Raw genomic sequence first — 285,015 nt, forward strand, 5'->3', positions numbered from 1 at the left:
TCTTTGATGAGACCATTATGTCTACCACATTATTATCTCATCCCATCAACACAGAAACCACTTCAAGCGATTCGATTAATTAATATTTTGTCGTATTTTTAGAAAACTTTTGACTTTCGCAGGCGTTCCAAACATTAATTTTTATCGTTAGCCATTTTGGTTTTGTTCCATTTTAATCAGTGTATTAAGCGATTGGTCTCTCAATCTCTTTGATTGAAAGTTTTGTAACTTATTGATAGAAATTTCTCGAATTTTACGTAGACAAATTTTCTGTTTGTAAAATACACTACACATTCAACACTCTTCTTTCAAAGTACCAAAGTACCACCATCTCTATCTTTTTTGCTGCTGTAATCAATCTAAAGCTGCGTAACGTAACCTTGACACGTTCATTTACTATCATACGAAACGTGCCGCATTCAAACTTCTTCACCTTCATTTTCTACAAAAATGATATAACACACGAGTTTTATGTGAACTTACCATTTCAGATGAGTTGAATCCATCAAATTGACTGTATAAGGATTTTCGAAAAAAAAAGCTTTGTAGAATACTCTCTACGTTTAGATTGTTATAGGCGTAATGCAAAACATTCGAGTTTTTTTTTTATTATTCAATTAAACGACTTCCTCAAACCGACACTACTGGTACAGTTTTCGATGGATGTGTAGCAGAATTTTGAGAAGCTCAAATATGCAAACCTATCATTTTGTAGAATCTGTTACTTCTGTTGCATAAAGTATGTAGCCAAGTATTTAATAAAAACTCTTGTACTTCACTTGTTTTACTAACGACCACGACCTATTTATTACTTTTTCATGCCTTGGACATAAATTACGCAATTTTTCTCGTAATTCAGGCCCTCAGCATGAAAAGTGGTATACGCATCTGTTGTGGACGATAGGTGATTTTTTTATATGAAAATCCGCCATATTATCATGAAATGTAGTGTGTCAGCCCGTCAGCCGTGCATCTTCGTTCATCCGTATGACCTTTTCCTTCCCAAATATACTCAGTTTTCGATTGGTGGCGTATTTTCTTGTTGGACTATTACCTGTTTGTCTTCCTTTTGTGGCTTGTGTGATAACGATTATCGAATAGTGATGATAAGAACTATGTCTAGTTTTAATTCATTGTTTTAATGAAATGATGTGTGCTATGTATACAGTGTGGTGTCCACTCAATCCACTCTGAATCTTTGAATCCAAAACTTTTTTTTAAGCCTCGACGATTTGTAATATCTGCGTTTCATTCGAAAATGTTTGTTCATATTTGTGCAGACACTTGATGGGTGATCTTCTCCTACTCGTTTGAATCCGACGTGAACATTGAAGAATTTATTGTCGTCAATCATCAAATAAAGATAGAAAAAAATCAATGAGTTAGCGCAATATAATAATTATAATCAATGTAAAAGTTCAAGGCTGAAGCGAATGTCTGCATCGTAGTCTATCATTTTTCTGAAGAGTTGTGTATCACGTGCCTTTGGTTATTAGTTACTGGAATTAAAATGGTTTTTCTGCACTCTTCATTGTAGTTTTGGTTTAGTTTGTTTGTTGACTGCAATCTTCAACCGAACTTTTATTTACTCATCACAGGTCAATGCCATCCGAATTAAATTATTTATCCGGTTCCAACCGAAAACTGTCTTCATAATAAATTAAATCGACTGAAATGTGGATGCGTCTTTTTTCAATTTCTCGTCACTGACGACTCATAAATTATTGGGAGATACCAGCGTCTGAAGAACCAATGCATTTTTCAACCCAAATAATAATTGCAAGCTGGCACTACGACGTGGATTAAAAAAAAGCGGATCGTTTGGATGCAGCTGGAACTTAAATATCTGTAGAGAATTTGCCGTCTATAAAAGAGTACATGTGGACAAGGAGATGAGGAAAAAAATAAAAAGGAAAAACTTTTGAATCACTGGTGACTGTAGGGAAGATTCTACTAGTTGACTCTTTAACTAGATGGTGAAAGATGGTTTAAATTCTTTCTTGTTTTGTATCGCATTCGATTCGTTGAACTATGCGAGTAAAACGTAGTACTACGTTTGTTGAAATTTATTTTGTTGTCGACGATCGACGTCATGAAGTAAGGGCCTGCCAAAGGAGCCCTGAAATCATTTTCTTGCGATTAATCGAGGGACACAACTTTGAGAAAGAACTTTTTTAGCTAGCCTTGTAGGCCTTGAAGAGACGCACATTTTGAATATACACAGCAAAAAAAGTTTTTTCTCAAAATTGTTTCCCTCGATTAATCGCAAGAAAAAGATTTTGGGGCTCAGATCCGATCTGAAGTTTTAGGTAAAGACATTTTTTGACCTCAGTCAAAGTTGAGAGTTTTTGTGGTTTGTATATGATTCCACAAGAATATTGTTGAGCAAATGAGAATCATTTATAAAATAAAGCAACTTCCTAAACAGAAAACATGTTAAATTTCAATCTCCTCTCCCTGTAAGTACTACTTATCAGAGCAATAAACAAATGTTTAGCTGAGTTAAAAATCGAACTACTACAAAAATCTAAACAGGATGTGAACGAGATATGAAAAAAAAATTAAAAAATCTTAAATTGAAAAATGGCCCGTTGGAGGATCAACTCAGGACCTTCTGGTTTTGACTATTTATTGTGAGAATATTAGATTTAGAAAACAAAGGTCATGAGTTCGATCCTCCACTGAAAAAAATTTGACTCAAAACAACAAAAATTTTAACAAAAAAAACTGCGTCGCATGTGGCAGATAAATTTTCTTGTAGATCTGCTCCTGAACATCTGCCACTTTGCGACGTAATTTTTTTTGGTAAGATTTTTGTTGTTTTGAGTCAATTTTTTTTGGTAAAAATTATTTGGCAGATGACGAGGAAAGCTAAGCCAGCTTGTTTGAACTCATGGCCTAATATTTGTCAAAACTTTCACAAAGTTTCACAAATTTTTGTGAAACATTTGTGAAATTTTTGACAAATATTAGGCCCTGTTTGAACTAATTGGGTGTACAATTTAATTTTTGCGTAACGAAGCTGAAAGCGTCAACTCTAGCGATATAATTCACTTTATAGAAATTGTATTACAAAGGTGTTGAGGAATTTCACGCAGCGTCATACACAATAACCACACAAAGTGACATTGTCCTTATAAAAAATGTGTCATTTTGTCAATTATTGTGAATAACGTGGCGCGAAATTCCGAGCATCCACTACAAAGACTGCGTCACACTTTTCTCATAGAGATTTTGTTGAGATTTTGATTGTTTGGAAAATGTCAATTTGGTGGTCGTTATATGTGTGCGACAAAAATTTCGACTGGAAAAATTCAAAAATTTCATTCAATTAACAGTTTTCAGAGTCTGTCGGACTAGAAATAGCAGATCCTACATCAAACAAAAATGTGATAATTCCTAATTTTTCATAATTATCTCCGGTAATTTTAAACCTACATAGTCGAGTGATAGCTCGTTTTGTTCGTATTAAAGCGAAAATATGATGAAATAGGTTTTGTGGTGATAAATACCAAGGGGTAAAAACTGAAATGTCCAGCTATACATTGTTGACGCGTCTGAAAAAAAAATTTCTTCGTTCTTTTTTGGGGATTAGACTGCGTCAAGTCCTCCGCTATCGCTCCGGACATTATATGAGAGAAGTTGTGCCGAAAATTAATTAATTAATTCCACAAAATTCTGATTTTTCCTGGGATAATGATGAATGAAACTTAAGTTCTAATGTCCTGACTAAGGTTCCTGCAAAGTTTCATGGAGATTGGCTGAGGATTTTCTGAGATCGACCATCGATAGACAGATAGAAACATACAGAGTAAGTTGAAAGATTTTGGTTCTTTGGAGAATGCCATTTTCCATGTATTTGTACTGAAAATGACGACTTGGACATTTTGGCGAAAGTAGAATTCTCGCCTATACATAGTTGCCGGGTCTCAAAAAAATTTCTTCGTTCTTTTTTAAGGTGTTAAACTTCGTCAAGTCCTCCGAAATCGCTCCGGACATGATTTACCTAGAACTGAACTCGTCTTTAATTTCTCCTTTAATGTCCCACTTGTGTTTATATGGAACCACTGCTAGGGACCAATACCAATATACGAACTAAAAATGGGTCTAAGTGTCTTCCTGTCACAATAAAGCGGTTCAACGGCACCGCGAGATTTCCCATGTATCGATACATCGTACACCATTTACTTAGTGTTCCGATGCTGCTTGCAAAGTAATTTCTTTAACTTTCCTGTTCATAAAAATTTATTTCTCAATCAAATTTGCATCCATTTTTTCAATTTTATCAACAATATCGTCTGGAATCTCCAACTCCTTCAAATTGTCCTCGCCAATTTCTTCTTCAGTTCTGAAACGAATGGTACAAGCATAAGTAAAACATTTTCTCCGATTCGATGATGAACAACGGATGAATACCTAATCAATATGTCGACCACATTTTCACATGCCAACAGACACGCTCTGTCCCCTTCGTCGGTACATTCGAACTTATGTAGTTCTCGAAGAATTTCGTATGTACCTTTCGATCGTAAAAAGTCTCGAGCTTGCCTCGTCGCACACAGTTGAGCAAGTGATTCCAGCAACATTTTCCTTAAATCTGGATCAACTTCACGTTTCTTGTCGGCATCAAGGTACTACAGGAAAAATACGAAAACTTTTTTTGAGGATTCACCCTTTGGTTACGGTGACAAGGCGACGCCACTGAATTTTGTCTAATCCAGCAACTAAGTACGTTGATATCTCACCTGCAAATCTGTTGGAAACATGTCGTTTTCTTCAGTCGTATACTCCTCTGGTCCAGCCAATGGTAGTAAAATATATGACAATACGTCCACATCGTCATTCATCAGCAGCCAGCTGTGTCTGCTCGAATCGAAGCAAATATTTTTCAGCAGACCTTTCGGATCAATTTCTAGTTAAAACTGTGTTCTCATTAAATTTACTGGCGTTCGAACGTACCAATAGCACCACCGCGACGAATGACACTCTCCTCATGGTGAATGAATGGCAGTAAACGCGAGAGTAGACTGGTTTTCGGATTGCACAGCATAGTACGGCCCTTGGATGTTTGCGACAAATTGCTGAATATGGGACCTGAAGTGGGAAGCAATAGTAGGGACCGACTAATAGTAATGGTCCATTGTCTGCTCACCCAAATAGTTCAAATTGCAATTTTGCTTATTGAATCCATTCCTAGTGAATGCGGATACCAGCCTTTCCAGTAAATTTTTCTCACTACTCTGTTCAATGTCATCGATAACACGTTCGGCCAACCATTCTGTTCGTGATACATTACTTAATACCATAGCCCACGCATCGGCCAGAGGATAATTTTCATCCAAAATGAATTTCGTGCATTCGACGACTATGTTTGGTGCCTGTGCATATAGGGAAATGAAATTTTTTATTTATACATCGAACCGCAGCCCTTACAGCACCTTGTCAAGTATCATCTTAGCACCATCTTCATCTGCTGACAAATTAACGATGGCCAGTAGAGCGTCTTTGGCGATTGTTCCTTCTTTGTCGGAAGTTAATTTTAATAATTCTTCAACCACCTCTGGACATTTGTAAATTAAAATTCGACCATCGGCTGATCCGGTTAGACCTGATCGAGGACATATTATTTGAACAGACGATTAAATTTTCTTTTAACTTACTGAGTACATGGGAAACAGACACTGCCTTCAAATCTAAACGGGAATTTATGTTCATAAAAGACACAATTTCTTTTAAACTATCCATTTAACACGGTATACGGTTTGACGACCCAATTTAACCAATGCAAAAGAAGTAAACAAATCGTCTAATCGAAATGTCAGGAAAACAGCATGGCATGTAGGGTGGCTCAAATGAAATCGTATTGTTAGATAAAAGTAAAGAAAAACATTGCAGACATTCAGGGGACGGTGTAATTGAAGCCATGTCTATGAAACTTATTCTGCTTATAAACGGAGGGCTACTAATAAGCTCGAACAGAAATAAAAATTTCGGAAACAAGCAACAGTTGAATTTGAAAGATTAATTTTTTTAATGAGCCACCTTAATATGGTAGTACGGAAATTTGTCGCCAGAATACATTTTGAAAACAGTGGCGCGGTTGTAGTTTCTTGTCATTCTTGTACACTTTTTGTATGCAACCATCTCTTGAACCTCTTGAATGAATAAGTGTGTGTGTGTATATGTCAAAATAATAACTTCATAATAGATACCTACACAGTCTTAATATTGTGTGCGTTTCAAAGTGTTTATCATTGAGTGAAAGGTTTTTGTCAGTTTTTATAGTGATCTCAAATTCGAATATAATATTCAAACAACTGAATAGGTGGCTCTATGGCTAAGCTGGTTTGAGACTTGTATAAAAAAAAGTTCAGTTTTAGGTGTTCTAGGTGTTCCGTTGTGAAAGAGATACATCCATTCAATTCAGGTCTATTACTTCCATCGATCAAAGTATTTTTAATCTGTTGATTTCAAATCTGGTACTTCATTTTTTTTAAATATGCATTTTACTATATAAACGACCATATTACCCACAGCTTGTCGTATTCGAAAATATCTTTCAATCAGCTGCTTATCATAGCAATAAAAAAATCGAAGTGACTATTCGCACGCGCGTGCGATTAGTCTTTCCTTCGGCCGTAGGCTATTCGCACGCCGCGTGCGAATAGTCACTCTTATGTTTGTTGACTATTGGGACGCGCGTGCGAATAGCCATTGTTACAGGTGTGGACTATTGGGACGTGCGTGCGAATAGCCAAACCTACAGGTGTAGACTATTTGGACGCGATACAAATTCGTGGAAGATGATTTCACGGCGCATAAAAGATTGGATCTTGGCTTTCAGCAAAAAGGTGTGTGAAGAGGTATTTACACTAGTTTTATGAGAGTTTTAATGACCATTGCCACAGCTGATCCCCATATCTTACGGAGCAACGGCCTCCAGCATCGGCTAATCAGAAATATGATACTTATGCATAAGATTCGATAGCTAGTAGGACCTAGAGTATTACGAATCCTCAGGCTACATGTAATGGGGATAGTCTGAACTTCGCGTCTGTCATGATGTCTAAATAAGTTAGCTGACACACTAACAAAGCCACTCTTCGAGCCAATATATTTAAAAAAAATTCGACTCTACTAACGTCGTAAAATACCGGTTTCTTTGATTTTTTTATTTCAAAAAACACCGCTACTATTGTCTCCCCAAAGCAATTAGTCAGGAAACATACAATATTTTTATAATTTAATTATATTCTTCATACAAAATAGAACAATTCTGCGTTAAAGAGTTTGCACTACTTTCTATTAAATATTCAAAAAGGCTGTCAAGAGACTGTCATGAGACTGTCAGTTTTTTAGAACAGTTTAGAGCTTTCATTTACTAACACATATAAACAATAACAAAGGCACATCGGAGCCATGTCATAACAAAGCCGATTGTTGATATTGCTATGTTAAATTTGATGTGAGTTTTGTGGATTTTCATTTCAATTTAAAAAATATAAAATTGCGTTTTTTCCATATGTTGTTGCAGGATTATCTTACTAAAATAGGTATTATTTATCAAAATAAATTATAAAAATTTGCTGTTTCCTGACTAATGGGTGGGTCGAATTTTTACTTTGATTTTATTGTAATTATTCATCTCAATAAATTTAATCACGAAGGTATGTTGTCATTACATGTCAGGTAATGCGCGCATGCGAAGGCTAAAATTAGCATAAGTACAAAAGAGAGGATTGACTTTAACATGTTAGCCAGCATATTACAGATAGTGTCTTGTTCACAAGTGAAAGTGACCTGTGCTATTTTTGACCGACGTTTCAAATGTTCCAATGATGACAAACTGCTGACTTTGTATGGAGAAATGAGGTTTTTCTCACATTATTCGTTTTGAACAACAAATTTCGCGGACCGTGCTACAAATTATGACATTTAATTTTCTAAATATTTATTGTGAAATTTTCCGTGAAATAAAGAGAAATATTGACGACTCCACTCTACCTTTTTAGTGTGCTGTCTTTCGCGCCGGATAATTGAATATAAGTTGTATTAAAGGCAACTGTCATACATCAGTCTAAATTGAGACTATTTTGAAAGAATGTTGAAATTGAAACATATCAAAAATGAAGATTAAAAATGGGCAAGAACAGTTATTCCTTTTAAGCAATGACACTAAAAAATTGTATTAATCATTCAGCTGATCAAAATTATCATTTACACACTCATAAATACAGTGTGAATACATAATAATAATTTCATTTATTTGTCATAAAGACCTCGCACGCCGCGTGCGAATAGTCATTCTTATGTTGGTTGGCTATTCGCACGCACGTCCCAATAGTCCACACCTGTAACAATGGCTATTCGCACGCACGTCCCAATAGTCAACCAACATAAGAATGACTATTCGCACGCGGCGTGCGAATAGCCTATAACAGTAGGAAATACTATTCGTACGCGCGTGCGAATAGCCTACAACCGTAAGAAAGACTATTCGCACGCGCGTTCGAATAGCATCGGCCTAAAAAAATGTGTTAAAAAATATTACTGGTCCAGTAAACCACAAAACAGAAAATGTGTCGCTTTTCTTAATTCTATGCGTGTAGTTGAATTTAAAATCTAGTCCATGTGAGGATCGAGCTCAGAATCTTTGCGTTTCGATTATTTATTGTATGGGACAAGGACAAGTAGGTTGCCCTGTAGAGGCGCCACATTTTTTTTTCATAGTACTTCATTCTCTACAGAGCTTATTTTCATGTGAACCAACTTCACATTTGTCATTACAGAACAAATGTCGCCATATGAAGTTGGTTCACATGAAAATAAGCGCAGTGACAGCAGTAATTGTATGACAGAATGTACTAAAATATGGGAAAACTCTATTACATTTCTTCTTAGTTTCTAAACATCATTCTCCTATATCCATTTATACGCTGTTTTGGCTGCAGAAAATATTCTCAGTCTTAAAGCTTCATAAATATTCGAATTGGAACAAGTAACAACCGAAATGTTTAATTTGTTTTAATTTCTAAAATTATCTTTGAATATTTCAACCGCCCAACAATAGGTGTTTCGAACTCAGGGCTTTCACATTTTTAATTCTAATGTTCCTACAATAAAAAAAAATCGAAACGAGGCTGTACTGATTTCGATCCTCCTATGGGTCAGTTTTTTTTTTGTTTTATTTAAGGCGGTTGAAACGTTCAAAGATAATGCTAAAAATTAGAAAAAATTTAACATTTTTGGTTGTAAAACTTGGTGTAATGAAGTTTAATTTTGAAAATATATTTTCCAGCTAAGAAACATGAAAAGGTCACTATAATTGATTCTCTATCGTATTAAAATTCGACATGGAATTTCAAGGTACACAAAAGCGTTTTGATTCCAGCCAAGAATAATTTGACTTAAAATAAGGTACTTCCCGAAATGTCAGAAGTGTCCATAAATTCGATAATTTTTGCAAATTCACCTTAAAAACCCTCGTTTCCCTCAACGCATACCGACAGATAAATGATGCGAAGGTTGTGCTATGTGATTCTTCTATTTTATTTTCCCAAAAAATTCCAATGAAACGAAACTGATCGTTTAACAACGCGTCGATTCGGCACAAGTGTTGAAAAGAGCAACTTTATGCAGCATTGGATCGGAAGTTCATTTCCTTTCAGCACTAGCGTCGAAAAGTAGTACTCAAATGTTGCAGAAATTTGGAAAAAAGGTTTCGTATTCATCGTAGTAAAATTTATTAGAGCAGACACCATCGTCTAGATGCAGGGCTTGCGTTGTATCCACAGATAGATAGAAAAAATGTTTTTCTTTTAAATTTATTTTCAATTAAATTGTATTTTATGTTTACAAAGCTATTACAAATAGAAACACATACCTATCAATACACAATTTTGTATAAATACAAAAACGAAAATAAGAAAATTTACATTTTAAAAATCTGATTGTGATCGAACTAATGCGTATCGTACTAAAACGTTCAAATCCATTGCGTTAAAATTGTTTATCCAATAATTAATTTATCAAACCTAACGCTAAATTGTATGTGTAAAAAAGGCTGTTGGTTGGTTGATCGTTATACATTTTATCATCATTAAAACTTGTTGTCAAATATTGTAAATACAAAAAATGTTTGTATCAAAACTAGCTATGGGCAATAGTTATAGTTGTAATAAAATTGTGCAACAATCTATCTGGCATTTTCTTAGTGTTGAAATCGAAATTTTATTGGTGATGCAAGTTTTGTCGACTTTGTAAATCCATTTTAACCTTCTAGAAACGGCAACCATATTGCAAGAAAATCATCAAATCTGTTACTTCATTTGTGTAACCCAATCCAATTACTAGATACAAACTCTATTACTTCAATGTTTTGCAGCTCATCGCTTATTCTTGTTGTCGTTGTTGATGTCAGATGACTAGCCATTTCTATTAGGTTAAAACTCTTATCATAACAATCTGTGTTCTTCAGACCGCAAGGCTGATGTTGATAATTAGTGTGAGTCATTGAAACTATTTTTACAACAGAAGAATATAAAACGATTTACAATCGGTATGACCTTAACGATAACCACCAATTCTTATTAAACTAACTTTTTCGACCAACATGGAATTTCGCAGGTGAGACTGAGTGTATGTATAATTTTGGCTATTGAGCGTACAAGACAGTAGAACATTCTAATAACATTCAATCGTATAACTAAACAATCAAAAATTGATTAAAATTTATTATTGGCGAATGAGTAATCCCCCGAGTGTAAAATGTGCACAAAAAAGGATGTTGATTGACCTAGCTTTTGAGAAAATGTACAATGTTATTTTTAATTTGATAGTTTTGAATCCGTACTGATGTAGAGTCGAAGGATGTGTTGCTATCTTTAATCATAGAAAACATCTTTGACCGTAAAGTATGGAAAACATGTTGCTGATATGAAGTTAGCGATAATTCTTTCTACATATCGATATAAGGTAGAAATCTAGACTTTTATGATAGTAGAAATAGTGAGACAGTAAAATATACTTCTTCCTGGGAACACAGTAAAAAATACTACTAGAACCACTGTAACAATAAATTATATTCGAAAAATAATGATCAAAGTAATTCAAATTTGAGACTGTGCGTATAATTGTCAAAATATATTGTTTCAAGTAACCAAATTTGAAATTGAATCGAAGGATATCTAGAGACATGTACAAAAGGTATTTAGAGCCGAATGATGAGAGTCCAATTACAAATTACATGAACAAGGTCTGCAAATAAAAAATAAAGTGTGAAATAAGCCTAATGTGTGAAAAAACCTAATTAATTGTTCTAGAGAATAAAAACCGCAAATGTCAATCCCAATTTGAGAATACTAAATCATAATGCTACAACTCTGAAGAACGAACCAGATAGAGGTGCGAATAGTACATACAAACAAATATGTTTCGACTAATTTCTGAAATTATGATTTGTTAAGATAATGTCAACGAGTCTGAAATCGCAGATGGGAGTGTAGGGAATGATGGACCGAGTCCAGTGGATAACAATCTTAAAACGATTGACGCTAATACTGAAGACATTTTTGCTGCAATATCGGATCAATTGATACATCCGAACCTACAATGTACGACGCTTGATGCTATAACGATGATACTATCATTTTTCCTCCAACACCATCTGACGTGGACAGCGCTGGAAGACATCTTAAAGTTGTTTCATAATATTTTGGGAGATGACTCAAACTTGCCAAAAACCAAATATTTTTTTAAAAAGTTTTTCGGAGCGAATCAACGGACGATAATACATTTTTATTGTAAAAAATGTATGGTCTATTTGAACACATACGAAGGTTTGAAATCACAACAGAAAGGCAAAAACGATGAATGCGAAGACACCTGCATTGTATGTGGAACTGAATATTCACTAAAAAAAATGAATGACGGTCACTTTTTCATGGAACTGCCTGTACGAGAACAAATCGAAAAAAGAGTTTCCGAAGATATTTCAATTTTGGATTACAATACGAAATCGTCGGACTCAGGTAACATTTCAGACATTTTTGATGGTGAACTATACAAGTCCCTACGAGCTAAAGTTGGACCTGTCCCTCTTGTTACACTAACCCTTAATACCGATGGTGTCCGAGTTTTCAAATCAAAGAGAAAAGCCAGTTTATGGCCAATACAATGCATAATTAATGAGGTTCCGCCACTCAAAAGATTTAAGCAAGATAACATAATATTGTGTGGAATATGGTTCGGTCCGGATCCATGTTTCGAGTTGTACTTGAAACCATTGATCAACGAAATGAACGAACTCGATGAAAGAAAAATCGTCGTCAGTAGAAATGGCACTCCTGTGTCTATAACCGTTCGAGTGCTACTCTTTTCAGCGGACTTACCCGCGAAGAGTAAGGTTTTAAAATTTAAGCAGTACAACGGCGAATTCGGTTGTAATTACTGTCTTCATCCCGGATTTTTGGTTGGTAATTCCACGTCAAGCAAGTATACCATTTCTTCTGAAGACTATACACTGCGATCGCATGGAGGTACATTAAGCTTAATGCGTTTATTTTTATCGACGGGGCAATCAACTTTCGGGGTCACTGGAATTTCACCCTTAGTTGGATTCAAAGATTTTGATTTGATAAATGGTTCTGTGATAGACTACCTCCACTGTTTACTTGAAGGTATATAATTCATTACTACAAAAACCTTATTCTATTTGACCGTTTTTTACTGGAGGTATTTCATATTTGACGTTGGATCTATGGTTCAACTCTAAGAATCACAGAGAGAAGTATTACATTACTCCTCGACGGTTGGATGAAGTAAACAAAAATTTGAAAAGTATCAGACCGTTGAAAACATTTTCGATAAAACCGAGATTAATAGAGGAAAAGGAATATTGGAAGGCTCATGAGCTAAAGTACTGGTTGCTTTTTTATGCAGCACCTTGCTTGCACGGCATTTTGAACCCGGTGTACTTTAACCATCTGACACTGTTATCAGAGGCTGCCTTTATCTATTTAAAAGCCAAAATTACTCCCGAAGAACTTGTTAAGGCGGCAAGAAATGTAACCAAATTTCATGTCGACTTTCAAAAGCTATATGGTGAAGAGAACATGGTAATGAATATTCATTTATTGCAACACTTGAAGAAGTGTGTTCAAAAATGTGGTCCGCTATGGGCATATTCGAATTTTAACTTCGAAAGCAACAATGGCTCACTTGTTAAACATGTTCATGGCACTACAGATGTGGAACATCAAATTGCTTCGAAATATGCGTTTAATAATTCTCTAGCATGTTTGAAAAAAATGGCAGACTCAACATCGTCAACGTTGAACTACATGGAGAGAATGAAAACTATGAGAGTCAAAAAAAGTGAGAAAATAGGTATAACTCAAATTTCAAAAATATAAATTCGCCAAAATTATGTAATAATTTTCGAAATAGGTCATGTTACTGTATTTGGCAGTCCTCATAAACACAATCTTAACTCAATTGAAAAGAAACATCTAAAGTCAAACCTAGAATACATCATGGCCTATTATAAGTTCTTTTTTGGTAACGATATATTCTTCAGCACCACATACAAAAGAGCAGAACAATCAGATGACACTGTGGTACTTTTGAGAGATAGACGCATCGGTAAAATAAGTTTAATTTTCAAAGAAGAGGGAACGATTGTCCTGCTGTTGAAATTGTTAGAAACTGAAAAGGTACCACACTTTCCCATACATATCCGAAAGCTATGCAAGATCACATCAGATAGCTTTGAAAAAGTTCCGGCTGAGAATATATTGCAGAAACTTCTAATTATCACAACGACGAAGGGAGAGTTCGTTTCCGAACTGCCAAACCAATATGAGGGCGACTAAAACGTTGCGGTAGATCTATTATATTCAATGTCAAATTTCTATTATTATTGCGAGAAAAATGCATTCAATATTTACGAAACATAATCTTTGTTGCTCTGAATCAATTTATTACGGAGCAAATTTTCACCTTTTCACTTGACAACTTTTAGTGGCTAATAAAATGTTCGCCTCCGACGTCATACAAAAAGCACCATTTCGTTCGTTCGTCACATAAAATACACATACACTACACACACATAAAGAGTCTTTTTTGATACCAACATTGAAAAATGATACTTTCGCCCCGCATATGAGGGGCGAAAGTAAAAAAATGCATCCCACGGGGAGAAAGTACTTAACGAAGAGCGAACGCAACTGAACGAACAGCGAAAGTGACTGACGTCACAGAAAATGAGAGAAATGAGTCGAGTTGTCAACAAAATCCGCTCATATTATGCAGAATACTTTGATCAAAATTGTAAAACACTGTGCGCCAGTGTTCTTATTGAAATTAGCATACAAAGTTGATACTTTTTGTTACTGAATGATTTGTTAGTTATATCTTAATTTTTGTGTGTGTTTATTGTTGTGATGGCTAAATTATTAAATTTTTCATATAACAGGGGGCTGCCGCCCCCTGGACCCCCGCATTTTCTGGCTAAATGCCTTTTCATTTCAACATTTTGTTGCGATGTTTGCGATACGTATCAATTTTCAATGTTGGTATCAAAAAAAATAGTATGAACGACTCGGGGCAAAAGTAAAAAAAATCAACCTGTGCGATTAGAGCCCTTGCCTTCGGCGCGGGCTCCAACTCTCGCACACGGTTGAATTTTTTTACTTTCGCCCCTTGTCATTCAATGTACTATTGATAGTAGCAAGTACAATATTTAACATCCAGTTTAAACATGTTGCGTTTAGTACAAAATCTTCTACTTCATACATTTTGATATTACACTTGTTAGATCTCCATACATTATGTTTACCTAACTAGTGTTGTAATTTCGCGAAGTTCCAACTTCGTTTAGGAAAAAAATTGTTCCTAACTTATGCTGAAAGGCTTTTTTAGCGAATTAGATTCCAGAACTCGCCTCCGGCTCGTGCTGGAAAAAAAAGCCTTTCAACATGCGTCAGGAAAATAACTATTTCGCCCCTGCATTGTTGATAACACAAACATCACACACATGTCTAATCTGTCAAAACGCCATGCGTGAGTGAATGAGTTTTATTTACGTTTTTCTAAAATTTGAATAAGGGACCAATCAAGTGGCGGGGATAAAATCGTTGAAGTCAAATTAAATGTTAATTCATCTAGATAAAGAAAAGAAGTTCAATATTGGTACAGCGGGAAGTGATAAAAAGCTACATAGGCCCAGGACCACTGAATCAAAACGTTAATTTGATTTCAATATAATCTACGTATTATGGTGTATTCAAAGGAGGATTGTTTCATAATAACAGTTGTAGCTGACAGTCAGGTCAATTCAATAATTTTAATTTAATCAAATGGAATCTAATCTTCTCAAATTATCAGAAACAATGCTGGTTGGGCTGACTATAATTTCGCAACGGAACAGTGGAAGTTGGGCACAAAAAAATCATTGGAACAACAACTATTGCTCTCAGCAATGTAAATATCAACCGTCTTATCCGGTAAGTGGCATTAATTGTTCAAAGTTCACAACAATTAGATCCATAACAATCGTAAATTAATGGTTGCAAACGATTGATGAAAATTTTCAAATGTCATAATATTCAGATTAACGGGCAATGCCCGTCGGGCATGGAAATAATGTTTTATTCCCGGTAACCAAACGCATGAAAACTGATTTCCCGGCCCCGCATTTCCCATAACCATGTACATAGCCAGGTTACCAGGATACTGCATTATTTCTAAGCCCGCTGGTTAATCTCGTTGCATAACCAATGAAGATAATCTAACTCACAACTTTCAGTTGCAGTCATCGAAGGATTCAATCAGATAAAGCCAATGAAAGAAACAGTCAAGTTCAATAAGGTCCTTTAAGTTCCATTGTTCAGCACAGCAGTGCAAGGGAAATTGGATTGTTTGGTCGGTAATTTTATCTCACGCCAACACAGAGTTTAAGATGAATTTATATGCCTATGGACTCTGATGATGTAATTTTTAACTCGCATAACGTAAATGTGTTTCTTTTACTTATCTATTTATCGTTTTGATTTCAGCAGCTGCGGTCAGATTTTAACCATCGGAAAACAAAGGGCATTTATAGCAGTCTCCAGAATGTTTAGATTAATGAGAGGAATTCTTTTGAAAAAGAGCCGACCGAAATCGGACGCATTTTCCAGTGGAATTTTTGTTATGTGCCCAGACCCCAGAATCCAAAACTACTTTCAAAAAAAAATCTTCGAAGTTCGTGTTTCTAGTGTGAGGTGATCAAAAACCGAAAACACGCACTTTTGTTATAAACATTTCTCCAATTACACGAGCCTTATAGGGTCGCTCATATTTCGTCGTAGATGCTACCACACTTCCAAAAGACCCGATTTGCCCCGAAAGTACATGCAATTACCTTTCTAATGTCCGACTAGTGTAACTGAAGAAATTGCTGTAAGGAATGTGCATGTTTTTGGTTTTTGATCACCTGACACTAGCCACACAAGCTTCGAAGAATTTTTTTTAATGCAGTTTTGGCTCCTAGGGTCTGCGCACATATAAATATTCCACTAGAAAATGCATCCGATTTCGGTCGGCTGTTTTTCAAACGAATCCATTTGAGAGCAATTAAAAGTTAAAGCAACTACGAAGATGTCTACTGGTACGAGCTTGAAAATTGGGAAGTGCAGCCATCAGAAAAACCACAAAGACGCATTTAGAGATTACGCAGTTGTATCAGTCTGTATGTAAAAAATGAAATATGAAATGTTTCATGAAAATATTAAACTTTCAGTGTTTTTAATGTTGCTGTTTATAAAGTTATTTGAAATATGAGGTGAACATTGTTCCATCCTACATTCTATCACAAATCCATTTTACACGCGCGGAATTTTGAAAACCGACACATTTTATGTTTCTGTGTTTTACTTGAGTTATAGATTTCTCCATATAAAAATACATGCAAAATTCACAAAAAACCAGTAAAACACAAAACAGAAAATGTGTCGGTTTTCAAAATTCCGCGTGTGTAAGTGTAATTTATCATTTTGTGTGATTTCAAGTAATTCAAGTAGTCTTTGAGTTTCGAAATTTCCATTACATCAGGCAAACACGAAAAATGGAAGCGACTTGTAAGTCATAAAAATCAAAGCTTTGCAAAAATTTGATAATTTTTATCATGATAGCAAACAAGTTTGCAGTGGTGGAACTCAAGTATGATGAGGGAAAAACAGTGATCGTTCGCAGAGATTGGTTTTTAAAATTCAGACAGAAGTACAACAAAACTGTTGACGAATTTTGCTATTGGTCTCACAATCTTGGAGATTCTCCGGAAGAATTGACATGCGAATATTCCAAAAAATTTACAGGAGAGCCAGCGCTTTTCAAAGTCTTTGTAATGAAGCTAACAGGTGATTTTTCAGTTTTAGAAATTTAAAAATTTTTAGGAATTCTAGCGAATTTGTTGAGTCTGCTGTTTACCTCCCCGTTTAGGCCACCTGAATGGAGCGCGATCGCTTCTTTTAATTTAAAAATATAAACCTCTAAACCGAGAGGTAAACGGAACTGATTTTAACTTTAATAATCTAGAATCGAAACTACTTAGTAATTCTTAACTCTCGAAAACTCTCAGATAAAGACAAGGCTGGATTTTTAGAAGCAATACAGAAGAGACATACTTCAAGTATTCACATAAAATTTCTTTTGTTCTTCAGTATCGAGCAAAAAAAAATCTTAAGTGAAATTTCGCATAGATCCAACTTTCTCATTTTCTATCTTGATTACGGGCAGTGTTAACCACCACCGTTCAAAAATTTCGAATTCCATTTATTTAGAATTCACTAAATATTTTCGTTGATTTAAAGTGTTTTACCTTCTCCGCTAAAGCATCGTATATTAGGCCACACATTACAACATACTCAAAGCTTTATTTTGATAGAAATTTATTTTTGATATGAGGCATCTATTGGTGTCACATTTTAGTGGATTAAAACGAAAATGAATTTGAAAAATGTACCAGCGCGTCTGTATGGTATACTTGTATGATCGATATTAATGTCAAAATCTCGGCCTACAATAACTTATGGAAAATTTGAAACATTATAATGATACGAATGTATTCGTATTATATCTGTAATGTTAATTCGCCGAATATTATATTGGTTTGTCCGGTTATACAAGTATAATTATCATAACTTTAAAATCAGTTTGAAATTTACATTTAAAGTTGACAGTCGGAATAGCTATTCTGAGCTATTCCGATTTTCAACTTTAAATTCATAGTTTAAGCTCATTTCCAAATACGAAATTTGGAATTTACACAGATGGTGGCATAGTATAGTGCGTTAGATCGATCTCGGTGCCCTCAGTACGCATCTTTTGATCCCAATAACGTCTGTCAAGTACAGATAGAAAGTATCAGTAATGTATGTATTCCGTCGATATTATACTAACCAAGTTAGTGAAGACCTATGGAGTAGTTATTTCAAATCACTGTACCCTAGATCAGGGCCTATTTTAGCGAATTAGATTCCCGAAAATTCCAGAATTTTAGTTACTGCTAAATCTTGTAAAATACCATCCTAATTGAATCGTTTCATGTCACAGATATGAAAGACAACCAAAAAGGCCGCAGAAACAACGAAAATTAGGGAGGTTTCGAGAATTTAATTTTCTTTAAATATGCCCTGTTCTATGTACCAGCTGTACTAATACTTGTCCCGTTGTCACAACTTTTTAAATTTTTTTATATGAAATTGGGACTAACGGGTGCGCATTTTGTAACCACTTATTTGTGTCGCCTAGTGAATCGATATTGATTGAGAACGTTGATATTTTTTAACAATTTAAAAATAAAAACATTGACAGACACTTTGGAAGAGGCAGAGGAATACTTAAAGGGACGAATGAAGAGTGTTTCTAACAAATTTCGGTATTCAGCACTTACCGATGAGGAATTGAAAAAAATAAATTTGAAACGAAAGAGATCTGAAAAAAAAGAACTAAAGACCCTACAAGCGCAAGCTTATACACAAAACATGGAGTACCTAATGAGCGAAGTTAAGGTACAAATTCCAGCTCCTTCAACATCGTCCCTAACTTCACATGTTCAAGTTGACGAAGACGAGAGTGGCATCAGTAGAAAGAAGGTACTTGTAATACCGTTTGGTTTAATAGGTTGACATCAAAGTTTAGTAAACATTTCAAACAGAAGCCTAAGAAAAAGAAAAAGGATAAGTCTTCGGATCGGTTAAACAATGGCAATAGATTCGAACTAGAAACCCATACTGTGAACGAGGATGAGAAGAATAATGATCAGTCAAACCTTTTACAACAATTGAATTTTTCCAAGGAAAATGAAGATGTAGAAATGGTAGGTATGCGTTTGAATAATAAACAATTAATAAGTCAATAACTGAAAAGGAAAATGCCGAACGTAACATGAATTCCTTATTATCAAAGGAAAAATATGAAAAAACGTACGACAAACTTAAAAGGAAAAAGAAGAAGAAAATTAAACAGTTGGACGAAAACGAAGGGCTGAATTCTATGACTGACACTCGGTCTGCATCGAGTAGAAATAGAGAGAAAGATGCCGACGAAACGAATAGTAATACGACAGAGGTATTTTCAATTGTTTTACCATTGTTTTCAAAACGCAAATAATTAAAAAAATCAAAAGGACGAAAAGAGCACCGACAATATGTTAACAAATCAATCAGATCTGCCTTCACTGTCAGATGAATTTTCTCCACACTACGAACTCCCTCTCGGATATGAATTTTCATACGACGATTTGATTGATTCTATTGTTTCTAGTGAAACAAACTTTAATTTCGAGGTTTCTGGGGTATTAAAATGGAATTTTAGGAAAAAGTATTTACGTTTAAAATACGGTAATCCTATTGAGCAGGAGGATGTGGAATCATCGACACATAATTCGCAGTCTATTAAAAAGGTGGCCAGCACATCAGAAATTTCGGAAGTTACGCTACAACAGTCAGAAGCAGTTATTAATCACGTATCGTCGATATCATCAATAAATGTTACTCCCACAATCCAAGTCAACCCTCACAACATCAGTTAAACAATGCCTTGATTTTTTTTGTAAATTATTGTCATTAGGATTTGTTAACTTTAGGTCCAGATGATATCATTGTTCTAAATTTCGATGAGCTCACCTCCAAATATAACGACGCGATATCCGAAGTATCTAAATTAAAATCGGAAAATGAAAATTTAAAAGTCGAGTTGGGAAAGTTGGATCGCCGAAATAAGCTGCTCCAAGACTATCTTGTTGCCGTTGATGAACGCGTTCCAGAAGCGCTCTTCGTTGAAAAGGTTAAAAATTGTAATTTTAATAATTAGTTTAATTTGTTCGCTCAAAACTTACAGGATGGAGGAAGGTTGTACAGAGGAGACGTTTTCATTACGAAAAAACAGTGCACGGTCCTAGATAAAGCCAAGACTGATAATGAATACCTAAACAACTTACTGCTTTGCATCTTTGGACGCGATGTATTGTCGACGCACACTTTATCTGGTAAAAGCAGTAACAAAACGAAAGATGCGGCTGGGTCCGTACCATCAACAGAAAAGCTAGACAAAAATCGTGTTGATCTCATTTATGGTAATCCGATTGAAAGCAAAATTTAATGCATAGAGTAAAAACGTTTTCATCTGTAGATATTATGGAGGCCCGTGCTGTTGGCAACAAAACTAAAAAACTATCTAAAACTGAGATAAATACTGTCATTAGCAAGAAAATTTCGAATATAAAATCCTACACGGGAAAGAAGTTATAAACTAGAAATTCGTTCTAAATTCAATGTACCAATTGGCATTAATAAAAACTGATGATTATGTATCAGCCTAACAATTTTTTGTAGCGAATCGTACTCAAAGCCCGGTATATGGAAGTTCTCTAATTGCAAAGGATTGTTGTGCTAATTTTTCTTCACAAATTTTAACCTTCAAAATTAGGGATATTTAAACGTCTCACGAATAAAACGAACTAAATTAATTCTTTTATTGATTGTCGAAAAAACACTGCTAACAATGGCGCAGGCACATCCAGTCATACGTAAATTAGAAAGACGTAAATTGATGATTTCAGTATGGAATAAACATTGCCCCTCATCTCTATACACAGTACTTAATACACTCTGTGATATTAGGAGCATTGTCATACTCAAAAACACGTTGTGTAGTCCTAAATACACTCTATAATATTAGTAGTATTTCCATACTTACACATACGCCGTACTCACATCTTCATATACAGTATTTAATGCACTCTAAGATATTAGTAGCATTTCCATACTGTATATGACTATTATAACTAATCAGTATGAAGAGTTGAAAAAATCATTGAAAATGACCCTAGGTTTTGCATGTTTTTTTTAGGATGCTGTTTTTCACTCGGGCCGAAATGAATGTGATGCGATGACGATGATTTTATTACGTTGCATCTTCACGCATCGTATTACTGATGATTTCCGACCAAACATGAAAGACGAAACTAAATCTTATCTGGAATGTGTTCTCAAAAAATAACCCGCCGTTATCAATTGTCGTCACCGATGTTGGATGATTTATTCAGAAAATGAATTACGTAAAAGTGTAATCGCGATAGGAACAAGACAATAAAATGTGTCGTTTACGCAAAGACATTGTTCAAATTCGACCTGACTACAACCCTGGTTAAGTTATCTTCTACAGTATCATTGAGTTAATCGGAATCTGCATCGTCCTACAAAAAACAAGTCGTTTTATCAGTTCAAGGTAGTCGTTAAATTCGTCGATTCATTTAACAACATACAACATGAGTGGATGAGTATTGTCTTCAAAGTTATCTTTTGAAACCGAATCGTTTTTTAGACTCAGGCCTGGTACTTGTCCACATTTGTCGAAATCTACTAGTTCTTGTGAATAGTCATCACTTGTGCGTGACGATGTGTTTTGTTATTGGAAAAATATTTTCCGTCAACCCCCTATATGACATTATATCGATGGCAATTTATTTTTAATTTTTTATCAAAAATTTTTTAATTTTACTTATCATTAAAACGTAGAAATTTTACCGAATTTGATTGTCTGGACTATCAACATAATTCTAAAAAAATTTAATGACTCGATTTGCTTACAAACTATGCTTCTTATCGGTTCACATTCTCTTAACACAAAATTTTTGTTTTTTCTCTTCAAAAATTTAAATCGTACACATTCATCACAGAAGCGTAAAAAATTATTTTTATTTTTTGTAAAATAATACGTTTTCCCATGTTCACACTGTATTTTGGTTGGACCTTAAAAACGATATTTTTTGTATATATTTCTGTACATGCAAAATGGCCGAAGTTCTTCGGTAAAAAAGTTTGTCCATTTTTAAAATAAATTTAAATTCTGTGAATGTTGTGAAAGTTTTGCTGTTATTAACCTTTCAGCAACGGCGGACATCGCAATTTTTTTTTCTTTAAATCTGATACTTCTTTTTCTAACGTTGTTCCGTTTTGTTTGATACGAGATACGAGATACGAGATATTTGAGAGAATTCTATTTGGAGCTCACTCTTTTAACAATACCAGATGACCAGAACCGTTACTGAAAGGTTAATGACAAAGAATGCATAGTGACACACACTGGTGTTGCCCTAGTTATCATACATAAATTAACGAAAGAAAATGTGACCTTAAAATCAAATCTTAAAACAAAATGTTCTATTCAAATGCAACATACCAAGAATGTTTGTGTTTGTCAACTTAATTAAAAAGTTTTTTTTTGTATTTAAAATCATCGGGAAAAAAATCATTTTTACATTTCCTTCCACTCGATTACACTCTCGAGGTCGTTGGTTTCAATTTTTTTTACACAAAACGTACCTCTAAATTATATCATCTAATTGAATTGGTAAGCCTTAACCTGTGTAGTAATAACCGTTGTTGTTATTTGCATTATCTAATCAATAAATCCTGCATTTCGAATTTCGATATATACTTAGCTCGGCGTTCCATCGATGCTTGTAGGGTATAAATGTATTTATGTTGTGGTTGATAAGTCCACTAATTAGGCAAAAATGTTGTCCGAAAACATTTAAAAACATAAATTCGATCCACTGATCGTTGCACTCGAATCTAAAATGAAAGAAAAGTAAAATTGAGTTGGAATTCAAGAAAATTTGAAATTAAAAGTTGTTGTATGAGATGACATGAAAATGATATATGGATGCAGACAGATGCAGAGAACTCTATGCTAATTCCAATTCATTATAACACGAATCTTGAAGTCTTTCTTTGCAATCTCTTTTACTCATGGATCCTATCAGTCCTTCATATTGTCACGATTTGAAATGTATGCCATATTATTCCACTGCCCCGATACATTCGAAAAGAATTATTTAGCATAAGTATCCAAATATGTGTCGAAATTAAAACATTAATGCCAATGAAGAGTGTAAGTTGAAGATAAAATTGTACGGAAAGAATTTTGAATTTTCTGCAATGTGTGGGAGTGGAAGATACACTACACGGCCTTGTTTGAGCTCTTCCAGCACTCTGAAGTAAAAGTCACAGAACAAATGTTTATCGTATCGGGTACGCTTTTCATTAAAGATATTTTGTGTTTTTAATTCGGTATTATGAGGACAAGTCATTGAAAATCAGTATCACATGCAATTGTGTATTACGTTGAGGACAACGGGCTGCAAATAAAATCTATATAATTCTATAACCATCTAGACTATAATTTATTTGCCACTATTATGGAGCTTTAAGGGATGCAGGGTTGCAGGAGAATGACGAGGAAAATAATTGTCAATTCCACTGTCTTTCACTAGTTAACCCCAGTGTCTTAATTAAAAGAAGTTTTCCTTTTTAACTATTCCAATAACAAAGAGTCACTCAAGTTGATTTATAGTGATGATTTACCATCGACAGTTTTACCCAATTTATCGTAGCAATGATGTATCGCAATGAAATCAGAATTCAGAATGAGCAGTGTCACAAGGGCTTTGTAGGGCAGGTTTTAAATAAATAAATTTAACGTTTCGTAAATACAATACTGATACAATGGTAATTAGCCACATTGCATATTTCAACAAGCCCTCCGATGAAATTTTCATTTTTTTTTTCGAAATTGCATAATCAGTAACCAAGGCTCGAAATATAATTTCGTTGGAAACGTTTAACCAAAATTTCCTATCTTCATGACTGAGTTTTCACACATAAAACGAGCACTGATATATCGACTGTTATCAGTTCCAAAATGATTAACGGTGTTTGTCTGATAATGATAATATGAACGCGAAACAAATAAATTGATTCGGTTGTTACATGGTTTTCGTCGGAAACGAAAATTGAAAAAAAAGTCAAAGATAACACGTATTGTCAATGTTTGCCGCGCTGCCAATGTTCATCTCACACAAGAGTAAAATTTGGTTTTTGACGATTTTTCAAAGAGATTAATCCACTTATCCGGTAACTGCTTGGCATTTTAACTCTACATTCTCCTTACCATTCCATGTGCCAAAGTCAGTTCATATTTCAACGAATTTTATTAAACTTTAATTCAAACAAACAACCTAACTTTTTATTTTTAATTGATGCCATAAACCACGAAAAGAAAAACCCCAACGCAATGTTGATGCATGGGTGGAAATCTCTATACTTCTTTTTTGACAAAAGTAAGCCACTTTACGATCACCCAACTCGCAGATCCAACAGTCCATGATTCGTGACTTCAAAGTACAGTTCAAAATATATTAAAAAAACGTTGGGCTGGGAGTATACGGTAAAATTTAACAAATGACCCCCTTCTGGTATAAACGATGGCCAATGTTTTATCGCAAAATTGAATCCTTTCACGTAATAGTCTCCAGGGTACCAAGGGCATGCTTTGTTACAATTGGTTGTATTACCAAAAGCTCCCAGGAGCAAACCCAGCGGAGTTATCGGTGAACGATTCGGAAAAGAATTGCAATAGTCATCCCTAAAAGGCAACCAACATTGGACGATATTGGTTGTTGCTATGCTTGTAGTAAGTGTCCATGTGATACTCAATGTAGTTCAGTGGTTTCAATAATTTCATTGGAGCATTGAATTCTGCTCTGACGCGTGATATAAATTTTACGTTGCATTTAACAGTGCAGTAATCTGGCGCACATTTACAATTAACTCTTTCCAATCTAAGCTTCACTCCCTGAAAGATGACCCTTGACGTTATATTCAATTGTTCACATATAATTCTTCTCTACCTGTTTCTCCATAAATTCATCGCAGCTGATTGCAAAAATTGATACAGTAAGCCAAATGCACAGCCAAATCAATTCATTTTTATTACAACGCATGATATTGCCCTCACTCGTCTGATGGGCCCGACTAACTGCGCTCAATATTTAAAAGAAACAAAAATCTACAAGTTAAATGCTTCCACTTCCTTCCGTTTCTGTTTTGTTCGATAAATAGGACAAAGGGGCGTGAGTCGCCAGTGCCGTATCTAAGTAATAGTATCTCCTCTAGATTTTATGTGTAGAGTTTAGTAAATTAGACGAAAACCTGTTTATAAAATCACTTACCCAGACTCAGATCTGGGGGGTTTTAAACTTGTCTTTTGGTAAGCTTAGCTCATTAGTAGATTTCAATCTACACATCCTCATCATGAATCATTTATTATAGCAAATATGGGCGAAACGACGACGGATAAACACCTGATTAAACGATTTTTTATTTTGGCATTTAATTTGCTTATTTTTGTATTTAATTTCTTTATCTGTGATCATAGAACTGATTTTAGAAACTTAAATTTTGATGAACTGTTTATAATGTTTCGATAAATGGTTATGCCAGGCTTGTGCGAGGTAATTCACGCCGTTAGTGTGCCCAAAATTTGAATTTTACGTGAACGATTCGATGAAAAAGTGAACCGAAAAATGCATTTCAACGCTTCATTGTATGAAAATGACGCTACGTTAGAAAGACCTACGCACTTTCCATTTTGAATTTCGACCGCACTTACGGCGTGAATAGTAGTGACCTCTAGTCATTATCAATGCTGAGACGACCTACCGCTATGCGTCTCTGTCACCATCAAAACTGACACATATATTTGAATGTTTGCGGAACTGGTATCGTTGTATTAGAATTGGGAAAATATATTTTTGTAACTGCTTTCCTGAGTTTACCAATGAAATTCTTCCTTTTCTTCAAATTGATGCCAAATTGATAAAAATATTGGTGAATCAAATTAATTATAACGCTCGTCCAAAAATAAATAACGCTCGAATATTACCATCCTATTAGAATTCACTAAATAGTAATTTAGTAAAACTAAAATATTTGTTGGCTTTATTGAGAAAACGTTGTGTGCAACTCGTTGATAAACGCTTTCTTAGGTACTAGTGATGTGGAATTGGACACCTAGAGACACCTAATACGAGTAGATCCGAAATAATCCACCGATTTTTAGGAGAAAAAAGGTTTTTTCAAGAACTTTGATTAAAGCATGACATGATGCCTGCCTTTTAAGCTTCAAATTCTCGTTAAACTTGATCGACCTAACTCTATGAAAAATCCGAAAAAAACTTCTTTGAAAAATAGGTTCAGCCGGCTAAGGCTTGGGACAGGTCAGGTTTACCTGAACCTGACCTGAAAATACCTGTTTCGACCTGAATCTGATTCAATCAAATTTGATCTGATCTGATTTTATAAAATACCTGAAACCTGATTAGAGTGATCAGGTCTGACCTCACCTGAAACCTGACAGGTTGACCTGAAAATTTGTATGAAAAATTCAGGTCAACCTGAAACCTGACGTGACAGCGTTTCACAAATTCAGGTTCAGGTCAGGTTTCTTCAAAAATGAAAACCTGACCTGACCTGAAGTTTCAGGTCAGTCACTATTTTGAGCGCGGTTTTGACTAACAATTGCAGAACAAACTTTCGAAGTGGACTATCGAAATGACAGAATGACCAAAGAATGAATAGTTCGCTGCTGGGAGTTTTGGGAATTCATCGAACTAAAACACACAATAAATTACTTTCACATATTAAAATAATATATTCGCATGTTGGTTGTCCAATATTCAAACCGAACAATTTGTTGATCCAAAACTCGGTACTTCTTTCAACGATTTTTATAAAATTTTAATTCGAACCCCAACCAATTAATTTATCCAAAAAAAACCATAAAAGAAGAATCGATCACCACCACTGTCTTGTTTGACATAACCCACCTTTTGGTTACCCAACTCGCAGATCCAATATTCCATAATTCGTGACTTGAAAGTATACCTTAAAATTGATAAGAAAAACGTTTGGCTGCGAATATGCTGTAAAGTTTAGTATGTGACGTCCTTCCGGTATAAAAGATGGCCAATGTTTAATCGAAAAATGGAAATCTTTAACGTAATAGTCTCCCGGGTTCCATGGACACGGCTTATTAAAATTTATTGTATCACCAAAAGCTGTCAGGATGATACCCAGTGGAGTTATCAGCGAACGAATCGGATAAGATTTGCAATATTCGTCTTTTAAAACAAGCAACATCGGACGATATTCGTTGTTGCTGTGCTTGTAATAGGTGTCCATATGATATTCAATATAGTTCAATGGTTGGAATAGTTTCACTTGGGCATTGAAATTGGCTCTGTCTCGTGATACAAATTTAACGTTGCATTTAACACTACAGAAAGCTGGCGCACATTTGCAATTAGTTCTTTCCAATCTTAGCTTCACTCCCTGAAAGGTAAGCCGCGACGTTATAGTCTATTGAAATGTAATTATGACTTCTCTACCTGTTCCTCCATAAGTTCATCGCAATGGATTGCAATTGATACAGTAAGCCAAATATACAGACAAAATTTCAATTTAATTCTCATGGTATTGTCTTCACTCGCCGGATGGGTTTAACTAAGTGCAAAAATTATTATTTTTGCAAAAATCTACCAGGTAAATACGCTTCCTTTTCCCTTCATTATCAAGAGTTAGTTTAACATTTGAAACGTAAACAGGGCCGTATGTAATGGTAGCATCTCTTCTATTTAATTAATTTATTAAATTTCTAATTCAGACATCCCGGGGCCCTTTACGCTGTGTCACAAATTAAGTGCTAGTTTGAACAGTCTTCTCGGTTGGTTAATAGATTCTTCAATCATTCTTGAATTTTTGTGGTCATCATTTATCATAAAACGTTTATTACAGAAAATATGGGCGAAACGACAACTGATACACACCTGACCAAATGCTTTTTTGTTTTGGTATTTAATTTCGTTATCTGTGATCATTGAACTAATTTTAGAAACTTAAATTTTGATGAACTGTTTATAATGATTCAACAAATTAAATGGTTCTGCCACATTTGTTTGATTATTTTAATGGTATACTATTAAAATGGCCTGTGGTCATACAGTGGGTATGTTGCGCAAATCCAAATGCATTATATAAGCCATGTCCTAGTACGCATTGTATGACCTGATAACTTACATACTTAGCTTCCACGTTATAAATCGAATAAATATCTCGACTTGTGTAACATTTTTAATAGGCAGGAGCGGTATTACGACACGTATTTTCTGTCCTCTGCCGTGCTTCACTATTTCTCGACATTATGTCGTGCGCTTTTAATTTTTCAAGAACATACGATTGCACAAACCGTTATTTAAACCTGATTACAGCATGACATGACGTATATGTGCCTGCCACTTAAGCTTCAAATTTTCGTTAGACTTGATCGACCTACATCTATGATGATTCGAAAAATTCATAGAAATTTTTCTTTGAGACAGACTTTCGACGTGAACTAGTACGAAGGAGTAATTTGAATGACCAAAGAATGAAAATCGTCCGCTACTCGAATCAACGAGTTTATCTGTTTATCAAACTAACAATTTTCGTGTTATACAGTCAAGAAACTACTTTCACATTTAAAAAATTAATATTCAGATTAGCGAACCTCAAACCTTCCAAGGTACTCCCTCCATCATTTAAACGAGAATAGACATGACCGGCAATTATTGATTTCTTCATAATATAAAGTTCATATCTGTCGTCCCATCGAACAAGTGGCAGAAAACACATAGAAAACTGAAGTCGAATCTTCCCGTTCATCGTCGTCCAATTTATTTAAACCGAACAATGTAATAACCCCAAACTCCCCATGTATCAACCAAAATTTTAATGAAACCAATTCCTTAGTACATCCGTTCCGGCTAATGGACTTTGAAAGCACTTGCTGTGAAATTCAAAAAAAAAGTTTGAAGAGGAAAAGCAATGACCTTTAATGAATAATTTTCCTTCATAATACTATCCTCTCCACCACGCAGTAATATACTAATCGACTGTAAAGTCTACGGGAGAATGTGCCATTAAGAATGCGTAATTGGTTCGGATGCATAACTTACATTCATTCAAATTTTTAACATTTATTTAATGCCCCCGATATCATGCATCAATCAACTGTGTACAACAAATACACAGAGAGCGATATGTATCATTTTAACAGGCCAGACGGATTGTGGTTTGTACTGATAAACTAGTTATAAATGAGGAGTTAATGTGCCAACCATAAAAATTAAATTTTCGTAATTGAGCCCATGTTGCACTGCATACCAAATGAGTGGTCGATGTTTAATAAAATTTATTCGTCGTCACTGCTTCACAAAATAAAATATTTCAAAAAACATTTCATGACCAGAGCCACTATATCAAGTCACAGAAAGCATTTCTACTACACGTGCTTTGGATTCGTACATATAATTATCACATGCGAGCCCTGTTGGTGTGCGTATCATATTTAATGCGAAAGGTATAAATACACAAAGTGTGTTCATGAAACAAGTCCAATGACTCATTATTTCGCACGAAAATCTCTAAATGTTTTCAATGAAATTAAAAAGATCAAAATTCACGGAAAAGACGGCGCGAAATATTGTGTGTGCCATAATCTGATGACATGGTGTACGGTATATATGCGTGTATGTCTTTGAACTATAAAAATAATAAAAATTGGCGTGAACTCACCCATTCATTAATCCTTTTGTTGATTGACTGATGGTTAAATCCGAAACTGCAAAATCGGTTTTGGTTTTACTGTTTATAAATGACGGAAGGCACTACAATTTTCACAGCCGCACTTCAAATTATTTTAGTTCTATACACACGACGAGAGGTCAAATGTTAATCCCGTTTCAAAATTCGTCTGGCAGCCTTTATCAGCGGTGTCAACGTTCTCAATTCCATACAGTCTTCCAAAAACGGATGTTTCAACAATTCATCGGCACTTGCCCGTACATCGACCTCAACCTGCAAGCATCGATCCAAGAAATCTTGCAAATTTGGCGATAATTTTGCCCAATCTTTAATGTCAGGTCGCCCATTCGCTGCGATCAAGTAGAGTGCTCGAAGTGGTGTTTGATTGAGATATGGTGGCTGACCGTCAATCATTTCGATAGCCATAATGCCAATCGACCAGATGTCCACCTTTTTCCCGTACTGCTTCCGTGTCACCACTTCCGGAGCCATCCAATATGGTGTTCCAACCATAGTCTGTCGTTTCTCGTCACCTTCGATATTTGCACAAAAACCGAAGTCGGTAACTTTGACTGCTCCGTCAAGACCCAGCAGAATGTTGTCACTTTTGATGTCACGGTGAATGATTCCTTTGGTGTGGAGGAAACTAATTGCGTTTAGCACTTCTCGGCAGACGGCTGCAATTTGACGTTCTTTCATCACGGTTTCGGTAACGACATCAGTTAACGGTCCACCATCCATGTATTCTAATATGACCCACAGTTGGTTTTCCGGTTCGATGAAGTATGCGTCCAAAAAGTTGACCAAATTTTTATGATTAAAGTCCTTCAGGACACGAATCTCATTCAGAATCAGTTCCTTCGACGATTGACTTTTCAGATCGATCGTTTTCACGGCAACTTTCGTATCATTGTATTTGTCCAATGCGATGAACACAACGCCCGATGCACCTTTTCCCACTTCCAATTTCGTTTCGTATCTGCGTGTGGGATCATCCAAATTGCAAATTTTTCGTAATTCCGCATAGACTTGCTGGTCCGATTTCGGTTGACGTTTGTCCTTGGCTCGAAGAATCAGTCCTTCTTCAGTGTCAGCTGGCGCCACTGTATCCTCAATTTCGCTTATTATCCTTAAGTCTTCTAATCCTTGATTGAACTTGACGTGTTGGCTCACAGCTTTCGGTTTTGGCATAATAGCTGGTTTCGGTGGAAGTGTCATTGCTTTCTTTTGGGGTATCGGTGGGGGTGCTTCCGGTGCTTCCGACGAACTGTCTTCGCCACTTTCTAATGACTCTACACTCTTGTGAGCACTTTTTGCCGTAACATATTTGTCGATCTCCTCTGATTCTTCGTGTATTGCCTCCTCGGTAATGAACGGTTTGAACGGTTCCGGATTGTCTTTTTTCTTGATCGAATAATTATAAAATCGAACCGCCTGATAGGCCGCATCCGGATTTTTTGTCTGTTCATCTTGGGTGATCTGTGAGTCCATTATCCTGAGCCATGCTTTCGGCAGGCCTTCCAAATCGCCTGTCATATGGTTTTTGGAGACGTGTATATCATGAACAACATTGGTGGGAAGGCCGATTTCTGATATTTGACGTTCATTGTCTTTATTGCTTTGCCGTTTACTAAACAAACTTTTGAAACCTTTCGACATATTGAAAGTCGTTTCTTTGCACTACTTACACTATTAATGTTTCACTCTGCACTAGAGAACAGAAAGCCACTACACACTTGTGTATACGATTCTGTGTTTGTTAGAAGGATGAGGAAACCGATGATAAAATTACATTTCCTTCGTCAAGGAACTAAATGAATTTAATTAGGAGTGGCGCTCCCACAAAAAAAGACAGCTCAGCACAACAAAAAGCACGAAATGAATAAATGATAATGTACTGAACGAAAGTCAATGTTTCGTTCAAAATGAGTGTTGCTCAAAATGTGTGTGTTCCTACGCTGCGCGTTCACTTTGTACGGTTGAGTTCTATCGGTTCTATCGTAACATTTTATTTGAATGATAAAAATATTAGCTTTGCTTCTTATCAAGCCATAAGTCATCTGCTATCAACAACGATGATTATAAGAATAAGCGGTGACCTCGGCTAATGCTCTCTTAAAAAGCCGAATGCTGAAGCGATAGATTTTTTTATCAAACACCAGGAGATATTTTATACAAATGATATTCTTTGACCAATAAAGTGGTTCTTTTTGATTTTTTTGTGCCTAAAATGTGGACAAAGTGTTATAATACCCACTAGTAAGTAGAACCTACAATCACTTTCAATCCTGGATGCTCCACCCCGTTCCCTATCCAGAAATCACGGATTATGTTTACTTCCATCAAGTTTTTTTGGTTTTCTGCTGTATTTCTGGCATTTTTGAGGTAAACATAGGTAAGTTCCTATGATTCCATTATTCCTGAATTCTCCACCCCGTTCCAGATCCTAGACTACGTTCACTTCACATTTTTTTTGGTTTTTTGCTGGATTTCTGGCATTTTTGAGGTGAATAGAGGTAAGTTCCTATGATTGAATTATTCCTGAATGCTCCACCCCGTTCCAGATCCTAGAAATCACGGACTACGTTCACTTCCATCACGTTTTTTTTGCCACAAATCCAGCAGAAAACCAAAAAAAACTTGATGGAAGTAAACATAATCCGTGATTTCTAGGATTGGGAACGGGTGGAGCATTCAGGATTGAAAGTAATTGTAGATTCTACTTACTAGTGGGTATTGTAACACTTTGTCCACATTTTAGGCACAAAAAAAATTAAAAAGAACCACTTTATAGAATATGCGAAACGTGACACACAAAAAAATGTACTTTTGCTACTCCCAGTTTCCAGACTCGTATCTATGGTCCCTTTGAAAAGCTCAAGCTCGGCCGGCTATATCTGAAAGTGATAGTCCTCAGTTTTCCAAAGAGCCTCATATCAATAAAATATGTTTCGATTTGGCCAGGGAAATTGAGGTCAAAGTTAGCGGTTTTTTGGGTCACTTTTTTGGGATCCCCAAATATCTAGGACACTTTTCCAGTCCCAGAAAAAAGTTCTTCCATAAAATGTCGGCAATAAATGTTTTAAATTTTTCACTAAACCGGTTACTTTACCGGTATTACCGGTTCGCGACACCAAAAAAAATTTAGTTCCACAACTTTATCTCTTCATTGTCAAATTTTCGATAAATTTTCGCGCGGAACGGTTTTTTTCGACATAAGAACCCAGACTATGAAGTCATAGATTAAATGATTTTGTTTTTAAAAGGATAAACTTCGTATACTTTATCCCTATATGGGTATAGTACATTCGGTTCGAATCTATCAGTGTTAGATGTTCCATTCAGTATGTACTTTCTACTTTGTTCCTTTGCGTACAACCTCTTTTCAAGGCGTTCTTTTCAAACTCCTTTTAAAATCCAAATTTTCGTAGTTCTTGTAATAATTCAATTGTAATAATTTGTTAACAAGCGATGAGCCCTAACTAGTTCTCTTATGTAGAAGAATCTATGTTAAAACTGATGAAGTAGTAGATTCTGCGTATCAAAGTGTGATAAATAATTGAAGTAAAACGGTTTCGTGGTTTCATTAATATTACACTTTTGCACCTCGACTTCAGATTGATGAGGAAGATCCGGATTACCCCTATTCGTTTACGATCATGTTCAATAAGTAGAATTATTTATTCGATGCGGAGACACGAGAGAGCTCTATATATTTCTATTCATTGTTTTAATTGAAAGAAAACAAAAATTATCAACAGACACCTCATCTTTCATATCGGAAAAACGAGATGAAAAGTTGATGTTGTTCATGACTCGGTTGAAGGTGAAACGTTTTTGAGTTTTGTTTTTATTAAAAGTAACGTCCTCTTCGTTACGTTCAGAATTAAATTATTTTTTTAGTGCCAAACATGAGAAGATAATGATGCTAATCGAAAACAAACACAACCGTATCGATGCTGCAACACATACAATAAATTGAATCGATAAAATTGCATCTCTTGCAAATTTCTGTACATGCTCCCAGTCATGTTTGTTTTAAAATTTTGCGTTTTATCTTCTTTATAAAAGCTGCTCCGGACAAGACATTCGTCACAACGTAAGCCACCGTGTTAACTACTCTTCAAAGTATTTGAATTTCTCAGAAAAACGGAGACAGGTCGTAATTTAAAAAATCGAGAGTCTTTAAATATGGAAATCCCTGTGGACTTGATGGTATAAATACTAGTGGCACGATAGTGTGAGACTCAAACGGTAAAGGCATTCATTTCCAATTCCAGAGTGTTGTGATAGTGTTGACTATATCTCTGTTATCGGGAATAAGTGGAAAAGATGCTGAGGTTGCAGAATCATCACCAAGAACAGTATTTGTAAGAAAATCGTTGTACTATCCCGATTACAATCGAATGTCAAATAGAAAATTCATGCCGGAAGGGCCACAGGTATAGAAACGTTTTCTTGCTAAATTCCCGCCGATCCTTCAGCCAAACTCAAATCGCAAAAAAAAAATGTCGGTTCTTCACTCTTTGGCGATTTTTTTTTGGCGATTTGACTTTAGCGATTTGACTTTGGCGATACTTCACGGGAATAAACCGAACATCATTTAGGCCCCTAAACACTGAATTAAAACTTTTATTTTTACTGCCTGCACTGCGGTTGAAAATAGTTTTGGGATAGTCAATTGATTCCAACAGTGGACCCGCATATCGATTCGCTAATGAGGAGCACCGCTTATCTAATTAACACTATGCACCGTCTGGAGGTCAAGTTCGATCGAGTTTTTGATGCAGCAAATTTTGAGGAAAACGTTGCTCATGATGTGATGGACAAATTGCGTCTAATCTACAAATACATCAAAGGTTCATCGACCAATGACTGCCAAACGGATTGTTCACCGTCAGTAAACGAAATGCCGCAGAATAATTTTATGAGAGAGTTGGTAGATGCGGTCAAGTACTCTAACGAAAATATCATGAGAGTGGCTAACAATTTTGACATGGTAATTTGAGTGTGTAACATTTCGTTATTTGTATACTGAACATGCAAAATTCCCACAAAATTCTAAGGTAATGGAAAGCGGTAAGCGATCAATGCAATCATTGGAAAAAGTTGCTGAAACCGTTCAAGATATCAAAGAGCGTACTATTCGCATTCAACAAACATCGTCTGGTCAATTTTCAGGTGGATCGTCCCACCTGTATAGAGACGAAACTGCTAGCAGAGTAAATCCGTCCGTTATGAACACAAGACTCAATGAAGGATCGAATAATTATGAGATCGCTGAGCGCAATAAAAAAATTTCGACAACGGACCAATCCACACAACATCTTATAACGCAGACGAATCATGATTCAACAGATAGAAGGAAAACTTCCAACGACAATAACAACCCTAGTGGTGCTTCCACGAGTCCCGCATATGAATCAAGTGCTGGTGCGATCCACAATTGGAGTAGAAATTCACAGGCCAATTTTAACAATTATGAGGAACAAACTGGAAATACTGATCGAGGACATCAGTTTGGAACAGGAACACTGACGAATTACGAGACCAAAGGACGTGATAATCACAACAGTAAGTCGTTTGTTGCATCTACGACACCAGAATACGAATCGAATCAAAATCGAAATTCTTTTACGAAATCGACTGAAGCAGTCACAGAAAATCAGAATGTTGGTCACAATCGAAGCAGTTATGAGGAAAGAAGGAAAAATTTCAAAGAAAGTGAGACCTTTAACCACAATACAATGCCCATTGTGTCAAAGCCAATTGTACCGGAAGTCAATAGTTGGAGTTCATACGAAACGTTTGTTGGAGAGTCAAACCAAAGCCAGAAAATTGGTTACAACAATAACGATCGAATAGGAATACAACAGACAGAGCATAGCAATGCCTCGAAAGGAAATGTTGCCTTTATAGGCAACAAACCTCCAGTTCAGTCGTCTTCAAGGTCAACTTTCGAATCGGGGAATGGGAGCGGTAGTTGGAATTCGCACACATCTTCAAACCAAGAAATAAAATCAGACGTAGCACAGGCTAATAGTTACGAATCGACCGTTAACGAGATATTTGACCAAAACTTCGTTGCTTCCAACAAAACGAATAATGACAGTGGAACTGCACGACAAGGTCAAAATTATGCATCAAAATCAAATGTCGAATTGACGGAAAACGAGAACGTTAGTCGGACAAGTTACGATTCGAGAGGAAGTGCAGTCATCGACCTTAATGGAAATCCCGTTGTAACATCTACGAAGGCACATTACGAGTCTGGAAAAACGGAAGAACGTAGCCACTTCGACAATAGAAATTCTTACACTTCCTCCGGAACAAAGGAAACGGAAGTTGCTGACCAGGAGACTAGTATTGTTGCTCCATCCACCTCAAATGATTCGATTTCTGTTCGTAAAATCACCACCACCACAACGACAACAACAGCCAAACCACAAATCACTACGACAACAGCCAAACCACAAGAAAGTGTAAACACAGCCAATTCAGAAAGGACATACCGACATTTGCGGAAAGACGCGAAACGAGGTATGTAACAAGTATGAAAATTTGACTTAGCATTAGTGTGAATTGAAATCGTTGCAGTAACGTTCGAGCCAGGCAAACGCAACTGCCACGAGCTAACAGTAAAACGAAATGGAATCTACAAATTCGGTTCGCTGAACGAAGTAGCGAACGATGGAAATCGATTCTTCTATGAGCGATATTGTGATTTCTACACCGACAATCGTGCTTGGACAGTCATTCAACGACGCTTCGCTGACTATAATGAGGAAAATTTCAACAGAAGTTGGACAGACTACAAGCATGGATTTGGCAGTCTGGACGAAGAGTTTTGGTTCGGAAACGATTTCATCCACCGGCTAACATTTGACGACGATGTCGAGTTGCGAATACTTTTGGAAGATGAAGATGGAAAAACCAACTGGGTGGAATACTCTGTGTTCAAAATGAAGTCTGAACAGGACAACTATAAATTGGTTATCAGTGGCTACAGTAGCGGTTCTGTCGAAGACACTTTAATTTACCATAATGATCAAGAGTTTAGCACATACGATCACCTAAATGGCAATAGTCAGCAAACGTCTTGTGTATCGTCGATCGGAAACGGATGGTGGTTTAAGAAGTGAGTCTTTTTCTAGCAAGGAAATCGTTTTGAGATTGATCAAAAAACTTTGTCTTTCAGTTGTTCGGATAAAGACATTTTGGGCAATTTTCTTGGCAGTACGTCGACAAAGATGATGATTCGTCCGAAAAAATAATAATCGAAACTACAGTGACCATAGTAACCTTCTGGTGAGCTGCTGACATTCTGACATTCTCACCACATTGGTTTTAGTTATTAATTAGAAGCTTAAGAAATTTGATGAATTAAAACATTTCCCACAAGTGAATCGTTTTACCACGCAATGCGTAAACCTACTCATCCACACGAAATTGAGAGCCACTAGCAATCCGTAGCAAGTCTGAAGTACTAGAAGTGGAGAGAATTTTACATCTGTTGTAACCGTAGCAGACATCAGGACCGGAATGGTCTCGGTGGGAGATCTGTAAGCTTTTTTACATGTATCTTGGGCCGGCAAAAATTATTTGGCTGTAGCTCGGCGATCACCCAATCGACTGTCAGGTTTGTAGATTGTCCTGAAATTTCGACGACATGAGTATCGGTGACATCCTGAAGAAACGGTGACTTACTGAAAAAACAACGAGAAGAAATGGTGACTTCCTGAAAAAACGACGAGAAGAACCGGCCACTATAGTCGCCGTTTCTTCTCGTCGTTTCTTCAGGAAGTTATCGTTTCTTCAGGTAGTCACCATTTCTATAGGATGTCGCCGTTTCTTTAGGAAGTCACCGTTTCTTCTCACCGTTTCATCAGAAAATCTGAAGAGTCGTCATTACATGTCACCTTTTTTTCAGAAAGTCACCGTTTCTTCGAAACCGTCGACTTCCTGAAGAAACGACGAGAAGAAACAACGACTTTCAGAAGCATCGCATCTCACCGTTCAATCTCTGATTGCAAGCAACTAAAACAAATAAAATAAAAAGCTTTGTATTTTATTTCAAATGAATAAAATCTACGTACACTGGCTTATTCTTGATTTGAGATGAAATTTCGATTTCAAGAAATTCTTCAGTTGCCAATCTCAACTCAAGATTACTAATTCAGCTGACATTGAGATCCCAAATCAACTCTAATTTTCGTCTCGCCGTAAAGGCGTTTTGTTGGTTCCTATGGAATTCATCCTTTTACGAAATGTAACGTAAAGAAGTTTAGTTCATCACTACAGAATTCATCTTTTTACAACATGAAAACCAATTTTCATTGCACATAAAAAGCGTTTTAATACGCCGAGCGATCCGGCCCATTGCCCCGGAGCGAAGCGGAGGGCCGCAATGCGAGCCGGGCGCCGGAACGGTGTCGGTAACTTAGGAGTTAATTTTTTTTTCTCTCGCATCGTGTCATAAATAGTCTGTGTAATTCATTGCACATAAAAAGCGTTTTAACACGCCGAGCGATCCGGCCCATCGGGCGCCGGAACGGTGTCGGTAACTTAGGAGTTAATTTTTTTTCTCTCGCATCGTGTCATAAAAAGTCTGTGTCATTTTTTATATATACACGCTCTGAATTTTGAAAACCGACACATTTTTTGTTTTGTGCTTTACTGCCTTTTTCTTAATTTTACATACATTTTTATATGTAGAAATCAAAAAACTCAAGTACAACACAGAAACATATCGCTCGGTGTCTTAAAACACTTTTATGTGACTAATTATGACACGATGCGAGAGAAAAAAAATTAACTCCTAAGTTACCGACACCGTTCCGGCGCCCGGCTCGCATTGCGGCCCTCCGCTTCGCTCCGGGGCAATGGGCCGGATCGCTCGGCGTGTTAAAACGCTGTTTATGTGCAATGAAAATTCGTAGAGGGATTACTTCCTCATGGTTGGTATTCAATACAGAAAGATTATTACAGCAAGACTATTCAACAACCAAAAAGTTACTGCCAAAAAGATACCGCCAAATCGCTTATTATCGACTTTCTGTATAGAGACGATAGAATTTCTACTTCATGTATAGAGACGATAGAATTTGGTTTTTGGCCTTATGAAGAAACGTTGACTTCCCGAAGAAACGATGAGAAGAAATGGTGAGTTCCTGAAAAAACGATTAGAACCTTCCGTCGCCGTTTCTTCAGGAACTTGTTATTTCTTATGAATTCACCGTTTCTTCTCGTTGTTTCTTCAGGAAGTCATCGTTTTCACAGAAAGTCAGCGCTTTTTACATAAAACGGCGACATCCTGAAGAAACTGTGACTTTCTGAAGAAACGACGAGAAGAAACGGCGAGTTCCTGAAGAAACGGTGACTTCCTGAAGAAACAGCGACTTCCTGAAGAAACGGCGACTACTCGCCGTTTCTTCAGGAAGTCGCCGATACTCATGTCGTCGAAATTTCAGGACAATGGTTTGTAGTCAATCCAGTTCTAGCTAACACAACACTATCTTCAAATCAGTGCAAACAACTCACCTGCAGTTTAGTCATACTGAGAATGTTCTACACCCAACTGATATCTCTTTCAATAGAGGTCATCCATCTCTTTCTTTTCGTTTTCTAAGTATTTTTAACGGATTGATTCAAAATCTTTTACTTCCTTTGTTATCACTACATTTTGCTATATAATATGATGTTCAGCAAAAGCTCATAGCTTATTTCTATTGTTGCTGTCGATAACAGATCAGGTATGGAGTAGTCGTCTGACATTTCATCGATTAATTCGTATAGCCTTTTTACTTCTCTAAAGTCTTTATTAACCGCCGACCATCAATACATACACGGACACTAACCCTGCTACTCATCATATATAAAACTAAAGTACAATAAATTACCCTCCATTCCATCACCGCGTCTAAGGATCCATTCCATTACTGGTATAAATGTACCCCTCCTCACTGCTATCACTGTTGCTCCACAAACCTTTTGGTCGAATCATCATTTTGGACGACTTCAAGAAATTACTGCCCAGCCAATTCTCCCATGTGATACCCCTGTAGTCTCCACTGACTGCTTGCGTACAACTGAAACGAAACTCAATTTAATTTCGACGCACCAAAAGTGTCCGTTGCACACCGTTCATACTTATTGAACCACCATCCGTTTCCATACGACGACGCACAGGACACATTTTCATTATTGTCATTCTGCCGATCGTACGTACTAAACTCCTGATCGTTGTGATACAGCAGACCATCTTGAATAGTGCCACGGTAGCCGCCAATTATCAAATTGTAATTATATTCTTCGGAGTCAACTTTGAACAGGGAATATTCGGCCCATCCTTTTCTGCCACGAGCATCTTCTAAAACCACACGCAACTCGACGTCTTCGTCGAATGTTAGCTTGTGGATGAAATCGTTGCCGAACCAAAATTCTTTGTCCAAATCGCCGAAGCCAAGCTTATAGTCTAGCCAGCTTCTGTTGAAATTTTCTTGTTGTTCGTTCATAAAACGCCGCTGAATAACGGTCCATGCACCGCCGGCTGTACTAAAATCGCAATACCGTTCGTACAGAAAGCGACCCGCTTCATTACTCACCTCGTCCAGCGAGGCAAATTTGTAGATTCCGTTTCTTCGTATTTGAAGGTCGTGGCAGTTGTATTTGTTTGGTTCGAAAATCACTGCGAACGAATATAGTTTCGAATGAAATTACTCTTCACCTGTAATGTGTTTGACTTACCTCGACTGGTATCCCTTTTCATACTGCCATACGTCCTTTCGTATCGACCATTTTCATATTGTTTTCTGCCAACCGAACCGTTATCACAGATACAATCATCATATCGGTTGTCATATGTTAATTTTTGATCTTGGCGGCAAGATTTATCAAACATACGAACCGTACGTTCGTCGATGTCTTGAACTGTTCCAGATACCTTCTCCAAATATTGAATTGTTTTCCAACTGTTTGCGAGCACCTTTAACATTTTAACGAACATTTTAGCACAGAGCTGTTGATGTTCAGTGAAAAAAGAACCTCACCTGATTAACAGAGCTAGGCGTCGACGGTGTTGCATGTCCGGTACTTTTCCTTTCGCTTTCAATTACCGAAACAAAATCTTTAATGACTTGAATCTGATCCGCTTCCAAAATGTCCGACTGTTTGGTTTTGCTATTCGACGAGATGATGAACTGATGAATATTGTTCAACAAGTTCATTACCTCAAGATTGTCCATCAGATCGATAGTACTACTCGGTTGCTTAGTGGATCGTATATCAAATCGGTTAGTTGGATCTAAGGTCTGATTGATTCTGTATTCCAAAGCGTTCAGGATGCTCAATATATGATGATTGCTTTTGACCAAAAAATCGATTTTGCCCTCCAACATTCTCATACCATCAGAATGAAAGCTGTAGTGATCGTTAACTGGTTTCCGTATTATCGTAGGATCCTTGAGCACAAAACACAATAAAATTAACACTTCCACTCACCGCCAAATGCGATCTTAAATTACTGTAAATTCCGATTCTTCAATCATTTCTGGTGATCTCATTTGATCCATTGGTGGTATATGGAATGTTTGATCCATCGGTGGTAAGTGGAATGTGTTGTGAACCAATATATTGCTTCTAGATGGTGCCGACTCAACTATTGTCATATCATTTTCTTCACCGTTGAGATCATTTCCGCCGTGGGCCACCGGAAACGCACACACTATTAATACAGCACACTGGAATTGAAAGGAGAAACCACTATTGACTACCGAAGAATGAGCTCATTGCTTTGAAATTTTTCAATTACCAGTAAAATTAATGGAACTTCCATTGTGGACACAAAAAAAAAATAAAAAAAATCTTCCAATGTTCACTGAACCACTAAACCTTTCGATTGACCAGACTACATTCAGCATCTCATTTTATATATATGGTACAAACGAACATATTATCTAAACAATCATCATTAAAAGCATATATGAATGGGAAACTGATGTGTTGCAATTTTTTCACATTTTAGATCTTGCGGCTCAATGTAACGTTGATGTTTTACCCAGCTACCGTACAGTTAAAATTATTAGCACTCAGCATAGGTTTTGTTTATATTTTCTTTTTCATTAAAAATAAATATTCTCTCTTTACCGTCAGTATATATTTAACGTCTCAACATATAAACAGAAATTGCATATTTTTATCGTGAAAAGTTTCGGTGAAAAATATATACAAATTTTCGAACGTTTTAACCTCAGATGTACAATAGTTGAGTCATATATATTTCATGAAAACTAAATTTTGATCATGAACACAATATCATCAACCTTTGGTTCTTGTCCTTCTCGTTGAAAATTGGAATTGGATAATTTAGGAGTAGCTCTAGGTAGGAATTGCAAAGTTCCAATAAAGACATTTTCATCCGGAACAACGTTACCATCGGATCTATTACTTCATTTGCTATCAGTATTTTTACGTGTTACGGCATGTTTCATTTTCATTTAGATTGCCTAATCACGTAAAGTATTGTACTTAAGAGGTAAGTGTAAACCTCGGAAGTAATATACTATTAATAAATTGATATGCCGGTGTTCAGGAATTTTTATAGGAATTTAATGCTGAATACTAAATTTACAAATTTCAAGAAATTTTTAAAGAATTCTATCACAACTCTTTGGTTCTTGTCCTTCTCGTTGATAATTGGAATTGGATAATTTTAGTATAGTTCTAGGTAGGAATGGCAAATTTCCACTTTTTGATATGCCCGTGTTCAGGATTTATTTTTAGGAATTTAACGGAATCCATATTTTACGAATTTTCAGAAATTTTTAAAGAATTCTTAAGAATTTCACGGAATGAAATTCCTAAAAATGCTCCTAAGATCTAAATAAACTTCTTTAAATCAGGATCAAGATCAATACAATTAGCGGATGAGTAAAAGAACATAAAAATCTCCAATTACCAATAAACGATTTGAAATAATATTCTTTAAGAAGTTAGTGTGTTAGTTCATTCTGGATTCAGACACTGCAAATACACACGATTTTTAGGAAGTAATTTTCTTGGAAAACCAATTTCAAATTAATAATGCTTTTATTTAGTTCTAAACATTTTCGGTTAGTAAAGTGCTGATAGCTCGATTAAATTGTAAAATACGTTGGAAAACTTTACTGTCCTGAATTCCATTTGGAATTACCTTTTATTTTAGCTAACACAATCACATATCGATATACTTTATCACATTTTATCAAAGTTTTTATTTTTATATGGCAAGACATGGCTAACTTTGACTCCATCTCAAAACCGGACGATCCAACTTTTTAACCGGATGAAGTAAAATGTAAATCGTGTAGAAAGAGGCAAATGTCCAAAATTAAACTTAGAGATTTTTAACGGTGGATTTGAACAAAACTTAAATAGAGTCGTGACACCACCTCTGATTTTTCTTCGTGTTCTTATTGTGTGACTCGAGTACTCGAAGGAACCATATTCAGTTCGCGGATCTATCCATCCGTTTCGGAGAACCGTCACTCATAGTCGTGCGGGACCGACGAGTCAATTTGAATACAGATTGTTATCGCAACGGATAGAGTGACTAATTGTAAGCTAAATTCTGTTGAAATGGCTTCCCTCGACAACCTGACCACGTAGCTACAGCTAGCTAAAGTCGAAAATTCGACGTTTTTAAATGGTTTTTAAATATCGATATGTCTAAGATGAAGAGAGTTTGAAACTCTTTGAATGGCGATATTGGTAGGATATTTATTTATTTATCTGTTACGACATTTTGTTTGCAGCAAGGTCACTCTACGATGAAATTTTCAATTTATCTAATTTGTCTATCTTCAAGTGCCCGTTCCTTTAGGATGAGTGTAATTGTTTTTTATTCTTCATAAATAAGTGATTTAAGTTATTTGAAGCATTTCTTGCAATGATTACGTGTATCTGTAGTCTGTTAAAGCTGATTTTCACATATTTTTGGGGTAAATTTCCTCTAACGGCTACATAGTTTCCGTTCCAGAAAAATAAATTAGTGTCGAAGCAATCACTATAAGGTACCTGAAGTTGGCATCGGCAGTTTTTATATATTAGCATACCTTATTGGAAAATGACCGGTACAATTACGAGATTAAAAAACAGCCTTCCGAAATCGGACATATTTTCCAGTTGACTGTTGGGTATGTGCCGAGAAAGGTATTGGTCCCTAGAAGTCATAATCACTTAAAAAAAAACTCCTCGAAGCTTGTGTGGGTGGTGGGAGGTGATCGACTACCGAAAACATGCACTTAGAAGGTTAAAAGTATTTTTTACTTCATGTGAGCATTATACCTTCCTAGGAACTGGAAAATACTTCGAATTTCGATAGCCTGTTTTCAAAATTTTTACGCAAAAGTTGCAAATTGAGCGCAACATTCTATGACAAAATTGAGCAATTGACACAAAAGTGACACTTCGATAGGTTTCTGCTCTTCGTAAATACCGCATTTCATAGACAGCAATTCTGTGTGATTTTATTGGATTTAATTATACTTTCAATTGAAACTACCTCAATAATCCACAAACAATATGGTGAGAACATTCGTTGGAACGTGAATTGTGCTCAGAAGTAAAGATTGTTCATTGAAAGATTGACGATACAAAGCTTCAATGAATTTTATCGACTGTGATGGTTTTGTTGATGAATTAAATCATGACAAAATCTGACTTCACGAACGACCACACAATCCAATTTCCTTTATTTTGCTGTATTCTCATAGATTCTGACTTACACCTTCCGTGTACGACAAATGGTCGGACAATATCTTAATTGCGATTTCGTTTTCATTTATAACAGCAACCAGCAATCGTTTTATTCGGAGAAGGAACGGATAATTCACGAGGCATACCACAGTTGATCTCAAACATAAATGTCACTGAAGTAGTTCGTACAACTCTAGCTTCCCGTGCTATGGACAAATTGATTGTGAACAACAACGCAACATTGACAGAGTGAGTTTCGATTATTTGGGCAGATTGATGTACGGAGTGCTCCATCCTAATAAGAGTAGTGAGCAAAATTGACTGGAAACATAATCTCTGTATAATTGTAGGATGCAAATTTTCGTGAAAACATTAACCGGCAAAACCATTACCATCACTACCAACGGATCTGATTCAATTGAAAATGTTAAGGTCAAGATTCAAGACAAAGAAGGAATTCCACCAGATCAGCAGCGATTGATATTCGCTGGTAAGCAGATTGAAGATGGACGCACCCTAGCCGATTATAACGTTCAGAAAGAGTCCACTCTTCACTTGGTGCTCCGTCTCCGTGGTGGTGTAAGAGTAACGATCAATTTCTGCGGTAGAACAACTTTTGACGTGGAACCATCAGAACTAATTTGGACCGTCAAACAAAAAGTTCGGGACTTGAACGGCATACAGCCAGAAAATCAACATTTGTTGTTTGCCGGTACGAAATTGGAAGATGCAAAAACGATAGCTGATTACGGCATAGTGGATAATTCGCGCATCGATCTGATCCCACTGTATCCAATATGTGAAATCCCCAAAAATGCAAAGCCGGCCGTTAGAGATTTCATTGTTTTCCATTCAAATTGCGAAGGCTGGATGGCTGAATCATTTTTAGCCAACGGGTCACTGATTATGGAAAAAGACAAATTGAAACAATTTTGCTATAAGTTGACCAGTGATGCACTAGAAATCAAGAAACAAATGAAGCAAACTGAAGCGGAACTGGAGGAATTTAAGAATAGTCGCAGTGACATGGTTGAACAGGGAGGCAAGACGATGGAAGTGAGCACAAAGTTGGTGGATGAGAATGCAAAATTGCGGGAAGAGAATGCAAAATTAGTGGAAGAGAATGACACATTAATCAGAGAGAAAGAGCGATTGGTGGACGAGATAACCAAATTTCGGGAAGAGAATACAAAATTGGCGAAACAATACGGAAATGACAAATTAGAAGAAAAATTTGCGAAATTAATGGAAATTAGCTGATCACATCCAAATCGACAGTCGAGGAAATGAAGATTTGATTTCTCTTGAATATTATGAACTGGCAGTGGAATGACTACTCTTTTAAAATAACAAGTAAGGCCACTAACGTGTCACATCCTTTAAGCATGGTTTCCACTCAACAAAAAGCACTCCGTGAGAGAGCGAGCTGCCATGTCAAGCAAACAAAGCAAAAATCGAAAAAATTCAATTTTGTCTCTCACAAGGAGGACTTTTTAGATAAGTGGAAATCACGCCTTAAGCACAAATCGTACTATACTCCGTTCTGAAAACGGTTCATCCGTTTACACGACAATTAAACAAAAGGCAGTGAATATGTTCTAAACGGAGGCAAAACGGAATGAGAACGGAGAACTTTTTTGTAAACGGTGAATGTACGATTCGTGCTTTACTCATTAAAAAAACGGAGTGACACATTTTCCTTCATCATTCATCTTGTAAGTGGTTCCGATTTTGCCGACTGTACTGCTTACATTTTGGGTTAATTCAATTTTTTTCAAGTAACTTTGAGAAAATCGTTTCTTGATAGAAAACAATTTTTTTTTTGTTTAAAATAATGTTGTCCGTCGATGCAAAATAACTTGTGAAACTTGCGATCCCCCATTGCCATGATACCACTATAGTTAAACTACTTACAATTATCAATACAAATGCATCAGTTGATTGAAAACGGGAAAAGCGTCTAATTTTCAATTTATATGAGACTATGAGACTGACTGTTATAATTATAGAACAAAATAAAGTAAATTGTAAGCACTTAACGAGACGAGACTATTTTTTTATTATAGAATTTTCCATTATATGTACCGAATAGGAACGCCAACTTGGAGTAGACATGCCCAAGTCGGGCTCAGGAGTTCACGCAAATCGCCATTTCATTAGATACGCGAGAACTTTCCTTTTCCACACAAAGAAATTCACCAAAATCGAATTTGTATGGCGTGCTTACTCCAAAGTTTACAGACTGACCTTACTGTACATTAGAATCTATTGGTTTAATTACACATATATCGATGCAAACGTGGCACTTATTAATCAATTGAAAAATGCACATCAGGTTCGATTTGTCTGTCGATTTTTTTTTAATTCTTCGACATTTTATTTGGGAGCATTTCTGGAATTTAGAATAGCATCGGCGCATTAAACGATGGATCGTTTACATTTTAAACAAATTGATTGTTATGTAAAGGTTTTAGGCTTCACTTCTTCACATCAATACCTTCCTTACACAAAATGCACTGTCGGTATTGAAAGTCGTTCAGGGTGACTTGTCGTGAACATTTGTTGCGAATAACGTTAAACGTAATTTCATAAAATCCCTTTTTCACCTAAACTGTTCTGACTCCCAGTGCTGACATCGGACCAGTTGGAGCAATACTTGGATACTCGGAACCAGGAGAAGGTCGAGCGCCAACTTCCTGACTACAGATAATGAATCAGGATGAGTCGGCGGTCATGTTGGTGTGTATGGCTGGGCTGTCACCGAAACTTTCCTAAAGTAAAATTTCACCCATAAGGCTATGAAACCCTGAACCCTGTCGGAATATACGACAAGTCTTGAATCAACGCTTAAATATGTCATCACGCTTTGCCGGAATTTATTTTGTGTTGGTGATTTTAAGTTGAAATTTGGCGAATATTTAATCAATATTTCAAGAATCGGTTATGACCCTCAAAGACTGTACTGTTTTCATACAAATTCGATTAACAGACGGTTTCACTATCGGCTCTATTACATCATTAAACATTTTCAATAGATTGACATCAGACGATTCTCTGCTAGAGTTGCATAGATTTTCAAAATTATTGCGCCAAAGTGGCAAATTGAACGCAACGTTCTGTGACAATTGAGCAATTCACGCAAAAAACATATAAAGTGACATTTCGATAAGTCCTCTGCTCTTCGTATATTAAAAGACCGCATTTCATAGACTCGCTGCTCGATTTCTGTGTGATTTTATTGGATTTAATTAAACTTTCAATTGAAACTACCTTAATAATCCACAAAAAATGGTGAGTTGAACGCAAAAATGTTCGTTTCATCGTGAATTGTGTTCGGAAGTAAAAATGGTTTCATTGAAAAAGTGACGATATACCATCATACGGTCATGTGAATCGAAAATTTCGTTTCTTTCATCACTCATGGATTATATTGCCACTGCGACCTATTCAATTTAGTAAAAATTTACATGAAAAACGTTCTTTGCGTTCGTCGGTAATGTTCTTATTGATGAATTAGATCGACACAGGATCTCACTTCATCAACGGCAACATAACCTCATTCCTTTATTTTGGTTGATTCTCGAAGATTCTGACTCACACCTACCGTGTATACGACAAATGGTCGGGGCTATGTTTTAATTGCGATTTTGTTTTTTGTCATTTCCAACAGCAACCACAAATCGTTTTATTCAAAGAAGGAACGGATACTTCGCAAGGCAAACCACAGTTGATCTCAAATATAAATGCCTGTCAAGTAGTTGTTGATGCAGTGCGTACAACTCTCGGTCCCCGTGGTATGGACAAATTGATTGTGAACAACAATGGCAAGGCAACAATTTCCAATGATGGTGCAACGATTATGAAACTTTTGGACATTGTTCATCCGGCGGCTAAGACACTAGTCGACATTGCTAAGTCACAGGATGCCGGTACGTTTCGACTGAATAACTTTTCATTTTGATCCGTTTTGCTAATTTGTGGCGACGATTTTCCGATAAATTTTTTGCAGAAGTTGGAGATGGTACGACCAGTGTCGTTTTGTTGGCTGGTGAATTTCTGAAACAAGTGAAGCCGTACGTAGACGAAGGTGTTCATCCTCGAATCATTATCAAGGCGGTCAGGAAGGCATTGAGCCTGTGCATTGAAAAGATTCGTTCGCTGGCCGTTAAAATCGACAAAAACGCCGACGACAAAAGTGAATTGTTGATCAAATGTGCGTCGACTGCAATGAATTCCAAGCTGATTCACCAGCAGAAAGATTTCTTCTCGAAAATGGTCGTCGATGCCGTACTAATGTTGGACGAATTGCTTCCATTGAACATGATCGGTGTGAAGAAAGTAACTGGTGGAGCGCTGGAGGATTCAGTTCTTGTTCCGGGTGTTGCCTTCAAAAAGACATTCTCATATGCCGGCTTCGAAATGCAACCGAAAGCCTACACGAACTGCAAAATTGCACTGCTGAACATTGAACTGGAATTGAAAGCCGAACGGGACAATGCAGAGGTTCGCGTTGATAATGTTAAGGAATATCAAAAGGTTGTCGACGCCGAATGGACCATTCTGTACGAGAAATTGGCTAAAATTCATGAATCCGGTGCCAATGTTGTTCTGTCCAAATTGCCTATTGGCGATGTGGCTACACAGTATTTTGCCGATCGTGATATGTTCTGTGCTGGCCGTGTACCGGAAGAAGATCTTAAACGCACCATGAAGTCGTGCGGTGGCGCTGTGATGACAACAGTGAACGATTTGAAGAACGACGTGCTGGGCAATTGTGACATTTTCGAAGAGATTCAAATCGGCGGCGATCGATTCAATATTTTCAAAGGATGTCCGAATGCAACCACCTGTACGTTGATCCTGCGTGGCGGTTCCGATCAATTTTTGGAGGAAACCGAGCGGTCTTTGCATGATGCCATCATGATTGTCAGGAGAACGATCCAGAACGATTCGATTGTGGCTGGTGAGTAATTGTTTGCTTAGTTCATGTTTTACTGATAAAAATTTCGGTTTAACGTGTCAAAATGATGGAGAAAGACTCACAACCTTCGTCGCTCTTACTCCGCCAGTAGCTTTGATTACACGGATTTTTATGTCGAATCTCTGCGATTATTTCATGTCTCAATAGACCTGAAAGTGTCTCAAATTCGAATTAGAATGACAATTTTCTCCCAGCACCACATCCATTCCCCTACAATCAGACGCCGCAATGGCCATACTGAGAATTCTGGCGATTTCCGAAGGGTCCTTTGCATTTTTATTTGAAAAAGTGGTCAATTTCCAATTTTACGGGCCTTTTCGCGATTTCCCCAAAGAGCCTTTTAGTAGCCAGTCCACCACTGCACAATCCACTCACAATATGTTGTGGGAAAATACTATTCTGTTACGTCATTTCATTGACAACATTTCGAACTATTTTCAACTAAGTAGTTAACTCGAGTTAACTTTACAAACCTTACCTCAACTATGACTAAGACTATCCTCCTCTTTTTGAACTTGTACAACCTACAACACCACGTCTTTCTATAGAATCGATTGCAAAAAAAATAAAATTTGACATTGCTACGCCTAAGGATAGATGATGAAGTTATCCATTCCATTTTTTGTACCTTGAACTTTTCGAGCAAACATTCGTTGTGTGAAGGCCGCACGAAACTGCATCGTTTAGTTTCAGTTTGACACTGATTTGCTATACGAATCCGGCGAACCTATCTGCAATTAAAACAAGAGTTTGTGGAATAATTCGAAACAGAAGCAGGAGGAGTGATAAAAGGGATCCATTTTTCACTAGTAGGTCAGGATCGGCTTCACTACCACTTTATTCTCAAGGGTTGATGATTGAAAAGGTCAATTTTTACTGAATTTCTTCTCGTGACAACTTTTCACTTTTAGTTGATTTGCTCAATTTACCATTTTTGCCATCAAATGCAATAGTTTGCCCAAAAACGGCAATCCGGTGTTGCTGGTCGAGTAGCAGCACCCTGTTCATCGACAACAATAATAAAAACAGTTTTCAGTTTTTATGTGTGGGTGAGAATTGCAATTTTTGTATTCTCGTTTATTGGTTTTACAATTGAATTTTACAAATTTTACGACTACAATAATGACCCAACTGTAAAAAAAAGTTCCCTATTTTAGTTAACGTACTATATAAACATGAACCGTTATTTTACGTCCCCAGTTCTTTCACACCTTTTGTTCACAACACCAAATGTGAATCCACAACCACACCTCTCTTTTTTCAAATCGACAAACATCTCATCTCCAAACAATTACAATAGATGTCTCTACCTACACGTCCTTTCGTTTCGACTTTCAACAGAGCGTTTTTCAGATCTACGACGCATTTAACTCTATTCAATAAAATTCATGTTTGGTGCGAGCACCATACACATAAATGAAAAAAAAAAAAAGAGTTTTCGTTGTGCTGTGTATTATACATAGCTGTTGTGTGTTCGTTGCTAGCAAGAAATGAAACGAGTACGAAAGTTAAATTTTCTTCGTCAACCATGCAAAGGCAGAAACGTTTTAGTCATTTGGTGCTAACAACGACGACAAGAATGAGGGAGATATGTTCGAAATGTATGATAAAAGTATTGGAATATTAGATTTTGTATCCAACACTAGGGGATCGGTACTTCACACAAATTAAGTAACGGATTTAATGATTTCGGTGGCATACGCTTGTCGTTTCTAAATAGCTATTTGCTAACTAATTAGTAATCCACATTTACTAACGTGTTAGGAACAAGATTTGATGTGCAGCAGTGCGATCCTCATTATTTATGAACGCCAATTTACGCAATAATGCGTAAGTATATAAATGAAAATCCATTTACGCACTACTTTGATCGCACTGCTGTACATAAAGGTTAATGTGGGAAAAATTGTGATCTTCGTCTAATCGTGACGATTGACAATTAAATAAACCCGAGCCATATTCCAAACAACTTTTGAAAAAAATTAAACTTCAGACAGACATTTTGAACAGACATCAATTCATATTTCGAATGATAACAGAAATAATTTCCATTTGAACGTATCAATATTGGTTCTGATCGTCGTTATGAAATCAACTGCTGTGTTTTCAGTACGCACAGACATGTGTTTTGAAATGGTAAAACGTTTTTTTTTTTGTTCGGTATGTAACTATTGGTTACCAATATGGTTAGGCCTAAATCCTGAAACATTAAATGATTTTTTAGGATTGGGTCTCCGATAGTTTTGATTCCACAAACGTTTTTTTTTTGGAAAGTAAATTCGAGCGTTAACCGTTTTCAGAAACCCGATAGCGAATGACTCGATTTTTTTCTTAGAAATTCTTCGTCAAAATTTTCGTTTTTCGTTTGTCGTCTTCCTGTTTTGAACAGATTTAATTTTGTTGCAGGTAGATTTTGTTTCTGTGAATTTGAATCGAACTTCTTTGAGTTTTTTCCAATTTAAACAAAATCTTTCTTCAAATTATTCAAAACAATATTTTGGGGTTCTCATATTTCTTTGTAGTGAGGGTTTTCGCTTTAATATATGGCGAACGTATTATGGTAACCGTATAATCATTCAGTCTGTTACTTCTGTTGTCTAAACAATTTTCTATTAAAGACTCCAAAGACCTTCTCTAACGATGGACAATTTTACTAAGAAAATTTTGTGTTCCATCGAAATAAAATGACCAATTTGTCGACTCCAGTATTCGAGAAAATTGTTACACCGAACAATGTTCTGGAGGAAAATTTCTTCATTCGAAAATTCGGTCACACCTTTTCTGATCACCTTTTCATAAACGCGAGCAACATATGGATATTCGGTTGGATAAATGATGAATATTGTTACTGAATCATATATGTATATCGTGTAGCCGTGCACGTAGGTACCTTAAGTATATATCATCACATTCAACGCAACGAGTTCGAGGTTTGTAAATAAACCGCTTTCTATGAAACGTTTTTTTTTTTGTTATTTATTATAGCAGCAGTCAGCATTGTTGGTGTGTAATGTTGTTTTTATTTTACAACAACAATTCAAACGCCTTCTACACACAGTCGTATCGTCAATACATTCGCGTACGATTTCACGAGTACAGTCATTGTCGATGTAAGAAAGTTTTAAGTGAAATCTTTTTTCGCTAGCAGAGTAAATCTAAGCCTGACTAGATCATCACTTATCGATAACGATGAAGAAAAAAAAACAGTCAATAATCACAGGCTAGTTTAAGGTTAAACTCTACACTGACAATAAAGTTTCGAAAAACTCAGCTGTTGCAGGTAAATTTGTCTCCAGGTAATCTACAATAGCTGCCACAGCTGTAGCGCCCCATACAAAAAATACTGGTAATGTAGATTACCTGCAGATAAAGTTACCTGCTGCAGGTCACCAGTCATAAGAACCCTTGAATCCGATTTTTACGCAGACTTTTTTCCGTACATTCAGGTATTTTCAGAACAAGTTTGAATTTGATACTAAAAAGGAAAAAAAAAAGAACTGACAATGGTGTGTGTTGTGTTGTTTGTACGCAGTCGACGTTTCGATTTTTTTTTATGAAACTCGATGACTTTATTACAGTGGTTAAGCAGTTGAGGTCAATATTTAGAAATGTTGTATCCTGTAACTTTGTCACTCCTTTTTGAATGTCGGGCTCATTCAGTCGTGACAGTTTTTTTTTCTCTCTCGTTCATTTATCACAGAGATGCTATCGTGTTTCGAACGGTCATTCTTTGGTAAGACTAACGACTCACAAAACAAAACTTGTTCAACAATATTGTCACCCACACCATTTCCCAGTAAATAATATACAAAAAAAATCGTTTCTCTCTAGCATTATCCACATCTGCGACTCAAAGTGTTCTAAACGGAGTCGATTTCTTTCGTATAATATTACGATTTACCATCAGCCATCTGCTATCGACAACGACGATAAGAATTAGCGATGAGCCATAGATACAATGAACAAATGATTTAACGCGATACACTTGTCTTTTTCTGAAAGATTAAACAAGATCATCTGATAAGAAATGCATTAAAAATAGCAGCGAAACGTTGATGTCGCATAGCAACCGACGTGTCGTGACAATTTAATTCAATTTTCATTATGATTGCACCACGGAACGTATAAATAGATATATTGAAATGAAAGGCTTAAATGACGTGCGTGGACCATTTACCATTTGTTTGTTTTGAGACAACAAATGTCTGGAATAAAAATAAAATGGAAATTCCACATCGCATGTACCTGCGTTTCTTTTGAGTTTATTGTCATGTGAAGTTGACAAATGTATTTGAATATGTTGAGAACCAGTTAACTTCACGTCCACAAATGAAGAAACGTTTTGTTGTTGTGTATCCTTCTTTCGAGGGACTATTTTTAATTGTCAAAACACTCGCTTCTTCAATTGGTGTAACAACCTAATTGGATTACAACCTAATTGGTTAAAAACATAATTAGTGCATTTATTGCACTCCATCCTGTAAAGCTTATTTCATTTTTACATAAACGACATCAACGTCGTCAACGTTATCAATTCAATTAGTACAGGTAGTTTGTTGAAAGGCAATTAGTGGTGCAAAATGTATACATCCGTTCTGGCAAAAACTTGCTTTGCTTGTCGTTGTCTCTTTTAATTGATCGAATTATTGTAGCATCGATGAGGCAGAATGTTTTAAAAGATTTTAATGAGGGATACATTGTGGATTTGTTAACATTGTTTCCGGAATTCAAGTGTGGGTTATAGTGACTGATAGTGAAGGGGACTAGAGTACTCTAGGTACTAGGGATGAAACGATTTTATGTTCAACAAATCGTCGGCAACATAACTAAAGGGCGTATCTCCGATATCTCAGAAACTACCGAACCGATTTTGATAGACTTATTTTGCCCAACGTAAAGTCAATCGGCCATATGGCTCCGAAGATATTGTCGAAAAAAACAGCTTTTTTTAAACAAAATTTGTAAGACATTTGAGCCGATTTTGATAAAATTTTATTTTTCCCTGAATAATGAATTCTGAGCTCAACATGAAGTCAATCGGCCACACGGCTCAAAAGTTATTGTGGAAAAACTGAAAAGCTACTGGAGAATACGACGAAAAGTGCTGATTTCACTGAAATTTTTTTATGCTCAAAATTCATAACTTGGTACTACCTTTCACGGAAAAAAAGTTTTTCAAAATCGGTTCAGTAGTTCCTGAGATATCGGAGATACGCTTCGTCATGTTGCCGACGAATATAGATTTGCATTTTCCATTATGGAGAACATTATCGTGCAACTAAATTCTGTGTAACAGATGAAAGATTTCCCGGTGCAGCGTAGGAAACAATCTCTGAAGCGGGTTCTGACGATATGAAAGACCTATCTTCTCATGTAATTGGACTCCGGCCGTTTTTAAATCATTAAAGTTAAACTTCCTTAGACTGCTTCAATGATTGAACTTAAATTTAGACTGTCATGGTCCTAATGCTTGACCTAATTTTGACCCCATACGTTTCAACGACTAATTCAAATTGAGTTGATGTTAATCATCACAATGATTCCCACAATGATATTATGAAGAACCACTCTCACCACGACGAAAATCAAACGGATTTTTAAACTGTCAATTCCCAAAAGAATACATTTTTCCTTGTACTCGACCGAGTCGCGTAGCGAAATAAATGGTTTTGTTGAGAATGCATGACTAATACTCGTATCCCCTTCGAGCCTGTTCGAGTGAAAACGACTGCGTAAATTAATGTTTTTTTTTTTGTATTCAAATAAAACCAACTCAACGAGCTCGGTGTTTCGTTGCGTGTAAATCACACGGTTACATTCACAATGAAATGATTTGTTTTTTCTTGTAAGTTTTTAATACCGAGAATACAATTTTAATGAGTGTCTGAGCTGCTGTTAATTTAGCTAATTATTTCGCAAGTTCCGTTGATTGAAAAGCGACGAACAAAAAATCACGAACAATAATAGCTCGAAGATACAACGACGTAGTTATGGCATAACACCACAGTAATAGTAGTTTACTTTGTTAGCCTTTCAGAAATGGCAAGCGTATCGACGCTTGAGAGAACATTTAACCAATCGTCTATTTTTGTCGTTACTGTCGATAACACATGACTAGCGGTTTCCGAAAGGCAAATAATTTTAATAAACCAGCAACCTTCAGTACACAAACGTGATGAGAATTCTTACAGTTTTAAAATAAACCAGCTGCTCGGCTATTCAGATACATTCCAACCAATTTTATTTATAGCTCAAGTTCCCCTTTTGTCAACGGTTACATTTTAATTTATTGTATTTTATATGAACATTATGAACCAACCCCAATCACCGTGCTGTGCAATATTATACGTACAATGTAATGCATGCAGTTTATATTTACCAGTCTTTTAAATTTAACTGTGGAAATCATAAAAGCTATGAAGAAAAACACGTCTACCGACGGAGTACGGATTCTTATTCGATGAGAATTGTTGTGATGATATTTTTAAACCGACGACATTACGTCTCTGTGCATTGGTTGCATACATAAGTTGAAAAATTAGATTTTATTGTCCGAGCCAATGGCAAAATAAATAAACGAGCAGGTTTATGCAATGTAGTAAAGTCAAGAAATTATGAGCTAACACAGATAGGTACGTAAGTAATAGAAGGGTTGCGTAAACACATGGAAAAAATTTGTTAGTTTCTTTTGTGTAGATGGCTAGGCCTGCTCTAAATCCGGGTAGTGTGGGATATTGGGATGAATATGCGTTTTTCTGGTCCGGAAGGCTTAAATATTGGACCCGTATCTTTTTTTAGAATTTTAAAAAATAGTTTAGGCATGGGGAGCGAGGCATTTGTACAAATGTACGAACATAATTTCTAATTCGTCAGCTGTGGTACGTTCGGATGATCCTTTTAATAGTATAGCCAACGGTTGATTCCATAATATTTATGAAGGATTTTCATGTGAACTATGACCTTTTCATATTCTAACACCCAGCGTGTTATCGGGAATGCTCCGTTTCACTTACAATGAGTAAATGGATATTTTCTTAGTTTCTATAAACATTGCAATGGTTTTTTTCTGTCGTTTTGACTGGTCGTTTTATGTTCTTTCCTTCACCATTGGAGTCCTGTTTAAGCATTTACAAGTCGTTCGATTACTGAACAGCAATAATAACTCGATATTCTTTTCGAATAAATAAAACGTTCATCGATCCGTATTGCGTCACATCAAAGTAATATTTATGTGTATACGTCCGGATAAGCACGTAAGCAAAACGAAACAACAACAACGAAACTTCAAATGCATTTTTACAGAGTTTCTGTAGTTCAACAGCAATTTCTACAAACAATCAATTGTACTACAATACGCTGATAGATAAACACACAAATACGTTGAACGCGGGGCAACGTATTTCCTTGGCATTATTTTCGTTGTATTTCAACGTGATTCTTGTTTAACCGATTCGGTTTTCTTTTTCTTTTTCTGATTCATACCTCGATATTCATACAGTTTAATCGACTTTGACAAGGTGTTGAATTAATGTGTGTGGCTTGGAGGGTACACAAAGTACGGGCGCTGTGTACATTGAGTCTGAATGGAGTTTTTGTGTTCAATTTTATAAATTGAATTCATGGTATGCGGGTCGAGACTGAATTGAATTGAATTTTCTAGATTTCTAGACTAAGTTGTCTGTTATGAAAACCTAGTTCGAGTTCAGTAACTTTTTCTAGAGCAACCAGCTCTAGTCAACAACAATGTTCAGACAGTCAGTCTAAACGGTTTAATATTTCGCTGGTATGCTCTGGGAATTCAACCATTTAATTGTGAGGATGACATACCCTCGGTTTATAAGAAGCAATCATCGAGCTCACGGTGAATTATGTAATTGGAGTCTTGATTATTAGGTTGGAAAACACCGTCTCATATTATTGCATTGGAAAATCTCGAAAATCAAATTCATAAATTTCGCAATATGCACGATCCGAACCATAATATCAAACATTTTTGTCAAAAACACATGAATTTTATTTACATAAGTCCTTCAATTATAACGAGAAATTTGTTTGTCTGTTTGTACAACAAAGAAAAGACGAAAAATTCAATTCTTAGTTCGAAAACAAAGATGCGAGCCAACTTTATATTAAATGCGAGATTACTACAGAGATGTGTGTGCCTTACTTTTCGGTCGGGTCATATTCTTCTAACAATATTCATTCAACGAAAAACAATTTAAAATTCAAATGTAATCTCTATGCTGCTGTTTTTGCATCGCTAATAAATTGGCCATTGTCTTAAACTAATCTCATTTCAGCCCGAAAGTGATTGCATAATTTCATATTCTATTTTTTTTATGTTTTATTACAGGCGGCGGTGCCATCGAAATGGAACTTTCAAAAATGTTAAGAGATTATTCGCGTACCATTGCTGGCAAAGAACAATTGCTGATCAGCGCTATTGCCAAGGCGTTGGAAATTATACCGAGACAGTTATGCGATAATGCTGGATTCGATGCCACAAACATTCTGAACAAATTGCGACAGAAGCATGCACAAGGTAAGTCTTTCACTATTTTTTTCCCCCCATCTTCGTCGCCTTTTCTTTTTAATTATTTACGATCCTATTAAGAGGTCGCGTAATCATAAATTAAATTTTATCGTCAAACTCGTTAAGCCATTTACACGAGAATTATTTTCCAATTGAAAATTGAATTAATTCCAACCACGAACACAGCTTTTATATTATGTCCATAAAGGTGTTATTTGAACGAGTTACTTATGTTACTTGTGTTACCTTTTAACGTAAATGCATTGTAAAGCGAAATGTGCCTCGAACAACTTTCGGTACCCATTAACGTTTTGTTAGGAGGCAGACTGTTAATTATAGGATCACTCAAACAGTGTCTATAAGCGATTGTTTCTTATAACATCTTTCCATGCAACGTTAATTTCACGTTAATGGACTGCTATCTCTTCAGTTATGTGTTCGGTTTGAAATCGTTTTTTTTTACAATTCCATAATCACTAACCGCAATCAAAGAATTTGATTTTCATGTTGTCGATGGTGTAAACAGTTTTGTACAGTGCGCACATACCATGACTGACACTGATGATTACAGGGCCTATTATTTGTGAAATGCAACGAAATGTGTGAAAGTTATCGAAATTCTTTCAAATTTAACGAAATTTTGAGAAACTTAACGAAATTTTGTAAGAATCATAAAACATAGTGACATATTTCTGGCCAAGACATTCTTCAAATCGATTTTTTACCATGAAGCCATGATGGCTCATTTTTCGTCAAATGGAGAAAAATGTAGAACGACGAAATTATGTAAAATTTAACGAAATTTTGAGAAATTTGTGAAATATTGCGAGATTTAACGAAGTTTCGCAAAACCTTAATTTCATAAATTTTACAAACAATAGGCCCTGATGGTACCGTGTACATTCGGTTCTGGTGTAATTAAATACATTTTTTTTTGAAGAAACAAACGCTTTCAATCTGTAAATAAATTTGCAAATTCTTCCATTTTCGAATACACAACATCCAGTCCAAAATTGACAACAAACGTAGAAGATAATACCACAATACTTGAACGCTGACGAGGTTTTTTTATGCGAGGGATTCAACTGTAAAATTGACTCGACTTTAAAAAAAATGATTATTCGAGCTAAAGTTTTGAAAGTTTTCTTATGCATATACCAGCAACGGCATGGCATACAAATGGAACTGGTTTTTCTGTTTTTCAGTTGAACTTAAGTGGATCGTAGAATAAATACGTCTCGTGGTTTTTTCTTCTTCTTCTTCTCTCTGGTGAAGATTTTAATTGTCTACCCACATTTCCGTCGTTGTTGGTGCTCATTACATACCCGTTTTTATTTTATGGATTTTTTTAAACTCATTTCTTTCGCTAGGTTAGCCGAACATACGGTAACTCTATGTAACAATAATGGAATAAATGAATGTGTGGTACGGATTGGGATGTATAATGAAAAAAGAAACTCCGCTTTTTGTTCACCTTTTTTTCGTCTTTTCAAATAATTTTAATATTTTTATTGAATTTGAGGGAATTAAACGAAGACTTATGGAATTACAACCGGGATAGCGAACATCTGGATGTTTATTGTGGTTCTGGCATTATCTGTTCGGTAGTATGGATTACAGCATTACGTCTCTTCGTTTATTTATTTGCCGTTTTTTTCGTTCATTCTCAACAGTCCTAATCTCTCGAGCGGTATATACCTTATCAAAGCCGATTTAAAAAAAAATGAAACGAACAATTTCTTGTCATTATACTATTCCAGTACATGATTCGTTATTTTGCTTATCAACGAACCGTTTGTTTTTCACTTGGTTTTGTTTTTCGTCTACATTTTTCATATCAATTTATTTGTGTACATCATTTATAGTTCGTTGTGCATTTGACTATTTCCGAGTCCAGAACGTTTCACTGGTATCGGAGTAGCGATTGAATTTGTCCGTAAATTCAGCATTAAATTTGTCAATTTTCTGTCTGAATTTTCCTTTAGGTTGGTTCCTTTACGGAATTGTATAGTCTGATACCAGAAATCTAGATAGCTGTAACGAAAGCCGAACATAAACCGTACATAAGCTACAAAAATCTCTGACCTAATTAAATCTGTTACTTCATTTGTATCAAGTAACTCCGCGTCCTCGATACAAAATCTACCACTCAATATTCTCATCATACGTTTACCTATATAACACTAGCCAGAGCTCATCGCTTATTCTTGTCGTCATTATCGATAGCAGATGACTAGCCGTTTTTCTAAGAAGTCCTCTAAGCGGACTCACACTCATTTTACTTCCTCACTTATTTTTATCTTCTAATTACAACAGCTCTTAGAAAATAAATGTTTTTAAATCGAAGCTCTTAGATGTTTTCTTGTCCATCTAATGACGTCTTGTAGTCATGGTTACAGAATAGAATAGAATAGTTACAGAACATTCAGCGTTAAGTGAGCTGTAAAATAATCAGATGACACTTGAAAATACAACAGTCGATCGTGAGAGTATGCGACAAGAATGACATCAAAACCCACTTCTGGAATTTATTTTTTACATTCAAAGCATTTATAATTCCTTTTGCTGATAACCTTTCCACTGATTACATGCCATTTTACAATGTTTAAACTTTTGTTCGTTGATTTTATGACGGTTCCATAATAATAATCATGGTGTGATGTTGTTTCGATTCGGAATTGTTTACCAGGCTTGCCAGGTATTAACGTTTATTAGCTTATGATTACATTTTGTTGATTTACCGATGACGGTTAATATAATTCGCTCGATTCATTGTATGACAATTCTTAATCTGATCTGAATCTATCACAATATCGGACTGTATTATTACTGGATAGTGGATATTGTCATCCATAAAATTAGCATAAATGCGATTCTCAGTTCGTAGAAAAATTTCCATTTCCAGTAGTTAGCATTCAACGGAAAAGAAAATCAATGAGAAAAAAGTTACTTTTCATAAAAATGGTGAAGCAACTCGTGATAAATTATTCGTAGATTGTGTACGGCAGCGAATACAATTTCTTATGGAAAATTATTGAAATGAACCCTTTGGTCGGGATTGGTCTGGTTACTCAAATTTGAAATTCATCGAAAACGTTCTTTAGCATTTTGAAAATTTAATTGCCATGGCTGTTGGCTGATTTTGTTTATAATTCGATTGAAGGATGTGAGGCAAAGTAAATTGAGATGTGGGTATTGTTACCTCTCACAGACGGCAAGCTTATCAGAAGTTTTAATATCGAATCTATTACTTCATTTGATCTAATTATTTTCATAAGATTGATTTCAAATCTTTTACTTCAATTGTTTGAATATTCTTTTTGCTCTATAAGACCGCGTTAGTTAGAGCTTGCATGTGTTTCTTTTGAGTTTATTAAATACAATTTGCTGTTGAAGAGAAGGTAATACGTAGAGAACCGGTTAAATTCACATCATATTCACGTCCCCAAATGTAAAACGTTTTGTTGTTTTATATCCTTCAAAGGGACTATTTTTAGAGTGTCTAATTAGGTTAAATTAACCTGCAACATAATTAGTGTTTTTATTGCATTCCATCCTGCAAAGATATTTCCTTGTTCCATAAACGACATAAACGTCGTTAACATTGTCAATTCAATTACAGGCAGTTTGTTGAAAGCCAATTAGCGATGTAAAATGTATGCATCCGTTCTGATAAAAATTTACTTTGTCGTGGTCTCGTTTAATTGATCGAATTATTTTAGCATCAATGACGCAGAGAATGTTTTAAACATTTTGGAAAAAATAGATATTACCGGACGAATGCCTTGCGGACACGGTAACATTGTTTCCCGATTTTCCGTGTGAACTATAGTCATTGATTGTGAAGAGGACTAGAGTACTCTAGATACCAAAGATGAAACGATTTTTCGTTCAACAAATATAGATTTGCATCATCCGTTAGCAAGCATATCTGCAGTACGACCATCGGATCTACTACTTCATTCTGATTTTACATTGTAGAACAGTACCCAGAGCTCATCGATTTTTATTTCTTGTCGTCGTTGTTGATAGCAGATGAGTAGCCGTTTCTATAAGGTTAATAACTGGCAAAAACGGTAATGATTGGTTTGGTTGTAGATATCATTTACGTCACCTTAAAGTCATTGGCTAATTTAAATAAATTATGCGAAAATTATGTCCCGATATAGATTCTAACAAAACCATCTACTGAACTGTAACCTTTTCGCTTGTTACAATGTGTACACACACAAAATCTGCGTCTCAATTGGCTCTATTTTTCAAAAAAAAAAAAAACGAATTCATTGACGTTCACCTAATCTCACCATCTGCGTTTCTACTGAAACCGGTTCATTCATATTAGATAATCCATGCCGAAGTACTCGTATTATTCCCGTTGTCATCAGTTGTTTCTTTATCAGCAAAACCACTTGAAATGAGAGTTGAGCATTGTCGTAAGGTGCTGGGAAAAAACGCTTTCAACCGTTCAGAATCGGCTAATCAACTGTCATCGACAGAAATGACAAAAACAAGCGATGACTGCGGGTTAATGTGGTCTTATGTAGTATGCAAACAAATAAAATAAGCTTGCTGTTTCGAAAAGGTTAATACCTTAGGCTCACTCGAGTGTAATAATTAGAAAATTGTCAATAACCTATCATCGATGCATGGTTGTATATCTGGGAATAATTTGTGTTCAAGCAAATTTTTATCCAAAGTCAGACGAGTCAAATCTATTTTCATTCTTTGTATCGTTTTTGAGTTACGTAAGACTTTGTTGTCGTTGATTTCTTGTTTGTTATTTGCTTTTTTGTTTATCATTATCAACAATGAACACATCCAAACATTAGCCAATAAAATTTTATCAAAATCGTTCTCAAACGACTCACAGCGAGATTATAAAATTTCAAATAAAAAAAAAATTGAGAGAGAATTTCCATCAAAAATTTCATGCCAGGTTTAGAGCACGCACAACTGACTTGTTTTGATCAAATTTTTGCGTCGTATTTTAATTCGAAAATAGAACGCCGCTATACCGATAGTCTAAAAATGAAATTTTGTTTGGATTATATATATGTTTCTAGATATATATTGCAGTTAGAGAGCTACTTTCAATTGGATTATGTGTTTATTGATAAATTGCATTTCTGTGGAAATACTTTGAGATGATGCCGATTTTGCTTCGGCTCGTTTACATTATAATACTCATCAACGTGCGACCCCTGGACACATTTTATTTATAAATTGAAATAGAAATGTTCAACATTATGCTTTCAAGACAAATCATCAGAGAACAAATTACTTTGTGTTGTACGAACAGCCATGGTACTGAAACGATTCACCCGTTGTATACCTGTGTTGAAATCATAATTCCCCCCATCATCACGTTAAGGAACACGTGACTTTTCACAAAACACTAAAATTAACTTTCCGTGTACGTTGCATAATATGTGTGATGGAGTATAATGTCCTGTAAACATTTCTTGTTGTCTAACACTTTGTTAAATAGAAGAAGGTGTTTCGAATTCTCTTGTATAAATATTAATGTGATGAGTGAGCCGTGTACGCAATACAAGTGTTTTTACTGTACTGTTATTTCGTCAACGTTTTCGATTTTTTTTGTTCTTTACTTATTTTGACTCGAAACTTATTGATGAAGCCATGTGTTCACAAGCCGCAAATATTTGTCTTTAAAATGGGAGAAATATCAACAAATTGGACCAGTTCAGTTTACGTAAACTGAATTTGGTGATCCATTTTTTGCAAGCATGACGTTCGAAGCCTTATGACAAGCACAGAAGTGTAACATTTTGTTGGAGTTTTGTGACGGTACAGTTTGCTAAAGGCGTCAGGAAAGGTTAATATCAAAAACATACTATTCTTGGGAAAACATTTTGCCATATTTGTATAAACTCCTCATATTTTCCCGAGGTTTCTTACATTTTCCTGAATTTTCTGAAATTTTTCCAAAATTTCCCAAATATATTTTTTGGGAAAATTAGGGAAAATATGAAAAAACATAGGAAAATGTGGTCAAATTCAAAAATCATGCTGAAAATGTTGAACATGTTTTCCCAAAAACAGTCTTTCATTTCATGGTAGCGTTGATCGATCAAAGGGGTAGACAACTAGAGAAAGTTTAACAAACCGCACATTCTAATCTTTCTCTATTTCTCTGCAAATCATTGTTCAATTACACCGAAGTCATTACTCAATTACTCTGACCTATTCACCTTTTCTATTTGATTTAATTTACCTCCGTCCCAATTGATCAATAATTTCCTTCTATTCGATCTATGTAATTTCGAGCAATTTATTATTTTAAACTGTCCGACGTCGCGTCGATTAGTTGTGACATTGAATTTAATGGAAATTTCAAATGTGAGCTCACATGCGACAATTATTTTATTTTCATAAGGATTACAGAAGAATTTCCGTTTTCGATCTATTTTTGATTTATTCATGTCGGAAGACAGAACGCTTATTATTAGGGACACATTATACTGGATTGGTGAACATTAAAATGCATAAGTGTACCGTACCCTCATGTAATCATTTATATGGTTAATGATATCAGACCGATTAATGTGGAAAACCGTAAATTATCAACTCGTCCAATTTTCTACTCCTGAGGCAATTTGCCCATTTTCAATTATGACAGACAAGGCCATATCGGTTCTCGTTAGCGTGCATTGGTTCGTTTATTTCTTTCGTTATTTATTTACTGTAACGCGCCAATTGTTCTAGAATATCGAACGAGTGTAAAATGTTTCGTTTCTCTCTAATTTTCTATTATTTTTGAACACGACTCAATAATTGTGTAATTATAGCGTTTTTTCGCTACGCATGACGCACTTAATGAGTCAATTGTATTGCTGTTCTTCATTCATATGGTGATTTTTTTTGGTACAAAAACAACAACTCGCCTCGACTCATTTATATGTATTTAGTACTTTCAGCATTATTTGTACCCAGATCGTAGCGTATGACCTGCAAACAATTACAAGCATCAATACCCCACCATCGCATTCGTCACACAATAATATTTTTGCGTTTGCAAACAAATTTACAAATTTATTCGATTGAATTTAAATTTGTTTTTTGCACACACAAAAAACGAACAAAAAAAAATTGGCAAAAAATCCATCAAGTCAAAACGTATGACCTTATACGAATAACAAAAACATCAAGCGTTGTTAGTCTTTCAACAGACAAAAAAAAACATTCAGAGAGACGTTGGAAAACCTTAAATTTTATCGTTTGAATTTCGCAATGAAATCTAACAATTACAAACGACTGTGTATAAAAGAATCAGTCACTTTTGTCTCATACTCGCACGACACATTCACTTTCGACGAGAATGTTTTTCACAGGTCGTAAAACCATTAGTTTTGTCTGAACCACTGTTCACACCATTCGTACAATAGAAATACGTTTAAGAGCCACTTAGCCGAGATGAAAAAATGGTTTTCTGTTGCTAACAGAAATGCTGACGAAACTTACTTTACCTTGCAGTCCTTCATACTTGTGCATTGAATGTAAAATATTTGATTTTCTGGGGTCACGTCTCTCTCAGTTTAATCCAACGATTAAAAAAAAAAACAAATTTTTCAGAGCCATGACCATTGAATGAATTCTTCTTGTTATTTTACAGGCAATAGTTGGTTTGGCGTCGACATCAACAAAGAAACAGTCGCTGACAATTTCGAAGCATGTGTCTGGGAACCATCTGTCATCAAAATAAATGCACTGTCGGCTGCATGCGAGGCAACGTGCATGATTCTGTCGGTTGACGAAACAATTAAAAGTCCTAAGGCTGGCGGTGAAGCACAGGCACCAATGGCTATGGGCCGTGGAATGGGCCGACCGATGGGCTAAGATATTGTGTGATCGATTTAGACCGCGATGATGTAAGGCGTTCACATTTTACCCATTAGCCGCAAACATTTTTCTTTCTTACTTTTTCGTTTCGTTTATTTGTTTATCATTTCATGGAAGTCTAATAGAGATGAGGAAAAAAAAAGCAAATCAAAACAGAAATATAATTTTAGTCTCTCCTAACCCAAGTATTTTATAATAATTCAGTGAACATAACAGCACGTAACCATTTTGCATTCACTTTTTTATATAAAAGAAACAACAAAAAATTGATTGTCCGGTCATCGATATTGCATCGAACAAAAAACAAAATCTGAATTTATTATTGGAACAAACGTGCTGATCAACTCGTTTATTAAATTGTAATGAATATTTTCAGTGTTTTTTTAAATGAAGAAATAAGCTTTGTCATCACCATCTCTAGAATGTAAACTGCACACCTCTAACATTTAAGCGATTGTTCATCAGTTTATTTTATAGTTTGTTCGATTCTTTTAATAAAATAAAATAAAAAACTTTTCAATGAAATTAAGTGCAGTGTCTACTTTCAAGGATATAAAGTGAAGTGAATAAGGGTCCCAAAACCAAAACGAAGAAACTTCTGCACGTTATGTCCGGATATGTGTATAAGCAAGTATGCGAGTATAAAAGGCTGGTGGAAGTTTCGTGGAATTCGTCTGTCACACATTTCTGAGAAAGTTTTTTGTGCTTAGAAAGTGTTTAACAAATATCTGACAAAAACCTGTTACTTTACTAGGTAGGGGAGTTTGCCTTTTCCCTCACTAAGGAAAGTCTTTCCATCGCCCGTACCATACACGTGAAATAATTTGATATGTCGTAACACGATGAGTAAAAGTACCTTGGGCTAAAACCCTCGGATTCTTTTACTCATCTGGCCAAGAAATATCAAATTCTTTCACTGGTATAGAAATGTTCGATCATTCATCAATTATTGGGATATTTTTCGGTTGGGATCAGTTGATGTATAAAACGCAGTTTTAGCAGACGTTTCAACGCTATATTTGCGTCATCTTCAGTGCAAGATCATTCATTGTGCCACCGGAAAATGAGGCACCACTTCATTGACATCAGTGTTAAAACTCATTCTTCGTTTGTAATCAACATTACTTTGCAACCTCCATGCAAAACTTTCTGCAAACGTTTGCAACATATTCAGATTGTCTACATGGTGGTCACAAGAAACACTTCCTGAGTCAACAAGGCGAATTATCAGTATAACAGGTGAGCAGCAACAGCGGCGAACTGCGAAATATCAGTGGTAGGTATAACAGGTGAGCAGCAACAGCAGCGAACAGCGAAATTGGGGTAGGGTAATCTCGCACACCACACAAATTCATGGTGTGCGAGATTCACCTCTAAGTGGTGAATCTCGCACAGTCATGACTTTTCGTTACATGTCGTAAAAGGACGCATACTATGATCGCGTGTGCGAGATTCCCCGACACCGCGAAATTAGACCAACCCCTAACGTCTAAGTGCATCGCTGCGCAAAGCTCTTCAAAATCAAAATCAAATCAAATGTCAGGTCGTCCGTCACATCTGTTTTCTTCACACTTCCTAAAGACACCGTTTCGTGCCTCGCCTTCGGCTCGCGGTACTTGACAAAATAAAAAGTTCCTAGCAATGACGTCATCTTCTAGGGTCAAGATTGTTGCTCAATACCTCCAGGGAAAGAAATATTAAAAAAAAAGAAGTTCGATCGATGAAGGAAAAAATTATAATTCTGCTAAATCCGATCATTTAACCTTCGTATTAATCCTAATCGATATAAAACAGGAGTTGTGATGGCAGGTAATGATCACAGGAAATAAATTTTTTCAATTAAAACTGGGTACAGCAATCTCTCTGTTGTCTTTACTCAAAATTTAAACAAAAGAATAGCAAGTTGCGTCGGATGCTGCGAAAGTAATTCAATACATGAGGTAGCAGTTTTGTGATAAAAGGAAACTCCCAAGTGTGTTTTTGAGCAACAAGCTTCGGTAACTGTCTTTTGCGAGTATCATAAAATTGGTTCCGAATTAATGAATTAAGTAGCAGCATCCAATGTATTCTTACGTACGCAGAAGTTGAATTTCATATAAAAATTCTGAGCCTGAATCGAATCGGTACCTGCACCATTCACGATAGTATATTTGCTCAATGAATGTAATGACAAAACAGAGATTACAATTAAAATTACAAAACGAATCGTATGAACATTGTGTAGATCTACACACATTCACTTCCTCTTCCGTTTACGTAAGTAAATATCTTCGTTTATTTTTGTATATTTTAAACTTAAGATAAAAACGAAAACATTTTTGATAAAAATATGTTTGTACGATGGATTGGTAATATAGGTAAGTGCAAAGCGCATGCATTAGTTCTATGAAACAATTCATAGTTATATATGAGCTTGGAGTATAGATTAATCAGTGGCGCCGACTTCGAGCGAATTACAGATCATAGTCGCTGTAACGTCAGCAAGTTTTTATGAATTTCCACTGAATCGCTATCTGAATCAGATTGACTGCCAAACTTCAGTTGGTTCTCGTTTCAAAACGTCCGACATTCCAGTGTCAAATTGAATGTCGGCGTCACTGCTTGAATTATTGTAGAAATAACATTTTCGTTGCATATATGAGTTCGAGAATTATTTATTTCCAAATCATTTGCGGAAGGCAAAGACATGAATGTTGCTGTTTTAAGATCGAAATCCTACCGAAACCACATGCAAATGGGTGTGGTGTTTCTATCAGTTGATATTTTTGAAATCGGTGGAGGCACATATTAAGAATCACTATCTATCGTATAGTGTCACCACCATATAAGACGGAAGTCACCATCAATGTGTCTAAGTCTATTTCTAGCAACAAAAATTGGTTAATCATCGAAAACTTCGTCGAACAGCTCGTATAAATAATGCACGTTGTATAGTGAAAGGATAAATTGAATTATATCTTGTAGATATAGTATGTACGACGTGCACACCGTTTAGTATGTGTGAACCATCGATAAAAGGCAACAAAATTATTCTAGCAACAGCAGCAGCAGCAGCAGCAACTGAACCGAACTGAACTCAGAGCACACACCTTTAATATTGTCATTTTAATTGCATAATCATTGCCCAATAAATCGTTACTTGTTTTGTAATGGTGATGCGGTTAATGAACTCTGTTGCCCTTTTCGGTTCACGTTTGCACTATACGTTGAAATTTACTGATTTTTTTTTATTGTACAGCGTTCAAAGAGTGTTAAATATGTATGTACGAACTACAAATTGCTCCTGCGGTAACGAATATTCCATAGTGGAAATATACGTTGAATTATGTAACGTAGTTTCATCAACATCAATAGCAATATAGCTAGAATTATTTCACAGGACGTACAGCCCGATTGACATAAAGGAATTCAGTTGTTGTTGACGATAGCCTTTGTCATTGTATTTACATTATTGTAGATATTATATAATCCTCGACCATTGAGGTAACTCGAAAGGGATCGATAGTGAAACATGAACAAACAAATGAACGGATGAAGTATGTTGGATTTCAGTCAAGGACTTCGATCGATGTGCTTAGTATGGAAAATTCTTTACATAACTCGGGATACGAAGACTCTTTTTGACTTTCCCATATTTCCTTAATTTTCAAAAAACTGAGAAAATTAGGAAAATGTAAAAAATAAGGGAAAAAGTTTTCTCAAAAAGAGTCATTGATCGTTTGTGTGATAACTGACCTCGGGTTCGCCTCGAGTCACACGAAAAGTTGACTTTTCAACTTCGCATTTTAATTTCAATGCCAGCACTGCTTGCAGGATGAGGTGAATGACATTTATGTATAGATATCAACAGAATTCCAATTTTAACTGAAAATAGCTGTATTGCGCTATTGTTATCGTTTAGATTATTGAGATCTGATCTTGGATGTGAAAATGGACCGAAAATTCATGCAAGATATAGGAATTTCTCGATTAATATACTCAGGCTGAGGTAAATCTCAACAAATAAGTGAAACGACTATCGTTCGAAACTGTCGTAACAATGAAAGATGTAAACTACTAATTAAGGCATATTACTCCTGATATTACCTTACAAACTTCCAACCAGTGAAAACCACCAACAATGTCCAAATAAGGACGTCATTTACTATTATGCAATATCAAATCACCTATAGTGGTCTGCACATTTTAACTTTCCGCTTTCAATCGTAGGTTCATATAAAAATGTTCGAGTAACAAATCGATCCAATGGATTATTTAACCTGAAAGGATAGTTCCACATTTCGAAAGAGAAATTGCCTATTGAATAAGTAATTTTTCGAAGCAGTAATGTTACCACATTATAAATGAAAAACGTTATTCATCGATTTTTATTACGACTGTTACGACATTCTGAAGTTAATACATCAACTAAATTAGCCAGCTGCTGTGCAGTTAAAATTAATAGGAATATGATGGAAAGCACTTCACTAGTAACAGCTTCAAAATGTAGAACAATAAATATGGTGAAAATTACGCAAAGAAAATCAACATTTGAATAAGACTTACAGGCAAACCCATTATACTCAACAGCACACAAACACCAAATTACCTAAATAAAAATGTTATTTTTTATATATTTTTAGCATGAAATATCCAGGAAAAAATAAAATGTTATTTTCGCTCTACAGTTCGTTCACTGTTCCACCTCTATATAAATACGTATCATAAGCAAACACACGGTTATTTCAGTTCTACAACTTCTATTCCATTTGGCTGACATACAGACCATAATCATCAATAACATTTTGCCGTTTTGTTTGTTACTTTTCACTTCCTATTTATAGTAATTTTCGTTCAAAGAAAAATATTTACAAACCTTCCAATTCCAACGGTGGAACTCGAAACAATTATATCGATCCGATTGCAATCGATTTGATAAAAGTTTTTGGAACGGAAAACACTTATGACTGTGTAGATGAGCTGCGAAAATAGTTATCATCACATCTTCCAATTAATCAATCGGAAACGTAGGTACACTGGTTCATCGAATAGTAAGTCGCTGGCGTGTTTTGAGTAGAATTATGAAAGAGAGAGGACTGGGACGGACTGACTTTAAACCGAAACTATAATCGTAACTTATTTTATTGTCCTGCAGTCGTTTTACCTTTGATACTTTCGCCTGCTAGTCAAATCAGGGCACAAACATTTGACTACGAATTTTTCAGTAAAGGTGAGTTTCGTACATTAGCGTTCACCTTGAAAATATGATCAATATTTACATTTACGGTCCTGCCGACTTATGAAGCGAATAAGAGTTGGCCATCTGATAAAATAATGAAATTTTGGAAAGAAAAAGTGATTGGAAAATGATTGATGATGATGGCTTTTGTTGTTAATCTTCGTCATCGATGTTTCATTTCAGTCAACTTTTCTTATGACGCTTAAGGTAATCAAAATATAAAAAGAAAATCGACTAAGACTGCATGACTTGATTCAAGAAATGGATTTGACAAATAAAACAAGCGAAAAAGTTTGTTTACAGTTCTCAGTCACTTTTATTATAGGAAAACTGTCCTGTGCAGCATATCAATTTGTTTGTCTGGTGTAGAAATATCTCGACTTCGGCTCTCATGTCCAGCGTACTATAAACAAAACTTTGTTACTAACTTATGCTAAGATGCTTGTTTATCGAATTCGATTCCAGAACTCGTCTCCGGCTCGTGTTGGAAAACTCTCAATAGCATAAAAAAATCCTCTAAGCATAAGTTATAAAAATTATTACTTACCTGATTGAGTTCAGGTACAGGTGCAGGGGATGTCAGTGAAATTTAGATATGTGAACCAACTGAAAAACAGCTGAGACAAATCGATGTTCAAATTTCACTGACGTCTCCTGTATATGTTGAATGAATCGTCTTCGAAAAGGCGTTTGAATAATCGGGCGGTTCCAATTTCACTGGCGTCCACTGTTTTCGATGATTTGTCGTCTTGAAAAAGACGTTTGATTAACCCAGGGGTTAACCTTTGTGAGTTTTGTATTATTATAAACGAAAATGAGTATAATCCTCTTTCGTTAATCATTTGGGCGGAACCTTTTCGGCAAGGTTCCAGGAGGGGAGGAGTAAGGATTTTTGGATGGGTAATTGTGTTTTTTATGGATATGTGTGGGAAAAGGGGAACACTGTTTATCGGGAAATGGTTTTTTTTTATTTAATTATTTTTTTAGTTTAATTTTTTTTGTTTTTTGCTACTGAATTTAAAGTTAAAATTGTTTTTCTTAAAAGTTTTACACCAAAATGCGGAAATTATTTTCTTTCTTTTTTTCTGAGTTTCTATTACAATTTTCGGTATATTTCTGGTTGTTAATTTGTCTGGGTGTGTGTTTTGCTATTTATGAGATTACATCCGAGTGAAAGAGTTCTGTTTTGTTTAGTAAATTTGATATTGCAAATAAAGACTTTGACTTTTCGTAATTATTTTGACTTTTTTTTAAATTCAAATTAAAAAATTATTTTAATTCAATTTGTATTTTTTGTAGGTTTAAATATAAATTGTTTTTCTCTTTTATCAATTTCATTATAATTATAAATCACAGAATTATCTCAAAATTGCCGCATTTTATATTATTTTTGTTGTTATCAAACTGGTCTTTCAAACTCACTACAGCATGGGATGGTGTGTTCTGTTGGTGGGTCTTGAAAGCCGTTACTCTTTGTATTTTGTTTGTAGTAAGTTTTTCATTCTTTCATTTTTAGTTTTTTTTTTCTTTTTGTTGATCAATAAAATAAAATTTAAATTTTTTGTAATATTGTTGGGATGACTGGACAAAAAAATAATTTTTCCATTACTACAGCGAATTGATCAATATTTCTTTGGGATTTATTTTAAGATTTTTTTTTGGTTTTTTTGTGTTTTTTTTTGATTTTTCATATTTTTTTTCAATTTTTTTATTTCATTTTTTTTTAAACGTAACATTGTTTTTTGGTGAATATTATTAACGTTGCTTCTTCTTCTCTGATATTGATTTTTTTATCTCCATTTCATTCGAAATCAATCAAATCAATGAAACAAATAATAATAAAAAATCCAATAAAATAATTGAGATTATAGGAACAACTAAACTGAAAATGTGATTTGCATAATATTTTCAATTAATTAAAAAAAGTTTCAAAAAAAATTCAATGCAACACTCGGCGTCTGATATATGTATTCGATTAATATCCCCTAGGTTGTACGCCCGTTAGAAAAAAATTTCCACTTTCTTTTACAATTATCTCACCGAAATTTGATTGATAAAAAACATTCTTTGTACTCAAGGATATGTTCTTTTAAGGAATATATTTGTCAAACCATTTCCGTCCACATAAAAAAAATTGGCAAAACGAGAGCACAAAAATATTGGCTACCGGCTCCAGATGCTGGAGATAATCGGTTGAATATATTTTGTCTCGCATGTTTGTTATTATGATGGATTGAAAAAATGATTTCTTTTTTGTTTTTTTTTCGCGCTTTAACGTGTGACACCAATTAGACTATTCGATAATGAATGGTTTTAGATATTCATATGCATCGATAGATTGGCTACTTTAATGTTTTATCAATCGTATTTTTCGTTGTTTTTTTTTAAAGAAAAGGAACAAGTTTTTCTCATTTTTTTTAAAGACTGTTAGAAAAATACACCGCGTTTTTGTGTTTGCTGGAAGGAAATCATCTGTTAACATTTTGTGTTAATCAACTGATAATTGTTTACATTAAAACATTTTTTTAAAATTAATTTTTATTATAAGGAACTAAAAAAAGCAACTGATCAATCGATTGATTGAATGTGAAAATATTAAACAAATCAGATTTTCATTTGAGTTTAAGAATTGTTTTTATCTTTTTGAAAATATAATTTTGACGTTTAATTTTTTAACCATTTTCCAATAATTTTTTTTTGTCATTTTTTTGGGTTTAAAATAATCTTTATGGGAAACATAATTCGCTGTTTTAATCAAAAAAGTATTTCTTTTTAGTTAAAAATAAAAAAAATTCTATTTACATTTTTATGTTCTGTTGCAGTTCATTTAATGAAAAAAATTAAATATTCTCTTCCTCTTAAATGAATGCACTACAAACGGAAGGATAGGAGGGTAAAGAAACATAAAATTTTGAATTTCAGATTTTCATTTTTTTTTTTCTTCAATATTTTAATTCAATTTGAGATCACATTTTTACTCTTTTTTCAAAAAAATAAAATAATCAAAACAAAATAGAAAAACGAATGAAATTTTGATGGTTCTTTTTTTTACACAGAGTTTTAGTTTTTTGTTTTGTTTTCTCTTCTTAAAATAAAAATCTAAATATCTAGAGCATTACAGTCTATAGAATTCTTTTAGTCAGTACCATAATTTTGTTTAGCTGGTATTTGTTTATGTATTTCATTTGAGAGTCATTGTTTCTGCAAAAAATGGTCATTTTGGTCTCGTTTTAAGTCAGACGAAGATTTTTCTTGTTGTTTTTAAATTTAATTTAAATTCGATATTATCAACCGGATGTTGCGATGGGAGACATATATCGCTTTAAATTAAAAATGACGATTTGTCGGAAAAAAATGAAACTCATTTTAGTACTAATTCATTGACTTTCTTCTCCTTTTTTACTGAATCCTTTTTCTTCTTCTTCTTTTTCTTCTTAACCTTCTTCTACTTAACTTTCTTCTTCTTCTTCTTTTTCTTCTACTTCTTCCTCTACTACATCTTCGTCTTCAACTTCTCCTTTCTCTCTTTTTGTTTAATTACTATCCATATCCATACAAAGTGTGCTTTCTGCAATAATAAGCAAATCACTTTCTTCTTAACTTCATTTCACATTCACTTCTTATTTTCACAGTTTTTTGAGAACGATTTCATCATTTTTTTAGGCATCACTGAAATAAATTCAATACGCTTGACTATTAATAATCACATTTTTGGGTTTTGTTTCATTTTTATGTTTTGTTTATTTTTGTACAAAAAGATGTTTTTCGTTCAAAAAAAATTTCTTTTTTCATTAAAATTTTTTTTCTTATTATTTTTCACTTTTAAAAAACATTTTTTTGCTCATTTTTGCTCTTTACTTTATAATTTTCTTTTGCACATAAATTTCTACAAAAATCACATTTAAGGCAAGAAAAATCGACCATAAACTCGTGTGTTTTCATTCTATATAAATCTGAAAAAGTTTATTGAAGATTTTTCTATTAATATTTAACAATAAAAATCCGCGTTTGAATTTATTTGAACGACACTAATTCACTTTTTCTTGTCAAATTACTACACAAAATATTACATTTTAGAATCAAACGAAAGAAAACTAAAATTTGAATTTTTTTAATCTTGGAAATTATTTTTACGCCAGAAGATGTTACGTCGTTGTATTGTTTTGTAAATTTTAGTTTTTAAGTTTAAATTTTGGGATTCTGATTTCAATTGATTTCAATTTTTTGTTGTTGTCAAATTTGCTAATGTATTTCATTATTGATCGCAATTAAAAGAAATTATTTGATTACACAACGCGCGCAGGTGGTGGCGTTTCATATTTTTTTTATTGTTTGTTTTTTTATTAGTTAAATATAAAATCACGTTGAATTTATCAATATTTTACGATTCCTTTCATTAGTTTTTTTACCATTTTCTAACTTTTCGATCCATTGAATTTAATCATTTCCTTTTCTACAACCCATTCTTCTTTCTTTTCATTTGTTTTAAGTAAATTGTAGACTTTTTGCCATTTTCTCTTCTTTTTTTACTCTTTCTTCCTTCTTTGTTTTCTTTTATTTTTTTATTTATTTTTTTTTTGTTTTGTTTAATGTAATAATATATAAACGTACCATTATTTTGTATTTTGTACTGTATTTGTTATATTTAATTTAAAGGTTTTTTTTAATTTAATTTTTTTACTTTACTTTTGTTGTTGGTTTTACCTCAATTGTTTTGTTTTCTTTCTTCTTTCATATAAACGTATAGTATTATACAATAGGGTTTCGTTAAGATAATTCGCTTTTCGCATGATAGACAAACAAATTTTTGTTACCAAAAAAAAATTGTTCTGGTCAATGATGACGATTTTCGTTTTATTTCACAATTCACAATTTTATCATTTTTTACGTAATGATCGAAAATATCATTTTTCCGATTTTTAGAGCTTTAATTATTTATTGGACTTGATGTTGGTTGTGCCATAGACATATAAAGACCAAGAAGTACCAAAAACGATTGTAGATACTAAATCCAAAGTAAAATGCCAAATGTATAGCAGTATGGGTAGTCCCTAAAAATTCTGGGAGCGTACGCCATTATAAGTATAGACTTGAATGTGTATGTTTAGTTGAAATTGTACACGACATTTCATATGGTTTACTCTGGCTTCGACGTTCTGGATACATAAAATCCGGTCTATCTATGTCTATGGGTTGTTGTATTCATTATCCGGTTTATTTGTGTTAATAATGTATATAGTGAGGAAAAAATAAAAATAAAAATTTATTTGATAAAGAGGTCCTTTCCGTCATTGATGGAAAGTATGAAAATTCATTAGAGGCGCGAATTCAGGAGTTTGACTTGATATTGGATTCATACCAAAGTGAATCAAGGATTTTTTTCTTTTTAAAAATATTTTCCTTCTTGAACGAATATTGAATTGATCGACAGATATCGGTGATTAAAAATGCAAACGAAAAATTTCCTCAGATGGACAACTTTTTTTAGGTACAAAAAATTGAGCGAAATTTTTCGTCAAAGAAAATGAAATTCGATGAGACTAACAGTCAATCGAATTGTGAAACCCGATTTTGTCCATATAATTCAATGTTCCTTCACTGTTCCTCACTTTGATAATTTTTGTTTTCGATTTTTTTTTTGGAAAGTTAATTTTTCTTCGTTTAAAAAATATATTTTCTTAACTCCACAAGGAGTATATGGATCCAAGTTACTATTTCTTTTAACTTAAAGACACATATCACAGATAGAATTAATTTCAAAGATTTTTTTTTATCTCAGAGATTTTTCTTGTTTTATGGGGCGGATTCACTAATCCGAGTACGAAGACATTAAGAAATTTACAAATTTTGTTTTTTTATTTATAATAATAAATTTTTCCACATAAATGTATCCAATTTTGTTTTTGGTTTTGTTTGTTAAGTGGGTTTATTACGGGATAATAAGTCAAAAGTTTTACAATAGAGTTGTCCTTAAATACGAAGTATTTTACATTTCAAGTTATAAATGAAAAAGATTTTCAATAAAAAAAAAATAAAACGAAAAATAAACAAAAAATACTTCATCCAAGTGTATCCAAGTGATTATATACTCAAAAAAAAATTTAGTACAACCGCCAATGAAAAAAATGCCACCCTCATAATCCAAAGCAAAAAAAAAGAATAATTTACTTTTTCAAATTTAAATTTAAATTTTTTGTAGTCTCAAACTTTGCGGGTACGTTTCCTTTTTTATAGTCACAATTCCATTCCATAACTTCCTCTAAAGCTCTACGCAAATCTACGCAAATTGCGAGATCCAAAACAATTTTTTTTTCTTTACCAAAAAAAGAATTGCGTTAAGATGACAGCCAAATAAAAAGTGGTGAAAATCTTAACTCTTAACAAAAAAAACTGAAAATGTTTGATTCATAACACAAAAAATAATAATCCGTCAAGAAATAATTAAAAATATTCATAAACAAATGAGAAAGAAAAACAAAGAATTTTCAACGTTGAAATTAGGAACTAAATTCACGGTCATATAAATTGAAAAAAAGGAAAATTAATTTACAATTAAAGCAGCTGAAGTATAATATGACTCGCAATCCATTTTAAAATTTCATCAAGCAAATTGTTCTTAAACAAAAGAAAAATTTTCTTCTCATTCGAAATCCATTATTTTGGTTGTCTATGATGCAATTTACATTATTGAGATAGTCAGTTCGTTTGATTTGATTTAGTTTATATTGTAAAATTATTGATGATGATGATGATGCTCTCGTTTTGTCCTCTGGGTTCTTTTTTTGTGTCAATGAATTTTGTTTTGTTTTAAATTCATTTTCCAATTCAATATCCAATTCATCGTATGTGTGTGTGTGTGTTTCCGTATGCTTAAACTTTTTTTTTTGTTTTCATTTTTGCAACATTTTAAAATGTTACCGCCGTCGATGAATTCATAATACAAATCGGAGAACTCAACAACAGATCCTGTTCGACAGTGGCTCGAACATTCAAAAGCATTCGTAAATTGTGCGACAAATCATCGTCGGATGACTGTTGTGATGAGGCAACGGCACACGAAAACCAATGCAACGGTGGCCGCGGCAATGCATTCGGCGGTGGCGCATCGAAACATTTGCTACCAGCAAACAATGATGAGGCATTTGGCGGTGATGATGCTGCGGCCGGCGATGATGCAGCACTGAAGCCGCCTGGGCTTGATCGATGAACTTGAATATTAATACCGTTACTGTAATTGTACTGTTGATGACTGCCTCGCGGCGAAAAGTTGATAAAACTTTGTTGATGCGATCGACCGCTCAGATAATTATTGCTATCGGACTGGCTTGACGATACCGAGTTGGTTGGTGATGCAGATTTGTTCGGTATTTTTTTGCCTTTATTCTTTCGGCGTTGTTTACCGAACGGTTGACGTTCTGCGGAACCAGTCAGTAACTGTTGGCGACTAGCGTTTCTGTAAACAATTTTTGTTGTCAGATTTGAGGTAATGAGGTGAATGTGGAGGTTTGCGAATTGGACTTGAATCGGGAATCGTAATTTTATTGGACAGAAACACAGAAAATATTTATTGAGTTTAAGTAAACGTCTAAGTCTCTGTAAGTGAAGTAGCTGCGAGAGTACAAGTGAGAGTTGTCTAATCTTGTTTTCTAGAATAATTTCCACACACTAATTGAGATCCCACACTCACGGTATTCACTTCTTAGTAATGTTGTTAATCTACGAAGCAACTTCGTTTTACCAAAGATAAAATGTTTAACCAATTACTGTGCATCATACCCATATCAAAGAGAAAACCTTCAAAAAACGCTAAGCTCAATGGAAAGCAAAATTGAATCCAAACCACAAAATGCACTTCTGACATAAAAAAAAGTCACTTCATCAAGAGTCCAGCTATAAAAAATGTCGAACGAAAATAATTTCATCGAAATCTTGGCTAAATTCGTTAAAATACCGAAATATACCAACAACGAAAAATTAAAAATAGAAATCAGGTGACTGGATTTCCATCCAGCAGTTCCAGCCAAATCGATTATTTTGCAAAGGAACAAAAAAAAAACTTTTTCCTCTCTCGACGTTTATACACACAGTGACGTATACCAACCATTACATAAAATTACACGAAAAACAAGATTTTTTTGGGTGATTTTTTTCGAAACTAATGAATCATTCACACATCAAAACCTGTCCGTATCTCTGTCGTAACTTGTACAGAAAAGAAACAACGTGAATTGTGTGTACCATACGTTCTCGTTTCTCGAAGTTTCTCTTTGGCATGAATATTTACAACAAAATTGAGTAGAGTAGAGATGAATTAACGTTGAGCTCTAGGTTAAATTCAATTGAATTGCAATTTGAATGTTGTTTTTTTGACCAAACCAACAGATTTCTTTGCTAAAAAAAAAACAATTCCCTACAAAATGGATGGACGATTGATACGGTGTCGTTGATGGCGTCGATCGAAATCCAGTAGTTAAAGAACATTAAGTGGACCAAATTGAGCTAATTAAAACGCGTGAATTGCCTCACACACTGGCAAAGTTAACGAAAGAAGAGAATCTCGTTTTTCACAAGGTAAAGTTGGAATTTATTTGCCCGAATGTTTCAAAATGTTTCAAGAAATATTTTTCGATGATGAGGAAGAAAAAATGAAAATAAATAGAGAAAAACTCACCCTTCAGAGTTCCCGCCCCCGCCCATTGTCCGATTGTTTGAGTTAGTCATTTTATTTGGTGTTTTTTTTATCGTGATGATCCTTCTGATATTTAGTTCAATGTTTTTTTTTTGTTTCTTTAGGATTTGAATAAAGTCTTAACTGTATTACTACTATCACACTTTTACACAAATAATTATTTTTTCCTTTTAAAAATAATAAAAAAACGAAAAAAAGGTTTTCTTTCACTTATTTGATTATTTAGACGTTTGTTTGTTTGTATGCAATTATATTTTATAAACTGAGACTAAAATGCACTGTGCAAAGTTTTTAATATTTTCGGTTTTCAAACGGGGATGCAAATTTGAACATGAAATTGAATAATTAGTAGTTATGATGGAAATATTGTTGTATGTAATTTGGTCTTTTTGTTCGGACGAATTATCACAGAACCATTGTTATATTCATTGTCGTTCATCAATAATGTTCGCAGCAAAGTTTGCATTTGTGAATGGATTTTATTCCGTTTATGTTCACTTGATACTCCCTCTAGATACACAACTTTTCTATACATCAAACACAGCAATTTTAAACAGTTAGAATTTTTCTCCTTCTTTTATTGAATGTTTCGTTTTGTTTTAATATTTATAATTTATTGGAAATATGTTCACACGACTCTTGTTCGTTCTTCTAGATTTCTAGTTCTTCGAAATATGTTTTATTTTTCTCGTTCTGTTCGCTCCCCCGATCACCACAATATTTTCGATTTATAATTTTCTGAAAAATTATGGCGATTTCAAAATGGCCGCGAAGTATATTTTTTTGAACAAAGAAACACAGCTCTTTCAACAAAACGAAAAAAAAACATAAAAACACTCAATACAACGCTGTTCTGTACAAAATTTTGGAATTATCTCTCTTTTCTATGAATTTAGCGCGCGTTGATTTTATATTTAATACAATTTGTCGTATTTTTCTTTATAATATTCAATATAAATGGCGAAATAAAAATTAATTATACAATTCAGTCCTCTCGTTCAACTTCTATTTTTAAAATGTACCAACAAGAAAATAGGTACACTGTGTATCGTTTCAAAATAAAATTCGTTCTCACACTTCACTTGTCTTCGACTGACTGACTGTCGGTTGGACAACGCACGAACTGGAAACGTCGGATCATAATATCGAGCGGAGAGGGCAAATCTGGTTTTCTTTCTCTATCCATATGCATTTTCTGCTGCCTTCTTTGTCGTGCCACTGGTGCGGTACTCTTGAAGGTGGCCATTTTTGAATCGATCGTATTTCATCGTCATTTTTCGAGATATTTATTTGGTTGTATCATCGTTTTCTCGTTTCCCCATTTTTATTGCTTTTATTATCGTCATAAAATGATTACCAGATTCTAATTCGATATTTTTAAGCGCCAGTCTTTCAAAATTGTAAACAGAGACAAACAAAATCCTATTTGTAATTAACTTTTGTTATGTATGCACATGGTGGTTGTTACCTGCAAAATAGGGAATGATAAATAAATTGATTGAAATTTGTAAGGAGACACAGTTTTCATTAGTTTACAAGGTTCTGAATGTTCAGCGGTTCAGCCTAAGACACACTAACGAAGGCAAGGTTCTGAAAGGTTCAGAACCTTGAACGAAGGCGGGTGGCAGCAAATATGTCACGCAATTGTGTGAAAAATTGGTTTTTTGTTAAGCTGAAATCGTCATATAGACTTTTTCAAACCTAGTTGGCTCAACAGAGAAATTTTGATACCAGAGCTCATTCATCAGGCAAGGTTCTGCGTTCAATAACGAAAAATTCTTCACTCAGTGAAAATTTTGACGATTCGTTTCAATTCAATTAATTTATTTTACGTCGACTACTAAGCCACTAAATCAGCTAGAGTTTTTCGCTCATAATTCTGAATTAGAGTACATCAAGTCAGGATAAAACGGTTTAATATGGGGTGTCAAATTGCAGCGGATCCTGTTCTGAAATCAATGAAGCCTTAAGGTGGCGACTGATTTATCAATAATATTTCGAAGGATGTCGTTGCACTTGCGCCCTTAATAGGTTCACTGAACGGACAAGCTTAATGAAACTTAGTGGTTCTGCAAGCAAAAACCTCTCTGCCATTTGATGGACGCTTCTCGCATGCCACTTCGTGAATAATATCTGCAGTCTGATGTTCTCGACAACAATATAGCAAATACTGTCTGTACTGTGGTTGCTTGCAGCCGCATACAGGACGACTCATACAGGATTGCATTTAGCACAACATCCGTTTATCCGTTTAGCACAACATCATCATCAAAGGGCCATGTGAAGATCCAGAGGTCCAACGCCTACAATTTGTCCAGGTTTGAATTCATTTGATCACAGTGCACGAACAAACGACAAAACAAGAGATTTCGTTTCAAGTGAAACGACACAACGCATCCATTGTAAATTCACTTCATCGAAGTTTCATGATATTTGTTGGGTAACATTTCACGACTAAAATACATCGTGAGAAATCTAAACTCACAGTCACACCTGTCATCGTTAACTGAACGAAACTAAAGTGAAAGAAATTTCGTTCGTGAACGAGCTCCAACCACGTTAATTGTCAATCCAAGCGTCATTGGCTTATGTCAACAACATGTTACTTGCTCAACACAATGTTACATGCTCAACAGGTTGTGCACAGTTTCAAGTAAATGAACAATTGAAATGAAATGTAAATCAGTCAAGAAACCCTAAAGGGTGAAAGTGAAAGTGACAAAAAAAAATTGCCTGACAAGTGGCAGATGATTAACCATAACAACAGTTTTTTCGACATATGTCAATTGTGACGCAATTTTTTTCTAAAATGTTTTGAGTCAATATTTTGTTGGTAAAACTTTTGTATAAAATTACACAAACGGTGCGCATAAATAATATATTTTCGATGATAGCTTTGTATCCGAACCGCGTCCTTTTTGTAAAAAGTAGGACCATTATTTTGTGTCAATATCTGTTGGATTTGGATAAAGACCAATGAATGTACAAACCAGGTATGGCCTGTCCATACAAACCGGAGGACATAGCGATTTCATATAAACAAACTCACCTTCCATGAGAGGTCAGTTTGTTTATATGAAATCGCTATGTCCTCCGATCCATACAAAGTTTGACATTCGACCATACCTTGTGTTGACGTTCATTGATAAAAACAACGCACTTCAAGCAAAAGTGGTACTCTAAATCAATGAACATCAACACAAGGTATGGTCGAATGTCAAACTTTGTATGGAGCGGAGGACATAACGATTTCATATAAACAAACTCACCTCTCATGAGAGGTGAGTTTGTTTATATGAAATCGCCATATCCTCCGGTTTGTATGAACAGACCATACCTGGTTTATACTTTCATTGTAAATTATGAGTTCGATCAAAATGAATCGATCGATTGGTTGGTTAGCCATGACCATACCTAGCCAAATGCAAATGTTGGATACAACGTCTGTTCAAAAGCAAAAAATGTTTACCCCTTGTTAGACTCTGATTAGTCACAGTATGCGTTAACCTATAAAAACTCTTAAACTATAAATACTGTAGCAAACCATTTCATACAAAATAGTACTTAATTTGGCAGATATCGTCTATGATCACTTTTGCTTGAAGTGCGTGGGTCAACAGCCGTTAACGAAGTAAAAGTTTCTCATGAAAATATTCAGATCGGAAGAAATAAATGACTCGATACCTTGATGATATGGTGATCTTGGTGATATGCGTATAAAACGTATAAAAACTCTTGAACTAATTATTCAAATGACGAAATTACAGATTATCAGCCGAGTTATATTTTTAATTCTTCTAGTCATTATCATTTATTTCAATTATTGTTGATATAGAAGACACCGCCAGCCATAAAACGATATAATGACTAGACATTTTAATTTATGGAAAAAATAAACTCGGTTGCCAGGAACTCAAGTTATTTGTTTTGATCGATTTAATATTGTGACTGGAATATCCTGGAGCCATTGCCTTTGAAAAAATCAGTACGACATGTTAACGAAGAAGGAAAAACTGTTAACACATCCTTGGATAGTTCAAAAATTCCAAAGCCACAGGAGAAAGGTAGATATAATAAAATAATATTGACAGCATGTGGTATATTATAAGTTTAAAAAAAAAAAATTGGTTGAAGGTTCAAAGTGCTGGGCCAGCCATAGACTTTCGTCCTCCGAGCTCACACCCTCATGTGATTTTTAAACTGAAAAAAACACAGAAAGAATGGGAAAGAATGAACGAAATTCAACGAGAAAATCGCCGATTATTGCAACGTCTCGGTCAAATTATGAGCACTAGAAGACTGGAGAATTTTTGGCAATATTCACGTCCGAAGTAATTTTGATTTTTTTTTGTTTCGCTTCCATCATTTCTGTATCAATTGACCTTCTGTAACCTTCTTCTGAAAGCTTTTTAAACCGTGAACGATTGTACACGACGAGTAAACGTCCAAAGACATCACCACCTCTGTGCAAAACGGAACGACATCCATCAACCGATGACGGGACCAAACCAACTTCATTGATTCGTGGACAGTCTGCACGCTGTATGGTGTGCAGTGGTAGATACGTTAAAAAGAATCAAGTAGGAATCCCGAGTTCCAGTATCATATAGTGCATGCATTTAACATGTCAGTCCTAATTCTAAATCATGTTTTTATAATTCCAACAATGTTTGTATGGTTGCACTACACACATATATATCCAAATCAACTGAAATCAGGACTGAAATATTAAATGCTACGCTTCTCCAAAAATGCTTGCACCTAATAGCCTAATAAAATACTGATTGTAGGTGATTCCTGAAGAACGTGTCCCTTGGGCAGCGCCAAAAATTTCATGGAATAAAAAACTCAATGAAAAGCAGGCTCCAATTCATAAATGTTGTGTTTATTGTTGTTGCTAATTTTGTGTACTAATGGTATCTCTACGAAATAAATATTAGTCGTCATTGCATACAACACCCAAAAATGCTTGCCTAGTGCCTTAACAGAGGAGCATGACATTAAATTGCATGTCTAGCTTGTTCTCGTCCTTTATAAATATAAGGTCTTAACAAATAAATCGCAAAAAATCTTCGAAATCAAACAAATCAGGATCCTACGACCACCTTCACAAGGTTTGGATGAGAAATGTGTAAGTTGTCGCATGGTTAGATCTGACTTAAAAATTAACACGTTGAAGTTAGTTGGGGCTTGTCAACTTTCGGCACCCTGGACTTTACTTAAATCGTCGAGGAATGTATCCAAATTTTCTAAAAATCCAAAATGGAATTCTAGATTTTTAGAAATTTATTTGAAGGCATTCCTCGACGATTTAAGTAAAGTCCAGTGTTAATGTGTTAATGATTACGAAATCCAAGCCCGCCGCCTTTATTCAAACTGTTTTGTCATTTCCAAATTTCCCATTCCAACCGCAGCCAACTTCACACAACCTTAAATTCTCCACATTTTTGCACCATTCTCTACAATCGCTCAATACCGATCCCTCTCTCTTTCGTTCATGCGAAGTCTTACACTGAAAATTCCCACACACTGGGATATTTTTCAATCGAAACAAAGGCGAGAACGACGTAAAAAGTCAAGGAAGTTGCGTCTCGCGTTTTTTCTGTTGAAAATTTCGTAGTAATCAAACTAATTATTACGAAAAAACAAAGTACAGTGAAATATGAATACTTGCTCAGCATGTGTGCAATAAAGTTTTCCTGAAAAACCTGGTGAAAATCGAAAAAAAATTTGATGCAAAAGTGTTCTCTGCATATAACATACAAGAGTGTGGTGGATCGATAGCTCTTTGAAGTTGAAGTATTTCGAACAAAAAAAATTACAATTTTTCTTCAGTAGCGCCGTTGTGTGTGTGGTGTGTGTTTTTTTTTTTTGAATCGAGAAAAAAAAGTAAAATTTTGTTTTTCAACTTGTGGGCGCTGGCCTAAAATATCAACTTTTACTGAAAAGCAACGTCATTTCGTTTGGACGTTTCGGACAATAATTCCACTCGGAACACCACTTGCCTAGGATACACCCAAACCATTTTGGTAAGCCAATTTACACACTTCTCATTTTCTCGTCGCATACCTTAGTTTGTACATTCTATAACTATATAATTTTACTTCAAATTTTACCTAAAATGCTATTTCCACATCGTTTGATTTAATTGTTTTTAATTGGAGGATGGTTGATTGAAAATATCGAAATATAATTTAATTTTGCTAAAACTTATTAATTTTGTGCGTGCAATCGGTGTAGTATATAAGGGCGGTGGGTACAGTGAGTGTGTGAGTATAATGCTCTGATGAATTGTTTTTGTCATGCATGTTAAATGAATGAGTTACAAAAATATATAAATTTCTCGTTAAAATTTTATTTTCATTTTCCTGTTCGCTATCATACATTAATTTCCATATCTTTATCCAATTGATTACCTCATACACGGTCGACGTTACCAACTAATAAAAAACCTCTTATCTAACTCAAACAGTGAACGAAAGACCATTTTACGTTCAATTTGCATACCGAAAAAAAAATCATTTTCTGTTCACAATTTCTGTTCAAAATATTTATATTCCAGTCACCATTTTGATTTCGGGGCGTTTCATTTCATTCAATTTTTTTTCATTATTTTGTTGTTGCTGCTGGCTGTGTTGTTGTATATTACTTCGTTTATTCCTACCATATGATATGCCTATGTTCCGATCATACAAATAATTCTATTATTTACGTTCGAACAACAATAAATTACATAAAATTCTAAACAAAACCGAAAAAAATTCTAAGCGCAATCAAATCGTCAGCTGACATTAGAACAACACAATAATAGAGACCGACGACGATGTGTTGTTTTTCGCTTATGTTGTATTCACTGTAACAACCATTCATTAACATTACTTTACAAACGTTCGGTTGCTCAACACGAGTTTTATATGAGTTTTGTGTTTTGTATTTAGCTTTTACGTAATTTGACACAAATTTTGCATCTGTGTATTGTTTTCCTTGGTCATTTGATTGTAGAGTGTTATTTTGTAAAGCCATAGGAAGTTTATAAACGGTACGTTTGATTATTAATGGGCCTTCCTTGTTATAACTCAATTCAATGTAAATAATAGTATACTATACTCAACGACTGACGTACAACCTATTATATTACTATGCCCCACCTACTGGGTGGGTCAGGTCCCTTGACTGACTGCATTTTTCAATAATTGCAGTCTCAGTTTTCTTACAATTCTCAAATAAGCTGGGGCTTATAAATCACAAGAGATCACTAGCCGGATGAAAAAGCTGTGCAAGAATGGTCCTATATCCCAGATTATTAGTCCAATAAAAAATGCATTCTTAACCACATGAACTAACCTACTGGTCGGAACCACCAGTGAACATATTAATATCATGTAAATCCAAGCTAAAACTTATCTTCAAAACTCGCTTTTCTGAAAGAAGAAGATCGAAGGAAGTTAAAAGACAATATTTTCACATCTGCTATTTTGGAAGCCTCTGAGAAATTACTCGAGTGATCGTGTTGTCAAGAAAACTCTTTTGGAAAGTACTTCTAGATTATTAGACCAGAACTCCAGTATTTCATTACTCGTAGTTGCGAATTACTCAAGCTAACGTGTTGTCAAGAAATCTACGACCAATCAGCGCAAACATTTCGTGGTAACAAGGAAAAAAGTTTTGTGTGTAACAATTACTCCAATATCACTACTTCAATATTGCCCAATTACAAACTGACCCTCATGATTTTCATTCTCTGTCGATTAAAACGAAAATTTTGAAAATCGCGGAAAAATTACTCAAGTTATCACGGTAACAAGGAAAAGCGTCTGTGTAGAATTTCTCCCATTTCGTTGTTCTAAGATTATCCATCTACGAACTGACCCTCATGATTTTCATTCTCCGTTGATTAAGAATTACTCGAGTTATCGCAGTAACGAGTGTACGGACGTTTTCTATATTCAGTGCCACCTTTTCCATATGGGCCAAACGGGCAAATGCCCGTGGCGCCCGAAGTGGAGCAGAAGAAAATGGCGCCCGAGGTCCTTAAACAAAATTTAGCTTTACTAAATTGGCGAAATGTAGAAAATTTTCCAAATAGCATAGTGAACTTAGCGTTACGGACATTTAAGGTTATTTTCATAAGACCCTGACTTTCAGTCAAGGGAATAATACACTGCGTGTGTCGCTTTATATTTACTTTTCTTATCAGCTAAATTCAAACAAAACTGAAAAATGTTTTCATTTCGAATATCGAAGTGAATTGTGTGTGTCCATGACAACACATTCGTAGGAAACGTACGAAACACAAAAGACTCTCGACAAAAGAAGCTTATCGTGTAAGTAAGATTGTAAATTAAGACGTTCAGTCCAGAAGCAAGACGTTCGTTTTGTGCATTTTATAAAAAATGTAAAATTGTGAGAGGAAAAATAAACATTTTCCTCCTGTACGACACGGACACACAGTCACGATAAATTACCTGAAAAGGAAATGCACAAAGGAAAAAGAAGCCAAGTTGCTCATATAATACAGTAATGACGAGAGTTCTCTTTAATAATTCATTCCCTTTGAATGAGGATTTGATCCGAATGGCGTTCTTTGCGCACAACATTTATTTGCAATTAAATTATTCAATTACAGCCAATTGCTGTCGGTTGTGAGTTTTCTTGTAGCAACAGCAATAATAAGGCAAGGGACTCTGGTTAGCTGTGTTTTATTAAAAAAAAAATTATGTTCAACCATTGAAGTATAAAATTTAGTTTTTATAGTCATCTTGACACACCTGCCGTTTCTTGACAGTTAAAAAAATCGTTTTCCACCCTATTCAACACACTTAAATCGCTAATTCATTTAAATGACGACATAACGAGGAAACCTATGCAACACTTCTGTTAGACTTATCGGTGTTAGATTCGCTTAACAAGCCGGTTAGGAGCAATGAATGACTGTGCTTGGACTCAAATCTTAATCGTTCATTGTCACAATTTTGAAGACAGTCTCTGAAACATCTGCTATTGTCTCTAAAACATCTGCTATTCCATGACAGAAATTCTTAGCGGTACATCTACTTAGACAGATATAGTATTAATCATCTCTAGCGCATTCATTTTTCTTTTACATGAATCATATAAGCAATTTTAACAGCTACGTCCCTAAAATCATGCCCTAATCGATGGTAGGAGTGATGAAATGACTTCTGAATATAAAAGAAAGTTTTGCCTTCGGGGTCACCTATTTACTAAGTTCAATTTAGCTAAATCTCGAGAAAGCTGGTCGACTGACTGACACATAAATCCTTCGAATTCATGTTTATAGTCTACAAATTGTATACATTGCACCAGGGCCTACTTTTTAGAAACTTTTAGAGAAAATCGAGAAATTCAAGAAACTTTGAGAAATTCAAGAAACTTCGAGAAATTAAAGAAATTTCGAGAAATATTTCTTGAATTTCTCAAAGTTTCTTGAATTTCTCGAATTCGATAAATTTCAAGAAATTCCAGAAAATTCAAGAAATTCGGGAAACTTCGAGAAATTCAAGAAATTTCAAGAAACTAATTTCTCGAGTTTCTTGAAGTTTCTCGAATTTCTCGAATTCGAGAAATTTTAAGAAATTCGAGAAAATTCGAGAAATTTCAAGAAATTCAAGAAATTAGTTTCCAAAAAGTAGGCCCTGCATTGCACTCATGTCTTCAGAGTAATCACAGCTAATTCAATGCTAATTCATCATTGCAGCAATATTTGTCTGTATTTTGACAAGAGCATTATGTTCAGTCCGGTGTTCTGTACCTAATACGTTACCTCTTAAAGTGATGAGTAAATCTAACTACATTTAAAGTGTACCTTATGCTGTATTCTCTTCAAAATAATTGCATACAACACATTTGGACTGGAAAATCAAAGGGAAGCAAACTCAAATGTTCACCCGTGATTCCTTTTAATGAAAAAGCAAATTTCCGTACGGAAAATCGTAGCGTGCACATACCATAAACAGGAATAATTACAAAGTATTCCCAGCATTGCGAGCAGAAATACAACAATTTAGATTTTGTAATGTGAAGCTGGAAAATTCTTTTTACTGAGTGTGCTCGTAGCACTCAACTGTAATTTCATTATACGCTGTTTCGTCATGAGTGTATGTACCTAAACGATGTTCTTGTATATCACACACACTGAAGCGATTGCTGTTATTTTATGATTATCTTTTATACGATGTTGATGATCAGCATGATTAACGGAAAGACCTTGGTATCATATTATACTGCTGAAATGCCACGAATCGCGATTGGCTAACCGATAATTTCAAAAAGTCTTATACGACTTCCACTTTCGTTTTTTTTTTTGTACTGCTGCTGTATGAATATCCATGCATCGCTTAACGAACGAAAGAAAGTTGATGTTGAATTTTGTTGCTCAGACTCGAAAGTGTATGTAAAATTGTATCACAATGGTGATCGAGATAATTACAAAATCGAATGATTTTTGTGGATCATCGACTACAGACAGTGTCCTCAATGCAGGGCTTTCGATATTGGCATTTTTGTACGGTTTCTTGTTCAATTCGTTTTAGCTTTTTTCATAATATTTTCATTACAGTCCTTATATGACTACTTGTATGATATGCATTTCAATAATGAGATTACCAGCTGGTGGAACACTTGCTTCTTTTATGAGTTTATATATGGTGGAAATAAAAAAAAACCTTTGGCCAGAATCACCCCCAACCGAGCTGCTTTTAGAATTAATAAAATAAAAGACCGAAATATAATTCATGTCCCCTACAGTGTTTTTAGGCATATTCTATTCACTTGATGTTTTCGTATATCGTAGCGTAGCCAGACTCATTCTGAATATCACACAACCATACTTCGTCTTTATATTTATCTCTTGAGAAAGTTATAGCAACAACAACAACAAAACATTAATATTATAACCAGTCACCAGTGTCGTTGTGCGTGTATGATATCACAGAAGAAAGAAAAAATTATTGAAAAATGCTGAGTGAGGACATAAAGCGAACACCCGCTATACACATTGCTTTTTATACTCTTGAAAAAAACACTAAATAACACAGCGACTCAATGCCTTGTTGCTTCTATGTGTGAATGTAAAAGTTGAATATGAAAACACAGTCGAGCGAACAAAAAAAAAAAGTGAATAATCTGAAGTGGTGCTGTGTGTTGTGACATCGAGCAATTTTTTATTTTCTTAAAAATGATTTTTTTTTTCTCTATAAACAGACTCTTACGAGAGTGATTCATGGTAGTTCATATAGTATAAAATGCATTACAAGCTTGTCGTAATTAAAAACAAGAACAAAAATGAATTTAATTTCCGTAGCAATATTCACAATTTTACGTAGCAAATTTCATTTTCTTTTAAAACGAATGAGCTTTTCATTTCAAAAATAAAAAAATTATTCCCGTGTCGTCGGTGAAAGAAAATTAAAAATGCTCTTCGTCAGGAGAAATGGCTTTTACCCGTGTACTCACACTTTGTTTCCTTCCTTCTAAATCACACTGTTATAACCATAAAACCCAACAACACTTAAATAACGACTTGCATGCATGTTTCCATGATATTAACCAAAAAAGAAAAAAAAATTGTATCGCAACAACTCATTTAAATTTCCATATCGTCATGCCTCATCAACACATTTTGAATGAGTTTTATGTGCGAGGAAGGGTATTTTCGAATTTTAATTTATTTCCAGCTTGATGGAGTATCGGTTGTGTTCATTCTTTTGGTTTGTTATACCAATCACATGAATTATATTTCACAATTTTGTGCTTTAGTCTCGGCTTTAGTTTTCTTCTTCTTGAATACATTGTGAATATTATGCGCAGTATTCACAGCTAGCGTGAATCGATTTTCAGTCATTCAGGCCCGACAAGAAACGCTAGCCTCAGCATGATGTGACTTAATTTTTTAAGGTTGAAGACCTATGAAAACCAATCTTACGATTGGAAAAGAAAATCAATTTGACCATATGCCGTACGACAGCGTTGCTACATCACGAATAACTTAAAGAATCTAATTAGGTCAGACCTTAGTCATGTGCAATAAGAAAAAGCGAAAGTAAATAAATTCCATGTTAACACAAAACTCATTAGAAATTTCAGATTGAACTTTCATAATGTAATAAATTGCCACAGTTGCTTTAAGAATGAATCTTAATTGAGTTGGAAAAGTGCGGTCTTCGCCTCTGTGTTTAACCGCCTTGAAATCGAACCCGTGCTGAAGAAATTCAATTTTATAGATGAGGTATATGGCAACATAATACACAAGAATACGTTTCCAATATTCGAGCACTACATTTGACGAACTCTATTGACATTGTAATTAAATAATTTTGAGTGATTGGTGCTTCATTCAAATTTTCCCGAAAGTAAGATCGACGCATTTATGGAAACCGATTAAGTTTTACATTAATTTGTTTACTGGGAAGGCCGCTACCAAACATTCGGCGTCTTCATGTCATCACTGATTCCTCCCATTTCGACACATTCAGTTATTCGTAAGTTAATGTAACTATACGAAAGCCGAGGAATTGCTATAATATATGGACATGTGTCATTGATAAACTAAATGTTTCTCAAAGCAATTGCTTCTCCTACCCTTGTAACCCTCCTATATCTCCCTCAAAAATTTTCTAAAGTATTTTTAGGCATTGTAAGGCGGGGTATGCTTGCCTGAAGTTTCTTACATAGTTTTGACCTCTTGTTTAACTCATGTATTGAGCCACTTGTCGACAAAGAACCGGTAAAAATAAAAGTTTTTCAGCAACAAGGGTTTCAACGACCCTAACGAGTGGTCAGACTATGTAAGAAACGTCCAGCAAGCATATACCGCCTTAATATGTCGGAGTAATTTACGAAATTAAAAGAAGCAACTGCTTTTGAGACAGACCCTCCTAACCATCACTGGTCATACCAATCATTCAAATCGAGTTCTTTACATTCCAGTCCGAGAGATGTACAAAACATTTGTCTAAAGGGTAAGGCACACTGACTGTTGTACTATCCCGATACGCCTTTCGGTAGCCAGTCCGACCATGATAGTGTCACACAATCTACTACTTTATTCGTTTTAGCATACATTATGCTATTCAGTACCACCTGAACCGAAGGTCATCACTTATTTTTGTTATTTCTTTAGACCACAGGTGATAGTCGTTTCTGAGAGGTTAGGGTCTCTTTTAAATTTCACTAATAGCTACGAGATGTTTTCCTACCCCGCCCATAAGAAGTAAAAGTGTATAATAGCGTGCGATTGTTGTGTGAAAGGTGTTTAATGAATTTTAGACGAAAAATTAATCATTTTGAAGCTTTTTTTACTTTTGAGAACGCCTTTACCGTACGTAATATAACACTGAACGGTAGATGTAGAATAATAATCAAATTACATCCAAGTATTTGAATTTCAAATTTAAATTTAGACATGAAATAGCCCCTGAGGGTTGAACTCCATGTTATTTACGTTGAAGGTGTTCTGAAATGAGTATAATATTTTTGCAAAGTCTTTTTTCCTTCATTTTCATTAGTTTCTAAACAAAAGAATTTTTCTCTTTTGGTTATAGATTTTAAACTATGGCTGTTCTGTGTCTTATAACGCACCCCATCCAAAAATATTAACCACAGCAAACTATATATCTATAAATATTTTATATCAAAAAAAGTATCAGTCAGTTATGTTTACGGGGACTACATAATTTCTGCTACACACAGGCAATTTTATTCATTTTTTTTTATAAATATATAAATTAATAAAATGTTTTGCTTTGTATTGTTAGAGTTTTTGATGCTACTTTATGACCATAAATGTACTTGTCAATCAAAATTGTTTTTTTGTAAATAAATTTAAGTTTTTGATTAGACTTTCTTTTCTTTTTTTTCAAAGTTTATTAACGTTAGAGTTAAGTGAATATCCATCAAGTTCATATCACGTTAACCTTTAAGAAACGGCTAATCTGTTATCAACAGTAACGACAAAAATATGTGATAGCCTACGGCTAATCAGCTCTGATACGATAAAATGGTTAAACAAATGAAGTAAAAGATTTTGGGTTAAACTAAAGGCAAAACTTTGAACAAAAGAAGTAACAGATGTAATGATTACGCTTGCCGTTTCTCGAAGGTTAATCAAAACAAACAAACCAAAAGAAAAATGATGAAGTAAAGCAAATTAGAATTTGTTCGATTTCAATAATTATGTATCCACTAACCAACCAAAAGAAACAAAACTGCTTGGGCACAAAATAAAGGAATGATTACAGAAATGTGTTTTTGTTTGAGCAAATAATTATCTAACGCAGTAGATGTACAATTTAAAAATAAAATGTTTTTTCTTAGTATTGAATTGTTTATAGTTTTTTATACTTTCAATCAAATGTAGAAATGGATTTGAAAACTAAAAGTGTCGGGGCATGTCATTGATTTTGTTTGACTAAAAATCTTATGAAAAATAATTTCACTTTTCTGTTTTCTGTTGAGCTATTTTAGTTGTTTATTGAATTTAATTGCACCATATCTAATGAATTCAAAGCGAACTCAATTTTTGTTGTCGTAACCGCGGCGGTTTTTTTTTCCTCTCCTAATTTTATATTTATTGCAAATATTTTGCCACTAATTTGAAATCGATTCAGTTTTGCATTCGTAATTTGTATCTACAATTATCGATTGAATGGGTAACGACATTCAAAATCTAAATATTTTTTACTGCGAAATTCCGATACTAAACACTGTCCAGTACTCGAAACTATAACATCCATGACCGAAATATTCTCTTACAACTTTGTTGTGCAATCATTTAATAAAGTAGCAAACTTCAATTGTGCTTCTTGATTCCCGAGTAACTCTTAGAGCAAAATTAATGAAAAACGTTCTCATATTCTATTTAAAATAAAATCAATTTTAAGACCGTAGTCCAATCGGATATATGCATGACTTCACCCCAGTATATAACAGTCGAGTATATATCGATGATAAAAGCTCTTGATTTTTGGTGTTGGTTTTAAATGCTTAACAGTACAATGCACCCATAAATTTGCGCTTCCTAGATTCATTTCGACGATTTATACATCATTATTTACACATTCTCAATTGCATAATTTCAAAGGATTCTCTATGTGTACGAACAGGTGAAGATGGAAAAGCTTTCCTGCTAGGAATTTAGAATTGTGAGTGTGCAATCTTCGTCTTCATTATTCATTCCTGTCTGATGTACGTTTCCGTCTAGAGTGTCAGACTTGTAAAAATGTTTTTTTAAACTTCAAAGTTGAAATTAGTTTCTTTCCTTCCATAAAAAAATTTAATTTTCAAACGCGAAACTTTCCTATGATCTCACTTACTATTTCGCATCGAATTATATTTTATATACCGAGTGAGCTTTTATGCATAAACTTTATCAACACAATATTCAAGCTCATGAAATATTTAGTGTTTAATGAACTCGGTGGAAAAACCCTTTACATTCTTGCATGAAACGTCGGAGTGTGTAATTTAGCTTTTTAGTGGTATTTCGTCATGTTGCAGCGCTTGATTGATTTATTATTACATTTAGAGCTTATTGCACCCCTTATACATAGAGTTAAAATGTATATATATTCAGAGGCGAACAGGCCAAACAAACAATGTACATGTCTCGGCTAGATAAAGCCAAAGCCTATTAGCATATCATATAGGACTATTTACTGTTCAACTGTTCCAGTGTATCCCTTAAAAAACTACACAAAGCACTTCAAATCTTTAATCAGACCTATTAAATGCAATAAATGAGCTCTGCACTCCTTCAGTCAATCAACTATTACCTTCACTGACTACCAATTTTGTCCTTTGACACATTTCTTTCCACAAGTTAAAAGTCTCAAAAGTTCGAAATACGTAGTGAATGGTCTGAAAAGACAATAGAACAGAGACCGTGAGACTACGTATTCCGAACTATTGATACCCCTGTTTTGACCGGTCATTCATAAAGAACGTCCACATGATTTTTAGCATTTGTGTCCCCTTTCTCATTCCCGTCTAACTTTTGTTAATGTCCACTGTCTAGGTTTCTCACACTACATTTTCGCTCACCTCTTCGTGTGGACGTTCCTTATGGATGACCCATAAGTGGCTGCGTTAGTATCGAATTTCCATGTAACGAAATGTTCTATGTCATTCAAATGTTGAAATATATTTTGTGCCTTCTATCAATATTAATTCATAAATCAATCATTTGCCCGATGTTGCTACGGGTGCAATCTATAACACTGTTTTAAGTATACCGTTTTGTTCACATATATTTATCAAAATTTTTTGTCATTATGTCATTTTGTTAGAGGTTACATGTTTAGTCGTAAGTGCAATATTCTACTAATTTAGGTTTAGGTAATAAAATGAACAGTCTGTTTTTAACAATATTTAAGTTTAAATGGAACCAAAAATAATTTTATGTATTTTTAATTTACTTGTAAATAAACAACAGAAAAAATTGAGTAAAAACCAAAAAATTAATTATACAATTTTTGTGCATGGTGCGCAATATATATACATTTTTGTAACGCTTTTATACAAATAATTTTATTTTTTTTACAAAATAAAACAAAAAACTGAAATGAAAACTTAATAAATGTGTATTTTAAAAAAGAAAAAAAAGTTCACTTGATTGTTCACTTCAACATATAAAACTATTATTGTTGGAGCTGTATTTTCTTTTACATGTTTGCACCTTTCATATAATTTCGTCCATAATAATGTTTAACCTAAATTTTCGGTTTGAATTTATATACCTACTTTGTATGTACTGAGTTTGGCTTACGTTTAATTAGTTTACAAAAACAATAACCGTTTGCTGGTTTGTACTTTTTTTATTTGGGTGTTGGAGTCTCAATTTTTTTACTTTGTTTTTTTTTTTTTTTTTTTTTAGTCGATAACGACAATTTATTGACTTGCTCACATCTCTGCCGCTTTACGTATACCGAAAAATAAACTTTTTTTAAATATCCTGTTTCGTTCGAAGATTCACTTTTCGTACTTGTGTTCAGAAAATGGGTCATTACTGGCTCGCCCGAAATAAATTTTTCGTATTTTCTGACAACAAGGAAGAGAAATACGCAACCGTCTAGTAATTTTTGTAAAGGGGTAAAGGGGTTTTGAACTATTAGGGAACGTCAGATTTTCTAAACAGAAACTCCAAACGAAAACACAAACGGCAACGCAAACGCGGAAAGAGCAAGTTTCACAGATTCACTGAAAAATACTTAAATTCTGCAAGAATTTTAATTAACACATTGAAATTAATTGCGGCTTGCCAACTTTCGGCACCCTGGACTTTACTTAAATAGTCGAGGAATGTCTCCAAATAATTTTTTTCAAAAACTCCAAAACTGAATTCTAGATTTTTAGAAATTTATTTGGAGTGGAATACTATTTAAGTAAAGTCCAGAGTGCCGAAAGTTGACAAGCCGCAATTATTTTGAATGTGTTAAAGAAGTTGTTATTGTGTAACGCATGACCTCAGGAGTCCGGCATACTAATTGTTTTCTCAATCGGACCAATATATTTTTTTTTTTCAAAAACACCTTTATTGGTATGAATAGTACAATCTTAACTATTTGTTAATTTATTACTAGGGTTGAGTTGTACTATCTTCCTTTTACTTGCGTAATTAGAAGAAAGTAAGACTTGTGTGGGTTTTACGACCCAATGGTCGAGTCCCTGTGCCATTATATGCTGAGCAATAAGCACTTGAAAATGTGGTGTTTATATGGCTTATCGCTCGGAAAATATTAGCCTGATTGAGAAAACAAGCGTTTTGTTTAATTAAAGTCCTTGCAATTAGAATAGATCATTGTCAATGTCGTTTGAACTGTCAAATAGTTGTCAATTTCACTAAACTAAAATCGAACAAAAAAAGTATTGGATGGTGAGACGCCACACAAATTTTCATACATTTCTAGAAGGAACCGGTATTTGACATTGGGTTGACATTGACATTCAATTATTTTTCAGTGAATCTGTCAAACTTGCCCTTTCCGTTCGTATTTTCTGTTCAGAGAATCTGACGTTCCCTAATAGTTCAAAACAATCGGTTTTATCGGTTTTCGAATAACCAAAGTGTTTTAACTTGAGGCTATTTTGGTGACATTGGGTGGAGTTAGAATTACTGCGAAACTTACCGATAAATCTTTTTTCACAAAAGCACCTCTAGCTCTACCTCTGACACTTTGTCAAATAAAGCTTAGTATACAGTCAGCCGTGAAATGAAATTTTGACAGAAAATGTATAGACTCTTATTGCTTTCTCTTTCAACATATTACGTTGAGAGCGAGAGGACCGAAGACCAGTCTATTATAAGTGGTCTTGGGATACTTGTCAAAATATTTCCTTTTCTTTCATCATAACACTCTGTGGACTACCTGTCAATATTTCGCTGCTAGTGAAAAAGTCACAGAAAGTCAGTCATATGTATGTGTACGTGTCAAAATTTCATTTCACGACTGACTAGATATTAAGAATTGTGTTGAGAGAGATAACCTGAGAAAATAGTCTGCCACTCAAAACTTCCGAGTTTTATTTTATGCTGCCCAAAATGACCAGTGTAAGCCTTTCAGTTAATTTTAACTTGTGTGTAACACTTCAAAATTCATCAGAGTAAGTTTTCTTGTTCACCTGTTTTTTGAGCACAAAGTTGTACTGCGGTGTTGATCAATAAGTAAATAAAATTAATAACGGCACGTAAAGCGAATGAGATATGAGACTCTGTCCTCTTCTTATATCCACCAACAATAACGTCTGCCTATCTATATGTTGAATCCTTATAAATTATGGACGTCATTGTTGAACAGTTTCTTCTAACAATCGAATGCAGCATCGATGAAAAAGTAGAATCGTGACAATCTAAATTTGATTTTATTTTTTCATGAACCGACCTTCTCGCTCTTCCCTCCAACTGAAAACATACAAAAAAGTGTATTTGCTGCTTCCTATCTTCAATAAATAATTACCAGCATTCATTTGTTGAGGGTTAGCAGATGATAAAACTACTTTGAGTCATTTTTCCTCTTGTTCAGTTTTAGGCCCGTTTATATCTGTTTCGACACAATACCTCTATACGCTCGAGCCCATGGTATTTGTTTCACATGATTTTTTTTTCATTAAAGATAAATCAACGCAATTTGCCTTCATTTCAAGATTATATTTTACTTTCTATGTATGATTCGGTTAAGTTGTAGATGTTGACCTCGTGAAGATGTAAAAATTGGGCATACGATTTTTTGTGTGTGTCTTTGTCTTTAAAAGCATGTTGTACGTCTAAATTAATTCATCTTATTGTTGATGAAGGTCGAAATTATTAGAATTGATTTTCCCATGCCACGTTAAGGTTCATTATGTTAGAGAGAACATACTTAGGACAGCCCGTCAATTCAATTTAAGGAACAAAACAGGAAATTACGTAACGCGTTTTCAGTGCTGCCATCAACATTAAATTTTTAAATAACTCGGGAAATACGTACTCTGCAAAGTTAAAACTATGGTCTACCTGAGGGGAAGTCAGTTCAAAAAACGCTGTACCATGACGTTGTATGAAGCTGAGAGTCAAAATGAGCCAATGACCTTGACCTAACGTGCATTTGTGTAGTGACTATTCTGGGCCCTGTACCATGATCTTCCGGAGCAGTTTTCCCGTTTGTTGACAGTTAGAATACAGTGTTCTAACACGACGCAGCCAATTCAATAGCAATATACACGGCTCAATGTGAACAAGCGGTATTAACGCAAGTAAACACTGGGCCGGTGGTATTGTTATTAAGATGGCTGTATCGCATCAAAACACTCTAGTGAATACGATCTCTAGGGGTTTCAATTATAAGGAACATTTCGGGTATATTATCGAGAGACTTAACGAATGTTGTAGACTCATTTTCCTATTCTGTCTTTGCACTTTTCTAGAGTATACCAATAGTTGTTTGAGTAAATTGTAACGCTTCAAAAATCTAAAGATTAAAAAAGCACAATGAACATAGCATGGATCCGGAATAAAATGTTGTTTTTGTCATTAAAAAGATTAGTTTGAGAAACAAATTGCATTGCAAGAAGGTGCTTGAAGTAATCCGTGTATGCAAACAAGATTTTCTCTCACTCTTTTTATTTCATTTATTTGGTAAGTCTATTTGTTCCACATTATTTTCGCTAAACTTTACCTACAGACCGAATTACCGTCCGATTTCATTGACAATTTTCGTTTCTTTATAGAGAGAGAAAAAATAGAGGAAAAATTCATCCGAATCCAATCGGCAAACAAAACTACCATCCATATCGCATGCACAAGATGAATTCGAACCATTCAAATTCAAGCCGACGACCATTTTCGCGGGGTGCAGCACCGCGAAATAGACAAAGATTGTATTCGCAAAATCCGCATTCACACAATGATAACTACCAGCAGCGAAATTTCGGACAATGGTACAAAGATCCAGAACCGTGTTACTCACATGGGTAAGTTCGGCTAATTTTAGTTAAGAAATTTTTGTTTTTGTTTTGAATTATGGTTGTTGTTGTTTTATTGCTGGTACTGCTGGTGCTGCTGGCTGCGGGTATATTATGTACAATTTTTCGTTTAATTTAAAATGAATTTTATTAATTCGCTGATGAAGGTTTTTTTTACGTTCTTGTTTCGAATTCAATGCCAAATGGTTGAAAGTTTATAGTTGTGCTGGTTTTCATCGAATAGGTAGATTAACATACACACAAAGCATTTTTATAATAATTTTCGTATATGAAAAAGAATTCGTTAAAAGGCAAGTCTTGTACGATATATACGATGTATACGTTTAGGTACCTTTTCATTTCAATTCAGAGTTATCGTTTCGAATTTCAACGAAATCGTTTACATTGCCTCTGTGATAACAAATTTAATTCAATGCATTTCATCGTCGACAAAAGGTTTTAAGTTTAACTGGTTCAAGTTACTCTGATGTTTATCATAAAAGATTTACTTGCAAGCAAATTGAAATATACGTTTCCTGCAGAGACTAGTTGGTAGATGCACTATGGCTGCCACGCCACACGTTCGTTAGCCAAACTAATTTCAATTCTCTTTGAATTCTATTTCTAATGTAAATGAATACATTTTAGCCAGGTTCATTGAATGAAAGTTGTAACTTTAAGCTTAAAAGTCGATCTTCAGAATAGATTCAGTCAAAACAAAGCATCTGACTGATGTCAGTGTCGATTGAAATTCGAAGGAAAGCTAATGGTAATTGCTCCCTGGGCATAATAATTGACCAAGCAATCGATTCTTTGGTATCAAATAGAACCAGGCAATACACCGTTTGTGCTATGAAGTTATGAATCACCTGTTGGGTGCCATTTCATTTTTGTTACTTAAATAGTGCTTCGCTCTACTATGCAATATGCATTTACATTGCTTATTCATGTAAATCACTGTACGTACAAGGTTCCAAACGAGCCTCAGCGAATGGCGATCGAAAAACGCTTTTGTAAGACAAACCCTTCTTTCGTTAAAGTGTGCGTAATTTATGAATGACCCCTTCCTCAAAAACTAAATCGGTTATAATGATAGGTTTCTCGTTCTACAAATTTACTATTTAATTGGAAGCTGACTAAAATGATCCGATCTGTCGTTGCACAATGTTGAATTATAATTAGATTTCCCGGTTAGCACATTCAATACGAGAACAATCGACACTACACACACCGAATGGCGAACCACCGATATGCTCACAGACTATGGGTGTAAATGCAACCATTTAACGGAAGCTATAAAGTTAACATCGACGCTCTGTATTCAATTCGATTGTGTTGACTGGGTGCTATTATGCCAATTAATTCAATTTAAACTGAATTTCCTTCTTTTATTTAGTTTTCATTCAATTTACACTATACATCCGCGGTCATACGAACCCAGCCAACTGAAATCAATTCAGATAATTCAAATCATTTTCATATTTGTCTGCCATGGTGGAACGTGATACCTGGGGGTTTTCTGGTCTATTTATTTAAAGATGCCATACAACTAAATCATATTTGAAGAAGCCTATACGTCTCGGTTAGTTTTATGAATAAAGATTTTGTTTAGTTATGGGTGTGTATAAGGCTTTGTCTTGCTGTAAAGGACACGTTTCGCATTACAAGTTAAATCTCACAGTACGGTGAATCATGTCAGTATCTTGTAAAAGCTTTACCCTTCAGACCTACGTTTGTTTCATGATTTTCGAGTAATTGTTTGTAAAAGTACAGGGGACGTTAACGATATTAAATATCCCAACATCTCATACAACGAAGTAAAATACTGACTTTTGGCTTAGCCCCCCACTGTCCTATTTTGCTACTCGACGTAAATCAATATTCTGAGCAAAATTCGCAATCGCATTCTCCTGACAATGTCATCTCATTCCGATTAACTTGTTGCAGAGCCGGTCCAAGTCATGGTGACCGGCGTAATGGAATGATGTCGGATCGACGACATCTTATGGGAGCCATGTCAATGGATCGAATGGATCGGCTAGACCGTATGGATCGTATGGATCGCATGGATCGTATGGACAGGCTGGATCGCATGGAACGCATCGATCGAATGGACAGATATTCACAGTCCAGTCGAAATGCAGATATGCACAATGACAGATCCGGGATGATGGATTCGAATCGTGGCATGAATATTATGAACAATCACCGAGACCGGAACAGTCCACAGTACCATAACGGCCACAACAACAATAACAACATTAATAATATGCACTCGAACCATTCCAATCATTCGAATCATTCAAGCAATCATCAAAATAATCACCTCAATCACTCGAACAGCCATGCAAATCATCATACACCTAGTCCATCATATTGCCCCGATAATGGCATCAAATCCGACAGTCCATCGAGAAAACGACGCCGCGTATCCCGTGTGCCAAGCCAATCTCCACCGTCGATGTGGGAACAAAGACAGTCGCCCAGAAATCAACAACAGGTACATCATCCCACTTTTTGTTTGGATGACCTTGCGCATACATACTAAACATTCAAATTATCAGTCTCAGCAAATGCAGCAGGGCAGTCCATTGTTACGTCGTGCTAGACTTCGAGACCAACAACAGCGGCCCTGGGATACAATGCCGATTTTCCAGCAATCTCCTCCACCGCAACATCAAGCCCCAACTACGCTTATGGTTGAAATGAATCCGGTTCCAGTAAGCTTACCACTGCGACACGAACCAATATGGACATATCAGCCGCACATTTCAATTTCTTCGATTTGCTCAAATCATCCACCACCACCACATATGTCACAGTGCCAGGTAAAGAATCTAAAAATCGTCTCGATTTTTTGTGACTTATTTCTAATTCAAATTTCTATCCACACCAAGGTTCATGGAATGTATTCTCAACCATTTGCTCAAACTTGTGGAACTGGAGGACATTACGGCGGCTTTCCATCCCAACCACCGCAAATCGTTCCACAGTCACATCAACCTCACTATCAACATGCTCATATAGCTCAGCAGGTATGGGTACGAAATCCATTTTAGTTAAAAACATTACGGAAAAATTGGATTTTCATTTCTTTGTTCTCTCTCGTTGATCCAGCGTCCTGACGGTATGCTCGATGGCCTTGACCATCACGGTCCACCAATACATGTGCCCACACTTTCTGCCGCCCACCATATGCATTCCTCGCCACAAATGGCCCAAGTATCACCACCGCAACCAATCTTTATCTCAACCGAAGGTCGACAAGCACAAATGGATCTCATACGAAATGCACGCAGAACACTGGCCACACCCCGGCACCGAAATTATGCACGAATCCATTGGACGGCTACACATCCACATGCTCATCCGCACGCACATGCTCACCGGCACACAATTCAGCATCAACCACAAATGCCAATGCAAACGGGAATAATAAATTCGGGAATTTTGCTTAATTTCCTGTAAGTATCCCAACTGTTGTCGTCACCTGCTTTGTGCTTTGTGGAATTTCATTTTCAAACTAATTTTGTGTCCCATCAGTGCCATGGTTCAATTGCCGCCATATGGACAGCACGAACTCAGTTCACCCGATTCGAATGAAACTGAAAATTACGAGGCATTGTTGAGCTTAGCGGAACGGCTTGGTGAGGCGAAACCGAGAGGTCTAGCTCGGCCAGAAATCGATCAACTTCCAAGCTACAAATTTAATGTTGAAACTCATACAGGTAATTGCCACCGGATCGTTCGTTTCCATTCTGAGTGCGTGTCGTTAATTCGGAACATTCTCTTCATCATTTTCAGGCGATCAAACATCTTGTGTCGTCTGTATGTGCGATTTCGAAGCACGACAGACATTACGCGTTCTACCATGCTCGCATGAATTCCACGCTAGATGCGTCGATAAATGGTTGCGGGTGAGTATCGAATGTTTGATGTTCGATTTGTTTAAATTTTTATGTTTCGTTTATTGAAAATGAAAAGATCCCCCTTGTCTTGTTAGACTTAGTCGACCTGTTAGCATTCAATTTTAAAGGGATGAAAATGGATTCGGTTCAGTTATTAAATATCGTGCAGGAGTTTTGATTTAACAGTCTGGTTGGATGATCAATATTAACTTTGCCGTTTATTGAAATCCAAGACGTTTCTGTTGAAGGAAGTCTGCTTAGACGCTAACGATCGATCCATTTAACTAATCCTGTTTAATGTTGTAGTTGGAAGCGTCACTGTGTCTTGAAAACATTTCTCTAATTTCTTTGAAACACATCCAGTAGCACGACGTCATCAGGGAAACTTGGGATACTCGTTCATCTCGAGAGTCAGATAAAGGTGAAAAATCCTTTGTGAACCAAAAAAACTCCTTTGAAAATTTTGAAAAACTAGAAAATCATTTGATCAGAAAGTTATCAAAATCGAAGAAAATCCTCATAAAATACTCTAAGGATTTTCTAAATGTCAACGAAATTTTACAAATATCTCCTCGGCTCACATTTTACCAAGAAAGAAATAGCAACTGAAAGATGTACAACGTTTCCTTCTCCGTAATTTAATTCCAAAGATTCCATAAACTACCAGTGGATCAATTGCAAGTGTCCCAAAAAGTTCAGAAAAATTCCTGAAATATTTTGCGATTTTTTAGATTTTTTCCTTGATATCAGAAATAAAGTCCACCAAAAATGATCCCTGCACCAGTGGTTTTATTATAATATTTAAACCGCCCAACAAATTCCGAATGTCAATTCATTCGGCCTTGATACGGTTCAATGAACTGTGGATAAATGATTTTTTATTCAAAATCTCCCAACTCTCCTTCATTCGATAATGCATTCGTCGTTCGTTCAATCAATTGTGTTTTAATTAAATAAAAAAATTTCTCTCTTCTACTGAAACCAGTCGAACCGCACGTGTCCAATATGCAGAGGAAATGCATCAGACTATTTTAGTTGCAGCAGCAGTGAAGGACGTTAAAAATATAAATGTGGAAAACACAATTTCGCTTGTTTCTCCCCCATACACACAAAGAATGTGAATAACAATAAAATGAATAAAAGCAGAGAAAGAAAATTTTCGGTGGAATGTTTGATTTCCACATTAATCAAAAGAAATAAAAAAAAGATTGGCATTAATATCAAAGTATACGCGCGTTTCATTTTGCTTTATTATTGATGAATTTTCAAAAATATAACAAATGCAACAAAACCAATTTAGTGTTTAAAAAAAAGGAAAATAATAAATTTGATCGATGATCAATTTAGTCGTATTAATTATATTTGTCTTGTAAAATTTAATCGTTAACTTTACCCCGTAACCCCCGAACTGCATATTATAATTAAAAAAAAAGAAGATTTTAGTCAAACGAACTAAAATTAACAAAAAAAAAAGAAAGAAAAAATTTATCTTGTGTGCAACTTTTCCGATCGCGTTTTTTACACTTCAAAACAAACAACAAAAATATTTGTATAATAAACTAGATGATTATGTAATTTACTATGTATTATGTCTGTGTGCGTGTGTATGTCTTTTATTCTGCACAAAAAAACAAAACAAAAATACAATTTCAGGACTAGAATGATCTCACACATTTTAATTGTTCAAAATTAAGAAATTTTGCGGAGTTAACTACACCATAGATAACGGTTAGTCATCTGCTATCCACAACAACGTTAACAATAAGCGATATTCTCACATATGTGTTCTCCTACTTAACGGGATGCGTTTGATCAAAATGTTGAAGTAGTAGATGAAGTAACAGATTTTGTTGCGATACGCTTGCCATTTCTGAAAGATTAACTGAAATTGAGATTGCAATCATTCGAAGCATTCAAATCGAATAATAAAATCATTTTCGTAACAATGATTAGGCTGAAAACATACCAGCAATTACAACTGTTGTCCAAAGAAATATTGGAAAATTATTGTCCACACCTGATTTCCTATTTTGTGGGCAGTGTTGCAATTGCTAGTCTGTTTTACACTTGATTTACAATGATTAGGAGGACAAGTTAAGATCAAGGTTGTTGATCAACGAAATAAAGATGAAACTGACGCTGAGAAAGTCTAACAAAAAGGCGATTTTGCAGGTATCGTTACCAATTTTTAAAATTTATTCGTTCATTCTCTCTCAATTGTTATGGCCATTCATACGTTTGTATAGTTTATCGCCGGCGCAATTCCTAAAAAAGGGCTAAAACGCTGCGAATACCGTAAAGTTTCAAAAGGTACACTCAACTCTCACAAAACACAAATCTGTAAATTGTTTTCAAAGATTTGTACTATTTTCTGGGTCAAATCCGTCAAAAAAAAAAACATTTTAGGAATGTCGGTGTTCCATTAAGTATTAATGAGAGTTTATTCCCTTGATGGAAATTCAGCGTCTAGCGATCCGAAATTAGTTCCGGAAAATTTAGCCGAAGCTTTGAAATTTTGACACTACCAACGGTCGAGTAAATACTAACTGAATTTAATGAATGTTATTTTGTTCTACGTGGCTTTTAGTTTTAAGAAGTCATACACTGACAAGTCAAGGAACGTGACTCGCCCCAGGAAGACTTATACCGGCCTAAAATTCTGAATTTAATTTTATTTTCTCTGGTTGAAGGGAAATTTATCCGTTCTGTTCAGATGGGCTTAGTTTGAAGCAAATAGACAGGTCCCTATGCACCTGAGTTTTCAATGGGTTTGTTATGGCTCTGACTGAAATCGAGATAATAATCCTAATCCTCCAACATTTAAATTTTCTAGTCCAAAAACGTCCATAAATTGTGTAATTAAAAGCCGCGCATGTGTTCATTTGATTCGATTTGAATGCATATTCGGATGATTGTTTAAAAATTTTAAAATTTTTAAATTAAAATAAAATTGATTCACCACACTCTTCGTTTTCGTTGGCTTTCAATCGAACAAGACAATTTTTATTGAAAACTTTAAAAAGATAAAAAAACAAAAAAAGAGAAGAAAATTCAATATAAAAACCCCTAAATGCTTAAAAAAAAATTCTTTCGAAATAAATGTGATAGTTTGTATAATAAATAATTGTTATAGTTTCGTATAAAAATTTAATAAAAAAACAAATTAATTGACAAAAAAAAATCGAGTAATAAAAACACACCTAAAATAACAAATAAAAAAATGGACAAAAAAATAAAATAAAAAACCCTTTAAATATTAACAAAAGATTATACCTTATACTCCATTCGAAGTAAAATATTTTTAAAAAGTTTTAATGTAAAAAAGTACTAATCAAATTAAGAAGGAAAGAAACACAAAAGAAAAATCATATTTTTGTAGACCAGCTAAAGAAAATGTTTTTCCAAAAATTTAGGTTTTTGTTTTTCTATCCGTCGTATATCCGTTTCAAAATACAAATAATAACAAAACTTAGGATGTATTAAACACTAAATCATCACGATGTTTCATATTTTATTGGGTGTGGTCACTGGTCACATTAAGATATAAATAGAACGGGGAGCATTTTGTTCCAAGCCTATCCTATGGTGTTTACGTAAACATCCTGACCTATGGATCTATGAGATAATTTTTGGTTATATTAGTGACCAATGTCCTTGATTAAATTCCCTCTCAGGGTCGCTGATCAACGGTGTTTTTCTACTTCGACGCAGAACATTGAGTACCAATTTAAGAATATACCTGTTACGCTGACAATGTCCATTTCGTCAGACAATAACCATTATTTCCAGCAAAGATTGTTAGTCTTGATTTCCACTTACGAAAAAGCACTCCGTGAAAAGCGGCGTGTTTTAGCTGAACGGAAGCAAAACGTAGTGGCTTTTTTGTAAGTGGAAATCAAGCCTTCAAAGAATACAGTTAATGTCATTCTGTTAATCTGTGATAATTGTACGATGAAAGTATGATAAGTTTACTCAGCGCAGTGTTTCGCTAGGGATATAAATAGGCAATTTTTTCAAGCTGCCAACATTTGTTTTACTTTGTACGTATTTATATGAATTTGTGAATGTGCGTTCCTCGCCCATGGGCTCAATCACCCTCTTATTCATAATTCTTACAAATTCTTATAAAAATACGAGAATTTTAAGATTTTTCAGTAAAGTAAAAGCAAAATAAAATGATCGAGTCTGTTTTTTGACAGTTTAAAGTCAATTGTGAATAGCTAGACTCGATCAGTTTATTTTGCTTTCATTTTAATTTTAAGAATTCTCAAAACCATTTGTAATAAATTCTAAATAAATCGTCAAAAATAGACCCTAGACGTAGAGAGTACGACTGCTACCAAATGTTGGTTAATTGAGTAGATTTTTTTAATTTTTGCACAATCTTTGTTGGAAATAATTGTAAGTGTTCGGATTGTTGATATTGAGCGTCAGTTTTTGTAATGGCATTCAAATTTTGATTCATTCAAAAATCCGTTGATTCGCTTTTATTGAGGGTGTGATTAACCAGTAAAATATTACCCTGTCACTTTTTACCATAGGAAGGCGAACCGGTGTTTTTTTAAAAGCAAAATGCCCCTGTACTATAAAAAAAATGAAAATTCGATTGCAAAAAGTCTATTGATTTTGATTTATAAAAGGAAAACTTAAAATTACAAATAAAATATCGGTGTTGCTGCTAAGTCCGCTTTAATTAATATTAAACAAAACAAAAAATGAATAAAAAATTGAATTAGCTTTTTATTTATGTTTTTTTTCTAATTTTTAATTTTTAAATTTTAGTTTTTAAATTAGAAATTTTTTTTCGTACCATCGTAATATGAAAAAAATTGTTGGTTGTTATTTTACATTTGTGATAAATAAAATGAAATATTAAATTAGAATTATGTGAATTAATGAGAAAGAGAAAATAATAATAAAAAACACGGTTTTTGGGTAGATGCTACAAAGAAGATTTTTTTTAGAAAATTTACTAACGGTCCTTATACGTTTCGGGTTTCCAGTGTTCCATATTATTGGATATTGTTCATTAAATGCAATGCGTACAGAATTTATACAATTTTGTTTTTCATTATATATTTATTCTAAATCCTGCATCGTTCCTTCTCCTCCTCCCTCTTTGTCGGTATGTGCATTATCTATACTATATTTAAAATTAATTAAATGAAAGAAAAGAAAAATTCATTTATTGTTTATTGTTTCTTACAAATTCCTCTATTACTGAAAGTAAAATTAACTTTTTTTTAACTTAAACAGATTGAAAATTTAGTGAACCAAGAAGAAAGAATTTTTTAATAAAAGAAGAAAAAAAACGAAAATATTACAAAGCAATATTAAACATTACAATTTAAACCAAAACAAATGAAAACATAAATTGTATATTTAGCAATTTCATATTTGTTATCCCATTCATCACACGCTCTTTATTATATATAAAACTAAATGTATAATGAATGTATACAACAAAATCTTTCGTCATCAATATTCTCGTCTCACTCTCTGTAAATCTCTGTATGGATGCAATGAAAAAAAAATAATTAAAATAAATTCTAATAAAGCAATGAAATTAAGACAAAAATGTTTTGGACTCATTTCGGTAATTGCATTTTAGCAACACACAGTCGTGATTGGCGCGGTTGAACACTAGGGTTTAGGGAACATTTCCCGAAAGTTCTAAGCAATTTTTTTAAACAGTTTGACCGGTTGACCGAGAAAACCGGCCAGCAAAATCAAATTCCCCTAAAAACAAAACTTTTCAAGAATTCTTTTTACCCAAAAGTTTGAAGGCCTGAATCAATATTGGTGATAAAAACTTTCGTACTAATGTGACCACCCAAATGTTTTAGGTAAAAATCCGTCGATGACATTAGGGTTCCCCATTGGTGGCGCCTAAATATATGCTTTTCTGCAAAGCATATATGTCTCTTAACTCTGGAAATAGCCGTCAATGACATCAGGATTCCTTTTTGGGGAACGGTTCCAGAAATGTTTCTGATATGGACTGTTGAAATTTAAAAATGTTTTGACCTGGACGGTTTTTGATAAATTTCCTTTTTAAGGTTCAAACCAAAAATTTAACTTTTTGACCAGAGTGGTCGCGACGACCACTCGCATGTGAATCCGTGTCTGACTATAGGCAAAATGTGCAATATTTTTGTGGCAACTAAATTTAATTTGGTCGTCACAAATCCGAACTCTCTCTTTCGATGTTGCTGTATCATATGCAAAAACTAGAGGCTGCTAAAAAATAGACCAGTAACACTAATGTTATCTTATGAAAGATCTTGTGATAAAACAAATTGAGAGCCTGTGCTCTAAAACAAAACGAGAAAAGCGTTCATATTCAAATTGTTTAATGTTTCAAAAATGCAATTACCATTTCTTAATCTCACTATATACTTGTGTCATGTTGATGTGTATTTTTTAAAATCCTATCTTTCATTTTGTACAATTTCTTTTTGCCCGCAAATAAAGTCTATAGGAAGGGAAAATATAATTGGAAATTCGTTTGAAAAGAGTGCCATTTAGAATTTTTATATTTTCACCATCATTTTAATTACAATTTTAATAAATATTTACGCTAAGACTATACTTATATCTGTCCCATCATCTCTTGATTTTTTGATTCAAACATTTTTTTACACTTAAAAAATAGAGAAGAAACCAAAAACAATGAATAAAACATCATGTTAACAGGAAATATTATAGGGTAAAACTTTGAAGAATAAAAAGACGGAGACGTTAAAAGGAACTAATAACACACCATTTCACACCACCTTAACGAACCATTTAAGTTTTTACTGCTTTAAATGATAAATAAATAATAAAAAAAAAACAAAACAAAAACAAAAAAAAATTAAAATATTAAAATTAGGATATGTTTATTGTATTCATTTTGTTTGTATTGAAACTTTGAGAAAATATAATGAAATTCCTACTAATGAATCGTGTGTTATTTCGTTTTGTACTCTTATACTTGTAAAGTCTACTTCCAACTTTGATTTACCTTTACATCCATTCGGTGTTTGATTTGGGTCCAATCTTAAAAACATAGAAAGACACACTTGTCGCAGAGAAGTATATTCAAATTCATTCGAAATTTTAATTCTTAAATTCTTGAAAATTCTTTAATAAAATCCTGAAAATTCTCAAACATTCAAAAATATTCGAATTTTTAATACAACCTATCTCAGCATAGTTGTTTTATTTCTTATGTACTACAAATTCCACATGCGATGTGGAATGCGTTTACATCTCGGACAGCAGTACTGCATTTTTGACATTTGTTTTTGGTCAGCTGTTGGTATTTTTAGTTATTGTTTCAAGTGTTTTCGATTTGTCACTGACAATATTTGTCAGAGAAATATGATTCTGATTAATCTGACTATCTAATTTATGACATGTAGGAACCGTAAACCGTGTAACCGTGAATTTGCTTATACAAGTTTCTACACCATCGTCGAATAATGTGAAGCCAGATCGTTGAAAGGTTTTAGATTTTTTTGCTTGAAATTGGCAATAAGAATCAATCGGCACCCATGTTTGTGAACAAGTTATTTTCAAAATTTCTGCTAAATCTGTGAGAGAAAACAGGATATAGAAATCAGAGACAACACACGTAATTATATTACTTTACTAGGAAGGTAATGTGGCCTTTCCCTCCCTACGGAAAACCCTTTATGAATACTAAATACCTACACTGTGTTCCACTCAGCAATCTAATAGAAATGATAATAATTATTATATTTAAAAACTTTGCTGCTTTTCATATGAATTAATGTATTACGACTATTACGATATTAAGGATATGTCACTTTCTTAGAAGCACACATTTTGAGCTCTTTAGTATGACTTTTTTTTACTTACATCACAGACGCCATAATTTAAATTTTAGTTGACCACAAATCACTGCAATATTTAACAAAAGATTATTTTACACTTAATGCAAGCGAACAAGTTTTTGAGTTCAAAACTAACTGTAGGCCCTACGGGAAAGTCTAAGTTTATTATTTCAGTTTCAATTATTGGAAAAGCCATTTCGAACTTTAAATTTATCAAGAGACGTTTTAGGTCAATACAAATGTTAAAAAAACACATTCGTTAATCTGGCACACTGTACAAATTGATTGTGTGCCAGGCCAGATCGAGGGCCAGATTCACCTCTAAGAGGCGAATCTGGCACAGTCATGACTTTTCGTTACATGCAGCAAAAGGGCGCATACTATGATCGCGTGTGCCAGATTCTTCGATGCCGCTTTGAAACAATGACTGAAAACACGAGCTGTGCAACAAAAAAAAGTCAAATATCAAAAATACAGCAGTGTTGTTCGAAATGTAAACGCATTCCACACCGTATGTGAAACTTGTAGTAAATAAGAAACAACTCAAATCTGCTAGAAATTAGTTGAGATAAACGGTATTTTTAAAATTCTTACTTTACGATTTTTAAAATTCCTGAAAATGTCTTGAAAATTCCTAAATTTTACAACTTTTTTTTTAAATTTTAAAGAAATAATTTTTTTGAAATCTGAAAATTTAAAAATAAAAAAAAAATCTTAAATTTTTTTTACAAAAACGCGAAATTTACGAGGGTATGTCCTTATGGATACTGCATCAAATTTGATGCTAAGTTAAGGAATTTTCAATACGGCCTTACCCTCCTAATACGTATATTGATATTCGGCTCGGTTCATAACTTACAAATTGTCAAAATAAACATTTTGGACAGAGGTGCATAATCTACTGAAAACTTTTCAATATGTTGAACATGCTGTAGGCTGAGTTTAAAATCTGAAATGGAATAATCGTACGAAAAAATCGATCAAATTGCATGCAAACCTTTGTAAACGTCTCCAACGTTAGCGGGTACAATTTGCCAACCAGCAGTTTTTTCGGTCGCTTCAAATATTCACCGAAAATGACGACGTTCTTCTTGGTCGATTGTGGTTGATTGTACCAGTCCGATTCAAATAAACTGTATGAGAGACGATTGCTCGAATTCATGATCTCATTCCCCATGTAGGTGATCATAAATAGATCAGCAATACAGTAAAAACATATCAATAGATATAGGACGTGCTCCAATAAAGTATCACCGATATTCTATAAAGAAACAAACGAATAATGACGATGGCAAATTCATTCAATAAATCCACACAGATGCCAGGCAATAGATCGATCCGCAGATAGATAGCCCACTGGTGCTGAACTGAATGAAGAATAGGTTTGCGAGGAAAGACTCCAATTCGTTTGTTAGTCTGCGAAATTAAATTCAACTTCATACACTAAGCACTAGATTATAATCATAGCACTGTTCCTAGCTACATTTCGTTATGACATTAGTCAAGCATTAACACACATCACAGAAAGTGTACACGCATCCACGCATCAAAAATTTGAGGCTTTTTGATGTTTCACTTACAAATGCTAGGAGCAGTGCTATGTTACAATATAACACAATCACACACTTCATTATGTGTATGTAAGAGTCGTGTGACGATTTCAGATCTTCGAGGAAATCGTCGTGCAGTTTGAACTTTCTCTGTTCACTGCGTCTTCCCATATACCTTAGCCCATTTTCAAGTACTTCATATCTCAAAGAACAAACCAAAAGGAGATACCAAATTATTATGGTGAAAAAGATTCCGATTGTCGCCATCGAATACGAAGTGACAATGAAAATAGTTGCAGCCCAGAATGCAAATTCATTACTTCTATAATCCATAGGAAATGCAATTTCCAAAAAAAAAGTTCTCTCAGTTCCAAGGAACAATAAAATTACAGCACCTGAAAAGCCAATAACAGCTACAGTAATTAGAAACACAAGCACAAATTTCATGAATCCTTTAAGTTTTTCCTTGTAAAGATTGTAGTCGTCATCATTTAGAACCGTAAAGACACAGACTCGATTCAACAAATCAAGAATTTTGTGTTGTTTCCAAATTAAAAACAAAAATTTTATTCCCAAAACAGCAGCGGCGATTGATATTTGCGCTAAGAAGATGGACGCTTCTATCCTTTCATTCGTAATTGCTCCAACTACCGATGATATCAGGAACAGTACGAATTGAATGCAATAAGCGAACTTAAGTCTTATTTCTTTGACTGTTGGATTATCTCCGCGATGCCAAACACCAATCCGATAAAACAGAGAATTTATCGAACCGATTGCATTATGAATTTGAATCAAATGCATCGTAAGATTGCAGTCGTAGTTAGGCGTTTGGAAATCTATGCAATACTAAACAGACGTGGCTAAATATCAGAGCATGAATACACCACACTCGCTTTCTCCTTTAATATAAAAATTAAATGCAAATTACAAGACTCTCGCATCAACTGTCAAACCATTTATTGTAAAGCTTTGATGACACTTTTCCAATATTTTACTTGATGGAAAAACCATGTAATTAAGTAGGGAAATTCCTTCAATGCAAGTTGTGAGTGTAATTCTCTTTACTTGCTTAATAACAAGCTTAGCCTACGGCGTGGGAAAATTATTTGTAGAACTTTTGTGAATATTATTCGATCGTTATTCTCGTAAATTTTGGCAATTTTGGTGAAAACATATCATTGAAAATACAATGAAGGCTACAAAATGTATGTCTTTCAGCGGAGCATCGATTGCTCTTAAAAGGTACTTTCACATATTACCTGTGTTCCGTGTCTAAAATCAGTATCTCAGATGGGGGCTCAGGTCCCTTGGCTAATGAAGTTATCAAAACACATTGAAACATTCTTCTATTTTAACATCAGAAATCTAATCTCTAAATTAAGACCATAAAATACATAAGCCCAGACTCACTGTAATGAGTTAAAAACGACTGAAAAAGAAACAATACAGTCGAATGCAGTGATCGCAAATCCGTTCAGAACTACTCAAGTTATGGTCGTATAAAAAAGACGATAATTCTTTTGAGAATAACTCCGAGGCTATTCATGCAATATTGTTCATCTACGAACCAGTGCCTATTATTGGGAATTGTATTTAATGAAATTACTAAGATATGCCCACATCTCTCAAAGTTTACTGAAAATTTGCTTAAATTTAACGATTTTGGTGTATTTAGCAAATTTGCGATAAATTTCGACAATTTTCGTCGGTAAATCTAATTTTCAATAATATGCCCTGTTACGAACTTGACCCCAAGATTTTATTCTCGTCGATTAAAACCAAAACTTCAATCCGTTCACAACCACCCAAGCTTATAGTCCCATCAAAAAATCAGGCAAAAAAACCTTTTCACAATAACTCCCAGATCATTAAACCTCAGAAATTTTCAATTCAACCTATTCAACCAAAATTTCCAAAATAGTTTCACACAATACCCTCCCAATATTGGTTCAGGATTTCTCAAGTTACCATGCCCTCCAGAAACCAGTCAAAAACTCTTTTAGGAATAACTCCCAGAGCGCTGCTCCTACTCCTAGCATTAACACTCGTTTGTCAAACGGCAAATTTAACGTTACAATCCAAAAAGTGTTGAAAATTAACATAATCTGGATTTCTCATGAAATACCCGAATGGACGAAGAAGTAGAAGTAGTCTAACGAAAAAGAATGCATCAATTTACTGTCTGCCAACTGCCTATAGCAAAAGGAAAATTACTGCATCAATTTACCATTTCAGAATAAATGACCGGAAATGTCTCAAATTTATTTATTTACATTACATCATAGGATGAGCCAATCGTTTTCCTGGTGCATTCTTCGTTCTTGTGAGCTAGCTCCTGATTCCATTTTTTGCACATAAAATTCAACATGAAAACAATTATTTCCAGTTTTAATCTTAAACTTGGTGTCATCGTCATGTTTCATGCAACTCAATCCAATGAATCCATTTCAATCCAAGTACAGTGCCGGTCAAGGTAAATGATAGTAGTTTAAAACTGCCACCCTCTGTTATGATCATTCATCTTCCTATCATAGCAAATATAGGACCACCACCCTCAAATAATGAAAAATCATCTCAACAGACATATCAGCCTTCTGCACAGCTTTCGCAACCTGTTCAGTCTCACGTTAAAAATGATTTCGGTGATCCAAAGAGCGGTCAGAATGAGAAAAATTTGGAACTTCAACGAATGGTGCAGCAATTATACATGGCTCAAGCACAGGTTTGTTTAGACAAGTTACAAATAGAAATAAAACCACATAAGAAACTACTGAGCAAATAACGCTTAAACAAAAGGTTCAGCTAGAAGCTACAGAAATACGTCGTGCTCAAAGTGTTGCAAGTGAGGCTCAAAAACGCTTAGAGGAAGCTTCCAATAACGTCCGTGTTATAACAACTGCACTTAGATCAGCTCAGGAAACCATAGCGACAACAGCCCAACACGCCCAGACCGCACAACTGCAACTTGCTGCCCACGATCAGTTGTTATTTACAGCTCGACAAAAGGTGCTTGTCTTTGTTATTAAATAAAATGTATCTGACGACCCTATTGCACGAACCTCCTGCTTGAAGGTTGATGCACTTTCGGCTCAATTGGTTGGATTACAGGCTGAAGTTGGTATATCCGGTGATACAGCGAACATAAATCTTCCTGCTCTACTGGACAAACTCAAAGAGCCGTTGCATCCAGACGACCAGCCTAAGCCACCGCCATCACTACTCAATTCGGTCGGATCTTCAGCTTACACCGACAATGGAAGCCGCAGCGTCAAGCAATATTCACCGAATTGGAATGACTACAAACAGTATTCGTTCGATCAACCAAAGAATGTGGAGAAGGGCTTCAAGAATCCGGCTACAAAATTGAAACGATCAAATTTCGATGATCAACTGGATCGATTGAGTAACGACTATAATCCATCTGAAAAGATTAAATCGCTTCTGGATTGGATACATGAGGAGAATAGGAAAGATTTGTCCATACGATAAAGGGCTCCGAAGTTGCTATGTAAGAACTTTGAAAATCGAATTTTATAAAATGAAAGCAAAAACTTGGCGTTTTATTGAAAGGCAGATACACAGTATGAACATAACAGAATCTAAATAAGCCTTCGGACACTCATTTATTGTAATGCTTTCCTGCCATTCGTCTAAAGTACATCGACATCCGTTTGTTCCGTGCAGCATTAACCTAATGAGTCAACGTTGGAAACGTAAATCTCGTATTCAAATGTCAACATAGAAAGAAAATGGTTATACCTTGGCTTCGTGAGCTGCAGCTGATGCCTTATAAGCAGCCTGTTTAGTATTTGCGAAATCTGTTCTCGCTGAACTCAGCTGTCGAAGTAATTGTTCCACACGATTTTTGGCTGCTTCCATCAATTGGTTTTTTTCTGATAAAGCTTGTTGCGCTCCCTGAGCTGCTTGTTCCGAATTTCCCACATTTGCCTGGGCGGTTTGTACTGCTCCCGTCAAAGTTTTCAGTTGCGTTGTTGCTTGTTGTGCGGCTTGCATTGCCGCGTTGACATTAGCTTGAGCCTGTTGTAAAGAGGCTCCTTCCTCCTGAACGACAGCCTCGGCTTCTCGGACTTCTTGCTCGAGTTGTTCGACGATCGATTGTTTACCAGCTAGGGCAGCTTCCGCTGCCTTGGCAGCCTGTAAAGCTGGTTGTGATATCGTATTAGTTGGTGGAGAATCAAATTAAGAGTCGAAATTTCACCTTTCTCAGCTAGTTGCGCTTTGACTTGATGTGAAGCTTGCTGTCCAGCACTGAAATTATAGTAAGCAGAACTCAATTCTCTAGAATTTCATACAAATTAATCATTCTAATACACTGCTTGTGCATCTGAGGCAGCTTTAGCTTCCTGGGCAGCCTTCTGAGCAATATTTGAAGCTCTTTGTTTGCTGTTGCCAGCTGTTAGTTTATTGTTATCTAAAGGCAAGAGACAACATAAGATTAGCATTTCATCAATAATTCGGTTCAAACGGAAACGAAACCGTTGCAACTCTGCCCGGAATTATTCCCGTCGCCCCCATTATCCACTTCAGTAGCGAACTGGACGTAGTTATTCGAACGGCTTGAACGTTTTTGCAGATGATTCTGTGCCATCACACTGTATTCGGAAGAGTTCGTATACCACACCACTGCAGCAGTACAGGAATTTTATTATCAAATGTGCAATCAATGGAAGAATATTTAGCAAGTTGTTGGTATACGTACCAAGGAAAACCAGAAAATATATTTGAAAATTCTTCATTTCAATGTTCGTCAAAAATAAATTATTTTCCAATCGAATATGACATGATTGATGTATAGGTCAAAGAAGGTGTGATGAAAACTGTTCGAGTCAAACAGAACGAGAGTCTTGCTAGATTGAAGAGTTCTGAGAAGCGAAGGACCATCAGATCAGTAAACAAAAATGATCTTTTTTTAAGAAAGAAGTTTCACGCATAAGATTGGTGAATATGATGATAAAGATCGGTGCTTCACACTAATCAAATTAAGAAAGCGGATGTTGATAGGGTGAGCAGTGCCGCGTCTAGGGTACTCAGCGCCTTGGACCTTTCCTTAATGAGCGCTTCTCGTTTGTTATTTGTTTAATAAAGTGTTTTGATGGATTCTTTTGAAAATCCACCTATCAAAATCGGACACATTTCGTCTGGGGTTGATATATACATGGTTTGAAAGGTCTTTTTCTTTGCCATGGGACCTCAACACAAGCCTCAGACCCAACTAGTTAGTACACCCGTTACTCGTAAAATTCACCAGCAATCACTGTATATGAGGTATCAATGGAAATCTTAGATAATGTACGTTACAACTAACATGTTGGGTTCACATTAACCGTCATCAGTACCAGCCCAGACCTGTCTAAAGTTGGATTTTGAAAATTTTTGATGTTCTTTTTTTTAACATATTTTTTACAGTGATTTTCTCAAAGGAGGCATGTCTTAAAAGTACTTGACGTAAGTTTTCCAACTTGCCCACTCACACCTGCATCGCTCTTCGCTCGTATTAAGCGGCCATATAATGAGTCTAAAAAACACCCTTTTTCGACCTTCGGAGGTCTTCCACCAGCACCCAGGTGTAGCTCGAAACTGTCTGAGTAGAGACCTTCTTTGAGGTCTTTGAGACCTTTCGAACCGTGTGTACATCGATCCCAGACGAAATAGGTCCGATTTTGAAAGGTGGATTTTCAAAAGAATACCTCTTTTGTTTTGCGTTTTGACAATGATTTTCCTTAACTTCGTTAGAGTATGACGACCTTACATACCTGGTTGACCTATCAATTTTCATTAACGATAATAACTGTTAATTTATTAGAAATTTATATATTCTGCTGCATGTAGAACGAAGCATTTTTTCTCAGAGTGAAAGTTTTGTTTCATAAAGGCATAGTCAAAGACTTTGCTAAAGGTCTCACTTGCAGACATTAAATCTCTTCCTTACCGTAAATTGAATTTAGGGAAACCATTTAATTCTTCCTCTGATTTTTCCATCTTTTTATGTTGGCGTAGATATCCCCAAAAGACCTTGACTTGACCATGACCAAAGAATTGGCCTTTCGATTAATTTTATTTTTTGTGAAAAATGATTGGATTCATCACCAAATTGATAAAGGGTGCTAACGCATCTAATTTAGATATTTCAAACTTCCTGTATGAGGAAGGACGCAACGTTTGATCTACACAGGATCCTCAATCAAGTGTCAATCAAATATCAAATTGGAATCTTGCAACAGAAGATGACAAGTAGAATACTTGCTCTGTGAAGCTCAGTGAATTTCACTCAACAAGATTTTCTTGTTTTCATCGTAACGCTGGCGGAGTATTACCGGTATTAAAAATGTGTCTAACGTTTAAAATTCTGGGAATGTATCAGTGTCTGCGGAACGATGTTTGCAAGTAAATGTAAAACCAATTGCCAACCCATTCCCAAACAATGTACTTTTTACGGATTTAAAAACTTTTATTGGATAACTTTAAGCATAAATATTAGTAAAAAAACGTTAATTAGAATTTTTCAAAGCTCTTTTAAACGAACAAAATTTTGAACGCCAATATGAAATCAGTGGGGTACATTCTATATGTTTAACGTTCCGCTTTAGCAACGAACCATCAGAGTGTGCTTGTGAACATGTTATTTATGTGTACCTCCGAAAGTTGAGCGTTCACGCAAATTGCTAACGTGAGTACAAGATGAGTTGAATAAGACTTTTCTTCTTTTTCTATACGTCGCTTCTTACTTCGTTCGCATTTGTTAAAAAAAGCTAGTTGTTCCACAGCCCTGAAAAATTCTAATTAATTGACTACTTAAAATTATCTCGTATTTGTTGTTAAACTCAATAGGAAAACGCAAATTATTTTTTTTACGAAATGTCCCCCTGCAATAGTTTTGATGGCCAATGCATTTGAAAAGAAATCCATTCGAAACGAATTGAAGTTTATCAGTACAATCTTGGTTGCAGATGGAAATAAATTTTCTCTTTAGACGTAAGAACTATTTCATAGGTCAACAATGGGAACGCTTTGCTTTCTTCTGCAAGAGAAACATCGAAATGTCTTAGTATTCTCGTGATGACAGCTTTCATCTCCAGTATTGCATATTTGTGTCCAATACCTGCAAAAATTCATGGCAAACATCAATAAAACCGGTATACAGTTTACAAGTTTTATAGAACAACGCGAAGTGACATTGCAAATGTTTTCTTTGAAAACTGCATTTCATTTGGCGTTGCGCACCGGACTCAAATTTAACATCGTTTCAGAACAGAAAAATACTAAAAGTTGTCTTTCTTGCTCAGCATAGTACGGTCCTGTGAATTACAACTCGGCCATGTGTGAGAAACTCCCCTCAATCACATCGGGCACCACCATCAGCAAATTCATCGAGGCTGAGCACCACCCTAAAACGGCTTCTTTTGTCCTTTTTTTCATGTAAATATTTAGTTTCCAGCAAATCCTTGCAGATTCGGTATAATTAAAAAAAATGTGAATTTTCAGCATGAATTTGTTTCAGCTGTTTTTCAGCTGATCCACAAATACAATCAAAACTGTTTATATTTGTTTATACGGTTGAAGCTGCTACACGCACGCGCGTGGTAGTGGCAAAACCCTATAAAGACTTATAAACAGTTGTGATGGTTTGTGTGAATCAGCTGAAAACCAGCTGAAGGAAATTTATGATGAAATTTCACTACCTCTAACTGTACTTTTATGAAATAATAAAATGATTCAAATGAATCATCAGCAACCACTTCACATGAAAACTATTACAAAATTGTATACTTTCTTGGAAATTTTCAAAGTTCAGCTCTAGTGCTTTCTTGAAATGTATTTTTAGAAACTATCCAGACGTCAAAGCGCACGCTAAAAATTGTGGAAAAAAATGCTCGCTTCGCTTCACTACATTATTCGCTATGATTCCGATTACAATTTTCCACAGTACTTTCTAGTAATGAATTTTCTTCGAAAATGTGAAAAAAAGGGGCGAAATACCTGAGAAGTACTGCTAAGTAATAATACGCCAGAGCCATCAGCTATGACTTGCTCTTTTTATACTCTTCTTCCGTCAAATTTCCTCTTTTTAAAATTTTCCTCTGGTAACCCTATGTACGTTCATCAAAATACAGTCAACTTGTGTATGTGTAGATCATGTCTAAAATCATTTTTCCTTAAAAACATCTTCTAAAACATGAAAAATACTCTTAAATTTTTTTGGGCACCACCCTTCAAAAATTTGGAGCCACTGATCACTAAAGGGCATACATCCGATATCTCAGAAACTGCTATTTGATAATTTGATAATTTCATTGAAAGGTAGAAAAATTTTATGAATTCTGACCCCGACATGAAGTCAATCTGCCATATGGTTCGGAACCGATTTTGATAAACTTTTTTCCCTGAAAGGTATTCTACGCTTCTAGAGAATACGAAGAAAAATGTGAATTTCATTGAAATTTATGTCGGGCTCCAAATTCATAACTTTTAACTACCTTTCAGCGAGAAAAGTTTATCAAAATCGGTTCAGTAGTTCCTCGGATATCGGAGATACGCCCTTTAGTGATGTTGCCCTCGACATGTATACAATAGCCCTACTCACGTTAAATTTTTTTTCGGAGGAATGTCGATTTCGTTTTATTATCGGACACTAAACAATTCTCTAGAACATCATAATTGACAAAGAATTGTTTCTGAGTCGCGCAACGCAATCGAAAATGCATGCGTTTCTATGCGTTTTCATGTAATCTTTAAATTCGTTGCGTTACGAGCCTGCGTAGTTCTATGTCTCGATGTAATGCTAGCAACTTTTAGTATTTCAATGTTAAATAAATTAATAGAAAAATAATAGTTACAGCTTCTAAGACCAGCGCCGAATGGAAAATGAGAAATAAACGCAAGAATGTCGGCAGAATTTTCTTCCAAAAATCGTTCCGGACGAAATTCCAGTGGTTCGGGAAATAGTTTAGGGTTGTGTGTTAGAAAATGTGTTACAATAAGAACATCAGTGTCCTTCGGTATTGTATATTCACCTTTTCGGATAATAATTTGGTTAATAATAGTATATCACTTATTTCATTGCGACAGAAGACGCAATGAATACTATACCAATAAACATTATTCTTACCAATGGAAGCCTCCTTTAAATTTCTCCGTCCAAGCATTGGGATTGGTGGAAATATGCTGAAAAATGTTCTAAGTTAGAAGTACTTGCACCGTCAAATGTTAACAAAGTTTGAATATAAAACCCAACCGAAGCGTCTCCTTTATTATCAAATCCAAATATCTCAAATTATTCAAGTCCTTCAAGGTGACAGGCCTCATTGGATCATCTCCTAATACGTCTCTGATTTCTTGAAAGCATTTACGTTGCACCTCTGGATGTTTTGCAATGGCATAGAAGCAAAATGTCAGTGCGGACTTGATTGTGTCGTGTCCCTGTTTCATTATCACAAGAGAAATAAAAATGAGAGTACATGTATCAATGACTTGTGCAGTTTCACACTATGGACTCTGCCAAAGTATAAAAGAATCATGTATTCGTTACATCATGAAATATCTCACATTTGTTCTCTGTTTACTTGACAGATGAATTTAAACAATAAAATAGATAGAGGCGTACTCTTCGTAAACGGAGAACTGTGAATCCAATTTTATACTTTGACAAAAGTGGATTTCGCATGAAACGGCGTATTTCATCAAACCTCCACCATGAATGTGTCAACTTCTTCTCGAATTTCCTTATCGGTCAACGGCTTTCCATCGATAGTCGATTGCAGCAGAATGTCCAATAGTGTCTTCTTACTCTTCGTTTCGTCCATATTAGCACTGCTTTCAAGTAGTCGTTTCCTTCGTTCCTTTATTACTTTGTCGGTGAATGAGTGTAATATTTTGAGGCAATTTGTTTGTTCTCTGTATGCGCTTGTAAATTTGAAAGACAAGTCTAAACGATGCGGAATACTGAAACATCGGCGATTCAAAATACTCATCATTCTGATGACAAAACGAAAAAGGAAAGAAAATTAATTTAGCTTCGCTTCAACATGTTAGCGATCTTTTCGTTACTTGTCCACAGCATTTACATATTCTGAATCTGAGTTTCGTTGAGCGTTTACATTCACTCCCATTGCGGACTCGCAAATGATATCCAGTGAGCACAATCTAATCAAATCGCTCAGGTCTACTTTGTCCGCACTATTGAATTTTGATAGTATTTCAACAAAGACGATACATTCCCGATCGAACACTCGCACGTATTCATCTAATACGCCGAAGTGAAATGCAGGTGTAATAATTTTCCGTCGTTGATACCATTTGGAACCTACAATTGGGCTGCATTTATTATATTGTCTTATTTCAGTGTCATTTAGAGGGATTCTTTTGAAAAACGACTTGTGGAAATCGAACACATATTCTGAGAAAAACAAATTCTTGCGCCTAGATAGATATTGGTCCCTAGAAGCCTAAACCACTTTCAAAAAAAATCTTCGAAGCTTATGTTGCTGGTGGGAGGTGATCGAAAACCAAAAACATGCACTTTTCTTATGGACATTTTTCCGGCTACACGCAACGTACAAGGTCGTGTGAGGTGTTATTAGAAAGGTAATTGCATGTACTTTCGGGGCAAATAGTCTTAATAAGTAGTCATAGGATACAAAGAAATCGTCAGGAGTTCCACCGAAATAATCAAAATTTTACCCATACTTCCAACTACTCGTAACTCGTCGTGGATGAACCATATACCTACCTGGTATCGGGTAATCTGGCACACGAAGCAAAAATATGACATTTAAAGTCAATAAAGTCGATTTTTCACAACCTCGCACACGCAAATTTAATGCTTTAAATATTTTTTAGCTCTGTCATCAACTTAATTATCCCTTTTACGAAATATTAGTGAAGTAAAACTGTGTGCGATTTCATCTTTTCAGCAATGTATGCCAAATTAACTCACTCTCACGTCCCTTTACTTCTACATACTCAGTGAAGAGTATAACCTGAAGTGAATCACAGAGATCTGGTGTTTGTTCCTCATCTTCATTCCACAGCTGAAATGCCTATCAAAATGAAGCTAAAAACAAAATAAAATCAAATAAACTAGGAACAACCAGAGTTTAAACACTCTTCCCTTACCCAGGACTCACGTTAAGTGAATGAATTGAGAAAAAGAAGGCTGTTTCGACCTCGAGAACTAGCGGCTGTCCAAAAGCCAGAGTGGACTGACTATCTTCAGTTTTTTTCCGCTAGCCACTTACACAAGACAGCTATAAAGTTTTCATATTGAACAAGTAACTGAAAATTTTTAAGAGCGTTGCCATCGCTTGATGAGAAATTTGGGAATAAAATGGGTAGACTGCAATGAAAACACCCAAACGCAGCAAAAACACACAATTTCGTCCAAAAACATTCAACAAAAACGTAGAAAAATCGTTCAACAACAACATACTCACGCTTCATCAAAAACGATCATCTTAACATCCAATCCTCGGTCCATTCATTCTCGCGTCTCGCCTCTATTTCTCAGAGAATGCGTTCGATTTCCATATAGTTCGAAATAGTAAATTTACGAAATAGCTCTATTTTGCTAACTACTTGGTAAATGGGGTAGTTTTGCTCACTAGTTGGTAAGTTCGGCAACACATCGTGTGTGCAAAACCTCCATTTACTGACGTGCTGGGAACAAGATTTTATCTACTGTTAATTAAAATATTCATTCAAAACGCATCAACCTGCAACTAACACACATGATCATAGTAGAATTCTGTTAAATGCGTGCGCAAATACTTATTATATTGGTTTATTTACGCACGGCAATTTTTGTGTGTAAATCGACTGTATTTCCTAACTGGATTGATGCTAAAGATTATAAATATTTAAAATAGAAAATCAGATTTGTAAACATTTTGCATGCAGAATCGTTCACTCAAAACTAGGATTGACGAGAGATTTTGCAAACATCCAACTTCGTTCGGGCTACAATTCGCGAAATTGCCCAAAATCAATCGTCCAAAACAGATATACAAATAACTATTACCTTTACTAATAAGCAAGCCATCGTTCAGCCAAGGTTTTAAAAGTGAATATGGACTGGCCTTTTCGTTGAACTTTGAACTGGTCAGAACATACTGAAAAAATGATAAAATTATTGTCGCTATCCGTTATCTGAACAGAAAAATTTTGTTGAGAGGTATGGTGCTAACATGTTGAGCGCTAGGATGGTATCAATTTACCATCGCACTTAGTTGAAGAAGAGACTTACTTCCACGAACTTTCTATCGCTTATGGTAACAGTAAACTGTGGTCCCATCCATGCTGAGAAAATGTTACCATACTTTTCAAATAATTGTTCCCCAATTCTGCGTATTTCTGTCATGAAATTTGTTATGAGAAACCGCACACAATTTACAGCGTACACAAACCTTCCGGCGATTTGTCATAAAATAGTAAAGCATTCCCCAAAATTGGTAGCGGAAACGGACCAGGTATCTTAAGCGCTAAGTAGATCTTACGAAAATCAATTTGACTGATGCACAAAATTATTAATGCCGCGATTGTAAGAAGTATTAACATTATGGATTCTTATTCCTTGATTGATACCTTTGTGAATGACTGTAAATATTTTCTCGCGCACGTTCCAACAAAGACTGTGAACCTTGACCACATGTTACCGATCTTTTATATAAATGTGCTAAATCGTACAATGTTGCGTCGATCGCACAGTGCAGCATCCGCACACGAAACAGTTGGTCCAGGGCGCTGAAAATATGGGACTCTTCAAAGATATTACAACGTTTTTACAACGCAATAAAGGCAATGGAAAGTCCTACTTTTCGTCACTTGTTGCGAAATGGATTTTACATGCTTTTGAAACCTAAACTAAATTTCTTGATTTCCCTAGGTGTGCAATAAGCCACTTTCGGCCCTAGGGAAAACAAAAGCATGTAAATAACTATTACAAAAAAATATTTCTTCTTTGCAAATGAAAACCATCAAAATTTTCGCACGCGACTATCTATTTCATTTTAGATACGTTAGTGCATCGCATTTCATCGCAGCTACACGGGCCTGTGCGGCTTCAACATTTACGTGCGGCTGCGGAACTTTGGCTGTACTAGTACTATTAATGGGAGAAAAAAAAGATAAGTTTAAATGAGGAGAGACTTGCAGATGCAGTGTAGTTTCAAGATACACCCATGACTTCGGATAACTAACTATTGCGTACACCTTTCGTATAGGTTTTTTATGTTTTTAACAGAAACCAATTTTTTCATTAGATATCCTAAAAAAAAGAATTCAATTTACTGCATTTTAACATTATTGTCATTAAAACGTTAACATCATTAACATTGATCAATCGATCTTTGGGTGCTATACTTATTAAATAAATTGAGATACCTTAATAATTACAGGTATGCAAGCATACGTATCTACATACGTCAATACGGTACACACATAATTGTGGTGATTGACCATAAAGCGCAATTGGTAATAATTTCACATGATTGCTGCATGTTTGCGGAAATAAAACTTGAATAGGTACAAATAAGAAAAAAAAACTGAAAAGAAGTAGATAAATGGCACGTGTATGAGGAAAAATGTTTCTTCTGTTACGTCTCTACTCTGATTCATTTTATTTCAGAAATTATAAGTGTAAGTGCAATTATAGGAAAAGGTATACTAGCATTCTTGATTTTGAAACCTTGAACTCGAAAATAATAGAAAATCATTATATTTATCGTGGACGGACGTTAGTAGTAGTTCAAGGAAAATGTAAACAAAATATAGTGATCAAAGGTTACAGCGTCTGGAACATATTATCATTCCAATCCATTCCATGGCGACGAATGTACCTAACGAGCGATGGAGTGAACATTAAGAAGAAACTAATTTCCAAGTTGAAAGTAGCACCCTACAGAAGTACGTCACACTTTATTTTGTAAAAATGAAGTTGAATTGAAAGTTTTGTTTAATTAGTAAATAGTTTTTTTAGTTTTTATCGGCGGTTGCACAGTAGATAACAAGGCGTCATTGCCAATCCACATTTCGACAGAGACATCCGTCACAATCAAGGGCACTCTCAATAGAACAAACTGACAAATTAAAATGAAAAATCATATATTTAAGTGTGTGTGTGTGTGACAGCTCCGTGTACAGACAGTTCAAAGGGACTCTTAATGTCAAAAGTAAAGGGACTCATAGGCGTCAAAAGCAAAGCAAAGTTGACGTTTTCTTGTTAGTGGTGTGTGTGATATCATTTTCAATGAATTTCGGGTCATAATGGTAGTCTACCTCCCCGAGCAAAAAAAAAAAATCGTCGAAATAGTCATTTGTGTACCTGTTTTGGACGATTGATTTTAGGCAATTTCGCGGATTGTAGGCCGAACGAAGTGAGGCTTACAAGCGAAAGTGCCTTAAATCAACCGTCCCAAACAGGTGCACATGTGAGTTTTCATGCAGAGGGCCGGAAACCCGAGAAAATTCGAAAAATTGCCCTCATTTTCGGCCCCGAAGCATGAAAAAGTATATGAAAGTATATGACTATTACTTTGTAAACCGTGAAGTATTTGGATACCCTTTTTTCGATACAAAACCAGTATATATGAAAGTATATGAATCGGGTCGTATTTTTATCGATGTAGCCCGTGTGTGATGGGTGTAGCCCACAAAACATTGTTATCGTCCCTAAACGTCAAAAATCGATTTTCAAAATTTTTAAAAATTTATTTACAACTTGCGACAAATCATAAAAGCTAAATTTTCAAATTTTCGGCCTCCCACCTATTTCACCTCTACCAAAAAACTTCTTTAAGATTTTTGCTACATTTATCAGTTCTATTCTACTAATTGGAGTCCAATGCAACAGAAAAAAATAAAATCCGGAAGAAGTTTGTCGGAAAAGTCTTCTTTGTGAGTCGTTAAAGTTCGCCGACTAAGAAAAATTGAGTGGACCTTGAACTTGAAAATTCGTATATTCATCGGGAAAGAGATTCTTGAAAATGTTGTAGGCTACCCAGCACACAAAAGTCTTTAAAAATCAACTGCGTAACGTTTGTGTCGTGAGTGTTTGTTTGGCCTAAAATTGGGTAAAAATGCCACAACTGATTAAAACGAATTTCCCTCAGCGATATCAGTTATTTTGTAAGTAAGATAAAGGACTTGCGTCACATTTACCCTTTAAGGGTTTTTTTTATTGATATAGATAGACAGCTATATTTAACTGTCTTTATTTATAGTTATATGCACGGCAGAGTAAAAGTAAACCTGGCAGGAGCGGTTCATTATTGAAACTTCAAATCAGGGACCTAATACACTGTATGAAAATGAACTCGAATGAACACTGACATAAGTTGAAAAATTTAATTCGCAAAAAACATGGGGCTACTAGATTATTCAGGTCCCTAGTCAAACAAGCGCTCCTGCCTGGGTTACTTTTACTCTGCCGTGTTATATGACGTTATTGTAGCTGTTTAATTAGGAATTTATTAAATTTGACCTCGTACGGGGCTGTCGATATTGCTTCCGGCAATGGGTTGTGATGAAAGTTTGACCGTCGAAACTGATCGCCAGAGCCAATATCAACATTTTCTTTTTGAATTTTCACTTCAATGATCTATTGAAATTGAGATATAGACTCAATAAACCAATTTATTCAACGTATACTACATGCCTGAAACGTAAATAGTTTCACAAATTGTGTATTTACTGAGCATCATAGACCAGAAACGTCATTCTTCTTCTTCTTAAAATGACGAAAATCACAACCCATTTCTTTGTTATAACAAGAAAAAAGTGGGTCATGTATTTAAGTGTAAAAGATTTTAAAGGACTTTTTAAGTGAGAAAGCTTTTTATAAGTGCCAGAGGAATCATTTGTCATCCCAAAATTTAGGAACAAACCTTGGAACACCTTACTCATGTGTTCGTTTTTTTGCGCTTGCATATTTCACTCATTATCCCGAGAGGCAGATATTCGTAAATTTCGTTGACGAAGGATTTTTTGTTTTACGATTTTCAATGATTCCAGGGGGATTTCCTTTATAATTTTTTGGTGGACTTTCAAGGATTTCGTTGGATTCTTAATGATTTCTAAATTTTTGAGGATTTTCTTTGATTTTTTTATTTGTTTGGCAGGTTTTCATTATGCACCGCCGCAATATTGTCTCATAGATGCCAATATTATGAGCAGTTTTGCTTCAGTTTTATGATCGAAGTATTTTTCAAGAGATTGAATACAAATCTTTCTTTAAACATTCAACTTAATATAAATAATAAAATAAGACCGCAGATTCAGATTCAGAAATACAGAATATGACATCCAACATTTATTTCTGTACTACCGTAACTCATAACGAATAGAAATATCTCACAACTGTTCGTAACTCTCAGCGTATGTGACAACGAATAGCAATTCTAAAAATTTGTAGATAGGCTGAAACCTGACGTCACAGGTCTGATTCAGACCGTCTGAATGAAACTCAGGGTCAAGTCAGTTTAGGTGGTTTTTCTTAAATTACCTGAATTGAACTGACCGATGATAATGCACTTCTTGCCAAAATTGTTATCGAGACGCGTGACGTGTGGGCATTGCTGGTCGAGTCGAAGGCGAGAACCGTAATCACCACACGTCAAGATAACAACTTTGGTAAAAGGTTCAAACACTCTTTTATCTGCCAAGAACAGATAAACAAAAATGCTCTAGAGGGATAAGTGGGAAATTATTGTTCTAAGCAGATAAAAACAATTATTTCATGTACGCTATTCAATCAAAGAATAATTTTTTTCAATCTTTAGATATTTATTTGAAACAAGCAACAAGCAACTATTCCTTCAAACCATAGCACTGAACGCACTAGATCAGAATTTTCAAGAGGAGCCTACTCGACGCAGTAGTCAAAATTATAGTATTTTATTGCTATGTGAGACAAAATCAAGAATTACTTCGTATGTACATATTGTATATAACAAGTGAGCGAAGCGAACGCGTGTGTTCTTGTGTTCTTGTGACCCGACTGTACTTCCGACTTGTGCAGAGTTTTAAGTTCGGATTGTACTTCTCCATCTGACATTACATCTGCATACTCTCCGGCGTCCATCTCGATGAAATCTTCGTGCAGAGATGATACATCACTTACAACGTCCATGGCTTGATGACCTGGAAAGATACAATCGCCAGCGCGGCACTGTACATGACAAATCAGATAACAAAAATTTTCGTAGTGGTCCCTGGACCAACGATGCCGATCGTCGGACTACTCGAAAAGAAGTGCTGCCGAAACCCTTTTCTCTTCAGGTTTAATGCGAAAAGGGTGCCAAGATGCAGACCTTGGTGGAGAATGAGTTACCAAGCAGAAGACCAAGAAACGAAAAACTAAAACCGAAATGCTAAAAGTTCAAACAAATAGAAAATTTCAAGGTTTAGGAAGAGGATGACACTGAAAGATTTTACATTCCGTGAAAGACTATCCCTTTACAAAGCACAAAATCTACACAGGCTACACGGCATCAAAGATGGTGTGCTTTAACCGTTAGGTCAGCTGCTGTGAAAGGAATTGCTCTTATTGTATGTCAAGGGCGTCGCAAGAATTGAAAATCGCTGGTCCAAACCCCTTGTAAACTGGATGAAATGTAGCATTCAAATACTGAGGAGAATACTCGGCAATCTATTTGTGCACTTTCCACTCTTTGTACTGGTGAAATTTAGATCCAGTTACAAAATCGTGATGAAAGAAAGAAACACTTTTTCAGCATTGAATTCCGCGTCTCGTAACAATAGCCTTCTGATGGCTGACCGCGTGCTTTTAAAAATCGAATTTTATAGGAAAACCAGAACAAAAGCAAAAATGTTCTGTGTACAAAACGGTGAAAGCACTTATTTCACTTCAACAACGCTGCATAAAGCCGATATAATCGTAACTCACTTCGAAGATAATTGATTTGACCTCACTGCAAACAGCCGCAAAAGAATATATAATTCAGAAATGATTGAAACAATCGGCCGCAGCGCAGAGAGAATCGAAATAGTTGTTCACTCTCCGACGGTCAAACTCAAACTCGCTCGTAAAGTAATAGTATATTTCAACATACCCCAATACACACAAGGTGTGTATGGATACGAGGGCGAAGCCCGAGTGAAATACACACCGCGTGTGTATTGGGGTATTTTGAAAGATATTTTTCTGTAATAGTGAGAGTGTGTTGGTGCTTTCCTTCCCAACCGTTACTTTCCCGCTCGACCGTTTACTTTCCCGCTCGACCGATTCATATCATACCTCACCAATACACTCTCACATATACAGAAAAACGTTATACTTTACACGTGAAATAATTTGATATCTCGTATCCAGATGAGTAAAAGTATCCGAGGGCTTCAGCCCGGGATATCAAATTACTTCACTGGTATAGTAATGTACTATTATCACATATGCACGGTGCTCGGATGTCAAAATTACTTCACTAGAAGTTTAATTAATGTTGTCTCGTTTTCGCTTATGTGATAATATATATTATGCACCTGTTGGCAAGATTGATATTTTGATGTGTAGGACATTATTGCCAGAGCCGAAGGCGTGGGTCATAATGCCTACACGTCAAAATAACAGTCTGGCAATAGGTGCATATCATATTTTAGGCGCGTGCTATTTGCCCTTAAGTGCAAATAGTCTTCTTATACACTATTTGCACTTAAGTGCAATTAGTCTTATACACTATTTGCACTTAAGTGCAAATAGTATTCTAATACGCTATTTGCACTTAAGTGCAATTAGTCTTCTAATACACTATTTGCACTTAAGTTAAATTAGCACAAAGACTATTTGCCCTTACACAGGTTAGCAGTCGCTATGTAACACGATTTTGCGCTGCGCAAAATCGTGTTACATAGCGACTGCTAACCTGTGTAAGGGCAAATAGTCTTTGTGTGCAAATAGTGAACATTATAATTAACTTCAATTAAAGTATGGGAAGAAATAAACTTCTTAATTTTCAATTTCAACAATTTGAAAGTTCCTTCAAATGTCACATGACCGAAAAGTACGTATCCTTACGATTCTCTCCATTGAGGTACCGCATATACTTTTTAGTTGATTTTCTTGAAAAATAAAGGGACCCGTGTTTTTTCTTCTCTCGAAAAAGACAAAATTCCAAAAATTATCACTGTTTGAAGGTGAAAAAATTTTCGCACCCGATCACACCCGCCATACAAATTGTTGTTGTAATCGTCATCTACATGGGAAGTATAAAGTGTCCTTTAGAGAGCACTATTGCTAGAATCAAAAAAGACAAAAACACGGGTCCTTTTATTTTCCGAATTCTTCAAGAAAACGTTAAAAAATTGGAAAAAATTTTTTCTTTTGTACCTCCCTCATTGCTTAGATTTTTTTGATGTGATTTTTTCCAAACTCCTGTCGCGTAGCAAATGTTGGTCCAATTGAGAAACTAATTACTGTTCCGGAGTCCTGAGGTCATTTGCTATACGCTAACACTTTATTTTACTAAAATCATCCGAGAAAAATGTAACATTTTTTCTCTTGATATTGCTAACTTTGGATCTGTTTTAACGACATATATTCGCGACATAGCGAAGCGCCTTTTTATTGATAAGGTAAAAGAATAGTAGGCGACAAAAAATGACTGCTTTAGTACCGTTCCAGATGCTGTTCCAGCTGTGGAGCCTCCAGAAAGAAGGATTTTTTCACCAACGTTTTTTCCAAGACTTCTGTAGGCTAGCAGCACAAAAGTACTGGGTTCATTTATATGTGGAACGATAGTGGGTGAGGCCAGCTACAACACCCCATACTCAGTTCCGTGGAACGTCGAAGCTGCAGGGAAGGCGGACTCTCCGAAGATTCACTATATTATTAAAAATAACTCTCGTGGATGTACTCGCACCAGCCAGTGCGTATACTCTACCTGAAGGTCTTTTCAAGGCCGACATTAGTACAACAACATTACAACAATCTAAAATAACTTTTTCTTGAGTTATTGCCAAAAAACTGTTTTCGGTACCCTCTGACATGTCTCTACTTTTGAGCGCTTTTCACAGAATATAATTTTTTTTCTCGAAAAAGTGAAAGATACGTGTTTCCTAGAATTGAAAGTCGAATCCAACGAGCTATCACTCATTAAAATCGAAGACCACTTGTTCTCAAAGTTAAGAAAATCACCTAAAGTTTTGGCGATATGACTCTTAAGAGTCATATCGCCAAGACTTCAGGTGATTGGGGAACAATCCGACTCCGATTTCAATGAGTGATAGCTCGTTGGATTCGTCTTTCAATTCTAGGAAACACGTATCTTTCACTTTTTCTAAAAAAAAATTGTTTTCTGTGAAAAGTGTTCAAAAGTGATCACATGTCAGAGAGTACCGAAAACAGTTTTTCGGCAATAACTCAAGAAAAAATTATTTTAAATTGTTGTAATGTTGTACGATTGTCGGCCTTGGAAAGACCTACAGATAGAGTATACGCACTGCTTGGTGCTAGTTGATCCACGAGAGCTATGACTTAAAATATAGTGAATGTTCGGAGAGTACTGCTTCTCTGCAGCTTCGCTGTTCCACGGAACTAAGTATGGGGTGTTGTAGCTGGCCTCACCCACTATCGTTCCACACATAAATGAGCCCAGTACTTTTGTGCTGCAAGCCCACAGAAGTGTTAGAAAAAAAGTTGGTGCCAAAATGCAGATTTTTTTCTTCTTTCTGAGGGCTCTACAGCTGGAACAGCATCTGGAACGGTACTATGGCAGTCATTCTTTATCGTCTACTATTGTTTTACCTTATCAATAGAAAAACGCTTCGATATGTCACGAATATATCAGATCCAATGTTAGTAAAATCAAGAGAAAAATTATCAAATTTTTCTCGGAGGATTTTAGTCAAATAAAGTGTTAGCGTATAGCAAATGACCTCAGAACTCCGGAACAGTAGTTAGTCTTTCAATTGGACTCTTCCTTTTGGACATTCGTAGAAGCAACGCACTCCAAGAACAAGCACAAGAGCAGATTTTTTTAACGGTCAAAAAGCCTCTTATTTTGGTACCAACATAAAAAACTAAATTTATATGAAAAATTCTGACTACTGCGTCGAGTAGGCCTCTTATATTAAATGTGTTGTCGTGCCTGTTTTGGAGTGCGTTGGTAGAAGTAAGAATCAAGTGTTGCCGATGTAAAACTCTTCTTTCTGACCATTTGTAGAAGCAAAAATCAAGTTTTGTCGATGGAACACTCTTGCTCGTGGCTATTTGCATAAGGAAAATTAAGGTTAATATCGGCGTTAATCTACAATCTTTAACATTTCAAATGTCTCACTATCAAAATTTTCAGAGAATTTCATTGTGTCGTTGCGAATTCTCAATGACATTCTATGAAAAAAATGACAGTGAGACATTTGAAATGTTAAAGTTTGTACTAATTTTCTCTAATCTTTCTACTCTCAGCAGACGGAAAAAACAGTACTACTTTCCACTTATATTTTCATTTTCTCAAAAACATATAAGTGCAAATAGTCCATTAAGACACTATTTGCACTTCAGTGCAAATAGTGTATAGGAAGACTATTGGCACTTAAGTGCAAATAGTCTATTAGAACACTAATTGCCCTTAAGTGCGAATAGTCTTTTTATACACTATTTGTACTTAAGTGCAAATAGTCACTTCGCATATTTTATCTGTCGAGAACAGATATATCGAGATAAACAAAAACTCCCTAGAGGGATAAGCTCGAGATTATCGTTCTAGACAGATAATATATATTATGCACCTGTTGCCAAGATTGGTATTTTGACGTGTAGGACATTATTGCCCTAGCCGAAGGCGTGGGTCATAATGCCTACACGTCAAAATAACAGTCTGGCAATAGGTGCATATCATATTTTATCTGTCGAGAACAGATATATCGAGATAAACAAAAACTCCCTAGAGGGATAAGCTCGAGATTATCGTTCTAGACAGATAAAATAGAGTACACACTTGTCGCTATCAGTCTCGGCAAGCCTCGACTTCCTCGTGACAAGTGTGTAATATATAAAAAACTAATACCACGAACTTGAGCTTTAAACTATAACTTTTAGACAAGCGATACGAATTAAACCAACCAATTTGACTAAAACTTTGTATTTACATAGCGTTTTACACAGAAATTTTTTGAAACGATAATAAACGAATTATTAAAAACAATATTCTCCAACGAGCATTGAAGAGTGGTCTAGTTCCAGCTATTCTCGAACCACCTGGCTGTTCGAGACCGGATGGAAAAAAACCAGACGGAATGAGCTTAGTTCCTTGGGCGAGAGGAAGGTCATTGTTGTGGAATTTTACCTGTAAGGACACTTTCGCACCGTCATATCTAAATTCTTCGTCTAAGCACGCCGGTTACGTCGCAAAAGTAGGGGAAAGGATTAAAATCAGCCATTATTCACAACTGGCTAACCAGTTCATTTTCATTCCGGTTGCTACGGAGACGTCAGGGGTAATAGGAAAATTGGGCCTGGATTTAATCAAAAAAATCGGAAGTAAAATCACCGATGCTACGAATGAAAAACGTGCGACGTCCTATTTAATTCAACGCATAAGCATCGCCATTCAAAAAGGAAACGTGGCATCAATTTTGGGCACAATTCCACCATCGAAAGATTTGAAGGAGGTGTTTTATCTTTAAACATTGTAAAAATGAAATACATATGAAATAAAACCCAGTAAAATTATTTAAAAAAATCAATTTAAAAAATGAATTTCTCATCAAATTTTTTTCGAATGAATTAAATATCAATGATAATATTTATTATGATGAACAACTTAATAATCTACACTTATAAGTCGTAACATTGTTTCGGATGAATGATGTGTATACAAAAAACAAAAATAAGTGTTGATTTCCATAATGAGATGATGTGCTTCAATGCTCGTAATAGCCACCAGAAAAGTTTCTATCAAATAAAATCGAAAGTTATATAAACACCAAATTTATGCATAAATACAGTTATCGATCGTTCGAGAAACAAACGTATGGTGTGAAATATGATGAGGATGACTTTTAATGATGTTATTACAATAAGTAAAAATCGTCAATTAATTTAATTACAAAATATTTCGGATATAGTGAGATATTGAATTGATTTGTTCCGCAAATAAAATCAATTCACTTATGGGCATTAGTTGGTTTTTGCTATCGGATCGACGTAACTTCATTTAAGGTATAGCTTTCTTTTCGCCACACGTGCTGTAAATACCTACTTCATAAACAAATTGTCGAAATAACTATAGGCGGCTGTCCATTGATTAAAGCCTAAAGGGAGGCAAAATAGCTATTTTCGTTGATTTCGGCCCATTACTAATAAACTTCCAACAATTTTATTTCCACCGTTTGCAGCCGTTATAAATTCATCACTGCGAGTTTGGGCTTCTCGGTATTGTACGAGATCCATATCACTGGATATAATTTGGGTACCTTCGTTTCACAGAATTGTCAAGAAACATTTTATTTTTAGTTTTCGTTTACTTTTCTGTGGTCTTCTCTTCTATACTTCCACAGTTGAATTGTTTTTTATTACTTATCTCTTCTCGGAGATCTTACTCACTAAACTTAATATCGAGGCTTGCCGAGACTGATAGTCCCAAGTGTGTACTCAATTTTATCACATAAGCGAAAACAAGACAACAACATAGAACTGAAGTGTAATTTTTGAGTAAGTAATTTTGACATCCGAACATTTATAATGAAAATCCATAAAATCGATAAAAATCCATAAAATCGATGAAAATCCATAAATCGATGAAAATCCATAAATCGATGAAAATCCATAAAATCGATGAAGATCCATAAAATCGATGAAAATCCAGCAAAAAAGGAACCTCCAAAATCATAAAAAAAGTTTCACAAAATCATTGAAAATCCTTAGAGGAGAGATAAAAGATTTTTCCAAAGAAATTTACAAACATTCTCGCCTCTCGAATTGTTTCTTTTTATAGGTGTTTTTATCACATCACTGCGAGTGTGAGCGTTGGTTTTATGACCTTAAAAATCCACGACAGTTTAGAGACAACAACTTGAGGTAACAAAAAGGTCCTCAAAGCTTAAAGCTTCAAAGCTGTAAATTTGTATAGTTGTACAGCTCTTCAGCCAATAAAAGTCCGAGCTTTATTTGTAACATAAATGCCATTTTATTATATAAAAAAAACTTAAAACTTTTTCATACATTTTAAAAACAACTCGTACAAATATTACAAAAATCTGGAAATGAAATGAAAAGTTAACAAAAGCGAGTAAAAGTTGTTAACAACGAATTGATTTTTGTTTTATACATAAAAAAAGCCTGAAATAAACATATCTTCATTTGGAACATAATACATATTGAGCAATATTATCATTCCGAGGTTTGATGAGATGGATCCGATGTGTGTAAAAGATCGGTTCGACGAATCGTCTTGTGTTTGCATATTGAAATTACACATTTTTCTTCGTGTTATTGAGTGTCTATTACGTCTTCAAACTAAGCAATTTTATGTGGTAAGGTCACTATCACAGCATCAAACTGATTTTCATGATGGTTAATTTGTGTTATTGGTTTTGTGTGTTCATTGTGATTGATATGAGCCGTCGAGATACATTGTGTACACATAATACAGCTGCTGTCGCATCACTTATGTATACATCCCGATCTTTTGTGATGTTGGAAACATGTTTTTGTTTGTTAAGAGAAATTCTGCATATATGCTTTTATGAGACGGTAAACCCGTTATGCTCCAGTGAATATATTAGTTGTAACATTGAACTTCATTTATAAATTATAAATATTGCGGTGTGCAGCCGTCTTATACACCAGACCACTATTTCAATTTAGGAATGGATCGAGAAAATGAATTCAATTCAATTTCCTTGAACGTTTTCATTTTCACTTCCTTTATGTTTAGTACCAAACTCGGCAATGCACACACGGACTGTCGACAACAATATTTTTTTTGCATTTGAATATTATAAATTGCTTTCTAACATCACTTTCCTTTCGATGAATTAATGAACAATGAATTTGTCGTTTGATTAAAATAAATAAGTCACCCATCATGCACACTCCTATTCTATATACACTCAACATTATATGGGTCATCATTTACGCACTTGATCCACACTTGAGCGTTTTAAAGTGTTGACATAGCATTCTCATATATAAATATAGGATAACAAAGGCATCTATAGGAAACCGCAAGCATTATAACAATTCTAATATCCAGCGAAACTGTACTGTTGTGACGCTTTGAAATCTCCATAGTTGTGATTGGGTGCTTCTCCACTATCATCACCTCCACCAGACTGTGTTTCGTGTAGTCCAATAGCAGCATGAGCAGCGGCCTCAGCAGCATTATTTTGAGCTTGTGCAGCTGATGCGGCAGCCTTAGCAGCTGCATGCTGAGTCGCTTCAAAATCGATACGAGCCGAGTGTAATTGCTCTTCAAGTGCTTCGACACGGGCTTTGGCCAGACCCACCATTGACGTTTGACTTGCTAGCTCGGCAGCTGCTTCTGTTGCGGCCTGTTGTGCGTGTTCAGATGACGATTGAGCATTGTTTAATGCTGCAGTTAATACGGCAACATGGTTCAAGGCTTGTTGGGCGGATTGTTGTGCTGCTTTGGCCGATCGTTTGGCTTGTTGTAATTGTTGGATTTCACCGTCTAACGCTTGATGGGCTTCAACACTTTGTTGTTCTAGACCTTGTAGCAATACTTGTTTGCCGGCAAGAGCGGCTTGAGCTGTTGCAGCAGCCTGGGCAGCAGCTTGTGCAAGTGTGTTCTTAAAAAATAAAAATAAAATTTTATATTTTTTGGTTGATTGGCAGTGGGCAGGACATTAGTCCGAAGAATTAGAAACGAAATGTTGATGACAAAGTCTCAAGTCTAAATCTCTATACCTGTGCAACATATGCGGCCTGTTTGCCTGCTGCATGTTGATTTGAGACAGCTGATTTAGCCTGATCAGCCGATCCTTGTGCAATCGATCGTAATCCACTACCAGCACTATATCCAGTTTTCTTATTCGAACCAGTACCACTTACATAAGATTGTTTCGATCTGGAATTGATGTTCGATTAAATGGAATTTAGATTAGGATGTTACTCAATGCGATTATTCGAATATCAACAATGTAAAGGCGACCCACATTCGAAAACAAAGCATTTTAAACACTTACTCTGGCGGTGAACCATGTTCAGCCGTATTATAGTCATAATCGTACTCATAATCGGATTTTTTTGCTGCCGATGATGAGGAACGTGCTGATATCGAGTCTGTGTTGTATCAATGAGAAAATTAAGAAATTTTGCGAGTTTTTTTCTGGTAAAAATTTATTCAATTTGCGGAACAAATTAATTTGAATTTAATTCGGTTACTTACTGAAACACACCAATAAGACAATAGTAGTTGCTACCTTCATTTTTGCTGAGCCTAAAAGATAAATTTCAATTTATTTTCAATATAATTGCTGCAATTTTGGTTATGCGATAAATTAGAGACTGTTGTTGAAAGCTCATCTTTGTACGTTGGACTTAAACGAAAGTGAAAATTTGAAGAAACAAAAGTGCAATTTACAAACTTATGTAACCTACAAACTTCCTGGTTTCAGACAGTTCAAGAAGAGAAAAATTTCGAAAAATGGTTATTAAAGTTATTAAAGTTCATCGTTGTTTTCGTCATCTGGATAATAATTTTAGGAAGAGTCCCTGCGACAATTGAAATTAAAAATTGAAGAATTCGAATTTTAGAAACAGCAGACATACTAATATCTCGATATATTGATTGAATTTGGTACTACTTTTGTTTAAAGCATCTCCTTATCTTTGAAATGAAGTCTATTACTTCATTCGCTTTAACATGTATTGTCCTTTATAAAACCCTAAAAGTTAGAGGTAATCACTTATTTTTGTTGGTGCTATCGATAACAAATGATTACCCGTTTCTGATTGTATGAATCACTTTCAAAATGTTTTTAAAATTCTCAAAAAAATATATTCCATAACACCTCATATAATTCTAATTTTGCCAACCACCAGAAGACTTTAGATGCCGGTATAGTCTTACGGCATAAATAGTGAACTTGACAACAAATCCCGCGTCTATTGAACCCACGCTTTCATATAATTTCCCATCATTTACATCAATAAGAGATTTCGTTCGAATTCCCCCGTTTCCTTTGAAAATGAAATCTCTTTGTCGCTTGTTGCGTTTATATGGCCGATTAATCTCTTATTAATAGCTACGCACGTGAGCTTTTTTTTTATTATTGTTGTTTAAAATCTTTGATTTGATTTCATATGTGAAGCAACAATAGCGTTGACAAACATCGTTAAATGTAAAATTTATTTTACCGAAGATTGTGAACAATTTGCATAAAATTTGTTGCGGATTTGGATAATTTTAAACCTTATATCGCGGCGGTGAAAATTTATATGTTGATTTGTTACACAAAAAAAAATCGTTTTGTATTTTCAATGGATCGTTTGATAACTTAATTAGTTAAAAAATTATTTAATGTGAAAAATCGAATAAAATAACATTTTGTGACGATGGTTTAGAAAGCATTGCGTGCAATGTTTTATATTATATTGAGTCGATAGTAAATTTTACAAAAGAACTATAATGGTCAAAACCAACGGTCAACACACGGCTTGAGTCCTTACAGCATAATTACCTACTCTGGTTAATTGCAGTGAATAAATTACCGAAATATTCAAATTTTATTACAACTAGACCACATTCCATTCCAATTTGAAATTATTTCTGGAAGTGGAAGTTTGTAATTTTTTTATATTAAAATTTGAATTGAAGAGCCAGATACACCGGAAATACTTTTTTTTCTATTCAATCCAATCACGTGCCCTCATAAAGCCATCGTTTCGAACAAATGCCAAATACCTCTAAGACGAAAAATAGTTTATCTGGAATGTTTGTGCGGCACTGGTGTCCACGTGGACTTTTGGACTATCCAGATGAAGAGTGCACATTATTCTCTTGTTGCCAGTCAAACGCAGATCATTTGAATGTTATTTCATTTTTCGGTCAAGTTTTTTTTTCATCCAAGAAATTCATTTTGTATTTACAAACATTTTATGGAGAGGAACTGGGCTGACCGAGGAACTGGACCGGAAAACATAGTTTTCGTATGAGTCACGTTTTCAATTGTTTTCAATTGTCAATGTGAATGCAATGGATCGAACCGGCAGGATACACCCATATTCGTTTAAATTGCATTCCAAAAAAAATCACTAGGTCCTATGTCCTGTGCAACCACACTGGCCAAAAAAGCTACTCTAGAAAATTGACAGACTTTTCTTCTCTAATAGAATTGATCCAACAATAGCAGCTGAATTATTGTTCAAGGTTTGTTGGTATCTTGCGGAAAATTAATTTACTCTTATTCCATGGCTCATATAGTGAGAGTTTTATAATTGAAAAGATAAAACTTTGAGTTCAGTTAATTCCTTAACACCCATTGCCATATTGGCTTCTAGTAGTAAAAAGTTCAGGAAGTAGCATAACTATAATGGCCAGTAGAGGCTTCAAAGTCACTCAGTCGCTGTCTTTCTTTTTTTAAAAGTAAATTATTTATTCATTCAATTTGTTTCCATGAAAGGGGTCCGAGATCACATCAATAAACATTTTAGAAATCCACTTGAATTGATAAATGCATTGGCTTTGTTTCTATATTGCCGTGAGATGCTAATCACCTGCAGCACCAAATCGATATTTCCGTTCATTGGTGAAACCAATTTCAAACAAAACGAATGCAATATAAAAGGAAATGCATTGTGCAGGTTTTGGCTGACGAGCATTACACATAATTTCCATTTAATGAGACTCAATTCAAACTAATTTAAATTACATTTCATTAACCGATTGATTGAAGTCAAACAGAAAATGAATTAAAATGGGGAAAGTGGAAAATAGGTTAATGAAATTGCCGACTCGAGAGCTGAAAAGGCTTACTAGAAGTTGCAGAACAGACGTCAGAGAATGGTATCCTTAGTCCGAGTTATATAATGTAAGACGCAGGAACATAATCCACAATTGAACGCATTTTAAACTGAAATTCCAATAAAATTCGGAAAAACAATTAATCGTGTGACTCGAAGTCTCATCACTTAACAAAATACATTCGATTCGAATCAATAGCTGATCATAATACGATGTGCGAACAGCGATTACCATAAGTTTGTATTGATATAATACCCATCAGTAACTTTGTTATTATTTTCACTTTCACACATTTCACAAAAATTCTACAAATCTTTCATCGTTTTATGTTTCGCGGTACATACCTCTGGAGGAGATTCACTTTCTTCGGAATTAATATATAGCTTTTCGATTAAATGTTGAATTTAAATACGAGACACCGCGACCGTCGACTTAATTGTAGCGAATGCTTACCAGTTTTCAAATGATTTCGTATTTATACCTCTGAAATCAGTTTTTAAATTGTAACTTTTATTGGAGTTATGTGTGTTGTGTGCGCGATTTTTTTTTCTCATTTCTTTCTTCAAAACGAATATTTATACGTATTTGAGCATAGAGTGTTATACATAACTCAAAAACAATGTCTGGTATAGGCAAAGATCAAATTCACTTGGATTATCCGTTTCTAAAATTTACTCGAAAAATGTATCGATTAAATTGATTTTTTTCCAACACACTTTACGGTATTATGCACACAATTTTCGGGCGATCCGTTTCGCCTGTATGCAAAAATAATCCAAAAAATTGCTGAAGTCATTAACAATTGGGCATTGTGCACAAGGCAATTGAATTGTGATCTCGCACGTTTTATAATTCCAATTAGTAAATTAAAAAAAAAAGAAATGAGAAGTTTGTATACGGCAAAAATTCGGTAGAAAAACTGTTTTAAAGTTACGGTTAGACGCACACTGCAGTTCATCCATATGATTTGCATATAGGATCCAATGAACAGCTAGCAACCGTAATTACGTGCCGAAATGTTAATTAAATTGTTATCTGGAAAAAAATTATTATTTTTTTGTTGTTTCTCATTCTTTTTTCTTTCCTGCATCAGTAAATCAGGTAGATATACAACTGAAATTTGATGAAACATTTGTTTAATAGTTTGACTTTGGTTGCGTTCGTTCCACTTTCGTTTGAGGAAGTATCATCGATGATAGAAATGATGTAGAATAATGTCCATGCAGTGCCGAACTGGCTAAAAAAAGCCCTTCGAGGGTTGTATGAAGAAATTTTTCGAAAAGCCCTTTATTCATACAAAAATCAAAAGGCCCTTCGGGATTCGCCCGAACACCTATAGGACATAGGACCAGTCCGGCACTGTAGTTCGTGATAAGTAAGTGATGGTCCTTTGAATTTGAATTTGAATTTATTCCTAGAAATGTTTCTAAACCTGAATATGAGTTACCTATATCACATGGAACATTTCCGAATAAATTTGACCCGAAAATACGATTGTTTCATATTGAACGTTCTGAAAATCGGACCAGAAAACTTTCTCAACTTTTACTTAACCTCATACAGTTAACCCTAACCAAGTCTGGGACGCAATTTGATCAAGCTGTTTTTCAGCTAGTCCACTCATATAATAACCTCGCTACCTTTAAAAGTCTTTAATAGACATTGTCGTGTGTTCTAGTGAAAAACAGACAAAAATTTTCTGGATGGAAAAATCGATCACCCCTGTTAAATTTATGTCGTTTTCTACGACATCGATCAACGTACTTCAAGCATGAGTGGTACTCTAAATAGGGTACTGAAACTTGAGAGTGTGTCATACAAAATAGTACTCTATGCTTGAAGTGCGTTGCATCGATGCAAAAACTGTACCAACAACAACGCCAAGAATCAGTGAATCAAGTATCGCATGTATTATATCCTGTGAAGTTTAGGCTTCAACTAAAACACATGAGTGAAATATTTATTTAGATTATTCGCTTAATCAGAAATAATTTTTTTCGAAACTGAAACCTGTTACCCCACAGAAAATGTTGTTGCAACTCGAAACCATAAAAAAAATGTTTCAAAATTTGTAAATTTGAGCACCTTACTTTTCGCACCATTAGGAAGATCTTTTCACCTACTTGACACACCCAACTAACTTGATCGACCTGAAGTTATTTTTCTGGTGAAGACATATGTAGTAGCTTTTGAAGGACAGTGATCTTTAGTTCTGAATTTCGGCAACGGTTTGATCGAGATTATTTTACGCTGCTTCGACGTAGAACCAAAAACCTGCCAAAAATTTAATTTTTTTATAATGCTGAAATATTGCGATTTCGTCGCTCATTTCCGGCCCACTATAAACAAAACTTCGTTCCTAATTTATGCTGAACGACTTTTTTAGCAAACCTCTTATTTGCTCCCTTTAGCATGCATAACTACATTTTCTGAGGGGTAGCGACCATCAGTTTCGAAATAGTTATTTATCTACCAAGGTAGGTATGAAGGTATTTTTTCGCACTAGATGTCGATTGTGGACCCGAGGCGAAGCCGAGGTCGACAAGACGTCGTGTGCGAAAAAATACCGGCATACCTACCGTGGTAGATACAACGTTTTTCGTAATTTCGGGCCATAATCACTTTTCCAATACAAAACATTGTCCTACATTTTGTTCTAAAATTCTTTTGTGTAGAGAAATTCATTTGAACGATCAAGAAGGCTGTATTACAATACACATTGCAATGTGATGTAAAGAGACGCGTTGAATGAAGTCGAGTAGTCAAAGATTAATATGTACCGGCCGAATGGTTATAGTCGCTGCTTTGTGTTCAAAAACCTTTTGGTGTCGGGGGTTCGATTTCTGGTCCATTCCAGGGTTTTGTTTATAAAAATTTAGCCTTCATTGAAGGTAATAGGTTCTTTAGCGTGCGAAAAAAAGGTCATATTGGACTGCGTGCATAAAAAGCTCAATCTACGAGTCTTATCAATAACTTTACTGAAATCAGCTGAGACAACACACTTCAAGCAAAAGTGCTCCTAATGACAACTGCCAAATAGAGTACATAGTATAGAGAGTAGTGTATGAAAATTTGTTCAATTTTCTTTACAGTGCAAGAAATTGTTGAGTTTCAGTACTCTATTTAGTGCGTTGGTTGAGATCTATTGAAAATATCTCTAAATGTCACAGATTAGTATCGCAAACAGCGGCTGGCTTCTTCGATCACACAGGTCCCACTTCGAAGGCTAATAATAATTCAAATTGTCGTTGGTATCAGCAACCTTTTTTTGGATATTAACTAACTTAACAAAGTCCTATGAATAGTTTCTCAGAGTTCATACTTTGAGTGGATATTCCTCTCCAACTATGAATTTTTTCAACGCTTGTATTAAGTTGCAGCGAATGATAAATTCTGATTGCATAGTGAGTACCACTTCGTTCCATTAATCTATTTTGAGTAATTTCACACCTAAATAAATATTATTGCCCTGAAAACAATGAGCGTCTCGCCTGGAATCATAGATCATATACATTGCACAGCTGTAAAAAACAAGTAATAGCTGTTGGTATTTAACCCTCTTATAAGATCGTCAAACTGGTGAATAATTTTATTCAGTCTACACTTCTCGCTTGATCAGACGTACTTATCAATTTTGAATATCTTCGTTTCATAGTATGATGAGCATAACGTTTTTTCTACTTTTATCTTTGGTTCTAATCGTTAAAGCTGATGAGGTTTTGAGTGGCACACCTCCAAGTCCAGGTACACATTTATTTCAATTCAATTTCATCGCAAGATTAAGTTAAACATTATTATCTCATAAGAAACATGTAAACTACGGGGCGAAATATATCGAATAGGACAAATTTGTGAAAGTATTCCGTCATGCCAGTATCCGAATGGACCGGAAAATATTTGCATGGCAATAGGATGGATTGGAAAGTGTTACTGTCGCCATGGACATCTACGAAACAAAAATGGAATTTGTGTACCGAGAAACAGATGCTAGGTTCAAGAGTTCAAGATAAGCTCAATTTGTTAATGTGACTTTAGATGTGGAAATAGTCAAATATAACAAATACAATTGACTTTGGCACAATTAAAAATTGATTGTGTTTTAAACTCAAAAACAGCCCTTTGTTAAATATAAAAAAAAGATCCTTTGTTGTCTGGGATCATTTATAAATTCCGTAAAGCTTCTTGAGTGCTGTCATCAAAATTAAATTTTAAATTACTCAAGAAATGCGCGTTCTTCAAAGTTAAAATTAGGTAAAATGTAACAGTCTGACATAGGTTACCAACTTTAGAACGGACTCAAAGTGCCTTGCGGTTCATTTCCCGTGACTTCGATACGTTTCTCCATGAAAACCAGGTTTCAACTAGCTAAGAAGCTAGCGGTCAACTATCAACTATTAGGACAATCGAACGGAGTGAGCGACCGAAAGCGGACGCATCTTCCAGCGGATTTTCATATGTGCCTAGAGGCCATTTTTTTTATTCCTCGATGGTTGTGCGGCTTGTCACAGGTGTAGAAAAACTGAAAACATACACTTTTCTTATTGGGTTTTCTCCAGCTACACTTCTAGGGATCAATAGTTATTTGGCGCATATAAGAAAATCCGTTGGAAGATGCGTCCGATTTCGGTAGGTCGTTTTTCAAGATATGAAATGCATGGAAAATAAATAATCAGATCCCAAACAAAGCGTTTCAATTTGGATGCATCAAGCAACACAACACTTAGAAGTTAAAAGTGAATGTTACGTTACGAAATCATTAGCAACTATCGGACTTGTTTACAAACCTCACTAAAAGCCTTTTACGGCCAATAACAAGCGCAGTCTATTACACCGGCTTAACGTGACGTCCGAACCACGCCTCGAAGCATACAAATACTCTCTGAGGAAAGTTAGGTGCTAATTGATATCTTGCCTAAATTCATTTTATTTGGGTTACGTCATCTGAGTCATTCAGTTGCAGCCACCAAACACACTGCAACTTAGGTTAATCCGGACCTGACCGAAATTATGAACTTTTTGAATTTAGGACGTTTTCAATACGACTGCTATTCGCTATTAGTGAGGTATTTCGTATATTGGCGTCTCTACCGCAACATTGCTTTTGAGGTACGGATTGTTCTTATTTTGTATGGCATTGAGGAAGGGGGAGGAACAGATAATATATTGTTTTAAAATGAAAAACAGTTTTTTTTGTTTCATTCAAAAAGTTTGTTCCATTTTCTTTTATTGAATTTACTTTTGCTCTGAAAAAACAACGCGCTCGCATCAACTCAGCTATACTATGCAGTCATAGTAAATAATTTGTTTGCTTAAAAAAAAAAGAATTTTACAATTATAAAAAATAAAAAGAATTAAAGAAAATAAAGGAAAAGAATTGAAAATAATAAATAAATTTGTTTCGCATAATATCTTACAATAAAAATGTCCATTTTCCATCCACATTTTCCGTTTCAATATCATTTTCCTCTTCCTAATCTTTTCTTTTTGTTATTTTTCATTATCAATAAAAAAAAAGTTTTTTTCTTTATGCAATTGCTTAGTACGGTTAAAACCACGTAATGTAACAAAAATGATAATAATGATTTTAAAAAAAAATGGAGAAATTGTTTCCCTTTGTTTTTTGTTTAAGTTTTTCTATGCAATATGTAGTGATTTGTTATTTATTTTATACTGACAATTTTAGTTGATTCTCATGTGTGTATCGTGGGTGTAGGTTTTGCTTCTCTTTTTGTTAAAGATTTTTTTTACTTTTGTTATTAAATAGTCCACCATTTTGATTCGTGTTTTTAATTTAAAAACATTTTTATTTACAACATTTCCATTTTTTTCTATTTATTTTTTATTTAATTATTAAATGTTGGTTGATTTTATGTACTTAAATGTTTATTGTGTACCTAATAAGGAGTTTGTTATCATCGTAAGCAAATTATCTTTCATCATTTTGGTTAAGTTACAAAATTATACAAAAAAATGCACTCTGTATCAATGACACCGAAAGTTAAAGAAAAAGCTTTCTCGATTCGAATTCCATTCCATTTTTCACCTGTTGATTACATGTAACTCATGCGTATGTTTGATCCGATTTGACCTTTCAGTATCCTACAAAAATCGTCCGAACTTCAATTTCAATTTCAATTTCATTTATTTCCAAGAAAAAACTTCTAACATTAAACACACAGCGTAGCTCCAGTATGCGTTACAATTCTAAGGAGCTACAACTTCTTCAGATCTTTTTGATGTCAATGGTTATTCTGCAAAATTCAACTAGAAACTCTAGATATAGAGGTATAGCATCTCATGCAGGGTCTACAGTTCGCCAATCACTGACTACTTGAGGAGGTTACACAAATACGGCGGGTTTACCTTTCAAAAAGAGAGAAAGCGAGAGATCTTGTTAAATGAGAAGATCACCATCCAATGGATTAGAAATCTTACGTAGCAGCCACGCAATGCTAGGAGAACATTTTGGATTTTGGGAGAACCCTTTTCATTTTTTTTTGGCACTAAAATTGGAGTAATACAAAAATCGGGGACAAGTTATATGCCAATTTGTAAGAGAAAACACTAAATTCCCTAGGAGAACACTTGCAAGATTTCTGACCTATTCATCATCATCACACAATAATGGCATGGCGATGCGATTTTCAGTAACTTTTAATGATCGATATGAATATCATGCCTTCCGCTACATTCTCATCGAACTGCCCGAAAAAGTGAAGGTGAAAGAAGGGCGCATAATCATCGAGAATCATTTTATCGATTTATACCGTCGTGTCGTGAGAAAGGAGTGTAATAATTAACATGAAGACGAATGGCCTCTGGTTCGTTAAGCTTCTCGTTTCATCGCTCCCATTGAAGAACTTTTATTTTTTAGAAATAACATCAAAATGCGGCAGAAAGGCTTGAGTTTGCTGAATAGACATTCGAATTCAGGCAACGAGACAACCAAAGTCTGCAAAAAACCTCACCACTTTTCGAGGGCGATCACCTTAGTTCTTCTGAACCTTAGACTTCACTCACACACTCACTCTGCAAATGTATCCACGTTTCAAACACCACTTTCGATCATGACGAACAACATTAGCATTCGTTTCGGCTTGCCGGAACCATTCCTCGTCGTACCCGATCAACACAAAATTTGGTTCTTGTCATTGTAAGGAGAACGTGCAATTCTCTCGCTTTTATTTTGCAAAATAATTAACATAAATGATAAATAAAGCTAAACATTTCCCAATGATTCGTTACACAGGGGCGGTCCGAGGGAGTAAGGGCGTGACATTTTGTACAAACCATCAAACAAATTCGAACGTAATCTCAATTTGAATTTTGCGACGAAAATGGATCGGATCGAAAGGTGAAAATTATTCTTATCAACAAAGCCACAAATTCCAAAACGAATCGGTTTCCGTTTCACTTTTTGTGTGTGTGTTTGTGTGTCGTCGGTGTGTGTTTGTTTTTAAGATTGTTCGTCTGTTGTCACTGAATGCCATGGCGATGACGGTGATATTGTTTCCGATAAAATTGGCGATGATTGGCTTACATTCGTTTCGTTGGATGATTGTCCGTCCGATGCTGTTTGTTCACCTTTCAATTCGTTGAGTCCATCGGCTATCGGCGACACAGATATTGACAGCGATGATGGTGGTTGTAACTGTTCGGGAAAAAAATCGAAGTTCATGAGTTCCTGAAGGTTCCTTGCCAATTGTAACTTTTGTAAACACTCACCTGATTCGGGGATAATTTCAAATTGCCTAGACTGCCATTGATCGCATTAACTAAAACGTCAATAGTAGCCGCTTTCGGTTTCCCATTTTCTTCCTGGTCGGCTAATTCCGGTAACGTGTAACTTGTTGAAACTGATTCGCTTGCAGATGATGACACCAAATTTTGACTAGATGATGCACGTGATTTGACTCGAACATTTTTATCCGACACCTTGTCCGGTTCCGTAGATTTTTCGTTTGCCGACGGTGTCGCATCATTTCGAATTAAGCTTAACAGTTCCGATTCGCCCGTCGATCTATCCGATGACGACTGATCCGGTTGACTATCGTCAGTTTGCGGTGAGGTGACTGCATTCATTTGTTCGGTTGGTGGATAGTCTTCCAGTTGCTCTACATCAGAATCGGCCTGTTCGTCTTGCTCCTATTGAATCAAAGAAAATTGACTTGGTGCTCACAGTCTCAAAAATCGCAAACGAGTGCAACTTACCTCTTCGGGATCGGGACACAGTTCGAGTGCCATTTGTAACGTATGTTCGGCTGATTGGGATCTTAGTAACATGTACGCTAAGTTGTCGTTCGTCGGTGCTGGTGGCGACCACGAGCTGTAATTATATTGACCGGTAACGCCACGCTTTCGATCCAATTCATCCTGTAACCATTCCACGGCCAACGTCCAATGACGAGCAATATTTTGGTTTGTGTTCAACATCGTATGCGCTACACCACTCTCTCTAAACAATTGAACTAAGCACTTGATGATTTGGTAGGCTCGCTTCTCGTAATGCTGTTTCACTTTCTGTATCGTTTCCAACAAACCGGCACGTTCATCCGCTACGCCCATCAGTGCATTATGTATTCTATGATTTTGCCATGAATCTTCGACTAGTAAAATGTTGAGTAACAAATCGGTGTGCCGGCGCATGTCTTGGAAGTATGTGAATCCACAGTGCCATAACAGTTCCGTTAGTACGGAACGCGAAAAATGCGGATTTTCCCAACTGCAATATTGTAGCAATTTCACACCGTCGTCACCGGCACTCGGATCTTCGATCAGGCGTTTGATGTAACTGGTTCGGTTGAACAGCAGTTCACACGCTTCTTTGGACAGCGGAATCAAACTGCTTGGTTGATGAGCATGCTGTTCCAGAAAGGCATTCGGAAGTACGGTACCCATTGGAATGGAACTTTGACAGCGTGACGACACATCGCTACTTCGTACAAGCACTGATACAACCTGGTGCAATTTACCTAGCTCCGAGTACGATCCTTTAATTAAGGCACTTGGATCTTCGCCAAGTGATGCTTGCATGAATAAGGCCGGAACGTTTAACTGCAAGAAAAAGTTAGGGCGAAACGAAAATGAAAACATCGCACGACAGTTGAATCTCATCGATGTTGGAACATACCTTCAGAAGTTGCTGTTTTTGAGCCGCTCCGGATGCCGCATATAAACTGAACAATGTGAAATACTGGCCCAGATGCTTGCCATGTTCGGCCACATCATTTTTCAGCAGTGTCAGAGCAGATTTCAAAATTTGTTCGCACAGATTGTCCCCGTCGTATCCACTGATCGGTTCGTCATTGCCAGCAAACAGACAGCACACGGTCACCAATTTGACGAAAACCATTCGAACTTCCTGCGATGGTGCGAGTAAAATGTATTCGCTCATCCGTGTGGGTGGATGTAATATAACATTTTGGGTGAACCATCGACGCACCGCTGCCGAGTTACGGAGGTGTCCGTTGAGTGCTTCGAACCTGAATTGAAATGGAAGTTGGAATGTTAATGGTGTGAACTGTGTGACGAAGTGCAATACATCAAAGCTTTGGAACGAGCACGGTTTTAACAGACATGACAAAACGCAGGACTTCTACAAATGAAGTCACTGCGTCTCTGATCACACACAAATACGACGTTGAAATTGGCCTTATTGGGTTAACAGTTAACAGAATTTTGTTAGTTGGGTTAGTTAGACGAAACAACATCGATAGAAGCAGAAATAAAAGCTGGGAAGCGTACCAAACGGGATTATCTATTCTTATAGCTTCATACCAATCAATAGCTGGTCCCCGTAACGTTTTCTTCGTATGAAAACCAGAATGGAATAGAAACTGGGATCCCAATTGTATGGAGAGTAGAGACAATTCTTCAGCTTGCGGAGACTGAAATTAGATCGACAAAAATTCTCGTTAGCATTCCATTGACTCCAACCAATGACCGCAAGACTCACCCATTTTTCCACTCCCGTCAAATTCGATGGCAACGAAAAGCCTACCAACTTCCTCACGAAATTGAAAAACTCGACCGAGAACAGATTCCTTGAATGAAGGAACCGCAAATTCTGCGATCGAACACTTTTCTCAATCGGTGCCGGCATCGGCAGAACACAGTTTCGACTCTCGGCCAACGACAACTGTTCAATGCTTGATATCACCGGCACTTTGACCTCGTCACAACGCGTGTAGAACAGCATGTACGCATTCCACCATCGTTTCTGGCGTCGCAATTGCATCCGTTTCAAATTATTATCGTACACCTCGCCCATATAGTCGCCACCGAAACACTGGGCTTTCATTTCATCGTCCTCGTGCATCTTACATTCGGTCACTTCGCCGTCGTCAAATTTATACCATTGCTCCTTACCAGTAGGCTGATCCCTACAGAATGTGAATTGTTGAGTGATTTTGTTAGGCGGTAGACATTTGTGCTGATTGAACTCACCTATGAAGAATATAGCTAAAGTAGTGACCACCAGACGCCTGGCCGCTATGTACAACAATTCCAGTTAATTGATATTTGGTCGTTGTGTCATCATTGCCGTCGATGTGGTCTTCCAGTTCGATCATTTTGTTTTCCATTTTGGCTAGACCAGAAACTGTGGATGAAACGGAGACATTTTCTTAGTCGCTCAATCGTTCATTGGCGGTGGTTTAGAGAGTTAATTACCGGTATAAGGCTCCATATCCAACATCCGGGGAAATTCAAAGTAATCGTTGAATTTTATAGCACAAACACGTTCGTAATCATATTCGAATCTCTTTAGTTGTATAGCTAAGACTGGCGGTAATTTCTGCACACATAAACGCTTCACAGTCACCACCTGGTCGAATCGAAAAACAGTTCACAGAATTATCAAATCACTTTCCATCGCTAGCGTTCGGTCGGCTTACCTTTTTATCACATTTATCACAATGATAAGCATCAGCGCCCTCCAGTAGTTCGCCCTTCACATATTGTTCCAGGGATTCGGTTAAAGAGCTATGATTCCTAATATCAACACTAAACACACTGAACGGTTCCTCCTTCGAATATCGATGCGGACATTCTTGACATATCTTCTGATCACTAAAGCTTCCGCCCAATGTAGCACCCATCAATTGGGGATGATTCAATGCTTTCAGCCCTTCGTCAAGACTTTCGAACAGCGACATGAAAAACTCAACAGCATCCTGTTGTTCGCGCAAATTTACTGGTTCGCCTTGTAGTCTACGGAAATTCAATATAGAAATTTAGTGAATGTCACGCAGTCGATGGAGCATTGGAACTTACTTGAAATGGCTCCAAAGACCCCTAGGAACATAAAATTGTAAAGCACTGTGACCTAAGTGTGCAAATATTGCTTGAACGTGTTTCAATATGCCAATGTGATAACGGTTTCGGTTGGTAAAATCTTCATTCATGACGTCGGCTGTTGCCTATAGTAGGAATGCACAAGTCATTATCGAGTCCGGACAAGAGATCAGTTAACCGAAATGTGGATAAAAACTTACATCGCATTCACCACTGAAATCTTCATTCGGATCACTCGTAGCACCAGATGCACTCAATATCCCATACCGTATTGACGGAACCATGAACAATTGCTGCAGAACTGAATTCATGTAGCACGTAGCACCGGCATTTTTCAATCCACAGAAGCCTTTGTATGGCCTGGGCAAAATTGGTGGAAGATATTCCCATTCGCGAAGAGGTTCAGTGTCTGTAGAGAGGTAAAAAGGAAGTCGTGGTAGAAATGCTACGTTTCCATTGATGGTTTTCGCGTCACTTACCCGTGCAAAACATGTCGACCAAGATGCTAACGATCAGTTTCATATTTGGTACAGAGCCTTGACATAGTGCCGCCAATAGTTCACAAGCGGCAGCTATTGTATGTGGAGTTCGGCACACTTGCGGTGGTCCATTGTTGTTTAGTAGGGTTCCAGTGCGTCTCAAATGCAGGTACTGTTGTGATGCAGGAAATAAAAAATCGTCGACAATTTCCTGAAAGTCATGACACCGTTAGCACTGAGTGGTAATTTGCAAAAAAAAAAAAGTTTTTTTGAACTTCGCTTACCACAATCAATTCAGTCAACTGAGATTTCAATTCAGGCGCCAAGTAGAACATCAACTCTTTGGTTAAACCTAGGTGTCCTTCAAGCAGATCCTCATGAATTTGTGTTTCGCCCGTGCTCTTAACAACATCCTTAACCGAACGCAGCCAGGCGATTTCCTGGCCCAGTAACTGGTCGTTGATAGCCAATGGCCAATTGTAGAGACAGCCGTAGTTCAAATTCCTGCACAGCAATTGAAAGAATTCAGCACAGGTCGACGCATGATTAGGCACCAACGTTTGCAACGAGTCAACCAGCAGTTTTATAACGAAATCGAATTGTCGATGGCCGCCCGCACAGAACGTACAGCTCAGATACAATTGCTCGCCGGCATGTTGTCGAATTTGTCGCATGGGATTCATCAGTACGATGGACGTGATAAACTTTGGCCAAATGTTGAACTGGCAAAGTGATTCGTTCGCTTCCGGATTCAAGACTAGACTAATTGTTAATACTTCCAGTGCCTCCTTGCACAGACTTTGGTCAGCCAATTCAGGCTTCGCCTTCACACCGCTAAAGTCATTGCAGGTGTTAATTTTGTTCAAACATCCCGCACCGCTTGCCCATGCTAGTTGAACAATTGCTTTGATGGTCGAAAAGTCGGGACAATTCCAGTCCAACGCCGTTCCGAAAAGTGTTCGACAAGCATCGCCTTCCGGTTCGGCTGACAGCATTTCGGTAGCCAGACCTTCGGCTAATTTTTTGGCTATCGCTCGTACGGTCAATTCACTATTACCCAGCACCGTGTTCAGTGTCTGTTTCAATATTTCGATTTGTGATCGTCCATTGTCCCAATTCGATGAATTTGTCGGCTCGTCACCGACTCTACTTAAAACACAGCCAACGATGTACAGAAATATTTTCACTAAACGAAGTATGTTCTGGTATATGGCACGTTTCACATGCATATCGGCATCGGGAAGGAAGTCCTTCTTCGTCAACAGTTCCAGTACGAAGTGCCAAAGGCCCGATTTGATCCAGTTCAATTGAAACGTCGTGGTGTTGGCTTGTAGTGGATCTACCGCCGGCAACAGAAGTGAGTGCAATACTTCAAGGTTGTACAGCACTCGGGTCGGTTTAGCGTTCAGGAACATAGATTCCTTTGTTGGGGGTTTGTTTTGTCCGTTTTTATCGATGTAAGGCATCACACCACTCATCAAGACAATTTGATCAGCAGTGTGATTGTCGGCTGGTACAAGATGCAAAAGACTGCTGCAAGTATCGCGCAAATTGCCATCTTGTATGTCACTTGCCAGCTGATAAATTTTCAGGATGAAATCTACGTTCTCTGGCTTCTTTGAAATGAGCACTCCGGGTAGTGTTCCCTCCGTTTCGGGTCGTTGAACATCGGGACAGGGACGAGGTGGAGATCCTGGTTGGAGAGAATGAAATGGTCAGTTTTGTTACGCGAAAAAATCGTTACAAAAATAAAAGCCGCCTCACCTGTGCTACTATCGCTGGAACTATCAGGACTGCTCGAAAGACCGGTTCCCATGATCGTTAGCTTAGCCGTCAAAACTGTTTTGTCCCTAAACGTGAACTGACCAATGGGACTTCGATCGTCACCGGTGTCGATAAGTTCGCCATTGTTGTAGAAAAAGTCGACCTTAATGTTACTCATCGACGTTCCTTTGATTTTCTTCAGCAAATTTCGCTTCAACGTTGCCACCATTTCGTTCGTATGGGTTGTGAATTCCATGTCGTCGATCTGTCGACCGGGATTATTGAAACGAATGAACAAAATCAGATCTTTCCCGCGATGTGCTCGACTCAACGGCAACCGTTTGCGTTCGCCGCTAAACGTACGATCACATTCCTTAATATATTCCTGCAGTACACGGATGACACGGCACATTTTCTGGGCATGATTCTCGCGCATACGAATATTTGGATCTGTTGGCGCTAGGGGACCGGTAATGGTTTTATTCAGTGTGACTATTGACTCGTAATAGATTTCAAGCCTCTCGAAACAATCGGCAATGAAATTTTTATGGAAATCGTTGATTTTCGCTTGCAGCCGTTCCCCCAGTGCTGTCGACACTTCAATCAACAATTCAATGGCTTTGTGGGATATTTCCTCGGCACTTTGCACAATCATGTTCCACAAGTAATCCTTTCCAATCAAATTTTCGTCATCCAAAATGTATCCTCGATGCTTCTCCTTCAGTTTACCTTCTTTGGAATTAACAGCCTTGAAAAAGCGCTCGAAACATTTGATGCCGCTTTCGGTAATCAAGTGCGGATCCAATTTCAAGCAATTCTCCTCGAAAAAGTTACGATTTATGCCCGGGTCCAGATCGGGATCGTCACCCATCAGTTTGCCAAACCAGCGAAAACATTCCTCGCGATCGCTCACAAACACTGCATTCACGGCCAAACATTCCCAGATCAATTTGGCTTGATCGGCACAGAGCCACAGTTGACCGTCTTTCAGTAGGAATTTCAAAAAATCCAATCGCTCTTGGATCTGCTGCGGATGCGGATATCTGCCATCTAAGATGACATCGTTAGGTTTCAACCACTGCCTAGCCGATACGTGACGTCGTACACGCTCCAAATACGTTATCAGACTGTTTGTCACCAGTATCACCAGCGAATGATCCGACTGTACTCGTTCGATGACTTGTAAGCGGTTCAGATTTTGAAGGCGTGGAAGATGGTTCGGCGTTGCTTCGTACAAGCAACAAATCTCCCGAATTAGTCGCAGAGCTGGTAGCACCCATGTTTCGCCCATTTTCACCTCATCCACACATTTGTCCAGCCACAGATACTTCTGTGCGTCTTTGTCTTTGGAACAACTGTAATCCAAAATTTTAACATGAGCACTAAGTGCCTGGTCCATAACATCCTGGGAAATGTCGGGACTGTGGCCTAGTTGCCAGAATAAGTTCAAAACTTTGGTGGCCATTACACCGTTTTTATCGTCTTCGGCCAAACGACGAATTAACTCGAGAAGACGTTCACGCGGTCGTTTACTTGCAGTTGACATGCTCGCCTGAAAAATGTAAATGTTTGTGTTATGGCAGGAGAATGGTTGTTGCACTACATCGATCATTTACCTCAAAACATTTGAACAAATGATCCAACTGCTCTGGATGAAAGTCCCACGCTAATTTCGCTAAGAGATCGTGCACATTCTTTACAATCGTTTCGTGTTTGCCGTCTTGTGCTCGCCAAACCGCGTCCAAGTCCTCTATCGACAGAGACTTCTCTTTGATCAAAAATCGAATTATTTTCTCCAGCTTTTCCACGTATTGCGGTTGATGCAACGAGTCACGCAGAACGATTCCTAATACGCCGCTCTCATTGATCCAATCCTGGAAGAAGACGAGATTTTAGAAAATTGGAAAGACCTCTTCTACTAGCTGAGTAGCTGAAGACACTGAGTCGACAAGGTGCCGAAGTAGATACGATCACACAAGACATTGAACATTGAACTGAAAATTTCACTTACCGCCATCCGTTTAGCAGTCAACCAATCCAATTCTTCGTCCAATTGCGGATAATATGACACCAGGCTCAACATTTTGTTGATTTCGTTCAGCGCGTTCATCTTGCCATTGAAACTCGACACTTTCAACAATCGCAAGATCATCTTCAGTCGAAACATTTCCAAATCCTTAATCAAATTCTCCTGATTCGGCAAACGACTAGCTAACGAACGGGCCGCCTTCACAATCCCGTTAATCGAATCACTGCGGCCTTCCGGTTTCGCTTCGCGTTTCAATTCGTCATCGGTCATGTTATCCATCAAACCGAGCACCACTTCCCATATTGGCATAAAGTATTTTTCGATCGTCGGCACCGTTAGCAATTCGGAACACTGACCGAACGGACGCAACAGCAAATGAATCAATTGAATGGTGATTTTGTTGTCATTATTCGACACGCTCGATGATGTGCTGCTGCTGTTTGTGCCCAGACTCGTCAGTGACGTTTTCATTTTGGTCGAATCGTCGCTCAACGATAGTGTTGATAATGACGGAAGTTCGTCGGCTTTTTTCAGGGCCGCTATGCCGGAGTTGAATCGTTCCAACAGATTGTCGAAGCCGCCGTACTCACCAAATCGATTGATCAAATCACACAGCCAACCGCGAGGGTTTCGTGGCTCTGGTGGCGATTTTGCATAGATTTGGTTCTCGTCGAGCGTGCCCCAATGCGGTGCGGCTGTGGATCCCGGCGAAACCGTATACTGATCCGAATGCCGGCTGACGTTAAACGTGTTGAATTTATTTTCCGGATCGAGTACCACGCACAGTAAGTCTAGTAAATACGGATTATCACGTTTCATATGTAGCGCACACAATTGTAACAATTTTCCGCACGAATTTAAAATGCAATAGTGAATGTTGTACTTCCACGAATTGACAGCTTCGTCCGTCAATATTTTCATAAACGACACCGACAATCCTTCCCGATAAAATTGCATGCACGGTTCACACTCATGGTCGACACCGGCCTTTGTCAATTCGATGGCATAATTCAGCAAACACTCCAGCTCCTGTTCGGGCAACACCGGCACAATCCAACGTTGATTCGATATCTTGCCGATCAGTGAACGCAACTTGGCCACCGGAAAATATGCAATAAGCTCCTCTGGCGTCGATGCTGGTGTCACATCGGTGTCAGAATTTGTCATGTTCGTTTTGTTTTCCGGTGGCTCGGTTGGACGTCCTCTGTTTTCGAATGTCATTTCGTTGATGGGTGTTTCGCCGTATCAGTTTGCGATGTTGGATTGTGGTTGGCTTTTCTTCAATGAATCGTTGATAATGTGGCCACAATTGTCGCTGCCGCCATAAACATTTACATTATCATACGATGACTACTTGATGAGTATCGCCTGTGGGGAGAGAAGAAGTAAAGAATTTATGAAAAATTAGAGTAATCAATTGGAACAGGCTACGGAAAGCAGAGACGATTAAGCGGGTGTGGCAAAGGAAATCTCCGAAACAAAAAAAAGTTGATCCATTCGATGCCTTGTTATTGGAATTGATTGACTTCAAACGAAAATTCACCACAATTGCTTTGCTAAGCTCACAGAATACCTGGAATTCATTTTCAAATTGGAGATACCATGACAATATGCACCCACTCGGCCCACAATGAAAAACATGAAACCGGTAAGAAGGGGATATTAAGTGCCCTGTAATTTTCATTTGGTATTTTCTCTGTCCGTGTACCGGGCAAACTGTTTACAAAATTGCGAAATAAGAGCAAGGTTGTCGCACATAATTCCTTATAAAATGTATCTGTTTCGGGACGAACAGATTCAGCATCACATTGCGGTGAAGGTAGTAAATTGACGACACGGACGACATATTTATGCGAAATTTGGTTAGGCATTGAAATGCGAAAAAATGAAGTCGAAAATAGACACGGAAAATCTTGATTTCTCGGCGGATATTCATAATATCTCTCGTTATATACATCTTTCGGTAAAATTCCATTGTATCACGACGAAATGAAATTTCCGTTCAGCAAAACACGTCGCAATAATTTTCCACTTTGTGTAAGTATGGAAATCGTTAAAATCGTGCAATTTTTCCGATTGGAATTTCAATTCTTTTCCGAATCAATAAATTTACGTCGCACTTTAAATCGAAACGATTCGCAGTCGAAAATTTATTACAAAAAATTTTACGACCATCCAGGTTCATCAAATGCCGATCCATCATCGTAACCTTAAAAATCATTCAATAAATGAAATTGCGTAACGCCCTGGATTTATAAACAAATTTGCCCAATTGCATTACACCGAATTAAAAATCGTCCGCTACACACAACGTGCGGATCTTTTTCGTTGTGATTAATAATTTTATTATTTTAGACGATGACTAATGCCTGTAAAGTACTAACTAAACTATATACCTTAGTCGGTTGACGTTTTTGCGAGAACAAAAAAAAAACTCATAGAAATATTGTCGTGAGGTATCATTTCAGTCAATGAAATGGGTTTTCGGTTCAAGTTCAATCAGATTAGAAAATTCCAATTGATCGAAGTCACAACAAAAAAAACCGACATCTTGCAAGAGACACCCCCAGTTTTCATTCAAGTGAAGAAAATTCTTTTGCGAAAAAAAAAACGCAAAACATTTTTTGTTTGGGAACATTTTCTTTGTTCGTGTATAACATTTTACTATCGTTTCGTATTAAGCGTAGTCATTGAAAACAATTTTATATTTTTGGATATCTACTACAGTAAACAGTCTCGGCTTATACATACAACGAACCAATTTATTAAACACCCGAAATTATGTCGTATATATCAGGAGAAAAAAAAAACTTAAAAATTTTTGTTTTAAGAAATACACAGAAATTTTTTCCTCTTCTGATGAATTTTCGTTTCCATCGACTCAACTTCACACCTTATACAAAACAAATGGATTTCAATTCGGACATTTATCTTGTTTCAATTTCAAATGCCGTTATCGTTCGGTCGACGATCATAAAAAATAAAATTTCAATTAACGTTGGTCGTGGTCGGAAAACAAACAGCACAGAACAAAAATAAAAATGAAATAAATTTTTCCACTCACAATATAATTTTAATTTGAACAAAATCAGCCGCAAAATGGTGGCCAATTCGAAAAAAAAAATTTTTGTATGTTGAAAAAGTATATTCGTTTTCTATTGCCAAGTGACGGAATTTATTGCATTTATCGTTAGAATTTTGTGCAACAAATGCATTGCACACATTCGTAAAATTATTTATTATCACAAAATTGGTTAAAAACTAAATTTAAATGATTTCTTTTATCGGTTTAATTACGACTTTTTTGGTCACCGCCATCAAATTATTAAATTTCGAAATGAAATGTCAAAACTCGATATCGAAAAATTGCATAGACAAAAACAAAATAAGAAATTGTACCAGTTGGGTTGTGCGTAGTACCGCATGATCAGAATGTACAGGATTCAAATTCAACTTTCGGTTTCTTTGAAAAAAATCTTATAAGTCTTCCAATTGCGCAAACCAAATGGTTATGAATCAGCAATGAATGTATACACAAGGTATGGTCTAATGTCAAAATTTGTATGGAGCGGAGGAAATTTGCATACATAAGTGGAGAGTAATTTCAGTCCGGTTCGTCCGGTTAGAAAATATTTCACATATAAACTTCTTGTATATTTTTTACTTGTATAATTGTTGCCTTACTTAAAATTGAAGCCTTCGCTTCGCAGTGCATAGCAAATTGCATGCAGGATATAGGTTTTTCATGCTTCGTGCCGAAAATGAGGGCAATTTTGGGTTTGTTACTCGGATTTTCGCCCCTTTGCATGAAAAATTACAATCTTCGACGATTGAGTGAAGGTACTTTTTCATGCTTATTATGGGAACCGAAAGCAAAAATGTCAATTTTGAGTGGCGAAAGTTTACTTTTACTGACATTTTTTCACACGAAATTGAACGGTCCTTGTTACGTAAATAACTATTGCCTGTTACCCTCACTTCATTCGGGCTACAACTCGCAAAGTCGCCTAAACTCAATCATCCAAGACAGACACTCGCAAAGTCAACCAAATTTGAACGGTTCAACTGATTTGTTTTTAATAGAGCAACAGAGTTCATTTACTGAAAATTACCTCGAAAATTACCGAACTTTAAATAAATTTACCGAATTTTTCAGTAGATTCAGTTACATCCCGGTTGTTAGTACTAAAGTACACAAAAACGTCCTCGAAAGGAAGGTCACTAGAAAATATTCTGAGCAACTTAATCTGATAATCCCAAGATAGGACAACATACTGTCAGAGACCGTGAATTTTCAGCATGAATTTGCTTCAGCTGTTTTTCAGCTGATCCACAAATACAATCGAAACTGTTTATGCTTGTTTGTACGGTTTAAGCTGCTACACGCTCGCACGTGCTAGTGGTAAAACCGTATAAAGACGTATAATCAGTTTTGATAAACAGCTGAAGCAAGTTCATGCTGAAAATTCACTGCCTGTGACTGTAGGATTGAATATGTTTTCCCAAATCAGCGAACGAAAACAAAATGCTGACGAGTTGGGATTGTGAAATTTTTGAAGGCTTGACAGCAGTCCCGATGCAATGCTGAACTGAACCCATCATAGCCCTTTAGCATAGCGCCTCACTATGATGGACAAACCTATTTTTAGAAACGTTGGAAGGCACCGTTTATCATTTCTCTGAATGAAATATTTAGTCCAAGGTTCTGAAAGAACAGGTTAAGACACTTACGAAGGTGGGTGAAACGCAAATCTTGACAATTTAGACATGAATACTGTTTGAAAAGTCAACTTAAAAACAAATTTTTTAAGTTTTGAAGTTTAAATCGTCATATAAAATTCTCCAGACCTAGTTGGCGCTACAGGAAAATTTCCACCGCCTTCGTGATCAACCAACGCACTTCAAGCAAAAGTGCTATCCCGGCAAAAACTCTTTCAGAGCAAAGTTGGACGCAGTCTACAGTCTATATCCCGGCAAAAACTCTTTCAGAGCAAAGTTGGACGCAGTCTACAGTCTATATGTGTGATAACTTCTAAAACAAGTGATATCGCTAGAGGTGACGCTGTCAGCGTCGTTACGCAAAATTGAATTTCACAGCCAATTAATTGAAATTAGCTGATCTAGTTTTCCAAACCATTCGCCAATTTTTTTTTTCAGAAAAAATTTTAACCAACAGAATTTTGACTGAAAAATTTTCAACAAAAAATTCTGCGTCGCATGTGGCAGATTAAATGTTCTCGTAGGTTTGTCCGTGAGCATCTGCCACTTTGCGACGCAGAATTTTTTGTTGAAAATTTTTCAGTCAAAATTCTGTTGGTTAAAATTTTTTCTGAAAAAAAAAATTGGCGAATGGTTTGGAAAACTAGATCAGCTAATTTCAATTAATTGGCTGTGAAATTCAATTTTGCGTAACGACGCTGACAGCGTCACCTCTAGCGATATCACTTGTTTTAGAAGTTATCACACATATAGACTGTAGACTGCGTCCAACTTTGCTCTGAAAGAGTTTTTGCCGGGATATAGACTGTAGACTGCGTCCAACTTTGCTCTGAAAGAGTTTTTGCCGGGATGTCAGTCGTTTTAGAAGTTAAGTCGGAAGTTGACGAAAATTAGAGGTGTGTGCCGGTTTTAAAATAGTCGGCGGCGGTGCGCCGACTGGTAAGGGATCGGCGGCGGCTAAATTATTTCAGAACGGCACATTGACTTAGTGTCAAACTTCGAAAGAACTCAGCTGATAACATTGTGATGCTGAGTTGCATAAAGTTGTTTTAGTAACACGCTAATACGTACCAATGATGAAATGGTCCATAATTGTGAACAAAAATAGTGTTGATAATCAAGGCTCCACATTTTTATACACTTTAGGATATGCAAAAATTTCAAAAGTCTTTTTGTTACGCTAATTTTGCACATCTTTGATTTGAAATGTTTCAAGTATGTGCATGTTGTCAAAATTCGCAATAGTAAAGTCTACCTCTACACAGTAATCTTTGCATAAAATGCGTAATGTGCAGTGCCGCATCTAGTATACTCATACTCAGTGCTCCGGACCATTCTAACCTAGCGCACTTACGATCTATATCCATAGGATACCAATATTAGTTGTAAGACGCCGCTTTTAGATTTTACATTTTTAGCCAAACGTGGCCAACGTTTTGTCGTTAAGTTTGTATCATTGAGAAGGTGTCATTGATTCCGAATTGTAATGTAAGCTGTGTAGTGACCGCTATGTTGACTATTCCCTGAAAATTTGACGAAATTCGAAAATTTGACGAATTTTAAAATTTAACGAAAATCGAAAATTTGAAGAAAATCGAAAATTTGACGAAATTTGAATATTTGACGAAATTTGACGAAATTCGAAAATTTGACGAAATTTGACGAAGTTCAAAAATTTGACGAAATTTGACGAAATTCGAAAATTTGACGAAATTTGACGAAAATCGAAAATTTGATGAAATTCGAAAATTTGACTAAATTTGACGAAATTCGAAAATTTGTCGAAATTTGACAAAATTCGAAAATTTGACGAAATTCGAAAATTTGACGAAATTCGAAAATTTGACGAAATTCGAAAATTTGACGAAATTCGAAAATTTGACGAAATTCGAAAATTTGACGAAATTCGAAAATTTGACGAAATTTGACGAAGTTCAAAAATTTGACGAAATTTGACGAAATTTGACGAAGTTCAAAAATTTGACGAAATTTGACGAAATTTGACGAAATTCGAAAATTTGACGAAATTTGGCGAAATTCGAAAATTTGACGAAATTTGGCGAAATTCGAAAATTTGACGAAATTCGAAAATTTGACGAAATTCGAAAATTTGACGAAATTCGAAAATTTGACGAAATTCGAAAATTTGACGAAATTCGAAAATTTGACGAAATTCGAAAATTTGACGAAATTTGAAAATTTGACGAAATTCGAAAATTTGACGAAATTTGAAAATTTGACGAAAATCGAAAATTTGACGAAATTTGAAAATTTGACGAAAATTAAAAAATTTGACGAAATTCGAAAATTTGACGAAATTTAACGAAAATCGAAAATTTGACGAAATTCGAAAATTTGACGAAGAAAGTAATTCTCTATCTGCCACCATTCAAGAAATATCTCCAAAACCCCAATTGACCCACCCATTTCCAACTTTCGACATTTTTCGCAAATGCCCTTCTTTTCTACTCGTAAAACTCTGAGACTTTGCCGAAGAAAGTAACTCTCTATCTGCCACCATTCAAGAAATACCTCTAAAAACATAATTGACCCACCCATTTCCAACTTTCGAAATTTTTCACATATGCCAATGTGTTCTACTCGTAAAATTCTGAGACTTTGCCGAAGAAAGTAAATCTCTATCTCTCATAAGCCAAAAAATATTAGTCCTTTCATCCTACGCTCGAGTAGCTCAAAATTTGGTCACTCTGACCACTCTAGCTCAACCAAATCTGCACCAATTTTTCTAATTATTTTTTTGTTCGATTCGTGTGGCGAATACCTTTCATTTGATGGGTCACACGCCCCTGCAGGTTTCAATACAGCTGAGCTACAGCTGAAAACGCGTTCCCGACCCTCGAAAACCACACTCAGAAACCACTTCGAGGCCAATAAAACAAAATTCTGGTTTTTCCTGGGGTAGTGGCGTATCACATTTTCATTTTTATGCCCACCCTGAGGTTCCAGCAAAATTTCATGGAGATTGGCTGACTAGTTTCCGAGATCGACCGTCGATAGATAGATAGACAGATAGACAGATAGACAGATAGACAGATAGACAGATAGACAGATAGATAGATAGAAACATACAGAGTAAGTTGAAGGATTTTGATTGTTTGGAAAAAGTCAATTTGGTGTACTTTGTATGAAAATGACAAATTTCAAAACGATAACCTACATAGTCGAGTGATAGCTCGTTTTGCTCGTATTTGAAGCGAGAATATGATAGAATAGGATTTGTGGTGATAAAGTCCAAAGGGCAGAAACTAAAATGTTCGGCTATATATAGTTGCCGCGTCTCAAAAAAATTTCTTCGTTCTTTTTTTAGAAGTTAGACTGCGTCAAGTCCTCCGCTATCGCTTCGGACATGATTAATGACAGCTGCCAAATAGAGTACTATTTTGTATGAAATTTTATGCCCACTCTTTTTTAACAGTGTAAAATTTTGTATGGAGCACTGTCAAGTTTACCCTATTTAGAGTACCACTTTTGCTTGAAGTGCGTTAGATCAACTCGAAAGTGTATTAACCTGTTCTTTCTGAACCTTGATTTAGTCAGACATATGAAAATCACAATCCGTGTTGTACTAAAAGCGGTCTGACTGTGTGACATATTGGTCACATTTTAGTATAACTCTAGCGACACACACCGGTCACATTAGCTTTTTGGACACACACATCCAGTCCGTCTAGTCTGAGATATATTTTTGGAGTCGTTGTTTGTCTTACATTTTTCCTCGCGTCGTTAAAAAGTGTTGTTAACATGCACAATGAGTCAAAGATGTTTAGTGGTATGTACTGCACTATTGAATTGACAAATTATCTTAAGTCCTGGCACAAAAACGCGTGGTGCATTTACAGGTTCAGCCCCTTTCGAATATCATCCCTCACATCATCTCGAAGCTGGAATCGGTCAGTCCTTGTTCCATTCAATTACGGCAATGCCACAGTACCAAAATTCTTCGTTTGACGAGTTGCGCATGGAAGACTATGAAGCGTCCGACGGTATTTTTGGATCAAAAATTGCAAAATTAGGCGCCTCATTATGTAGTGATCGTCCGGGTGTCAAACTAACACCGCACCGATATGGCACATTATTTAATGATGCGATCAAGTCATTTAAGAATGAAAAGCATACTGCCACGGCTGATTCGTCACCGGCAGTGCCAGTTAACGATTTCAAAGCGGACAAGTCATTTCCGAATGTTAATTTGTCGTTTCAAGGCCAGAAAAATGTGACAGTCTATATCAACGGCGATTCAAAAGTCAATTTTTCGTTCAGTGTTGAATCACATAAATCATCGTTATCAACCGAGTCATCAAAGTCATCATCATCAAAGTCATCATCATCAAAGTCATCAAGATCGAAGCAATCAAGATCGAAGTCATATGATCGGGTCGATCGAAAAAAGTCGCATCATGCTTCCGGTGGCGTAGAAAAACTCAAAGAAAAAGTGACCAACGACATTCTGAAAAATTAGATGATCAAGCTGCGCACAAAGAGGGCATTATGTTTTAAGTGAAATGTGAAATATGTTTGAAATTTGTTCCGAGTTCAATGCTCGGTGATCATAAGAGATATCTAAAGTGAATTTTATTGTTTTTCGTTACTGGCAGTTAGCCGCTGAATATTTATGATTGAATGTTATGTGAAAACTTTGTCGAATATACAAAGAATTAGAATCAACCCTTGGTGTCTTATTGAATGCAAACGACAGAATACTGGCGAATTAAGGCTTTGGAAATGCCCCTCAAAATCACTTGTGAGTAAGGTTTATCAGTCGTAAGGCTCCGCATCACGAATTATGTAGTAATTAGGTAGGTCTTTCAAATTTACGTACAAAATAGATATGATAAATGTGACAGTTGGTATCAAAAGTCGGTCTATTCCATCTGTCAAAGTCAAACCAAAATTTTTATGCCAAATCGTAACAAAATCGTTAATTTTTCCTCAATTCTATCAGTGGAATAGACTTATAGAAAAATAAACGATTTTGTGATTATTTGGCTAAACATTTTTGGTTTGACGTTTAAAATGTCACTTTGACAGATGGAATAGACCGACTTTCATTCCCAAGTGTCACAATTGTAAGTACCTCTAAGACTACCTACCATTAAGTAATAAAAAGAAAACGAGAAGACGAAGAAAACCATAGCATAAATCAGGAAGTGCATCTGATGGCCACTTTGAGTCACTCATTTGGGCACGATTTGAAACCTTTTCCATATTACCCTAACCGATAGAAAAAACAATTAGGTACACGGTGCCAAAAGAACGCACTTTTAAACTACGTAAAAAGTGAACTCGCACACGAAGTTTATTGCTTCAAACGCTCTTCAGCCATGTCATCCAAGGTTCTGAAAGAACAGGTTAAGACACCCACGAGGGCGGCTGACACACAAATTTTGACAAATAGATGCTATTTATTGAACATACTCATTACAGATTGTTTGAAATGTCAACTTGAAGAAAAAAAAAAGTTTTTATCAGGTTGACATTTCAAACAATCTGTATTGAGTATGTTCAATAAATAGCATCTATTTGTCAAAATTTGTGTGTCAGCCGCCCTCGTGGGTGTCTTAACCTGTTCTTTCAGAACCTTGGATGACATGGCTGAAAAGCGTTCAGAACCTTGATGTCATCGACTTAATGAATCCTTTAACAAAATTTTGGTATCGAAAAATCGTGTGCGAGTAATTCTTTAATAATAGTAATACCTTTAATGTAGTGGAAAAACGCGTTGTTTTAGCAACGTGTGCCAAATTACCCCACGCCAACATTTGTTCTACGACTTTTATTGTTGAGCTCTAGAATGATTCTAAAGAGGGCGAGGGTAAGGTCACACATCATAGAAAATCCAAATTAGTTTAAAAGTCTATTGGCAAAGGTGTACTGATTTCAAATGACAAACGATAATGCCAGAAAATCTTAAAATTCGAAAATTTGAATCCATTATCAAAGTTGGCAAATGTGTAAAGATCAGCCTTAACCTTTAACCTTTAAAAGCGGCAAGAGTATCATCTATTTCTGTTAAGTCGAAGGTCATAATGATACAATCTGCTACTTCTTCACATCATCGCAAAGTACTGGATACGAAATCTTTTCCTTTGCTTGTTTAAACATTTTGAGGTATCATAAGATATCGTCCCCTTCACGTCGGGCTATAAATATAATCTACACACTCGTGCCACAACAAAAAAGACACGTCTAGTGTCACACAAGAAAACTTTTACGTTTACATTGATTAAATTACCTTTCCCTTATTATCCTAATTCGATTCAATTAACTGACTCAGCAATATGCTTTCTAACTAAATCATCTGTTATCGAACATTCATTTTGTTAAACCAACCGAAGTAAGAGATTTTGCGTCACTCTCTTCAATTAGCTTGTATGCAGGCTCGTATTATTATACTGTTGATATGCTTGCTGTCTGTGTTAACATACCACTTTTAAGCGAACGTTCTTATTCCACAGCCGAAGACATTCAGTATATATTATAATATAGAAACCATATACACGCATGTGGACATTGGCGCAGCAGTTGTGTGTTAAGTGGTATAAACCATCAGTAGCTAAACTAAATCAAGAAAATTTTCTTTCGGTATACCAATGCGGTTTATGTTGAAGAGTTTAGTTTACATTCGACGGTCGTTCGAAACGTTTCTGTTTTAACAGAAACAAGAAAATATTGATCAATCGTGTGTCGGTTAAATTAAAAATTCAATCGATAAATAAATCGTCGGATTATATTCTGTTGGTATATCGAACGGATATTGGGTATTTTGATAGAGAAACGACATCTAATCGAAACAGAAGCTCGAACAGATGAGATGGGTTTTTTTTGGGGATATGATTTGAAGTTGGAATTTTTGGATTGAATTTTGTTTGTGATTTTGTCAAATTTGTCGAGTATAGAACGAGTAGTTACTCTCTGTCCATTTAATGCCCTACTTTTTGCCCTCCTTTGATCGTGTTTATTCACTTTTTTTCTTGAAATTATTAAACAATTAGCAAGTAAATTATTTTTGCCTTCTCGAGCGCTAACATAAAAAGAGAGAAGGAGAAAAAACCCATAAGCAAGATAAATATCGAATATTTTTCGTTTATTTCTTTTTTTTTCATTTTTTTTTTATTTATTCGTATGGTCATTTGGTGGCTCGCATATATGTGAAGTAATTCTGTAAAATTATAAATTTTGAAAGTTTTTTTTTATTAATACTTCGTGTGTAAATAAAATATCGAATTTTATAGACAGCAAATAACATATACAGTTTTCAGTGTCAGATTTTGTGCATAATATAAGTGAACCTTGGCGCAAAAGGATTTCCTAACGTTTTTTGTTGTATTACTTTTGAAGAGTTTTGGTTTTTATTAATTAAGGTTTGCAACTGTTTCGGATTTTATCAATGATGGCTCTGTCTTCTTCTTTTAATTGAATTTGATGGCATAACAAGTATAAATGCCACTTATGAAGAGACTTTTCAATTTATTAAAATGTTTTTCAAACAATTCTCACCTCAGTTAACTTTCTGTTAAATCGTCGAATTGTATTATCCAATTAAGCCAAGCAATTATCATCGAATTATCGAGAAAAAAAAAGTTTTCGCAAGATGTAAAATGCATTCGTAGAAAAATGTTACCAAACATGTAGAGGTAAAATGAAGAATAAATAAGACGAGCAGATTGGAATGAAGAGGCTGTTTAAATCACACTTCTTGTTATGACCCATATTTGTATGCTTCGGAACATCACATCCATTTTCTCCAGCCAGTTTGACAATAAGATAAGCAAAATTACAGTCGATGTCAAGAATTCTACCTTCTACAATGAAACAATTTACTTGGGGATGTTGTCCCCTGAACTTCTTGCTTTTTTCTCCTTTAAATTACAATCGTGACTGACTTTTCTGCTGGTTTTCTTCCATTGATTCTGTTCAATTGGCCTTCTCGATCATTCATAATATTCAAGTGATTGTTCATAGACGAGTGGATGTTTACTTGAATACAATTCCCGACAGTCGACTCATCGGAGATCGACGTCGATAGAGATGCGGTTTGGCTATTGTGGTCTTATACAATGAACGTATAGGATACTCTAGATTTCAAGTCGAAAATGTTTGATCTAATCACATCAGAATTAAGAATTACTGAGTTACTGAATTACTGAACAGACCCATTATAGGCCAAGGTGCAGGGTTTGTCCCGCTAAGAATATAGTAATTCTAATTCTTTGCACTGACAAAAACTCAGCTGTTGCAGGTAACTTTGTCTCCAGGTAATCTACATTATCTGCCGCAGCTGTGTTTTTTGTATGGGGCGCTACAGCTGTGGCAGCTATTGTAGAATACCTGGAGACAAAGTTACCTGCAACAGCTGAGTTTTTCGAAACTTTTTTGTCAGTGTGAACGTAGATTAGCTAAATGAACTTTAAGCCGGATGAAGTAACAGATTTTGCATCAATCAGTTGTAAATTCTTCGATACTGGAGTAGCATACTGTCTGTGACAGACGTCAGAACTAAATTTGTTCTCATTTGTGCCGTAATTCATTTTTTATGACTTTGGACTGTGTCTCGCAGGAAATCATTACGACTACGAGTTTGAAGTGGAGAAAAAAGTTCCAATTCAGTTTCGAGAAAATGGCAAGGCAAAAACAATTTTCGTTCAATTATATCAAACAAATGACATTTACAACATACCGGTTCATTCAAGTCGATATCCTTTTCTTTTCACTATAAAAATCAACCGCTTGTCCATCCATCATTTTTTTTAAAGAAATTATTTTCACCTGATTGATCACTGAGCACTTACGAACCATCAAAACGAGAGTGGTACGGTTGATGTCTAATCGATGAAATTCAGCGTCGATCCGGTTTCGTTTGAATATCAAGCCACGTATTTTATCATTTTCGTAATTATATTCCTCCTTGATATTATGAGAAACCGCATGCCATTTTGTACGTGTACACACGAGAGTGTTTGATGTATATATGCAAGATATCGATACACATCTGAAAAGCAACTTGTTTTTTGGTGTTTCTCCGCAAAAATTGAATAATTTCTGTTAATCGAAAGCAAAATTGAATAAAATATGTGAGCTCTGTTCCAGTTTTTTGTTCCATCGTATCTCGTATGAATTTCTACCATTTTTACTACGTATTCGAATGGTTTTTTTTTTGTTCACCTTGAAAATTGATCTTAAACGTTTGGTTGGCTCGAGCATTTAACAGAAATATACATACTGGGTTGACCGTAGTCTGAACTGCTTTCATGGTACCGCTCAAGTGTTCCGCGTCAGGTTTTAATGAACAAAAGGGAATGCTCTGAAAAGCAATACCAAAAAGAAAACATTTTGACTTCGGCAACTTCAAAGTTTCTTGGTCGAGGAAAGTGGTCTTTTGAGAATAAATGTTTTCGTGAAAGAATCAAAAGAACGCAAAGTTCAAAGAAATTCGTTTTCGAAGTTCAAATCAGGTCATTGTTTAACATTTTAACTGTTTCGGTAAACTTGATTCTTCAGAAATCTTTCACCAATTTCTTCATATAAATTCTGTAAATCCAAACGCCCATAAAACCCATACAAAATTCCATCTGAAAGTCATCATCAATTCCCTCTTCAAATAATAATATCCTAATTAAACGCAGCATACCAATTAATTAAACATTAAGCAGCTGGTGAACCTGTGCTATTTATCAAGTCAGACGAAATCGTGTCTTGCTTGGTGCATTGCTAAATAACATAAAATTAGTCAATGAAATAACATTAAGTGAATTGCAGCGTAAGAACGCATGCATAAGTATATATATGTGCAGTTTCTACAGCATAAAACTGGTGTGATATGGTGCATGTAATTGTAACGTATTTATAGGTGAAACACGGAAAAAAACGATTCAAAACTTAGATTATACCTGGTGTGCTTTATGTGTAGAGTTATGTGTTATTCTCATGTGCATACAGTTTACCAATGCAAATGAAATCATAATACAGTAATCTTGATTGATAAAAAAAAGTTTTAATATAAACGAGAAATAAAAATTGTTTTTTTATAAATAACGTCGTTGCAAATCGACAATTTAAAATTGGAAAACAATGAAGTACATTACCATTGGCTGCTTGATATTGGTTTACGTTACAAGTAAGTTCTTTAATTTAACAAAATCGTTTTATATGCTCATGTACAACAAACACACACACACAAACTGCATGGGATATATAGGATGTCATAAACATTTAATTTAACAATTTTGCAATAAAAGAGATCATTAATCCATTAAATTGCACAAATCATCTCAACCACTAATACACTGTACAAAGAAACATGAACCGGATAGTCATCATTTATCATACATTCTGTTATCAAGACACCATCAACTACCAAAATCAGCGATGAACACTTGTTAATGTTCTAATACGCGTTTAAACTGACGAGGGAAAGGCTTTCGCAGCAAATAGAATTGGAATTTAACCAAATGAAGTAATAGATGTTATAATAATAAAAGTGATGTGTAATACGAATCGCGTATGCCTGCTAGAAATCTCGCATAGAGTCAAAAAAAAGTAGTCGACTCTAGTCTAGGAGTTTCACGCATTTACGTTGTTCAGCTTCGATGCCGATTTAGGGTGTTTTCAGAAAATCTAGAAATTATAAATTGACCTAAAAACCCTCGAGTTCGCACCCATTTCCGATTTGCAATTTCTCGGAAAACGATGCAGATCGAGTTTCCACTCATTTCCAAAATTACGAAGATTCAAAAAAAATGTAAAACCATGAGTCGACTCTCAAAATTTTGCGGAGGAATGAAAACAAGGCATGTTTTTGAGAATAGTATATTTCAACATAGACCAATCCATATAAGGTGTGTGTACGTATACCGAGTGCGCTACACGAGGAACTTTTTTTGTAATAGTCTATTTTGAAACATATTTCATTGTAATATGCGAGAGTGTATTGGAGCACATTTCTTGAAAATGCGAGAAATTTAAGAAAATTTTCAGTAAATTTCGAGAAAATCAAGAAAATGTGAAATGTGAAAATGAATTTACTTCAACTGATTTTCAGCTGATTCACTCATACAAACAAAACGTGCCATGCATGTTCGTACGATTCTACAACTACCAAGCAAGCATTTGCTGTTCTATCTGTTTAAACACTAAAGAAAATCCTATAAACTTAAGAGGAATATCCTTAAAACTACACGGTCATCCTTCAAAATCTAGCAAAAATGGTAAAAAATTTCGAAAATCATAGAAAATCCTCAGACGATTTTCTTCCTGAAAATCATTTTTTCAACGATGTTTACATATATCGACACCCAACCCTCGCATTTTGCCTAATTTCTGTTAACTTCTATGATTTTTTAGTTATCTATTAGTTAGAGTGTTCTAATGCTGAGTCAACAAATTTTCTAAACACAATAACACGCATCAGACGAAAAAATCTTTTAATCACGATCATAATGTTCAATTCCCACATTTCAAAAACTATTTTGGTTATTTCTAAAGAAAATGTCTCAGTGCTAATGGATCAGATGTCATTGCGACTCAGTCTTCAATGACTATGGTTAGGAAACCCAAAGATTGCATTAGCCTACACTCATTACGGAATCACAGTAATTTTAACAAAAAGCAAAATCTCCAACTCTAACAATCGACAGCTAATTAAGTCAACATAATTAGGTCGTCCATATGAGTTAAACAAACAACATATCGTTTGCACAAAAAGAAATTAAAAGTTTTTTGAAGACAATAAACTCTTCACAAATCGGTTATTTATTGATTTGATTAACATTTCGGAAATTTTAATAATTTAATTTTAGAAAAGCTCGGCCACATAGCTTTACATAAATTTGAATTCTAAATTGATTTTATAGTCTAGAAAGCTTTGCTAGCATTGAAAGCCTTTTGATATAAAGATTGACGAAAAGGGAAAGGATTTAGAGGCGGGTTGTTTTCTTTGAAGCAAAAGGAAAATCAGACATTACCGAATGAGGCAATGCATCGTCTCTTCAGTGAAAAATCGCCGTATTCGAATTTCGAAATGTGTTTTTGCTTGTGGGACGATCTAATTGTCTCACAAAACACGTACTTTTCGTTGCTGGACAATGTGTTTATCGATCGTCATACAAAGAAAATTTCAATTGAATCGGCAATAAACACAGTAACGACTTTGAAACACCCACATGACGACATGACAAAGTTCAAGTCATTTGAATAACTCGAATCCTGTTCCAAAAAACAAAATTAATGGGAAACCTTGCATGAATTTACGTTATTAAAGTCAAACGTATCAAATTCGGACATTTCATTTGAAAAGAAAAAAAATGTTCCAATAAACATTTCAATAGCACACACCAGAGAGCACTGGGTGTCAAAATCCATCTCTGCATTCGACATTATATTGAGAAGGTCGTTAATATCACTGGTGTTTACTGTTAATATAAAATGCGCATTCATTTGTCTTAGAAAGATTCATCCAATAGCTGAAACTAATGCCATTCGACCATAACTTAAATAAATCAATGGGTATGCTAGTTATGTCCACCGTAATAAATTGCTATGGATGTGTATACAACGTAGAAAACGTTCGTATAAGACACCTTTTGCTAATTCATTCATTCATTTGAAGTGAATGAATTGAATTCAATGTTGCCTCGCTTAACCTAGTCTTTTGTACCACAAAACGTTGTTGATCTTAAGAAGTGATATTCATGACAATCATAGGGTGATTCATGTTGTTATTTGAGCGTAAGATTTTTATCTGAATTGACGTCTTTTGTGGACGACTGTTAGAGGGATGATTTTGCGAAAGATATTCGATTAGGAATGTTCCATTGTCTCAGCTTTTTGTGCATAATAAAAAAGATTCTTCAGAAACATACTGTGAACGTCATCTCTTCTTCTTGAAACTATTGTTCGGCAGATAAATCTTCATCGTCATGATACCTTGGTGGTATGGTCTTCGTTGTGGTTAATTTGTTTTTTACGATATTAGATTTGGATGATATTGTCAAGTTTGATGTCGAATATATATTTACGATGAAGAGCGTGTTGTAGATGAAGAAGAAAAAAAACGAGATTATTCGATTGACCTAGATCCGCGAGTATGAAAGGTACAAATAACCATCATATCTTTATCAAGATTGACAAATGTCTTGAACGTTTAATATGGTCATGCAAGTTGTATACTATAGTATACGATGGGTGTAAATACAGGCGGAATTTCTTTCGATATGACGTGACTAATATTATATTTACGATGTGTGAACAACATTATTGAAATTGTGGAACGTAAAAGATTTAACTAGGTTTTGGTTATGTGCGGTAAAGGTCCGTAAAGCATCAACAACGAATTAACATAAATTTCCGTGAATATGACGACAAATTTACATAAACCCAGTTTCTCGTCTTTACATTTAAAAATTGTTGAAGAACAAAAAAAAAACTCGTTGCTACGGTCACACACAAAAAATGTAAGAACAACCGGCGCTGCATAGTTTTACATTAGAGTCATTAATAAAATGTTGAGAGACTTTGAATTTTAATTGTTGTCACAATGTCAGAGGTGATAATGTCAAGTCAATACAAATGTTTAACAGTCGTTGACAATACGGTATAGATAATGGAAACAAAAAGCGCGGAGTCATTAAACAATCATTTTCAATTAAATTTTCTGTGCAATGTGCAAATTAGTTTTTCGTTATACAAAAGAATGAATTATCATGACACCGAGATTAGGTTTCATTTCGTACAATATGTTTCTATGGATTGAGTATCACATTACCGATAATTAATCGTTTTTTATATTTAAATGAGAGACGACTATTAATCAAAAAAACATTTTCGACCTTTTAGTAACAATGTTTCGATATGGGCAGGATTATGACTCTGATTTTAATTCAATAAAAACCTCCATCGATCTTTGGTATTTACAGTTAAAATACAGTAAAAGAGCGATATTGTAATGACAACAGTCAAATATTTTAATTCTTTTTGAAGAGTTTGATATAAAATCTAGTACTTCTATAATAAGTTGTTATAGCTGGCCTTCATTATGAAAGTGTACACCGACCTTCGAACCCATTCTTTTTCTTTTAAAAACTTTTTAATTCTCAGAAATCGTTCGCTTTCATATTACCGGCCCAAGCGGCATTAATTAGAATTATGGCTTATGACCTATATAACTTAATGTATGAACGCTGCTACCAGTTCTTTATATTTCGTTGATCTAAGGATGTAACCGATTTTATTATTATCCATCCCCCAATATACCACCGAAAATGGGAGAATAGACAATCGAGTTATTCAGGATTTAGGATTGAATTTTGCCACCTCTAAAAATGGGTTACGTAATTTATGAATGATCCTCATGACCATTGTCACAGCAGTGCAATTCTAATTATTTTTCTTGATAAATAAACATAAAAGACATGTTGATGTCCCTAAGTCCAATGGCAGTATTGGCTAAGTGTTAGTCTAGAATTCAAAAACGATTTCTGATCGAATTAATTCAAATTTTTCTCAACTTCATTTGTATATTCATTGCAGGCCACACTGCAATTTTTCTATGCGATTAGAACATAGAGTTCGCTCGACACAGATTCGCATTCTGCTTCGTGCGTGTTGTACATACTGCTTGATTAAATGTATGTTTCAGTTAGTTTACAAGTCGTTATTGACCACTTTGAATGCGTAATTAAACATTTCTCGATATATACCGACGACGAAGAGTGTATCTTAACATGCAAAAAATGAATAAAGAAGTAATTCAGTTCAAGTAAAAAATAATGTTACAATAAAACGAATATAATATATTAATTGAAACGTTCACCTTGATAGAATTATAACTACTGATATTTACGAAAACAAAAACAAAAAAAACACCAACCCAACATCGTTAAGTTATATAAGTATAATCTGAGAGCTTTTTCACAACAACCATGAATTCACATGTGTATGCAATTTGAATTTTATTTCAGGCAGTTACACTGAAATTTTACTACAATTAAGTTCGCAAATCGAATGTTCGAAATTGCGTAAATTTTCAATATCATCAATAAAACTCAATAAAATTGGAGTCAAATTGCACTCACGGGCTTACAAAAAAATTGTAAACGTCTAAATGAGATATTTTTCTTTCAAAAAATCTCAACTGTTTCAAAATGGCAAGTATCTCGTCTCACCTTATAATCATTCTGTTGAAAACCGACACGTTTTCTGTTTCTGTGTTTTACTCGAGTTTCTCCATATACATTCAAAATTCATAAAAAAATCAGTAAACAACAAAACAGAAAATGTGTCGGTTTTCAAAATTCTATGTGTGTTGTAATATCAGCTGAAAATTTAGCTTTGTTGTCAACTTTGGTTGAATGATTCAAAAAATGTGTAGAAATACCATTATTATAAGTCCTTTTACTTGTAGCACCAGTTGACACTTGCCCTCGCCTTCGGCTCCCTCTCGGCAAAATAAAAATCTCCAAGGACGTGATGTACTATTATTATATATTATGTACCTATTGCCAAGATTGTTATTTTGACGTGTAGGACATTATTGCCGGAGCCGAAGGCGTGGGCAATAATGCCTACACGTCAAAACAACAGTCTGGCGATAGGTACATACCATATTTTATCTGTCGAGAACAGATATATCGAGATAAGTAAAAAGTTCCTAGATGTTAACTAAATGTTAAAGACACAAAACTGGATACTTACTAACAAACTTGACATAAGAACATAAGACAAATGTGAGTAGGGTCTCCTTCGTCTCCTTCGTTTCGCTATGAGAAGCTAGAGTTTGTAGTATCGTAAATAAATATGGCGAAACTACTTTTTTCATTTCTTTCTTCACTTGTGTCCAAGGTATTTTCTCCTTCCACACTGTGGAATCCACAGACAGCAGACACATCATTTGTAAAATGATCGAGCATTTAGTTCATTTGATCAACGTATAGTTGTACCAAATTTATAGAAAATCTTTTACTTCATTTGTTCTGACAAATATCTTGACATATAAGACCTTGTTAACCATAGATTTTCGATTTATAATCACTGTCGATGTCGAAAGCAGATGAGAAAGATGTCTGACAAATAATACTTCTTGATTCGCCAATTTTGGAATTTTTCATTGTTTTGAGGCTATTTTCATCGTATTACACTCAACTCAATTTGGTTAGCACGAAATTCATATGTTCAATTGTTTTTTTTAAGTTCCAAAAGTTCCACACTTCCATCAATAACTTGCTCAGTAGGATGCTGTTTATGTTACACCGGTTTCTCGCTCTACGCATGCTCGTAGAAACAGAAAATCCGAATGTCAATGCGAGTTTAATTAACATGTAACGATGTGGAACGAGTGGGACGAAGAAAAACAAGAAGTCGCATAAAAATGTCTAACTCAATTTGGGTGGTTGTAAGAAGGATTTGTATAATCGCTGTCTCAGGCAAAAACTATGCATCTGCCAATGGTTTCCTATGATAGATTCTTATCCTTACCTTTTGTATTATTGAATTAATATTTTTTTTCTTATCTTACAATGTCCATTTTTATAAATTTGAAACTCATTGATTTTCCAAAACAAATGCCGGTATGACTGGCAAAAAATCTCACAAAAACCATTATCAAATTATCAAATAAGTTTCGGTAAATTTTTTCCCCTCGTAGTCTTTCATTACCGATATTTAAAAGACAAAAGTTAATTTTAGCATCCAATTTGTTAATGATAAATAAAATCGACCATATAAGTCATTATAATTAGACGATCTCGTAGGTCTGACAGCAGTTGAGTGAGAGAAAAAAAAAACCAGCATGCAAAAAAGCTTTAATCCTAATACACTTGTAATAACAAATTTGATTTTAAATGTTTTATCTTACAATTTGGAATATTTATTTGATGAATGGCATGCATATAGGATTTGAGACAGATATACACACAGCTAAGCTGCGCCAATTGGACTTCCGCGTTCTTCTGAAAATATTTAACATCCAGATCGCTTATTTTGCTGTGTCCAACCGATTCAATTCAAGCGAAAATTATTATTTTCGTATTTTTTTTTCCTTCTCGCCGTTCAATGAATCGACTCTAAAAATGACATTGAATTTAAAAGAACCAAATCACTGTCGGTTACAATCCCCGTCGTAAAGGCACATATATATACTTTTGTATTTTGCACCAATATGTGTAATAAAGTTGTAGCTTGAAGCTTACGTGTGTAGCGAAGGCAGAACAAAAACGCTAGGCAATAAGAAAACAAATTAGTTTTGGTTTTGTGTTGTTTTTTTACATTATCAACAACACCTCTGTTCCTTTCGTAATCATTTGTTTGGCGTCTCTTTTAACAGATTCAATGCAATCGCCAGATAAATTATTTATGTAAGATTGGTGTCGTTGCATAGGTCGTTTCTTTGTTATACCTACAACAGATCAAAAAATTGTTTAACAATTTTTTTTAAATTAATTTAAGTTTGGACCTAATACGGGAGTTAAGAACTGTGAATAAGGCTTCTCAAACAATGACTCGACAATCTTACTGCGAACTATGTCAATACCAATACGAATTAGGCTTTTTTAAGGTTTTGCCTGCGATTCTTTTCTCATTAGACCGACGAGCAACATCGCCTCGATTGTCATCATGCACGGAGATTTTTTCATTTTATCTTTTCGAAAATAATTCAATTGTTATCTCACTGTGTCACTATTTTCAATCATGGGTGATGAATCTACCTGGAAAATTACGTCATTTTTCGTACAAAAGTGACGTCATTTTCCATCTCCCAAAATTGAAAATAGAAACCCTGGAGAATTAAGGACTCACGAGTAATTCCTGAACGATGAACAGCAACAGCACACAAAAATTTGTTGGTTCAATGGTATGTAATAGAAAAATAGGGTATGGATCTTGCTGACGTTTTCACCACTTGTCAGCAAATTTTCTTTAGCTGCATATGGCGCTGATGTACATAGTTTTCAGGGTAAATCTTAACAAAATAACCATAGTCAGCTATGAGATCAAGAAAGCAACGACTATACGACATTAGAAGACGTACTAGTTTACTATTAACACTACAAAAGCACCATCCTTGTTCTTCATAGCTGAATACGAATAGAGTTGTTTCGTGAAGTTTTACCCAAAGAAAATTTGCTGCCAAAGACAAGTGGTGAAAACGTCAACCAGATGCATGCCCTATTCAACAGCTATTCAACAACTAGCAACACAAATTTTTGCTCCTACTTGCATGAAGAGGATTTCTCTGCTACGGAACTCGGTTAAGATTAATTATTTACATGGATTTGATGATTTATTATATGCTTAGATAGTATCACAGATGTCCAGTGATGATTTACAGTAAAACATGTTTCCCTAAGTTTTCCAACATTTTCACAATTTTCCCCAAAAACATTTTTTGGGAAATTTAGGGAAAATATTGAGATAATTTTCCATTTTTTCCTACGCTTTTCCAAATTTGTTTATGGGAAAATTCAAGAAAATATGGTACATGAAATAGTCCCAGCTTACATCAAAATAACATTAAAGGACTGTCTATGAATAAAATAGTGTCCATTTTCCATATTTAGAGTCAACAAAAGTAGAACAGTCAATACCACTCCCATCACTCTCAGAGATGTCACCTTTATACTCTAAAATTCACCTGTAAATTGATGCTAAACACTTTCGTTATTTACGATTATTATTATTACTCGAAAAAATGATAACAAAAAATTTCAATGTTAAACGTTCAAACGAAAATGCTTTACATAAACGAGGTTCGTCGCTTAAATCTATTGTCTTTTTTTTCGTTCGTTCGGTGCTTGTCTTGCACATTTATTTGAACTTGACGCATTTAAAATTATGTTTTTGCTTTGCCTGATGATCGGACGTCGCGGACACATCACACGAGCTACAGTGTGTATAAATAGCAAAACGATAAATTGAGCAACAAAAATTTGTTTTTTTTTTTGTTTAATAGCAAAAAATATTGAAATTATAAACCTCTTAGATGAGGTGACGAAATGTATAAAATACCTCGATGCTTTTCCATAAGTCTTTGAATGCGTTATTTTGAATGAAATTAAGTAGAAAAAAGAGCTTCTTCAGTGTAACATCTCCCAATGTATAACCTACCTACCTCTATATACATAAAAGAGTTGTATAAATATAATCTGAATGAGAAATATGTTTCATTAGCATCATTTTTATAATTAATTTTATGAGCCGGACCGCATAATGTGTCATATAAACAAATATAAAAGCCGTTCGGTTTGGCAACACACAACGCTGGGTATTATTAATATAATTAAGTAAAAAAACTTCTCCTCCGCTTTTTTTTTCTTGGGTGCAGAAATGTAATAATAAATATTTGCCTTTTGAATGAAATGTTTAAAAGTAAATTTTTTTTATTGAAGCGACTCAGATAGTATTTATGTGGAATCTTATTAAAGAGTTTATGGTTTTGATATAGAAAATTTGCATGAACGATGAATAAATAAATTTTGATTTTAGCACATTGTTTCAAGGACTGTAAATTTACGGTAATTTTATGGACGCTGTTCCAAGATGAGTGTTCAATTTTCGATTTATTTAACCACTAAAATTATCAAATCCATAACTTAATTGACGGTTTCAAAATCTTTTACTTCATCAGTTTTAACATATACACATTCTTACATTAGACTTCCAATCGATTCATTTTGTCGTTGCTAGCGATTAGATGTTAAAGTATAGTAGAGTATCGTTTTCTAAAAAAGTTGAGTTTTGGCTCTACAGGGAGAGAAAAGTGAAATTCGACGTGTTTTCTGATTTAGGACCTGTTGTGGTTTATAATGGATTTCATAAGAAATTTGATGAACATATCAGATTTTATGAACTTTTCTTATGTTCGGGCGCGTAACATGAATGAAATAACAAAAAAAAATAATCTAGATTTTCATTTGTTAAACAAATTTTGAGTTTACAAACCACAACAACTCCCAAAACAGAAAATTTGACCAGTTTCAGTCTTTTATCCTTGTACCATTATTTTCTTAAAAACATCTACAGTCAGAAGCATGAATTTGCTCCATCTGTTTTTCAGTTGTTCCACACGGCAGAGTGAAATAAACCAGGCAGGAGCGGTTCATTTCAAATAACTGTCACACTGTATGAAAATGAACTCAAATGAACACTGACATAAATTGAAAAATTTAATTCGCAAAATATATAGGGCTACTAGATTATTCAGGTCCCTAGTCAAATAAGCGCTACTGCCTGGTTAACTATACTCTGTCGTGACGTAAAGCATACTTCTAAGCAAAGAAATGGTTCTGTGTTAATGCCTCCGAAACACATTTTCTTGTTTTCTAAATTTTCTTTTCTTTAAATTTCGAAACGTTCGAATGCTGTCAAGAAAATTACTAAATGATGGACCCATTTGGATCTTGTGTGTAACAAGTTTTGCCAAGTTTTATCTTTCAATTTTGTTTTGTTGCTTTATTGAGTAAAATACCTTACATTTCTGTGACTTAATTGGTTATACATTCGGCGGATTTTGTCCCGCGCCTTGAGATGCAAGCTTCCCCTTGTAGGTAGCCAGATTTTTCGACAGAATCGTAAATATTGATCAAAGATGTTGATATATTAAGATTCATGTAGCCAAAGTGTTTACGTTTATGCTATTTTGGCTTGAAGTCTCGTTAGTCACCCTTCAAAGAATTTTTTACTTCATAAGTATATTGACTTTACTGATTCAATTTGAATTGAATTGAAACCTTAACTGTTTGACTTATTAACCCATTTTAATGCAGAAGATCACATGACTTAGGTAAAGAAGGATATTTCATAATAAAATTGAGACTAAGTAATCATGAAGTAAGTGCAATTTCAATGAACTTGCCATGGGTACAGAAAAAACACTGATGAATTCCAATGGTTTAACCAACATATAAAATTAACATGACCTCGCACATTAAGGTAATTAAGAGTTATATGACTGACTGTAATTTATATTTTAAGTGAACATATTAGATCACAATATGATTCACAACAGACAATACAACAGCAAATAATGCCCATCATACCAATCATAATTAGATGAACTTCTTAAAATTTAATGGACTATCACCGCGTCCATTAAGCGGTATATAGAATTACAGCGTATGCTTCCTCAAAAATCTGTCTTGTTGATGACCTTGATTGTAATAAAATGTTCACATTGAATGATCAATGTGTACAATTCAGTTACTTACCTACGACCATTAAGAGAAAGTCATCGCTCGACGTTTTGAATTTTCGGAATGAATAATTTCAATTTATTGGTTTATTGTATAGGGAAGCAATTGTTAAGATGTTCCATATTCGCTGCTACTCTTTTTTCGGAAAGAAATAAAAAGCTTTTTCGGTTTAATTAGATCGCACAATTCGTTTGCGGATGAATTATAAAGCAAAATTTCTGAATTTTTCATTAAGGTTGAACATAATTCATAGCATTGTGTACGGAAATTGACATTGATTCAGTTTTAAGTCGTCATAATTAATGTAATTCTGCAGACTTAAACAAATGACTCCACTTTTTTTTGTTTAATGTATACTCAACATTGCCAATGATCGGCATGATCTTTTGAAAAAAGGTCTGGTCAGAGAGCAAAAACCGTTGAGCATGAACATAGGATTTTTTATCGGGTTTGTAATGAACAATGACACAGGGACTTTTTCTTAAATTAAAATTTTTTACGTTTTAATCAAGCTGGGATACGAATTATTAACTGTGGGTGGTCCTTAGATTATTGGTTTTATTAAAATCCATTCTTCAAAAGCTCATTGAAGAATATAATGATGAAGTAGTTGAAATTAAGAGACTGTATAATTGGTTGTACCATACTAAGTGGTACAAAGTTGAATATTGCACCACAGCACATAGTATACAAACTGAATGTACAAACCACTAAAATATCAATTTTTTATCAAAATTAGCACCTACGAAGGAAACGTTACTTTTTATTGTCTCTAATTAGGCAGATATCGCTAAACGAATTTTATGATTTTGTTTAAGTGTTTCCCACGGTATATATGAAAAGGCTAGGGACGACAAAAAAATTATTTTAAAAAACGCTAGAAATTGCCCTAAATACACCCAAAGTAGAACCTTGAACCTTGCCTTTTTTACAATGCAATTCCGGTATTTAGTTCATTACATCTTTAACTTACCGTCTATAGCAAAATAAAAGCGTCGTTCATGTTCAACGTGAAACTACAAAACGTTCAATTTAGCGCATTCCTCAAGCACCATTACCTTTATATGGTGCTCCATCGTTTTTTGTTTGCTTTTTTTATTTCATTCATTTCTCTATTCCACACTATCACAACGTGAATGTTCGTTCCTGACGTCACCGCATTTTAAACATTTAACATTGTTAATGAATGAAAGTTGCAGTCAAGGTTAACATTAATCAGTTTAATCGAGTCAAGAGACTCTTAAAGAGTTTCAACAATGAAAGATACAAGTGTTTTACTACATGCTCTGTGTGCTCCATTTTCTTCGGTCTGTAAGCGATCGAGCATTAGTAAGTGCAAAACAAACATATTGCCAGAGCCAGATATCTAAAATCGATCTATAATTTCGAATTATTTAAACTACGAGTGTGAATGGAATGGACGATGATGGTAGAATACGTATTCTCGTAAAGTGAATAATGATTTCTTTTGGAATGATACGAGTGTTTTTGAACCGTTTGCCATCACACACTCAATCCGAGGTATGATTTTGAAAGAGAAAACAAAACGAAAAAGGCAATAAAAAATAAAAGTTTTGACTTATTCTTTTTTCGTGTGACTGTTCAGTGTAATATCCATCGGCTGGTCATGCAAAAAATATTTTTGACTTTTTTTTTTGGTGAGAAAGTTATGATTAACGCTATTGGTGAGTAGAAACTGATTTATTGTCGCACGGTACAGTGTTGTATGAATTCTTTTGTCTTTTTAATTGTCTGCATATTCTTTGACTTGGAGATTAAATTATGGCTTCGCCTAAGAAAAATTTACACTTGCACTCATTGTACAAAATGCCCACGAAAGTAAAAATGATTCGCTCCATTCATACAGTCAGAGGCAGTGAAATTTCATCATGAATTTGATTCAGATGTTTTTCAGCTGATCCACACAAACAATCAAAACTGTTTATAAAGTTATTCCAAGACCACGCGCGTGCATGCAACAGTAGCTTCAATCGTATAAACAAGCATTAACAGTTTTGACCGTATGTGTGGATCAGCTGAAAAATAGGTGAAGCAAATTTATGCTGAAATTCCACTGCTTCTGGCTGTACTGTTAATCGATGAGATTAATCTAAGTGAATGCTCGACGTCGCCTCAGGATTTAACGAGTATTTAATCTATTTGACAAATTAGAACCTGATGTGGGTTTCTTAATTTTTAATTTGACGAGAGATTACATCATTTTCTGACAAATTAGAGCTGAAAAAGTGGTCTTTTATGACCTCCTCAAAAACAGCATTTGTTATCAACAGCGGTGACCAAAATAAATTTTGAGCTTTGGCGAATGTGATCTTTATTACGTTACAACTAATGAAGTAGAAGCTTTTGCACCAACTCATTAAGAATATTTAGATCGAATGAAGTAGTAGAGTCGATTATTATTATAATTATGCGTTGAACTATGCTGATTCAAATTTCCATGATGATGTCCCTGAACTCATAGTTTAATCGGTAAACCTACTACCTACTAAATCGGTGTACTTGACCAGGGCTTAAGTAACCAAATTAAGTATTGACCAAAACAAAACAAAAAAACAGAATTCGCAATGAATCTCTGTTCGTCTGACGAATATGTGTGAAAGGTTAATGCGATTAAAGTGAACATTATGTTGCAGCTAGATTGATGGCATTATAACAATTAGTCTTTCACACGATAATTAATGAGTTAATGACAGTAAAATCTGTCGAATATAACCACCACATTACACCCGTACAGATGATGATACCGTTGTCCGAAGCATTAGCCACGACCGTCTAATTAATATTACATGTGTCGAACATTAGGTCTCTAATAAAATGTTAATGATCGATTCGTCGGAAAATGTGGCTTTCGAAAGTGTTTACTTTAACGATAAATATTTATCAACGCAACAATGCATGTATGTAGAGGTCATCCGGAATTTATTAGTTAAAGTATAATAATGTTAGCATGCACGGTCTGCCTACTCTACTTTTCTATGAATTAGAAACCTCAACCTTATACATACCGATATGTTAATTGAAGTTTCATTCACCAAATAATAGAAGAAGAAAAAAAACATTCAATAAAAAACGACGTTTGTCGTGAGAAATTATAGAAATTCGGTATTTGTTTATTTGCTACACCGTTGATCACTAATGCTAATGTTTGGTTCTTCATTTAACCGCAATTCTGATGAAAGACGCACGAAAACAAAAAACAAATTTCCCTTTTGTTTGAAAGTCCAAAATTGTGGATTTTTACTTTTACATCAATTAGAGACTTTTACTTGGCTAATATGCCGCACCATAAGCTCCAGTTGAATAATTGCGTTGATAACAGCGTTTTTGCAATTTCATCATTTCTGACAATTGAAAACATTAATTTGATGATGATATTTCAACGGTCAATGGAAAATTAATTGGGAGTGGAAATGTATTGAACTGGAATGAAATTACACCCATGCATGAGCACTTACATAAAATAATTACGGGTAAATTTCGACATTTTTGTTTAATATAGTGAAATGATGAAATTGATTATTGGAATATCGTTGACCTCCCGTTGGTTATACAGATGTGATGGATCTCAAACTTGGATCGCTCGAGTCAGAGAGCCTAAAGAAACCTAAATACGCTACTAACATTAAGTTAAATCTACTACTTCATTCTCGCAAACAATCATCATTCACCTTCATCTTTTTATCACACTATTCACAACACTAAGCATGCACCTCCTGACAACTAACCACACACTTTGTACTATAAACTATTTTTTTTATTTCTTTCTTCCATTTCTAGGACTGACATATGGAACCTGTGTATTTGATTCCGATTTTGGGTTCATACTTAACTGTAACTTCAAAAAATCATCTTTATTTCGTGTCCGAAACCTTGGTGGTGTGAAGGCACACTTCGGGTTAGGTAAAACTTAGGTAGAGATCTGTAGTTTGTTAATCGTTTAGAAACGGCTAGTCATCTGTTGGTTGCGGTAACGATGACGATAGATGAGATATCGCCGGTGTTCGGTTGTAATATTTAGTAGAATGTACAAATGAAGTAAAAGATTTTTTGATCAATCGTTAAGAAATACTTTAAACAGAAGACGTAAGACGTTAACGATTAAGACCTTGATACAGCCGTTTGTAAAAGATTAACTGAATAAAGCAGATATAATCTGTTGATTGTATAGAACACTAAATTATTTGTAATTATTCATAATGATGTGCATGACGAACTAACATTATAACTTTTATCATCATAACAAGTAATTATTTTAAGAATTTGTCTATAGATGGCTCGTTACATTATATTTTCTGAAGTGAAACATCAAGATCAAGAATATTCTATGCATTTCCATTCTTCCTTTTCCTTCACATTTCAAAGTAAAATCAATTTTCTTCTTGCTAGGAAAGCGGCAATTAATTCTCTTCTGAGTTCTTATAGTTAGTCTAATTCGCACGAGATAATTCAGTCAGTTCTTCTACAACTTCCAATACATTCTTTTCGTTCTGTTACACGAGAGTAGACTTTCACCGCTTTCACCTCTTCTAAATGTAACAAATTTAGTGAATCAACTTATCAACTTCTGGGGGCACTTTTATACAAGAAAATTCTATTTTGTCAAGTTTAACCTATCTTGTAAAAATACTGAGTGTCCCTGGATCTAGGAGCTGCCGAAATATGCATACTTCACTGACATAAAGGATGTTTAAAGATTACCTGTGACGGATAACTTGTCTCTTGGCATGCTTTTTATATCAGAAAAACGATTACCTGAAGACTACCGATCACAGATAATCTTCTGAAATCTTTTTTGAGAGTGTTTCCCACATGTTTTCCCACGTTTGCAGTGTCAAAACTGTAAGTTCCTATCTTTCGCAATTCTTTCGAGCTAAGAAAGAATAGCATGCAGCCATAACCTGGGTACCAGTAACATTCATGGAATTAACAGGACTGCTGATGAGTTCAACAATATAGGATCGAAGAGCAACTTTACAGGACCAGAGCCAATGCTGGGGAAAAGTTAGGAAAAATCGCAGTACGCAAACAACTTTGAAATGCCTTTCAAGTAGGAATGCATACAAAACGCTTTGGACCATTTGTGTCGAAATACAGGAGAAATAAAACTTAAGAGATCTGAATCAAGACTAGTAGCTGGTTCGATTTGAAACGGTTGCAAACCCTATATTTTCTTGTGATCTGTCACCTGAGACTGTTGGGCACATAATCAGGGTTTGCCCACTTTCCACTAACCTCAGATTTTTACGGGTGTTATGGAGGAGGAAGATCTAACATCTTTGGATGGCAGTCGCCAACTATTTTTTATTGAAAACTGGAATATTTCTTGATAGAGGAAGGATCTGTGATCTGGATTGTCGCTTCTTTTGAAGAAGCTTTCCAAAACCCTAATCTAAGAAAATGAATAATAATAATTTCGTTGGGCAAAAGTACCTTCTTATCATCACAAAAATATGTTATGAACCAAGAGCTGCAGACGTTCAAACAATAAATTTTTGAGATGAAAACGTTGTCCTTTTATCGGATTTGATCTGCAGATTTGACATCTACAAACCTTGCTCAGAAAATTTTTGACTCAAAATTTGTTGGACATAATAATGACAGATTTTGACCATTCCTGAGTCATCGTCTTAAAAAGGATGAATAAGACAAATCGGATTAACAAGATCAGTATCATATTTGAGTGACTGCATCCTTGCTTACCATCTATGCGGAACGATATCAATCTTCAAAAACTGTGGATAATTGACTGCCCACATTGTTCAAATAAATTTGTCGATTTAACGTTGCACAGAGTTTTATAAATAATTACCTTTCCGATATCTTAATAATAACTTCATGTCGTGCTTTTACGTTCAATACGTTTTTTTGTGCCCCATCACTCTTTGACGAGAAGATGACTTATTGGTAGATATTAACCATTCATTCATCTTTTTTGTGTTTGAAGCAAATGGCGCGAACGACTGATTCAACAATATAATTAAGTTTAAACGGTCGAGATAAAAAAAATGTTTTAAATGGTTCTCCCATTCAATAGCCACTCGATTAAATTTTTTATGTGAAAGGTCGCGGTATATAAATTTAATGTATCGAACTCATTAAAGAATTGGTTTTTTTTTATTGTCTTGATTTATTTGGTACGAAGGTTATTCGAACTTAAAATCCGTCATGTTATGAGATTCTTAAAACTATCGTTTAGTTTAAGCTGTTGAGAGCCAATGATTTTAGATTTCATAAAAAAAAAACGTTTGGCTGCATTTAGTGGCAGAGAAGATATAAATTGTTTACGACCAAAATAAAGATTGACATTGCTGGAAATCCACAAAATGTAGTGATTTCCCGCACTAATTTCGGTTGCTTTTATGTTTCGGACATGAATTGCTTCAGAGACACCCACAAAACATAACGCAACATCATTTCGATTGAATTTGATTGAACTGTTTTATGGTCATATTTCCTTTGGTGTAGCGCTAACGATTTCCATAAAATTTATGGAATGTGCTGAATATAATAGCATGAACGTTGGAAAAGTAATTCTATTGAAATCGTAAGTGCTACAATGAAGTGAACTTGTGCTGCACTCGAATCCAAAGGCTGTATATGAAGAGAAGAGGTAGTGTCGATCGCCATTTTTCCAACTCAAACTGCATTTCAAAACAAAATTGCAACTGAACTGAAATTGTGCTACAATTTAGAATGAAAATTATAGCACAGTTCACAGGATTTTTTGCGATAACGGACCCAGCGATCGGCATAACCTCTGCAACCTTGCCCTTGGGTTCCGTGTGTTTTTGAGGACTTGCATTATCTTCACGTATACCTACTTTGCCACTAAGAAGTATTTTATGTTTTTGCCGTTTTTTAGAGGCCAGCCAAATCGGTTTCAAATTGAAGTTATTTGACCATCTAGCATTGTTCGGTTTACCTACTAGAACTCAAAGTCCTACAAACTTGCCATGCATGCATGTATATTAAAATATTTATATTGCAACATTGATGATGAGTTAATAAAGCAACGAATCCATCAAAAGAACTAAGTGAAAAACTTTTCATTTGAGGAAATTATTCGATAATCTCTTGCGTATGCAAGAAAATACACCAAACCGTCTCTCTGCAATTTCGTAACGGATTCAGTATGCATTAATTGTTTCGTTTTATTAAATTATTAATTGTTTCGTGGATGCGTGCGTAAATAACGGACTCAAAAATATTCATTTTTTTCAAAGAAAATGGTATCATCGTAATGGAAATTAAGACACAAGCAGATAATTAATCATTTTTGCTGGCGTGTATCCATAACGAATAATCTTTTTAGAGCACATTGTGATAAAAAATAAAATTATGAAAATGGGTTTTTAAACACAATGAAATGATGAAAAATTCATTTTCCCAAATTTAATTTTATGCCAAAAATATTCGTTAATTACGAATCGTCGTTCATTAATAGTAAAATTAAATTAAAATTTCAAAACAAAAATTATTTTCAGGTTTTAGCGTAGGTGATGAATTGGGATTTGCAGAAAGTCTTGGAAATGTTGAAGGAAATAAAAGACGTTCGTTGAGTGAACGGCAAACAATTAACACAATAGGCGTACTGCCAGCGTCCAAACAACCGGTAAGAGTATATTTCACATTCATTAGATATATCACTGTCGTGCGGGAATATTAACAGCAACACCGTTGCCGTTTCGCTTTTGATAATTGCTTGAATCTCTCTGTAATATATTGACTATTCGCTACCACATCTATCCATTGATTAGTCTATTTGCACACTTCCATGTTAGATTTTGGTTTCGTGCTATACGAAACAATTTGTGTTCAAAACTCTATTTTATCGTGGGAACAAAAACTATGCGTGATCTGAAGGTGTTTTACTATCTAAAACACGCATCATCTTAATTTATACAATTAAAAGAGTCGTCTTTTTTTCGTAGAAATGATGATTCAATATTCATCTGCTGTTGATGTAATTTTCTTTCCGTATTATTGGAATACCTTATGTATTCAGTCCTTCCTGAATTGCTCTAAAAATTTGGTAGTTTACGTAGTAACGTAAGTGTGAGCAATATCGATTCAGCATCGTTTGCTTTCAGTTTTATTTATGTTAACTCCGTTAACGTCACTTTGAGTATAGTAATATGAGTGTATCGGACTTGTTCCGAATTCACATTTCAAGCTTTTATTGTTAACCTGTTAGAAACAACTATTCATCTGTTATCGGCGACGAAATCTGGTTAACTTACATATGAAAAGTTGTGTTAAACAGAATGAAGTAGAAGATTTTTATAAAAAAATATTTCATACAGAGGACGAGTTTTCAGAGGAAGTTATAGATTCAACCGTGATACGATTGCCGTTTCTATTTGGAATTTAGAATAATTTAAGAAAATTGTCAAGATATATTAGATTTACTACTTTAAAAGTAACGTCTGTTTTAAGCTCCGCTCTCTCGTTTTATATTTTTATATTGAAAAGAAAAGCAACTTGAGTCAACCAATCTGATTTTCTATTTTCGTTTCTTAGAGACGAGCTATGAAGAACAGAAATTACCCTTTCACAGACGGCAAGAATGTTAAGGATTTACTATCGGATCTATTACTTCATTTGATTTAAATATTTTAAAGAAATTGATGTTGAATCTTCTACTTCATTTTTTTAAACATGCCCTTGCTGAATTTAAGATCGCATTAAGTAGTTATTGTCGTTTATTCCTCGAAACGTTGATCGATAACAAATGATTAGATAGCCTTCTTAAATGCGATTGTTGTTAAATGTCCCGATTAGGTACACATACATACGGATCCTTGCACAGCCTACAAATCATATATGTTTATTCTGTTCGCTTTAATTTTTAATGAGGCGTATGTAACTCTGTACAAGATTCGGTTGAGTAATCTATTGATCAACTAATTGAAACGATTTATTTTTTCGTTCCGACATTCCAATACACACCAAAAAAAATTGTCTACCAGTATTACATCTTTGTTACCGATTTTGTAACGGTTTGAAATTGTTTGCTCAATGGATTAAAAAAAAATCGTTATCGTATACTGGCCGATATTACTGATTTTGATCGTTTTATTGGCCAATATTGTCGATCTTGTCGCATTTTATGGTTATGTCTCCGTGGATATGTGAAGATAAACTGCATTACTAGCTGATCTGACTGCAGAAAGTGCAATTCTAATGGTCTAATAGTCTATTCGAAGCAGATGTTTCATTACTGGATGCCATAAATTCTTCTGAGACAGCCGACCAGAGTCATAAAAAATAGAATAACGTGATATGCAATACGGGCAAAGTTAATTGAATTGATGAACCTATGTCAGACAAAATCAAGATCATAATCTTAATGATATCTTCAGATAAATGCATAGGTACACGTAATGACTGCATAGTAAACAGTTTTTTTTACCACTTTTAATGCTTGTAATTATTAATAGAAAACCATTTGGTACTCGCGTACAAGAGACAAAAAAATTTGTTAAATGGGAAAACTAAGTGCTCATAATAATACAGTCAATGTGCAAAGCATATATGCGAGCGAGTATAAAATTATTTAAATTTTGTCGTGAAAACCGCGAATGCAAAAAGTGTCACTTAGCAATTAGCTATTCATTGAATGTACGCAACGGTGGTATTAAAAACTCAACGAGTATATGCAATAATAGAATCGTTGACTTTGCTTAATAACAAGACTTTCACTCTTGATTTTCAAATGAAATTTCAACTTGTTTGAGTTAATGAGATCAACCTTTCGCAGGCGATACAACAACAGCCGATTCAACAAAACAAACCTCAAGCATGGACGGCCAGACCACCACCAGCCATCTATCAAAAGCCTAAAAATGGATTGGCTATGACTGAGGCGGTGTCCCTGCCACTCGGTGTTCCTGCATTCCGGCCTGTACCGAAAACATATTCGGTGTTAAGCACGCAACCACCAATGACCGCTGCACAAAGTTCTTTCAATAGGAAAGTTATGCAACAGAGACCGATGCAGATTCAGGTACTGACGTCAATTCAATGGTTCCGTATGGGTCTGAACGGATGATTTTAATATTTTTTTTAAAATTTAGCTAGCAAATGTAACGTATGTAAAGCCTGTACGAGTTCAAACATCCGTTGTACAAAGTATTCCGAAACCACAGATGGAACAAACCTCGACACAGTTTACAGTACCAGCGTTTCAAGCTCTTCCACAATCAGTAACTAAAATCTCATCAGGCCAAATAGTTCAATTAGATTCGAAGAAAGCCGTCAATACCAACACCATTTATCCATCAAATTATGTGAAGCGTGAGGTAAGGACCCTTTCTCAATCCAATTTCTGTTACACCAAGTAATCGGTCCGTAAATTTAGGATGTCAATCAACCATCAATAGACGATCAATCACAGTTCATCGCGCCTCAGCCGTTTACCAGCCCGTTGAAACTACCGAAAGTGGATCTTATGGGGCATACGGTTGAAGAATTGGCAGCAGCGGCAAATATCAGCGTTGAAGCCATACAGAAAGCAATTCAAATGAAGCAGCAACAGCTTCTAGCAGAGCAACAAGCAGCTATGTATAAGCAACAAATTGAAATAATGCAACAATTTGCAACCACCACCAAAATGCCGACAAGACCGTCGACCACCACCACTACAACAACGACAACCACGGCACGACCAGTTACAAAAAGATATCAAATTTCCGGGGGAAACAAGGTAAATCGGGATCCGTCATACTTTAGTGTCTGTATTTTGAAAGGCAACGTTTTCGCAGGTGATGAACGCTCCGAAGGAGTACTATCCCGCAGGATATGAGAAGAATTTCGATGACAATTTTATGAGTAAAGTCGATTTACCAGCAACATCATTCCATTGTGGCGACCAGAAACACTTTCCTGGACTATATGCTGACATGGACCTGGGTTGTATGGTACGTTCCGTCGTAAAATCCTATCTAAATTTGGCGCATTTGAAATTGTATTGATTCGTAGGTATTCCATGTTTGTGCATTGACCGACGATGGACTTATTATGAAATCGTTCTTGTGTCCGGAAAGTACGCTGTTCGATCAGACGATATTGAAATGTAACTGGTGGTTCTATGTCGACTGTAAGAATTCAAAGAGCCTGTACGATTCAAATTTGCCGGTCTCGAAAAGCTATCAATTGATGAAAGCGTTGACATTCTTCTCCAACTATAAGAACAGTGGCAGTAACGGAAGTGGTGGCGTTGATGTGGAAGCTTTAAAAAATTCTGTGAAATCTAACGAAACGACATAGAGTTGGTGACGGATGTTCGATTCGTTTGTGTCGTTTAGATAAATTATTTATTTTTTAATTATTGTGTGTGTGTGCGTGTGTGAGAGAGAGAGTGAGTGGACCTTTTGACTCTCCAAGTATATCGACGTTTAGTTAGATTTCATTAACGATGACTTGATAAGAAAATTGTTGAACAAGCAATAAGATGGCAACGATTTTCTTATTGATTCTTTGCCTGTCGTTACAGTGTGTGTGTCGTGTGCTATTTTTTACACATTTATTTTGTCATTTTAATTGGAAAGGACTAGTCATCTGTTACCGCCCATGAAGACCGATGAGGTCTGGCTTATAGTGTTGTCTTATGTAGCAAAATTAACGTTGAAACCAATAGATTTACTGTAAAACGTCGACAAACATATTGAACACTAGATTTCATTGTTATGTTGGTCAATTGTTCTAGAAACAGACAGGGTCCCTTTATTTAAACGATCTCATCAGATCGACCTTCAAACTATTCAATCGTCTAAATTTCGCAGTTCTGTTTAATGTAACGCTAGCTACACGCAAGGTAGCAAGGTGAAGGAAACCTAAAAAAAGAAAAGAAAAATTTGAATTAGGTCGTCTTCGCGTTGCTATTTGTAGCTAGTGTAACCCTCAACAGTCTTTTAGTCATTTCATTGAAAGAATTGGCGCTAAAATATGCAACCGAATAAACGCTGATTTAGATAAAGATATGAATGACACCTAATGTGAATTTCAACCTAAGTTTTCTACTGTTTCTCTCCAAAGCACTATAGAAATATTTCAGCCGGAATTTCGCATTAGGTTTCATTTAAGTCTCTATATCTTTAGGTACACATAACAACGTAACAGAGACCTAATTCAAATTTGTCGATTGTCAAACTTGACAGAAGAACAACAAAACTGAGTTAGGTATCCTTCGCGTCACTATGTGCAGCTAGAGTAAATCAGCAGTCTATCTGTCTACACAAAACGTATTTTATCATTTTTGAAACTTATACGTTTTAACGTTTCAATTTCATATAATTTTGCTTAACGGTTCAACGATGACATTTTCCGATTAAAGTGAATTTTTAATCGACCTAAAACACGCAATGTAAATATATTTAAGTGGTTTAAGGTACTAAAGGATTACTGCAGAGTGCAGAGGACAGACCTAATTGACATTTGATTTTTGGAAATATTCTTTTCTAGCAATTTAGTTATAACGTTAGCCAAGGTATTGATGTAGATATTTTAACAATATTGTTACACTTACGTTTGTACTTTCCTTGTGTACACACACCTCATTTTGCTCATATTTGCAATTTTTTTTAGTTTTTGTTTTAAATTTATGACAAAAAAAAGTGTTGCATTCTGATTATTTTTTGTTTGAATAAAGATAATTTGGTTGAAAAATAAAAATAAAACAAAGTTTTTCTGACATCACGAGGTAAGTATACCATTTACATCAATGTAAGACATCTCTTATGCAACTCGATAATGTGCTCTCCAAAGTTAATATAGTTATAGAACATCTTCAAGAGACGGTACTTTCACACGTAGCCTCACTAAAGTTTCGTTCATTCATTGATGATCTATTGGGTTGGGGAGGTTTTTATGTAGAAAAGAGTTAAAGAAACCTTATTGATTATACAAGCTAAGAAAAGGTGGTCAGTCTATGTCGTCATTCCAACCTGTAAAAACTTAGATCTTTTCGGATACTTACAAAAAATAAAATTTTTCGTTCAAATTTTTGGACGGCGGAAGCGTACTAAGATTGACGCATCATTTCCTCGTTGAATTGCGATTCCTATCCATTGGTTAAGTTCGCTCTTTGTTCGTTTCTTTTTAGTTATATCAGTCATTTTGCTGCCGATTTGCTTTAATAATTTTTGTCCAAAGTTTCCGAAGATCCAAAGGCTTCAATCAAAGATGAGTTGGTTTCTTAAGTGGGGAGATAATATCATACAAAGCCCTATCATATGCGCCATTTCGTCCTTTTGTTGGGAAATTGCATAGATTTGGCTATCTGGAACGTGATGCAATTTGCTTCAATTTCTTAGCTAAGGTCATTCATAATAGAATTTTCAAAATGTTGGCGAAATACAAATTCAAAATCCACCGATGACTGGTGGCGACTCGCTTGACGAATTATGCCAGAACAAATTCCTTACTCTATTGGCACGGATACTCAGTATAGGGGACAAAACACAACTCAAGCAGGAAATTTTCTATCAGTCTCTAAAAATTTGTTAGACTCAAATGAATAAAAGAGGCTAGGTCGGTCGTCGGGTGACAACTTTTCACATTATAGCGAGGGTCAAATATTTATAGAAAATCCTTTGGCAGTTGAAAAAAACCCCTTCAAAATTATGCTGAAGAAAATCCTCAAATTCATAGAAAATTCTCGAAAAATCCGGAAAGTCATAAAAAACCTTTTAAAGGGCTCTAGAAAATCAAAAGAACAAAATCTGAACTAAATTTTTGTGAACAAAATTTATAAATATCTGTCCCCCGCAATACATGTCTTAATCATGTCTATAGAGCCTTTGCTTGATATATATTTGATCACCCTAAATACCTAAAACCTGAAATACCTTAAAAAAAATAAAAAAATTTCCACAAAAATCATTTGCGTTTTCAAAAATTTCGCGCACAATAAAAATCCATATCACCCTCATTCATTTGTTGTCATTGTATAAACGGCGGATGTAAGGAACGAATCCGACGTTTAAAAATCGGTCAACTTTTGCCTGGTATAGAGCCTTTGCTACAAGTTGAAGTTTCTTCGTTTGAAATTACTGAGATAATTTCATCGTCCCCGAGCGAAAAAAAAATGTCAGAAAAAGTATTTAAACGTATATGAGAATTTCCTTACAAATACTGCAGGGTATACATACCCTTTTTTCGACTTAAGCCCATACAAAATACGTATGTGGCAGTATATTAAACAGTATATCACCAATCACCATATACGTTTATATACGTGATCAGTATATCTCCATACACTTTCAAATACGTAATTTCTTCTAACCATTTCTTTTGTAATAAAATTCTGATTTAATTTTATTTAATTTTTGAAGATACATACACGTACAGTCTTGATTCAACACGCTTCAAGTCAATCCAAAATGGCGACTAAATCATTGTAAATTATGAAACAAATTCTACTTTTCAGTTTCATATTATTTGCCTTAGACCTAACAAGATACAGAAGATATCGTAGCGAGAGAAACAATACACAGAGACCTAACGAGAAAAGATCCTACACAGAGACCTAACTAGAGAAATCAACAATAATGTGAAAGCTATAAGTAGAATTTATTAGTGATTCAACTTTAAATGTTAAGGTGAATATTTCTCTTACCTCGTAAAATTCATGTGACAGATATGTTGCCCCGATAAAAGCTCATCATACACTGATTGTTACAATACTGGTCACAGTATAAAACCGTATATATTTAAATACTGATAGCAGTATATAAACGTATGCATCATATGCTGAATGCTAACAGTATATCAACATATCCTCACATATACTGAAAAAATACGTATATACGTTTTGAGTCATTTTTTTCGCTCGGGACTGTTCAGATTTTTAGAAACGTCTCTACGTCTCTCTCTGTAGAAATAGCAAAGGGAAATCTCAAAACTGTTAACGCATTCCTGGAATATTGAGTAATTCCATAAACATAGAGCGTATTTACTCAAAAGTAATGCGTCTACTAAAATGGCATTTTCTCGAATTTTACAAAATTTACTACAAATCTGTCCCCACAACTTTCGACTGCAGGGAGAAACTGAAAAATGATTTCTAATCGATTGTACTTCTGTTTACGGCACGTCCTCTGATGTACTCTATTATATACTCTAAAATGTCGAATGGATTTGTGAACTGAACATGTTCAACGTTGCTCAGCTCAAACTTTGTCTTGAAGAATATTTTTTTTTAAACTGGAGTGGTAGAAACTGGGAGAAAAAGAATTAATGGCCTGAATTGGGACTTCTCTCGAGGCTTATCATGTGAGTTCGATTGTAGAAACTAAATAAGGGAAGTTCTCCTGTAGCAAAATCTCACAATGGTCTGTACATTGTTACCGCGGTTTTGTTTAAATAGAATGGTGCGAGGTAATGCAGTCTCTGCAGGTAATTCAGCATTCGAAATTCGAAAATTTGTATAACACTCAAAGTGTCTACGAACGTCAAAAACAAAAATAAAAACAAAAAAATCGCCTGAAAGCGAACGTAAACAAGTAATCCATTGAAAATCATGTCAATCGACAAGAAGCTGGCCGGCATTCGACAAATCAGCCAGGAAAAACTGCAAAACATTCTATGCTCGATACCGAGCAGCCAGAAAGATCTAGTCATCGAACCATGTCTCATCAAACCATTGGAACATGTTTGCGGGGCGTCTTGGCTGCGTGTCAAAGGAATCAACAAAATATTCAGATTCGATCAAGACAATGCACCGCCCAAGGCAGCAACAATGGTCTACATGATTACCTCGAAGCTGATTATGTTCAAGCATGTCTTAGATCAGATACATAAATTGGAACCGATGGCCAATGAGAATGCAGACGATTTGATTCATTTTCATGTTATCGTTGTACCCAACGTGTTGCATTCGTTCGAAGTGTTAATGGAGGAGATGGGCTTGTTCGGACTCGTTCAATTGCATCGATTCAATTGGGACTTCATCCATTTGGACACAAACATCGTGAGCTTGGAGTATCCGCAAATTTATCGAGAAGTTTTCGTCAAAGATGACTTGTCGCTGATTAGTTCCGTTGCGCACAGTCTGCGACTGTTCAACTTGGTATTCGGTAATTGAGATTCAGACCGACGAAAACGACCGACGACTTATTCACAAATAAAATCTGATTTCAGGAAAGCCACGGTTGATTCTGACGTACGGAGAACATTCCGAGAAAATTCTTGACATGGTGGATCGGATCGAAGGATTCCAAGCATCGAATGGCCAACATAAGACATCCGATTTCAGTGCAATGGTCGTCATCGACCGAAACAAGGACTATGCATCGTGCTTACTGACACCAGTCGTTTATTCGGGACTTCTACTGGAAATATTCGATTCCGTATCGGGTACATTACAAATCGATGTCAATGCCAACAAAATCAAGTCCGAGAAATTGGACTATCTGCAAGTGAATCCGACGACGGTACAGTCGACAGCAGATGTGACACATCTCAGATTGAGCGGGTCGACTGATAAAATCTACAACGAAAATCGCTATCGCCACTTTAGTGAAGTAGTGACGCTGTTGAGTGCTCAGGCCAAAGCACTGGGTATGGAAGGAAAGAATTTGAAGGGCATGCAATTGGCCGAGATACAAGAGTACGTATCGAAAAAGTTGCCTCAAGTTGCTAGTCAGAAGAAGGATCTGATCAAACATTTGATTTTATGCGAGACCATTGTGAACGAATTGGGAGCTCAATTCGAGAAGATACAAACGATCGAAGAGTCAATGCTGTTCAACCGAAATAAGAAGCAAATATACGCTCAAATACAGGAAATTCTGAGCATCGATGCACACCGTTTTAACGCCTTGCGACACATATGCTTGATGCATTTAACATGTGGATTAACCAACGAAGAAGCCACCGCATTCATTACAAATTACTTGAACGCATTCGGGCACAAAAGTATGTCAGTCTTTCCGAGTCTGACGAATGCCGGCCTCTTCCCCGAAATCGAGAACGTAACCAAAGCCAAGCTGCCAACGCTAAGTTTACCGAAGTGGCAGAGTGCCTTTCAGATCGAAGCCAATAAATTGAAACTGTTACCCGAACACGATCTTGCTGCCAAGACCGATCCAATTTGTCCCAGTTACGTGTTCAACGGATCGTACGTTCCACTCGTAGCTCAACTGGCTAGTGCACTCCTGACATCCGACAATTTCGAACAATTTTCTACGAAAGCCGGCTCTACGGACCAGTTGAGACTGTTCAAATATTTCGATAGAAGTAAAGAATCTGTCAAGGAGATCGGTGTGGCTGTGAAAACTGGTGCTGTTGCTGATGTATTCCCACTGAAACCGAAGACAATATTCGTTTTCATTTTGGGTGGGTTGACTTATGCCGAAGTGGCTGCGTGCCAATTTGTTGAACGAATGAGTGGGGCGAAAATTGTAATCGGTTCGAATTGTATGATGTCCGGCCGGGACATTGTTGAGGCAAGTTTTTAATGTTTACCAGGAAGTGATGTGGAATTTTATTAAAGTTCTTAATAAATTAAATTTTGGTTACACGTTTACACGCTCCGTTTTAATGTAAAATTTTGAAGCTGGTAAATGACGGAGAGTCGATCTTTTCCGGTGCCGTGAAGACAGCTCTTTCGACTTTCGAACTTGGACTTCCGACGTTCTGCAGCCAGTGTTGCCTATAGATCAAAATACGTTGAATCTGTTGCTTCCGTTATTTACAATTTAATTTTGTGTTTGACACGAGATCTGTTACTTCATTAGTTTCAAATTCGATTTAACTAAATTGCCGTGATTATTTTTGGGAAAACGCTTTAACACATTTTCTAGAATATCCCCCATTTTCCTTAATTTTCCCAAAAATATTTTTGATCAAATTTGGAAAAATAAAGGACAATTCGGTAAAATCTAGAAAAATATTCGAAAATATTAACCCAAAAATGGTCCCTGCTACATAAACGTACGCTATTCAGACCTCCCCGTTGTCGATAGGAGAAGTTACACAGGCTTACTGACTACTGACTTACATTTCTTGGATTTGTCTAACACTGCCTTGTATTTGACCTTTAACGGTTCCTGCTGCAGTATTCATACACCATCCCAACAAATTCAGTTCAACAGCTCGATTTTTAGTATACTAAAACAGTGAAGATTGTCAGAGCAATCAGAAGGAAACAATTATTTGAAAGACTCATAGAACTTAGAAACATATTTTTGGCCGAGATATAATGTTTTATGCAAATGTAAAAGAATGTTGAAAACACCATCATCTATGCTGGTTAAAAATAGATTTGAGAATTGTCTCGGCCGAAAATGTGTCTCTAAATTCTATGGATCATTGCAATAATTCAAATGTTTGCATTTTGCATAAAATCAGTTCAACTGACTGAAGCTCGGTGCATTAAACTTCCATCAATAGTAATCAACTTAATGAATGGATAGCCTTCGTGGAAACAATTTTATTTTTGAGGTACAGAGAATGTTGATTTATAAATACCTTACGAAAGAAAACACCTGAAATTAAGTCAGTTCTGTCTCAGTGCATTTCATTTCAAAATAAAAACAAAAAATTTTAAACCTTGAACTTTTCCGAAGACTTCAAAGTCCGATGAAAATAATTGCTCTGTCATGGCTGGATGTAAGTAAATCTTTTCAATTTTTTATCGAAATCGGCGGAATCACTTTCTTTAAGATTACTTTTTAGTTTGTGTGACTGTTTATTATTTCTATCAAACAGCTGATGGGTGCCATGCAACGGAACTATCGCTGTTATACCGCTCTTACACTGTTCTAATGTTATGCTGTTATTCGAACAGTTTTCTTTGCTTAGGAAAAACGTTAAAAATCTTTGTTTGAATAGAAACCAGGGAGTGAGACTAATGTCAGATATTTTACACAGTTACCTTAGACCAGAAATAGTTATTTGTTTATCGAGAGAAGGAAAATCGAACAAGAGCGCTTTCCATTTGGAATTTCCTATTTTCTTCCAGATGTAAACTTAACGTTTTTCACAACGCAGGCGAGAAAATAGTAATTTTATCCACTACTCTCACTACTCTGAAACTTCGGCAGCCTTTGTTGTGAAAAACTTTGCGTTTATCTCGAAAAAATAGTTGGAAATTGCATTTTCTCGGGTGACATGCGGCTATAAGCTGGTCTTTGGCCACAAATAGTGAATTTATATGTGTTGCACAATTTCCATTGTTTCCCCCTACCTGTAATCAGACAAAGCGCTAAAGCGTTGTTGGAAGTTGCATTTCTAGGATGTTGTTTGTGACCGGAGCTCAGGCTGTAAAAATGTAATTTCCAAATTTTTTACAGAGTTAAACAGAGTTTTTTTCGTCAAATTTTCAAATTTCGTCAAATTTTCAATAAATTTTTGAATTTCGTCAAATTTTTGAATTTCGTCAAATTTTCCAATTTCGTCAAATTTTCGAATTTCGTCAAACTTTCAAATATCGTCAAATTTTCGAATTTCGTCAAATTTTCGAATTTTCTTGCTGGTCTGTTACTAATAATCTGCTACTTTGCGACACAGATGTTTTTGGTAAAATTTTGGTTGTTTCCAGTCATTTTTTTTATTATTTGGTAGATCATGAGAAAAACTAAGCCAGCTTGTTTGAACTAATTTTGTGTAAAATTTAATTTTTGCGTAACGAAGATGAAAGCGTCAAATCTAGCGATATCATTTATTTTAGAATTTTTACCCTAAAGACTGCGTCACACTTTTCTCGAAGAGATTTTTGTTGGGATAGTTATTTGTTCGCCAAGTGGAAAAAAGTTTGGAATTTCATTTCAAGGGTGTTCTCATAAGTCACGCGTGAAAATGGAATTTCCTACTTTTACCCGATGTTTTTCACAGCGAAGGCTCCGGAAGGTTCAGCTGATGTGAGAAAATGACTAGGCGTTGTGAAAAACGATTGTCAAAAAACTTTAGAAGAGGACAGGCAGAAGGTTGAGTTTTAAATTATTGACATCGCCATTTCAATGAAACAAATTTCTCTTCGAACTAAATGTTTTATTTAATTTCCTACCAGTAATTGAATCGTACATTTAAAACTGTGAAATTAAATTTGTTTACAAACAATTTGAATTGTTGGAAAATCAGTCTTTCTTGAAGGTCATAAAATTAAATTTATTTCTTGAAAAGTCCTCCTCCATAGCCCCTAAAATGAATTAAATTTTGGAAATATTAGTTTAATGAAAAACGTTGAATTGGTCAATATTTTTTTACCCATAGCCACCGTAACCGCCGCCATAACCGCCTCCAATTTGATTGTATCCTGGACCTCCATAACCGCCATATCCTTGACCACCATAACCACCATATCCTTGACCTCCATAACCACCATATCCTTGACCTCCATAACCACCGCCATATCCTCCATATCCACCATATCCAGGTCGTATGCCTGCAAATTGAAATAAAATTGAATAATGGAAAATTGAATCACACGATTCGTGAAGCGTCCATTACTAAACAGTACAAAATGGTTCAGAAAATTATTTTGTTCCATTCTAACGCACTGACAATTTCTAGAAGTTTGTCGTTGGTGTAAACAAATTATTGAGTTAATGATGAGCACTTATGTTGAATTGAAGGAAGTTTACATTTGATTTGTACCTTGAGCTGGTGCAAATTTAGTCAAATTAAAATAATTTTCGCGTTGACAAGTTAAAGAATTAAATTTTGGAACACATCACGATACGTTTGACGAACCTTTTAATACAGATTGAAGATTTTCAGATATTTTATTGCCTGTCCCATGCGGAAGTTGAACATTACATATCAGTTTGCTCACTGCGAAAATGATCCATTACTTGACAAATATTTTCGCGTAATTTTTCGTAATTTACTTTGTGATATTTAACTTTCGCATGGGACAGGAATAAACCACAATACATTGGATGATTCGGAGAAGTTTTGTTACTTAAAAAAACTAATCAAGTAAAAGGTCTGGACCCAGTTAAAAACTTTAGATGTTTTCTTCCTTCAATTTCACAGATTTTATGTGACATACGAGATTATGAAAAGTCAAACATTTCACAAACACAAACAATCTACAAAACTCTATTCGGTACACTAACACTATAGTTTACCTCCATAAGCACCATATCCATTGGGAACTCCTCCATAACCACCATATCCTCCATAGCCTCCTCCGTAATTACCATATCCTGTCAAACTGTTCAGTAGACCATACCCTAAGGCTGATGTACAGACGAAGATGGACATTAACACTGACAAACAAATCTAGAAAAAAAAACAATTTCTGTTGTAGTTCTCACTGTTCTACTCATACCAATTGATCACAAATTTAAATTATTTTATTTTTTTAAATCACACACAACACTTACTAGAGCACGCATTGTAAAGTAGTTAAGATCTTTCAATTGTTCCTCGGACAAAAAACTCTGAGACACTGACTTTTCCTACAGCATAAACCTATCTTTTATATGCTATCCAACGCACCTTCGTAAGAAAACAAATTCACCTTTTTTTGATATCTAAAAAAAATATCACAAAACAAACCAAAAAAATGGAAAAACCATTTAGGCTGAGTTCATGTAGTTATGAATGTGTATATGGTGCACAGATTAAGTCTCCAAGGTCTACCCCTACTATACAATAATGTAATTTCTCACTTTGCTACACATTCACTCGATGTGCTCATAATATTAGTTACATCTTGGGATCCATATAAGAAGTTATGGGAGATTAATTGTATTCGTAAGCATTTTGCTGCAGTGTATAAACGTTTTACCTAGAACAGTTCAAAGAACGCATTTTCCAAGAAGATGTTCTGGTTTAACATGTTGTATAGAATCTTTTAGTCTGTTTGCAAACAACAATTTACCTCTTTTACCACTGCGTGATGACTCAAGTCAATAACAACCAATGGATTTGTTTGAGAATAGCTTCTGAAACAACAAATTTATAATACCACAACCAAACCATTAAATCTTTTACTTCTTTTGTTAAAACTTTCACCTTGTGATTGGCTTGAAATCTTCTACTTCAATTGTTTAACCATTATTTTAATAATGCATAAGCCAAAAATTGACATTAAAGTGGTAACGTTCTTTGAGAAAATCAAGAAATTATCGATCCTAAATTTTTCGAATTTGTTGATTTTCTTAAAATTAAAGAAATTAGAGAAAATCAAGTAACTTCGAGGGATTCTCGTGAAAAACTACACATTTCGCCTGGGATGGATACATATATAGCGTTTGAAAGGAATTCAAAATCTCAGATAGTCTCTAGCCACCATTGGTTGCTGGTAGCAGATCTTCAAAGGTCGGTAAATAGATGTTTTTTTTACTCATTTTTCGACCGTTACATTATGAGCTCTGGATGTGAGTGGGTTCGTTGGAAATCTGAGGTCAAATACTTTCAGGGCATGCCTAGTTTGATAAATATATACAAATATATGTCAGAAAAAATGAAAAAATGGATCATTGATCATTTGATTTAAAAGGAGACGTACCACCCGCTACGCTACGGAGAACATATCGAACCGGTTGGAACACCTAAACCTTTTATTTGAGCAAGCAACATTTTTGAATGTTGAAAATAATTAAACTGATGAACTTCAAGCAAAAGTGATCATAGTCGACAGCTGCCAAAAATAGAGTACTTTTTTGCATGAAATGGTTTTTTACAGTGTTTTATAGTTGTGTGATACACTGTCAAGTTTCAGTACCATATTTAGAGTACTACTTATGCTTGAAGTGCATAAAAGAATGCATAAGCATTCATTGAATTTCATTTTATCTTTGCTAGTATACAAATGTTACAAAGGTTACAAAATCAGCATCTCAACAACCACCAGGAAGATTAAGAATTTGTCACTTAGCTGAATTGCAGAAGAGAATCAAATTCTAGTATAATTCTTTTCTCGCAGAATCTATTGATCATTATGTGTGTAATGGACGTAACATGTCGCGAACGAAATTGTGTTGCCACACTAAAGAGCACAATATTGTCTCTCAAATATAGACTGCAAGGATGGAAGACTGTAAGGTTAACAATTTTATACTGTTTCGGAAATGAAACTTCGCGATGATCTTATCATACAGGAAATTAACCATGCGAATCCACGCAAATGACCATAATCTTATGTTGCATACTCAAATGACCGCAAGTTCAAGACAATTCGACGAAAATTCCGATAATTTGCAATAAAATTGAAGGTTTTTTTCCATAGAGTCACAGTCATCGAATCAAAATATAGGTAGATCTCAGTCAAGGTTACCGAAACATTACGAACATTATTCACACTTGACTAGTACACATATTGTCTATTTATCATATCACAAAAATGGGCAATCCCAGTTAGCACACTCAGCATACAAATAACACAGAATTATTTTTGCGCGGAGATAAAACAATTAAAATATGTTTAACACCTGAGTGGGTTGTGTTTTGATTATTTCATAGAAAATTTTTTTTTTTCGGTTGTCAAATATTAGCTCAAATAAATGCGGTGTGTGTAGTACAATGGAAATAAATTAAGTCACACGAGATGTGAAACACAAAGAAAAACCTCCAACTCAGGTCATTGCTTTATGGCACATATAAAATCGTAAGTCTTTCATTTCATCAATGAAAGTAATAAATAAATAAAAATATCGGTACGCTGTACGCGTAGTCATTCAAAGGTATAAATGACGAAAACTCTCCGCGCGGTTTTAACAAATGAATGACATTATGGTAAATAATTACACGTTAGCTGGTTCATATTTTGAAATTACCGAACCTTTATCGCCTTCAATGAAATGTTTACATTTTGTCATAAGTTAATTTCTTTTGGATTATAATTTCCCAAAGATTTGTAATAGAGAAGCATTATCTGATTAAGTGGCGTGGTTCCTCTGTGTAGAACCATTGTTAATGTACCATTCAATGAGTATACTGTGTGCAATAGTTCATTGATAAACGATGTTACACAGATTTGGGTTATCAGGTTTCGAAAATTTAATTCGGGTCGGGTTTCGAAAATTCTCGACCCGCTCATTTTTATATGGTAGGTGGTAGGTACATCGCTGATTGAGTTATTAAAATCTTTTACTTCTTTTGATTTATAATCAGCCGGCATTCATAACGTATCCATACAGTATTTTCTCTTTCTATCACTTTTTCTTAAACGTTCGACATACTTTATGAGCAATCGATCGAACCAATACTGTCACTAGTAACCAATGTAGTTCCTTAAGATGGTACGTGGTAAAAATGCAACGTAACAAAGGAATAAGTTGGTACTTTGACAGCGTCAAAACGAAGTTTGTTTGCTAGAGAGTGCGTTAATCAAACCAACGCACTTCAAGCATAAGTCGTACTCTAAACAGAGTACTGAAACTGGACAGTACATCGAGCAAATTTTAACACTATAACAAAATTCATTAAAATTTAGTACAATATTTGGCAGCGTAATACCGGAAATAACGGCAAAAGTTTACCAGTAGATCATCCATAATACAAAAATAGAAAGTTAGAGAATAAGTTTCAAATTTTTTTTAAATATTCATATTCTCACACTCACACCCTCCACCGACGTTCTTCAGGCCGAGAACCGAGAACACACTAGCAATTTTGCGTTGATGAGATCGATATATCGACAATCATGGTGTGTTTCCTATTGTTTAGCCTGTGGTGGACATCGAATTACAATGGAAAACGCAGCATAATAGCCATAGCGCGTTGTTGATGTTTTCACCAATTGTCAGCAAATTTTCTTTAGCTGAATATGCCACTTTTATAGTTTTCATAAAACAACCGTATTCAGCTCTGAGAACAAGGATGGCTCGTTTTCTAGTATTCAGGATAAACTAGTACGTCCCACGCCCTATTGTAATCAGATATTCACCACCAGCTGAACAATATGGAAATCGAAACATAATTGGTGATCTCATCAACGCAAAATTGCTCGTCTGAGCTAACATCGATTTCCTTTTCGCCAAAAAAAATCTCAACTTTGTCCGGATAGTTCGGATAGTTTTAAACTGAAGAATTTCTAGTGCTCTGACCTTACAATATTCCTAAGGTGTCCTTTCTTTAAGTGAAAAATTAGGTGAAACACAGCCAAACCAGTTCATTTCACTGTTGTATTTCAAAAATGTATTTCAATTGGGTAAGACAGAAGTATGACGACATCGGTAAACGAACCATACGATTGCATATCGTCCAGGCTAGGATATCTAGGGAAAAATAATGTAAAAAAGTTTAAGAGAAATTAAGCCTACGAAGGGTAGAATAAGAAAATACCATTTTTGCACCAGGTTGATGATTCGAAATCATCGGTGCACCAGGATCGTCGATCGATTCATCGTCGTCGTAATCTCCACGTGACACTGCTAGAGATCGGGGCGATGACGGCAAGTACACATTATCGTCGTCATCGTGATAATCTTGAATCGACACTGCTGGACATGGAGGTGTTGACGGCAATGTTTCGGAAACCATTTCTGCTGTAGCGGTTGCCGATACTGTTATAGTTTCCATTTCGATTGCCAGCTCTTTTCTAATGACTTTGACGGTTTCGTTTGCATTGCAAAACATTTGGGCCATCCCAACGAAATAATCGCGCAGTTCACCTTTTCTCACACTGTCCCCTTTTGTTTCAAAAGGTGGAATATGAAATTTCTTCACCGAAACAATCTCTTTCAGTCTTTTCGCGTCCGAATTGGTGGAACTAGCGGTGAATGGAGCATGCGATTCTGCGATGTCTTGAATGTTGTCCTTGGCGATTGGCACTTCGACTTTTCGTTTTTTCGTCAACCGTTGAGGAGTGTCGTCGTCCTTTTTGCCGGAATCGTTCGCTTCAATTTGTTCCTCCATTAGGCTAAGTATTTTCTTCGTCGACGACTTCCATACCTCATTGCTGAATGCGAAGTCTTTGCGATGTGTGTGAGTCAAATGATATCGGTAGCTGTCCGTTCGACTAAATGTCGAGTCACAACGCGGTACAATGCATATGATACGGCTGTCGGTGGTGACTTCTTTCATATGTCGTGAGAATGATTTACGGCAGGTAAACGATTTATCGCAATGCTCGCATTCGTATATTTCAGCCGGATTTTCAGCTATCCGCTTCGCCATTTTGAATAGACCGAAATTCTGTAACAAAAATTTTTACAAAATATATTTGGGACCACAACAAAATCTTACGTCCAGCATTACTTTTTGCGTTTTACCTTAGAAAAATCGAGTGCAAACTGATTGATATGCTGCAGTTATTCGCAAATTTTGAAAATTTTCACCAACAAAATAAAACTGCTCTCCGAACCGGTACCTTCGATGTTTCGGAGAAGATGGATGTAATTTATGAAATATCGAAAATTTCCGATTTGAAATATAACAAAAACAAAGCCACAAATTTTAAGTGCGTTCTTATTTTGGAAAGCTTTTATGTGACAGCTCAGCACGGCTCAGCACACAAACTTAGCGAGCAGATGGCGTCGCATACCTGCTACAAAAGAAGAACATTTGCGATCGTTGCGATGCGATGGATGCGGTTGACGATATAATTGTTTTGGTGTTTACAGAACTTCGATTTTGGCTTTTTTACACGCTTTTTCTACGCTTACTTTTGATAAAATATAGCGAAAATAAACAACAAAAACGGTGACGCTGGAATAGATAGTCGACAATAGTGAGTGTAAATAGGGATGATTCTGGGTTTCGTATTATTTATTCATTCACTCGCAAAAACCTCATAATAAATTATCACAACGTTGATTTGGATCATGCGACAATAACAGCCATAATTGGAAATTGCATCGAGATTCGAGGCGAAAAAATGCAAAAATTGGCACATTTATCAACGGTCGCCGAATCGGGTGCAAAGGTATAATTTCATCATGTCATCGCACTGCACACGGCAGCAAACTAAAGGTGCCAGAGCTCTTACAAAAGCATTCCGTTTTGTATCGATTGTCGATCTCATCAAGGCAAAATGGCTCGTCTGTTTCCGGCCTCTCTAAGAGCTACGATCGATTTTCTTTTCGCTAAAAGAACTTCGTCGTTCGTCCTGTTGGTCGGATATTTTTAAACTGAAGAATTTCAGGTGCTCTGACCTTACAACATTCCTAAGGTGTCCTTTCTTTAAGTAAAAAATTAGGTGAAACACAGCAAAACCCGAGGCAAAACCAGTTCATTTTACTGTTGTATATCAAAAATGTATTTCCATTCGGTAAGACGCGTTATACTTCTACGACATTTTATAAATAAAATCTTAAAAGCTACATTCCATTTGACGAATTTCATTCGTTCAATTCCAGATTGGAATACAATGTCTATCTGGTATGTGACATAACCAAGACTATGTGTCCTCTTTACTTTTATTGAATATATCCGAAATGATGTCAAAATTGAGGAAATCAGAAGAATCCGAATGCAGTTCTATGTTAGCACCAAGTCCCTGATCAAAATCATCGTCTATGTACAGGTCTTCGATGGAACGGGTGTCCTGAAAAAATGAGAATGAATAAATTTCCTGAAAAAGGATTTCTAAAATTCTTATTGTTATACCTGTGACTTCACTCGAACTTGGCATCGTCTCTGAGGCGTTTTCCGGCTGCTTGTGGCTGGCGACTGTGACGAGTGTTGAGTTATATTCGTGGAGTTAAGTGAAGTTTCAGCGACCGATGTTACTATTCGAATGAGATCGGGTAAGTTATCTTCTAAGGCGACAAATTTAAAATCTGATTACTTACATGCTCTTAACTCTTCCGGTGTCATTTTCGTTGTGCAATCACTGCAAATATATTTGGTTTTATCAGCAGATGATCCATCTTTCGATTCACCCGCATTGAAACTCAATAAACCCTTTTGGCTACCACAAATCGTATGACGCATTCCAGTTGTTCCTTCGATTTTGGGTCGATCTACATCATCCATATCCAATGATCTCCGACGAATCTGTCTCATGTTTAACGTTACTTGAGTAGTTAGTTTCTGACCAGACCCATTCAGTTGATCGAACAACGGCATCGGATTGTCTATTGATGCTGCATCGACACCGGATACTTTGAATGTACTCTCACTGAATATGGTACGCTTAATTACTGTCGGTACTTCGGTCAACCTTCTATCGTTCGATTGGATGTTGGTTACTGAATTCGATAAATTTCTCACAAATTCTGCTGCAGCTGTTAACGATGGTAACGATTGTTTCGTAGTCGATATGCCACGCTCTTCAAATTTCAATATTTTGTCTCGCACCGACTGCCACTTTGGTGCTATAATATTGGTATCGGTATCGCTTGAGCCTTGAGATCTGTTACAGATATTCATTTCTCGCTTCCAAAGTTTATTTTCGAATGAATCGTTTAGTTGATCAGTGTTTGCCGATTGATTCCTTGAGTCAGCACAGTCCTTCCGGGGCATTGGTATGACGCTACCATTTTCATCTGTACTTCTATTGACACTGCTACCCGGCAAGCTGTTCTCAGCTGTTGTCAATTCGACTAATTCTTTGCTACTGGAATATTTGATTGGAGAATGTGCTGAATAGTTTAAGTCGAAGTCTTCCACTCCGTCGCTGTTATTGGTCTTGTTGAATGATGTTGCAGGTAGCGATTGTTCCGTGTTTGAATCAAAGAATTTGATTCTGGACATAACCAGAGGATTTCCACTATCCAATTTCTTTGGCGTGACTTTGGTGTGTACGATGCGTATGCTGATGTTCAGTTGATTACTATCATTGAATGATTTGTCATTGTTCTCCTTTGCCAGATCATCGATTTCCTTATTCGATACATTCAGACTTTTGTTCGACAGCCAGGCATTACGTCGGATTTTGTTTTTGCGTGCAATAGGAGTATCTGGCAACGAATATTCGCCAACATTAAAAAATCCATATCCCGGCGGTGAGACGATATTGGAATGAAAAGATCGTCCGGGTGGCTTCGATGTGGAAGCATCAAACAGATTGCCGCACGACTTGGAATTGGCCGATTGATTCTCGCCAGTGACTCCAACGTCTACTCTCTCCGGACTGGTCTTACGCCATTCGGAATCTCTTTCTGAACTGCCGTCTCTGTCTGCTTGTCTTTTCAAAAAATCATTCGATTGAAATTCATTTTCCTCGGACGACAACGGTGCTCCGATTAAATTGAAATTATTTTCGGCCTCCTCTTGGATTTCGTCCAGTGATTGCTCGTTTCGCAGCTCAGTAGCCATGGTTTCAAGATGATCGTTAGGTAGGACACATTCCGAATCGTTTACCGTCTCCTTGGAAGTCTTGAACAGTTGCCGGAATGCCTTTTTCTTGATGAATTTTTGTGGCGATTTCCTTTGCCTCTTCTTCGTGCTGGTTACTTCGTTTTCGAGTAAGCGAAGATTAAAGTCCGTTAAAGTCGGTGATTGTATTGAGCTAACCGATAAGCTTTTGTATATTGGATGAGCTTCTGCGTTTGTGTTCACGAACGTATTCATCTCATGATCGAAATAGCTCCGTTGTGTGTGTTGTTCCTTAACCTGATCTTTCGCACCAGTCCGAACTCGAAACTTAATATCCTCCAGCATTGTGATCAATTGTTGCACATCAATGGTTCGATTCTCTGGATTTATCGATAGTCCAATCTTCAAAACGTCCTTGAACGGTTGACACCTTTCTTGTTCGAAAAATGGCAAGTTCAGCTTTTTGTTCTCAATCATTCGTTCCATGTCCAATTTGCTATAAACGACAAAGGGTACACAGCTGTTCAGCATTTCCCAGAGCAGTAGACATAGTGAATAGACATCAGTTTTGGTTGTTGGAAAGACGAATTGCAACTTAGTCGTTAGTAGTTCCGGCGCTTGAAAATTGTGTAGCGAAAGGTGCTGGCGATAGTTGGTGTCGTAGATAAGATGTCTGGATATCATGCTCAAATACTTGTGCTGTGTATTGGGTGAACATTTAAGAATTGGCAACAGTTTCGACATTTGTCTGTATCGATCCTTCAGTGAAGCAGTTGCGTTCCCAATGGTTGCATATTTGGGTGTATCAGTACATTGGTTGTTGAATGACGACAATTTATGGCGATATTTGATCATAAGTTCAGCTTTCGTATCGACAAAATCCACTTCCGTTGTAAGCTCAAACGATGACAGTTTTACGCACCACGGATTTTCTCGAACAAGGATGTTATGACTGGAGATGTTTGAGTGAATGTAGCCACACTCTTGCAGATACAACGCGGCACTAGCAATTTGTTGTACAGTCGATATGGATTCAACGAGCGACAGTGTCGTGTCCATTTGATGAATAAAATAGTTCAGTGTGTAGTCGACCGGTTCCAGAACCAATGTCATGTGTTCCAGTGATTTCTTTTGGAAACTTGCTGCCATCAGAAGGATGATGTTCGAATGCTTCACTTTGCTGTTGAGAGAAATTGAAGGAATTAGAGAATTAGAGAGAGGAAGAAATTTGGTGGCCACCTACTTCAAAATGTCGTAGTCTCGTTCAATCGCCTCTTCAACTAGTCCAACAGATGCTGAGTCGCGAGGACAACAAGTTCGAAGCGCTACGGGCGTTTTGCGGAAGAACCCTGATGAAAAATGCAGTGGTAACGAGATTGTATTCCTTAGAATACTGCGCTTGGGCTTTATCTCTCTTGGTTTGCATTTGATGATGTGGACGATCTAAAGGTGAACAATAATATGAATGCTAAACAGTTCGAAGAACAAAAAGTATGTGCAACTTACTGTGTCTATTGGTGGTTCATGTGCAGGCAGACTTCGATGCGGTATGTTTTGGCTCCATTTCTCTAACGAGTCTAGTTCCGATAACACATCCCTATTACTATTGTCCTCGATTTCCTTACCTGCAATACAAAAGAGTTTGAATTAGTCAACGGAATCGACTTTATTGCACCTGATCATCTTACCAATATGATGTAGCGATCTGTAACCATGTGATGATTTATCTAAATCGGTTATCTTTGCCGGACTAATAAAATCCATCGCACTGATATCAAACGACCGATCGTTCCACGATTCATCCAATAAATTTTCTGTAGTCACACTCCTACGTCCCGTCGATGCAGAATCATTGATAATGATGGGTGCTAGAACGTCACTGTATGGCACTGCATATTCAACCTCGTCTCCATGCAGGTTAAAGCTTTTCTCGTACACTTGACCCACTTGTGGTGATGCCTGTGGCGATATGATCAACTCATCGTACACTTTGAAGGAACGGTCTTGCTTCGACTGATTCTTTTTCTTTCGCGAATTCGGGCGAATGTATTTGAGAAGTTTCCCCAAACTCTTTTGTTGCCTCGAATCATCAAGCTTTTTCGGTGTCTCTTGGACGGGTGTGGCACATGAAACCGTTGCCGGAAATGGATTCGAATTGTGTCGTTGAAATTTGGTGCATGGACTTTTTATGGGTGCACCGCAAACTGTATTGTTCAAGCGATTTTTTCCCTCGACGGGACTCTCTTTCTCGTAGATTGTGTTATTGTTGGCTGATACATTAGACTTTTTACCACCTCGATTAAACGATCTGCTTAGAAACAAACTCGACATTTTGCACAAATGTTCTCTTTGGTCTGGTGCTTAATATGCTTCGGTTCAACTTGTAGTTGAGGTGTGGTGATTTTATTACTTATTGACAGACTTTCCACTTCGTCTTTCGTATCGCAGACGTTTTGAGTAGGTCCTTCTTCTTACATTTATGTAACCGTTTCAACGGTTTGAGATCCCTGAAAAATAAATTTTTAATTTTAAGTTTTGAGTTTCAATTTTTAAAATTTGCGGATTCAAGTGAAGCGAGACCTCACGTTAAGGCACAATACAGACCATGTAAATGGCCTAATTATATTAATCGCAATTACGCTTAATGTAATCGTCTATTAAATGGTCTCTGCTGTAATCTACTATTAATGAACGTTCGGTCACAGTGGATAAGATTTCCTTCTTCATTTCCATGTTAACTTTAAACACTGATTAATGATATACCGGGACTCCTCTATAATATTTTCAAATTTCAAAATTAATTTTAGTTGACCCTACGAGTACCCATCTACTAGCCGAGTAAATTTTAGTTTTCTGTTCATTTTTTACCTATCTACCTTTACGCTCATTTGAATCAGAAATCAATCAACCGTTGATTTTTATGTGCGCAGTGTGCACACTACATAAATATATCACGTTGCATCATCCAGTTAACATCTCATTGAAACTACAGAATTTAACTTATATAATTGCACACACCGACTCTCTATTGCTTTAATTTCATTTATTTCGTTTATTTTGACATGCATTTGCACAATCGATCCAAGTAAATACGAAAAAAAACCTTCTGAATGAATTACACTAATTGACTAATGGATTGTGGTTTATGTTTTCAAAATTGCGATTTGAAATTAAACAAATTGTTAAACGAACTAAACACTGTGCGATATCGTTGCGTTCTAATCAAATGATCATAAATTGAAAATTAGAACAGTCTATCACCAGCCGAAGTTGGCAGTCCGTCGTATAAAATAAATTTAAATAAAAAATTGTTATCAAACAAATTGAGTTAAAATAAAGGTGTAAACGCATCATTTTCCTTACCTTACACCTGTATAGTTTAACATACGTGGCGGTGCGGTGTGTGTATATATCTATTTCTACTATACACAAATCTATCCGCTGTATATTGTACTCAGGGGAGATACGCACCAGAGACTATGACCGAAAACACTAAAGGTTGTATGATCATTTGAATGGAAAAAAACTGATTTAGGCGAATTGGTAGCAAAAATTCCGTGTAATTTACCAAAATAACAGAAAAAAATCCGGAAAATCAATAAAACGATGGAACAAGTGTTGAAAATAGATCTGTCGATTTTTTCGGAAATTAACAGACCCGACTGTTTTGGTTCGGAGTGATTTGCTTCGAATTTCGTAAACATAGATTATTGGATTTAATTCAAAAATGTAATTTTTTCACTTTTAATTCACATTCCAAAATATTTCAGAATTTTCCAAAATTTTCCTGAATTTTCCAAAATTTTCCGGAATTTTCCTTAATTTTCTCAAAATATGCTTTTGAAAAATTTTAGAAAATGAATTCCGGAAAATGTTTGAAAATTTACGAAAATGCTGGGAAATTGTGGAAAATATGGGAAAATTTAGAAAAATCATTTCCCCAAAAATAGAACTTGCTTAAGTTGAATTAAGTTGAATATTTTTTGAGAACGCCACTAACGACCTACGAGGTCTTAACCTATTAGCCGTAGCCTTAGCCTTTTTGCACCTAGACCTATGTATGCACAAAGAGTACTTTGGAGCAAATTCATTGCATTCTTGCTAAACAAATGATAGTACGAATTGAAAAGTTTTGTATTTTTTATTGCTAGCAACATGAAAATTAACTCATCAAAATACATTTACCGTAACGCACAATTATAAATTTAAAAAAATGAACCGGTAACAATATTGTAATGTAGATTGTCTTTGTCAACTGTATGAAGACTACTAGCATACGAAAGCGATAAGTCTTTCCGTTTTTACCAGTAAGCATATTGTTCAAACTAAAGTAAAATGCATCTGGACAAGTTTGACCAGATCATCTGTTATCGGCAACGACGACAGAACTGAATAAAGAGCTCTAGATAACCCTGTTTTTATAGCAAAGGTATAGGTTAAAAAAATGAAGCGAAAGATTGCATTCCAATCTGCGTGGAAAATACTTAGATCAAATCAAGTACTAGATTCAATACCTATCATGACATGATTCCCATCTGTGAAAAAAAAGATTAAGTTCAACGAAACAAACACCACGACAAAACATAAAGATTTTAGAGCACAATACTCGTTTTCCAACGGGTTTAAAAAAATCAAGTGCAAAGCTTTCTGCCGCACATAATATTGCACTGATGACTGTAAAAAGATTGGTAATAAGATTTTGTGTATGGTTCGCTGATGATACAGATCATTGTTGTTTGAAGAAGATATTAAAATTAACAACAAAAAGAAATAATTTACTTCGTCTGTTGATTGTCTATATTGTTTCTGTGTGTGAGAGAGATGATATTCATGCGGATTGTAATCAACCGACAAAACAAACAATCTTCTGCATGTTATAATCGATTTTCCCACGATGTTCTTTTTGTGTGTTTCATTGAATGTCGGTGGTATTTCAATTAATGAAATGCGGTACTTTGTTCCGTAAATTGTAAGTAGAGTCATAAAACAGTTGAAAGAATGTTGGCAGGTGTTCCACAAAACGAATCATACAGTTTCCTGATTATGTGAGTGCACCAATGTTTTTATGATGGGATGATTAGGTATAACATCAGCCTTGGTAGGTAATACTGGGATTTATTTACTAGGAAAATGCTCAGGTAATATTTTCTCAGTTTCCTTACTACCTTCCCAATTTACTTCATATCGAATTTGGTAGACGATGAATGGATGGATAAAATAATTTATGAAACAATAGACAAATGTAGGGATGTATGAAAGAAGAATTAATTGTACGGTTTATACATGGAAGGAATATGTTCGAAGCACACGCAACAGGCTAAAAGAACTTACTGAAATGTGCAAATTAATTCGACTGCCAGGGCCAAACTGGCTCGAACCGAGGAGTTGTCAGGGACAAAAGTTCAAAAACTAAGAATTTGTCAAGAATCAACCAAATTCACAGTATGTCCAGTTCGGGCCTGACGACGGCAGAGTTGTTTTTATTTTTTCTGTATACGTGAGAGTGGATTGGTGAGCTATGATATGAATCGGTTGGTAGGGAAAGTAAACGGGCGAGAAGGAAAGTAACGGTTGGGAAGGAATGCACCAACACACTCTCACTATTACAGAAAAATAACTTTCAAAATACCCCAATACACACTCGATGTGTGTTTTCGCTTGTGCTTCGCCCGCGCGTGCACACACATCTTGTGTGTATTGGGATATGTTAAAATATACTATTCCTTTACTAGGTAGGGAAAATGGACTTTCCGTCCCTAGGGAAAAGTCTTTCCCTCCTTCGTAAAGAAAAACGTCATACTACACTCGGGAAATAATCTTAAATTTCGTATCACGATGAGTACCTCGGGCTTAAGCCTTCGGACACTTTTACTCATCTGGATACGAAATATCAAATTTCTTCCCATGTATAGTAATACAATTGTTGTGAGAACGCAGTGTAAATAATTTTAACTTGTGACTGTATGGTAACATTACAGAACAAGATTATAGGACGCTATCATTGAGTACTTTCTGTCATTCTGAAATACTTTTTTACGGATCAAGATATGGATATAAAAGAAAGTTTCATCTACAAGTTAAAGCAGAATATTACACTGGTATATTCGGACTCGCTTCGGATTATAATTTTTGTTGGTACTGTATACATAAAAACATTTGTTCAATAACGCAAATAGTAGACCAGTTCAGTAATATACTGTAAGATACAGCAAAGTCTGCTGTGGACAAAGTACATAATTCATAACGTTCATGACGTCATTGTACTTGTCTATGGCTATAGTGGACTGGGGATGACTCATTAGTCACTAAAAATGCATCTAATGGGTTTTACATCCATAAGCGTAAACACACACTGTTTAAGATACAAAAAAGGTTTCAACATTGTAACCGGTGTATATGAACCGGTGTGTTTATGTAGATCATCTAAATCTAAAAGTTACGAGAATATTTTAAAATTTGCACGATCCACGCCAGAGCATGTAGAGGAGTAACGGTTTTTATTTTCATTAAAGAAGTGTTGAAAGTGTTGATGACTGACTGTTTTCTTTTTACATTCAAACCATATTTTGATATTTCTTAACAAAACTTACCTTTATCATCGCAATCTCGGTAGTCCAATTTTTTTTTTAAATTTTGATTTTCACTTTTGAATAAAATTTAACTAACCAGAAACACTAACTGCAAAATTTCGTTTCTGAACGTCCAACTGTAGATCACTTCATGTAATAAAAAATGTAAATAAATTTATGTTGAGAGAGTAAAAAAACGTATAAACAACAGCAACAAACTGCTTTTGTGGAATAAAAATGAATGATCTGTTCCGCGGCGTAGACTCTAAACAAATGACTATGTGAATGGCGATGAATTCGAGCTTCCGAATATTTCTTTTTTGTAGTTTGATTGTATTTTTTTTCGTATTTTACCTGTGTACGGCATTTCATTTTACCGTCACAGTACCTACATAAATTAGAACCATTCAGGTTCACCTCATATGTCTCTGTATAAGTAATAAAGGCATTGCTAATTACTTCTCTGGACGTATATGTATACGATGAGAGTGGGTGGCGTTAAGTTTCATGAACGGATATGGAAGAAATGAAAAGAAAGATTTTCCTTAACAGGTGCACTTTTGCAGAACGGATACTTTTACTTATCTATTTTCGTATATTATCTACAAAAATTGCCACAAAAATCATAAAAACTTAGTGTGAAAGAGAGAAACATTTGGTTTTATGGTTTCGTTATATACACCCCATAATTCGTAAATATACACATCTTGTGTTGTTGGACTTTGCATATTGAAATTTACTATAGTTTGACCACTATTGGAGAAATAGTTGATTACGTTGGTAGCTGCGAAAGTAATATATTACATGAGGTAACATGCTTCGGTAACTGTCTTTTCGACAACTATCCGAGTCGAAGGCGACACTACACTTGCCGTAAAAACATTTACGTTGTTTCCGAATTAATAAACAATGCAGCAGTATCAGCCAGCGTCTAATGTATTCTGGTTTAATGGGATAGTTGATTATCACAAAGGAATTCATAATTAAATAACCCGAAAATATTCGTGATGTAACAGATAATTTTCATATGAGGTAAACTGCTTTGTAATGGTCAACTTCCGCAGTTCAATAATCTACTATAAAGTCATTCGCTTCTGCCATTCTCGGTTCTCGAATAGTCTATAATGTTCTAAATATCGATCTTACTCAAATTTTTACAGACCGGCAAGTATGTACAATCTACTGTATCTTTTGTTTAAGGTATCGCAGTGTGATTGATTCGAAATCATTTACTTCATCATCCGTAGTATTATATTCTGCTGTGTGCTAAGATGACTAGCCATTTTTAAAAAAAGTTTCAATTTACAACTACACCGTAACTTTATGTTTCAATCTAAAATTCGTATTATGTTAACACTAGTTGGCCTTTCAAAATTGGACTTTTTTAGTAAAAATATGAAATGTGTTTAAGTGACAATAAAAAGTGTAAACAAAAATTGCTTCAACCAAACATTATTTGAGTCAACCCTTTGAAAGTGTTCGTGGTTCGATCGTAGTGCAAAAGTCTACCTAGAAGTGTTATTTAAAAGGTCCAGCCCATTTGGTTATTCATATCAGTAGAAAATATGAGAAACGTGCACAGGTAAATACGTTCAGCACAAACCCATTTTTCGCATGTGTTTGTGTGTGTTAGTATAGTTAACCGATTATTTGCAACCCTTTTGTTTAAATTATTATTTCAAAAATCTTTCGAAAATCAGTCCAATTCTGTCCTTCAGACAAACCAGGTCTCCATTTGTGTTTGATCATATTTTATTGTTTTTGTTCATTTTGTGTATTTTAAATAAATTAGTGAAATTGTCAATCATTTTTGATAGCATCTCGTGGGATCCACAGAGCTTGTTCTTGTGTCGTTCGAATTAATTAAATTTTGTGTTTAAACGTGAGACAATTCTAAATGAAGAACAGTAGAATGCACAGATGGGGTTCTTTGTTTCACAAAAGGTTAGTGCAAAAATATTCATAATTCTCACGTGTTGGAGTTTTTCCGTTATTATGTTTAAAAAAAACCTAAAAAACAATTAGCATTAATTATCGAATTAGTTCAATTGATTGAATCGAATATTTAATTGAGAAAACGTCAAACTAAACGATTTAAAATCTTATCACAATGTCAACAAGTTCTGACCGCAGCGTCATAACCTTCAAATTTTTTTAAGTCGATAAAGAGAAATTCTTTGAATGGATTAGAAATTGAGAGTGTAAATTAATAAATTTGTGTCGCCTGTTCATTCAACAGTTCCGCGAATATTTTCGAGAAATTGATCAAGCTCAGAATTATAAATTTTTGCTTTTTTCCTCCATCTTCAAACACTGGAAATAACCAAAGAATCGTTCCAGTTGTTTAGGAGGAAATATTTACTAATAAACAAATAACTTATTAGACTGTGCCGGTCTGATGGTTTATTTGTTTCTTGCAACGTGTAAATCAATTCAGTTCAATTTTCTCGATTATGTGCTTTAAGTTGTGATTGATGCATTGATTTTCTATATTCACGTGATAGCTGCACACAATGTCACAATTATATAGATTCCTCTACCTTTATTCGTTTTTCGAATAATTTCTAAAAGTTTCGGGGCTATTTCTAACCGTAGCTTCACACAGCAATGTATCGAATTTCTTTTGTTCTATTTCAAATATGACTCTTAGAACAAAAGGAATTCGATACGTACGTCGCTGTGTGTAAGGTTAGTAACGCATAAAAGCATTTGATGTGAATTTATTCGTAAAATTCAACATTTTCAATAAAATTCCAACTGAACATCCGAAAAAAGTTTTCGGTGACAGTACAGGAATATTTTCAAAAAGAGGCTGCCCGACATTTTGAAAATGAAATGAATCTCTTTATTAACGGTCAACTTTCCATTTTTTTTGTGCTATTTAATTTTTTATTCAAATATTATTATGTTTCGATGAAATGTAGCCATCTAGATGGTATTAAGTGATATGAGCAGGTTTCAAAAGTTTACACTTCTTAGCAAATGGGCCAAATCAAAACATCGATCTCTGACGGATTAAACGTTCATTAGAACTGCCCGCAAGGAAAATATGTTTCAATGACTTAAAGCACGTTTCTGGTGCATTGGAATCTCAGTTATCCGATAAGTCAAATTTTATGTGAAATAATTTGAAGTTCGCACTGCGAACTTCGTAGATAAAATCAATTTTTCTCTTATTCAAATAACATTCCTCTTATTTATGTTGTTACTGAATAATTTGGATTCCAGATGATAGCAAGCGTCTCCTTAAAACTAATTAACCAAGTAACAGCCAAGAAGTGTGCCATGAAACCCAGAAAATTTATTTTTAAGGTCGTTCTTCAGAATCAAGATTTCTCCAGATGTAAATTTACTATGTTCCCCGTCTCCGGCAAGGAATACTACTCTACCCTATAAATGATGAAATTTGATAACTGAACCATCAGCTTTTATTCCATAAGGAAACAGGCCATGTTACGACCCAAGCGTTGGGAAAAGGTCAATTCTAATTCTTTCGATTTTTCACGGAATAGTTGAGGAATTGAATGAGTGTTGCTAGTATCAATGCTAGTAGCAATGCTAGTATCATATCATTACTGACATCAACTTAACAACAAAATTGATCTAAAGAAGCGTGAGATTGTAGTCATTTTAAATGGGCTGGCCCTAACTTTTTATTCGATCGGTTTAATCTATTTCGTTCAAAAAATGTTGTATTTTACGAATAAATTCATATCAAATGCCCGATTCGCGAAACTTTTAGGGTTCTCTTCGTAATACACAAATTTGGAAAAACGACGCTCTTACTCATCATGGTCATTTGTCAAAAACAGAATTCACAACAAAGAATGGAAACGATTTCTTTAAAGTGTCATAAATGTACCTGTTTACCCGTCGATAATATTATTAGATATTGTCCGATATTATGCCGTTTGTTAAAATTTCGTTGTGACCAACAAAACGGCAGGCTAAATAAATAATCCATCCAGATGGTCAAATACTGCAATGTTCGGAAATCGTAAAATTTCCATCCATTCGTGACCATCTTAGGTAATTAGAAGGGTTTAAAAAGAAATGTGAAACACCAACCCTTGTAACGTCTTTGCTGAAATTATTACAATTTGCAAAATTGGAATTTCCACATTAAGCATTGAGGTATATTGGCCGGTATCTTTTTTTATTGTTATATTACCTTTGCACGACCGTCTTTGTGCGATAATGTTTTCATTAGTGAAAAATATGCAGGTTATTGTGCACTGGAATTTTTTTTTTGTTTAAGGTGTAGAGAGAGAATGATTGGTTAATGGTTAATGTTTATTGCTGCAGCAGAAATAGACTAATCTCTGTTCGAATCAGGGTTCATTTTGACCAGATTTTTTGTTTGAAATTTCCAAAAATTTTAGAGGTTTTAATGGCCACATGTCATCCAATAATCTCGTCTTCCTTGTTCACGGATTTCAAACTCATTAACCGTTGAATACGACGCTCTTTTTATGTCTTAAAAGATTTTATTTTCCTAATTATTTACGACAATTGGACGATATCCATTTTTGTCTAACGGATTTTATCCCATTCAGCCATTTGAAAATAGATTTTGTTTTGAATATCGCTTTGTAACCGACAAATCATTGATGCGGTTTTAACATACCTTTTTGGAGACAAGCGCAATTAAATGAGCTTCAAATGTAAATGGTCTAGGTGAATCAAAAGCAAACAAAAATTGTAGACTCGGACGACTCGAACGCAAAATTCATTGGGCGCTAGGAGCAATTGCAATGGAAAAGAAGGCACTGTGCCGTGCCTGCAATTGAATGTCAAAATGTTTAGAGTTTTACTTTGTCAAATTTTATTTTCTCTTCAAATTTACATTTTGTTTTATATTTATTATGGACCATAAGTTCTGTTGATTCTGGCGACCATAAAACACTAACCAACACTTGACTATGTTTTTATTGTTATGTGTCCCATCACTCTACTACAAAGTGCAATTTACAATAGAGTAATAGCGAACTTCAAGTAGATCGTTATATAACGTTGTTTGTACCTCGCCAGGACTTAGGACTGGTACTGAAAAAATCGACTTTTCCTGTCTTGGTACAAGAGATTATTAATGTTGAATTTGAAACCGGCATCTCCGTTCTCGACGTAGTAAAAAAGTTCTCGAGAACTGCTCTACTGTTCTTTAGCAAAAATATCTATTATTACAAAAATTACAAATTCAATTAAACTGCAGAGCACGCACATCTAAGCCTATTTTTGCGCGAAAAATTTCGCCAAACGATTTATAGTTTCTAGGTTTAGAAATCCTCTTCAAATAATGACCTAAGCTCTCGGTCTAGCCGAATTTAACGACATTTAAAGACATTTAAAGTAGAAATTTTCCCAACTAATTTCTGTAAATTTGCCTGAAAGTCATATGCTGCCTTGTTTGCTGTGAAGTTGTCGATTCTCGATCACTATTATTCGATCTTTTGCCGCAGACAACATTACCATTAGTCAAAACACAGACCAGGCGAGAACAAATGACACTTAGTACAAAGTTTTTCGTTAAAATATGTGCGACAATCAAAAACTAATTAGCAACAGGTGGTAAAATTTACACAAACGACATTGTACCCTATCCCTAGGATTAACACAGCCAGACAACATCGTTTATTTTTCGCATTTTTAAATATTACGAAAAATGAGACAAAATTGTTTAGGTTCAGGGCGGATACCTAATTTATTCATAGGTACTTTCATAGTTGTAATAAAACTTGGGATTTCGAACAAATATATTCCAATTTGGTGAAAGAAATTCAAATACCTGACTATACAAGAACATTATTATCGTTCTTACTAGATAAAGGACTAAGTACAGTAAGTGATTGACATAATCTGGTTAGAAAAGCACACATAAATTAACACTTTTCCCGATTGCAAATTTGTACAAAATTTCACCAAATCTAATTGTTTGTTCCATTGTTGATTACCTTCGGTTCAATTTTTTTTCAACAATTTTTATCATTTTTTGCCGAACACTGGACCCTGTTGTAGTATGCATCCAGGTTGCACCAAATTTAGGAACAATGTCACAGAATTCAAGGGGGCAAGCTCATATCAACTAAAAAAGCCATACCTTATCCTTATGCTATGTTCGACATGTCTTTCAGCTCTATATGGTAGTCCTAGTGGCATCATCTCACTCAGCTTACATCGTAGACCAATCAATTGGTGTTAAAATGAACCCATTGGTGTCACGGGATTCTCGTTCTTGTAGTACATGATTACAGTTTGATTTCTCTGTTAAGCTGGAACATATACTTAGCGCATCCTTTTCACTTCGAGCGCTCAGAACCTAGATTATAGAACAGAAATTCCTCGTCTTACGTAGTTTGGCGTGTGTTTTAAATTCTAGACTTATATGACGAACTGATGGTCACGTGCGTTTTCGGCCTAACATTCAGCTTATGCGCTAAATATAATTTCAGAGTCTCCATAAATCTGATAGACCCACGTCACTTTGAGTCATTCATGAGGTTACGGTTTAAAACCTGCGCTAAATAGTTACATTACCCGACACGAAAAACATTTGTACTACGGCCGTCCTGTATAGAAAATTCAAATTGGTGTCAAAATAAATGCAATTAAAAAATAAAAGTTTTGTTGGAAGGTCTGACATGCCTTGACAAATCAAAATTTCGGACGCATGTCTGCAAACGTAAATTAATTTTTTTGATAGCATCCTTCTTTGTGCTCTAAATTAGAGCCTATAATGCCTTCATTGTGACACCAATTTGAATTTTCTAGAGCTCTTGTTAGAGCTCTTCTAGGGCTGAAAGCTACAGGTCGTGGAAAAAAAACGTCACCAAACTCCGAACGCCCTGACACCTTCAATTACGTAGTTCTCTATGAATTTTTCATTTTTTCTTTCAGACATGCACGACTATCTAAACGGCGGCAAAGTGCTCCTGAGAATTACGATCCAGACGCGAATCGAGTGGAATATCTACAGGCATTTGGCGAATTTAAAGAACGTGCTAGCCTGTACAAGCAATCGACGAATAGAGAAGGGAGTGAAGCAACCGGCTCGCAAAGCACTAACACTGCAACGGATCAAAGTAATTCAAACGGTTATCAACAACAAGATCAGCCAAAGTCGGGCACAACAAAGGGTTATTCGTTGCCCAACAAAATTGCACGTTCACTATTCGGAGGATCACCTCGTCGAAAAACGAATACCGCTAACAACACATTGGCTGTCAACGAAAATAACAATTCCATTTATACCAATGAAATCCTCGAATTTGATGGCAATTGCATAAATGATGGATCGTTCGTCGCCACCGCTCAAAGTCCACCGACATCATTTTACAAAAATAATTCCATTCCATTCTCCCCGAGTGCGCAAAGATCAATGAAAATCCAGTCCGAGTTATCGTCAGCTCCAATCCGATCCAAGGCATCGTCAGCTCCAATCCAAGCCGAGACATTGTCAGCTCCAATCCAAGCCGAGGCATCGTCAGCTCCAATCCAAGCCGAGGCATCGTCAGCTCCAATCCAAGCCGAGGCATCATCAGCTCCAATCCAAGCCGAGGCATCGTCAGCACCAAAGACTGTTTCAAAGATAGAAGAGGCACGTCAACGCGCTTATAAGAAGCTATTGGACTACATTCGACCAAAGGCAAAAAGTGGAAACGCTTCAAACAGTAGCGGTGCGTACAGACAATACGATTTGGATTCATCAGACGTTGAAGAGAGGACACTGAAAAAGTCGAACGGTCAAGACATTCCTCAGGAAACGTACAACGAAATTGCGAGCGCTTTTGAAGACATGGCCCAACTAAACGGTTACGTTCCACGTAATGAACGGGACATACATAATAATTCATATAATTCACGTGCTATGCAATCGTTTGAACATGGAATCACTGGAATCAGTCCATTGAGTGAATTTTCGAGCTACCGACGATGTGAAGGATTGATCGATGAAAATTTTGGATTCCTCGACGATACGAAGTGGGGAAAAAATTGTATGGACGAAAGTGATCTGTGTACTGCGAATGATGAGGCTCTCGGTATGCGGGTGAAAGATGAGTCAGATGAACGATTGAGGCAACAAGGTGAGTTCTTTGTTCAAATGATTTCTGATGTGAGTACTGAAACTATGTTCATTTCAGAGATAGAATATTATTTGTCTGGAATTGAACCCGTCCACAAATGCAGTCGTAATACCAATTCACTTGTGTCTCCACAAGTAAGCAAGGTACTTAATCCGCACTTTTTTTTTCATAATTTTCGCATTATCCAACTTCAACAATCCATTTTTACCTGTAGCAACCAGTTTATGTTATGGAGTGCAAGGCGAAAGACATTCAGCCAATCATAAGTTCCCTGCAAAACACAACTTCGACTCCTTTCCAACTTTCAGCCGGCTGTTTCCGGCAAAACATTGTATCATTGAAAAAGTGCAGCCCTCGCGATTCTGCGTCGATCCGGTTGGTGGAAGAAGCCATTGAACGGGACTTCGACATTCTCAGGTAATTTAAATGCAAACCAACAACGATGTACCCGAGTACCATTTCATATTCCGTTTCCCTTTTGCAGCAAAGTGAAGCATCCGAATATCGTGGCTCTGATGGCAGTCAGTTGTAACCGAAAACTGATCAACCACATGACGCTGGTGATGGAACAAGTCGATTATACGTTGAACTTCTATCTTCATCAAATGGAGAGATCGTTCACATTACTCGAATGCACTTCGATAACATATCAGATATCCAGTGCAATTGGTTATCTACATGCATGCGGTTACATTCACTCAAACATATCCAGTCACAACATACTATTCCGTGAACGTCCATGCAGCGTTAAACTTTCCTCATTCGAACTTGCCACAGATATCGATTGTTCGACCATTCGGGCGGAGATTGAAAGTTGTTATCCTCAACTGTGTACTCAACAATCCGTTGGACTCGATGACGACAATGTAGCTCTGAAGGAGCATTACAAGAAACAATCTAAACGAACCACATATGAAGAGCACGATTACATTGACATACCGTCGAAATATCTGATGTACGACACCACTTATCGCCGACATTTGTCCGAGCACAATTTCACAGCACCGGAACTGTTAGCTGCTGATCGACGATTTGTGTTTCCGACGCCGAAAACCGATGTATATTCGTTATGCTTGTTGCTATGGGAGTTGCTCAATCATTGCGTTCCGTTTGCCGTGTACAATCGATTGGACATGGAACGAATGATTGCAACCGAGAAACTAAATTTGCCATTCTTCGAGCGTGACCGATGCTACTCTTTTATGGGCATTTTTGGTGCCGGATTAGCTATTCGTCCGGAAAATCGTACAATGGACGTTCCAGCTTTGATGACACGTCTCTCCAATATTGAAGCAGACATTCTTATGGGCTTTGCAAACATTCGTAACGCTGACAGTATTGAACGTGACTACGTAAATTGTCAGCAACAGACACCAAGCGAATATTTGGATGACACAGTGACATCATCGCTTTCCTTTGAAATGAATGGTAACATTGTCGACATGACAAACGACATCATCTTATCTCCGAGTTTGTTAGCTTTTGACCAGTCGTTGAATGAGTGCGAACGAACCAGTACGAAGAAGATAAAAAAGAAGCCGGCACGCAATGGCCATCGAATTCGTGAGCTATTTCCTTCAGTGGATGAAAACTTTGTGGCGAATGGTGGAGTACATGAATATTCATCTGTACACGGTGAAGACCGCGGCCATTTTGTCGATTTGAATAAGAGCTTCATGGAAATGAGCAATGACATACGCCGACACGTTTTCTACGACATTGACGAAGATGAAAAACTGAACAAGAACCTGGCCGAGTTAGCCGAGAACCTTTGTCGTAATATTTTGAACGACACGGAAGAAAATATATCGATCGACTACCAACCGCAAGAAGTGCACAGTAAATTTGTTGCCCAATCGTCGGCTGAACCAAAGAATGCAAACAATGTTCCCACCGTGGTTGGCTTCAGCGTTAAGAATAGAAATTTGAACAACTCAAAGACATGCGGAAATTTCTTGGAAACACTGGTCCCGTCAGCGGCAAAGAATTTGTTCAACTTTTCGAATGAATACGATTTCGACAGTGAAGGACGAATGCACGATGCCATGCCGAATTTCGCTCGGCAAAATAAGCTCAGACGCAATGCTTGGCTGTCGAATCAAGAGCCAAATACGTCGAGAAAGGACAACAAATCGGAACATATGGTGGAAGGAGATGATAAGGAAGCGGTTCCGGTCGACGTCTATAAGAAAGTCAATGTTAGCGTTCGGATCGTCCATAATAAAATGACTCCGGAGAAGGTAGCACCGAAAGTTACCGAAGTTCAACCGAAGGATGTTAATGAAGAAAGACCATCCGTTTTGTCGAAAATACAGTTTTTCAATTCGGCAAACCAAGCTGCAACAACTCGTACTTCGTTGTCGACCCATAAACATCCTATTGCACCAGTGAAAGTTGATCAAGTGGTGTCGGACAATAACCCAGTAAGCAGCTCGGATAAAATAGTGAATGAACACGTCGACGCTGTGGCTTCGAAAGAAAGTAAATTCGTTAATAATAATGTCGTGCTCAGTGATAACAGCAAAGCTGAACGGAACGTGGTGATGAACGAATTAACTGATGCAATGCACAACTTGCACAAACGTCCTCTCGATCCACCGCAGAAGAAACAGCTATTCGAAAATAAATTGTGGAAGCGGGAATTGGACATTTGCAACAGATCGTTGAATTCCAGTGAGGGCAGCTGTGAATCCAAAATTGTGACGCCCAAAATACGATCAGTTCGAGACACCATAATGAAATTCGAGAAACGCAGTGCAACCAAAAATCAATCGACATCGAATTCGTCGTCAACGTCAAACGAACTGGTGAAAAGTTCACCAAAACCAATCACTACCAGCCAGCCGAATCACCAAAAGCAAAACGATTCACCGACGTTGATCAAACGAACCATTTACAGTGAACAGATCCTGTCTGGCATTGATTTATCTCCGCTGGACAATCCACTGTTCAAGTTTGGTGGTCAGAAAGTGGCGACCAGGGTCTCGATGCGCCAGGTTCGACAAACATCATCAGCCGATGTTGGTGCAAATAATCGACGTCAAATGGGTGGAAAGACTGACATTCAACACACAATGTGTGGCAATGAAGTGCAACTGTTGAATTTCAATTCATCAGGATGTGGACCATCGGGTGCGGCAACAAAGTGTTTCAATTGCGCGATGTGTTCCGATCAATTGGAAACCTGTAAGTTTGTTGAGATCGATTGAATTTGGTCTGGCTTGCTAACGGATTTGTTTTCTATGTTTTACAGTGACCTATGAGCCTATTGACAGCATTGGAAACATCAGCGACTCGAATCTTTTGCCAGAATCACCAACGAGATGTGGTCAGGTACGGGTTAAGAATCAGGTTAGTTCCAGCCATTAATGTGCTGCAGGCGAACTCACCTCTTCTATCGATTCATCGAGTTTTGCTCATCTAAAGTTAGGCAAACACTAGTTTTAAGAAGAAAAAAAAAGAATTAAAAGAAAAAAAAAAGAATTAAAAGAAAAAAAAGAATTAAAAGAAAAAAAAAGAAAAAAAATGAGAACAAAGTGACAGAACCACAGCAGAGTGGTTCCAATTAACCTTACTAACCATTCAGACTGTTGTGATATACATCTGATCACAGTATTTTTCGGTCTCATCACCACTAACCACATCCAACCAAGTTTTTCTTATTTAAAATCAAAATTTCATGTAACTTCATTTCTGAACTAAACAGGACACACGTTCCATTGAGGATCTCTACATTGACGATGATTTCGTTCATGGTCTGGGCGCCAATATGGAACTACAGTCCAATTATTCCGATTCGCTAATTTTTGACCTGATTTCATCCGGCTTATACTAATTACGATGCTGCAGAAACGAAAAAAATCAATTATCTTGGCCAATTGATCGAATTTATTTTTTGTGAAACAATCAAACGAACTTTTTTTTTACCTTTTTTTTGTTCAATTCGGCTTGTTGTAGATTATTATCAGTGTTGTGTGAGGTGAGTGTTGGAGGTTAGACTATATTTTTCATTATTTGTGGTAACTTTATTTAATCGGATTATTATTTACCATGCCATCGGATCGAATTTTATTGCTCTATATTGCATATCGGATCCAATTGTAATCGAATTGAACCACAACTTATTTTTGCATGTGAAACAAACTCGGAAGAGAATGTTTTTTTTTTATTGAGATTTACAACGCTCTTAATCGTCTTTTTATTTTGATTAAATAAATAAATTTGAAAAAAAACAAAATGTTTGAATTCTCATTCCAAAATTTTACATGATACGTATCATAAGTATCATGAAAATCTACCGTTCATTTTCTCTGTGTGGGAGCGAATTAAATTTTAAGGTCAGGGAGTGAGGATCTGTTTCCATGACTGAAAGTAACAACTTCACTACGTTCAGAAGTCCTTTTAAGAAAAGAAGGTGAAGCTCCCTGGACCATTTCAACTCCTCAGCGACGAGACTCTCTAGAATTACTTCTCTAAAATGTTTCCTCTGCTTCCCTGCCTGATCGCAAAAACTTGACCCCGATCCGAAATCCTACAAAAATCGGCCGATGTTTTTCAGCCTTATCCACACAAAAAATCAAAACTGTTTTATATGTCTCTACTGGTTACGTAGCACACACGTCAATAAGGTCGATGTACAACTCAAGTCCACTCTACGATTAGTCACTGGTACACTGAAGTCAACACCATTGCCCTGGCTACCAGTACTCGCAAACATCGCTCCATCAAATATTCGCCATGAAGCGGCTCTGGCCCGTGAATGGTCAAAAATTTCCGAAAACACCTCACTGCCGATCCACGAAGACTTGTCGATGGTTCATTCCTCAAGACTGAGATCCAGACACCCAATATGGAAAGAACCTTTCGTCAACTCTGAAAATTACACTTTCGATATTCTGGACGAGTGGAGAGAGTCCTGGCACCGGGAGAATGTACGAAATAACCACCTAATCAACGATCCTACGGAAAAGCTTAACGGAATGGACGAAAGCCGGAATACATGGTGCCAGATCAACCGTTTTAGAACTGGGCATGGTCGTAGCGCCGATATGCTCCACAATTGGGACGTGTCCAACTCTCCATATTGTGACTGCGATCGAAACATCATTCAAAACACTGATCACATCACAAACGAATGCGTCACTAGAAAATTTGACGGTGGAATTTCCGAACTACACAAAGTCACACCCGATACAGTGGATACGACTTTTAAACATCAAACTGTGATTACTGTTTTTTTGGATTTTTCAATATTATTCTTGGTATCCTTTCGTCCTCTAATTGACTTTCACATTTCAACGACTTAAAGAATTCTATTCTTGCTGTTCTTTTTTCTATAAAGAGGAAAATTGTGCTCATGTAATCTGTACAATACGAAATAGAGGACGCCAGCATTTTTCGACGAAAACGATAATGCCCCACAATAACAATAATTCCCAACAATAATGCCCCATCAAAAATGGCGACCATTGTGAATGCATACACATGGACAAGTCAATTCTGTATTTATTTTTGATTTTTATTCTAAAAGTGCGTCCGGATCTATATTTTATTACTGCAATCCGTAGATCTAATTTGTAGGAAGCTAACGACATTAGGCTGGAAAAAATCTGTTCATCTTTCAACACGCTGTTCGACGACAAACATCATCCACTACATAACAAACACGTGCTTAACCTGCAAGCGGAACATATAATGTTTGTCGTCGTACAACGTGTTGTATAGTGAAACAATTTTTTCCAGCTCAATGTCTTTAGCTTCCTACAAATTAGATCTACGGATTGCAGTAATAAAATGTAGATCCGGACGCACTTTTAGAATCAAAATCAAAAATAAATAGAAAATTGACTTGTCCATGTGTATCCATTCACAATGGTCGCCATTTTTGACGGGGCAATATTGTTGGGAATTATTGTTATTGTTGGACATTATCGTTTTTGTCCAAAAAAGCTGGCGTCCTCAAATAATAACTGGAAAGTGCACTTTACGGTAGAGCAAGCGAACTTAAAGTCGCTCGTTTATATATCGACTTCGTCTCGATCTGTTTACTCCATCTCGAACCGATATACCGTTTTACTGTTTTATACTGTAAAGTGAATTTTTCGGTAGAGCAAGGGAGTTTTAAGCCACTCGACACATATCTATTATACGACTTCACTACAAACAAGTATAAACAGCTTTGATCGTATGTGTGGATCAGCTGAAAAACAGCTAAAGCAAATTCATGCTGAAATTTCACCGCCTCTGACTGTACAATTGGCAATCGACTCTTTTTCATATCACATTGTAAAACTTTTGTCCTCGTTTTTTTTTCTCGCGAGATTAAATTTTACGCCCAAAAAAAACCATGAGTAACGATATTTTATAAAGCAAAATACATGTAGAGCAGTATATGAATGCTGGAACGTGAATGCGATCATCGGAACGAGAATGTTAAGGCATCATTTTTAATGCCAGTGACTGAGTAGAATATATATTTCTACTTGAGAGTCAAATTAATTTTTGCAAGTAATTTCGAGGGTATGTGAAAAAAGTCAGACCGAAATTCCAGATAGCATTTCGGGTACATAGCCCTGATGATTCATTAGATTTTGTTGGTTTTTCAATCAGCAAAGTATTTAATATTTAAGAAAAAATCGCCTAAACGTAAAGAGAACGACAAGCTTTCATTTCTTGGTAAAGTAAAACTTCACGTTTTAGCAAGTTTTTTCTGCGATTAAAAAAAGAATACGATGAATCACTAAAATATAGAAAGACAGACCTTCGTTTCTTGGTGAAAGTGAAACCTTGGTTCTTGGATTGTTCTACGTTTTTTCTTGGAGATTGAACAAACAAAAAAGCTAATGAATCGCCAAAAAAAATCGACAAAATGTGAAATATCGTTACAATGTTAAGAACCAAAAAAATCGCTGTTTGAAGTATCGCTAAGAAAAATCATCTTTGCGGTTTGACTTTAGCGCACGGATATGGGTAACTTCAGCTACTTTGTGAATTTTCGAAATATTTTCACCAAATGAAAAGACGGATTCTTTTGAATTTCGACTGACCGAAATCGGCGCTATTTTTTCCGGGACTTTTTTATATATGCCTAGTTTGGCCTTGGTGTCTAGGCCCCAAAACCAGTCTCAGATATTTTTGATCTTCCATACCTGGCTGGTTGTAAGTGGCCCAAAATCGAAAAATGGGGTTTCGTAGTCCGCATTTCATTTCCGTAAGGTGGCGAGGACACGGGGTTCGTCGGAAAGCTGATGTCGAGTACTACCGGGGCAAATATTACCTTCTAAAAATTTGGTAATAAACGGCCGAAAATATGACCTCCGGAAAATTTCTCAAAATCTAGGGAACTTTGATGAGAGCTGTGACCTGACTAATGCAATTATTTGATTAAATTATTACTTATTATGAATGTGGAGAACCTCAGCTTTACACCGATGCCCATATTTTGTAATTTGGCACGTGACTACGAACAGATAAAAACTGTGTGTTTCACTCCGGCAAACTACTAAATAGATGTATCGCTGTAAAACTTAGGTCCTCCACATTCATAATAAGTAATAATTTAATCAAATAATTGCTTTAGTGAGGTCACAACACTCATCAAAATTCACCAAGGTTACATCGATTCTGAGAAATTTTCCGGAGGTCATATTTGCGGCCGTTTATTACCAAATTTTTAGAAGGTAATATTTGCCCCGGGAGTACTCGACGTCAGCTTTTCAACGAACACATACACGCCCGTGTCCTCGCCACTTTAAGGAAATAAAATACGGACTACGAAACCCCATTTTTCGACTTTTGGCCACTTACAACCAGCCAGGTATGGAAGATCAGAAATATCTGAGACTGGTTTTGGGGCCTAGGCACCAAGGTTAAACTAGGCATGTATGAAAAAGTCCCGGAAAAAATAGCGCCGATTTCGGTCAGTCGAAATTCAAAAGAATCCCTCAAACCGATTTCGGTAAACTTTTTTTTCCTTGAAAGCTGTTGACCAGACGCGTCGTTTAAGCCACATATTAGGTCGGTGGCCGAAAATCTCGGGGAGATACCACCATAAAAGTGTATGCTTGTTTTTAGCAAATTTTTGAAAATTCTAGTTTATTTCAAGAAAGCCTGAACCGATTTCACTAAACTTTTTAGCCCCGTACGAAGTACAAAGGGGCTTATAGGATTACGATGCCGTGTGTAATTGATGGAATTCGAAGCAGACGGTAAGGGCAAAGTGTTCGCCTATGTTCATAGATGACGAATCTGCAATAAAAATTTTGTCTGTCCGTCTGTCCGTCTGTCCGTCTGTCCGTCTGTCACGTCGATATCTTGAGTAAATCAAATCCGATTTCAAAAATTTTTTTTTCCCTGAAAGATAGTCGAAATAGTGAGGCTAAGTTCGAAGATGGGCATATTCGGGTCGGCCCTTCGTGAGTTAGGGCAACCTAAGTGATTTAAGGTCTTTTGGTGATATTTATGGCAAAATAAACGATGGAAATGTAAATGACACGGCAAATGATAGGTATTGTCAATACCAATCCAGGAAAAAACAGTTTTTTAAAATCGGGTAAGTGGGCCGTGAGTTAGGGCCTTAGAAGTGAAATGCTACTAGGGCCCTATTTGTATTTTACATAGAACTCGAGTAAATTTCATTCGTTTTTCGTAATTTTTGTTTGATTTGGAAGGTAATCGAATGCCGAATAGAATGTTGTTGAAAAAAAATTAAATTTGGGTCCTTGGCCTAAGGCCGCTACTAGGGCCCTATGTGTATTTCACATATAACTCGAGTATATTTCATCCGTTTTTCGTAATTTTTGTTTCATTTGGAAGGTAATCAAAGGCCGAATAGAATGTTGTTGAAAAAAAATTAAATTTGGGTCCTTGGACTAAGGCCACTACTAGGGCCCTATGTGTATTTTACATATAACTCGAGCAAATTTCATCCGTTTTTCGTAATTTTTGTTTTATTTGGGAGGTAATCAAAGGCCGAATAGAATGTAGTTGAAAAAAAAATAAATTTGGGTCCTCGGACTGAGGCCGATACTAGGCCCTTCAAAAAAATAAAATTTTAGGGCGATTTGAAATTTTTGTTTCATTTGAAAGGAACGTCGTACGGGGCTTCGTAATTGCGCTATGCGCAATTTGTAAGATGTACATATTACATAATAATTTTACTTTAACTACATTAACCGGCGCAATAGGCTTACGATCAAAGTAGGGTGACAGACGCACTAGGGTCACGAACGCAATAGATATACGGGTTTGTACGGGGCTCAGTCGCAGCAAACGCTCCGACTGTTCTGATGGCTCGTTTTTTTTGAAAGCTATTGACAAGACGCGTAGTTTGACACCAATCTGAGGTCATTAACATAACGTCTCGGGGAGATATGACCAAAAAGTGTTTGTTTGTATTCGACTTTCCAAGATATTCTGTAAACTTGTTTCCCTGTAGAAACAAACGCTATAATTCCACATTTGCACCAAATGACACGAAATTAAATTTTTAGAAGATTTTTGGTTCTTTCTGCTTCGAAGTAAGGTGAAATCACCTCGACCCAAACGTTGCCAAAATTACATTTTTTCATATAAAAAGATCGGTGTCATTCGAAAGCTACAGCATACGACTTCATGAGAAAAATTACTTTGGCTCGATCAGGTTAGTTGGGTGAGTGAAGTAGGTGAAATCAGCTTCTCAGTGGTGATAAGTGTCATCCTCGAATTTTGACTCGTCGATGTTATCTCGAAAAATTTTGTAACCATTTTTTTAAACGGTTTTGAGTCAAAGCAACATTTTCTGTGGGGCAACAACCACCAATTTCAAAAAAAAAAAAATTCTGGCTATTAATGACCACCGAAAATTATCACTTTTATAGACACATCTCCCACAAATTTTTGGCTACCAACCTCATATTGGACTTAAACTGCGCGCCTTGACCATAGCTTTCAGGACAAAAAAGTTTTCCGAAATCAGTTTAAATTTGGTAAAAATATTTCGAAAAGTCAGAAACGTGTAACGCAACTAACCGCCGACTTCTTCGATCACACAAGTCACACTTCGCAGGCTAAAAATTCCAATTCTTGTTGGGTGTCCGAGTATTAGAAAACTGGTTTGTTACCGCAAAACATAGCTCACTTTATGCCTCAGAAATGACGAAGTTTGTAACGCAATTAACCCTGGAGTTACCCATATAATGACAAAATTGATTAAAAATTCGAGTGAAAATTTGATGTCTCCATTTATTTTTGAAAATATTTCTTTCTCTTTTCACCACATAAATTCATTTGTTTTTCTAAACAATATTAAAGCGCTGACCCGAAGAAAAAGACTTAATAAAGCTCAATGCTTGTTAAATGCAGCATTGCAAATGAGCAAATTATAACAAAAATAAAATTCGTAAATTCCACAGACAGTGTCGGTAACTTAGTTTACAGCCAATTGAAAGCAATGCATTTAAAAACTAAAAAAGGCCTTCATATCCAAAAAGTTTTTAAACAAAATGGTCACATCTATTAAATCACTAGTCGATGTGTCGCTCCTTACAATAACAATATTTCCTCAACTCAGGATCCGTATCCAAAATACACTCGGCCTGCGAACCGTACTTATTCACTCGCGATATATCCGACATTTTCACACGAAAAACATTTTCGTTCAGATCGTGTAACACACTCGCTTCGAATATCGACTTTCCCGGCTTCACCACAATTTTCACTTGGTACATCTCCGACGAAACTTTCGTTTTCGACGTCAGATCGGCCAGAAATCCGTCGACATCCTTATTCTGCTTGAAGCGCATCAAATTGTCGTGCGGTGCCAGTTTGGCGGCCCATTTGATCTCGTGCAGATATAATCGGGCACATTTGTCTTGGTCCTTTTCTGTGAAATGGTTGATGGCATCGATGACTGATCTGGCTGCCCGGAGTACAAATTCGTTTTGGGTGTCGTTTATTTGGTGCCAATTCATGCAGACACACCAATGTGGTTCTATATAGGCGTCAGCACAGGAACGGTTCTTTGGTATTTTGTCGAATAGTGATATAGAGCGAGTCTTTGGCATGGGTTTCTTGATTTTGTCGAATGAAGTCGACTGCAGTCCTATGGGAAGAAGAATTCGTTAATGTCGATGACAAAGTTGGACGAATCAGTATCATTTTCAATTTACTTAAAATATCCTCTAATGTGGCATGTACATCAAACGGTGTGCTAAGCGTATTCAAATTATCGCGAAAATTCTGATACTGCCGACTGTGCTTTGTCTTGAACCATTCCGGAAACACGAAGCTAAAGAATGGCAGACGTTCCTCCAACTTTCCTTGGAGCGTATTCCTAACGGCAGCGAATCTATGTTAGATGAAAGTCTCATTACAATACGGTCTCATGAGTCGAAAATCGTTTATCCAACCAACCTATTACCATGATCGGACATTAAAATTAAAATGGTGGAATTCAATACGCCACTGGACTGTAGATCGGTCAGCCAATTCTTAATATCGTTATCAGCCACACCAATTAAATTGATCGAATCGTGAGACAATTCGCCATGGAAACTAAATACGAAACGAGGTTTGACGGTGTACGATTGCATGAACTGAAAACCGACAAAGAATACAACACGACGTTGGGTAATTATTCGATGGCTTGACCACTTACCTCTTTGGTATAGTCTAACATCACGTTATGTCGGGGCTGACTACCGACACACAATTTTTTGTAGTTTGCCAGTTCAGGATCGATGGCCAAGTAGAACGTTCGCATGTAATGATCTGGTAAGTTTGAAGACATTTAAAGAAAAATTGCTTTGCATAGCCGGAAAAGCTTCACTACCTGTTGGTTGCTGATCGAATCCGTTCAATCGATAAGAAAACGTTCCAATGTGTGGAACATCTTCGTTAAACGATGTAACATACCCGCTACGCTCGTATTCCGACCAAATCATTGGATAAACGTTCACCGATTTCGAACCTTTCATGCGTTTCCGTGTCTCGGGCAATTCCAATTCGGTAAAACCAGTCAAAATGGGTATCAGAGCTTGCGGCGTTCCATCACCAACGATATTGTATCCTTGAAGTACATCACCTTTCAGATGCTGTGTCAGGTAGTCGTAGGTTTTCGGTAATTTCCGTATAAAGGCATTTTTGCTCAGCGAGTCGAATCCGTACATGAGCACATTGATGTTCGTGGGATCGTGGTGGTAGATTTGATCCCGTTTCAATACGCGACGGATTCCATAAATAATGCCGGACCACGAGCTGTAAAGAGATTGGTTTAGAGAGATTTCGAGAGACAACGACTGAACTTACTATTCTGAATTTTCGGTCCAACATTTGGCTTTAGCAAAATCAGATCTCCGTAAAATGTACATGGTACTGGAGCGCACCGGTTCACCATATCTAATAGTATAGTCGTCAATTCTGAATATATCAGCAAAATCACAGACAATTGTTCCTAGTTTAGCAATTACATTGCTCCGAATAAAGCAAATAGATTTCTGTGAAGAGAGAAAAGAAGTTTTTCGTTTCGAGTTTAGTCTTCACGGTCATTCCAGACAAAGTGTTCCTAGTTCTTACTGTGCATGACACCCAATCTTCTTCTGTTCCACAGTCAATGAGTGGATCATCATCTTTGATGAATTTCATCATTTCGGGTGCATAAATGTCCGTGTGTGGTATTCGGCATGACTGCTGATTGTCGTTTGAATGAATCAAATTTTCAACTATTTCTCTGCAATTGGAAGAATTTCAAAAGTTAAATTCTTGTGTAAGATCTGAGGCACTGAACAATATAACTGAACCTGCAAGTTCAGAGCCCTCTCGCCCCTGGGCATTATTTTTCAGCGTGCTCAGAATTGAAACTTTTCGAAATTTTTAGTTACCGAATTTCTGTGTAATTCGATTTCCCAACGTTCGTAGGAGAAGCTTGTAATTTGGGTGAGTTTGAGCTATTCAGAAACCTTTTGCGAGACCATTTGCGAATGGAAGCTCTGCGGGTAAATTTTTTTTAAATTCTCTCTGTCGTTTATACATCAACCGGTAATACAGTTGTGTGCGTACAATAATGTAAAACCATTTCCCTTGACAACAAAAATCAGGTTAGAGAGCCCTGGACAAATGCCCATGGGCTAAGTAGACACTGTGAAAATTTTAATAACATTTTGCGAATGAAATCGAATGAACGACGTCGAGGCTGCAGTCAACCGTGTTAAACACCAATGTTATTGTAACAGATTACTATCATTCGCTCGGCAACATTTTACCCCAATTAGGAGGTTTAACTGTCATAATACAATATTGTGTGACCATACCCCCACCCATATCGTTACCATTATCAACACGAAACACATATAAATTGCAATTAAGCATAAAGCAAAAATAGAAAAACTCGAGAACTAGCTACTAAAACTTACAATTTCAATTTGTTGTCCGTGTACTCTTTCGGTTCACCTAGCATAACCACAATGAAATACAAAGCGGCTATAGCAATTACACCACCGACATGATATTTCGATATCCGTCGTAGTTTTATCATTTTCATTTGTTGCTAATTATTTAATTACATACTGGACCATATGGAATGTTGTTTCTGATGCATGCAATTGTATGCGTTGGTGCTAAGTATGCATATTGTTTGGTTTGCACTTTTTTCCCTTCGTTTGCGAGGAACGTTATCAGTCACGGTTTATATGGAATAATTTTCTCGATGGTTTGGTGTTCTGTATGAAAGTAAACAAACCCTTTACGGACAGCTATACAGAGTGTTATGATGCAGAGTGTCTTGCGATGCTTGTTAAACGTTGAAACGAAAAGGAGAGAATTGTGCTCATTGTGACCTCGAGACTCTCGATCTCATCGTATCAGTCTACAACAGTCTACAAAATGATTGTTACAGCTGAATATTAAAAAAAAATTCCTACGTTTTTCCGAAAAGTGTTTTTGGAACAATATGGGAAAATGTTGATGGTAAGAAGGGGGAAACTTTGGGAAAAAATGAAAATGTTTTTACTGGTACTGGCTGAAATCAAGAAGGTTACATCGTACGGTAAAAACGATTTTTGACAAGCCGAAAACGAACGAGAGCATTCATAGAGCCATAACCTCAACGCTTTTGCGAACAGTTTGTCCTTGGTTTGCTCCAAGGCCATTTCGAAATGTCAACCTCAACTTTGAGTTTGACGAAAATTTTAACGAAAAACTTGCAAAGGAATTTATTGACGTTTGGGTTTTTATGTTCATCTCTGGGATGAAATCGTTGTCGTTCGTGCTGTCAAAGTTCGTGTTTACAGTTACTTGGAACAAACCTATATTGCATCAAAAGAAGTACAGATTCGATAATTATACTTGTAACACTGACACGTCAGTGGTCAAAATTTCCGAAATTTTCGACGGGGAGAAGTTTGGAGAACCTGCACGAAATTGTCTGAATTTTCTTTTGAAAACCTTTCTTTTGGATTTACAATCAGCTCCACTGCATAGTCTACCGTTCTAACAAATTTTATCAATTTTCTTCGTGAGCTTTTGTAATGTAAAGGTTGATACCGGCGATGACATTAGAAAGACTACTGAAAGGAAGGTTACTGATGTTAACAATAATGAATAAATGTTTACTTAACGGGTTTGGTCAAGGTATTAGTCATTTGTCACCTGATTTGCGTGATTAATTTTAGGCGATTTCGCGAGTTGTAGGCCGAACGGAGTGAACTAAACAGAGCCAACTTCGCAAAGAAGGGTAGATTTTAAAATATTTTAAAGAAAACATTTAACATAGAAAAAGCTAATGGAAAACTGAATTAAATACTTTTAGTAACAGTGAAATGATTATATTTGAAGTTAAGGAAAATGAAAACGATGAATTGCTTGAAAAAATGTCTAAAATTTGTTGACATTGCATTCAAGGTTCTTTCAGAACAGGAATTTGCAGGAATTTAAATAATATTCAGCTTTTGCGAGGTTGGCTGTAGGCATGGGCGATAATGATAATGATTATCGATAATTATCGATTATCGATAATCGATAATTATCGACTTTTTTATCGAAAATTATCAAAAAAATATCGATAATTCGATATACCGATATTTCGGCCCGAAAATCCGATATTTATCGATATATTCCGATATACCGGTATATTATCATAAATTTTTAGATAAATATCAAAATATCGATATTTTGATAATTATCGAATTTCGATATTTTGATAATTATCGATAATTACCAAAATATCGATAACGATATGATTAATCGAATATCGATAATTTCTTTCGATTGATATTATCGATAATTTTGAACGTCTCCCATCCCTAGGCTGTGATCAGTTTGTACACAAAATCGTCAAAGTAATCCACTGCACTGGGCTGTCATCAGTTTCGCAAACCGAGGAGATCTATATAGAGTGGAGGTAATGTCATATATAACCGAATCAGAAGTGCGGTTACACCAAAGTTCGCTACAAACGTCATCTTCTCCCTTCCTTAACCTGTTACAGACGGCAAGCATATGACCAGTATTGTTATCGGGTCTATCACTTCCATCGATCAAAGTATCTTTAATCGGTTGATTTCGAATCTTGTACTTTAATTTTTATAACATGCATTTTACAATATAAAGGACCATATTATCATCTATTGTCGATAATAGATGAATAGCTGTATGTGACTGGTTAAAAACCATAAACGGGATAGAAAGCATCTGAATGGCATTACCTCCACACTATATCTACCTTGGGTAAACGCCATATTATAGATATTCGAAAAACGCGAACAGAGTGAAGAGGTCATAAATGTTAAAAAAGTCACGAACATCATTTATGAATGTCCCGTCCCCTTAATTCCAATTCAAAATAAAGTTGCAATTTTAAAATAATTTCCAAATGTGATCAAATCAAATGTAAACTGTAAACTTTTAAGGGATCACGCCATTTTAATAGAAGATCTGCATCTGCGTGGCTTCTCCCCGAAGTTTACAGTCTTGGTTGACACACCACTCCTTAATACTAATAAATGCACCACACAATGCAATTTCGAATGTTTGAAAAATGAGTGAAAAGATTTTGCATGTCTTCGATCTTCGATCTAAAGGAGTAGTAGATTCGATACGTTTTACCTCCTCTTCCCTTAACCCATCATTCACGTGAAGTGACTTTGGTGAAATTAGTCACCGAAGCAAAGACACTGTTTTCGGCCATAGACACGGTAGTGGTCCCAGAACAGTATAGGACTGTACATCATCAGTCGTTGCTACCGGTCCTTTCACGAGACAGTCATGATTTTGTAACATTGAACTCGTAATTGACAAAATCACATAAGAGCAAAGTGCAATCTACAGATGGAAAGCGGTCTAGTCATAAGTGCTTAGAAATTCCCGAACGTGCAGCACAACGAAAATTCTTCTTTTTTTAACCATTTGAACATAATTATTCATAGCTGACCTGTCTTACTATATGAAAACATAATGGAACACAAGTTCTGACGTGTAATATATTATGGTAATAAATTATCATTTTGAAGAACAAAGCTAAAAAGTGTTAGTTTAGCGATAGTAAAAAAGTTGACTTAAATTCATGAAAAATGTTCAACGTTTGAAATTGAAAAACTTATCTGTTACCTACAACAAAATATTTACAAAAGTTCGAATTCCGTTCAGCTGGCAATTATTTTTGAAACAGCTAAGTATATATACTAAACGACACAATAAATTATTTTATTTTTATATTTTCCACCAACATAATTTCGATATATTTGATACCCGACTAAGCAATAACACTACAACTGCCGGCAATATTTATATTATATCGCGGTGAAAAACAAACATGCCTCGATTACATAGCTGAGTATGAGAGCGTTGCTAGGGAGATTGTTTCTTTTTGCGAGAGATTTATTTAAAATCGAATGCACATTTGGAGAATGAGATAATTTTTTATTCGTTATATATGGAGGTTTTGCAGCGATAACGATGGATCTTATTACTCATATTTTGATTGGAATTGGATGCCAAATGAAATTAAAGTATGATTTTGGCGTTCAGACAGGATTTTAATTTATCATCAAAGTGATAATTTCATCAGAATGTTTTCTCTGATAGTCGGACTTTTTGCAGATACTGTCAAAGCTCACCATGTGTGCGCATAAAACTGGCACAGAAAGTGAAAATCGATAAATCCTCTAAAACATTCAAACAAGTTTTGAATGAAAATTTTTTTTCCGTTTTTTTCCCCCAACAAGGGCGTGTCATATATTCCCTAAATATTGAATGATGATCCGTCTTTTCAATTATATATCTGGTGACGGAATATATTACGTTCATTTTGCATTATTGTGTGTAGCCGAAAAGCGTTTCATACTTTCACATAACACAAACCGAGAATCCACACTATATAGTGCCAATAAACGAAACCGATGAAACGTTTCAATTAACAACCATGCACAATAGTTTTCAGTGTGTTTGAGGCACACATGACCACATAAATAATATGATTAGGTAAGTTAGTAAACGTTTTTTTTTTTATTTTCTTTCTTATCCGGTCGATAATTCACTGAATAATGGATCGTTGAATGCCACGCACTTAAATTGTAATAAGTTGACCGTACACAAAAATTTGGCAAAGACACAATGTATCAATGAAGCCACAGATGATAGCGCTTGCACTGAAAAATCTATTCTTAGTAAATCGATTTCTTTTACGTTTCGCGATTCTCTTCACGGCACACTTTTGCCGATATAATTTTAGAAGATTTGACTGTTGATTGAACAACTATTTAGCCTTGGGTTAAGTTAAATATTTACAGAACAGAAATTATATATAAAACCATCACCACCGGGCCGGCAGAGAGTTTATTATATATTCGCAAAACTAGCGATTTTTTCTTCTATTTAACACGACTATGAGTCACAAGGAACTGTAATGCACTGTCTCTTATTAAGCTATAAAGGATCGGGGGAATACCAGCCACGATATAATTTATACGAATTCTCTCTTTCAGCTAAACGGAAAATTGAAGAAACAACAATTGGATGTATACTACATTCGCAGTGTGTATACCGTGGGTAATGTTCTCCGTACCGTACCGTGTGTACAAACACCATATGATGAGAGACATGGCGAAAAGCATGTGCGCAAAACGCGGTTGCAAATGTTTTTTTTTGTATTCTTTTCGTGCTCTCAATGTTATTTTGAACTCATGCACTTTCCATTGTGTATACATACATTTACATGAACAATTGAATATTAGTAACGCGCATCAATTTAATTTTTTTATTTGATTTTTATTGTGAATTATGCGCTAGTGGAGTATCCCCGGCTTCGCTCGGCGTTACTATAATTTCAATCGATTTGTATTTCCTCTCAAAATTATTTTGCGTCAAAAAGAAAATTTTCCTTAAACATGCTTCAAAAAAACGTTACGAAGTGATTATTCACACTCGTGTGCGAATAGTCAATTGTGAGTCTATTCGCAGACGAGTACAAATTGAATACAACATCTACTCGGAAATAGCATTATGCTTCCTTTTACAACATGGAACATAAGGAGCTTATGCTCCCGTTTAAAACATGGAACTTTAAAGAAGCATTTGTAAAACAAAATACATTTTATAGTAATGCAGATAGTTTACAAAGAGCCGCTTTCAAACATCACCCTTATAGAGTTACACCTGGAGTTAAAAAGCTGGCACTGATGTCATTTTAACATTTGTTCACTCATACAACTGAAACAAATAAAGAAGAAAAAAAATTGTGTCGTAATTGAGTATTACACTAATGTGCGGAAAGCAACAGTCAAAACTGTTATTAAATTAAATTAAATTTTCTCCTTACTATTTTCATTAATCGAAAATAAGTTTTCCATAAACACTATCCCAACAAAATCTCTTCGTGTGACGCAGTCTTTGTAGTGTAATTTCTAAAATGAATGATATCGCTAGAGTTGACGTTTTCAGCTTCGTTATGCAAAAATTAAATTGTACACCCAATTAGTTCAAACAAGCTGGCTTAGTTTTCCTCATCATCTGTCAAATAATTTTTACCAAAAATAATTTGACTGAACACAACGAAAATTTTCTTGTAAGTCTGTTCCTGAACATCACTTTGCGACGCAGATTTTTTTGGTAAAATTTTCGTTTTTTTAATTCAAATTTTTTTAATGATGAATATGAGCGAGAATATTTCAGTTTTGTGGTGATAAATACCAAAGGGTAGAAACTGAAATGTTCGGCTATACATAGTTGACGCGTCTCAAAAAAAATTCTTCGTTCTTTTTTTTGGGATTAGACTGCGTCAAGTCCTCCGCTATCGCTCCGGACATGATTTATGCCACTCAGCATCATAATGAACAAAATTTGCAAACTTTAGATGCCTCTGTGGCATAAAACGTTGTATGCAACTCGATGCAAAGTACTTTCTTGCAAAGTACAACGCATGAAAATGAAAAAAAAACGAGTTTTTCCTCAGTTTTTCAGTTTTTTTCCACCACTTTTCCTCAGTAGTCGGTTTGCCAAGTTTCAAGTCTGTAGAACTTCATCTGTGCTCCGACTATAGAAAGACAAACAAAAAAATATTAAACTTTATATTATAGATATCAGTCCGTGAATGAAATGTGTGTGGGTAAAAAATCTGGTTCTGAGTTTTTTTAACGGACGGAATTATTTTTTGAAAATATTGTCACGTCCAATACAGATAACGAATGAACAACTGAAGACATATTTTGGTGTGTAATGTGTAGAGGCATGCGACTACATATGAATGTTAAAGCGCGGCTAAAATGCAGTTCACCAGCCGCAGCGCTTCCACAATGTCCTACGTTCCTACTTTGTCCTACTTTTTAGAAATTCGCCCCACTTGCCCTACTGTCCTGCGTAGGACAAGTTGTTCGGAACATTCACATTTCTGTATTCGATCGAATGGATGTGCAACAGTTTGTAATTAGAATATGAAGGACTTGCGTCGCGACAAAACTTTGAGTGGGACCTCTGCCAGTGTAAGACCTTTGCAACCAAAGTGTGGCTTATTTTAGTCGTCACTGTAATAAATAGCAAATGGCATAGCCGTTCCTAATCAGATCTATCCATCCATATACATGAACACTTTACCATGTTAAAATATTGAGCTTATCCATAGGACGCCAAGTGTTGTTATTATATTTAATTTCCTGAAAGCAATTAGGACGTCACGTCCATTGTGGTAGTTAAATTACATACTTTAATTACATGTTAACATTATTTTCCTACGATTATGTTGTACTCTTGAAATTTATTCGATTTGTAAAACGTTTACAAGGATTGTGTCGGGTATGTAGTATATTAACTGGAGGAACTTTTGTTGAATCATAATTTGTTTATATATAAAAAGACAGTTCAAGCATGAGTGGTATTACATCGAGTACTGAAAGTGGACAGTGTATCGAACAAATTTTGCAACTGTAAAAAAATTTGGAAGTTTTTCACACAAAATAATACTCTATTTGGCAGTTGTCCCTCGAAGCACTTTTGCTTGAAGTGCGTTGTATATAATCATCACGATGGTAGATGTAATTTTTGATAAGAATATTTTGTAATACTGGCCGAAAGATTCGAGCTAGTCCGGCCGTGATGTGTGAGAGTTGATGCGGATGCAATTTGAGAAATTTATTCATCCTAAATCCTGTCTTTCCTTCTTCTTCATTTTTCCAAAGTGAAATACGGTTCAAACGTAATTATTATAGACACCACCAGCTAACAAGCTGGTGAAAGCATGAGTGAGATATAGTGGACGAGTGTTAATGTCTATGAGGTTTATGAACAATACATGCAAGGACGACTTTTTGGAAGTGAGGAATATAAGGAGGTTTAATTAAATCAACAGTCGCTTTCGAGAATAACGGGAAATATAGCACATTTTTTGGTGTTGAGGAATTTCGCGCCACGTCATTCACAATAACCCACAAAGTGACATTTTCCTTATACGAAATGTGTCATTTTGTCCATTATTGTGAATGACGTGGCGCGAGATTCCTAGCAGCCCATTTTGCGGAGGTATTGACACAATTGTTGAAATGAAACCCGTGAACTGAATCTCTACACATGGAATTGTACATACAATTAAATTGCAATTTTTAATGACGGTGAAATAAACGAGTTGCACTGAATTGAATTGCATTTTGAATTATAATCACTAGGCAACACAGGTCATGTACACAGATGGTGACATAGTGCGTTGGAATGGTCTTGGTGCCCTGAATATGGAACACACCTCCGTTCGTCCCAGTCACGTCTGCGTGCAGGCGTAACCCACTCAAATATATGAAAATGAAAATACACCGATCCGGTCGGCGGTTGGTATGTGGACCTCCTGAGTTCAAATTACAGCTCAATTGATCTCGATCACCTATCTGTGGCTCAGACAGAAAATTTTGTTGACTGTGTGGGTGAAAATTTTTCTAGTCTGTGCTAGTCCCCAGTCAAACCAGCGCCAGCGCTACTGCCTGGTTAACTTTACTCTGTCGTGATTTGAGACCGTTGCAACCGCAGAGATTGTTGCTTATTTTTGTTGACGCTGTCGATAATAAATGGCATAGCCGTTCATAATCAGATAGAATCCTCAATCTATTTGCCTAATCACTTTACCACATTTGAATAATGAGCTTATCAATTTCAATGGGTAGCCAAGTGTTGTTATTATATTATTAAAATTCATGAAACCTCAATTACGACGACACCCCCAATGTGGTAGTTAAATTACACACAAACAATATTTTCATATTATTATGTTCAACATGTACCCATATTAACTGAAGGAACAATAAATAAATCATAATTCGTTAATGTAATCATCAACATTAAGTAGGTACTTTGTAAATGTTATTTTTGATAAGAATTTTGTGTGTAAAACGATTTACACGCACTAGTTTTCTGGTGGTTTCCTAATTCTGTGCGTGTGCCGAGTATCTTCTGAAAAATCTTTGATAGATCACACGGCTAGTAGTAATTTCGTGCCGTATGGGCGCGAAATTACACTATTAAAGTAGGAATCTCGCGCCACGCGAAATTCCTACTTTATTAGTGTAATTTCGCGCCCATAAGGAACTTCTTGCTGGTAGGAATCTCGCAACGGGTATCCTTGATGCAAAATATGTGTATCTCAGTTGGGATACCGGTATCCTAACGTTTTGTAAAAGGAAAATCCACACTTTCTAAGGATACCGGTATCCCTGATACAAAGCTCTAGGGTGTTAGAATAAAATTCGCATCTCCAAAATTTATGTGCCTGATACTCAACTGAATCTACCGCCAATTTATCGCCAGGTACTCGTAAAAATTCTCTAAATCAAGTTAGCCATTGAAAAATGTATGGGCGCGAAATTCCACTATAATATGTGTAATCTCGCGCGGCGCGAAATTACTCGTTACCCATCCATCTTCGCTCATTTCCTCCTTTTGTGTCTTTCATTATAGTAATCTTGTCTATCCTTCTTCTCAATTCTGTCTTTCCTTCATCTTAATTTTTCCACAGGGAAATCTAGGTAATCATAATACCAATAGGAAAAATGGAAGAAAAATAAGAAGACCTAGTTCGATGAAAAATACGAGGGGGTAATCACTTTCTCATATAATCCAATATAATCACCAAATAATCATATAATCCCGCATAATCCTATATAATCCTTGTCATAAAATCAGTGATTTACCCCTCGGAAAAATATGATGATATAATTTCCAAATAATCGCGATACAATATCAATAGAATGTTTTATCGATAATCGAAGAATATCGACTGATAATCGAATATCAGTCGATATTTGCCGATTATCGACAAAAAAACTTTCGATTGATATTGATTCTACGGAAATAATCGATACTTTATCCAATGAATTATTATCGAACATGTCTAGGAAACCCAGTTTTCGGATTTAATGACATAATTTCATCGGTTGTGTGAAATCCTTGAACTGGGAATTGTAAATTAAATTAAATTGCAATTTTTAATGACGGTGAAATAAACGAATTGCACTGAATTCAATTGCATTATGAATTGTTGATGCAATCCATCAGTCCGGTGTCAATTTGTGTTTTCCATTTAGAAAATTAAAACTCATCCAATTTCAAGAAACATTCAGCAAACCACTAGTATTAATCGGGTGGTTGAACGAATTCAATGAGTATGATTCCCTTTATACTGATATTATTACTACTAGCAATGGTTCAGGGCCAGCATCAGTATCATGAAGTGTTGCTAATCAATCGACTGAATGTCTTTTTCGGCTTCGATCACAACATTTTCTTCCTGGACTCTTTAACTAAGAACTATCTAGACAAGGATGACAATGCTGGTAATAGTTTTACTCCACAGACAGTTTATGTTTTCGATTTCGATCAAGACAACCATCCCGATGTCAATGGTACACAAGTCGCTAGACTGAAGTCGGTTACCGGAGATACGTTTCTAATTGTAGTCATAGAACCCTCACAATTTCGAAATAATGAGTCACTGTTGGCTAGAGTGAAGGCGATTCGAATGCTCCATGTTAATGTAAAAATTGGGATATTTTTCACAGGCAACGCAACGTCTATGGTTATGGTAGAGGAATTATTTCAATGGAGCTGGAGTGTTGGAATTGTGAACATATTTTGTACATTTTATGAAAGCATTGATAGCGTTACGTCGCCGTCATTCAACGTTTTCCGATTCGATCCGTTTGGGACATTTCATTTGATTAATTTGACGGGAAGTGACTTTCTTCAGAATTATTTTCCTAGCAAAATGCCAAACTATCGGAGACATCCTATTGGTATCGCTTTGATGAGTTATTTGGGATTAGATGCGTTCGATCTTCAATTTTGGATAGAAATCAAGAAAGCCTTAAACGCGTCGTATACGACAATTGGATTATCTCGAAAAGATGTTCAATCCAAAAGATTATATGAGACCGGGGAAGAGAGTCCCTTTGATTTTTTCATGCACGAGTCACACCATATCCGCATAGAAGGAACAAAAGTACGATGTTATCCACATAAAATGGGCACTATAGTATTGTTGGTTCCACATGCTAAGCAACGGTCGGGAATTATGGGATACATACAAAATGCAACGTGGAAAGTCATTTTCATTTTGACTTCTATTGCAATTATAGCAGCATCGCTCCTCCTAACCATCAATGCGTTTTTGAAAACGAAGAAAGTTTTTCTTTTACAAAAAGTTGTTGACGTCGTGAACCTGCTAATGAACGACAACGACACCATCAATTACGCCCAGCTTAGTTGCGCAGAACTTCTTGTGATTGTACCATTGACCTTCGTCGGATTGATTGTAATGAACGGTGTTTTGTCGGTATTTCAGAGCTATCTTACTTTGCCATTGTACGAGCGTCAAATAAACTCACTCGAAGACCTATACGAGTCATCAGTACCCATTATCGAAGATACCAGTCTTTTCTGGTCAAGTCAAACAAAGGAAATGCTTGAACTGGTCTCCCAACATGGTGGATGGCAGGACAAAATGATTCGGAAAAGTTTTCAGGACGAGGCCGATTATTTCAACGATTCCGTTGCATTTTTTGTATACGGCAATCAGGCTCAAATATATTTAGAAGCCCAGAAGCAATTGGGTTTGAAAGCCTACCATTTGGTAACTGGTTTGACTTTTGACACATTCTATTCAATATATCAAATATCCAGCCGATTTCCTTTTATCGACCGAGTAAATGACGTAGTTCATCGTCTGCAAAGTGCTGGATTGATCGAGAAATGGTACAAGGCCGAGGACGATGAATCCATTGATGAACTGAGGGAATTGAATCGTTTCTTCAAAACTGCTGATAAAGAAACAGACAACAATGAACTGATTCTTCTATGGATCGGTTGGATTGGCAGTGGAATTGTGTTTGTTTGTGAAATAATTTGGAACAAGGTACAGACGCGAGTTGAAAATCTGAAGAAAAAACTTATTGTTCAGGTGCAGAGAATATTGAGGAAATGAAAATCTAAGAAAATGCTTTTCGGTTAAGGACTACGTTCAGATTTTTCTTTGGTCCAGATCCATAGCGACTTATTTTAAATAGCAAAAAAAATATCTGTTATTACCCTTTTACAAGGAACTATAGTCTGCTCACCGTGAAAAAGTTTCAATACTGCAATACTGCATGCTTTCATCATTTCACCATCAATGCGTCGGTATGTATACAACCTCTAATAACCTAGCATTTATCAGGGTGGTAAAAATGTTACGTAGCCTTTGCATGTTACTGTTACATGTAAAATTAGAAATTAGTCAACAGTGTATGATACTACGAACAAAGTAATAAGGTGGTATTTTGACAGCGGCAAAATGAAGTGTGTTTGCTAGAGAGGGTATTGTATGTATCCATGTCACAGCACACTGTTAAAAAAAATATTTATGAAAGCTCGGAAAAATACTCACATTTTTACGGAATTTTTAGCTCGTGCTAGTAGATGTTTACCTTAGAATATGCATTTGTTATTGTTTTCGTTTTTTATGTTAGTTATTTACATATAAGCGAGCCACTAGTGACGTCACAGTTGTTCTATCAGAATATGAGTCAGGGCCTATTTTAAGGAATTATTTCCATAAAATTCCTCAATTTTTTAGTCATTTTCTGACTTATTTACTTCCAAAGCCACATATTGAACAACTTCTGGATTTTTAAGATGTATTCTACCATATTATAAGCCCGTCAAACAATTCGGAATGATCTTTCTTAAGATTCACGAACAAAAAAAAAGAAGGAATTTTCGGGAATTTTAATTCCTTAAAATTAGCCCTGGTCCGAGGGGTAACTCACTTCTAGATTAAATGGATTAAATGGATTAAATGGTATTAAATAGATTAAATGGATTAAATGGATTAAATGGATTTAATGGATTAAATGGAATAAAAATTGTATTAAATGGATTAAATAGGAAAAAAGTTCATTTTACCAAATACTGTAAAAGTCTTAAAAATTGTTGATTTTGATCGAACCACGTACTACAACTCATACTACAATGTTAAAAAGCGAAAAAATCCACTTTTAGGAGTTTTTGGTGTAAAGTGGATTAAATGGATTAAATGGATTAAATAAATTTAATACCATTTTTAACAAAAAAAAAATTTCCTATACCTCACGAGTACTTAAACGAGCTGGGGATCGTGCAAATCTATTTTTCGCAATTACTTTACAAATTTTTCAGGTCGGTAGCCTAATTATTTCGGTAAAACTAAAAAAATTTTTTTGGATTAAATGGATTTAATGGATTTAATGGATTAAATGGATTAAATGGAAGTGCGTCACCCCTCGCCCTGGTCCTGGTATGTTCTAAATAAATGTAAACACGAATTTTCACTAGCCGAACTAACATCATTGCATCCGCAGAAATCGTTTTTCAAATAAATATTAATGAGATTATGTCTCGATGGATGAAATTTGACAGCAGTTCCACCTAAAATAATTTTCTTAATTAATTTCAAAACAAACGAGGGGATATTTAGATAATGTGTACTGTTACGGACTTTCAAATTTGAATACCTCATGTGCAACAGCTGTTTTTGTATTGTTCTTTTAGCTGTTACCCCTGGAGTGCACAAATTTGAAAGTCCGTCACTGTAATGGTAAATGTTGTTTACTTTTACGTTGAAGTGATCAATGTTTAATGATTTATTATGAATCATAATTTATGATGATTGAATTATCTGAACTAAAATAAATAAATAAATGGACAATCTTTAACATTTGAAAATGTCATTGTGAATTCGCAATGACACAATGAAATTCTCAAGAAAAATCTGACAGTGGGACATTTACAATGTTTAGACTGTAACAAAAAAAGAAATCATAAAAATTGATACTCGAATCTCGAAACTCCAAAAACGTTCTGAAAGGACAGGCTAAGACACTTTCGAGTTGATCACAAAGACGGTGGCATCAAAATTTTTCTGTGGCGCCAATAGGGTTTGTATAAAACTTTATATGAATATTTCTTCAGAACTTTGAGCAGAGGTATGGGTTGACTATGATTTACTTGTATTTCACAAAATGTTGTGCCTATCACAAAACAGATGGCCTAAGTTTCTAAGAAATTTTGTGTTTTTAAAGAAAGGGAGAGATGACGTTCATAGCGATCTTTCGTGCCACTGCACATCTGATTATGTTAAATATGGCATTAACTCCGCCCATATATGAATATACCTTGGAACTTTCGGTCTTAGTCAAGTTTCAACAACCCAAGAACTGTAAGTCAAAGTGACGTCATTCCCGTAGAGTACCTAAGATCACTGTTTCGTCCTCGGTTTCGTCCCATTAGTTTCAATTCAACTTCGAATTTCACCTTTTCCACTCCCGAATATTATAAAATGAAAACAAACATTCATCAGGGATTTTTCAATGTGTCGTAGTTCTTGAGACTATTAATGCATTCGACTATCGTTGACCGGCAGTAATGTATAAAATTCAAATTTCGCGCCCTTTATTGAATGCATTCGATTTAGTTGGAAAATTTCATCAACGTCGTTCTCTCAAGTTAAATTTTCTTCGCTACGCCGTGATTTTAGAATCAAACCACATCGAAACTTTTTGTCGTGAAGTGACAGTTTTGACATTGACATTTTTGACGTTGTCATTATTGACATCTGAAAATTTTTGTCATAACCTCAATTGAAAACGTGAACTGAACATAAAACTTGTCTTTAAACAATTAATTTTGAATAATATTACAGTGTTATCGTATCCTTATTGTAATATTTACGATAATACTGTAATATTATTCAAAATTAATTATTTTAAGACAAGTTTTGTGTTCAGTTCACGTTTTAAATTGAGGTTATGACGAAATTTTTCAGATGGCAAAAATGACAACGTCAAAAATGTCAATGTCAAAACTGTCACTTCACGACAAAAAGTTTCGATGTGGTTTGACTCTTAGCCACTTTAGCTGACACTTCTACCATTACTTGACATCGTATCCAAAAGTCACATTCTATCGGGAAAAAAGGTGGAAAAATTGTATTTACTATGGCTGCAAGCACCAAGTTATCCTTTTTTGTAAGTAAAAATCCACTGATCCATCTTTGAGTTTTATCGTTTCCATACACAGCATCGATTCAATGGGTAAAAGAATGGATGTTTCGGTCGATTCTCTTGCCTATCATTTGACAGATTATGTAATGCGCGAAATTTTCATTGATTAAACGAATCTGTTCCGTTATCCCAAAGGTACGAACACTCAGCTCGGCTGCCCCAGCTGGAAAGCCTGTAAAGCCACCAATTCAATTATTCGGTCTGGAAGGCAGATATGCAACGGCTCTATACTCTGCCGCAACTAAGTTGAAGCAAATCGAGAAGGTGGAATCCGAACTGTCGCACCTACAAGCTGAGATGCGTAAAAATGTAAACTTGCGAGAAGCGATGACCAGTCCAATCATCAATCGCAAAGTGCTGGCGAATAGTTTGAAGGATGCAAGTGCAAAAATCAATTATTCATCAGCAACCAGCAATTTATTGTCATTGTTGGCTGAGAATGGTCGTATGAAGAAATTAGACGGTGTCATTGCGGCTTTCAAAACTATTATGGCTGCACATCGTGGCGAAGTTGTGTGCGAAGTGACCACAGCCAAACCATTGGAAGCCGGCCAGAAAAAGAGCTTGGAAGATGCGCTCAAGGTAAATATAACTTTGCTGCACTGTCAACATTGCATAGTAACTTAACGGAGCGAATGTTCTAACAGAAATTCATCAAATCGAACGAGACGATTCTGTTGACATCTAAGGTTGATCCATCCATCATCGGTGGAATGGTTGTGTCGATTGCCGATAAGTATGTTGATATGAGCATCGCCACCAAGGTCAAGAAGTACACAGACCTGATTGGAGCTACTGCTTAGATTTCAACATTTAATGCTAATTCGAGTTAAAATTCAATCCGAACGCTGTAGTAGATTGCGGATTAGGAAACAATTTCCAAAATAAATGAAATTACAACTAACGACAGCGTAGTCAGTGTTTCCATTGAAGTAAGTGGCGGTGACCCACAATAGGTGAACTGCTGATACAGATTGGACGATGGACCGTGTGTTTTAACATTCAGCTCTGCGGTAAAATTATTAAAAAAATTAATTTTTGGCTGAAGCTTCACGTAGCCAATCCGGTGCTGAGTCAATAATTGGAATCAAATATCAAGACATCCAAAGTTCATTTCCTGCCTAACATGTTGGGATTTATCAATGATTCCCATTGTTTAAAGAAAGAAAAATTCCCGGAGTGACCATTGATGTGTGAACACTGATCACTGTACACGAATCTGCTTAACTGGAACGCCCCACTTTCAGTCAGCATTGAAAAACTATGCGTTTCATTAGTGTCATTTATTTCATAACGAATTAATCTGTTCCACAGAAGTATCATGTTATTTGACAGGTGCAGATCGATCTTCTGGAACTGACGGTTGAATCGTGGCACCGCTGCGAATTTGACCCCATCCAATCAATCTGAAAAATATTTATTTTTCCATTAGAAAATTCGCATTTCGTTGTCCCAAGTCATCCAATTACCTCCAATGCTTTTCAACACGTCGACTCAGGGCGATTTTCTCGCCAACTTCCGTACATACTGGATTCGTTAATGCAATTTTAGCCAAATCGGCACGAGTTGCCACAACCCGGCCGCCAGTGCTCAACGAACCGATATTTACCAGCAATATTTCGTTTTTCGACAATTTCTGCACCTTTGCAGCTTTCTTGTCGCCTTCCGTACGTACGCCGAGCAATCGTTTCAGCAAATAGTACGAAACTTCCAGTTCAATGTAAATGTCCGGTAGTGCTCCGACGGCACCCAAAACCTGGCCAACCAAACGATCGGCACGGCATAGAGTCGGTTCGATCTTTGTTCCCACACCAATTAGACCGCCTGGCACGGCGAATTGAAGTTCATTTTGTTCGGTGAACAGTGAGACAATTTTTGAGAAAATCGGACGACACGTCAGTTTTCCTTCAGCATCTTTGCTGACGAGACCCGGTCGTACTTCGATTTCTTGGCCGACTTTGAGCACACCGCGAAGAATAGAACCACCAGCAACGCCGCCCTTCAAATCGTTCACTTCGCAACCTGGTTTATTCACATCGAATGAACGGATGACAATTAGTCGTGGCGGAGCGGTGAAATTACGTTGAGGAATTGGTATTTTCTTGGTTATATACTCGCACAGGACCTGTAACGGCAATCGAAAATGAGATGTGAATTTTTGCATAGTGAGAGGAGGATTGGCTGGCTGTCGTAATTACCTCAATGTTATACTTCAGCTGAGCTGAAATCGGTATAATCGGAGCGCCCTCAGCTACGGTTCCCTGGACGAACTTCACAATTTGATCGTACTGATCCTTAGCCTGCGTCTCTTTCACCAAATCGATCTTATTTTGCAGAATCAAAATGTGCTTCAATTTCATGATCTCAATGGCGGCTAAATGCTCGGAAGTTTGTGGCTGCGGACACGACTCATTGCCAGCAATCAATAAAAATGCGGCGTCCATAACAGCGGCACCGTTCAACATAGTGGCCATAAGAATGTCGTGACCGGGGCAATCGACAAAACTGACATGACGTACCAACTGGAAGCGGCCGGTACACGATGGTCGATAGCAGGGAAAGCTATCGTCTTTGCTGGATCCACCAGATGTATAACAAACTGGACGCGGACACTTTGGATTGTCGCATTTGAATATTTTGGCATTCGCATAACCTGTATGGAAGAAGGCAGTAACGGTTGTAATAGGGATACAGGGAGCATTATATTTTTCGAGGATTAGTTTGGAAGAGACCATGGAGGAGACCTTGCTACAGTGATAACACACAGACGATGCAATATGTCATTTAGGGGACATCATAATCATCTGTCGTCTTACTCCTCGAGGGAGCATAGAGAGTCTATAAATTGTCGACATCGGCATTCAAGGGACAAATGATAGATTAATGTTTAAGAATCCTCAATAAGAACCAAAGACCTTCGCTGCGAAAGGGATTGACTGAAACTCATCATATTTAACGTTCGCATCGGAATTTATTTCTTCGATGAAAATGTCATTCTAGTTCACAGGATTCAACAAGCTCGGATCGAAAATATATTTCCTACACTTCGCCGAATTACATTTACACTCAAAATTGGTTTTCACATTTAGCAGCGACTGCTCGTCATTCTTTTGATCGTCAACATTGTGAACCGAAAAATTCAAGTAGTCGAACGACAGCTCCTCGCCAGCCTCGATTCGCCTCAGAGCATAGAAACATATCTTCGGTATATCCAAATCCAAGCAATTGATCCACACCGACCACGTCCCGATGTTCGGATCACAGGAATGATTGATCATTCGCGACACATTACCCATTCTGCACGCGTCAATGGTATACAAATTTTCCTTGTTCTCCACGATGCTGTTACAGTCCAGATCGAACAGGTACGTTCTCTTCTCGGCATCGTAAATGTGTCCACGAGCTTCGGCCTCTTTGTTCGTTATTATTTCGCCAACATATTCGCATATGTACTGGCCCTTCGCTATGACTCGATCGGTACGGACGCCCCATCCACGGCCGTTCGATGTCTTGAATATTGTGAGTGAATGTTTTCGGCCCTGCTGCACCACACGATTCGTACATTCCGGTCCGCATTTGCACAGTTTGTTGCATTCGAAAACGGCGTTACCCTGCGGAAGTCGAATGGATCGAACCGATGTGTATGCGTATTCGGAGCCCAGCTGCTTTCCACAGCAATTCGATTTCAACGAGCAACCATTTTGACACTCGCATCCAATCAATGGATCGTCAAGTATTGTCACACCTTCGCCGGCAACACAGTCGTTTATGTATTTGAATGTGCTGGGTGCCATCTCGAAATCCACATTATTCTCGACCGTTATTTGACTGGACTTGTCCCATTTGTTGATATCATTCTGCCACTGTTCCAGATCTTTCAACTGCTCGTTACGTCTATTCAAAAATGGCAGCAAAATGGTGTCAGGGCTTTCTTTCAATTTGTTGTGAAGCGCAATGTACGTGTCGTTATCATTGCCATCTTTAAGTATTGCTAATAACACCACCTGTGTCATCACAAAGATTGAATCGAAATGTTTCAGCTTTTGAAGTGCCTCTTCGTCAGTCAAAACGTCTTTGTTCTCCGCATTCAACTCCAGCAACATAGCGTCGATGGCTGTATGTCTGGCTTCAATTTCATTGATCAAGAATTTCGTTATGAGGGCGGCACAATTGCTGAGATTTGACAGTGGTTCCCATGTGTTCTCTGAAGCTGAGTAACCTTTCCACTTAATATGAAAGTGGGCAATGTTGTCGATAGCATCGATACCAATCACTTTCTCAACAGCATAGGTACCCTCCTCTCCTTCTTCTTGTTCTTTAACTGGTAAGTCTTTGGTCAATCCATTTTTGCCAGGTTTCTTGTTGAGTGACTGTCGAGACGATGCCTTTACAATTTTCCTTTTATTATCTATTGAGCTTCGATGATTCTGTTGCTTTTTTTGCAACTTAGTCGGAACTTCAACCGGTGAAGCTGAGCCAAGTTTTACGTGAGTTCGCTTTCGCGACTTAACTGCATTTATAGATGACATTGCGGGTGATTCTCTACCGGTTCCGTTGTCTACGGACGTTTCGTCAGTTGACGCTAAAGCTTTTAGTGATGTGGACATTGTTTCCGTCGTCTGATGGTTCTCTGCACTGGGCGGCGGTGCACTTTCATTTGTTTGATTTGACTTGGCCGATTTACAGTAGTCCAGCATGGTCAATTGTTTACGCACTTGTTTGGTCATTGAATTTTTCTCGCAATTAGTTTTCGAAATTATCACCGAACCGTTGTTGTGTACATTGTCTCGGTCATGGGACGAATTGGATTTGTTATCGTCGGCCGGAATAGTATTCTTATCCTTCTCTCCTGCAATAAATAAGATGCCGAATGATAGATTGATGACAATCAGAAATAATAAAAAGAAAACAAAATAACTAAAGAGGAGAAGATCAATCGGCATCTTATTTAATGAGTTTTTGTACAATTTGTGGGCGAACCGAATTTTAATGACAGTGTGAATTACGTAGGTCACTAAGACATTTTACATTAGCGACCTAGGTAGGATTCTCTTATCGACAGTAACAAGGTGTTGTTTGGAATGATGAAGCGATTTTTAAGGGTCTGGATGGTGATCGTAAAAAAAATTAAACCAACGGACACGACCATGTTTTGGCTAAAAAAACAATTGGGTTAATTATTGTAGGTCGTAACACTGACTCAGCGGAGAAGAAAACTATTTTAGCTGATTCAGAGCAAGCAGCAACACTTCAAACTCGAAAGATAATCTTTCACATCCCCTGTGCTATTACCTGACCATTTTGACTTTCTTGTTTCTCTTTTCGCTTGCGTTTCCCTTGGAGACCGAGATGCTGTGTGCATACCAGTCCCTTATAGGGACTCACGGTTTGTATGCCCGATAATACGAAGGATCACAAAAATCCAAGTAAATTTTGCTTGTTTGGCAAGTCACTCCCTTCAATGAAAATTTTATTTTGTAAAATTCCGGTCATTACTTGACAGTCGTAGCGTTAAAAGTCAAAAGAACAAATCCTCGTATCTTCTTCACCTTTGTAACCTTATGAGAAACTGAGGCACAATGCATACAATCGGTCCTTTCAAAAGACAAAATTCGATCACTTCAATCATTGCAAAATAATTCAGTTAACTCCCGTTTTGTCGAATCGATTTCATGAATTTCTGCAATTGTTACGTCAGTACCTCCATAGTATGCGCTGATGTAACCGTCGATAAATCCTCAAAAATGTAAAGAAAGTTTCAAAAATTTACTTGAACGACTCCAGCCGACAGATGAGTCACGATCTACAATCAACAAAACACACTCAGGCAATGCGGACAAAAAATGTACTGGTACTAACGCCAGGACCGAACTGGCAACCTATCAGCCCTTCGGGAGACCTATACAAAAATGTTGAAGTCGTTCCTAATCTATATAACAATGCTGCTGGCTAGGCCGGTCCGGACCTAACTGACCCAAATTTTGTATTTTCATCAAAATTTAAAAACTGCGGGGACAAGGTACGGGACAGAATTGACCATATTATCGCTTCAAAGTAGTAACGTTTTAGAGTTTAGTTGGAAAAACGAGAGCCTCTACATGTTAACAACAAACACAAAAACTTACCCAATTTGATTGTAATGTTCCTCTCCAATTCGTTCTTGAAACGAACGGTATGAACTCCCGATATAGCTTTGACAATCGTTGATTTACCATGAGCTACATGTCCGATTGTGCCCAAGTTTACCGTCGCTTGTCGTGAAATGACTTCAGGAGACAATGGATGCAATTTGGTTACATCCTAAATGGAAATGGACGATGATTCATAATTTAGTCATGAATGCATATTGAATAGCGGTGTTAGCGGGACATAGGTTTCAATGTTTCATGCAGTAAATCAGTTGGATGGTTACAAATTGTGTCAATTAGAAACTTTAAGGTTATGTGTCGTTGTTGTCACCAGCATTGCATCATCCGAAACAAATTAAAAATCTTTGATGCTTTTTGCGTTACAGGCACCGTAAACATAACTACATTTGTAAAGTGAATGAAATGGGCGCGAATTGGCATTTAAAAAGTTCAATTTAAGGCGAAAATTCAACAAATAATGCCACGTGAAGGCGGGATGCATCTCTTTAAAAAAAATGTCGCTCTCATTTCGGCAGAAATTGCAATACAATCATCGTTTCTCCAATCCACTTACCAATAGGGCTAAGTCTTGCTTTTGCAAATTGCTGTTGCCTACTTGCTGAGCTTCTGACATTGTTTTTCTTTGTTTATTCACAAATTTAAGATTATACGAAAGCCATACAAGTAAATTCAATTAAAAAAAGGTCGATCCGTCATCGGTACTTTGACTTTATTGACCACACTCTTTGCATGTCATTTATTCGCTTCGTTCGCCAGAAATGAGTGCGTTTCATATGCACACGGAATGCCGGAATGAATAAAAGTTATTCATCTGAAATCATTTGAATTTGAAATTATAGGCGGGAAATAAGAACTCACAATTTAATTCACTTTATTCATCCACATGCATTGCCAATGATGAGCTTCACATGTCGAATGAAAATGAACAACATTTGGATTATTTATTTACTCCCACTGTGACAACTTGAAAATCTTAACTTTCTTCTAGGGCTCAAATGGAGAAGAGATGGTAAAATATTGAAAAGTATAGTGGACGAGGTTTGAATATTTGGTATCAACATACATGCATGTGTGTGTACACGGCCAACGAAAGTATGTTCAAGACAGGTGCGGCCTAATGTCGGCCAGAAGCATTCATTCACTTCCTTTTGGTTCGTTGCGAACAAGCTTATTTTAGGCAACCAAAATAGGTTTTACGAAGAAAATTTATTATTTACTTTTCACACAATCTCCAATAATGAGTGTGTTTAACAAAATTTGCGAGGGGTGATGCACTTCCATTTAATCCATTTAATCCATTAAATCCATTTAATCCATTTAATCCAAAAAAAAATTTTAGTTTTACCGAAATAATTAGGCTACCCACCTGAAAAATTTGTAAAGTAATTGCGAAAAATAGATTTGCACGATCCCCAGCTCGTTTAAGTACAGGATTTTTTTTTGTTAAAAATGGTATTAAATTTATTTAATCCATTTAATCCATTTAATCCACTTTACACCAAAAACTCCTAAAAGTGGATTTTTTCGCTTTTTAACATTGTAGTATGAGTTGTAGTACGTGGTTCGATCAAAATCAGCAGTTTTTAAGACTTTTACAGTATTTGGTAAAATGAACTTTTTTCCTATTTAATCCATTTAATCCATTTTTTATTCCATTTAATCCATTAAATCCATTTAATACCATTTAATCGAGAAGTGAGTCACCCCTCGAAAATTTGTCCATTTGTCAAAATATGTGTTTCGTAGCTGTCTTAACCTGTTCTTTCAGAACCTTGCACATTACTGCCCTACAACACATAATAGTATATTACTTCCGAGGTTCCAAGTTGTGTATTTGATAAGTGGGGTGTTACAGCCCCAAAGAAAGTTGAAATAAGAAATGTTGAAATAAAAAAGTGACAGCACTCGAAATACATGCACAAGTAGATAATTTTGTAAGAAAATGTTAGTGAAGTGAAAATGTGAAAATGAATTCTGTGGGGACGAAGTAAACTACTTTACGTTACATTTCGTAAAAGGATGAATTCCCTAGGAACCAACAAAACGCTTTTACGTCGAAAAGAAAGTTAGAGTTTAGTTGAGATCTTCGATGAAAAGCTATTGTAAAAACTGAACCGAACTAAAAAAATTTTATCAGCCTAAATATTCGTGATGGCACAAATATTTGTATAGCAATCATAGCAACGAAAAATTGAACGAATTTCAAAAAAGCACAAAAATTGTCAACACAAAAATTGTCACTATGTTAAACGGGATAATAGATTGTGGAATTTGTTATCGTCACTGCCGCTGCGATGGCACTCTATGAATGTATAGTTTGGCACTGCCTTCAAATCGGTCTTTTGAGCTGCGAAATTTAAAAATCAAAATAGTTTTTGAAAATTTTGCTTAATGAAGTGACAAAAATGACCGACTTGCCGACAGCGTCAATCATTGAAAGTGCGGTGAAATAAATACCTTTCGCTTTGCATTAAAAAACTTGTTGCGAAAGAGATGCAAGATTTTGAGAGACGAAACTTACGCAATTCTCTCACAAAATCGTGCAATCTCCTTTAAGTATGGTTTCCACTCAACAAAAAGTACTCAGTGAAAGAGCCATGAGAGAGCAAACTGTCAAGTTAACAAGCAAAAATTGAAAAAATTCAAGTTTATCTGTAATACGGAGTTCTTTTTTGGTAAGTGGAAAACAAGTATTACACTAAGGTTTTCATGCATTGTAGGGCAGACTAGTAGGATTGTTGTTATTACGTATTGTATGTTTAGAGCCGCTCCTCACTGCAACTGACCTACCAAATTTGTAGTTTTTATTGCCGACACTCTTCCGCGAGCCCTTTTCTATATTTCACGGGGGCAAATTAATTCATCTGCCAGTATTTTCTATGGTGCAAATGGTGGACGCAATAAATCCTTGAAATATATAAAACTTTAAAGCCGAAAAACTCCTTACATTTTACGTACACATTTTAGTCGTCACGTCACACTCCTCATTAGAGCTCGGAACAGATCAGATTGATCTGAATTATTTTCAGATTGATCTGAAAATTTTCAGATCAAATCCGATCTGAATCTGAAAATCACTAATCTGAAAATTTCAGATCAGATTCGATATGAATCTGAGTTGATCTGAAATCTGAAACTTTTTTTCAGATAACTGAAAGCCATCTGAATTGTGTTGATACTTTTTCTACAAATAAAAATCCTCAAAAACTTCATCGAAACAAGACACTAATATCACAAAATATTATTGAAATTCCTAGTCGGGTTTGCATTAAGAATTATATTTATTTTCCACACTTCCGCTAACTACGAGTATTACCATTATTTCAAATCCCTCTAAAATCACTATTATTTAAAAAGTTACCGCATTTGATGATTCTCGTCCGTACGACATGTGTGCTCACACGGTGAGCTTGAATGAGATCTAAATAAAAAGTTGATGCACACGAAATGTTTCGACGGATAATTGTTTGTGAGTTCATAAGAAAATGATTTTGTTCTTTCACTTCATAAATTTAACGGTAAATTCTTATAATACTGGACAAACATAAGTTTCCTCCATACATTTTCAAGGAGCGTCAGAAAATGAAAATGACGAGGAACTAATGTTCTAAGCAAAAACTTGTTGCACTGTATGCCTCAAAACTTTTTGGTTTTTTTATATTCCTGACTTAGTGCACATTTTTTAAGCAATTTGGTGTTTGATACTAACGATCAAAAAAAATGTTTTGAGGCATACCGTGGAACAATTTTTTGCTTAAAATAATGTTCCTCGTCGATGAAAAATAAAAACCAAACGGTACGCAACAATTTTTTTTTTAATTTTCTAGCGCTCTTTGAAAATGTATGGAGAAAACTTATTTTTGCGAAATATTTTACCATTAAAATTTATGAAGTGCCAGAACAAAAAAGTTTTCTTATGAACTCGCAAACAATTATCAGTCGAAACATTTCGTGAAAACTGAGAGAGCCCATGTAGATTGACGAAAATAATTCAGGAAATTCCCTTAAAATCATACTCCTGAATTCGCTTTTATTTAGCTAGGAACATTTTATAACTTTTTGTCTAAAACATTGCGAAATACAAATAAAGTGTACAGACAAGAAATAAAGTTACTTCGAATTTCTTAACTCTGAAACCGGTGATATTCAATCAGTAAAATTAACTCAGAACACGTTTTAATGATCAAATCTGAAATCGATCTGAAAAAAAATCTGATCTGATCTGAATCTGAAAAAAGACTATCTGAAATTTTCAGATCAGATCAGATCAAATTGAAATCAATCTGAACTGAATCTGAAAATTTCAGATTGTCTTTTTTCAGATTCAGATCAGATAAAAGTGATCTGTTCCGATCTTTACTCCTCATTCATACATTTATTCCAGAACCACATCTTGAACTACCCCCTAAACTAAAACGTAATGAATTCAATCAACAATTCATGTGGGCTCAAACAAAATTATTTTCCTGATTAACCAGAACCATCAACACATTTTTTCCATTACTTTTTTTTCCTTTCAAGCCAACGCACAGCACGGAATCGCATCATATCAAATGTTTCCTTTACGCGAAAACCCATGAGATTAATGAAGAGATAATGGAATTTGGTGGCCTAACTTTAACCTTTTTTAGTCAAGATAACGATATCGACCAGTGTAATTAACCATACCAGTGACGCTCCATTCATTGTATATGTGTTCGACGCCTATGTGTTCCCTTTTTAACATCATTCATCAATCATCGAATTTGGGTAAATTTGATTGACGTTGCTAACAGGATATCATTTCTAAAAAATTACCAACCTTCGGTCCGATAGTCGAATATTTTTCCATAAATGTGTGTCACCCTTATATTTACGAAAATAAGAATTGTTTGCTTGACCAGAGCTTCTGCCAAATAAATTGAATGTCCTTTTTGGTGGATGACCACATCTACGGTATATTCTTATAGCAATAGCATGCAAAAATGATATCTTTACATAAATGAATGAGATAAATTTTATGATTTTGCTATAAAATGTATCGTGCGAGACCATACTTTTTTCTCCGAAAGGAAATTTTTCCTATCAATTTTCGGTTATTGTATAATCAGAACCATGAAAAATTGATATTTTGAGAGGATATCGAATCCATGTTTTGGTTGGATTGTATACAGAAAACCATATCTGCTTGCGATGATAATACAATCAAAAACCGTATGTGCGTATACCTTTAAAAGGAGGTGGCGGAGGGTTTTGGTTATATATTTCTATTTATACAAGAGAGACCAGCCAAATGGCCATGTTAACTTAGTTAAGGCAAGAATTACAAGCAATTCCTTGTCCGAGTTGCCGTTTAAGATTTTCGTTTCATTAAATATTTTCAAGAAGTCGATTAGTCAAGAAGAAGCCGTGTTGGGCGTTCTACTTATATGGCGAACTTTCTTCTTGGCATTTTAGGTAAAAAAGGCAAGTGCTCTTCGAGAGAAATCCTATTACCCATATAGCGAGTCCAAACCTGATCTTGGAAATTTGTGTTCTTGAATTGGAAGTTTGTTCATTTTGCGTGAATTTTGCGTTCAAAAGGCACCCAGAGGCTGTAGTTTCAAGAAGCTTTAGCGGGAAATAATTGATCATACCGTTCAAACAAACTATTTTAAAATTCAAAACTAATCACCGTCTCATACCCTATCCAACCTGATATAAGCCCATTGCCACAATAACATTGTCATCCGAACTTCAAAATATTATATGTCTGGTTAAATCAAAATCCGTCCGCGAATGCGAACATTCTTGGCACGATGATACATGAAAATAGTTTTCATTTTTCATGGTGCTGTTAAAGTTTGAAAAGTGATATAAATTTTCCGAATTTATGGCATTGTCATTCACTGTGATGCCCTTCGAGCTTTGTGTAAAGTGATGATAAAAAAAATTGCCATTTTTCAGAGTTATTTGTTTGTTTAAACTTGTTCTTTTTTTTTGTGATTTGTTATGAACGAAAATGAATGGAAAATGATAAAAATTTGGATTTTTAGTTTGTAGCAATTTTTGCATGCTTGTTTAAAATTCAAACGATTTTAAACATAAATTGTATGAAGGACGTACCTATGTTTTGTTTGAGACAAAAAAAAATTATTTGTCAACATACGTCCAGTATGAATGAAATGGCTGGCAGACAGCTTCATTTCTGCCTTACTTCGTATATGTATATTCCAATGTCTAAAAATATATTCACTTAAAAAGCCCTAAGAGAACCGAAAATAAAAATTGTCAATTTGAGGGGAGAAAGTTTAATTCGAATTGACAGTTTCCCTATTTTCGGTATACGAAACTCAATACATCACACTTAAAAGTACTTTCGGACTTTGTCCTTGTGATGTAAATGACTATTTATTTTTCATGTGCGCCAATTCTCGTGAATTTAAGAATAACTTGACAGTTGTCACCTTAATGCTAAGGCTGGTCCATAGTATTGGAGTCAAAGACTGAGAGTTACCATTTTGGCATTCGTTCTAAATTATAGTAGTCGATCATAGGATCAAGTAACCTAACTGAATTTTGTAATATAAAACATTCTTCATTCCGAATAAAACAGTTCAACGAAATAGTCGTTACACCGATAAGAACTTTACTTCAATACCACAAATTCTCCAGGAATTAGTTAGCCTCCAATAGGTTATGGGCCCAGGATCGCTGAATGGTGAATCGTGAATAAAGATTTTTCATCGGAAAATTATTCGAATCAAAAATGGAAAAGCTACAATTTTCGAAGTTAAACGGAAGTAACTACCAAACATGGAAATTTAAAATGGAATTGTTGTTAATCGATAAAGATTTATGGGATATAATCTCCGAAGCGCGACCAGCTAATCCAAACGCCGATTGGTTAAAACGAGAAGGGAAAGCTAGAGCGAGAATCGGTTTGATGGTGGAAGACAATCAATTATGTCATATCCGAAAAGAGGCAACTGCTGCTGGAGCTTGGAACGCTCTGAAAGCATATCATGAAAAATCGACATTGACAAACAAAATCTTTCTATTGAAGCGGTTATGTCGAATGCAAATGTCAACTAGTGGTAATATGGAGGAACATGTAAACACAATGTTGGATCTGGTAAATCAATTGGAAGCATTGGGCGAAAAATTGGCCGATCATTTAGTGGTGGCGTTATTACTATGTAGTCTACCGGACAGCTACAACACATTGATAACTGCACTGGAAAGCCGCAACGAAGCCGATTTGACTCTCGAAATGGTGAAAGGGAAGCTCATCAACGAGTATAAGCGAAGTAACGTTAATGAAGCGAATTCATTATCATCGAGTCAAATGGAAAGTGCGTTGAAAATTACAAAAGGAAAAGTAGAATTCACTTGCCATTTCTGCGACAAGTCAGGACACATCCTACGTGATTGCTATCACTTCAAACAATTACGAAGCGATTATTTTGAAAAATCGAAGGACAAAATGGAGAAATCGGAAGATCATTTGGAACAATCGAAGGCGAAACAACAAGCAAAGAAAGTTGTTGTGAACAGCTCGGATGAATCTGATAATGAAGAAACAAAACTCAAATACAAATGCTTTATGGTGAAAACAAGTAAACTAGAACCTACAGAGCGTGTGCGAAATTCTGATGAGTGGTTCATCGACTCAGGAACTACAAGTCACATAAGTAACAATCCGAAATTTTTCACCAACATGAACATGGAAAAGAAGTATCCGGTCGCATTGCCAGATGGCAGAGTAACCTTATCGTCAGGTGTAGGGAACGGATTCTTGGAATGTATCAATGGCGACGGTCGAATACAGCTAATTTTGATGAAAAATGTTCAATATGTACCGGAACTGGAAAACAATTTGCTATCTGTGAGAAAATTGACAAAACTTGGTTTCAAAGTCTATTTTGAAGACAATAAATGCTTCATACACGAAGATGATGGTGAAGTCATTGCATCGGGATCCATTCAAAGACACGATCTTTACAAATTGAACATCGTGAAATCAGTTGATCTTAATCCGGCTAATCAATCGAAATTTGGGATTCCTGCTGGTCATTCAAACAAAACGAAACATGCAATGATAGCTGAGAAATGCAAACACACAAAAAACACTGAGTTCATAAAAGGCATTCCAATCAGACGATCCAAAGCAAAGAAACCTGGATCCATGCGTTACAATCTGCAATCTGCAATCAAACGAGAAAGCCGATTACGTAGATGATGGATGGGGAGGAACAAAATGTTCAAACTGTTTGAAGTACACCAAGTTGACGAAAGCGATTAAACTTCGTGGATTTGATGACTTTAAAATATCTTAATCTTTGAGGGGGTGTGTTGGAGTCAAAGACTGAGAGTTACCATTTTGGCATTCGTTCTAAATTATAGTAGTCGATCATAGGATCAAGTAACCTAACTGAATTTTGTAATATAAAACATTCTTCATTCCGAATAAAACAGTTCAACGAAATAGTCGTTACACCGATAAGAACTTTACTTCAATACCACAAATTCTCCAGGAATTAGTTAGCCTCCAATACATAGATCACTAAAATGACTGCTGGCGTGACGATCGACGGTTCGATTTTGTGTGTAAACAAATGACAACCAACTTCGCTTCTAAGGGAATTCCCCGTATTTAGTTCATTTGCATTCATTTCAAAGAATTGGACGCACTCACTTATTCATTACTATGTGAAATTGTAAAGTTGGTTTCGATTAGTTTGCACACTTTTCCCCACCATTCCTCACGTTTCCGTCATCAGTTTCACTAAACAAAGAGATCTATACGATTCGTAAGTTTTAAGATGACAACTGTCAAATAACAGTGGCGTTTTTCTTTTGATTTCTTCCATTCGACCAACGCACTTTAAGCAAAAGTGATCATAGTCGACAGCTGTCAAATAGAGTGCTATTTTGTATGAAATTGTTTTTGTTACATTGTTTTACAGTTACATGTCAAGTTTCAGTACACTATTTAGAGTAACGCTCATGCTTGAAGTGCGTTGATTCGACGCATTATAGACCCGAAGAGTCAATATCACAGACAGCAAAGATCTGAACTGCATGGCCTATTTTTGAGAATTTGATTTTGGAATTTTTTAGGAATTTTACGAAACTTTCGGAATTCTAGTAACTTTTAGGAATCAAATTCTCAAAAATAGGACATCAAAACCATCTCTTAGGCCACTATTTCCTCACCGTTCGTATTGAGGCGGTTCTGAGATCGCAATCAAATCTAGTAAATCGTTAAAAGTCAGAATCAACAAATCGATTTACATAATTTAACGCAAAATGTAAGAGGTCTATCACTAATTTTCGGCAATTTAGATCTGTCAAATAAGTGACAAATTCATGGTATTATTACGTTATGGCAGTGCCGGTTTTTTAACGTTGCGATTTGGCAACGGACTCATTACGTTATGGCAGTGCCGGTTTTTTAACGTTGCGATTTGGCAACGGACTAAATGCAACATTAGGACTCACCCACAGCGCAAGGCTAGTAACAACTATTGAGTCTTTAAAATAGGCATTTTTCACAGAGTTGTTACTAGCCTTGCGCTGTGGGTGAGTCCTGATGTTGCATTTAGTCCGTTGCCAAATCGCAACGTTAAAAAACCGGCACTGCCATAACGTAAAAATATTTATTACGTCTTCGTCACAATTTCAAATATTTTCGATTATTTATCGAGCCAAAATAATTGAAGATAGTGCATTTCATTAATTCTGGCGAACATGAACCTCATGAAATTCTTCCACTTGTCGAGCACTTCCTAGATTTAGGATTTTATAAGGAATTTTAGAATTTCTAGGAACTTTAAGGAATCAAATTATCAAAAATAGATAGCATACTGTCAGGTAAGTTTATCAGCTCCGTGAAATGCTGACAGGGATTGGGCTAATGTATACATAAGGTGAAAGCGGCATAAAGATCTAAATGTAACACATAACTATCAGTCTTTGACTTTAAAAGATCTTAATGACATCAATTACAAATACAAGCAATGTTATTTGGTCGAGTATGGAACAACAAATGAAGTAAAAGATTTTGTGTACAAATGAAGTAACAGACTCAATAACTGTATTAGTAGACAGATATAACAATGCTTGACTTTACTACTCTACATATTAATGAACATTTCTTTTCAAATTTCTAAGCCCACCCCCTCGAATTTGCTTATTCTATCGACAACAACAGACTAAATCATCCCACCTTAATAACTTAACTTTATACCTGAGTCCTGAATACCTCGTCTACGATTTCACAATATTTTACCAAAGCCCACACTTTCGCTACACATATGTCTTTGCATGTTGACATTAAATCAATTTCGATTTTCGTCTCAAAGTTCATCGACAAAACAAAACAAAAACAAAATCTTTTCAGAAATTTGTTTTCATTCACATGTTCCAACACAAAAGTTCCTTTGACACATCTTGTACAACCGCACCCTTTCAACACAACGTGACGTTTGCATGAATGGAAATCCGTGATTTGCAATTTACATTTTTTTATTGCTTCTTCCACTTTCCGGTTTATATACAGGACTTTTAAACCAGGAAGTGGAGGGTAGACTTGATGCAATTTGTCAATTTTATTTTTGAAAATCGAAATCTTCGGCATGTTGTTGGTTATACATACACACAGCAGATACAGTCTTACCTATCTCAAATGAATGTGAAATTCTATGGTAGGTATCTAGTGACGCGAAAAGAAAAAGGAAAATTTCTTTTTTTTTATTTATTCTTGGAAAGTTTTTATTTCAACAAACATTTTCCTTTGTTATTTTTTTTACTCATATTTCTAATGAAAATAAAATAAGAAACAATAAATTCAACGTGTGTGACATCGACAACACAGACCTAATAAAATATGGAAGATATATGGAGTGAAGTATAATAAGTTTGTTATTTACGACACTATTTTTTCTCTGCCATTTTTTTTACACTTTTTGAAAAGTTTCTCTGCATATACGACGATAGTTTGGAATTGTTGGAAAAGAGTATGAGTTACATGTTAATAAGCCAGCAAAAACACTAGATAAAGTGACTTTGTCACACTAGATGAGGTTGGCTGAGAATTTCCCAAATTTTCTTCAAATTTTCCCAAATTTTTTTACGCAAAACTTATGAAAATTTGGAATAATATTGGAAAATGTTTTCCTAGAAATAGTCCCTGGTCTGTATATCGTTAATGTAGGAAGGGCGCAATTTATAGTTTGAAATTTAAATGTGTCACATCCTGAGCGAAAAAAAAAATCCTCGTGTTTAGTGGTATGATAGAAAGAAAATTTTTCCTCAACATTTTGCACAAATGAGTATGCCAATCGATAAAACTCCATAAAAGATCTGGCTCTTATTCTTCAAAAACAACGGAGATGTCAACGCTTCAATGTGAATTCCCATACAAAAATTTGAAATATCGTATTCGAGCTTTTTTTTGCAGCGCTTTCTACCATACCACTAAACGCGTGGATTCAATCGGTTAGATTTGTGTGATTTTCCATCAGAAGATGAACTTGCTCTTGTAAACTTTCGAAATTCGTTCAACTGAAAGTGTACTGCTGTCTCGTGTAACGGACCAGTGGAAACGACTGAAGATGGTTAGACCACGCTAACCTCTGACCGCCACTGTATCCGGAGGTCGAAACAGCATTTTGTCTCCACGTTCGCTTCACGCGAACCATGGGAAAGGAAAGAGTAATTATGTTCTGTTTGTTTGTTTTGGTGTTTGTTCTGCATGTTAGATAACGCTTCCCCTGAAATTAGTATGTTTTCCAGGTAAAATAAAGTTTTGTGCCATTGGTCGATTACAATAGAGATACGAGCTACTGCTTAGGATTGTTTGTATTGTATGTTTTAACTCACACAACGAAAAGAAGTAATCTATCTGTATAACAGAAACGCAGTGCCTTCTGTGATTTCATCAGCCTTCGAATATTTTCTATGTTCGTGCTAGTAGCAGTGCTGTGGTGGTTAGGATCTCGTTAGGTATATTTCGGCTACGGTTTTCTCACAACAAAAACCTTGATTTGGAAAATTGGAAATTGGCCCTGCTTTGGTGTTTGATCAAATGAGACGAATACTAACGCTTCAAAACTTGTAAAGTGTCCAATTTGAACATTGCACTTGAGTGACGTTTTTCTTGTATTTGCTTTTCTATTTCCCCGATTATTTCCATTTTAAATGCATTTCTATAAAGTATATATATATAAATCATTTATATGGAATACTTTCACATCTGGCTGATTCACCACATTAAGCAAAAAACATTTAGATGGAAAAGCACCGAGAAATGAAGAAATAGACGTTTTCCGATGATGTGGGAACATTGACAAAATGATTAAAGACTCGCAGCAAATGATATGACATCTAACATGGGAGACTTGTAATTTGTAAATTCATTTTTGTATCTGAAGAAAATATCACTCGTCCAATGGAATTCTTTGGGTTTAGTATTTCTTGTGCTTTCAAAGGTGTACAAGACTACCACAGGTCAACGATGCATTGCATTAAAATTCATAAAGTAGTGGCACTGATAATTTCTTTCTTTTATCTCATCGGCTGTTGGCATCGGGGTGATAAGCCCACAGTCAGAGAATTCAGAACCAAGATATTTTATTGCATTTATTCCTGTGTTTTTGTCGCATCGTTTTTCGTTGGAGCAATAAAAAATGAAAATAAAGACAAGACCATATTCTTAACAGAAATATCAATCGCAGCAGCGGTTTTCGCAATTAAGTTATGGATTTTGATTTGGCAGCAAAGTGAAATTCTTGATTTATTGAATCGAATTTGTGAATTTTCGATTCGCGATGATTATGGCTACGTACTTTTCAAGCACAAACTTCAAGGATACATCGGATTTCTTATCATATTTTTCATTGCTCTAATTATCGGTTTTTCCTTAGAAACGGTAGTTTCGCCGTTTTTCGGAAGCGAGAAAACTTTATTTTACGAAATTTGGTTTCCTTTGGATTGCAAAAACAGTGACGTTGGATTCTGGATCGCAACCATTTTTATTTTCATTGGAGACTTTTTGATGATGACTGCTATAATATTCTCCACAATCATTTGGTATTTACTGTTGAATTGCTCATTGAGATATGAAGTTCTTGGAGAACAATTGAAGATACTAGGACGAATTACCGAAAGTGTAAAGGTATCAGAGAAGCAGCTACACAACAATTTTCTCCAAAATTTAAAGGAATCAATCCAGGTTCATGCACACTTAAGGGAGTATGTTGCTAAGTTGCATGTAATACACAGCCACGACTTAGAGTTAAATTTCTTAGGTTGACAGACCAGTTGGGATCCTTCTTTTCAAACATGTTTTTCATTCAGTTTGCGACGAGCGGTCTATGTATATGTGGATCGATTTACTGCCTTGCATTTGTGTGAATTGAACGGACATATTCGCGACCATCTTGATTCCCTTCCTTATTTGTAGGATATTGGTGAAAGTCTGTTGGAACGTTTGATGTTTCTTTTGGTGTTTCTTTTCATCGTTGCCGAATTGTTTATGATCACGTACTTTGGGAATGAGATTATGTTGTCGAGTAATCGGCTCTCCTACTGTTTATTTGAATCAGACTGGTATAATCAGCCACAATCAACCAAAAAGTGTGTAATTGTATTTGGCGAATGTCTGAAGCAATCGCAGAAGATCGTAATTGGCAAATTATACCCATTAAATTTGGAAACCTTTACAAGGGTATGCTTGCTTTTGACCGGTTTGCAAATATTTTTATATGAATCTTTTCAGATTATACGTTCAGTCTACAGCATGTTCAACATTTTGAAAAGTCTTTAAAAAAAGCATAGCTTAACAGCGATAAAGAATGATTTTACGGTGTAGTGTTATGTGTAGTGTCAACGCACTGCTCCTAGCATGAACATAAGAAATATTTGGAGACTGATGAAGTCACAGTAGGCACTGCGTTTCTTTCGTGAAGATAGGTGACTTGTTTTAGTTGTGTGAGTTCAAACACACAATACAATCAATCTTAAGCGGTAGCTCTCATCACAAAAGCCTCCAAATTCGACGTTTGTCAAAGTAGTGTTCATGCTAGGAGCAGTGCGTTGGTAGTGTACAATGTCAAGTTGCATACTTGAATAACATTATTCACTCAATTGATTCATGCAACTTTCTTTCAACATTGTTTAATATTTGTAATTTGTAAAAATTAACAAAACAAACACAAATTATTTCAATCACACACAATAATATGGTAACAACGTTGCTGCGCGATTTCTGTCAATACGTTACTCACTCTACTAAGTCAACATATTAACAAACGTCAGAATTACCTACATCGCGAGCAAACGAATACGGACATATTTTCTGGTTTTAGAGTCATTCTGCTTTGAAATTATTTCCTTCCACATAAATTTCGTCTAACAAATGAAAATCTAGATTCTACATTTTAGTGGCAAAAATCAGAAAATTAAAATCTAGATCTAAATTTCTTAAACGAATTTTTTGTGGAATTTAAGACCACAACAACTCTTGCAAACCGAAACCGTTTTGAAAAACACACTCAAAATCGCAATATACAGCCTCATAGCAGTAATGAACTATTATCACATATGCGCGATGTTCGGATGTCAAAATTAAGAGGCATCAGTGCTTTGCTGAAAAGCATACATCAGGGCGATTTTTAAATACTGGATTTTCGTTTACTTTTGATGATATCTTTCCATCAGAATCCTTTTTGAAAAATGTACGACCGCAATTCCGACCACGAATGTGTTAGCTTTCAACATAAAATACATTTGGTTGCAATTTTCTCAAAGCTGGTCAAACTGCTACAACCAAATGTATTTCCTGTTGAAAGCTAACACATTCGTGGTCGGAATTGCGGTCGTACATTTTTCAAAAAGGATTCTGATGGAAAGATATCATCAAAAATGAAATATGAGGCACACATATGTAGGCTACAATTTTAGCTAAGTACCGGTGCCTCTTAAGTAATAATAATAATTCAAAAATTACACTTCAGTTCTATGTTGTTGTCTCGTTTTCGCTTATGTGATAAAATAGAGTACACACTTGTCAATATCAGTCTCGGCAAGCCTCGACTTCTCTGTGACAAGTGTATAATATATGCAAACGAGCTCTTCTATTTACTGGCATCCGCTTGCGTAATTAAGAGCTTCCGAGCGTACTCTGAAATTGTAGCCTACATTTCTGCGTTTCGAAATTTTTGGTCGCTGATATCTTTTTACGAGAGCCCTTTTTGAAAAATGTACGACCACATTTTCGAGTAAAAATATGTCAGCTTTGAATAAAAAATAAAATTGTCTGTGAAAGTTCCATGTGCTTTGAGAAAAGTGTACCTTTGATGCAAATTTGGGGCATCGGTACAGTTTTCTCAAAGCACATGAAACTTTCACAGACAATTTTATTTTTTATTCAAAGCTGACATATTTTTACTCGAAAATGTGGTCGTACATTTTTCAAAAAGGGCTCTCGTAAAAAGATATCAGCGACCAAAAATTTCGAAACGCAGAAATGTAGGCTACAATTTCAGCGTAGGCTCGGAACCTCTTAACAGATTGTAGAGGCTATTTTTGTGGAAATTTTTTACATGAATAAAAATCCCGGGAAATGGTACACCTATTTGTTCTAACCAGGCTGAGAATGATGATTTTTTTTTTTATTTTTTGTCTTTAATGATAGAAATGATAAGTGATTGTGAGTAAATCATCTTGAGTTATCGAAATATAGGATGTTTTACAACTATATATTTAATGGATGATACCTCAAAATTGCTATCAGTTGAAAATCTGAAAGGTCTGTCCACAAGACTGGAGATAATGACAAGACTGGAGTTGAGCCCGGTACACTCACCTAGAAAAGGGAGAATGTTTTATGTGGAGGGAGGATTTTTTGAATATAAATTGAATGTGCTTACTTGCCAAAAAGTGATCCTACACGGAAAATCCGTGGATTTCGATAAAGGCTGTGAAACTTATGATGTGGCTGTAGTTTCCATAAAATAGCTGCAAGTCTTATAAAAATATAGCTACTGAACGCATATTCTATTAACATTGGTTATTTACGTGCAATATGAGTTACACAACTATATGGATTACACAGCTGCATTACGCACCGACAACACATATTATAGCTAGGATTTGCATATTGTGGCTGTGTACTCTATATCATAGCTGTGTAACGCATATTTGACACGTATGAAAAATATAGCTGTGGACTGCATATCAAAAAATGTATGGGACCATGCATTCAAATCATCCGTGCTGATGCTCGCAATTGACATTTATGTTAATGGATAAAGAAAAATCGCACCAAAAACTCTTCTAAAATAGCTTAGCTGATTATGATGAGGTTTCATCATCAGGTTAATGGTAACGCCTCTTCAATAGTTAGAATCCGTAGAAACAAAGTCAAATGAAAATATCAGAAATTTCACTACATTAGAAACAAATTCATTAACTATCCAAGTAAATGCGCTTAAAAGTCAAACTCGTCAAAAACTACACACTTGAATTAGGCTGTGTGAGGCATAATATAGCTGCAGAATTTATATTGCGGTAGCAACGCTTCCAAATAAGAACGTGTTAAAGCACAAGCAAAGTTAGTACAACAGCAGTATAGGTGACGGTCGGATTATCGGGTTAAGCATCAATCGGCGCGGTTAGTACTTGGATGGGTGACTGCAAAATTCATGAAAGTTTAGGAAAAAAATATATTTCTCGTTATAGATTTGAAATGCGGCTCCCAGCTTTAATACAAGTTACATAGCTATTTTAACTACAGTCTTCGCAATATACATTCCACAGCTATATGCCAAAAAATGGGGGTGCTAAGTCCACTTATAGATCTCACATGTATATTGGGATTTTTCCTGGGTACTCGAAGGGTAGGGACCATTCACGCTAAAAACATGAGACAAAAAATCCGAATCGCATAGAAAAATGATGTTTTGTCTCACGTTTTTAGCGTGTGCACTATTTGAATGGTCCCAATAAGTTATGTGAAAGAAATGATGATATAGTAGGCACAACAAGTGAACGACTAACCTTACAATTACATTCACTTTAGTGTTACATTTATGTGATTCTTTGTTTGCATTATCCAAAATTATTATACTTGACGTCTTATTAACTCTGACGTATTAGAAATCTACAAAAAAAAAACAATTTATTATTAAATGGTATAATTGTTGTTACATTAACATTTCCTCTTTCACCGACCTAACACAATAAGAACCTTTGTTGATGGCACAAAGTAGGTTTTCGTAAGTTTCAACAAAAAAATGTACCGATTGACCGCCGTTCGTTATAACCTTTCCATACTTTTTAACGGATTGATATCATGGCTTTTTTTGGAGATAACAATTCTGGAAATTCAAAATAATGTCGAAGAATTCTCTACACTTGATTGAAACTTCCATAACATTGTTAAAATGCTGAAGAAACCATGATGTATGTGAAAGCAAAATAATTAGAGCCACATTGGAGGTCAAACTCAAAGCCGAATTAGATGACCAGCGTCACTAGTTTTCAATGTTTAACCTGTTACAGACGGCAAGCATATGACCAGTATTATTATTGGTTATTGATTGATTTCAAATCTTGTACTTCAAATCTTTTAACCTGAATTTTACTATATAAAGGACCATGTTACCCAGAGCTTGTCATTATTTTTGTCGTCGTTAACAGTATGTGATAGGTTAATATTTTATGGTAATCACGATTCTTGCGAGCCTGTCCATATAATTGATCTTCAGCTTTATTTTATGAAATAGATTTCGCATTTATAACGCATTGATTAACTGGTTCACTATCGTTCATGAACATGATTTCCCATACACTGGAACCATTTAGCCAATAGAAAATCGGTAATCCAGAAAGTATCAATTAAAATATGACAAACAGACAATGGAATAGTAAAGAGCGCATCAATGTCGGCATATAAATAAAATTGTCATTGGAGTTCTTCTTCAGTTCATTATAATTGCAATAAGAAACACAATCCAATTCGTTCATGGTGTATCTTTCAAAAAAGATAAATATTTCTTGAGCACAAGACAAAATTGATTGATTCGTCGAATTACACTAAAGTCTAACGACCAATGTTTCAAAAAATCATTTTAGTTTTCATTATACTAAACGGTCAACTGATTTGTGAAGCTTCGGTGGCAGATTCGTGGATTCTATTTGTGAAAGCAATGAAACACTCATGGAATAAGTGTCCGGTTGATGTAAGTTGATGATAATAAAAACTAACTCTCATTCCGTTCATTCGATTTAGTGCATGTATACCATTCTAGAACGGAGCCTGGCAATGTTTGAAACGATCCAGCCTGGAAGTGTTCGACAAAATGACCAAAGAAAGTGTGATTTCTCTAACAGAAAATGTTAGACTTATAAAGCACCGACATCATAGAAAGCTTTCGTACGACAGTCACACGGAAGTGAATAAGAATCTGTTGGACGTGTCATCATTATCGTTAGAGTCGTGGTCCGAACATATTTTAGACAGTTTGTTTAATCTCTATGATACACACACGCTTACCATTGGGAAGGCATTCAGTGAAGGTATGACAAATTAAAGTAGGCAAACCAGTGTCTCGGGACATGTACTGGTAGTTGGACTTTTTTGAATGAAAGAACAATATGTGTCCAACTACTGGTACAGTACGGTATTGGAAAATGACTCAAGCTTAAAACAAAATGTTTTGCAGGCCGTCGCAGACATCGCAATGATATGATGCCCATGATGATATTGAGCGCAACAGCACTTGGAATTTTTGTGGTTCCAATTGGTCTTCAGGCTCTGTTAATAGTATGCGGGAAGGCAATTCTCCTAGCCAAAATGGCATTGCTGATTTCGTCAATTAACGGGTCAAGCACGGTATTCTATTTTAGAGAAATGAAGAAAAGAAAATTTTAGATATTCTGGGACGGGAAATTTATTGTTACAAATTTCGCGTTCAATTGCACTTTCAAGTCAATAGCGCATGACGTGTAATTACTCTGATTACAGGTAGAGCATTCTGGTGCACAACACAGTCATGGTCATGGATTTCATTATTGGAACAGAGGCGATGTAGAGCAACCTAGATCTAGGCGAATGGTTTTTGGAATTTGATTTTTGTTTTTTTGTTTTTTGTGAATTGTTCCGTGAGGGTATGAATGTGAAAAATAAAGTTAAGTTTTGAGTGTAGAGAGTGATTTTCCTATGGACTGTCTTTCAATTTAATATAATTTCTGATCATGGGTTAGGGAACTGTTCAAAAAAAAAAGTCACATCCTTGCACAGCTTCACGCACAGTGACGACGGGGGCATCATTATCGACACACTTGCCTACACATTTCATTTTTAAATCTATAAAAATTGAAATTTATATCACGGAATACAATGGAAGAGCGCATTAGTATATCATTTATTTTCATAAAAAAAGTGAGACGATACCTCATGATAAAATTCAATTTAATCCTCTTTTTGTAAACCACAAATCATACAACCTGCACACGTGCCGTATATTATTAGGTCTTCCATTTCTTTTTTGAATATAATATACTTTTCATAGTTCTTCTGTTCTTCTCCTTTTCGATTCATATGTTAACACCTTTCAAATGCAATCATGAATGGAAATGGGGTGCGTGCAATACTACGATGTGGTATTATATACCATTACGAACATTCAAACATTACAATCCGAAACACGTTCATGTAAAAATTATGGTGTACGGAAAATCCACATTAGATAGAATGGAGTTCATATAGGCTAACAGCATTATACACAGCCAGCGGGATAATTTAAGAACTCTGTAATTTGCCTTGTGGGAGGTAGCAAAGCTTGCCTTTATAGTTTGTTTTTTGTCTTAGATTGATAAAAGGTTGCGTCTGGTAATCTTTCATAAATGGCACATGTACTGCAACATAATCTTATTCTCTTGATTAAAAATATTTTGAAAAATCTTTTACTTCATTATTTTGAACATATATAGATAACGCTAGAATCATACACATATTATTGACGCCGATAACAGATAGGTATTGTTATAAGTCTCGCTCTGAATCGATCTGAATCTTTGCTGAAACTAGAAAAATTATGCCGAAATCTACCGGACCCTTACTGAATTTACTAAAATTCAGAAATTTTTTTGATAGATTTCTGTAATTTCAGTAAAATAATTCACAATCATAGGCCCTCTTCAGTTGTATATTTGCTTTTTGTGGATTTTAAACAGGCGTTCGATAGTTCGGATCGAAATGTAATTGTGGGAGATTTTGGTAGATCGTTCAGAGTTGATTCTGGTGTCAAACAAGGATGTGTGCTATCGCCACAGCTGTTCTTATTGGTAATAGACTGGGTGATGCGCAAAGTAAACACTGGAACCAGAGGTATTCAATGGACGCTCACCGAACGTCGGGAAGATATTGATTTTGCTGACGATTTGACGCTCATGGCACAGGCAGCACGAGGCATTGCAGGAATCGTTACGTCTACTTGTTAAATATGCTGGACAAGTAGGACTAAAGATAAACGTCACGAAGACGAAATTAATGCGCATAAACACAACTGCACCGTGTAACCTGAAAATGGAAGGAGAGACAATAGGCGAAGTTGGGAGCTTCTTTTATGTCGTTCAATGCCGCATTCAAATAGCGCGACAAGCTTTCATCTCTCTAAACAACATTTGGAATTCGACACAACTAACGAGAAACTTGAAGCTGAAATTCTTCAAATCAAATTGCATCTCAGTATTACTCTACGGTTGCGAAACTTGGAAAATGACATCGACAATGGAGAACAAAATACAAGTGTTCGTTAATCGATACCTTAGAAGAATCCTGAGAAAATGAGAAATTCGAGAAAATGAAAGTGATGATCAAACGTCGGAAATGGAATTGGATCGGCCACACAATTTGACGCACTGCGGGAAGCTTCGCGAAAACCGCACTGGACTGGCACCCACAGGGAACGCGGAAAAGGGGCAGACCCAAAATTACGTGGAAACGAACAGTCGTCGACGAAGCGAGAAAAGCCGAGAAGGAATGGACGGAAGTCAAGGCACTCGCACCAAACCAAATACGACGGCGACAATTTGTAGACGACAGATGATGATGATGGAGTCTTCCACAAATATTTCTGCAAATTTCTTCAGTTCAGACTCTGGACCAGATGTACAAAAAAAAAATTAGTTATGAGCGAGGGGATAACAACTATGACAAAAATCGGAGAAAATCATTTCCTTCGGTGTATAGGGCGAATTTACAGCTCTTAATCTATAAAAAAAGTTATTGGAATAGCAGTTCTACACTCCCATTTCTATCGCCACCTCAACAATTCTACAGTCGAGGAAATTTAGATTTCGGGTTTTCCAAAGGTATTAATCTTATTTAACCCACACTTTATCCCACAACAATGGAATCCACAAATTTAAATTTAGTTAACACAACGGTCACAATGACGGCGCTGCAGTCACGATTTCAAAATGTGATATAGGGTGGCTAATTAAATTTTGGTTTTAGCTACATTTTCTCTTGGTTTTTAATTATTATATTAGGCTTCTAAATTAAGAGTAAATTTATGCAATATAAACCGTTTGAGTTTGAAAAAAGATGTTTTGTATCAGTGAACGATATAGGAAAGCGTTCAGTACGTCTCAACATACAAAAGAACGTAAAATATAATTGTACATTTAGCCACCCTACGTCCGTCATCGCTTCTATTGTCTTCAAAAACATATTGTGTGCTTGTCATGATATGTATCAGACGTTTGTTTATTTATGTGTCTCATCTAAAATGCTGGCCAGCAAAATTTTGATCATTAAATTCAACGGCCAAATTGATCAAAATGTTAAAATAATTGTGAATAATAGTGAAGTTAATGTGGTTTTGTTTTCTTTTCATAAAGGAATTTGCATCAGTTCGATGTAAAGTGCGGAGCACCATTAGAAAAAAAAACTTGTCGCTGAAGAATGATCAAAAAGTTGCTGGACGCAATAGCTTCAACTAATGCTTTGCAGGATATAGAATCAAAATTAGAGAAACACCAAGAGCCCGTCCATTTGAAATCTTCACAATCATCATTTCAACTAAAGGCTTTTTTTAACGAAACGGAAGTTCGCTCGCAGATTCGGATCGGTACATCTCATTCGTTTTCGCTAAAGCTCGTAGCCGTCATTAATCATGATTCCCATGAAGAATCGCCAAAAATAAAAAATTGGCAAGGGATGAAGAAACGCCGGCAAAAACAAAGAATGATAAATTTGTCTTTGTTACGTTTCTTCACACTTTGGCGATTCTTCGTGGTGATTAAACAAATCCTTGGAAATTTATCCTTTTACGAAATTTATCTAAAAGGCGTTATTTGTTCGAAGCTAGTGAATCTATCCTTTTATAAAAGTTACGAAATGCTGCCTGGTTCGATCCTAAGGAAACTCTTATTTTACGTCAGGTAACGACATCTTGTTCGATCCTAGGGAATTCATACTTTAACGAAAGATCCCGAGGACACTATCATTTTACGAAAGATAATGTAGAGACATTTCAAAAACGTATTTTTACACTTTGGCGTTTCCTCACACTGGCGATTTTTCTCTTCTTCTCTTCACACTCTATCGATTTTTCTTGGCAATTCATCATTATGGTTGATTTGTTAAATCAACAAGAAAAATCGCCATAATGTGAAGAAAAACCAAGAAATATCGCCAAAGAGTAAAGAAACTCCAAGGATCATAGAGAATTTAAAATTTGTCTTTATGGCGTTTCTTCACACTTCTGAGACTTTTCTTGATGATTTAACAAATCAACTAAATATGATGAATTGTCAAGAAAAATCGCCAAAGTGTGA

At 35.8% G+C, this 285,015-nt stretch overlaps 29 protein-coding genes and 2 long non-coding RNA genes across 50 annotated transcripts; 16 read left to right on the forward strand and 15 right to left on the reverse strand.

Moving 5' to 3' along the window:
- Positions 1 to 4,234: 4,234 nt before the first annotated feature.
- On the reverse strand, positions 4,235 to 5,825 carry LOC119078039 (protein HGH1 homolog). The gene is made up of 7 exons (XM_037185449.1): positions 5,661 to 5,825; positions 5,439 to 5,608; positions 5,153 to 5,378; positions 4,960 to 5,094; positions 4,746 to 4,897; positions 4,417 to 4,634; positions 4,235 to 4,348 (listed from the first exon to the last, which is right to left on the reverse strand). The coding sequence occupies exons 1-7, from the start codon at positions 5,743 to 5,745 to the stop codon at positions 4,246 to 4,248; spliced, it is 1,089 nt and encodes a 362-aa protein (XP_037041344.1). The 5' UTR covers positions 5,746 to 5,825; the 3' UTR covers positions 4,235 to 4,245.
- Positions 5,826 to 11,144: 5,319 nt separating this feature from the next.
- LOC119078151 lies at positions 11,145 to 12,186 on the forward strand. Its single transcript, XM_037185625.1, has 4 exons — positions 11,145 to 11,254; positions 11,322 to 11,403; positions 11,466 to 12,029; positions 12,149 to 12,186. The coding sequence occupies exons 1-4, from the start codon at positions 11,195 to 11,197 to the stop codon at positions 12,184 to 12,186; spliced, it is 744 nt and encodes a 247-aa protein (XP_037041520.1). The 5' UTR covers positions 11,145 to 11,194.
- A 9,832-nt stretch (positions 12,187 to 22,018) lies between these two features.
- On the reverse strand, positions 22,019 to 31,900 carry LOC119078037 (serine/threonine-protein kinase PAK 1). The gene is made up of 2 exons (XM_037185448.1): positions 29,997 to 31,900; positions 22,019 to 23,117 (listed from the first exon to the last, which is right to left on the reverse strand). The coding sequence occupies exon 1, from the start codon at positions 31,662 to 31,664 to the stop codon at positions 30,153 to 30,155; it is 1,512 nt and encodes a 503-aa protein (XP_037041343.1). The 5' UTR covers positions 31,665 to 31,900; the 3' UTR covers positions 22,019 to 23,117; positions 29,997 to 30,152.
- Positions 31,901 to 34,289: 2,389 nt separating this feature from the next.
- LOC119078040 (fibrinogen alpha chain-like) lies at positions 34,290 to 37,398 on the forward strand. 3 transcript variants are annotated; one of them, XM_037185451.1, is made up of 6 exons: positions 34,290 to 34,447; positions 34,672 to 35,004; positions 35,072 to 35,579; positions 35,658 to 36,545; positions 36,603 to 37,143; positions 37,204 to 37,398. In XM_037185451.1, exons 1-6 carry the CDS (start codon positions 34,412 to 34,414, stop codon positions 37,277 to 37,279), a joined length of 2,382 nt encoding a protein of 793 aa, XP_037041346.1. In that variant the 5' UTR covers positions 34,290 to 34,411; the 3' UTR covers positions 37,280 to 37,398. The 3 variants fall into 3 exon arrangements, with proteins under 3 accessions (XP_037041346.1, XP_037041348.1, XP_037041345.1); XM_037185453.1 differs by having other exon boundaries at positions 35,661 to 36,545; XM_037185450.1 differs by having other exon boundaries at positions 35,072 to 36,545.
- A 2,404-nt stretch (positions 37,399 to 39,802) lies between these two features.
- LOC119078043 (fibrinogen beta chain-like) lies at positions 39,803 to 42,030 on the reverse strand. Its single transcript, XM_037185458.1, has 6 exons — positions 41,815 to 42,030; positions 41,528 to 41,743; positions 41,054 to 41,464; positions 40,752 to 40,989; positions 40,155 to 40,692; positions 39,803 to 40,093 (listed from the first exon to the last, which is right to left on the reverse strand). The coding sequence occupies exons 1-6, from the start codon at positions 41,836 to 41,838 to the stop codon at positions 39,925 to 39,927; spliced, it is 1,596 nt and encodes a 531-aa protein (XP_037041353.1). The 5' UTR covers positions 41,839 to 42,030; the 3' UTR covers positions 39,803 to 39,924.
- Positions 42,031 to 44,454: 2,424 nt separating this feature from the next.
- On the forward strand, positions 44,455 to 46,777 carry LOC119078044. The gene is made up of 3 exons (XM_037185459.1): positions 44,455 to 44,567; positions 44,833 to 44,987; positions 45,089 to 46,777. The coding sequence occupies exons 1-3, from the start codon at positions 44,565 to 44,567 to the stop codon at positions 45,996 to 45,998; spliced, it is 1,068 nt and encodes a 355-aa protein (XP_037041354.1). The 5' UTR covers positions 44,455 to 44,564; the 3' UTR covers positions 45,999 to 46,777.
- A 1,094-nt stretch (positions 46,778 to 47,871) lies between these two features.
- On the forward strand, positions 47,872 to 66,617 carry LOC119078042 (T-complex protein 1 subunit eta). The gene is made up of 5 exons (XM_037185457.1): positions 47,872 to 48,029; positions 48,409 to 48,667; positions 48,748 to 49,701; positions 58,073 to 58,261; positions 65,886 to 66,617. Exons 1-5 carry the CDS (start codon positions 48,027 to 48,029, stop codon positions 66,107 to 66,109), a joined length of 1,629 nt encoding a protein of 542 aa, XP_037041352.1. The 5' UTR covers positions 47,872 to 48,026; the 3' UTR covers positions 66,110 to 66,617.
- Positions 66,618 to 72,314: 5,697 nt separating this feature from the next.
- Positions 72,315 to 77,091, forward strand: LOC119078048. Its single transcript, XR_005087929.1, has 3 exons — positions 72,315 to 74,961; positions 76,977 to 76,989; positions 77,079 to 77,091. It is a non-coding gene; the product is annotated as an uncharacterized LOC119078048 (long non-coding RNA).
- On the reverse strand, positions 73,708 to 81,134 carry LOC119078045 (proline-rich nuclear receptor coactivator 2). The gene is made up of 2 exons (XM_037185460.1): positions 80,002 to 81,134; positions 73,708 to 78,783 (listed from the first exon to the last, which is right to left on the reverse strand). The coding sequence occupies exons 1-2, from the start codon at positions 80,049 to 80,051 to the stop codon at positions 78,237 to 78,239; spliced, it is 597 nt and encodes a 198-aa protein (XP_037041355.1). The 5' UTR covers positions 80,052 to 81,134; the 3' UTR covers positions 73,708 to 78,236.
- A 2,754-nt stretch (positions 81,135 to 83,888) lies between these two features.
- Positions 83,889 to 84,967, forward strand: LOC119078047. The gene is made up of 4 exons (XM_037185461.1): positions 83,889 to 84,083; positions 84,154 to 84,350; positions 84,425 to 84,599; positions 84,810 to 84,967. The coding sequence occupies exons 1-4, from the start codon at positions 84,012 to 84,014 to the stop codon at positions 84,918 to 84,920; spliced, it is 555 nt and encodes a 184-aa protein (XP_037041356.1). The 5' UTR covers positions 83,889 to 84,011; the 3' UTR covers positions 84,921 to 84,967.
- A 538-nt stretch (positions 84,968 to 85,505) lies between these two features.
- On the forward strand, positions 85,506 to 106,281 carry LOC119078041 (RING finger protein 44). 3 transcript variants are annotated; one of them, XM_037185455.1, is made up of 9 exons: positions 85,506 to 86,048; positions 100,242 to 100,482; positions 102,421 to 102,973; positions 103,038 to 103,301; positions 103,371 to 103,508; positions 103,591 to 103,937; positions 104,017 to 104,201; positions 104,278 to 104,390; positions 105,367 to 105,685. In XM_037185455.1, the coding sequence occupies exons 2-9, from the start codon at positions 100,307 to 100,309 to the stop codon at positions 105,439 to 105,441; spliced, it is 1,851 nt and encodes a 616-aa protein (XP_037041350.1). In that variant the 5' UTR covers positions 85,506 to 86,048; positions 100,242 to 100,306; the 3' UTR covers positions 105,442 to 105,685. The 3 variants fall into 3 exon arrangements, with proteins under 3 accessions (XP_037041350.1, XP_037041349.1, XP_037041351.1); XM_037185454.1 differs by having other exon boundaries at positions 85,541 to 86,048; positions 103,371 to 103,514; positions 105,367 to 106,281; XM_037185456.1 differs by having other exon boundaries at positions 85,541 to 86,048; positions 102,817 to 102,973; positions 103,371 to 103,514; positions 105,367 to 106,281.
- A 6,839-nt stretch (positions 106,282 to 113,120) lies between these two features.
- On the reverse strand, positions 113,121 to 114,635 carry LOC119078152 (odorant receptor 94b-like). Its single transcript, XM_037185626.1, has 4 exons — positions 113,849 to 114,635; positions 113,539 to 113,638; positions 113,220 to 113,483; positions 113,121 to 113,171 (listed from the first exon to the last, which is right to left on the reverse strand). Exons 1-4 carry the CDS (start codon positions 114,574 to 114,576, stop codon positions 113,121 to 113,123), a joined length of 1,143 nt encoding a protein of 380 aa, XP_037041521.1. The 5' UTR covers positions 114,577 to 114,635.
- A 1,384-nt stretch (positions 114,636 to 116,019) lies between these two features.
- On the forward strand, positions 116,020 to 117,318 carry LOC119078084. Its single transcript, XM_037185546.1, has 5 exons — positions 116,020 to 116,098; positions 116,162 to 116,248; positions 116,310 to 116,497; positions 116,572 to 116,781; positions 116,848 to 117,318. The coding sequence occupies exons 1-5, from the start codon at positions 116,026 to 116,028 to the stop codon at positions 117,262 to 117,264; spliced, it is 975 nt and encodes a 324-aa protein (XP_037041441.1). The 5' UTR covers positions 116,020 to 116,025; the 3' UTR covers positions 117,265 to 117,318.
- Positions 117,319 to 117,327: 9 nt separating this feature from the next.
- LOC119078091 lies at positions 117,328 to 118,597 on the reverse strand. Its single transcript, XM_037185555.1, has 6 exons — positions 118,496 to 118,597; positions 118,273 to 118,419; positions 118,108 to 118,207; positions 117,995 to 118,044; positions 117,535 to 117,938; positions 117,328 to 117,466 (listed from the first exon to the last, which is right to left on the reverse strand). Exons 1-6 carry the CDS (start codon positions 118,530 to 118,532, stop codon positions 117,395 to 117,397), a joined length of 810 nt encoding a protein of 269 aa, XP_037041450.1. The 5' UTR covers positions 118,533 to 118,597; the 3' UTR covers positions 117,328 to 117,394.
- A 1,634-nt stretch (positions 118,598 to 120,231) lies between these two features.
- Positions 120,232 to 126,416, reverse strand: LOC119078073 (cytochrome P450 4d1-like). The gene is made up of 9 exons (XM_037185528.1): positions 126,195 to 126,416; positions 126,035 to 126,141; positions 125,810 to 125,900; positions 123,841 to 124,096; positions 123,480 to 123,768; positions 123,029 to 123,213; positions 122,903 to 122,958; positions 122,631 to 122,807; positions 120,232 to 120,895 (listed from the first exon to the last, which is right to left on the reverse strand). The coding sequence occupies exons 1-9, from the start codon at positions 126,343 to 126,345 to the stop codon at positions 120,723 to 120,725; spliced, it is 1,485 nt and encodes a 494-aa protein (XP_037041423.1). The 5' UTR covers positions 126,346 to 126,416; the 3' UTR covers positions 120,232 to 120,722.
- An 11,487-nt stretch (positions 126,417 to 137,903) lies between these two features.
- Positions 137,904 to 143,214, reverse strand: LOC119078088. Its single transcript, XM_037185550.1, has 5 exons — positions 143,072 to 143,214; positions 140,151 to 140,201; positions 139,948 to 140,044; positions 139,670 to 139,829; positions 137,904 to 139,551 (listed from the first exon to the last, which is right to left on the reverse strand). Exons 2-5 carry the CDS (start codon positions 140,188 to 140,190, stop codon positions 138,985 to 138,987), a joined length of 864 nt encoding a protein of 287 aa, XP_037041445.1. The 5' UTR covers positions 140,191 to 140,201; positions 143,072 to 143,214; the 3' UTR covers positions 137,904 to 138,984.
- Positions 143,215 to 146,297: 3,083 nt separating this feature from the next.
- On the forward strand, positions 146,298 to 146,839 carry LOC119078103. Its single transcript, XR_005087934.1, has 2 exons — positions 146,298 to 146,471; positions 146,534 to 146,839. It is a non-coding gene; the product is annotated as an uncharacterized LOC119078103 (long non-coding RNA).
- A 3,184-nt stretch (positions 146,840 to 150,023) lies between these two features.
- Positions 150,024 to 161,623, reverse strand: LOC119078049 (probable ubiquitin carboxyl-terminal hydrolase FAF). Its single transcript, XM_037185462.1, has 17 exons — positions 161,359 to 161,623; positions 158,277 to 159,662; positions 157,882 to 158,139; positions 156,266 to 157,817; positions 154,786 to 156,194; positions 154,502 to 154,712; positions 154,223 to 154,431; positions 154,002 to 154,147; positions 153,623 to 153,938; positions 153,399 to 153,552; positions 153,174 to 153,327; positions 152,683 to 153,109; positions 152,472 to 152,614; positions 151,858 to 152,209; positions 150,939 to 151,781; positions 150,453 to 150,872; positions 150,024 to 150,378 (listed from the first exon to the last, which is right to left on the reverse strand). Exons 2-17 carry the CDS (start codon positions 159,513 to 159,515, stop codon positions 150,184 to 150,186), a joined length of 8,028 nt encoding a protein of 2,675 aa, XP_037041357.1. The 5' UTR covers positions 159,516 to 159,662; positions 161,359 to 161,623; the 3' UTR covers positions 150,024 to 150,183.
- Positions 161,624 to 166,505: 4,882 nt separating this feature from the next.
- Positions 166,506 to 167,708, forward strand: LOC119078093. The gene is made up of 2 exons (XM_037185558.1): positions 166,506 to 166,803; positions 166,874 to 167,708. Exons 1-2 carry the CDS (start codon positions 166,776 to 166,778, stop codon positions 167,491 to 167,493), a joined length of 648 nt encoding a protein of 215 aa, XP_037041453.1. The 5' UTR covers positions 166,506 to 166,775; the 3' UTR covers positions 167,494 to 167,708.
- A 1,935-nt stretch (positions 167,709 to 169,643) lies between these two features.
- Positions 169,644 to 196,862, forward strand: LOC119078071. Of its 5 annotated transcripts, none has more exons than XM_037185520.1 (9): positions 169,644 to 169,792; positions 172,658 to 173,148; positions 188,012 to 188,134; positions 191,719 to 191,846; positions 193,995 to 194,240; positions 194,311 to 194,535; positions 194,595 to 194,939; positions 194,998 to 195,153; positions 195,215 to 196,862. In XM_037185520.1, the coding sequence occupies exons 2-9, from the start codon at positions 173,103 to 173,105 to the stop codon at positions 195,500 to 195,502; spliced, it is 1,557 nt and encodes a 518-aa protein (XP_037041415.1). In that variant the 5' UTR covers positions 169,644 to 169,792; positions 172,658 to 173,102; the 3' UTR covers positions 195,503 to 196,862. The 5 variants fall into 5 exon arrangements, with proteins under 5 accessions (XP_037041415.1, XP_037041416.1, XP_037041413.1 ...); XM_037185521.1 differs by having other exon boundaries at positions 172,882 to 173,148; XM_037185518.1 differs by lacking the exon at positions 169,644 to 169,792 and having other exon boundaries at positions 172,521 to 173,148.
- Positions 196,863 to 199,676: 2,814 nt separating this feature from the next.
- On the forward strand, positions 199,677 to 201,761 carry LOC119078067 (vacuolar protein sorting-associated protein 33B). Its single transcript, XM_037185512.1, has 2 exons — positions 199,677 to 200,310; positions 200,375 to 201,761. Exons 1-2 carry the CDS (start codon positions 199,755 to 199,757, stop codon positions 201,691 to 201,693), a joined length of 1,875 nt encoding a protein of 624 aa, XP_037041407.1. The 5' UTR covers positions 199,677 to 199,754; the 3' UTR covers positions 201,694 to 201,761.
- Positions 201,746 to 202,977, reverse strand: LOC119078097 (acylphosphatase-2-like). The gene is made up of 4 exons (XM_037185562.1): positions 202,787 to 202,977; positions 202,706 to 202,722; positions 202,236 to 202,345; positions 201,746 to 201,887 (listed from the first exon to the last, which is right to left on the reverse strand). The coding sequence occupies exons 1-4, from the start codon at positions 202,836 to 202,838 to the stop codon at positions 201,773 to 201,775; spliced, it is 294 nt and encodes a 97-aa protein (XP_037041457.1). The 5' UTR covers positions 202,839 to 202,977; the 3' UTR covers positions 201,746 to 201,772.
- Positions 202,978 to 204,209: 1,232 nt separating this feature from the next.
- Positions 204,210 to 205,698, reverse strand: LOC119078095 (neuropeptide-like protein 31). Of its 2 annotated transcripts, none has more exons than XM_037185561.1 (4): positions 205,567 to 205,698; positions 205,350 to 205,462; positions 204,443 to 204,604; positions 204,210 to 204,374 (listed from the first exon to the last, which is right to left on the reverse strand). In XM_037185561.1, exons 1-4 carry the CDS (start codon positions 205,576 to 205,578, stop codon positions 204,344 to 204,346), a joined length of 318 nt encoding a protein of 105 aa, XP_037041456.1. In that variant the 5' UTR covers positions 205,579 to 205,698; the 3' UTR covers positions 204,210 to 204,343. The 2 variants fall into 2 exon arrangements, with proteins under 2 accessions (XP_037041456.1, XP_037041455.1); XM_037185560.1 differs by having other exon boundaries at positions 204,443 to 204,620; positions 205,309 to 205,462.
- A 3,558-nt stretch (positions 205,699 to 209,256) lies between these two features.
- Positions 209,257 to 210,858, reverse strand: LOC119078089 (zinc finger protein 76-like). 2 transcript variants are annotated; one of them, XM_037185552.1, is made up of 3 exons: positions 210,403 to 210,858; positions 209,474 to 210,325; positions 209,257 to 209,406 (listed from the first exon to the last, which is right to left on the reverse strand). In XM_037185552.1, exons 2-3 carry the CDS (start codon positions 210,305 to 210,307, stop codon positions 209,398 to 209,400), a joined length of 843 nt encoding a protein of 280 aa, XP_037041447.1. In that variant the 5' UTR covers positions 210,308 to 210,325; positions 210,403 to 210,858; the 3' UTR covers positions 209,257 to 209,397. The 2 variants fall into 2 exon arrangements, with proteins under 2 accessions (XP_037041447.1, XP_037041446.1); XM_037185551.1 differs by having other exon boundaries at positions 210,389 to 210,858.
- A 517-nt stretch (positions 210,859 to 211,375) lies between these two features.
- Positions 211,376 to 220,247, reverse strand: LOC119078054. The gene is made up of 7 exons (XM_037185479.1): positions 219,982 to 220,247; positions 215,080 to 215,898; positions 214,898 to 215,016; positions 214,635 to 214,834; positions 211,924 to 214,571; positions 211,739 to 211,860; positions 211,376 to 211,676 (listed from the first exon to the last, which is right to left on the reverse strand). The coding sequence occupies exons 2-7, from the start codon at positions 215,720 to 215,722 to the stop codon at positions 211,530 to 211,532; spliced, it is 3,879 nt and encodes a 1,292-aa protein (XP_037041374.1). The 5' UTR covers positions 215,723 to 215,898; positions 219,982 to 220,247; the 3' UTR covers positions 211,376 to 211,529.
- Positions 220,248 to 221,275: 1,028 nt separating this feature from the next.
- Positions 221,276 to 232,278, forward strand: LOC119078051. 2 transcript variants are annotated; one of them, XM_037185471.1, is made up of 7 exons: positions 221,276 to 221,542; positions 226,855 to 228,041; positions 228,099 to 228,184; positions 228,256 to 228,458; positions 228,526 to 231,227; positions 231,295 to 231,392; positions 231,748 to 232,278. In XM_037185471.1, the coding sequence occupies exons 1-7, from the start codon at positions 221,526 to 221,528 to the stop codon at positions 231,874 to 231,876; spliced, it is 4,422 nt and encodes a 1,473-aa protein (XP_037041366.1). In that variant the 5' UTR covers positions 221,276 to 221,525; the 3' UTR covers positions 231,877 to 232,278. The 2 variants fall into 2 exon arrangements, with proteins under 2 accessions (XP_037041366.1, XP_037041365.1); XM_037185470.1 differs by lacking the exon at positions 221,276 to 221,542 and adding an exon at positions 221,650 to 221,904.
- A 6,201-nt stretch (positions 232,279 to 238,479) lies between these two features.
- Positions 238,480 to 245,974, reverse strand: LOC119078066. 6 transcript variants are annotated; one of them, XM_037185510.1, is made up of 10 exons: positions 245,959 to 245,974; positions 241,430 to 241,735; positions 240,899 to 241,006; positions 240,594 to 240,747; positions 240,327 to 240,514; positions 239,851 to 240,275; positions 239,677 to 239,789; positions 239,433 to 239,614; positions 239,189 to 239,367; positions 238,480 to 239,121 (listed from the first exon to the last, which is right to left on the reverse strand). In XM_037185510.1, the coding sequence occupies exons 2-10, from the start codon at positions 241,555 to 241,557 to the stop codon at positions 238,544 to 238,546; spliced, it is 2,055 nt and encodes a 684-aa protein (XP_037041405.1). In that variant the 5' UTR covers positions 241,558 to 241,735; positions 245,959 to 245,974; the 3' UTR covers positions 238,480 to 238,543. The 6 variants fall into 6 exon arrangements, with proteins under 6 accessions (XP_037041405.1, XP_037041404.1, XP_037041403.1 ...); XM_037185509.1 differs by lacking the exon at positions 245,959 to 245,974 and adding an exon at positions 245,804 to 245,929; XM_037185508.1 differs by lacking the exon at positions 245,959 to 245,974 and adding an exon at positions 245,507 to 245,908 and having other exon boundaries at positions 241,430 to 241,718.
- On the forward strand, positions 245,373 to 252,960 carry LOC119078153. Its single transcript, XM_037185627.1, has 2 exons — positions 245,373 to 245,492; positions 251,540 to 252,960. Exon 2 carries the CDS (start codon positions 251,554 to 251,556, stop codon positions 252,958 to 252,960), a length of 1,407 nt encoding a protein of 468 aa, XP_037041522.1. The 5' UTR covers positions 245,373 to 245,492; positions 251,540 to 251,553.
- A 2,941-nt stretch (positions 252,961 to 255,901) lies between these two features.
- Positions 255,902 to 256,961, forward strand: LOC119078094 (ATP synthase subunit O, mitochondrial). The gene is made up of 3 exons (XM_037185559.1): positions 255,902 to 256,018; positions 256,190 to 256,636; positions 256,702 to 256,961. The coding sequence occupies exons 1-3, from the start codon at positions 255,989 to 255,991 to the stop codon at positions 256,855 to 256,857; spliced, it is 633 nt and encodes a 210-aa protein (XP_037041454.1). The 5' UTR covers positions 255,902 to 255,988; the 3' UTR covers positions 256,858 to 256,961.
- A 361-nt stretch (positions 256,962 to 257,322) lies between these two features.
- On the reverse strand, positions 257,323 to 262,969 carry LOC119078065 (eukaryotic translation initiation factor 2 subunit 3-like). Of its 3 annotated transcripts, XM_037185504.1 has the most exons (5): positions 262,757 to 262,969; positions 262,180 to 262,354; positions 258,253 to 258,707; positions 257,524 to 258,179; positions 257,323 to 257,460 (listed from the first exon to the last, which is right to left on the reverse strand). In XM_037185504.1, exons 1-5 carry the CDS (start codon positions 262,814 to 262,816, stop codon positions 257,379 to 257,381), a joined length of 1,428 nt encoding a protein of 475 aa, XP_037041399.1. In that variant the 5' UTR covers positions 262,817 to 262,969; the 3' UTR covers positions 257,323 to 257,378. The 3 variants fall into 3 exon arrangements, with proteins under 3 accessions (XP_037041399.1, XP_037041398.1, XP_037041397.1); XM_037185503.1 differs by lacking the exons at positions 257,323 to 257,460; positions 257,524 to 258,179; positions 258,253 to 258,707 and adding exons at positions 259,009 to 260,849; positions 260,889 to 260,903 and having other exon boundaries at positions 262,757 to 262,942; XM_037185502.1 differs by lacking the exons at positions 257,323 to 257,460; positions 257,524 to 258,179; positions 258,253 to 258,707 and adding an exon at positions 259,009 to 260,903 and having other exon boundaries at positions 262,757 to 262,942.
- Positions 262,970 to 280,178: 17,209 nt separating this feature from the next.
- LOC119078092 lies at positions 280,179 to 281,470 on the forward strand. 2 transcript variants are annotated; one of them, XM_037185557.1, is made up of 4 exons: positions 280,179 to 280,409; positions 280,479 to 280,746; positions 280,893 to 281,052; positions 281,195 to 281,470. In XM_037185557.1, the coding sequence occupies exons 1-4, from the start codon at positions 280,281 to 280,283 to the stop codon at positions 281,196 to 281,198; spliced, it is 561 nt and encodes a 186-aa protein (XP_037041452.1). In that variant the 5' UTR covers positions 280,179 to 280,280; the 3' UTR covers positions 281,199 to 281,470. The 2 variants fall into 2 exon arrangements, with proteins under 2 accessions (XP_037041452.1, XP_037041451.1); XM_037185556.1 differs by having other exon boundaries at positions 280,893 to 281,062; positions 281,195 to 281,468.
- Positions 281,471 to 285,015: the final 3,545 nt, after the last annotated feature.

The sequence above is a fragment of the Bradysia coprophila genome, unplaced genomic scaffold, assembly GCF_014529535.1.
Source record: "Bradysia coprophila strain Holo2 unplaced genomic scaffold, BU_Bcop_v1 contig_24, whole genome shotgun sequence".
Taxonomy (NCBI): domain Eukaryota; kingdom Metazoa; phylum Arthropoda; class Insecta; order Diptera; family Sciaridae; genus Bradysia; species Bradysia coprophila.

Bases quoted from the DNA above. Each gene is read 5' to 3' on its own strand.
- LOC119078039 (XM_037185449.1), bottom strand. From the start codon at position 5,745: ATGGATAGTTTAAAAGAAATTGTGTCTTTTATGAACATAAATTCCCGT. The intron at 5,379-5,438 runs GTGCTGTAAGGG...CTATATGCACAG, and splicing joins CTAAGATGATACTTGACAAG to GCACCAAACATAGTCGTCGA. The intron at 4,635-4,745 runs GTGAGATATCAA...TTTTTCCTGTAG, and splicing joins TGTTTCCAACAGATTTGCAG to TACCTTGATGCCGACAAGAA.
- LOC119078151 (XM_037185625.1), top strand. From the start codon at position 11,195: ATGTACAAAAGGTATTTAGAGCCGAATGATGAGAGTCCAATTACAAAT. The intron at 11,404-11,465 runs GTGCGAATAGTA...TGATTTGTTAAG, and splicing joins GAAGAACGAACCAGATAGAG to ATAATGTCAACGAGTCTGAA. The intron at 12,030-12,148 runs GTAACATTTCAG...TTCAAATCAAAG, and splicing joins TACGAAATCGTCGGACTCAG to AGAAAAGCCAGTTTATGGCC.
- LOC119078037 (XM_037185448.1), bottom strand. From the start codon at position 31,664: ATGTCGAAAGGTTTCAAAAGTTTGTTTAGTAAACGGCAAAGCAATAAA.
- LOC119078040 (XM_037185450.1), top strand. From the start codon at position 34,412: ATGTCAAATAGAAAATTCATGCCGGAAGGGCCACAG. The intron at 34,448-34,671 runs GTATAGAAACGT...GGTTGAAAATAG, and splicing joins TCATGCCGGAAGGGCCACAG to TTTTGGGATAGTCAATTGAT. The intron at 36,546-36,602 runs GTATGTAACAAG...AAATCGTTGCAG, and splicing joins GCGGAAAGACGCGAAACGAG to TAACGTTCGAGCCAGGCAAA.
- LOC119078043 (XM_037185458.1), bottom strand. From the start codon at position 41,838: ATGGAAGTTCCATTAATTTTACTG. The intron at 41,465-41,527 runs GTAATTTAAGAT...TTTGTGCTCAAG, and splicing joins TTGAAGAATCGGAATTTACA to GATCCTACGATAATACGGAA. The intron at 40,094-40,154 runs GTATGAACGGTG...GTTTCGTTTCAG, and splicing joins AACGGATGGTGGTTCAATAA to TTGTACGCAAGCAGTCAGTG.
- LOC119078044 (XM_037185459.1), top strand. The intron at 44,988-45,088 runs GTGAGTTTCGAT...GTATAATTGTAG, and splicing joins AACAACGCAACATTGACAGA to GATGCAAATTTTCGTGAAAA.
- LOC119078042 (XM_037185457.1), top strand. The intron at 48,668-48,747 runs GTACGTTTCGAC...AATTTTTTGCAG, and splicing joins TGCTAAGTCACAGGATGCCG to AAGTTGGAGATGGTACGACC. The intron at 49,702-58,072 runs GTGAGTAATTGT...GTTTTATTACAG, and splicing joins GAACGATTCGATTGTGGCTG to GCGGCGGTGCCATCGAAATG.
- LOC119078045 (XM_037185460.1), bottom strand. From the start codon at position 80,051: ATGACTAACTCAAACAATCGGACAATGGGCGGGGGCGGGAACTCTGAA. The intron at 78,784-80,001 runs GTGAGTTTTTCT...AATTGTTTACAG, and splicing joins GGGGGCGGGAACTCTGAAGG to AAACGCTAGTCGCCAACAGT.
- LOC119078047 (XM_037185461.1), top strand. From the start codon at position 84,012: ATGTTAACGAAGAAGGAAAAACTGTTAACACATCCTTGGATAGTTCAA. The intron at 84,351-84,424 runs GTAATTTTGATT...TTCTTCTGAAAG, and splicing joins TGGCAATATTCACGTCCGAA to CTTTTTAAACCGTGAACGAT. The intron at 84,600-84,809 runs GTAGGAATCCCG...TACTGATTGTAG, and splicing joins GATACGTTAAAAAGAATCAA to GTGATTCCTGAAGAACGTGT.
- LOC119078041 (XM_037185454.1), top strand. From the start codon at position 100,307: ATGCACAAGATGAATTCGAACCATTCAAATTCAAGCCGACGACCATTT. The intron at 103,302-103,370 runs GTAAAGAATCTA...ATCCACACCAAG, and splicing joins CACATATGTCACAGTGCCAG to GTTCATGGAATGTATTCTCA. The intron at 104,391-105,366 runs GTGAGTATCGAA...TACTGAAACCAG, and splicing joins GCGTCGATAAATGGTTGCGG to TCGAACCGCACGTGTCCAAT.
- LOC119078152 (XM_037185626.1), bottom strand. From the start codon at position 114,576: ATGCATTTGATTCAAATTCATAATGCAATCGGTTCGATAAATTCTCTG. The intron at 113,484-113,538 runs GTGTGGATTTAT...GTTTCTTTATAG, and splicing joins CGATCTATTGCCTGGCATCT to AATATCGGTGATACTTTATT. The intron at 113,172-113,219 runs GTTTGCATGCAA...ATTCCATTTCAG, and splicing joins CGTTGGAGACGTTTACAAAG to ATTTTAAACTCAGCCTACAG.
- LOC119078084 (XM_037185546.1), top strand. From the start codon at position 116,026: ATGTCTCAAATTTATTTATTTACATTACATCATAGGATGAGCCAATCG. The intron at 116,249-116,309 runs GTAAATGATAGT...TTCCTATCATAG, and splicing joins CAAGTACAGTGCCGGTCAAG to CAAATATAGGACCACCACCC. The intron at 116,782-116,847 runs GTGCTTGTCTTT...TCCTGCTTGAAG, and splicing joins TATTTACAGCTCGACAAAAG to GTTGATGCACTTTCGGCTCA.
- LOC119078091 (XM_037185555.1), bottom strand. From the start codon at position 118,532: ATGAAGAATTTTCAAATATATTTTCTGGTTTTCCTTG. The intron at 118,420-118,495 runs GTACGTATACCA...GTACTGCTGCAG, and splicing joins ATATTTTCTGGTTTTCCTTG to TGGTGTGGTATACGAACTCT. The intron at 117,939-117,994 runs GTGAAATTTCGA...TATCACAACCAG, and splicing joins AGCGCAACTAGCTGAGAAAG to CTTTACAGGCTGCCAAGGCA.
- LOC119078073 (XM_037185528.1), bottom strand. From the start codon at position 126,345: ATGTTAATACTTCTTACAATCGCGGCATTAATAATTTTGTGCATCAGT. The intron at 125,901-126,034 runs GTAAGTCTCTTC...TCATTTTTTCAG, and splicing joins GCGATAGAAAGTTCGTGGAA to TATGTTCTGACCAGTTCAAA. The intron at 120,896-122,630 runs GTAACTATTATT...GAATTTTTGCAG, and splicing joins CGGCGCTGGTCTTAGAAGCT to GTATTGGACACAAATATGCA.
- LOC119078088 (XM_037185550.1), bottom strand. From the start codon at position 140,190: ATGAAGGTAGCAACTACTATTGTCTTATTGGTGTGTTTCA. The intron at 140,045-140,150 runs GTAAGTAACCGA...GATACAACACAG, and splicing joins TGTCTTATTGGTGTGTTTCA to ACTCGATATCAGCACGTTCC. The intron at 139,830-139,947 runs GTAAGTGTTTAA...CATCAATTCCAG, and splicing joins GAACATGGTTCACCGCCAGA to ATCGAAACAATCTTATGTAA.
- LOC119078049 (XM_037185462.1), bottom strand. From the start codon at position 159,515: ATGACATTCGAAAACAGAGGACGTCCAACCGAGCCACCGGAAAACAAA. The intron at 152,615-152,682 runs GTGAGTCTTGCG...ATCTAATTTCAG, and splicing joins TGACGGGAGTGGAAAAATGG to TCTCCGCAAGCTGAAGAATT. The intron at 150,873-150,938 runs GTAAGTTGCACT...TTGATTCAATAG, and splicing joins TGTGTCCCGATCCCGAAGAG to GAGCAAGACGAACAGGCCGA.
- LOC119078093 (XM_037185558.1), top strand. From the start codon at position 166,776: ATGCACAATGAGTCAAAGATGTTTAGTG. The intron at 166,804-166,873 runs GTATGTACTGCA...GTGCATTTACAG, and splicing joins TGAGTCAAAGATGTTTAGTG to GTTCAGCCCCTTTCGAATAT.
- LOC119078071 (XM_037185520.1), top strand. From the start codon at position 173,103: ATGAAGTACATTACCATTGGCTGCTTGATATTGGTTTACGTTACAA. The intron at 194,536-194,594 runs GTAAGGACCCTT...CCGTAAATTTAG, and splicing joins CAAATTATGTGAAGCGTGAG to GATGTCAATCAACCATCAAT. The intron at 195,154-195,214 runs GTACGTTCCGTC...ATTGATTCGTAG, and splicing joins ACATGGACCTGGGTTGTATG to GTATTCCATGTTTGTGCATT.
- LOC119078067 (XM_037185512.1), top strand. From the start codon at position 199,755: ATGTCAATCGACAAGAAGCTGGCCGGCATTCGACAAATCAGCCAGGAA. The intron at 200,311-200,374 runs GTAATTGAGATT...ATCTGATTTCAG, and splicing joins ACTGTTCAACTTGGTATTCG to GAAAGCCACGGTTGATTCTG.
- LOC119078097 (XM_037185562.1), bottom strand. From the start codon at position 202,838: ATGACAGAGCAATTATTTTCATCGGACTTTGAAGTCTTCGGAAAAGTT. The intron at 201,888-202,235 runs GTAAGTCAGTAG...TTTGATCTATAG, and splicing joins GTTAGACAAATCCAAGAAAT to GCAACACTGGCTGCAGAACG.
- LOC119078095 (XM_037185560.1), bottom strand. The intron at 204,621-205,308 runs GTAAACTATAGT...TTCAATTTGCAG, and splicing joins TGGATATGGTGCTTATGGAG to GCATACGACCTGGATATGGT. The intron at 204,375-204,442 runs GTAAAAAAATAT...AATTCATTTTAG, and splicing joins GGCGGTTACGGTGGCTATGG to GGGCTATGGAGGAGGACTTT.
- LOC119078089 (XM_037185552.1), bottom strand. From the start codon at position 210,307: ATGGCGAAGCGGATAGCTGAAAATCCGGCTGAAATATACGAATGCGAG.
- LOC119078054 (XM_037185479.1), bottom strand. From the start codon at position 215,722: ATGTCGAGTTTGTTTCTAAGCAGATCGTTTAATCGAGGTGGTAAAAAG. The intron at 215,017-215,079 runs GTAAGATGATCA...TTTGTATTGCAG, and splicing joins CAGATCGCTACATCATATTG to GTAAGGAAATCGAGGACAAT. The intron at 214,835-214,897 runs GTAAGTTGCACA...GTTCACCTTTAG, and splicing joins ATGAACCACCAATAGACACA to ATCGTCCACATCATCAAATG.
- LOC119078051 (XM_037185470.1), top strand. From the start codon at position 221,858: ATGAAGAACAGTAGAATGCACAGATGGGGTTCTTTGTTTCACAAAAG. The intron at 221,905-226,854 runs GTTAGTGCAAAA...TTTTTCTTTCAG, and splicing joins GGTTCTTTGTTTCACAAAAG to ACATGCACGACTATCTAAAC. The intron at 228,042-228,098 runs GTGAGTTCTTTG...TGTTCATTTCAG, and splicing joins TGAACGATTGAGGCAACAAG to AGATAGAATATTATTTGTCT.
- LOC119078066 (XM_037185510.1), bottom strand. From the start codon at position 241,557: ATGAAAATGATAAAACTACGACGGATATCGAAATATCATGTCGGTGGT. The intron at 239,368-239,432 runs GTTGGTTGGATA...CATCTAACATAG, and splicing joins ATGTCCGATCATGGTAATAG to ATTCGCTGCCGTTAGGAATA. The intron at 239,122-239,188 runs GTAAATTGAAAA...TTCTTCCCATAG, and splicing joins CACATTAGAGGATATTTTAA to GACTGCAGTCGACTTCATTC.
- LOC119078153 (XM_037185627.1), top strand. From the start codon at position 251,554: ATGGTTATGGTAGAGGAATTATTTCAATGGAGCTGGAGTGTTGGAATT.
- LOC119078094 (XM_037185559.1), top strand. From the start codon at position 255,989: ATGGCTGCAAGCACCAAGTTATCCTTTTTT. The intron at 256,019-256,189 runs GTAAGTAAAAAT...GTTATCCCAAAG, and splicing joins GCACCAAGTTATCCTTTTTT to GTACGAACACTCAGCTCGGC. The intron at 256,637-256,701 runs GTAAATATAACT...ATGTTCTAACAG, and splicing joins GCTTGGAAGATGCGCTCAAG to AAATTCATCAAATCGAACGA.
- LOC119078065 (XM_037185502.1), bottom strand. From the start codon at position 262,816: ATGTCAGAAGCTCAGCAAGTAGGCAACAGCAATTTGCAAAAGCAAGAC. The intron at 262,355-262,756 runs GTAAGTGGATTG...ATTTCCATTTAG, and splicing joins AGCAAGACTTAGCCCTATTG to GATGTAACCAAATTGCATCC. The intron at 260,904-262,179 runs GTAAGTTTTTGT...TATTTATTGCAG, and splicing joins GAACATTACAATCAAATTGG to GAGAGAAGGATAAGAATACT.
- LOC119078092 (XM_037185556.1), top strand. From the start codon at position 280,281: ATGTTTCAAAAAATCATTTTAGTTTTCATTATACTAAACGGTCAACTG. The intron at 280,410-280,478 runs GTAAGTTGATGA...ATACCATTCTAG, and splicing joins GGAATAAGTGTCCGGTTGAT to AACGGAGCCTGGCAATGTTT. The intron at 281,063-281,194 runs GTATTCTATTTT...CTCTGATTACAG, and splicing joins CAATTAACGGGTCAAGCACG to GTAGAGCATTCTGGTGCACA.